Genomic DNA, 243793 nt, shown 5'->3' on the forward strand with positions numbered 1-243793 from the left:
AATGGCTCCTTTTCTTTCTCCTTTTCTCTCCTGGGGACCATACGCCAGGCACCTATTACTGTCAGGCAGAATAGGGAAGATGTTCAAGGGATGCCCCCATCATCCCTTGCTACAGGAACTCCATTGGGGGGCATCTTCTACAGTCTGTGGTTAGTACACCTAGCTATGCTGCTTTTGCCCTGGGGTCTTCCAGCCTTGTGGCTGGCGGCTGGGTGCCTTCTACTGGTGCTGTGCAGAGGCTTTCCCTAAGGCTTCTGTGAGCCTGTAGGGCTTCCCCCTAGGCTACTAAGCTGGGTCTCTGGAACTCTCTCCAGCCCCAGTCCTCTCCGAGATCTCCGGCAATCCCTAGCCTCACCGGGTGGGCAATGGCAGCTGGGGGTCGCCCCGCCCTCTGGGCTTCTCTCCGGGCCTCTGCCGGGAGCTCTGAATGCTCAGCGTGGCCCCTCTGCTACCGGCAGACAGAGATTTTTGTCTGCTGCCTGGCGGAGCTCCGGCGCTTCCCCTCCGGGTCGCCGGACCCGCCTTTGAAAGTTCCCCCACCCCGGTCCTCTCCGAGATCTCCGGCAATCCCTAGTCCCACGGGGCGGGCAACGGCAGCTGGGGGTCGCCCCGCACTCTGGGCTTCTCTCCGGGCCTCTGCCGGGAGCCCTGAGTGCTCAGCGTGGCCCCTCTGCTACCGGCAGACAGAGAGTTTTGTCTGCTGCCTGGGGGAGCTCCGGCACTTCCCCTCCGGGTCGCCGATCTGGCCTTTGAAAGTTCCCCCGCCCCGGTCCTCTCCGAGATCTCCGGCAATCCCTAGTCCCCCGGGGCGGGCAACGGCAGCTGGGGGTCGCCCCGCGCTCTGGGCTTCTGTCCGGGCCTCTGCCGGGAGCCCTGAGTGCTCAGCGTGGCCCCTCTGCTACCGGCAGACAGAGAGTTTTGTCTGCTGCCTGGCGGAGCTCCGGCGCTTCCCCTCCGGGTCGCCGATCCGGCCTTTGAAAGTTCCCCCGCCCCGGTCCTCTCCGAGATCTCCGGCAATCCCTAGTCCCCCGGGGCGGGCAACGGCAGCTGGGGGTCGCCCCGCCCTCTGGGCTTCTCTCCGGGCCTCTGCCGGGAGCCCTGAGTGCTCAGCGTGGCCCCTCTGCTACCGGCAGACTGAGAGTTTTGTCTGCTGCCTGGCGGAGCTCCGGCGCTTCCCCACCGGGTCGCCGGACCCGCCTTTGAAAGTTCCCCCGCCCCGGTCCTCTCCGAGATCTCCGGCAATCCCTAGTCCCACGGGGCGGGCAACGGCAGCTGGGAGACCTCCGTGCCCTCCGTGTCTCTCTCTGGGACCCTCCGGGCGCCCCGAGCACCAGGCCGGGTCTCCCCGCCAATGGCGGGGAGAGACTCTCCCCGCGGGCTCAGGTGTGCAACTCCAAAGTTTCCCTCTGCGTTTAGGAGTAATTGCGGGGGGTTTAAGTAGGGTTCTGGTCACCTGTTTCCACCGTCGCTCCTCTGTTGTGTTCTCGCTCCTGCCCTAGATGTGTGTGGATCCTCTGGGGGCGTCCGTTGGAAGAAAGCCGCTTGCGGGTACTAGGCTGCCCGTCGGGGTCGGAGAGTTTTCACCTATTTCCACATCCTCCCGGAGGAAAGTCCGTCCGCCTTCCGATGTATAGTCGCGTGGGTGTCTCAGACGTCCTGAGATGCTGTCTGGATATCCTTTGTCAAGCGATAAGTGTCCAAATAATTGTAGACTCGAAGGGCGAGAGACAAAGAGGACTACTCACGGCGCCATCTTGGAATTCCTCAAGTATAATCTCTTAAAGAAGAGTCTGGTTAAGAACTATTCCTGAATATCAAGTTATGATACTAAATTTACCTTTTTTGGTTGGTGTGCTGGTATTCGTGAAAGAAAAATAGGCTTATCATGTCTATAAACACCCACTATAAGTGGTCATCGCTGAGGTTTCTCAATTTTTTCAGTCGCTTTTCCTCTAGGTATTTCTGGAACATTTGTCTTCGTTGATCACTTAGAAGAGACTTTGCTGATCCTAAGCAGGGGGGAAAATAGCATATAAAACATTCAAATAAAAAGTTATCCAAATGTCTAAAATACCATCGTCTAACTTCAACAGCTGCTAAGCAATACTTTCAGTAACTTCGTATTGATTCCTTAGCACGCTAACCACACAAGTCATTTCAACCCCTGTTTTAAAATTTCTCTCCCTTTTGCCTTCTCTTGTTCACAAATTAACTGCTTGCCATCCACTAGGCATGCATTACTTCACTTTTAAATTAATTAACTTCTATGATCACCCACCTCCAAGCTGACCTCCAACAATTCTCACCTCCTGGTAGTCACGCCCTTGTGTTGTCCCCTCCACACAGAATAGGGCTGAGCTGTGTCACCAAGAAAAGTGTGGGAATGATGGAGTGTGGCTTCCAAGACTGTATCATTAAAGACAGTGCAGCTTGGCCCTGCTCTCTCTCAGATCACTTGCGCTGGGGAAGTCAGTGGCCATGTGGAACCTTAAGGAGACTCAAGCAGCCCTATGGAGACGCCACATGACGAAGAACTAAGGCCTCCTGCCAAAAGCCAGCATCGACTTGCCAGTCATGTGAGTGAGTCATCTTGGAAGCAGCTCCTCTGCTGGGAGCCGTGGCTACATCATTTGATTGGCTGTTTGACAGGGACCAGCCGATTAACGCTGAGGGGTGCAGGGCCGCCCCTTGGTGAAGAATAACCGGCCAGCCCCTCACATAGTTCTGAAACCTGTGCTGCTTCTAATTGCCCTTCATTCCTTTTCCTTTCTTAACCTCCAGTTTTCACTCCTTTGGGTGGCTGCTTGGGAGGCACTATCTCCTGGGAAAATTAGATAGCATAAGAGAATGTGACCACCTGCAGGTAACTTTCAAGATATTTTTCAGTTAATTATTGGAGGAGCACACAGTCCCATTTGAGACAATCAGAAAGGAATCCTGCCCAGATAAGATGTCGAATCAGGTTTATGGCCTCCATCTGGTTAATGTTTCCTTCTCCCTCCAGTTCTTTGTCTAAATATATATGCATGGTCCTTCTAAGTTTGCTGGTTAATTGGATGATCAAGAAGTATCTATATATTATTCTTGACCTTCTGCTTTCTGTTAAAATGCTATAGAGGTTTTCTCCTAAAAGCAATAAATAATAAATAATTGATGAGTAGAAGGGCCGAGGGGTGCAGGGATGCCCCTCGGTGAAGAATGGCCGGCCGACACCCCTGATATTTTCTGAATTATATGCATGCTTTCTAGCAAGGTTATGTCTGTACTTATTTCTCTTTTTTATTCTTGAAGCTACATAGTTTAGCTTAGCTTTTCAGCCCTTTACTTTACTAACAAAGTGATACTTTCTCTGGCAGTGTGCTTAAGGGACTGTTAGCTCCACAATCTAAAAGACAAAGGAATGCTTTCACCCCCTAAAGGGCGCAGAAATGTAAAGATGTTTAACTGCCCGCTGAGAATGCAGATAGCCCTGTGGATAAGACACCCTGGAGTCGCCTTTTGTTCCCATTAACCGTCTACACTAATAGCGTAAATGATTGAGGGAGGCAGGGATGGCTCCACCAGGATGCAACCAGACGGACTGCTGTCCTGTCCGGAGGCCTGGACCTTCTCTCTTGGATTTAACTTTACCATGAATCACAACAGACGCCTAGGTACCTATCTCCTTTAGCTTAGAGAAAACAAACACCAGTTAATTGCGGAGAAGACTACCATTAACCTTATGCTCTATAGAATAGAATGCTAATAAATATTCTTGTGCTCGTTTTTTATTTCCTTATCTCTCTGAGAATATTTGTAGAACTATTTCTGTACTAATCCTGAAAAATATATAAACGACACTTGTGCACAGTAAAGTCGGACTTGCTAACACCAACCCAAGTCTCACGTCCCCTTTATTTCCCCCTCACTCATCGTGCCGACGCCGTCCACCCCTCAGGAACCTGGACTCCGCCGGGGCGGGACCCCGGCACTCCTCCAGCCTCAGTCAAGCTTCAGAGGCACCCCTGGATGACACCTTGACTGCAACCTGTCAGATTCCTTACCTCCCACCTATGATTCTCAACTCAGGTTTCTACTATGTACTCTCATGTTTATTTAAACTTGTTTGAAAAATGTGAGTGGCTACTGATGTGGATTAAGGCTGCCCCAGCTAGAGAAGCCCAAGGTGACCTGGCCTACATGCCAAACTATACGACCCAGTGGACTTTTTTTATGGTATGAATTAGGACCGCCCCAGGGAGAGAAGCCTGGGGCATCCTCACCTGCATGCCGATCTATATGGCCAGATTCGTATCTAAAGTTATATGACCGCACAATAACCAGACCCCATCTGCACTGAAATCATTTAATGACTTTTTACATCACCTTTTCTTTTTTTTTCCAGTAAAAATAAGTCACGTACCCATGCCTTATAAAATTAGCCCTAACCCTCAACTCAGGGCAGCAGCAGGAGCTCTGACTGCCCGTGGGTCCTGTCCCCACGCACCAGCTCTGCCTGCCCATGGGTCCTGTCCCCATGCCAGCGGGGGCAGCAGCAGCGGCAGCAGCAGGAGCTCTGACTGCCCGTGGGTCCTGTCCCCACGCACCAGCTCTGCCTGCCCATGGGTCCTGTCCCCATGCCAGCGGGGGCAGCAGCAGCGGCAGCAGCAGGAGCTCTGACTGCCTGTGGGTCTTGTCCCCACACACTAGCTCTGCCTGCCCATGGGACCTGTCCCCATGCCAGCGGGGGCAGCAGCAGGAGCTCTGACTGCCCGTGGGTCTTGTCCCCACACACCAGCTCTGCCTGCCCATGGGTCCTGTCCCCATGCTATTCCTCACTATTCTCTAAATAAAAGAGCACTACTGCCAGATCTTGAGAGTCTAAGAAATCTTTCTTTCGACTCCTCGGCTCACCGATCCCGCATCATTTCTGGTGGCCCGTACGGGGACTTGCTTTATCGGCTTGTGAGCTCGAGTTCTGGTAAGTGCCCTTTTCTTCCTTATGCCTTTCTCTTTTTCAAGGATGGATCTAGATTCACTGCTCCATCGGGAACTTTCTTGGATGGCTGTATGAATCCACGTTTGCTGCCCATGGCTACTCTATGGGGCAAATTGTGGCATTCAGCTTGAAGAGATTCAGTACCTTAAGCCTCAGGGTGATGGAGAATGAATTAATCCATTCCTTCCTGACTCTATCTCTAATAGACAAATTTTACGTGGGCGCGGGTCGGCCACTTAAGTCATTAGGACGGCCGCAAATCTCCAAGACTCCCGTGGAAGGTTTCTTTTCCTAAGGCTGGATTGGGATCCCTCCCTCTGGCACCTGACCACGCTCTGAACTGCGAGGAAAGTCCCACTCGGGACTCCAGTTCAAGGGAAGTACCAAACTCTAACCTTTGGTGGAGTATGGGAACCCCTTCTTGGGAGAATGGCTCCAGGATGCAATTGGGTAGAATGTCCCCCAGACTGGCGGAAAATTCCTCACTGTCTTTCTCTTTCTCACTGTCTTTGTCCTTTTCTCTCCTGGGACCATACGCCAGGCACCTATTCCTGCCAGGCAGAATAGGGAAGATGTTCAAGGGATGCCCCCATCATCCCTTGCTACAGGAACCCCAATGGGGGGATTTTCAAGGTAATGGCTCCCTTTCTCTGGGACCATTCACCAGGCACCTATTCCTGCCAGGCAGAATAGGGAAGATGTTCAAGGGATGCCCCGATCATCCCTTGCTACAGGAACCCCAGTGGGGGGATTTTCAAGGTAATGGCTCCCTTTCTCTGGGACCATACGCCAGGCACCTATTCCTGCCAGGCAGAATAGGGAAGATGTTCAAGGGATGCCCCCATCATCCCTTGCTACAGGAACCCCAGTGGGGGGATTTTCAAGGTAATGGCTCCTTTTCTTTCTCCTTTTCTCTCCTGGGGACCATACGCCAGGCACCTATTACTGTCAGGCAGAATAGGGAAGATGTTCAAGGGATGCCCCCATCATCCCTTGCTACAGGAACTCCATTGGGGGGCATCTTCTACAGTCTGTGGTTAGTACACCTAGCTATGCTGCTTTTGCCCTGGGGTCTTCCAGCCTTGTGGCTGGCGGCTGGGTGCCTTCTACTGGTGCTGTGCAGAGGCTTTCCCTAAGGCTTCTGTGAGCCTGTAGGGCTTCCCCCTAGGCTACTAAGCTGGGTCTCTGGAACTCTCTCCAGCCCCAGTCCTCTCCGAGATCTCCGGCAATCCCTAGCCTCACCGGGTGGGCAATGGCAGCTGGGGGTCGCCCCGCCCTCTGGGCTTCTCTCCGGGCCTCTGCCGGGAGCTCTGAATGCTCAGCGTGGCCCCTCTGCTACCGGCAGACAGAGATTTTTGTCTGCTGCCTGGCGGAGCTCCGGCGCTTCCCCTCCGGGTCGCCGGACCCGCCTTTGAAAGTTCCCCCACCCCGGTCCTCTCCGAGATCTCCGGCAATCCCTAGTCCCACGGGGCGGGCAACGGCAGCTGGGGGTCGCCCCGCGCTCTGGGCTTCTCTCCGGGCCTCTGCCGGGAGCCCTGAGTGCTCAGCGTGGCCCCTCTGCTACCGGCAGACAGAGAGTTTTGTCTGCTGCCTGGGGGAGCTCCGGCACTTCCCCTCCGGGTCGCCGATCTGGCCTTTGAAAGTTCCCCCGCCCCGGTCCTCTCCGAGATCTCCGGCAATCCCTAGTCCCCCGGGGCGGGCAACGGCAGCTGGGGGTCGCCCCGCGCTCTGGGCTTCTGTCCGGGCCTCTGCCGGGAGCCCTGAGTGCTCAGCGTGGCCCCTCTGCTACCGGCAGACAGAGAGTTTTGTCTGCTGCCTGGCGGAGCTCCGGCGCTTCCCCTCCGGGTCGCCGATCCGGCCTTTGAAAGTTCCCCCGCCCCGGTCCTCTCCGAGATCTCCGGCAATCCCTAGTCCCCCGGGGCGGGCAACGGCAGCTGGGGGTCGCCCCGCCCTCTGGGCTTCTCTCCGGGCCTCTGCCGGGAGCCCTGAGTGCTCAGCGTGGCCCCTCTGCTACCGGCAGACTGAGAGTTTTGTCTGCTGCCTGGCGGAGCTCCGGCGCTTCCCCACCGGGTCGCCGGACCCGCCTTTGAAAGTTCCCCCGCCCCGGTCCTCTCCGAGATCTCCGGCAATCCCTAGTCCCACGGGGCGGGCAACGGCAGCTGGGAGACCTCCGTGCCCTCCGTGTCTCTCTCTGGGACCCTCCGGGCGCCCCGAGCACCAGGCCGGGTCTCCCCGCCAATGGCGGGGAGAGACTCTCCCCGCGGGCTCAGGTGTGCAACTCCAAAGTTTCCCTCTGCGTTTAGGAGTAATTGCGGGGGGTTTAAGTAGGGTTCTGGTCACCTGTTTCCACCGTCGCTCCTCTGTTGTGTTCTCGCTCCTGCCCTAGATGTGTGTGGATCCTCTGGGGGCGTCCGTTGGAAGAAAGCCGCTTGCGGGTACTAGGCTGCCCGTCGGGGTCGGAGAGTTTTCACCTATTTCCACATCCTCCCGGAGGAAAGTCCGTCCGCCTTCCGATGTATAGTCGCGTGGGTGTCTCAGACGTCCTGAGATGCTGTCTGGATATCCTTTGTCAAGCGATAAGTGTCCAAATAATTGTAGACTCGAAGGGCGAGAGACAAAGAGGACTACTCACGGCGCCATCTTGGAATTCCTCAAGTATAATCTCTTAAAGAAGAGTCTGGTTAAGAACTATTCCTGAATATCAAGTTATGATACTAAATTTACCTTTTTTGGTTGGTGTGCTGGTATTCGTGAAAGAAAAATAGGCTTATCATGTCTATAAACACCCACTATAAGTGGTCATCGCTGAGGTTTCTCAATTTTTTCAGTCGCTTTTCCTCTAGGTATTTCTGGAACATTTGTCTTCGTTGATCACTTAGAAGAGACTTTGCTGATCCTAAGCAGGGGGGAAAATAGCATATAAAACATTCAAATAAAAAGTTATCCAAATGTCTAAAATACCATCGTCTAACTTCAACAGCTGCTAAGCAATACTTTCAGTAACTTCGTATTGATTCCTTAGCACGCTAACCACACAAGTCATTTCAACCCCTGTTTTAAAATTTCTCTCCCTTTTGCCTTCTCTTGTTCACAAATTAACTGCTTGCCATCCACTAGGCATGCATTACTTCACTTTTAAATTAATTAACTTCTATGATCACCCACCTCCAAGCTGACCTCCAACAATTCTCACCTCCTGGTAGTCACGCCCTTGTGTTGTCCCCTCCACACAGAATAGGGCTGAGCTGTGTCACCAAGAAAAGTGTGGGAATGATGGAGTGTGGCTTCCAAGACTGTATCATTAAAGACAGTGCAGCTTGGCCCTGCTCTCTCTCAGATCACTTGCGCTGGGGAAGTCAGTGGCCATGTGGAACCTTAAGGAGACTCAAGCAGCCCTATGGAGACGCCACATGACGAAGAACTAAGGCCTCCTGCCAAAAGCCAGCATCGACTTGCCAGTCATGTGAGTGAGTCATCTTGGAAGCAGCTCCTCTGCTGGGAGCCGTGGCTACATCATTTGATTGGCTGTTTGACAGGGACCAGCCGATTAACGCTGAGGGGTGCAGGGCCGCCCCTTGGTGAAGAATAACCGGCCAGCCCCTCACATAGTTCTGAAACCTGTGCTGCTTCTAACTGCCCTTCATTCCTTTTCCTTTCTTAACCTCCAGTTTTCACTCCTTTGGGTGGCTGCTTGGGAGGCACTATCTCCTGGGAAAATTAGATAGCATAAGAGAATGTGACCACCTGCAGGTAACTTTCAAGATATTTTTCAGTTAATTATTGGAGGAGCACACAGTCCCATTTGAGACAATCAGAAAGGAATCCTGCCCAGATAAGATGTCGAATCAGGTTTATGGCCTCCATCTGGTTAATGTTTCCTTCTCCCTCCAGTTCTTTGTCTAAATATATATGCATGGTCCTTCTAAGTTTGCTGGTTAATTGGATGATCAAGAAGTATCTATATATTATTCTTGACCTTCTGCTTTCTGTTAAAATGCTATAGAGGTTTTCTCCTAAAAGCAATAAATAATAAATAATTGATGAGTAGAAGGGCCGAGGGGTGCAGGGATGCCCCTCGGTGAAGAATGGCCGGCCGACACCCCTGATATTTTCTGAATTATATGCATGCTTTCTAGCAAGGTTATGTCTGTACTTATTTCTCTTTTTTATTCTTGAAGCTACATAGTTTAGCTTAGCTTTTCAGCCCTTTACTTTACTAACAAAGTGATACTTTCTCTGGCAGTGTGCTTAAGGGACTGTTAGCTCCACAATCTAAAAGACAAAGGAATGCTTTCACCCCCTAAAGGGCGCAGAAATGTAAAGATGTTTAACTGCCCGCTGAGAATGCAGATAGCCCTGTGGATAAGACACCCTGGAGTCGCCTTTTGTTCCCATTAACCGTCTACACTAATAGCGTAAATGATTGAGGGAGGCAGGGATGGCTCCACCAGGATGCAACCAGACGGACTGCTGTCCTGTCCGGAGGCCTGGACCTTCTCTCTTGGATTTAACTTTACCATGAATCACAACAGACGCCTAGGTACCTATCTCCTTTAGCTTAGAGAAAACAAACACCAGTTAATTGCGGAGAAGACTACCATTAACCTTATGCTCTATAGAATAGAATGCTAATAAATATTCTTGTGCTCGTTTTTTATTTCCTTATCTCTCTGAGAATATTTGTAGAACTATTTCTGTACTAATCCTGAAAAATATATAAACGACACTTGTGCACAGTAAAGTCGGACTTGCTAACACCAACCCAAGTCTCACGTCCCCTTTATTTCCCCCTCACTCATCGTGCCGACGCCGTCCACCCCTCAGGAACCTGGACTCCGCCGGGGCGGGACCCCGGCACTCCTCCAGCCTCAGTCAAGCTTCAGAGGCACCCCTGGATGACACCTTGACTGCAACCTGTCAGATTCCTTACCTCCCACCTATGATTCTCAACTCAGGTTTCTACTATGTACTCTCATGTTTATTTAAACTTGTTTGAAAAATGTGAGTGGCTACTGATGTGGATTAAGGCTGCCCCAGCTAGAGAAGCCCAAGGTGACCTGGCCTACATGCCAAACTATACGACCCAGTGGACTTTTTTTATGGTATGAATTAGGACCGCCCCAGGGAGAGAAGCCTGGGGCATCCTCACCTGCATGCCGATCTATATGGCCAGATTCGTATCTAAAGTTATATGACCGCACAATAACCAGACCCCATCTGCACTGAAATCATTTAATGACTTTTTACATCACCTTTTCTTTTTTTTTCCAGTAAAAATAAGTCACGTACCCATGCCTTATAAAATTAGCCCTAACCCTCAACTCAGGGCAGCAGCAGGAGCTCTGACTGCCCGTGGGTCCTGTCCCCACGCACCAGCTCTGCCTGCCCATGGGTCCTGTCCCCATGCCAGCGGGGGCAGCAGCAGCGGCAGCAGCAGGAGCTCTGACTGCCCGTGGGTCCTGTCCCCACGCACCAGCTCTGCCTGCCCATGGGTCCTGTCCCCATGCCAGCGGGGGCAGCAGCAGCGGCAGCAGCAGGAGCTCTGACTGCCTGTGGGTCTTGTCCCCACACACTAGCTCTGCCTGCCCATGGGACCTGTCCCCATGCCAGCGGGGGCAGCAGCAGGAGCTCTGACTGCCCGTGGGTCTTGTCCCCACACACCAGCTCTGCCTGCCCATGGGTCCTGTCCCCATGCTATTCCTCACTATTCTCTAAATAAAAGAGCACTACTGCCAGATCTTGAGAGTCTAAGAAATCTTTCTTTCGACTCCTCGGCTCACCGATCCCGCATCATTTCTGGTGGCCCGTACGGGGACTTGCTTTATCGGCTTGTGAGCTCGAGTTCTGGTAAGTGCCCTTTTCTTCCTTATGCCTTTCTCTTTTTCAAGGATGGATCTAGATTCACTGCTCCATCGGGAACTTTCTTGGATGGCTGTATGAATCCACGTTTGCTGCCCATGGCTACTCTATGGGGCAAATTGTGGCATTCAGCTTGAAGAGATTCAGTACCTTAAGCCTCAGGGTGATGGAGAATGAATTAATCCATTCCTTCCTGACTCTATCTCTAATAGACAAATTTTACGTGGGCGCGGGTCGGCCACTTAAGTCATTAGGACGGCCGCAAATCTCCAAGACTCCCGTGGAAGGTTTCTTTTCCTAAGGCTGGATTGGGATCCCTCCCTCTGGCACCTGACCACGCTCTGAACTGCGAGGAAAGTCCCACTCGGGACTCCAGTTCAAGGGAAGTACCAAACTCTAACCTTTGGTGGAGTATGGGAACCCCTTCTTGGGAGAATGGCTCCAGGATGCAATTGGGTAGAATGTCCCCCAGACTGGCGGAAAATTCCTCACTGTCTTTCTCTTTCTCACTGTCTTTGTCCTTTTCTCTCCTGGGACCATACGCCAGGCACCTATTCCTGCCAGGCAGAATAGGGAAGATGTTCAAGGGATGCCCCCATCATCCCTTGCTACAGGAACCCCAATGGGGGGATTTTCAAGGTAATGGCTCCCTTTCTCTGGGACCATTCACCAGGCACCTATTCCTGCCAGGCAGAATAGGGAAGATGTTCAAGGGATGCCCCGATCATCCCTTGCTACAGGAACCCCAGTGGGGGGATTTTCAAGGTAATGGCTCCCTTTCTCTGGGACCATACGCCAGGCACCTATTCCTGCCAGGCAGAATAGGGAAGATGTTCAAGGGATGCCCCCATCATCCCTTGCTACAGGAACCCCAGTGGGGGGATTTTCAAGGTAATGGCTCCTTTTCTTTCTCCTTTTCTCTCCTGGGGACCATACGCCAGGCACCTATTACTGTCAGGCAGAATAGGGAAGATGTTCAAGGGATGCCCCCATCATCCCTTGCTACAGGAACTCCATTGGGGGGCATCTTCTACAGTCTGTGGTTAGTACACCTAGCTATGCTGCTTTTGCCCTGGGGTCTTCCAGCCTTGTGGCTGGCGGCTGGGTGCCTTCTACTGGTGCTGTGCAGAGGCTTTCCCTAAGGCTTCTGTGAGCCTGTAGGGCTTCCCCCTAGGCTACTAAGCTGGGTCTCTGGAACTCTCTCCAGCCCCAGTCCTCTCCGAGATCTCCGGCAATCCCTAGCCTCACCGGGTGGGCAATGGCAGCTGGGGGTCGCCCCGCCCTCTGGGCTTCTCTCCGGGCCTCTGCCGGGAGCTCTGAATGCTCAGCGTGGCCCCTCTGCTACCGGCAGACAGAGATTTTTGTCTGCTGCCTGGCGGAGCTCCGGCGCTTCCCCTCCGGGTCGCCGGACCCGCCTTTGAAAGTTCCCCCACCCCGGTCCTCTCCGAGATCTCCGGCAATCCCTAGTCCCACGGGGCGGGCAACGGCAGCTGGGGGTCGCCCCGCGCTCTGGGCTTCTCTCCGGGCCTCTGCCGGGAGCCCTGAGTGCTCAGCGTGGCCCCTCTGCTACCGGCAGACAGAGAGTTTTGTCTGCTGCCTGGGGGAGCTCCGGCACTTCCCCTCCGGGTCGCCGATCTGGCCTTTGAAAGTTCCCCCGCCCCGGTCCTCTCCGAGATCTCCGGCAATCCCTAGTCCCCCGGGGCGGGCAACGGCAGCTGGGGGTCGCCCCGCGCTCTGGGCTTCTGTCCGGGCCTCTGCCGGGAGCCCTGAGTGCTCAGCGTGGCCCCTCTGCTACCGGCAGACAGAGAGTTTTGTCTGCTGCCTGGCGGAGCTCCGGCGCTTCCCCTCCGGGTCGCCGATCCGGCCTTTGAAAGTTCCCCCGCCCCGGTCCTCTCCGAGATCTCCGGCAATCCCTAGTCCCCCGGGGCGGGCAACGGCAGCTGGGGGTCGCCCCGCCCTCTGGGCTTCTCTCCGGGCCTCTGCTGGGAGCCCTGAGTGCTCAGCGTGGCCCCTCTGCTACCGGCAGACTGAGAGTTTTGTCTGCTGCCTGGCGGAGCTCCGGCGCTTCCCCACCGGGTCGCCGGACCCGCCTTTGAAAGTTCCCCCGCCCCGGTCCTCTCCGAGATCTCCGGCAATCCCTAGTCCCACGGGGCGGGCAACGGCAGCTGGGAGACCTCCGTGCCCTCCGTGTCTCTCTCTGGGACCCTCCGGGCGCCCCGAGCACCAGGCCGGGTCTCCCCGCCAATGGCGGGGAGAGACTCTCCCCGCGGGCTCAGGTGTGCAACTCCAAAGTTTCCCTCTGCGTTTAGGAGTAATTGCGGGGGGTTTAAGTAGGGTTCTGGTCACCTGTTTCCACCGTCGCTCCTCTGTTGTGTTCTCGCTCCTGCCCTAGATGTGTGTGGATCCTCTGGGGGCGTCCGTTGGAAGAAAGCCGCTTGCGGGTACTAGGCTGCCCGTCGGGGTCGGAGAGTTTTCACCTATTTCCACATCCTCCCGGAGGAAAGTCCGTCCGCCTTCCGATGTATAGTCGCGTGGGTGTCTCAGACGTCCTGAGATGCTGTCTGGATATCCTTTGTCAAGCGATAAGTGTCCAAATAATTGTAGACTCGAAGGGCGAGAGACAAAGAGGACTACTCACGGCGCCATCTTGGAATTCCTCAAGTATAATCTCTTAAAGAAGAGTCTGGTTAAGAACTATTCCTGAATATCAAGTTATGATACTAAATTTACCTTTTTTGGTTGGTGTGCTGGTATTCGTGAAAGAAAAATAGGCTTATCATGTCTATAAACACCCACTATAAGTGGTCATCGCTGAGGTTTCTCAATTTTTTCAGTCGCTTTTCCTCTAGGTATTTCTGGAACATTTGTCTTCGTTGATCACTTAGAAGAGACTTTGCTGATCCTAAGCAGGGGGGAAAATAGCATATAAAACATTCAAATAAAAAGTTATCCAAATGTCTAAAATACCATTGTCTAACTTCAACAGCTGCTAAGCAATACTTTCAGTAACTTCGTATTGATTCCTTAGCACGCTAACCACACAAGTCATTTCAACCCCTGTTTTAAAATTTCTCTCCCTTTTGCCTTCTCTTGTTCACAAATTAACTGCTTGCCATCCACTAGGCATGCATTACTTCACTTTTAAATTAATTAACTTCTATGATCACCCACCTCCAAGCTGACCTCCAACAATTCTCACCTCCTGGTAGTCACGCCCTTGTGTTGTCCCCTCCACACAGAATAGGGCTGAGCTGTGTCACCAAGAAAAGTGTGGGAATGATGGAGTGTGGCTTCCAAGACTGTATCATTAAAGACAGTGCAGCTTGGCCCTGCTCTCTCTCAGATCACTTGCGCTGGGGAAGTCAGTGGCCATGTGGAACCTTAAGGAGACTCAAGCAGCCCTATGGAGACGCCACATGACGAAGAACTAAGGCCTCCTGCCAAAAGCCAGCATCGACTTGCCAGTCATGTGAGTGAGTCATCTTGGAAGCAGCTCCTCTGCTGGGAGCCGTGGCTACATCATTTGATTGGCTGTTTGACAGGGACCAGCCGATTAACGCTGAGGGGTGCAGGGCCGCCCCTTGGTGAAGAATAACCGGCCAGCCCCTCACATAGTTCTGAAACCTGTGCTGCTTCTAATTGCCCTTCATTCCTTTTCCTTTCTTAACCTCCAGTTTTCACTCCTTTGGGTGGCTGCTTGGGAGGCACTATCTCCTGGGAAAATTAGATAGCATAAGAGAATGTGACCACCTGCAGGTAACTTTCAAGATATTTTTCAGTTAATTATTGGAGGAGCACACAGTCCCATTTGAGACAATCAGAAAGGAATCCTGCCCAGATAAGATGTCGAATCAGGTTTATGGCCTCCATCTGGTTAATGTTTCCTTCTCCCTCCAGTTCTTTGTCTAAATATATATGCATGGTCCTTCTAAGTTTGCTGGTTAATTGGATGATCAAGAAGTATCTATATATTATTCTTGACCTTCTGCTTTCTGTTAAAATGCTATAGAGGTTTTCTCCTAAAAGCAATAAATAATAAATAATTGATGAGTAGAAGGGCCGAGGGGTGCAGGGATGCCCCTCGGTGAAGAATGGCCGGCCGACACCCCTGATATTTTCTGAATTATATGCATGCTTTCTAGCAAGGTTATGTCTGTACTTATTTCTCTTTTTTATTCTTGAAGCTACATAGTTTAGCTTAGCTTTTCAGCCCTTTACTTTACTAACAAAGTGATACTTTCTCTGGCAGTGTGCTTAAGGGACTGTTAGCTCCACAATCTAAAAGACAAAGGAATGCTTTCACCCCCTAAAGGGCGCAGAAATGTAAAGATGTTTAACTGCCCGCTGAGAATGCAGATAGCCCTGTGGATAAGACACCCTGGAGTCGCCTTTTGTTCCCATTAACCGTCTACACTAATAGCGTAAATGATTGAGGGAGGCAGGGATGGCTCCACCAGGATGCAACCAGACGGACTGCTGTCCTGTCCGGAGGCCTGGACCTTCTCTCTTGGATTTAACTTTACCATGAATCACAACAGACGCCTAGGTACCTATCTCCTTTAGCTTAGAGAAAACAAACACCAGTTAATTGCGGAGAAGACTACCATTAACCTTATGCTCTATAGAATAGAATGCTAATAAATATTCTTGTGCTCGTTTTTTATTTCCTTATCTCTCTGAGAATATTTGTAGAACTATTTCTGTACTAATCCTGAAAAATATATAAACGACACTTGTGCACAGTAAAGTCGGACTTGCTAACACCAACCCAAGTCTCACGTCCCCTTTATTTCCCCCTCACTCATCGTGCCGACGCCGTCCACCCCTCAGGAACCTGGACTCCGCCGGGGCGGGACCCCGGCACTCCTCCAGCCTCAGTCAAGCTTCAGAGGCACCCCTGGATGACACCTTGACTGCAACCTGTCAGATTCCTTACCTCCCACCTATGATTCTCAACTCAGGTTTCTACTATGTACTCTCATGTTTATTTAAACTTGTTTGAAAAATGTGAGTGGCTACTGATGTGGATTAAGGCTGCCCCAGCTAGAGAAGCCCAAGGTGACCTGGCCTACATGCCAAACTATACGACCCAGTGGACTTTTTTTATGGTATGAATTAGGACCGCCCCAGGGAGAGAAGCCTGGGGCATCCTCACCTGCATGCCGATCTATATGGCCAGATTCGTATCTAAAGTTATATGACCGCACAATAACCAGACCCCATCTGCACTGAAATCATTTAATGACTTTTTACATCACCTTTTCTTTTTTTTTCCAGTAAAAATAAGTCACGTACCCATGCCTTATAAAATTAGCCCTAACCCTCAACTCAGGGCAGCAGCAGGAGCTCTGACTGCCCGTGGGTCCTGTCCCCACGCACCAGCTCTGCCTGCCCATGGGTCCTGTCCCCATGCCAGCGGGGGCAGCAGCAGCGGCAGCAGCAGGAGCTCTGACTGCCCGTGGGTCCTGTCCCCACGCACCAGCTCTGCCTGCCCATGGGTCCTGTCCCCATGCCAGCGGGGGCAGCAGCAGCGGCAGCAGCAGGAGCTCTGACTGCCTGTGGGTCTTGTCCCCACACACTAGCTCTGCCTGCCCATGGGACCTGTCCCCATGCCAGCGGGGGCAGCAGCAGGAGCTCTGACTGCCCGTGGGTCTTGTCCCCACACACCAGCTCTGCCTGCCCATGGGTCCTGTCCCCATGCTATTCCTCACTATTCTCTAAATAAAAGAGCACTACTGCCAGATCTTGAGAGTCTAAGAAATCTTTCTTTCGACTCCTCGGCTCACCGATCCCGCATCATTTCTGGTGGCCCGTACGGGGACTTGCTTTATCGGCTTGTGAGCTCGAGTTCTGGTAAGTGCCCTTTTCTTCCTTATGCCTTTCTCTTTTTCAAGGATGGATCTAGATTCACTGCTCCATCGGGAACTTTCTTGGATGGCTGTATGAATCCACGTTTGCTGCCCATGGCTACTCTATGGGGCAAATTGTGGCATTCAGCTTGAAGAGATTCAGTACCTTAAGCCTCAGGGTGATGGAGAATGAATTAATCCATTCCTTCCTGACTCTATCTCTAATAGACAAATTTTACGTGGGCGCGGGTCGGCCACTTAAGTCATTAGGACGGCCGCAAATCTCCAAGACTCCCGTGGAAGGTTTCTTTTCCTAAGGCTGGATTGGGATCCCTCCCTCTGGCACCTGACCACGCTCTGAACTGCGAGGAAAGTCCCACTCGGGACTCCAGTTCAAGGGAAGTACCAAACTCTAACCTTTGGTGGAGTATGGGAACCCCTTCTTGGGAGAATGGCTCCAGGATGCAATTGGGTAGAATGTCCCCCAGACTGGCGGAAAATTCCTCACTGTCTTTCTCTTTCTCACTGTCTTTGTCCTTTTCTCTCCTGGGACCATACGCCAGGCACCTATTCCTGCCAGGCAGAATAGGGAAGATGTTCAAGGGATGCCCCCATCATCCCTTGCTACAGGAACCCCAATGGGGGGATTTTCAAGGTAATGGCTCCCTTTCTCTGGGACCATTCACCAGGCACCTATTCCTGCCAGGCAGAATAGGGAAGATGTTCAAGGGATGCCCCGATCATCCCTTGCTACAGGAACCCCAGTGGGGGGATTTTCAAGGTAATGGCTCCCTTTCTCTGGGACCATACGCCAGGCACCTATTCCTGCCAGGCAGAATAGGGAAGATGTTCAAGGGATGCCCCCATCATCCCTTGCTACAGGAACCCCAGTGGGGGGATTTTCAAGGTAATGGCTCCTTTTCTTTCTCCTTTTCTCTCCTGGGGACCATACGCCAGGCACCTATTACTGTCAGGCAGAATAGGGAAGATGTTCAAGGGATGCCCCCATCATCCCTTGCTACAGGAACTCCATTGGGGGGCATCTTCTACAGTCTGTGGTTAGTACACCTAGCTATGCTGCTTTTGCCCTGGGGTCTTCCAGCCTTGTGGCTGGCGGCTGGGTGCCTTCTACTGGTGCTGTGCAGAGGCTTTCCCTAAGGCTTCTGTGAGCCTGTAGGGCTTCCCCCTAGGCTACTAAGCTGGGTCTCTGGAACTCTCTCCAGCCCCAGTCCTCTCCGAGATCTCCGGCAATCCCTAGCCTCACCGGGTGGGCAATGGCAGCTGGGGGTCGCCCCGCCCTCTGGGCTTCTCTCCGGGCCTCTGCCGGGAGCTCTGAATGCTCAGCGTGGCCCCTCTGCTACCGGCAGACAGAGATTTTTGTCTGCTGCCTGGCGGAGCTCCGGCGCTTCCCCTCCGGGTCGCCGGACCCGCCTTTGAAAGTTCCCCCACCCCGGTCCTCTCCGAGATCTCCGGCAATCCCTAGTCCCACGGGGCGGGCAACGGCAGCTGGGGGTCGCCCCGCGCTCTGGGCTTCTCTCCGGGCCTCTGCCGGGAGCCCTGAGTGCTCAGCGTGGCCCCTCTGCTACCGGCAGACAGAGAGTTTTGTCTGCTGCCTGGGGGAGCTCCGGCACTTCCCCTCCGGGTCGCCGATCCGGCCTTTGAAAGTTCCCCCGCCCCGGTCCTCTCCGAGATCTCCGGCAATCCCTAGTCCCCCGGGGCGGGCAACGGCAGCTGGGGGTCGCCCCGCGCTCTGGGCTTCTGTCCGGGCCTCTGCCGGGAGCCCTGAGTGCTCAGCGTGGCCCCTCTGCTACCGGCAGACAGAGAGTTTTGTCTGCTGCCTGGCGGAGCTCCGGCGCTTCCCCTCCGGGTCGCCGATCCGGCCTTTGAAAGTTCCCCCGCCCCGGTCCTCTCCGAGATCTCCGGCAATCCCTAGTCCCCCGGGGCGGGCAACGGCAGCTGGGGGTCGCCCCGCCCTCTGGGCTTCTCTCCGGGCCTCTGCCGGGAGCCCTGAGTGCTCAGCGTGGCCCCTCTGCTACCGGCAGACTGAGAGTTTTGTCTGCTGCCTGGCGGAGCTCCGGCGCTTCCCCACCGGGTCGCCGGACCCGCCTTTGAAAGTTCCCCCGCCCCGGTCCTCTCCGAGATCTCCGGCAATCCCTAGTCCCACGGGGCGGGCAACGGCAGCTGGGAGACCTCCGTGCCCTCCGTGTCTCTCTCTGGGACCCTCCGGGCGCCCCGAGCACCAGGCCGGGTCTCCCCGCCAATGGCGGGGAGAGACTCTCCCCGCGGGCTCAGGTGTGCAACTCCAAAGTTTCCCTCTGCGTTTAGGAGTAATTGCGGGGGGTTTAAGTAGGGTTCTGGTCACCTGTTTCCACCGTCGCTCCTCTGTTGTGTTCTCGCTCCTGCCCTAGATGTGTGTGGATCCTCTGGGGGCGTCCGTTGGAAGAAAGCCGCTTGCGGGTACTAGGCTGCCCGTCGGGGTCGGAGAGTTTTCACCTATTTCCACATCCTCCCGGAGGAAAGTCCGTCCGCCTTCCGATGTATAGTCGCGTGGGTGTCTCAGACGTCCTGAGATGCTGTCTGGATATCCTTTGTCAAGCGATAAGTGTCCAAATAATTGTAGACTCGAAGGGCGAGAGACAAAGAGGACTACTCACGGCGCCATCTTGGAATTCCTCAAGTATAATCTCTTAAAGAAGAGTCTGGTTAAGAACTATTCCTGAATATCAAGTTATGATACTAAATTTACCTTTTTTGGTTGGTGTGCTGGTATTCGTGAAAGAAAAATAGGCTTATCATGTCTATAAACACCCACTATAAGTGGTCATCGCTGAGGTTTCTCAATTTTTTCAGTCGCTTTTCCTCTAGGTATTTCTGGAACATTTGTCTTCGTTGATCACTTAGAAGAGACTTTGCTGATCCTAAGCAGGGGGGAAAATAGCATATAAAACATTCAAATAAAAAGTTATCCAAATGTCTAAAATACCATTGTCTAACTTCAACAGCTGCTAAGCAATACTTTCAGTAACTTCGTATTGATTCCTTAGCACGCTAACCACACAAGTCATTTCAACCCCTGTTTTAAAATTTCTCTCCCTTTTGCCTTCTCTTGTTCACAAATTAACTGCTTGCCATCCACTAGGCATGCATTACTTCACTTTTAAATTAATTAACTTCTATGATCACCCACCTCCAAGCTGACCTCCAACAATTCTCACCTCCTGGTAGTCACGCCCTTGTGTTGTCCCCTCCACACAGAATAGGGCTGAGCTGTGTCACCAAGAAAAGTGTGGGAATGATGGAGTGTGGCTTCCAAGACTGTATCATTAAAGACAGTGCAGCTTGGCCCTGCTCTCTCTCAGATCACTTGCGCTGGGGAAGTCAGTGGCCATGTGGAACCTTAAGGAGACTCAAGCAGCCCTATGGAGACGCCACATGACGAAGAACTAAGGCCTCCTGCCAAAAGCCAGCATCGACTTGCCAGTCATGTGAGTGAGTCATCTTGGAAGCAGCTCCTCTGCTGGGAGCCGTGGCTACATCATTTGATTGGCTGTTTGACAGGGACCAGCCGATTAACGCTGAGGGGTGCAGGGCCGCCCCTTGGTGAAGAATAACCGGCCAGCCCCTCACATAGTTCTGAAACCTGTGCTGCTTCTAACTGCCCTTCATTCCTTTTCCTTTCTTAACCTCCAGTTTTCACTCCTTTGGGTGGCTGCTTGGGAGGCACTATCTCCTGGGAAAATTAGATAGCATAAGAGAATGTGACCACCTGCAGGTAACTTTCAAGATATTTTTCAGTTAATTATTGGAGGAGCACACAGTCCCATTTGAGACAATCAGAAAGGAATCCTGCCCAGATAAGATGTCGAATCAGGTTTATGGCCTCCATCTGGTTAATGTTTCCTTCTCCCTCCAGTTCTTTGTCTAAATATATATGCATGGTCCTTCTAAGTTTGCTGGTTAATTGGATGATCAAGAAGTATCTATATATTATTCTTGACCTTCTGCTTTCTGTTAAAATGCTATAGAGGTTTTCTCCTAAAAGCAATAAATAATAAATAATTGATGAGTAGAAGGGCCGAGGGGTGCAGGGATGCCCCTCGGTGAAGAATGGCCGGCCGACACCCCTGATATTTTCTGAATTATATGCATGCTTTCTAGCAAGGTTATGTCTGTACTTATTTCTCTTTTTTATTCTTGAAGCTACATAGTTTAGCTTAGCTTTTCAGCCCTTTACTTTACTAACAAAGTGATACTTTCTCTGGCAGTGTGCTTAAGGGACTGTTAGCTCCACAATCTAAAAGACAAAGGAATGCTTTCACCCCCTAAAGGGCGCAGAAATGTAAAGATGTTTAACTGCCCGCTGAGAATGCAGATAGCCCTGTGGATAAGACACCCTGGAGTCGCCTTTTGTTCCCATTAACCGTCTACACTAATAGCGTAAATGATTGAGGGAGGCAGGGATGGCTCCACCAGGATGCAACCAGACGGACTGCTGTCCTGTCCGGAGGCCTGGACCTTCTCTCTTGGATTTAACTTTACCATGAATCACAACAGACGCCTAGGTACCTATCTCCTTTAGCTTAGAGAAAACAAACACCAGTTAATTGCGGAGAAGACTACCATTAACCTTATGCTCTATAGAATAGAATGCTAATAAATATTCTTGTGCTCGTTTTTTATTTCCTTATCTCTCTGAGAATATTTGTAGAACTATTTCTGTACTAATCCTGAAAAATATATAAACGACACTTGTGCACAGTAAAGTCGGACTTGCTAACACCAACCCAAGTCTCACGTCCCCTTTATTTCCCCCTCACTCATCGTGCCGACGCCGTCCACCCCTCAGGAACCTGGACTCCGCCGGGGCGGGACCCCGGCACTCCTCCAGCCTCAGTCAAGCTTCAGAGGCACCCCTGGATGACACCTTGACTGCAACCTGTCAGATTCCTTACCTCCCACCTATGATTCTCAACTCAGGTTTCTACTATGTACTCTCATGTTTATTTAAACTTGTTTGAAAAATGTGAGTGGCTACTGATGTGGATTAAGGCTGCCCCAGCTAGAGAAGCCCAAGGTGACCTGGCCTACATGCCAAACTATACGACCCAGTGGACTTTTTTTATGGTATGAATTAGGACCGCCCCAGGGAGAGAAGCCTGGGGCATCCTCACCTGCATGCCGATCTATATGGCCAGATTCGTATCTAAAGTTATATGACCGCACAATAACCAGACCCCATCTGCACTGAAATCATTTAATGACTTTTTACATCACCTTTTCTTTTTTTTTCCAGTAAAAATAAGTCACGTACCCATGCCTTATAAAATTAGCCCTAACCCTCAACTCAGGGCAGCAGCAGGAGCTCTGACTGCCCGTGGGTCCTGTCCCCACGCACCAGCTCTGCCTGCCCATGGGTCCTGTCCCCATGCCAGCGGGGGCAGCAGCAGCGGCAGCAGCAGGAGCTCTGACTGCCCGTGGGTCCTGTCCCCACGCACCAGCTCTGCCTGCCCATGGGTCCTGTCCCCATGCCAGCGGGGGCAGCAGCAGCGGCAGCAGCAGGAGCTCTGACTGCCTGTGGGTCTTGTCCCCACACACTAGCTCTGCCTGCCCATGGGACCTGTCCCCATGCCAGCGGGGGCAGCAGCAGGAGCTCTGACTGCCCGTGGGTCTTGTCCCCACACACCAGCTCTGCCTGCCCATGGGTCCTGTCCCCATGCTATTCCTCACTATTCTCTAAATAAAAGAGCACTACTGCCAGATCTTGAGAGTCTAAGAAATCTTTCTTTCGACTCCTCGGCTCACCGATCCCGCATCATTTCTGGTGGCCCGTACGGGGACTTGCTTTATCGGCTTGTGAGCTCGAGTTCTGGTAAGTGCCCTTTTCTTCCTTATGCCTTTCTCTTTTTCAAGGATGGATCTAGATTCACTGCTCCATCGGGAACTTTCTTGGATGGCTGTATGAATCCACGTTTGCTGCCCATGGCTACTCTATGGGGCAAATTGTGGCATTCAGCTTGAAGAGATTCAGTACCTTAAGCCTCAGGGTGATGGAGAATGAATTAATCCATTCCTTCCTGACTCTATCTCTAATAGACAAATTTTACGTGGGCGCGGGTCGGCCACTTAAGTCATTAGGACGGCCGCAAATCTCCAAGACTCCCGTGGAAGGTTTCTTTTCCTAAGGCTGGATTGGGATCCCTCCCTCTGGCACCTGACCACGCTCTGAACTGCGAGGAAAGTCCCACTCGGGACTCCAGTTCAAGGGAAGTACCAAACTCTAACCTTTGGTGGAGTATGGGAACCCCTTCTTGGGAGAATGGCTCCAGGATGCAATTGGGTAGAATGTCCCCCAGACTGGCGGAAAATTCCTCACTGTCTTTCTCTTTCTCACTGTCTTTGTCCTTTTCTCTCCTGGGACCATACGCCAGGCACCTATTCCTGCCAGGCAGAATAGGGAAGATGTTCAAGGGATGCCCCCATCATCCCTTGCTACAGGAACCCCAATGGGGGGATTTTCAAGGTAATGGCTCCCTTTCTCTGGGACCATTCACCAGGCACCTATTCCTGCCAGGCAGAATAGGGAAGATGTTCAAGGGATGCCCCGATCATCCCTTGCTACAGGAACCCCAGTGGGGGGATTTTCAAGGTAATGGCTCCCTTTCTCTGGGACCATACGCCAGGCACCTATTCCTGCCAGGCAGAATAGGGAAGATGTTCAAGGGATGCCCCCATCATCCCTTGCTACAGGAACCCCAGTGGGGGGATTTTCAAGGTAATGGCTCCTTTTCTTTCTCCTTTTCTCTCCTGGGGACCATACGCCAGGCACCTATTACTGTCAGGCAGAATAGGGAAGATGTTCAAGGGATGCCCCCATCATCCCTTGCTACAGGAACTCCATTGGGGGGCATCTTCTACAGTCTGTGGTTAGTACACCTAGCTATGCTGCTTTTGCCCTGGGGTCTTCCAGCCTTGTGGCTGGCGGCTGGGTGCCTTCTACTGGTGCTGTGCAGAGGCTTTCCCTAAGGCTTCTGTGAGCCTGTAGGGCTTCCCCCTAGGCTACTAAGCTGGGTCTCTGGAACTCTCTCCAGCCCCAGTCCTCTCCGAGATCTCCGGCAATCCCTAGCCTCACCGGGTGGGCAACGGCAGTTGGGGGTCGCCCCGCCCTCTGGGCTTCTGTCCGGGCCTCTGCCGGGAGCCCTGAGTGCTCAGCGTGGCCCCTCTGCTACCGGCAGACAGAGAGTTTTGTCTGCTGCCTGGCGGAGCTCCGGCGCTTCCCCTCCGGGTCGCCGATCCGGCCTTTGAAAGTTCCCCCGCCCCGGTCCTCTCCGAGATCTCCGGCAATCCCTAGTCCCACGGGGCGGGCAACGGCAGCTGGGGGTCGCCCCGCCCTCTGGGCTTCTGTCCGGGCCTCTGCCGGGAGCCCTGAGTGCTCAGCGTGGCCCCTCTGCTACCGGCAGACTGAGAGTTTTGTCTGCTGCCTGGCGGAGCTCCGGCGCTTCCCCACCGGGTCGCCGGACCCGCCTTTGAAAGTTCCCCCGCCCCGGTCCTCTCCGAGATCTCCGGCAATCCCTAGTCCCACGGGGCGGGCAACGGCAGCTGCAGACCTCCGTGCCCTCCGTGTCTCTCTCTGGGACCCTCCGGGCGCCCCGAGCACCAGGCCGGGTCTCCCCGCCAATGGCGGGGAGAGACTCTCCCCGCGGGCTCAGGTGTGCAACTCCAAAGTTTCCCTCTGCGTTTAGGAGTAATTGCGGGGGGTTTAAGTAGGGTTCTGGTCACCTGTTTCCACCGTCGCTCCTCTGTTGTGTTCTCGCTCCTGCCCTAGATGTGTGTGGATCCTCTGGGGGCGTCCGTTGGAAGAAAGCCGCTTGCGGGTACTAGGCTGCCCGTCGGGGTCGGAGAGTTTTCACCTATTTCCACATCCTCCCGGAGGAAAGTCCGTCCGCCTTCCGATGTATAGTCGCGTGGGTGTCTCAGACGTCCTGAGATGCTGTCTGGATATCCTTTGTCAAGCGATAAGTGTCCAAATAATTGTAGACTCGAAGGGCGAGAGACAAAGAGGACTACTCACGGCGCCATCTTGGAATTCCTCAAGTATAATCTCTTAAAGAAGAGTCTGGTTAAGAACTATTCCTGAATATCAAGTTATGATACTAAATTTACCTTTTTTGGTTGGTGTGCTGGTATTCGTGAAAGAAAAATAGGCTTATCATGTCTATAAACACCCACTATAAGTGGTCATCGCTGAGGTTTCTCAATTTTTTCAGTCGCTTTTCCTCTAGGTATTTCTGGAACATTTGTCTTCGTTGATCACTTAGAAGAGACTTTGCTGATCCTAAGCAGGGGGGAAAATAGCATATAAAACATTCAAATAAAAAGTTATCCAAATGTCTAAAATACCATTGTCTAACTTCAACAGCTGCTAAGCAATACTTTCAGTAACTTCGTATTGATTCCTTAGCACGCTAACCACACAAGTCATTTCAACCCCTGTTTTAAAATTTCTCTCCCTTTTGCCTTCTCTTGTTCACAAATTAACTGCTTGCCATCCACTAGGCATGCATTACTTCACTTTTAAATTAATTAACTTCTATGATCACCCACCTCCAAGCTGACCTCCAACAATTCTCACCTCCTGGTAGTCACGCCCTTGTGTTGTCCCCTCCACACAGAATAGGGCTGAGCTGTGTCACCAAGAAAAGTGTGGGAATGATGGAGTGTGGCTTCCAAGACTGTATCATTAAAGACAGTGCAGCTTGGCCCTGCTCTCTCTCAGATCACTTGCGCTGGGGAAGTCAGTGGCCATGTGGAACCTTAAGGAGACTCAAGCAGCCCTATGGAGACGCCACATGACGAAGAACTAAGGCCTCCTGCCAAAAGCCAGCATCGACTTGCCAGTCATGTGAGTGAGTCATCTTGGAAGCAGCTCCTCTGCTGGGAGCCGTGGCTACATCATTTGATTGGCTGTTTGACAGGGACCAGCCGATTAACGCTGAGGGGTGCAGGGCCGCCCCTTGGTGAAGAATAACCGGCCAGCCCCTCACATAGTTCTGAAACCTGTGCTGCTTCTAACTGCCCTTCATTCCTTTTCCTTTCTTAACCTCCAGTTTTCACTCCTTTGGGTGGCTGCTTGGGAGGCACTATCTCCTGGGAAAATTAGATAGCATAAGAGAATGTGACCACCTGCAGGTAACTTTCAAGATATTTTTCAGTTAATTATTGGAGGAGCACACAGTCCCATTTGAGACAATCAGAAAGGAATCCTGCCCAGATAAGATGTCGAATCAGGTTTATGGCCTCCATCTGGTTAATGTTTCCTTCTCCCTCCAGTTCTTTGTCTAAATATATATGCATGGTCCTTCTAAGTTTGCTGGTTAATTGGATGATCAAGAAGTATCTATATATTATTCTTGACCTTCTGCTTTCTGTTGAAATGCTATAGAGGTTTTCTCCTAAAAGCAATAAATAATAAATAATTGATGAGTAGAAGGGCCGAGGGGTGCAGGGATGCCCCTCGGTGAAGAATGGCCGGCCGACACCCCTGATATTTTCTGAATTATATGCATGCTTTCTAGCAAGGTTATGTCTGTACTTATTTCTCTTTTTTATTCTTGAAGCTACATAGTTTAGCTTAGCTTTTCAGCCCTTTACTTTACTAACAAAGTGATACTTTCTCTGGCAGTGTGCTTAAGGGACTGTTAGCTCCACAATCTAAAAGACAAAGGAATGCTTTCACCCCCTAAAGGGCGCAGAAATGTAAAGATGTTTAACTGCCCGCTGAGAATGCAGATAGCCCTGTGGATAAGACACCCTGGAGTCGCCTTTTGTTCCCATTAACCGTCTACACTAATAGCGTAAATGATTGAGGGAGGCAGGGATGGCTCCACCAGGATGCAACCAGACGGACTGCTGTCCTGTCCGGAGGCCTGGACCTTCTCTCTTGGATTTAACTTTACCATGAATCACAACAGACGCCTAGGTACCTATCTCCTTTAGCTTAGAGAAAACAAACACCAGTTAATTGCGGAGAAGACTACCATTAACCTTATGCTCTATAGAATAGAATGCTAATAAATATTCTTGTGCTCGTTTTTTATTTCCTTATCTCTCTGAGAATATTTGTAGAACTATTTCTGTACTAATCCTGAAAAATATATAAACGACACTTGTGCACAGTAAAGTCGGACTTGCTAACACCAACCCAAGTCTCACGTCCCCTTTATTTCCCCCTCACTCATCGTGCCGACGCCGTCCACCCCTCAGGAACCTGGACTCCGCCGGGGCGGGACCCCGGCACTCCTCCAGCCTCAGTCAAGCTTCAGAGGCACCCCTGGATGACACCTTGACTGCAACCTGTCAGATTCCTTACCTCCCACCTATGATTCTCAACTCAGGTTTCTACTATGTACTCTCATGTTTATTTAAACTTGTTTGAAAAATGTGAGTGGCTACTGATGTGGATTAAGGCTGCCCCAGCTAGAGAAGCCCAAGGTGACCTGGCCTACATGCCAAACTATACGACCCAGTGGACTTTTTTTATGGTATGAATTAGGACCGCCCCAGGGAGAGAAGCCTGGGGCATCCTCACCTGCATGCCGATCTATATGGCCAGATTCGTATCTAAAGTTATATGACCGCACAATAACCAGACCCCATCTGCACTGAAATCATTTAATGACTTTTTACATCACCTTTTCTTTTTTTTTCCAGTAAAAATAAGTCACGTACCCATGCCTTATAAAATTAGCCCTAACCCTCAACTCAGGGCAGCAGCAGGAGCTCTGACTGCCCGTGGGTCCTGTCCCCACGCACCAGCTCTGCCTGCCCATGGGTCCTGTCCCCATGCCAGCGGGGGCAGCAGCAGCGGCAGCAGCAGGAGCTCTGACTGCCCGTGGGTCCTGTCCCCACGCACCAGCTCTGCCTGCCCATGGGTCCTGTCCCCATGCCAGCGGGGGCAGCAGCAGCGGCAGCAGCAGGAGCTCTGACTGCCTGTGGGTCTTGTCCCCACACACTAGCTCTGCCTGCCCATGGGACCTGTCCCCATGCCAGCGGGGGCAGCAGCAGGAGCTCTGACTGCCCGTGGGTCTTGTCCCCACACACCAGCTCTGCCTGCCCATGGGTCCTGTCCCCATGCTATTCCTCACTATTCTCTAAATAAAAGAGCACTACTGCCAGATCTTGAGAGTCTAAGAAATCTTTCTTTCGACTCCTCGGCTCACCGATCCCGCATCATTTCTGGTGGCCCGTACGGGGACTTGCTTTATCGGCTTGTGAGCTCGAGTTCTGGTAAGTGCCCTTTTCTTCCTTATGCCTTTCTCTTTTTCAAGGATGGATCTAGATTCACTGCTCCATCGGGAACTTTCTTGGATGGCTGTATGAATCCACGTTTGCTGCCCATGGCTACTCTATGGGGCAAATTGTGGCATTCAGCTTGAAGAGATTCAGTACCTTAAGCCTCAGGGTGATGGAGAATGAATTAATCCATTCCTTCCTGACTCTATCTCTAATAGACAAATTTTACGTGGGCGCGGGTCGGCCACTTAAGTCATTAGGACGGCCGCAAATCTCCAAGACTCCCGTGGAAGGTTTCTTTTCCTAAGGCTGGATTGGGATCCCTCCCTCTGGCACCTGACCATGCTCTGAACTGCGAGGAAAGTCCCACTCGGGACTCCAGTTCAAGGGAAGTACCAAACTCTAACCTTTGGTGGAGTATGGGAACCCCTTCTTGGGAGAATGGCTCCAGGATGCAATTGGGTAGAATGTCCCCCAGACTGGCGGAAAATTCCTCACTGTCTTTCTCTTTCTCACTGTCTTTGTCCTTTTCTCTCCTGGGACCATACGCCAGGCACCTATTCCTGCCAGGCAGAATAGGGAAGATGTTCAAGGGATGCCCCCATCATCCCTTGCTACAGGAACCCCAATGGGGGGATTTTCAAGGTAATGGCTCCCTTTCTCTGGGACCATTCACCAGGCACCTATTCCTGCCAGGCAGAATAGGGAAGATGTTCAAGGGATGCCCCGATCATCCCTTGCTACAGGAACCCCAGTGGGGGGATTTTCAAGGTAATGGCTCCCTTTCTCTGGGACCATACGCCAGGCACCTATTCCTGCCAGGCAGAATAGGGAAGATGTTCAAGGGATGCCCCCATCATCCCTTGCTACAGGAACCCCAGTGGGGGGATTTTCAAGGTAATGGCTCCTTTTCTTTCTCCTTTTCTCTCCTGGGGACCATACGCCAGGCACCTATTACTGTCAGGCAGAATAGGGAAGATGTTCAAGGGATGCCCCCATCATCCCTTGCTACAGGAACTCCATTGGGGGGCATCTTCTACAGTCTGTGGTTAGTACACCTAGCTATGCTGCTTTTGCCCTGGGGTCTTCCAGCCTTGTGGCTGGCGGCTGGGTGCCTTCTACTGGTGCTGTGCAGAGGCTTTCCCTAAGGCTTCTGTGAGCCTGTAGGGCTTCCCCCTAGGCTACTAAGCTGGGTCTCTGGAACTCTCTCCAGCCCCAGTCCTCTCCGAGATCTCCGGCAATCCCTAGCCTCACCGGGTGGGCAACGGCAGCTGGGGGTCGCCCCGCCCTCTGGGCTTCTCTCTGGGCCTCTGCCGGGAGCTCTGAATGCTCAGCGTGGCCCCTCTGCTACCGGCAGACAGAGATTTTTGTCTGCTGCCTGGCGGAGCTCCGGCGCTTCCCCTCCGGGTCGCCGGACCCGCCTTTGAAAGTTCCCCCACCCCGGTCCTCTCCGAGATCTCCGGCAATCCCTAGTCCCACGGGGCGGGCAACGGCAGCTGGGGGTCGCCCCGCGCTCTGGGCTTCTCTCCGGGCCTCTGCCGGGAGCCCTGAATGCTCAGCGTGGCCCCTCTGCTACCGGCAGACAGACAGTTTTGTCTGCTGCCTGGGGGAGCTCCGGCACTTCCCCTCCGGGTCGCCGATCCGGCCTTTGAAAGTTCCCCCGCCCCGGTCCTCTCCGAGATCTCCGGCAATCCCTAGTCCCACGGGGCGGGCAACGGCAGCTGGGGGTCGCCCCGCGCTCTGGGCTTCTGTCCGGGCCTCTGCCGGGAGCCCTGAGTGCTCAGCGTGGCCCCTCTGCTACCGGCAGACAGAGAGTTTTGTCTGCTGCCTGGCGGAGCTCCGGCGCTTCCCCTCCGGGTCGCCGATCCGGCCTTTGAAAGTTCCCCCGCCCCGGTCCTCTCCGAGATCTCCGGCAATCCCTAGTCCCACGGGGCGGGCAACGGCAGCTGGGGGTCGCCCCGCGCTCTGGGCTTCTGTCCGGGCCTCTGCCGGGAGCCCTGAGTGCTCAGCGTGGCCCCTCTGCTACCGGCAGACAGAGAGTTTTGTCTGCTGCCTGGCGGAGCTCCGGCGCTTCCCCTCCGGGTCGCCGATCCGGCCTTTGAAAGTTCCCCCGCCCCGGTCCTCTCCGAGATCTCCGGCAATCCCTAGTCCCACGGGGCGGGCAACGGCAGCTGGGGGTCGCCCCGCGCTCTGGGCTTCTCTCCGGGCCTCTGCCGGGAGCCCTGAGTGCTCAGCGTGGCCCCTCTGCTACCGGCAGACAGAGAGTTTTGTCTGCTGCCTGGCGGAGCTCCGGCGCTTCCCCTCCGGGTCGCCGATCCGGCCTTTGAAAGTTCCCCCGCCCCGGTCCTCTCCGAGATCTCCGGCAATCCCTAGTCCCCCGGGGCGGGCAACGGCAGCTGGGGGTCGCCCCGCCCTCTGGGCTTCTCTCCGGGCCTCTGCCGGGAGTTCTGAGTGCTCAGCGTGGCCCCTCTGCTACCGGCAGACTGAGAGTTTTGTCTGCTGCCTGGCGGAGCTCCGGCGCTTCCCCACCGGGTCGCCGGACCCGCCTTTGAAAGTTCCCCCGCCCCGGTCCTCTCCGAGATCTCCGGCAATCCCTAGTCCCACGGGGCGGGCAACGGCAGCTGGGAGACCTCCGTGCCCTCCGTGTCTCTCTCTGGGACCCTCCGGGCGCCCCGAGCACCAGGCCGGGTCTCCCCGCCAATGGCGGGGAGAGACTCTCCCCGCGGGCTCAGGTGTGCAACTCCAAAGTTTCCCTCTGCGTTTAGGAGTAATTGCGGGGGGTTTAAGTAGGGTTCTGGTCACCTGTTTCCACCGTCGCTCCTCTGTTGTGTTCTCGCTCCTGCCCTAGATGTGTGTGGATCCTCTGGGGGCGTCCGTTGGAAGAAAGCCGCTTGCGGGTACTAGGCTGCCCGTCGGGGTCGGAGAGTTTTCACCTATTTCCACATCCTCCCGGAGGAAAGTCCGTCCGCCTTCCGATGTATAGTCGCGTGGGTGTCTCAGACGTCCTGAGATGCTGTCTGGATATCCTTTGTCAAGCGATAAGTGTCCAAATAATTGTAGACTCGAAGGGCGAGAGACAAAGAGGACTACTCACGGCGCCATCTTGGAATTCCTCAAGTATAATCTCTTAAAGAAGAGTCTGGTTAAGAACTATTCCTGAATATCAAGTTATGATACTAAATTTACCTTTTTTGGTTGGTGTGCTGGTATTCGTGAAAGAAAAATAGGCTTATCATGTCTATAAACACCCACTATAAGTGGTCATCGCTGAGGTTTCTCAATTTTTTCAGTCGCTTTTCCTCTAGGTATTTCTGGAACATTTGTCTTCGTTGATCACTTAGAAGAGACTTTGCTGATCCTAAGCAGGGGGGAAAATAGCATATAAAACATTCAAATAAAAAGTTATCCAAATGTCTAAAATACCATTGTCTAACTTCAACAGCTGCTAAGCAATACTTTCAGTAACTTCGTATTGATTCCTTAGCACGCTAACCACACAAGTCATTTCAACCCCTGTTTTAAAATTTCTCTCCCTTTTGCCTTCTCTTGTTCACAAATTAACTGCTTGCCATCCACTAGGCATGCATTACTTCACTTTTAAATTAATTAACTTCTATGATCACCCACCTCCAAGCTGACCTCCAACAATTCTCACCTCCTGGTAGTCACGCCCTTGTGTTGTCCCCTCCACACAGAATAGGGCTGAGCTGTGTCACCAAGAAAAGTGTGGGAATGATGGAGTGTGGCTTCCAAGACTGTATCATTAAAGACAGTGCAGCTTGGCCCTGCTCTCTCTCAGATCACTTGCGCTGGGGAAGTCAGTGGCCATGTGGAACCTTAAGGAGACTCAAGCAGCCCTATGGAGACGCCACATGACGAAGAACTAAGGCCTCCTGCCAAAAGCCAGCATCGACTTGCCAGTCATGTGAGTGAGTCATCTTGGAAGCAGCTCCTCTGCTGGGAGCCGTGGCTACATCATTTGATTGGCTGTTTGACAGGGACCAGCCGATTAACGCTGAGGGGTGCAGGGCCGCCCCTTGGTGAAGAATAACCGGCCAGCCCCTCACATAGTTCTGAAACCTGTGCTGCTTCTAACTGCCCTTCATTCCTTTTCCTTTCTTAACCTCCAGTTTTCACTCCTTTGGGTGGCTGCTTGGGAGGCACTATCTCCTGGGAAAATTAGATAGCATAAGAGAATGTGACCACCTGCAGGTAACTTTCAAGATATTTTTCAGTTAATTATTGGAGGAGCACACAGTCCCATTTGAGACAATCAGAAAGGAATCCTGCCCAGATAAGATGTCGAATCAGGTTTATGGCCTCCATCTGGTTAATGTTTCCTTCTCCCTCCAGTTCTTTGTCTAAATATATATGCATGGTCCTTCTAAGTTTGCTGGTTAATTGGATGATCAAGAAGTATCTATATATTATTCTTGACCTTCTGCTTTCTGTTAAAATGCTATAGAGGTTTTCTCCTAAAAGCAATAAATAATAAATAATTGATGAGTAGAAGGGCCGAGGGGTGCAGGGATGCCCCTCGGTGAAGAATGGCCGGCCGACACCCCTGATATTTTCTGAATTATATGCATGCTTTCTAGCAAGGTTATGTCTGTACTTATTTCTCTTTTTTATTCTTGAAGCTACATAGTTTAGCTTAGCTTTTCAGCCCTTTACTTTACTAACAAAGTGATACTTTCTCTGGCAGTGTGCTTAAGGGACTGTTAGCTCCACAATCTAAAAGACAAAGGAATGCTTTCACCCCCTAAAGGGCGCAGAAATGTAAAGATGTTTAACTGCCCGCTGAGAATGCAGATAGCCCTGTGGATAAGACACCCTGGAGTCGCCTTTTGTTCCCATTAACCGTCTACACTAATAGCGTAAATGATTGAGGGAGGCAGGGATGGCTCCACCAGGATGCAACCAGACGGACTGCTGTCCTGTCCGGAGGCCTGGACCTTCTCTCTTGGATTTAACTTTACCATGAATCACAACAGACGCCTAGGTACCTATCTCCTTTAGCTTAGAGAAAACAAACACCAGTTAATTGCGGAGAAGACTACCATTAACCTTATGCTCTATAGAATAGAATGCTAATAAATATTCTTGTGCTCGTTTTTTATTTCCTTATCTCTCTGAGAATATTTGTAGAACTATTTCTGTACTAATCCTGAAAAATATATAAACGACACTTGTGCACAGTAAAGTCGGACTTGCTAACACCAACCCAAGTCTCACGTCCCCTTTATTTCCCCCTCACTCATCGTGCCGACGCCGTCCACCCCTCAGGAACCTGGACTCCGCCGGGGCGGGACCCCGGCACTCCTCCAGCCTCAGTCAAGCTTCAGAGGCACCCCTGGATGACACCTTGACTGCAACCTGTCAGATTCCTTACCTCCCACCTATGATTCTCAACTCAGGTTTCTACTATGTACTCTCATGTTTATTTAAACTTGTTTGAAAAATGTGAGTGGCTACTGATGTGGATTAAGGCTGCCCCAGCTAGAGAAGCCCAAGGTGACCTGGCCTACATGCCAAACTATACGACCCAGTGGACTTTTTTTATGGTATGAATTAGGACCGCCCCAGGGAGAGAAGCCTGGGGCATCCTCACCTGCATGCCGATCTATATGGCCAGATTCGTATCTAAAGTTATATGACCGCACAATAACCAGACCCCATCTGCACTGAAATCATTTAATGACTTTTTACATCATCTTTTCTTTTTTTTTCCAGTAAAAATAAGTCACGTACCCATGCCTTATAAAATTAGCCCTAACCCTCAACTCAGGGCAGCAGCAGGAGCTCTGACTGCCCGTGGGTCCTGTCCCCACGCACCAGCTCTGCCTGCCCATGGGTCCTGTCCCCATGCCAGCGGGGGCAGCAGCAGCGGCAGCAGCAGGAGCTCTGACTGCCCGTGGGTCCTGTCCCCACGCACCAGCTCTGCCTGCCCATGGGTCCTGTCCCCATGCCAGCGGGGGCAGCAGCAGCGGCAGCAGCAGGAGCTCTGACTGCCTGTGGGTCTTGTCCCCACACACTAGCTCTGCCTGCCCATGGGACCTGTCCCCATGCCAGCGGGGGCAGCAGCAGGAGCTCTGACTGCCCGTGGGTCTTGTCCCCACACACCAGCTCTGCCTGCCCATGGGTCCTGTCCCCATGCTATTCCTCACTATTCTCTAAATAAAAGAGCACTACTGCCAGATCTTGAGAGTCTAAGAAATCTTTCTTTCGACTCCTCGGCTCACCGATCCCGCATCATTTCTGGTGGCCCGTACGGGGACTTGCTTTATCGGCTTGTGAGCTCGAGTTCTGGTAAGTGCCCTTTTCTTCCTTATGCCTTTCTCTTTTTCAAGGATGGATCTAGATTCACTGCTCCATCGGGAACTTTCTTGGATGGCTGTATGAATCCACGTTTGCTGCCCATGGCTACTCTATGGGGCAAATTGTGGCATTCAGCTTGAAGAGATTCAGTACCTTAAGCCTCAGGGTGATGGAGAATGAATTAATCCATTCCTTCCTGACTCTATCTCTAATAGACAAATTTTACGTGGGCGCGGGTCGGCCACTTAAGTCATTAGGACGGCCGCAAATCTCCAAGACTCCCGTGGAAGGTTTCTTTTCCTAAGGCTGGATTGGGATCCCTCCCTCTGGCACCTGACCACGCTCTGAACTGCGAGGAAAGTCCCACTCGGGACTCCAGTTCAAGGGAAGTACCAAACTCTAACCTTTGGTGGAGTATGGGAACCCCTTCTTGGGAGAATGGCTCCAGGATGCAATTGGGTAGAATGTCCCCCAGACTGGCGGAAAATTCCTCACTGTCTTTCTCTTTCTCACTGTCTTTGTCCTTTTCTCTCCTGGGACCATACGCCAGGCACCTATTCCTGCCAGGCAGAATAGGGAAGATGTTCAAGGGATGCCCCCATCATCCCTTGCTACAGGAACCCCAATGGGGGGATTTTCAAGGTAATGGCTCCCTTTCTCTGGGACCATTCACCAGGCACCTATTCCTGCCAGGCAGAATAGGGAAGATGTTCAAGGGATGCCCCGATCATCCCTTGCTACAGGAACCCCAGTGGGGGGATTTTCAAGGTAATGGCTCCCTTTCTCTGGGACCATACGCCAGGCACCTATTCCTGCCAGGCAGAATAGGGAAGATGTTCAAGGGATGCCCCCATCATCCCTTGCTACAGGAACCCCAGTGGGGGGATTTTCAAGGTAATGGCTCCTTTTCTTTCTCCTTTTCTCTCCTGGGGACCATACGCCAGGCACCTATTACTGTCAGGCAGAATAGGGAAGATGTTCAAGGGATGCCCCCATCATCCCTTGCTACAGGAACTCCATTGGGGGGCATCTTCTACAGTCTGTGGTTAGTACACCTAGCTATGCTGCTTTTGCCCTGGGGTCTTCCAGCCTTGTGGCTGGCGGCTGGGTGCCTTCTACTGGTGCTGTGCAGAGGCTTTCCCTAAGGCTTCTGTGAGCCTGTAGGGCTTCCCCCTAGGCTACTAAGCTGGGTCTCTGGAACTCTCTCCAGCCCCAGTCCTCTCCGAGATCTCCGGCAATCCCTAGCCTCACCGGGTGGGCAACGGCAGCTGGGGGTCGCCCCGCGCTCTGGGCTTCTCTCCGGGCCTCTGCCGGGAGCCCTGAGTGCTCAGCGTGGCCCCTCTGCTACCGGCAGACAGAGAGTTTTGTCTGCTGCCTGGGGGAGCTCCGGCACTTCCCCTCCGGGTCGCCGATCCGGCCTTTGAAAGTTCCCCCGCCCCGGTCCTCTCCGAGATCTCCGGCAATCCCTAGTCCCCCGGGGTGGGCAACGGCAGCTGGGGGTCGCCCCGCGCTCTGGGCTTCTGTCCGGGCCTCTGCCGGGAGCCCTGAGTGCTCAGCGTGGCCCCTCTGCTACCGGCAGACAGAGAGTTTTGTCTGCTGCCTGGCGGAGCTCCGGCGCTTCCCCTCCGGGTCGCCGATCCGGCCTTTGAAAGTTCCCCCGCCCCGGTCCTCTCCGAGATCTCCGGCAATCCCTAGTCCCCCGGGGCGGGCAACGGCAGCTGGGGGTCGCCCCGCCCTCTGGGCTTCTCTCCGGGCCTCTGCCGGGAGCCCTGAGTGCTCAGCGTGGCCCCTCTGCTACGGGCCGACTGAGAGTTTTGTCTGCTGCCTGGCGGAGCTCCGGCGCTTCCCCACCGGGTCGCCGGACCCGCCTTTGAAAGTTCCCCCGCCCCGGTCCTCTCCGAGATCTCCGGCAATCCCTAGTCCCACGGGGCGGGCAACGGCAGCTGGGAGACCTCCGTGCCCTCCGTGTCTCTCTCTGGGACCCTCCGGGCGCCCCGAGCACCAGGCCGGGTCTCCCCGCCAATGGCGGGGAGAGACTCTCCCCGCGGGCTCAGGTGTGCAACTCCAAAGTTTCCCTCTGCGTTTAGGAGTAATTGCGGGGGGTTTAAGTAGGGTTCTGGTCACCTGTTTCCACCGTCGCTCCTCTGTTGTGTTCTCGCTCCTGCCCTAGATGTGTGTGGATCCTCTGGGGGCGTCCGTTGGAAGAAAGCCGCTTGCGGGTACTAGGCTGCCCGTCGGGGTCGGAGAGTTTTCACCTATTTCCACATCCTCCCGGAGGAAAGTCCGTCCGCCTTCCGATGTATAGTCGCGTGGGTGTCTCAGACGTCCTGAGATGCTGTCTGGATATCCTTTGTCAAGCGATAAGTGTCCAAATAATTGTAGACTCGAAGGGCGAGAGACAAAGAGGACTACTCACGGCGCCATCTTGGAATTCCTCAAGTATAATCTCTTAAAGAAGAGTCTGGTTAAGAACTATTCCTGAATATCAAGTTATGATACTAAATTTACCTTTTTTGGTTGGTGTGCTGGTATTCGTGAAAGAAAAATAGGCTTATCATGTCTATAAACACCCACTATAAGTGGTCATCGCTGAGGTTTCTCAATTTTTTCAGTCGCTTTTCCTCTAGGTATTTCTGGAACATTTGTCTTCGTTGATCACTTAGAAGAGACTTTGCTGATCCTAAGCAGGGGGGAAAATAGCATATAAAACATTCAAATAAAAAGTTATCCAAATGTCTAAAATACCATTGTCTAACTTCAACAGCTGCTAAGCAATACTTTCAGTAACTTCGTATTGATTCCTTAGCACGCTAACCACACAAGTCATTTCAACCCCTGTTTTAAAATTTCTCTCCCTTTTGCCTTCTCTTGTTCACAAATTAACTGCTTGCCATCCACTAGGCATGCATTACTTCACTTTTAAATTAATTAACTTCTATGATCACCCACCTCCAAGCTGACCTCCAACAATTCTCACCTCCTGGTAGTCACGCCCTTGTGTTGTCCCCTCCACACAGAATAGGGCTGAGCTGTGTCACCAAGAAAAGTGTGGGAATGATGGAGTGTGGCTTCCAAGACTGTATCATTAAAGACAGTGCAGCTTGGCCCTGCTCTCTCTCAGATCACTTGCGCTGGGGAAGTCAGTGGCCATGTGGAACCTTAAGGAGACTCAAGCAGCCCTATGGAGACGCCACATGACGAAGAACTAAGGCCTCCTGCCAAAAGCCAGCATCGACTTGCCAGTCATGTGAGTGAGTCATCTTGGAAGCAGCTCCTCTGCTGGGAGCCGTGGCTACATCATTTGATTGGCTGTTTGACAGGGACCAGCCGATTAACGCTGAGGGGTGCAGGGCCGCCCCTTGGTGAAGAATAACCGGCCAGCCCCTCACATAGTTCTGAAACCTGTGCTGCTTCTAATTGCCCTTCATTCCTTTTCCTTTCTTAACCTCCAGTTTTCACTCCTTTGGGTGGCTGCTTGGGAGGCACTATCTCCTGGGAAAATTAGATAGCATAAGAGAATGTGACCACCTGCAGGTAACTTTCAAGATATTTTTCAGTTAATTATTGGAGGAGCACACAGTCCCATTTGAGACAATCAGAAAGGAATCCTGCCCAGATAAGATGTCGAATCAGGTTTATGGCCTCCATCTGGTTAATGTTTCCTTCTCCCTCCAGTTCTTTGTCTAAATATATATGCATGGTCCTTCTAAGTTTGCTGGTTAATTGGATGATCAAGAAGTATCTATATATTATTCTTGACCTTCTGCTTTCTGTTAAAATGCTATAGAGGTTTTCTCCTAAAAGCAATAAATAATAAATAATTGATGAGTAGAAGGGCCGAGGGGTGCAGGGATGCCCCTCGGTGAAGAATGGCCGGCCGACACCCCTGATATTTTCTGAATTATATGCATGCTTTCTAGCAAGGTTATGTCTGTACTTATTTCTCTTTTTTATTCTTGAAGCTACATAGTTTAGCTTAGCTTTTCAGCCCTTTACTTTACTAACAAAGTGATACTTTCTCTGGCAGTGTGCTTAAGGGACTGTTAGCTCCACAATCTAAAAGACAAAGGAATGCTTTCACCCCCTAAAGGGCGCAGAAATGTAAAGATGTTTAACTGCCCGCTGAGAATGCAGATAGCCCTGTGGATAAGACACCCTGGAGTCGCCTTTTGTTCCCATTAACCGTCTACACTAATAGCGTAAATGATTGAGGGAGGCAGGGATGGCTCCACCAGGATGCAACCAGACGGACTGCTGTCCTGTCCGGAGGCCTGGACCTTCTCTCTTGGATTTAACTTTACCATGAATCACAACAGACGCCTAGGTACCTATCTCCTTTAGCTTAGAGAAAACAAACACCAGTTAATTGCGGAGAAGACTACCATTAACCTTATGCTCTATAGAATAGAATGCTAATAAATATTCTTGTGCTCGTTTTTTATTTCCTTATCTCTCTGAGAATATTTGTAGAACTATTTCTGTACTAATCCTGAAAAATATATAAACGACACTTGTGCACAGTAAAGTCGGACTTGCTAACACCAACCCAAGTCTCACGTCCCCTTTATTTCCCCCTCACTCATCGTGCCGACGCCGTCCACCCCTCAGGAACCTGGACTCCGCCGGGGCGGGACCCCGGCACTCCTCCAGCCTCAGTCAAGCTTCAGAGGCACCCCTGGATGACACCTTGACTGCAACCTGTCAGATTCCTTACCTCCCACCTATGATTCTCAACTCAGGTTTCTACTATGTACTCTCATGTTTATTTAAACTTGTTTGAAAAATGTGAGTGGCTACTGATGTGGATTAAGGCTGCCCCAGCTAGAGAAGCCCAAGGTGACCTGGCCTACATGCCAAACTATACGACCCAGTGGACTTTTTTTATGGTATGAATTAGGACCGCCCCAGGGAGAGAAGCCTGGGGCATCCTCACCTGCATGCCGATCTATATGGCCAGATTCGTATCTAAAGTTATATGACCGCACAATAACCAGACCCCATCTGCACTGAAATCATTTAATGACTTTTTACATCACCTTTTCTTTTTTTTTCCAGTAAAAATAAGTCACGTACCCATGCCTTATAAAATTAGCCCTAACCCTCAACTCAGGGCAGCAGCAGGAGCTCTGACTGCCCGTGGGTCCTGTCCCCACGCACCAGCTCTGCCTGCCCATGGGTCCTGTCCCCATGCCAGCGGGGGCAGCAGCAGCGGCAGCAGCAGGAGCTCTGACTGCCCGTGGGTCCTGTCCCCACGCACCAGCTCTGCCTGCCCATGGGTCCTGTCCCCATGCCAGCGGGGGCAGCAGCAGCGGCAGCAGCAGGAGCTCTGACTGCCTGTGGGTCTTGTCCCCACACACTAGCTCTGCCTGCCCATGGGACCTGTCCCCATGCCAGCGGGGGCAGCAGCAGGAGCTCTGACTGCCCGTGGGTCTTGTCCCCACACACCAGCTCTGCCTGCCCATGGGTCCTGTCCCCATGCTATTCCTCACTATTCTCTAAATAAAAGAGCACTACTGCCAGATCTTGAGAGTCTAAGAAATCTTTCTTTCGACTCCTCGGCTCACCGATCCCGCATCATTTCTGGTGGCCCGTACGGGGACTTGCTTTATCGGCTTGTGAGCTCGAGTTCTGGTAAGTGCCCTTTTCTTCCTTATGCCTTTCTCTTTTTCAAGGATGGATCTAGATTCACTGCTCCATCGGGAACTTTCTTGGATGGCTGTATGAATCCACGTTTGCTGCCCATGGCTACTCTATGGGGCAAATTGTGGCATTCAGCTTGAAGAGATTCAGTACCTTAAGCCTCAGGGTGATGGAGAATGAATTAATCCATTCCTTCCTGACTCTATCTCTAATAGACAAATTTTACGTGGGCGCGGGTCGGCCACTTAAGTCATTAGGACGGCCGCAAATCTCCAAGACTCCCGTGGAAGGTTTCTTTTCCTAAGGCTGGATTGGGATCCCTCCCTCTGGCACCTGACCACGCTCTGAACTGCGAGGAAAGTCCCACTCGGGACTCCAGTTCAAGGGAAGTACCAAACTCTAACCTTTGGTGGAGTATGGGAACCCCTTCTTGGGAGAATGGCTCCAGGATGCAATTGGGTAGAATGTCCCCCAGACTGGCGGAAAATTCCTCACTGTCTTTCTCTTTCTCACTGTCTTTGTCCTTTTCTCTCCTGGGACCATACGCCAGGCACCTATTCCTGCCAGGCAGAATAGGGAAGATGTTCAAGGGATGCCCCCATCATCCCTTGCTACAGGAACCCCAATGGGGGGATTTTCAAGGTAATGGCTCCCTTTCTCTGGGACCATTCACCAGGCACCTATTCCTGCCAGGCAGAATAGGGAAGATGTTCAAGGGATGCCCCGATCATCCCTTGCTACAGGAACCCCAGTGGGGGGATTTTCAAGGTAATGGCTCCCTTTCTCTGGGACCATACGCCAGGCACCTATTCCTGCCAGGCAGAATAGGGAAGATGTTCAAGGGATGCCCCCATCATCCCTTGCTACAGGAACCCCAGTGGGGGGATTTTCAAGGTAATGGCTCCTTTTCTTTCTCCTTTTCTCTCCTGGGGACCATACGCCAGGCACCTATTACTGTCAGGCAGAATAGGGAAGATGTTCAAGGGATGCCCCCATCATCCCTTGCTACAGGAACTCCATTGGGGGGCATCTTCTACAGTCTGTGGTTAGTACACCTAGCTATGCTGCTTTTGCCCTGGGGTCTTCCAGCCTTGTGGCTGGCGGCTGGGTGCCTTCTACTGGTGCTGTGCAGAGGCTTTCCCTAAGGCTTCTGTGAGCCTGTAGGGCTTCCCCCTAGGCTACTAAGCTGGGTCTCTGGAACTCTCTCCAGCCCCAGTCCTCTCCGAGATCTCCGGCAATCCCTAGCCTCACCGGGTGGGCAATGGCAGCTGGGGGTCGCCCCGCCCTCTGGGCTTCTCTCCGGGCCTCTGCCGGGAGCTCTGAATGCTCAGCGTGGCCCCTCTGCTACCGGCAGACAGAGATTTTTGTCTGCTGCCTGGGGGAGCTCCGGCACTTCCCCTCCGGGTCGCCGATCCGGCCTTTGAAAGTTCCCCCGCCCCGGTCCTCTCCGAGATCTCCGGCAATCCCTAGTCCCACGGGGCGGGCAACGGCAGCTGGGGGTCGCCCCGCGCTCTGGGCTTCTCTCCGGGCCTCTGCCGGGAGCCCTGAGTGCTCAGCGTGGCCCCTCTGCTACCGGCAGACTGAGAGTTTTGTCTGCTGCCTGGCGGAGCTCCGGCGCTTCCCCACCGGGTCGCCGGACCCGCCTTTGAAAGTTCCCCCGCCCCGGTCCTCTCCGAGATCTCCGGCAATCCCTAGTCCCACGGGGCGGGCAACGGCAGCTGGGAGACCTCCGTGCCCTCCGTGTCTCTCTCTGGGACCCTCCGGGCGCCCCGAGCACCAGGCCGGGTCTCCCCGCCAATGGCGGGGAGAGACTCTCCCCGCGGGCTCAGGTGTGCAACTCCAAAGTTTCCCTCTGCGTTTAGGAGTAATTGCGGGTGGTTTAGGTAGGGTTCTGGTCACCTGTTTCCACCGTCGCTCCTCTGTTGTGTTCTCGCTCCTGCCCTAGATGTGTGTGGATCCTCTGGGGGCGTCCGTTGGAAGAAAGCCGCTTGCGGGTACTAGGCTGCCCGTCGGGGTCGGAGAGTTTTCACCTATTTCCACATCCTCCCGGAGGAAAGTCCGTCCGCCTTCCGATGTATAGTCGCGTGGGTGTCTCAGACGTCCTGAGATGCTGTCTGGATATCCTTTGTCAAGCGATAAGTGTCCAAATAATTGTAGACTCGAAGGGCGAGAGACAAAGAGGACTACTCACGGCGCCATCTTGGAATTCCTCAAGTATAATCTCTTAAAGAAGAGTCTGGTTAAGAACTATTCCTGAATATCAAGTTATGATACTAAATTTACCTTTTTTGGTTGGTGTGCTGGTATTCGTGAAAGAAAAATAGGCTTATCATGTCTATAAACACCCACTATAAGTGGTCATCGCTGAGGTTTCTCAATTTTTTCAGTCGCTTTTCCTCTAGGTATTTCTGGAACATTTGTCTTCGTTGATCACTTAGAAGAGACTTTGCTGATCCTAAGCAGGGGGGAAAATAGCATATAAAACATTCAAATAAAAAGTTATCCAAATGTCTAAAATACCATTGTCTAACTTCAACAGCTGCTAAGCAATACTTTCAGTAACTTCGTATTGATTCCTTAGCACGCTAACCACACAAGTCATTTCAACCCCTGTTTTAAAATTTCTCTCCCTTTTGCCTTCTCTTGTTCACAAATTAACTGCTTGCCATCCACTAGGCATGCATTACTTCACTTTTAAATTAATTAACTTCTATGATCACCCACCTCCAAGCTGACCTCCAACAATTCTCACCTCCTGGTAGTCACGCCCTTGTGTTGTCCCCTCCACACAGAATAGGGCTGAGCTGTGTCACCAAGAAAAGTGTGGGAATGATGGAGTGTGGCTTCCAAGACTGTATCATTAAAGACAGTGCAGCTTGGCCCTGCTCTCTCTCAGATCACTTGCGCTGGGGAAGTCAGTGGCCATGTGGAACCTTAAGGAGACTCAAGCAGCCCTATGGAGACGCCACATGACGAAGAACTAAGGCCTCCTGCCAAAAGCCAGCATCGACTTGCCAGTCATGTGAGTGAGTCATCTTGGAAGCAGCTCCTCTGCTGGGAGCCGTGGCTACATCATTTGATTGGCTGTTTGACAGGGACCAGCCGATTAACGCTGAGGGGTGCAGGGCCGCCCCTTGGTGAAGAATAACCGGCCAGCCCCTCACATAGTTCTGAAACCTGTGCTGCTTCTAATTGCCCTTCATTCCTTTTCCTTTCTTAACCTCCAGTTTTCACTCCTTTGGGTGGCTGCTTGGGAGGCACTATCTCCTGGGAAAATTAGATAGCATAAGAGAATGTGACCACCTGCAGGTAACTTTCAAGATATTTTTCAGTTAATTATTGGAGGAGCACACAGTCCCATTTGAGACAATCAGAAAGGAATCCTGCCCAGATAAGATGTCGAATCAGGTTTATGGCCTCCATCTGGTTAATGTTTCCTTCTCCCTCCAGTTCTTTGTCTAAATATATATGCATGGTCCTTCTAAGTTTGCTGGTTAATTGGATGATCAAGAAGTATCTATATATTATTCTTGACCTTCTGCTTTCTGTTAAAATGCTATAGAGGTTTTCTCCTAAAAGCAATAAATAATAAATAATTGATGAGTAGAAGGGCCGAGGGGTGCAGGGATGCCCCTCGGTGAAGAATGGCCGGCCGACACCCCTGATATTTTCTGAATTATATGCATGCTTTCTAGCAAGGTTATGTCTGTACTTATTTCTCTTTTTTATTCTTGAAGCTACATAGTTTAGCTTAGCTTTTCAGCCCTTTACTTTACTAACAAAGTGATACTTTCTCTGGCAGTGTGCTTAAGGGACTGTTAGCTCCACAATCTAAAAGACAAAGGAATGCTTTCACCCCCTAAAGGGCGCAGAAATGTAAAGATGTTTAACTGCCCGCTGAGAATGCAGATAGCCCTGTGGATAAGACACCCTGGAGTCGCCTTTTGTTCCCATTAACCGTCTACACTAATAGCGTAAATGATTGAGGGAGGCAGGGATGGCTCCACCAGGATGCAACCAGACGGACTGCTGTCCTGTCCGGAGGCCTGGACCTTCTCTCTTGGATTTAACTTTACCATGAATCACAACAGACGCCTAGGTACCTATCTCCTTTAGCTTAGAGAAAACAAACACCAGTTAATTGCGGAGAAGACTACCATTAACCTTATGCTCTATAGAATAGAATGCTAATAAATATTCTTGTGCTCGTTTTTTATTTCCTTATCTCTCTGAGAATATTTGTAGAACTATTTCTGTACTAATCCTGAAAAATATATAAACGACACTTGTGCACAGTAAAGTCGGACTTGCTAACACCAACCCAAGTCTCACGTCCCCTTTATTTCCCCCTCACTCATCGTGCCGACGCCGTCCACCCCTCAGGAACCTGGACTCCGCCGGGGCGGGACCCCGGCACTCCTCCAGCCTCAGTCAAGCTTCAGAGGCACCCCTGGATGACACCTTGACTGCAACCTGTCAGATTCCTTACCTCCCACCTATGATTCTCAACTCAGGTTTCTACTATGTACTCTCATGTTTATTTAAACTTGTTTGAAAAATGTGAGTGGCTACTGATGTGGATTAAGGCTGCCCCAGCTAGAGAAGCCCAAGGTGACCTGGCCTACATGCCAAACTATACGACCCAGTGGACTTTTTTTATGGTATGAATTAGGACCGCCCCAGGGAGAGAAGCCTGGGGCATCCTCACCTGCATGCCGATCTATATGGCCAGATTCGTATCTAAAGTTATATGACCGCACAATAACCAGACCCCATCTGCACTGAAATCATTTAATGACTTTTTACATCACCTTTTCTTTTTTTTTCCAGTAAAAATAAGTCACGTACCCATGCCTTATAAAATTAGCCCTAACCCTCAACTCAGGGCAGCAGCAGGAGCTCTGACTGCCCGTGGGTCCTGTCCCCACGCACCAGCTCTGCCTGCCCATGGGTCCTGTCCCCATGCCAGCGGGGGCAGCAGCAGCGGCAGCAGCAGGAGCTCTGACTGCCCGTGGGTCCTGTCCCCACGCACCAGCTCTGCCTGCCCATGGGTCCTGTCCCCATGCCAGCGGGGGCAGCAGCAGCGGCAGCAGCAGGAGCTCTGACTGCCTGTGGGTCTTGTCCCCACACACTAGCTCTGCCTGCCCATGGGACCTGTCCCCATGCCAGCGGGGGCAGCAGCAGGAGCTCTGACTGCCCATGGGTCTTGTCCCCACACACCAGCTCTGCCTGCCCATGGGTCCTGTCCCCATGCTATTCCTCACTATTCTCTAAATAAAAGAGCACTACTGCCAGATCTTGAGAGTCTAAGAAATCTTTCTTTCGACTCCTCGGCTCACCGATCCCGCATCATTTCTGGTGGCCCGTACGGGGACTTGCTTTATCGGCTTGTGAGCTCGAGTTCTGGTAAGTGCCCTTTTCTTCCTTATGCCTTTCTCTTTTTCAAGGATGGATCTAGATTCACTGCTCCATCGGGAACTTTCTTGGATGGCTGTATGAATCCACGTTTGCTGCCCATGGCTACTCTATGGGGCAAATTGTGGCATTCAGCTTGAAGAGATTCAGTACCTTAAGCCTCAGGGTGATGGAGAATGAATTAATCCATTCCTTCCTGACTCTATCTCTAATAGACAAATTTTACGTGGGCGCGGGTCGGCCACTTAAGTCATTAGGACGGCCGCAAATCTCCAAGACTCCCGTGGAAGGTTTCTTTTCCTAAGGCTGGATTGGGATCCCTCCCTCTGGCACCTGACCACGCTCTGAACTGCGAGGAAAGTCCCACTCGGGACTCCAGTTCAAGGGAAGTACCAAACTCTAACCTTTGGTGGAGTATGGGAACCCCTTCTTGGGAGAATGGCTCCAGGATGCAATTGGGTAGAATGTCCCCCAGACTGGCGGAAAATTCCTCACTGTCTTTCTCTTTCTCACTGTCTTTGTCCTTTTCTCTCCTGGGACCATACGCCAGGCACCTATTCCTGCCAGGCAGAATAGGGAAGATGTTCAAGGGATGCCCCCATCATCCCTTGCTACAGGAACCCCAATGGGGGGATTTTCAAGGTAATGGCTCCCTTTCTCTGGGACCATTCACCAGGCACCTATTCCTGCCAGGCAGAATAGGGAAGATGTTCAAGGGATGCCCCGATCATCCCTTGCTACAGGAACCCCAGTGGGGGGATTTTCAAGGTAATGGCTCCCTTTCTCTGGGACCATACGCCAGGCACCTATTCCTGCCAGGCAGAATAGGGAAGATGTTCAAGGGATGCCCCCATCATCCCTTGCTACAGGAACCCCAGTGGGGGGATTTTCAAGGTAATGGCTCCTTTTCTTTCTCCTTTTCTCTCCTGGGGACCATACGCCAGGCACCTATTACTGTCAGGCAGAATAGGGAAGATGTTCAAGGGATGCCCCCATCATCCCTTGCTACAGGAACTCCATTGGGGGGCATCTTCTACAGTCTGTGGTTAGTACACCTAGCTATGCTGCTTTTGCCCTGGGGTCTTCCAGCCTTGTGGCTGGCGGCTGGGTGCCTTCTACTGGTGCTGTGCAGAGGCTTTCCCTAAGGCTTCTGTGAGCCTGTAGGGCTTCCCCCTAGGCTACTAAGCTGGGTCTCTGGAACTCTCTCCAGCCCCAGTCCTCTCCGAGATCTCCCGCAATCCCTAGCCTCACCGGGTGGGCAACGGCAGCTGGGGGTCGCCCCGCGCTCTGGGCTTCTCTCCGGGCCTCTGCCGGGAGCCCTGAGTGCTCAGCGTGGCCCCTCTGCTACCGGCAGACAGAGAGTTTTGTCTGCTGCCTGGGGGAGCTCCGGCACTTCCCCACCGGGTCGCCGATCCGGCCTTTGAAAGTTCCCCCGCCCCGGTCCTCTCCGAGATCTCCGGCAATCCCTAGTCCCCCGGGGCGGGCAACGGCAGCTGGGGGTCGCCCCGCCCTCTGGGCTTCTCTCCGGGCCTCTGCCGGGAGCCCTGAGTGCTCAGCGTGGCCCCTCTGCTACCGGCAGACTGAGAGTTTTGTCTGCTGCCTGGCGGAGCTCCGGCGCTTCCCCACCGGGTCGCCGGACCCGCCTTTGAAAGTTCCCCCGCCCCGGTCCTCTCCGAGATCTCCAGCAATCCCTAGTCCCACGGGGCGGGCAACGGCAGCTGGGAGACCTCCGTGCCCTCCGTGTCTCTCTCTGGGACCCTCCGGGCGCCCCGAGCACCAGGCCGGGTCTCCCCGCCAATGGCGGGGAGAGACTCTCCCCGCGGGCTCAGGTGTGCAACTCCAAAGTTTCCCTCTGCGTTTAGGAGTAATTGCAGGGGGTTTAAGTAGGGTTCTGGTCACCTGTTTCCACCGTCGCTCCTCTGTTGTGTTCTCGCTCCTGCCCTAGATGTGTGTGGATCCTCTGGGGGCGTCCGTTGGAAGAAAGCCGCTTGCGGGTACTAGGCTGCCCGTCGGGGTCGGAGAGTTTTCACCTATTTCCACATCCTCCCGGAGGAAAGTCCGTCCGCCTTCCGATGTATAGTCGCGTGGGTGTCTCAGACGTCCTGAGATGCTGTCTGGATATCCTTTGTCAAGCGATAAGTGTCCAAATAATTGTAGACTCGAAGGGCGAGAGACAAAGAGGACTACTCACGGTGCCATCTTGGAATTCCGCAAGTATAATCTCTTAAAGAAAAGTCTGGTTAAGAACTATTCCTGAATATCAAGTTATGATACTAAATTTACCTTTTTTGGTTGGTGTGCTGGTATTCGTGAAAGAAAAATAGGCTTATCATGTCTATAAACACCCACTATAAGTGGTCATCGCTGAGGTTTCTCAATTTTTTCAGTCGCTTTTCCTCTAGGTATTTCTGGAACATTTGTCTTCGTTGATCACTTAGAAGAGACTTTGCTGATCCTAAGCAGGGGGGAAAATAGCATATAAAACATTCAAATAAAAAGTTATCCAAATGTCTAAAATACCATCGTCTAACTTCAACAGCTGCTAAGCAATACTTTCAGTAACTTCGTATTGATTCCTTAGCACGCTAACCACACAAGTCATTTCAACCCCTGTTTTAAAATTTCTCTCCCTTTTGCCTTCTCTTGTTCACAAATTAACTGCTTGCCATCCACTAGGCATGCATTACTTCACTTTTAAATTAATTAACTTCTATGATCACCCACCTCCAAGCTGACCTCCAACAATTCTCACCTCCTGGTAGTCACGCCCTTGTGTTGTCCCCTCCACACAGAATAGGGCTGAGCTGTGTCACCAAGAAAAGTGTGGGAATGATGGAGTGTGGCTTCCAAGACTGTATCATTAAAGACAGTGCAGCTTGGCCCTGCTCTCTCTCAGATCACTTGCGCTGGGGAAGTCAGTGGCCATGTGGAACCTTAAGGAGACTCAAGCAGCCCTATGGAGACGCCACATGACGAAGAACTAAGGCCTCCTGCCAAAAGCCAGCATCGACTTGCCAGTCATGTGAGTGAGTCATCTTGGAAGCAGCTCCTCTGCTGGGAGCCGTGGCTACATCATTTGATTGGCTGTTTGACAGGGACCAGCCGATTAACGCTGAGGGGTGCAGGGCCGCCCCTTGGTGAAGAATAACCGGCCAGCCCCTCACATAGTTCTGAAACCTGTGCTGCTTCTAATTGCCCTTCATTCCTTTTCCTTTCTTAACCTCCAGTTTTCACTCCTTTGGGTGGCTGCTTGGGAGGCACTATCTCCTGGGAAAATTAGATAGCATAAGAGAATGTGACCACCTGCAGGTAACTTTCAAGATATTTTTCAGTTAATTATTGGAGGAGCACACAGTCCCATTTGAGACAATCAGAAAGGAATCCTGCCCAGATAAGATGTCGAATCAGGTTTATGGCCTCCATCTGGTTAATGTTTCCTTCTCCCTCCAGTTCTTTGTCTAAATATATATGCATGGTCCTTCTAAGTTTGCTGGTTAATTGGATGATCAAGAAGTATCTATATATTATTCTTGACCTTCTGCTTTCTGTTGAAATGCTATAGAGGTTTTCTCCTAAAAGCAATAAATAATAAATAATTGATGAGTAGAAGGGCCGAGGGGTGCAGGGATGCCCCTCGGTGAAGAATGGCCGGCCGACACCCCTGATATTTTCTGAATTATATGCATGCTTTCTAGCAAGGTTATGTCTGTACTTATTTCTCTTTTTTATTCTTGAAGCTACATAGTTTAGCTTAGCTTTTCAGCCCTTTACTTTACTAACAAAGTGATACTTTCTCTGGCAGTGTGCTTAAGGGACTGTTAGCTCCACAATCTAAAAGACAAAGGAATGCTTTCACCCCCTAAAGGGCGCAGAAATGTAAAGATGTTTAACTGCCCGCTGAGAATGCAGATAGCCCTGTGGATAAGACACCCTGGAGTCGCCTTTTGTTCCCATTAACCGTCTACACTAATAGCGTAAATGATTGAGGGAGGCAGGGATGGCTCCACCAGGATGCAACCAGACGGACTGCTGTCCTGTCCGGAGGCCTGGACCTTCTCTCTTGGATTTAACTTTACCATGAATCACAACAGACGCCTAGGTACCTATCTCCTTTAGCTTAGAGAAAACAAACACCAGTTAATTGCGGAGAAGACTACCATTAACCTTATGCTCTATAGAATAGAATGCTAATAAATATTCTTGTGCTCGTTTTTTATTTCCTTATCTCTCTGAGAATATTTGTAGAACTATTTCTGTACTAATCCTGAAAAATATATAAACGACACTTGTGCACAGTAAAGTCGGACTTGCTAACACCAACCCAAGTCTCACGTCCCCTTTATTTCCCCCTCACTCATCGTGCCGACGCCGTCCACCCCTCAGGAACCTGGACTCCGCCGGGGCGGGACCCCGGCACTCCTCCAGCCTCAGTCAAGCTTCAGAGGCACCCCTGGATGACACCTTGACTGCAACCTGTCAGATTCCTTACCTCCCACCTATGATTCTCAACTCAGGTTTCTACTATGTACTCTCATGTTTATTTAAACTTGTTTGAAAAATGTGAGTGGCTACTGATGTGGATTAAGGCTGCCCCAGCTAGAGAAGCCCAAGGTGACCTGGCCTACATGCCAAACTATACGACCCAGTGGACTTTTTTTATGGTATGAATTAGGACCGCCCCAGGGAGAGAAGCCTGGGGCATCCTCACCTGCATGCCGATCTATATGGCCAGATTCGTATCTAAAGTTATATGACCGCACAATAACCAGACCCCATCTGCACTGAAATCATTTAATGACTTTTTACATCACCTTTTCTTTTTTTTTCCAGTAAAAATAAGTCACGTACCCATGCCTTATAAAATTAGCCCTAACCCTCAACTCAGGGCAGCAGCAGGAGCTCTGACTGCCCGTGGGTCCTGTCCCCACGCACCAGCTCTGCCTGCCCATGGGTCCTGTCCCCATGCCAGCGGGGGCAGCAGCAGCGGCAGCAGCAGGAGCTCTGACTGCCCGTGGGTCCTGTCCCCACGCACCAGCTCTGCCTGCCCATGGGTCCTGTCCCCATGCCAGCGGGGGCAGCAGCAGCGGCAGCAGCAGGAGCTCTGACTGCCTGTGGGTCTTGTCCCCACACACTAGCTCTGCCTGCCCATGGGACCTGTCCCCATGCCAGCGGGGGCAGCAGCAGGAGCTCTGACTGCCCGTGGGTCTTGTCCCCACACACCAGCTCTGCCTGCCCATGGGTCCTGTCCCCATGCTATTCCTCACTATTCTCTAAATAAAAGAGCACTACTGCCAGATCTTGAGAGTCTAAGAAATCTTTCTTTCGACTCCTCGGCTCACCGATCCCGCATCATTTCTGGTGGCCCGTACGGGGACTTGCTTTATCGGCTTGTGAGCTCGAGTTCTGGTAAGTGCCCTTTTCTTCCTTATGCCTTTCTCTTTTTCAAGGATGGATCTAGATTCACTGCTCCATCGGGAACTTTCTTGGATGGCTGTATGAATCCACGTTTGCTGCCCATGGCTACTCTATGGGGCAAATTGTGGCATTCAGCTTGAAGAGATTCAGTACCTTAAGCCTCAGGGTGATGGAGAATGAATTAATCCATTCCTTCCTGACTCTATCTCTAATAGACAAATTTTACGTGGGCGCGGGTCGGCCACTTAAGTCATTAGGACGGCCGCAAATCTCCAAGACTCCCGTGGAAGGTTTCTTTTCCTAAGGCTGGATTGGGATCCCTCCCTCTGGCACCTGACCACGCTCTGAACTGCGAGGAAAGTCCCACTCGGGACTCCAGTTCAAGGGAAGTACCAAACTCTAACCTTTGGTGGAGTATGGGAACCCCTTCTTGGGAGAATGGCTCCAGGATGCAATTGGGTAGAATGTCCCCCAGACTGGCGGAAAATTCCTCACTGTCTTTCTCTTTCTCACTGTCTTTGTCCTTTTCTCTCCTGGGACCATACGCCAGGCACCTATTCCTGCCAGGCAGAATAGGGAAGATGTTCAAGGGATGCCCCCATCATCCCTTGCTACAGGAACCCCAATGGGGGGATTTTCAAGGTAATGGCTCCCTTTCTCTGGGACCATTCACCAGGCACCTATTCCTGCCAGGCAGAATAGGGAAGATGTTCAAGGGATGCCCCGATCATCCCTTGCTACAGGAACCCCAGTGGGGGGATTTTCAAGGTAATGGCTCCCTTTCTCTGGGACCATACGCCAGGCACCTATTCCTGCCAGGCAGAATAGGGAAGATGTTCAAGGGATGCCCCCATCATCCCTTGCTACAGGAACCCCAGTGGGGGGATTTTCAAGGTAATGGCTCCTTTTCTTTCTCCTTTTCTCTCCTGGGGACCATACGCCAGGCACCTATTACTGTCAGGCAGAATAGGGAAGATGTTCAAGGGATGCCCCCATCATCCCTTGCTACAGGAACTCCATTGGGGGGCATCTTCTACAGTCTGTGGTTAGTACACCTAGCTATGCTGCTTTTGCCCTGGGGTCTTCCAGCCTTGTGGCTGGCGGCTGGGTGCCTTCTACTGGTGCTGTGCAGAGGCTTTCCCTAAGGCTTCTGTGAGCCTGTAGGGCTTCCCCCTAGGCTACTAAGCTGGGTCTCTGGAACTCTCTCCAGCCCCAGTCCTCTCCGAGATCTCCGGCAATCCCTAGCCTCACCGGGTGGGCAACGGCAGTTGGGGGTCGCCCCGCCCTCTGGGCTTCTGTCCGGGCCTCTGCCGGGAGCCCTGAGTGCTCAGCGTGGCCCCTCTGCTACCGGCAGACAGAGAGTTTTGTCTGCTGCCTGGCGGAGCTCCGGCGCTTCCCCTCCGGGTCGCCGATCCGGCCTTTGAAAGTTCCCCCGCCCCGGTCCTCTCCGAGATCTCCGGCAATCCCTAGTCCCCCGGGGCGGGCAACGGCAGCTGGGGGTCGCCCCGCCCTCTGGGCTTCTCTCCAGGCCTCTGCCGGGAGCCCTGAGTGCTCAGCGTGGCCCCTCTGCTACCGGCAGACTGAGAGTTTTGTCTGCTGCCTGGCGGAGCTCCGGCGCTTCCCCACCGGGTCGCCGGACCCGCCTTTGAAAGTTCCCCCGCCCCGGTCCTCTCCGAGATCTCCGGCAATCCCTAGTCCCACGGGGCGGGCAACGGCAGCTGGGAGACCTCCGTGCCCTCCGTGTCTCTCTCTGGGACCCTCCGGGCGCCCCGAGCACCAGGCCGGGTCTCCCCGCCAATGGCGGGGAGAGACTCTCCCCGCGGGCTCAGGTGTGCAACTCCAAAGTTTCCCTCTGCGTTTAGGAGTAATTGCGGGGGGTTTAAGTAGGGTTCTGGTCACCTGTTTCCACCGTCGCTCCTCTGTTGTGTTCTCGCTCCTGCCCTAGATGTGTGTGGATCCTCTGGGGGCGTCCGTTGGAAGAAAGCCGCTTGCGGGTACTAGGCTGCCCGTCGGGGTCGGAGAGTTTTCACCTATTTCCACATCCTCCCGGAGGAAAGTCCGTCCGCCTTCCGATGTATAGTCGCGTGGGTGTCTCAGACGTCCTGAGATGCTGTCTGGATATCCTTTGTCAAGCGATAAGTGTCCAAATAATTGTAGACTCGAAGGGCGAGAGACAAAGAGGACTACTCACGGCGCCATCTTGGAATTCCTCAAGTATAATCTCTTAAAGAAGAGTCTGGTTAAGAACTATTCCTGAATATCAAGTTATGATACTAAATTTACCTTTTTTGGTTGGTGTGCTGGTATTCGTGAAAGAAAAATAGGCTTATCATGTCTATAAACACCCACTATAAGTGGTCATCGCTGAGGTTTCTCAATTTTTTCAGTCGCTTTTCCTCTAGGTATTTCTGGAACATTTGTCTTCGTTGATCACTTAGAAGAGACTTTGCTGATCCTAAGCAGGGGGGAAAATAGCATATAAAACATTCAAATAAAAAGTTATCCAAATGTCTAAAATACCATTGTCTAACTTCAACAGCTGCTAAGCAATACTTTCAGTAACTTCGTATTGATTCCTTAGCACGCTAACCACACAAGTCATTTCAACCCCTGTTTTAAAATTTCTCTCCCTTTTGCCTTCTCTTGTTCACAAATTAACTGCTTGCCATCCACTAGGCATGCATTACTTCACTTTTAAATTAATTAACTTCTATGATCACCCACCTCCAAGCTGACCTCCAACAATTCTCACCTCCTGGTAGTCACGCCCTTGTGTTGTCCCCTCCACACAGAATAGGGCTGAGCTGTGTCACCAAGAAAAGTGTGGGAATGATGGAGTGTGGCTTCCAAGACTGTATCATTAAAGACAGTGCAGCTTGGCCCTGCTCTCTCTCAGATCACTTGCGCTGGGGAAGTCAGTGGCCATGTGGAACCTTAAGGAGACTCAAGCAGCCCTATGGAGACGCCACATGACGAAGAACTAAGGCCTCCTGCCAAAAGCCAGCATCGACTTGCCAGTCATGTGAGTGAGTCATCTTGGAAGCAGCTCCTCTGCTGGGAGCCGTGGCTACATCATTTGATTGGCTGTTTGACAGGGACCAGCCGATTAACGCTGAGGGGTGCAGGGCCGCCCCTTGGTGAAGAATAACCGGCCAGCCCCTCACATAGTTCTGAAACCTGTGCTGCTTCTAATTGCCCTTCATTCCTTTTCCTTTCTTAACCTCCAGTTTTCACTCCTTTGGGTGGCTGCTTGGGAGGCACTATCTCCTGGGAAAATTAGATAGCATAAGAGAATGTGACCACCTGCAGGTAACTTTCAAGATATTTTTCAGTTAATTATTGGAGGAGCACACAGTCCCATTTGAGACAATCAGAAAGGAATCCTGCCCAGATAAGATGTCGAATCAGGTTTATGGCCTCCATCTGGTTAATGTTTCCTTCTCCCTCCAGTTCTTTGTCTAAATATATATGCATGGTCCTTCTAAGTTTGCTGGTTAATTGGATGATCAAGAAGTATCTATATATTATTCTTGACCTTCTGCTTTCTGTTGAAATGCTATAGAGGTTTTCTCCTAAAAGCAATAAATAATAAATAATTGATGAGTAGAAGGGCCGAGGGGTGCAGGGATGCCCCTCGGTGAAGAATGGCCGGCCGACACCCCTGATATTTTCTGAATTATATGCATGCTTTCTAGCAAGGTTATGTCTGTACTTATTTCTCTTTTTTATTCTTGAAGCTACATAGTTTAGCTTAGCTTTTCAGCCCTTTACTTTACTAACAAAGTGATACTTTCTCTGGCAGTGTGCTTAAGGGACTGTTAGCTCCACAATCTAAAAGACAAAGGAATGCTTTCACCCCCTAAAGGGCGCAGAAATGTAAAGATGTTTAACTGCCCGCTGAGAATGCAGATAGCCCTGTGGATAAGACACCCTGGAGTCGCCTTTTGTTCCCATTAACCGTCTACACTAATAGCGTAAATGATTGAGGGAGGCAGGGATGGCTCCACCAGGATGCAACCAGACGGACTGCTGTCCTGTCCGGAGGCCTGGACCTTCTCTCTTGGATTTAACTTTACCATGAATCACAACAGACGCCTAGGTACCTATCTCCTTTAGCTTAGAGAAAACAAACACCAGTTAATTGCGGAGAAGACTACCATTAACCTTATGCTCTATAGAATAGAATGCTAATAAATATTCTTGTGCTCGTTTTTTATTTCCTTATCTCTCTGAGAATATTTGTAGAACTATTTCTGTACTAATCCTGAAAAATATATAAACGACACTTGTGCACAGTAAAGTCGGACTTGCTAACACCAACCCAAGTCTCACGTCCCCTTTATTTCCCCCTCACTCATCGTGCCGACGCCGTCCACCCCTCAGGAACCTGGACTCCGCCGGGGCGGGACCCCGGCACTCCTCCAGCCTCAGTCAAGCTTCAGAGGCACCCCTGGATGACACCTTGACTGCAACCTGTCAGATTCCTTACCTCCCACCTATGATTCTCAACTCAGGTTTCTACTATGTACTCTCATGTTTATTTAAACTTGTTTGAAAAATGTGAGTGGCTACTGATGTGGATTAAGGCTGCCCCAGCTAGAGAAGCCCAAGGTGACCTGGCCTACATGCCAAACTATACGACCCAGTGGACTTTTTTTATGGTATGAATTAGGACCGCCCCAGGGAGAGAAGCCTGGGGCATCCTCACCTGCATGCCGATCTATATGGCCAGATTCGTATCTAAAGTTATATGACCGCACAATAACCAGACCCCATCTGCACTGAAATCATTTAATGACTTTTTACATCACCTTTTCTTTTTTTTTCCAGTAAAAATAAGTCACGTACCCATGCCTTATAAAATTAGCCCTAACCCTCAACTCAGGGCAGCAGCAGGAGCTCTGACTGCCCGTGGGTCCTGTCCCCACGCACCAGCTCTGCCTGCCCATGGGTCCTGTCCCCATGCCAGCGGGGGCAGCAGCAGCGGCAGCAGCAGGAGCTCTGACTGCCCGTGGGTCCTGTCCCCACGCACCAGCTCTGCCTGCCCATGGGTCCTGTCCCCATGCCAGCGGGGGCAGCAGCAGCGGCAGCAGCAGGAGCTCTGACTGCCTGTGGGTCTTGTCCCCACACACTAGCTCTGCCTGCCCATGGGACCTGTCCCCATGCCAGCGGGGGCAGCAGCAGGAGCTCTGACTGCCCATGGGTCTTGTCCCCACACACCAGCTCTGCCTGCCCATGGGTCCTGTCCCCATGCTATTCCTCACTATTCTCTAAATAAAAGAGCACTACTGCCAGATCTTGAGAGTCTAAGAAATCTTTCTTTCGACTCCTCGGCTCACCGATCCCGCATCATTTCTGGTGGCCCGTACGGGGACTTGCTTTATCGGCTTGTGAGCTCGAGTTCTGGTAAGTGCCCTTTTCTTCCTTATGCCTTTCTCTTTTTCAAGGATGGATCTAGATTCACTGCTCCATCGGGAACTTTCTTGGATGGCTGTATGAATCCACGTTTGCTGCCCATGGCTACTCTATGGGGCAAATTGTGGCATTCAGCTTGAAGAGATTCAGTACCTTAAGCCTCAGGGTGATGGAGAATGAATTAATCCATTCCTTCCTGACTCTATCTCTAATAGACAAATTTTACGTGGGCACGGGTCGGCCACTTAAGTCATTAGGACGGCCGCAAATCTCCAAGACTCCCGTGGAAGGTTTCTTTTCCTAAGGCTGGATTGGGATCCCTCCCTCTGGCACCTGACCACGCTCTGAACTGCGAGGAAAGTCCCACTCGGGACTCCAGTTCAAGGGAAGTACCAAACTCTAACCTTTGGTGGAGTATGGGAACCCCTTCTTGGGAGAATGGCTCCAGGATGCAATTGGGTAGAATGTCCCCCAGACTGGCGGAAAATTCCTCACTGTCTTTCTCTTTCTCACTGTCTTTGTCCTTTTCTCTCCTGGGACCATACGCCAGGCACCTATTCCTGCCAGGCAGAATAGGGAAGATGTTCAAGGGATGCCCCCATCATCCCTTGCTACAGGAACCCCAATGGGGGGATTTTCAAGGTAATGGCTCCCTTTCTCTGGGACCATTCACCAGGCACCTATTCCTGCCAGGCAGAATAGGGAAGATGTTCAAGGGATGCCCCGATCATCCCTTGCTACAGGAACCCCAGTGGGGGGATTTTCAAGGTAATGGCTCCCTTTCTCTGGGACCATACGCCAGGCACCTATTCCTGCCAGGCAGAATAGGGAAGATGTTCAAGGGATGCCCCCATCATCCCTTGCTACAGGAACCCCAGTGGGGGGATTTTCAAGGTAATGGCTCCTTTTCTTTCTCCTTTTCTCTCCTGGGGACCATACGCCAGGCACCTATTACTGTCAGGCAGAATAGGGAAGATGTTCAAGGGATGCCCCCATCATCCCTTGCTACAGGAACTCCATTGGGGGGCATCTTCTACAGTCTGTGGTTAGTACACCTAGCTATGCTGCTTTTGCCCTGGGGTCTTCCAGCCTTGTGGCTGGCGGCTGGGTGCCTTCTACTGGTGCTGTGCAGAGGCTTTCCCTAAGGCTTCTGTGAGCCTGTAGGGCTTCCCCCTAGGCTACTAAGCTGGGTCTCTGGAACTCTCTCCAGCCCCAGTCCTCTCCGAGATCTCCGGCAATCCCTAGCCTCACCGGGTGGGCAACGGCAGCTGGGGGTCGCCCCGCCCTCTGGGCTTCTCTCCGGGCCTCTGCCGGGAGCTCTGAATGCTCAGCGTGGCCCCTCTGCTACCGGCAGACAGAGAGTTTTGTCTGCTGCCTGGCGGAGCTCCGGCGCTTCCCCTCCGGGTCGCCGATCCGGCCTTTGAAAGTTCCCCCGCCCCGGTCCTCTCCGAGATCTCCGGCAATCCCTAGTCCCCCGGGGCGGGCAACGGCAGCTGGGGGTCGCCCCGCCCTCTGGGCTTCTCTCCGGGCCTCTGCCGGGAGCCCTGAGTGCTCAGCGTGGCCCCTCTGCTACCGGCAGACTGAGAGTTTTGTCTGCTGCCTGGCGGAGCTCCGGCGCTTCCCCACCGGGTCGCCGGACCCGCCTTTGAAAGTTCCCCCGCCCCGGTCCTCTCCGAGATCTCCGGCAATCCCTAGTCCCACGGGGCGGGCAACGGCAGCTGGGAGACCTCCGTGCCCTCCGTGTCTCTCTCTGGGACCCTCCGGGCGCCCCGAGCACCAGGCCGGGTCTCCCCGCCAATGGCGGGGAGAGACTCTCCCCGCGGGCTCAGGTGTGCAACTCCAAAGTTTCCCTCTGCGTTTAGGAGTAATTGCGGGGGGTTTAAGTAGGGTTCTGGTCACCTGTTTCCACCGTCGCTCCTCTGTTGTGTTCTCGCTCCTGCCCTAGATGTGTGTGGATCCTCTGGGGGCGTCCGTTGGAAGAAAGCCGCTTGCGGGTACTAGGCTGCCCGTCGGGGTCGGAGAGTTTTCACCTATTTCCACATCCTCCCGGAGGAAAGTCCGTCCGCCTTCCGATGTATAGTCGCGTGGGTGTCTCAGACGTCCTGAGATGCTGTCTGGATATCCTTTGTCAAGCGATAAGTGTCCAAATAATTGTAGACTCGAAGGGCGAGAGACAAAGAGGACTACTCACGGCGCCATCTTGGAATTCCTCAAGTATAATCTCTTAAAGAAGAGTCTGGTTAAGAACTATTCCTGAATATCAAGTTATGATACTAAATTTACCTTTTTTGGTTGGTGTGCTGGTATTCGTGAAAGAAAAATAGGCTTATCATGTCTATAAACACCCACTATAAGTGGTCATCGCTGAGGTTTCTCAATTTTTTCAGTCGCTTTTCCTCTAGGTATTTCTGGAACATTTGTCTTCGTTGATCACTTAGAAGAGACTTTGCTGATCCTAAGCAGGGGGGAAAATAGCATATAAAACATTCAAATAAAAAGTTATCCAAATGTCTAAAATACCATTGTCTAACTTCAACAGCTGCTAAGCAATACTTTCAGTAACTTCGTATTGATTCCTTAGCACGCTAACCACACAAGTCATTTCAACCCCTGTTTTAAAATTTCTCTCCCTTTTGCCTTCTCTTGTTCACAAATTAACTGCTTGCCATCCACTAGGCATGCATTACTTCACTTTTAAATTAATTAACTTCTATGATCACCCACCTCCAAGCTGACCTCCAACAATTCTCACCTCCTGGTAGTCACGCCCTTGTGTTGTCCCCTCCACACAGAATAGGGCTGAGCTGTGTCACCAAGAAAAGTGTGGGAATGATGGAGTGTGGCTTCCAAGACTGTATCATTAAAGACAGTGCAGCTTGGCCCTGCTCTCTCTCAGATCACTTGCGCTGGGGAAGTCAGTGGCCATGTGGAACCTTAAGGAGACTCAAGCAGCCCTATGGAGACGCCACATGACGAAGAACTAAGGCCTCCTGCCAAAAGCCAGCATCGACTTGCCAGTCATGTGAGTGAGTCATCTTGGAAGCAGCTCCTCTGCTGGGAGCCGTGGCTACATCATTTGATTGGCTGTTTGACAGGGACCAGCCGATTAACGCTGAGGGGTGCAGGGCCGCCCCTTGGTGAAGAATAACCGGCCAGCCCCTCACATAGTTCTGAAACCTGTGCTGCTTCTAATTGCCCTTCATTCCTTTTCCTTTCTTAACCTCCAGTTTTCACTCCTTTGGGTGGCTGCTTGGGAGGCACTATCTCCTGGGAAAATTAGATAGCATAAGAGAATGTGACCACCTGCAGGTAACTTTCAAGATATTTTTCAGTTAATTATTGGAGGAGCACACAGTCCCATTTGAGACAATCAGAAAGGAATCCTGCCCAGATAAGATGTCGAATCAGGTTTATGGCCTCCATCTGGTTAATGTTTCCTTCTCCCTCCAGTTCTTTGTCTAAATATATATGCATGGTCCTTCTAAGTTTGCTGGTTAATTGGATGATCAAGAAGTATCTATATATTATTCTTGACCTTCTGCTTTCTGTTGAAATGCTATAGAGGTTTTCTCCTAAAAGCAATAAATAATAAATAATTGATGAGTAGAAGGGCCGAGGGGTGCAGGGATGCCCCTCGGTGAAGAATGGCCGGCCGACACCCCTGATATTTTCTGAATTATATGCATGCTTTCTAGCAAGGTTATGTCTGTACTTATTTCTCTTTTTTATTCTTGAAGCTACATAGTTTAGCTTAGCTTTTCAGCCCTTTACTTTACTAACAAAGTGATACTTTCTCTGGCAGTGTGCTTAAGGGACTGTTAGCTCCACAATCTAAAAGACAAAGGAATGCTTTCACCCCCTAAAGGGCGCAGAAATGTAAAGATGTTTAACTGCCCGCTGAGAATGCAGATAGCCCTGTGGATAAGACACCCTGGAGTCGCCTTTTGTTCCCATTAACCGTCTACACTAATAGCGTAAATGATTGAGGGAGGCAGGGATGGCTCCACCAGGATGCAACCAGACGGACTGCTGTCCTGTCCGGAGGCCTGGACCTTCTCTCTTGGATTTAACTTTACCATGAATCACAACAGACGCCTAGGTACCTATCTCCTTTAGCTTAGAGAAAACAAACACCAGTTAATTGCGGAGAAGACTACCATTAACCTTATGCTCTATAGAATAGAATGCTAATAAATATTCTTGTGCTCGTTTTTTATTTCCTTATCTCTCTGAGAATATTTGTAGAACTATTTCTGTACTAATCCTGAAAAATATATAAACGACACTTGTGCACAGTAAAGTCGGACTTGCTAACACCAACCCAAGTCTCACGTCCCCTTTATTTCCCCCTCACTCATCGTGCCGACGCCGTCCACCCCTCAGGAACCTGGACTCCGCCGGGGCGGGACCCCGGCACTCCTCCAGCCTCAGTCAAGCTTCAGAGGCACCCCTGGATGACACCTTGACTGCAACCTGTCAGATTCCTTACCTCCCACCTATGATTCTCAACTCAGGTTTCTACTATGTACTCTCATGTTTATTTAAACTTGTTTGAAAAATGTGAGTGGCTACTGATGTGGATTAAGGCTGCCCCAGCTAGAGAAGCCCAAGGTGACCTGGCCTACATGCCAAACTATACGACCCAGTGGACTTTTTTTATGGTATGAATTAGGACCGCCCCAGGGAGAGAAGCCTGGGGCATCCTCACCTGCATGCCGATCTATATGGCCAGATTCGTATCTAAAGTTATATGACCGCACAATAACCAGACCCCATCTGCACTGAAATCATTTAATGACTTTTTACATCATCTTTTCTTTTTTTTTCCAGTAAAAATAAGTCACGTACCCATGCCTTATAAAATTAGCCCTAACCCTCAACTCAGGGCAGCAGCAGGAGCTCTGACTGCCCGTGGGTCCTGTCCCCACGCACCAGCTCTGCCTGCCCATGGGTCCTGTCCCCATGCCAGCGGGGGCAGCAGCAGCGGCAGCAGCAGGAGCTCTGACTGCCCGTGGGTCCTGTCCCCACGCACCAGCTCTGCCTGCCCATGGGTCCTGTCCCCATGCCAGCGGGGGCAGCAGCAGCGGCAGCAGCAGGAGCTCTGACTGCCTGTGGGTCTTGTCCCCACACACTAGCTCTGCCTGCCCATGGGACCTGTCCCCATGCCAGCGGGGGCAGCAGCAGGAGCTCTGACTGCCCGTGGGTCTTGTCCCCACACACCAGCTCTGCCTGCCCATGGGTCCTGTCCCCATGCTATTCCTCACTATTCTCTAAATAAAAGAGCACTACTGCCAGATCTTGAGAGTCTAAGAAATCTTTCTTTCGACTCCTCGGCTCACCGATCCCGCATCATTTCTGGTGGCCCGTACGGGGACTTGCTTTATCGGCTTGTGAGCTCGAGTTCTGGTAAGTGCCCTTTTCTTCCTTATGCCTTTCTCTTTTTCAAGGATGGATCTAGATTCACTGCTCCATCGGGAACTTTCTTGGATGGCTGTATGAATCCACGTTTGCTGCCCATGGCTACTCTATGGGGCAAATTGTGGCATTCAGCTTGAAGAGATTCAGTACCTTAAGCCTCAGGGTGATGGAGAATGAATTAATCCATTCCTTCCTGACTCTATCTCTAATAGACAAATTTTACGTGGGCGCGGGTCGGCCACTTAAGTCATTAGGACGGCCGCAAATCTCCAAGACTCCCGTGGAAGGTTTCTTTTCCTAAGGCTGGATTGGGATCCCTCCCTCTGGCACCTGACCACGCTCTGAACTGCGAGGAAAGTCCCACTCGGGACTCCAGTTCAAGGGAAGTACCAAACTCTAACCTTTGGTGGAGTATGGGAACCCCTTCTTGGGAGAATGGCTCCAGGATGCAATTGGGTAGAATGTCCCCCAGACTGGCGGAAAATTCCTCACTGTCTTTCTCTTTCTCACTGTCTTTGTCCTTTTCTCTCCTGGGACCATACGCCAGGCACCTATTCCTGCCAGGCAGAATAGGGAAGATGTTCAAGGGATGCCCCCATCATCCCTTGCTACAGGAACCCCAATGGGGGGATTTTCAAGGTAATGGCTCCCTTTCTCTGGGACCATTCACCAGGCACCTATTCCTGCCAGGCAGAATAGGGAAGATGTTCAAGGGATGCCCCGATCATCCCTTGCTACAGGAACCCCAGTGGGGGGATTTTCAAGGTAATGGCTCCCTTTCTCTGGGACCATACGCCAGGCACCTATTCCTGCCAGGCAGAATAGGGAAGATGTTCAAGGGATGCCCCCATCATCCCTTGCTACAGGAACCCCAGTGGGGGGATTTTCAAGGTAATGGCTCCTTTTCTTTCTCCTTTTCTCTCCTGGGGACCATACGCCAGGCACCTATTACTGTCAGGCAGAATAGGGAAGATGTTCAAGGGATGCCCCCATCATCCCTTGCTACAGGAACTCCATTGGGGGGCATCTTCTACAGTCTGTGGTTAGTACACCTAGCTATGCTGCTTTTGCCCTGGGGTCTTCCAGCCTTGTGGCTGGCGGCTGGGTGCCTTCTACTGGTGCTGTGCAGAGGCTTTCCCTAAGGCTTCTGTGAGCCTGTAGGGCTTCCCCCTAGGCTACTAAGCTGGGTCTCTGGAACTCTCTCCAGCCCCAGTCCTCTCCGAGATCTCCGGCAATCCCTAGCCTCACCGGGTGGGCAACGGCAGCTGGGGGTCGCCCCGCCCTCTGGGCTTCTCTCCGGGCCTCTGCCGGGAGCTCTGAATGCTCAGCGTGGCCCCTCTGCTACCGGCAGACAGAGATTTTTGTCTGCTGCCTGGCGGAGCTCCGGCGCTTCCCCTCCGGGTCGCCGGACCCGCCTTTGAAAGTTCCCCCACCCCGGTCCTCTCCGAGATCTCCGGCAATCCCTAGTCCCACGGGGCGGGCAACGGCAGCTGGGGGTCGCCCCGCGCTCTGGGCTTCTCTCCGGGCCTCTGCCGGGAGCCCTGAGTGCTCAGCGTGGCCCCTCTGCTACCGGCAGACAGACAGTTTTGTCTGCTGCCTGGGGGAGCTCCGGCACTTCCCCTCCGGGTCGCCGATCCGGCCTTTGAAAGTTCCCCCGCCCCGGTCCTCTCCGAGATCTCCGGCAATCCCTAGTCCCACGGGGCGGGCAACGGCAGCTGGGGGTCGCCCCGCGCTCTGGGCTTCTGTCCGGGCCTCTGCCGGGAGCCCTGAGTGCTCAGCGTGGCCCCTCTGCTACCGGCAGACAGAGAGTTTTGTCTGCTGCCTGGCGGAGCTCCGGCGCTTCCCCTCCGGGTGGCCGATCAGGCCTTTGAAAGTTCCCCCGCCCCGGTCCTCTCCGAGATCTCCGGCAATCCCTAGTCCCCCGGGGCGGGCAACGGCAGCTGGGGGTCGCCCCGCCCTCTGGGCTTCTCTCCGGGCCTCTGCCGGGAGCCCTGAGTGCTCAGCGTGGCCCCTCTGCTACCGGCAGACTGAGAGTTTTGTCTGCTGCCTGGCGGAGCTCCGGCGCTTCCCCTCCGGGTCGCCGATCCGGCCTTTGAAAGTTCCCCCGCCCCGGTCCTCTCCGAGATCTCCGGCAATCCCTAGTCCCCCGGGGCGGGCAACGGCAGCTGGGGGTCGCCCCGCCCTCTGGGCTTCTCTCCGGGCCTCTGCCGGGAGCCCTGAGTGCTCAGCGTGGCCCCTCTGCTACCGGCAGACTGAGAGTTTTGTCTGCTGCCTGGCGGAGCTCCGGCGCTTCCCCACCGGGTCGCCGGACCCGCCTTTGAAAGTTCCCCCGCCCCGGTCCTCTCCGAGATCTCCGGCAATCCCTAGTCCCACGGGGCGGGCAACGGCAGCTGGGAGACCTCCGTGCCCTCCGTGTCTCTCTCTGGGACCCTCCGGGCGCCCCGAGCACCAGGCCGGGTCTCCCCGCCAATGGCGGGGAGAGACTCTCCCCGCGGGCTCAGGTGTGCAACTCCAAAGTTTCCCTCTGCGTTTAGGAGTAATTGCGGGGGGTTTAAGTAGGGTTCTGGTCACCTGTTTCCACCGTCGCTCCTCTGTTGTGTTCTCGCTCCTGCCCTAGATGTGTGTGGATCCTCTGGGGGCGTCCGTTGGAAGAAAGCCGCTTGCGGGTACTAGGCTGCCCGTCGGGGTCGGAGAGTTTTCACCTATTTCCACATCCTCCCGGAGGAAAGTCCGTCCGCCTTCCGATGTATAGTCGCGTGGGTGTCTCAGACGTCCTGAGATGCTGTCTGGATATCCTTTGTCAAGCGATAAGTGTCCAAATAATTGTAGACTCGAAGGGCGAGAGACAAAGAGGACTACTCACGGCGCCATCTTGGAATTCCTCAAGTATAATCTCTTAAAGAAGAGTCTGGTTAAGAACTATTCCTGAATATCAAGTTATGATACTAAATTTACCTTTTTTGGTTGGTGTGCTGGTATTCGTGAAAGAAAAATAGGCTTATCATGTCTATAAACACCCACTATAAGTGGTCATCGCTGAGGTTTCTCAATTTTTTCAGTCGCTTTTCCTCTAGGTATTTCTGGAACATTTGTCTTCGTTGATCACTTAGAAGAGACTTTGCTGATCCTAAGCAGGGGGGAAAATAGCATATAAAACATTCAAATAAAAAGTTATCCAAATGTCTAAAATACCATCGTCTAACTTCAACAGCTGCTAAGCAATACTTTCAGTAACTTCGTATTGATTCCTTAGCACGCTAACCACACAAGTCATTTCAACCCCTGTTTTAAAATTTCTCTCCCTTTTGCCTTCTCTTGTTCACAAATTAACTGCTTGCCATCCACTAGGCATGCATTACTTCACTTTTAAATTAATTAACTTCTATGATCACCCACCTCCAAGCTGACCTCCAACAATTCTCACCTCCTGGTAGTCACGCCCTTGTGTTGTCCCCTCCACACAGAATAGGGCTGAGCTGTGTCACCAAGAAAAGTGTGGGAATGATGGAGTGTGGCTTCCAAGACTGTATCATTAAAGACAGTGCAGCTTGGCCCTGCTCTCTCTCAGATCACTTGCGCTGGGGAAGTCAGTGGCCATGTGGAACCTTAAGGAGACTCAAGCAGCCCTATGGAGACGCCACATGACGAAGAACTAAGGCCTCCTGCCAAAAGCCAGCATCGACTTGCCAGTCATGTGAGTGAGTCATCTTGGAAGCAGCTCCTCTGCTGGGAGCCGTGGCTACATCATTTGATTGGCTGTTTGACAGGGACCAGCCGATTAACGCTGAGGGGTGCAGGGCCGCCCCTTGGTGAAGAATAACCGGCCAGCCCCTCACATAGTTCTGAAACCTGTGCTGCTTCTAATTGCCCTTCATTCCTTTTCCTTTCTTAACCTCCAGTTTTCACTCCTTTGGGTGGCTGCTTGGGAGGCACTATCTCCTGGGAAAATTAGATAGCATAAGAGAATGTGACCACCTGCAGGTAACTTTCAAGATATTTTTCAGTTAATTATTGGAGGAGCACACAGTCCCATTTGAGACAATCAGAAAGGAATCCTGCCCAGATAAGATGTCGAATCAGGTTTATGGCCTCCATCTGGTTAATGTTTCCTTCTCCCTCCAGTTCTTTGTCTAAATATATATGCATGGTCCTTCTAAGTTTGCTGGTTAATTGGATGATCAAGAAGTATCTATATATTATTCTTGACCTTCTGCTTTCTGTTAAAATGCTATAGAGGTTTTCTCCTAAAAGCAATAAATAATAAATAATTGATGAGTAGAAGGGCCGAGGGGTGCAGGGATGCCCCTCGGTGAAGAATGGCCGGCCGACACCCCTGATATTTTCTGAATTATATGCATGCTTTCTAGCAAGGTTATGTCTGTACTTATTTCTCTTTTTTATTCTTGAAGCTACATAGTTTAGCTTAGCTTTTCAGCCCTTTACTTTACTAACAAAGTGATACTTTCTCTGGCAGTGTGCTTAAGGGACTGTTAGCTCCACAATCTAAAAGACAAAGGAATGCTTTCACCCCCTAAAGGGCGCAGAAATGTAAAGATGTTTAACTGCCCGCTGAGAATGCAGATAGCCCTGTGGATAAGACACCCTGGAGTCGCCTTTTGTTCCCATTAACCGTCTACACTAATAGCGTAAATGATTGAGGGAGGCAGGGATGGCTCCACCAGGATGCAACCAGACGGACTGCTGTCCTGTCCGGAGGCCTGGACCTTCTCTCTTGGATTTAACTTTACCATGAATCACAACAGACGCCTAGGTACCTATCTCCTTTAGCTTAGAGAAAACAAACACCAGTTAATTGCGGAGAAGACTACCATTAACCTTATGCTCTATAGAATAGAATGCTAATAAATATTCTTGTGCTCGTTTTTTATTTCCTTATCTCTCTGAGAATATTTGTAGAACTATTTCTGTACTAATCCTGAAAAATATATAAACGACACTTGTGCACAGTAAAGTCGGACTTGCTAACACCAACCCAAGTCTCACGTCCCCTTTATTTCCCCCTCACTCATCGTGCCGACGCCGTCCACCCCTCAGGAACCTGGACTCCGCCGGGGCGGGACCCCGGCACTCCTCCAGCCTCAGTCAAGCTTCAGAGGCACCCCTGGATGACACCTTGACTGCAACCTGTCAGATTCCTTACCTCCCACCTATGATTCTCAACTCAGGTTTCTACTATGTACTCTCATGTTTATTTAAACTTGTTTGAAAAATGTGAGTGGCTACTGATGTGGATTAAGGCTGCCCCAGCTAGAGAAGCCCAAGGTGACCTGGCCTACATGCCAAACTATACGACCCAGTGGACTTTTTTTATGGTATGAATTAGGACCGCCCCAGGGAGAGAAGCCTGGGGCATCCTCACCTGCATGCCGATCTATATGGCCAGATTCGTATCTAAAGTTATATGACCGCACAATAACCAGACCCCATCTGCACTGAAATCATTTAATGACTTTTTACATCATCTTTTCTTTTTTTTTCCAGTAAAAATAAGTCACGTACCCATGCCTTATAAAATTAGCCCTAACCCTCAACTCAGGGCAGCAGCAGGAGCTCTGACTGCCCGTGGGTCCTGTCCCCACGCACCAGCTCTGCCTGCCCATGGGTCCTGTCCCCATGCCAGCGGGGGCAGCAGCAGCGGCAGCAGCAGGAGCTCTGACTGCCCGTGGGTCCTGTCCCCACGCACCAGCTCTGCCTGCCCATGGGTCCTGTCCCCATGCCAGCGGGGGCAGCAGCAGCGGCAGCAGCAGGAGCTCTGACTGCCTGTGGGTCTTGTCCCCACACACTAGCTCTGCCTGCCCATGGGACCTGTCCCCATGCCAGCGGGGGCAGCAGCAGGAGCTCTGACTGCCCGTGGGTCTTGTCCCCACACACCAGCTCTGCCTGCCCATGGGTCCTGTCCCCATGCTATTCCTCACTATTCTCTAAATAAAAGAGCACTACTGCCAGATCTTGAGAGTCTAAGAAATCTTTCTTTCGACTCCTCGGCTCACCGATCCCGCATCATTTCTGGTGGCCCGTACGGGGACTTGCTTTATCGGCTTGTGAGCTCGAGTTCTGGTAAGTGCCCTTTTCTTCCTTATGCCTTTCTCTTTTTCAAGGATGGATCTAGATTCACTGCTCCATCGGGAACTTTCTTGGATGGCTGTATGAATCCACGTTTGCTGCCCATGGCTACTCTATGGGGCAAATTGTGGCATTCAGCTTGAAGAGATTCAGTACCTTAAGCCTCAGGGTGATGGAGAATGAATTAATCCATTCCTTCCTGACTCTATCTCTAATAGACAAATTTTACGTGGGCGCGGGTCGGCCACTTAAGTCATTAGGACGGCCGCAAATCTCCAAGACTCCCGTGGAAGGTTTCTTTTCCTAAGGCTGGATTGGGATCCCTCCCTCTGGCACCTGACCACGCTCTGAACTGCGAGGAAAGTCCCACTCGGGACTCCAGTTCAAGGGAAGTACCAAACTCTAACCTTTGGTGGAGTATGGGAACCCCTTCTTGGGAGAATGGCTCCAGGATGCAATTGGGTAGAATGTCCCCCAGACTGGCGGAAAATTCCTCACTGTCTTTCTCTTTCTCACTGTCTTTGTCCTTTTCTCTCCTGGGACCATATGCCAGGCACCTATTCCTGCCAGGCAGAATAGGGAAGATGTTCAAGGGATGCCCCCATCATCCCTTGCTACAGGAACCCCAATGGGGGGATTTTCAAGGTAATGGCTCCCTTTCTCTGGGACCATTCACCAGGCACCTATTCCTGCCAGGCAGAATAGGGAAGATGTTCAAGGGATGCCCCGATCATCCCTTGCTACAGGAACCCCAGTGGGGGGATTTTCAAGGTAATGGCTCCCTTTCTCTGGGACCATACGCCAGGCACCTATTCCTGCCAGGCAGAATAGGGAAGATGTTCAAGGGATGCCCCCATCATCCCTTGCTACAGGAACCCCAGTGGGGGGATTTTCAAGGTAATGGCTCCTTTTGTTTCTCCTTTTCTCTCCTGGGGACCATACGCCAGGCACCTATTACTGTCAGGCAGAATAGGGAAGATGTTCAAGGGATGCCCCCATCATCCCTTGCTACAGGAACTCCATTGGGGGGCATCTTCTACAGTCTGTGGTTAGTACACCTAGCTATGCTGCTTTTGCCCTGGGGTCTTCCAGCCTTGTGGCTGGTGGCTGGGTGCCTTCTACTGGTGCTGTGCAGAGGCTTTCCCTAAGGCTTCTGTGAGCCTGTAGGGCTTCCCCCTAGGCTACTAAGCTGGGTCTCTGGAACTCTCTCCAGCCCCAGTCCTCTCCGAGATCTCCGGCAATCCCTAGCCTCACCGGGTGGGCAACGGCAGCTGGGGGTCGCCCCGCCCTCTGGGCTTCTCTCCGGGCCTCTGCCGGGAGCTCTGAATGCTCAGCGTGGCCCCTCTGCTACCGGCAGACAGAGATTTTTGTCTGCTGCCTGGCGGAGCTCCGGCGCTTCCCCTCCGGGTCGCCGGACCCGCCTTTGAAAGTTGCCCCACCCCGGTCCTCTCCGAGATCTCCGGCAATCCCTAGTCCCACGGGGCGGGCAACGGCAGCTGGGGGTCGCCCCGCGCTCTGGGCTTCTCTCCGGGCCTCTGCCGGGAGCCCTGAGAGCTCAGCGTGGCCCCTCTGCTACCGGCAGACAGAGAGTTTTGTCTTCTGCCTGGGGGAGCTCCGGCACTTCCCCTCCGGGTCGCCGATCCGGCCTTTGAAAGTTCCCCCGCCCCGGTCCTCTCCGAGATCTCCGGCAATCCCTAGTCCCCCGGGGCGGGCAACGGCAGCTGGGGGTCGCCCCGCCCTCTGGGCTTCTCTCCGGGCCTCTGCCGGGAGCCCTGAGTTCTCAGCGTGGCCCCTCTGCTACCGGCAGACTGAGAGTTTTGTCTGCTGCCTGGCGGAGCTCCGGCGCTTCCCCACCGGGTCGCCGGACCCGCCTTTGAAAGTTCCCCCGCCCCGGTCCTCTCCGAGATCTCCGGCAATCCCTAGTCCCACGGGGCGGGCAACGGCAGCTGGGAGACCTCCGTGCCCTCCGTGTCTCTCTCTGGGACCCTCCGGGCGCCCCGAGCACCAGGCCGGGTCTCCCCGCCAATGGCGGGGAGAGACTCTCCCCGCGGGCTCAGGTGTGCAACTCCAAAGTTTCCCTCTGCGTTTAGGAGTAATTGCGGGGGGTTTAAGTAGGGTTCTGGTCACCTGTTTCCACCGTCGCTCCTCTGTTGTGTTCTCGCTCCTGCCCTAGATGTGTGTGGATCCTCTGGGGGCGTCCGTTGGAAGAAAGCCGCTTGCGGGTACTAGGCTGCCCGTCGGGGTCGGAGAGTTTTCACCTATTTCCACATCCTCCCGGAGGAAAGTCCGTCCGCCTTCCGATGTATAGTCGCGTGGGTGTCTCAGACGTCCTGAGATGCTGTCTGGATATCCTTTGTCAAGCGATAAGTGTCCAAATAATTGTAGACTCGAAGGGCGAGAGACAAAGAGGACTACTCACGGCGCCATCTTGGAATTCCTCAAGTATAATCTCTTAAAGAAGAGTCTGGTTAAGAACTATTCCTGAATATCAAGTTATGATACTAAATTTACCTTTTTTGGTTGGTGTGCTGGTATTCGTGAAAGAAAAATAGGCTTATCATGTCTATAAACACCCACTATAAGTGGTCATCGCTGAGGTTTCTCAATTTTTTCAGTCGCTTTTCCTCTAGGTATTTCTGGAACATTTGTCTTCGTTGATCACTTAGAAGAGACTTTGCTGATCCTAAGCAGGGGGGAAAATAGCATATAAAACATTCAAATAAAAAGTTATCCAAATGTCTAAAATACCATCGTCTAACTTCAACAGCTGCTAAGCAATACTTTCAGTAACTTCGTATTGATTCCTTAGCACGCTAACCACACAAGTCATTTCAACCCCTGTTTTAAAATTTCTCTCCCTTTTGCCTTCTCTTGTTCACAAATTAACTGCTTGCCATCCACTAGGCATGCATTACTTCACTTTTAAATTAATTAACTTCTATGATCACCCACCTCCAAGCTGACCTCCAACAATTCTCACCTCCTGGTAGTCACGCCCTTGTGTTGTCCCCTCCACACAGAATAGGGCTGAGCTGTGTCACCAAGAAAAGTGTGGGAATGATGGAGTGTGGCTTCCAAGACTGTATCATTAAAGACAGTGCAGCTTGGCCCTGCTCTCTCTCAGATCACTTGCGCTGGGGAAGTCAGTGGCCATGTGGAACCTTAAGGAGACTCAAGCAGCCCTATGGAGACGCCACATGACGAAGAACTAAGGCCTCCTGCCAAAAGCCAGCATCGACTTGCCAGTCATGTGAGTGAGTCATCTTGGAAGCAGCTCCTCTGCTGGGAGCCGTGGCTACATCATTTGATTGGCTGTTTGACAGGGACCAGCCGATTAACGCTGAGGGGTGCAGGGCCGCCCCTTGGTGAAGAATAACCGGCCAGCCCCTCACATAGTTCTGAAACCTGTGCTGCTTCTAATTGCCCTTCATTCCTTTTCCTTTCTTAACCTCCAGTTTTCACTCCTTTGGGTGGCTGCTTGGGAGGCACTATCTCCTGGGAAAATTAGATAGCATAAGAGAATGTGACCACCTGCAGGTAACTTTCAAGATATTTTTCAGTTAATTATTGGAGGAGCACACAGTCCCATTTGAGACAATCAGAAAGGAATCCTGCCCAGATAAGATGTCGAATCAGGTTTATGGCCTCCATCTGGTTAATGTTTCCTTCTCCCTCCAGTTCTTTGTCTAAATATATATGCATGGTCCTTCTAAGTTTGCTGGTTAATTGGATGATCAAGAAGTATCTATATATTATTCTTGACCTTCTGCTTTCTGTTAAAATGCTATAGAGGTTTTCTCCTAAAAGCAATAAATAATAAATAATTGATGAGTAGAAGGGCCGAGGGGTGCAGGGATGCCCCTCGGTGAAGAATGGCCGGCCGACACCCCTGATATTTTCTGAATTATATGCATGCTTTCTAGCAAGGTTATGTCTGTACTTATTTCTCTTTTTTATTCTTGAAGCTACATAGTTTAGCTTAGCTTTTCAGCCCTTTACTTTACTAACAAAGTGATACTTTCTCTGGCAGTGTGCTTAAGGGACTGTTAGCTCCACAATCTAAAAGACAAAGGAATGCTTTCACCCCCTAAAGGGCGCAGAAATGTAAAGATGTTTAACTGCCCGCTGAGAATGCAGATAGCCCTGTGGATAAGACACCCTGGAGTCGCCTTTTGTTCCCATTAACCGTCTACACTAATAGCGTAAATGATTGAGGGAGGCAGGGATGGCTCCACCAGGATGCAACCAGACGGACTGCTGTCCTGTCCGGAGGCCTGGACCTTCTCTCTTGGATTTAACTTTACCATGAATCACAACAGACGCCTAGGTACCTATCTCCTTTAGCTTAGAGAAAACAAACACCAGTTAATTGCGGAGAAGACTACCATTAACCTTATGCTCTATAGAATAGAATGCTAATAAATATTCTTGTGCTCGTTTTTTATTTCCTTATCTCTCTGAGAATATTTGTAGAACTATTTCTGTACTAATCCTGAAAAATATATAAACGACACTTGTGCACAGTAAAGTCGGACTTGCTAACACCAACCCAAGTCTCACGTCCCCTTTATTTCCCCCTCACTCATCGTGCCGACGCCGTCCACCCCTCAGGAACCTGGACTCCGCCGGGGCGGGACCCCGGCACTCCTCCAGCCTCAGTCAAGCTTCAGAGGCACCCCTGGATGACACCTTGACTGCAACCTGTCAGATTCCTTACCTCCCACCTATGATTCTCAACTCAGGTTTCTACTATGTACTCTCATGTTTATTTAAACTTGTTTGAAAAATGTGAGTGGCTACTGATGTGGATTAAGGCTGCCCCAGCTAGAGAAGCCCAAGGTGACCTGGCCTACATGCCAAACTATACGACCCAGTGGACTTTTTTTATGGTATGAATTAGGACCGCCCCAGGGAGAGAAGCCTGGGGCATCCTCACCTGCATGCCGATCTATATGGCCAGATTCGTATCTAAAGTTATATGACCGCACAATAACCAGACCCCATCTGCACTGAAATCATTTAATGACTTTTTACATCATCTTTTCTTTTTTTCTCCAGTAAAAATAAGTCACGTACCCATGCCTTATAAAATTAGCCCTAACCCTCAACTCAGGGCAGCAGCAGGAGCTCTGACTGCCCGTGGGTCCTGTCCCCACGCACCAGCTCTGCCTGCCCATGGGTCCTGTCCCCATGCCAGCGGGGGCAGCAGCAGCGGCAGCAGCAGGAGCTCTGACTGCCCGTGGGTCCTGTCCCCACGCACCAGCTCTGCCTGCCCATGGGTCCTGTCCCCATGCCAGCGGGGGCAGCAGCAGCGGCAGCAGCAGGAGCTCTGACTGCCTGTGGGTCTTGTCCCCACACACTAGCTCTGCCTGCCCATGGGACCTGTCCCCATGCCAGCGGGGGCAGCAGCAGGAGCTCTGACTGCCCGTGGGTCTTGTCCCCACACACCAGCTCTGCCTGCCCATGGGTCCTGTCCCCATGCTATTCCTCACTATTCTCTAAATAAAAGAGCACTACTGCCAGATCTTGAGAGTCTAAGAAATCTTTCTTTCGACTCCTCGGCTCACCGATCCCGCATCATTTCTGGTGGCCCGTACGGGGACTTGCTTTATCGGCTTGTGAGCTCGAGTTCTGGTAAGTGCCCTTTTCTTCCTTATGCCTTTCTCTTTTTCAAGGATGGATCTAGATTCACTGCTCCATCGGGAACTTTCTTGGATGGCTGTATGAATCCACGTTTGCTGCCCATGGCTACTCTATGGGGCAAATTGTGGCATTCAGCTTGAAGAGATTCAGTACCTTAAGCCTCAGGGTGATGGAGAATGAATTAATCCATTCCTTCCTGACTCTATCTCTAATAGACAAATTTTACGTGGGCGCGGGTCGGCCACTTAAGTCATTAGGACGGCCGCAAATCTCCAAGACTCCCGTGGAAGGTTTCTTTTCCTAAGGCTGGATTGGGATCCCTCCCTCTGGCACCTGACCACGCTCTGAACTGCGAGGAAAGTCCCACTCGGGACTCCAGTTCAAGGGAAGTACCAAACTCTAACCTTTGGTGGAGTATGGGAACCCCTTCTTGGGAGAATGGCTCCAGGATGCAATTGGGTAGAATGTCCCCCAGACTGGCGGAAAATTCCTCACTGTCTTTCTCTTTCTCACTGTCTTTGTCCTTTTCTCTCCTGGGACCATATGCCAGGCACCTATTCCTGCCAGGCAGAATAGGGAAGATGTTCAAGGGATGCCCCCATCATCCCTTGCTACAGGAACCCCAATGGGGGGATTTTCAAGGTAATGGCTCCCTTTCTCTGGGACCATTCACCAGGCACCTATTCCTGCCAGGCAGAATAGGGAAGATGTTCAAGGGATGCCCCGATCATCCCTTGCTACAGGAACCCCAGTGGGGGGATTTTCAAGGTAATGGCTCCCTTTCTCTGGGACCATACGCCAGGCACCTATTCCTGCCAGGCAGAATAGGGAAGATGTTCAAGGGATGCCCCCATCATCCCTTGCTACAGGAACCCCAGTGGGGGGATTTTCAAGGTAATGGCTCCTTTTGTTTCTCCTTTTCTCTCCTGGGGACCATACGCCAGGCACCTATTACTGTCAGGCAGAATAGGGAAGATGTTCAAGGGATGCCCCCATCATCCCTTGCTACAGGAACTCCATTGGGGGGCATCTTCTACAGTCTGTGGTTAGTACACCTAGCTATGCTGCTTTTGCCCTGGGGTCTTCCAGCCTTGTGGCTGGTGGCTGGGTGCCTTCTACTGGTGCTGTGCAGAGGCTTTCCCTAAGGCTTCTGTGAGCCTGTAGGGCTTCCCCCTAGGCTACTAAGCTGGGTCTCTGGAACTCTCTCCAGCCCCAGTCCTCTCCGAGATCTCCGGCAATCCCTAGCCTCACCGGGTGGGCAACGGCAGCTGGGGGTCGCCCCGCCCTCTGGGCTTCTCTCCGGGCCTCTGCCGGGAGCTCTGAATGCTCAGCGTGGCCCCTCTGCTACCGGCAGACAGAGATTTTTGTCTGCTGCCTGGCGGAGCTCCGGCGCTTCCCCTCCGGGTCGCCGGACCCGCCTTTGAAAGTTGCCCCACCCCGGTCCTCTCCGAGATCTCCGGCAATCCCTAGTCCCACGGGGCGGGCAACGGCAGCTGGGGGTCGCCCCGCGCTCTGGGCTTCTCTCCGGGCCTCTGCCGGGAGCCCTGAGAGCTCAGCGTGGCCCCTCTGCTACCGGCAGACAGAGAGTTTTGTCTTCTGCCTGGGGGAGCTCCGGCACTTCCCCTCCGGGTCGCCGATCCGGCCTTTGAAAGTTCCCCCGCCCCGGTCCTCTCCGAGATCTCCGGCAATCCCTAGTCCCCCGGGGCGGGCAACGGCAGCTGGGGGTCGCCCCGCCCTCTGGGCTTCTCTCCGGGCCTCTGCCGGGAGCCCTGAGTTCTCAGCGTGGCCCCTCTGCTACCGGCAGACTGAGAGTTTTGTCTGCTGCCTGGCGGAGCTCCGGCGCTTCCCCACCGGGTCGCCGGACCCGCCTTTGAAAGTTCCCCCGCCCCGGTCCTCTCCGAGATCTCCGGCAATCCCTAGTCCCACGGGGCGGGCAACGGCAGCTGGGAGACCTCCGTGCCCTCCGTGTCTCTCTCTGGGACCCTCCGGGCGCCCCGAGCACCAGGCCGGGTCTCCCCGCCAATGGCGGGGAGAGACTCTCCCCGCGGGCTCAGGTGTGCAACTCCAAAGTTTCCCTCTGCGTTTAGGAGTAATTGCGGGGGGTTTAAGTAGGGTTCTGGTCACCTGTTTCCACCGTCGCTCCTCTGTTGTGTTCTCGCTCCTGCCCTAGATGTGTGTGGATCCTCTGGGGGCGTCCGTTGGAAGAAAGCCGCTTGCGGGTACTAGGCTGCCCGTCGGGGTCGGAGAGTTTTCACCTATTTCCACATCCTCCCGGAGGAAAGTCCGTCCGCCTTCCGATGTATAGTCGCGTGGGTGTCTCAGACGTCCTGAGATGCTGTCTGGATATCCTTTGTCAAGCGATAAGTGTCCAAATAATTGTAGACTCGAAGGGCGAGAGACAAAGAGGACTACTCACGGCGCCATCTTGGAATTCCTCAAGTATAATCTCTTAAAGAAGAGTCTGGTTAAGAACTATTCCTGAATATCAAGTTATGATACTAAATTTACCTTTTTTGGTTGGTGTGCTGGTATTCGTGAAAGAAAAATAGGCTTATCATGTCTATAAACACCCACTATAAGTGGTCATCGCTGAGGTTTCTCAATTTTTTCAGTCGCTTTTCCTCTAGGTATTTCTGGAACATTTGTCTTCGTTGATCACTTAGAAGAGACTTTGCTGATCCTAAGCAGGGGGGAAAATAGCATATAAAACATTCAAATAAAAAGTTATCCAAATGTCTAAAATACCATCGTCTAACTTCAACAGCTGCTAAGCAATACTTTCAGTAACTTCGTATTGATTCCTTAGCACGCTAACCACACAAGTCATTTCAACCCCTGTTTTAAAATTTCTCTCCCTTTTGCCTTCTCTTGTTCACAAATTAACTGCTTGCCATCCACTAGGCATGCATTACTTCACTTTTAAATTAATTAACTTCTATGATCACCCACCTCCAAGCTGACCTCCAACAATTCTCACCTCCTGGTAGTCACGCCCTTGTGTTGTCCCCTCCACACAGAATAGGGCTGAGCTGTGTCACCAAGAAAAGTGTGGGAATGATGGAGTGTGGCTTCCAAGACTGTATCATTAAAGACAGTGCAGCTTGGCCCTGCTCTCTCTCAGATCACTTGCGCTGGGGAAGTCAGTGGCCATGTGGAACCTTAAGGAGACTCAAGCAGCCCTATGGAGACGCCACATGACGAAGAACTAAGGCCTCCTGCCAAAAGCCAGCATCGACTTGCCAGTCATGTGAGTGAGTCATCTTGGAAGCAGCTCCTCTGCTGGGAGCCGTGGCTACATCATTTGATTGGCTGTTTGACAGGGACCAGCCGATTAACGCTGAGGGGTGCAGGGCCGCCCCTTGGTGAAGAATAACCGGCCAGCCCCTCACATAGTTCTGAAACCTGTGCTGCTTCTAATTGCCCTTCATTCCTTTTCCTTTCTTAACCTCCAGTTTTCACTCCTTTGGGTGGCTGCTTGGGAGGCACTATCTCCTGGGAAAATTAGATAGCATAAGAGAATGTGACCACCTGCAGGTAACTTTCAAGATATTTTTCAGTTAATTATTGGAGGAGCACACAGTCCCATTTGAGACAATCAGAAAGGAATCCTGCCCAGATAAGATGTCGAATCAGGTTTATGGCCTCCATCTGGTTAATGTTTCCTTCTCCCTCCAGTTCTTTGTCTAAATATATATGCATGGTCCTTCTAAGTTTGCTGGTTAATTGGATGATCAAGAAGTATCTATATATTATTCTTGACCTTCTGCTTTCTGTTAAAATGCTATAGAGGTTTTCTCCTAAAAGCAATAAATAATAAATAATTGATGAGTAGAAGGGCCGAGGGGTGCAGGGATGCCCCTCGGTGAAGAATGGCCGGCCGACACCCCTGATATTTTCTGAATTATATGCATGCTTTCTAGCAAGGTTATGTCTGTACTTATTTCTCTTTTTTATTCTTGAAGCTACATAGTTTAGCTTAGCTTTTCAGCCCTTTACTTTACTAACAAAGTGATACTTTCTCTGGCAGTGTGCTTAAGGGACTGTTAGCTCCACAATCTAAAAGACAAAGGAATGCTTTCACCCCCTAAAGGGCGCAGAAATGTAAAGATGTTTAACTGCCCGCTGAGAATGCAGATAGCCCTGTGGATAAGACACCCTGGAGTCGCCTTTTGTTCCCATTAACCGTCTACACTAATAGCGTAAATGATTGAGGGAGGCAGGGATGGCTCCACCAGGATGCAACCAGACGGACTGCTGTCCTGTCCGGAGGCCTGGACCTTCTCTCTTGGATTTAACTTTACCATGAATCACAACAGACGCCTAGGTACCTATCTCCTTTAGCTTAGAGAAAACAAACACCAGTTAATTGCGGAGAAGACTACCATTAACCTTATGCTCTATAGAATAGAATGCTAATAAATATTCTTGTGCTCGTTTTTTATTTCCTTATCTCTCTGAGAATATTTGTAGAACTATTTCTGTACTAATCCTGAAAAATATATAAACGACACTTGTGCACAGTAAAGTCGGACTTGCTAACACCAACCCAAGTCTCACGTCCCCTTTATTTCCCCCTCACTCATCGTGCCGACGCCGTCCACCCCTCAGGAACCTGGACTCCGCCGGGGCGGGACCCCGGCACTCCTCCAGCCTCAGTCAAGCTTCAGAGGCACCCCTGGATGACACCTTGACTGCAACCTGTCAGATTCCTTACCTCCCACCTATGATTCTCAACTCAGGTTTCTACTATGTACTCTCATGTTTATTTAAACTTGTTTGAAAAATGTGAGTGGCTACTGATGTGGATTAAGGCTGCCCCAGCTAGAGAAGCCCAAGGTGACCTGGCCTACATGCCAAACTATACGACCCAGTGGACTTTTTTTATGGTATGAATTAGGACCGCCCCAGGGAGAGAAGCCTGGGGCATCCTCACCTGCATGCCGATCTATATGGCCAGATTCGTATCTAAAGTTATATGACCGCACAATAACCAGACCCCATCTGCACTGAAATCATTTAATGACTTTTTACATCATCTTTTCTTTTTTTCTCCAGTAAAAATAAGTCACGTACCCATGCCTTATAAAATTAGCCCTAACCCTCAACTCAGGGCAGCAGCAGGAGCTCTGACTGCCCGTGGGTCCTGTCCCCACGCACCAGCTCTGCCTGCCCATGGGTCCTGTCCCCATGCCAGCGGGGGCAGCAGCAGCGGCAGCAGCAGGAGCTCTGACTGCCTGTGGGTCTTGTCCCCACACACTAGCTCTGCCTGCCCATGGGACCTGTCCCCATGCCAGCGGGGGCAGCAGCAGGAGCTCTGACTGCCCGTGGGTCTTGTCCCCACACACCAGCTCTGCCTGCCCATGGGTCCTGTCCCCATGCTATTCCTCACTATTCTCTAAATAAAAGAGCACTACTGCCAGATCTTGAGAGTCTAAGAAATCTTTCTTTCGACTCCTCGGCTCACCGATCCCGCATCATTTCTGGTGGCCCGTACGGGGACTTGCTTTATCGGCTTGTGAGCTCGAGTTCTGGTAAGTGCCCTTTTCTTCCTTATGCCTTTCTCTTTTTCAAGGATGGATCTAGATTCACTGCTCCATCGGGAACTTTCTTGGATGGCTGTATGAATCCACGTTTGCTGCCCATGGCTACTCTATGGGGCAAATTGTGGCATTCAGCTTGAAGAGATTCAGTACCTTAAGCCTCAGGGTGATGGAGAATGAATTAATCCATTCCTTCCTGACTCTATCTCTAATAGACAAATTTTACGTGGGCGCGGGTCGGCCACTTAAGTCATTAGGACGGCCGCAAATCTCCAAGACTCCCGTGGAAGGTTTCTTTTCCTAAGGCTGGATTGGGATCCCTCCCTCTGGCACCTGACCACGCTCTGAACTGCGAGGAAAGTCCCACTCGGGACTCCAGTTCAAGGGAAGTACCAAACTCTAACCTTTGGTGGAGTATGGGAACCCCTTCTTGGGAGAATGGCTCCAGGATGCAATTGGGTAGAATGTCCCCCAGACTGGCGGAAAATTCCTCACTGTCTTTCTCTTTCTCACTGTCTTTGTCCTTTTCTCTCCTGGGACCATACGCCAGGCACCTATTCCTGCCAGGCAGAATAGGGAAGATGTTCAAGGGATGCCCCCATCATCCCTTGCTACAGGAACCCCAATGGGGGGATTTTCAAGGTAATGGCTCCCTTTCTCTGGGACCATTCACCAGGCACCTATTCCTGCCAGGCAGAATAGGGAAGATGTTCAAGGGATGCCCCGATCATCCCTTGCTACAGGAACCCCAGTGGGGGGATTTTCAAGGTAATGGCTCCCTTTCTCTGGGACCATACGCCAGGCACCTATTCCTGCCAGGCAGAATAGGGAAGATGTTCAAGGGATGCCCCCATCATCCCTTGCTACAGGAACCCCAGTGGGGGGATTTTCAAGGTAATGGCTCCTTTTCTTTCTCCTTTTCTCTCCTGGGGACCATACGCCAGGCACCTATTACTGTCAGGCAGAATAGGGAAGATGTTCAAGGGATGCCCCCATCATCCCTTGCTACAGGAACTCCATTGGGGGGCATCTTCTACAGTCTGTGGTTAGTACACCTAGCTATGCTGCTTTTGCCCTGGGGTCTTCCAGCCTTGTGGCTGGCGGCTGGGTGCCTTCTACTGGTGCTGTGCAGAGGCTTTCCCTAAGGCTTCTGTGAGCCTGTAGGGCTTCCCCCTAGGCTACTAAGCTGGGTCTCTGGAACTCTCTCCAGCCCCAGTCCTCTCCGAGATCTCCGGCAATCCCTAGCCTCACCGGGTGGGCAACGGCAGCTGGGGGTCGCCCCGCCCTCTGGGCTTCTCTCCGGGCCTCTGCCGGGAGCTCTGAATGCTCAGCGTGGCCCCTCTGCTACCGGCAGACAGAGAGTTTTGTCTGCTGCCTGGCGGAGCTCCGGCGCTTCCCCTCCGGGTCGCCGATCCGGCCTTTGAAAGTTCCCCCGCCCCGGTCCTCTCCGAGATCTCCGGCAATCCCTAGTCCCCCGGGGCGGGCAACGGCAGCTGGGGGTCGCCCCGCCCTCTGGGCTTCTCTCCGGGCCTCTGCCGGGAGCCCTGAGTGCTCAGCGTGGCCCCTCTGCTACCGGCAGACTGAGAGTTTTGTCTGCTGCCTGGCGGAGCTCCGGCGCTTCCCCACCGGGTCGCCGGACCCGCCTTTGAAAGTTCCCCCGCCCCGGTCCTCTCCGAGATCTCCGGCAATCCCTAGTCCCACGGGGCGGGCAACGGCAGCTGGGAGACCTCCGTGCCCTCCGTGTCTCTCTCTGGGACCCTCCGGGCGCCCCGAGCACCAGGCCGGGTCTCCCCGCCAATGGCGGGGAGAGACTCTCCCCGCGGGCTCAGGTGTGCAACTCCAAAGTTTCCCTCTGCGTTTAGGAGTAATTGCGGGGGGTTTAAGTAGGGTTCTGGTCACCTGTTTCCACCGTCGCTCCTCTGTTGTGTTCTCGCTCCTGCCCTAGATGTGTGTGGATCCTCTGGGGGCGTCCGTTGGAAGAAAGCCGCTTGCGGTTACTAGGCTGCCCGTCGGGGTCGGAGAGTTTTCACCTATTTCCACATCCTCCCGGAGGAAAGTCCGTCCGCCTTCCGATGTATAGTCGCGTGGGTGTCTCAGACGTCCTGAGATGCTGTCTGGATATCCTTTGTCAAGCGATAAGTGTCCAAATAATTGTAGACTCGAAGGGCGAGAGACAAAGAGGACTACTCACGGCGCCATCTTGGAATTCCTCAAGTATAATCTCTTAAAGAAGAGTCTGGTTAAGAACTATTCCTGAATATCAAGTTATGATACTAAATTTACCTTTTTTGGTTGGTGTGCTGGTATTCGTGAAAGAAAAATAGGCTTATCATGTCTATAAACACCCACTATAAGTGGTCATCGCTGAGGTTTCTCAATTTTTTCAGTCGCTTTTCCTCTAGGTATTTCTGGAACATTTGTCTTCGTTGATCACTTAGAAGAGACTTTGCTGATCCTAAGCAGGGGGGAAAATAGCATATAAAACATTCAAATAAAAAGTTATCCAAATGTCTAAAATACCATTGTCTAACTTCAACAGCTGCTAAGCAATACTTTCAGTAACTTCGTATTGATTCCTTAGCACGCTAACCACACAAGTCATTTCAACCCCTGTTTTAAAATTTCTCTCCCTTTTGCCTTCTCTTGTTCACAAATTAACTGCTTGCCATCCACTAGGCATGCATTACTTCACTTTTAAATTAATTAACTTCTATGATCACCCACCTCCAAGCTGACCTCCAACAATTCTCACCTCCTGGTAGTCACGCCCTTGTGTTGTCCCCTCCACACAGAATAGGGCTGAGCTGTGTCACCAAGAAAAGTGTGGGAATGATGGAGTGTGGCTTCCAAGACTGTATCATTAAAGACAGTGCAGCTTGGCCCTGCTCTCTCTCAGATCACTTGCGCTGGGGAAGTCAGTGGCCATGTGGAACCTTAAGGAGACTCAAGCAGCCCTATGGAGACGCCACATGACGAAGAACTAAGGCCTCCTGCCAAAAGCCAGCATCGACTTGCCAGTCATGTGAGTGAGTCATCTTGGAAGCAGCTCCTCTGCTGGGAGCCGTGGCTACATCATTTGATTGGCTGTTTGACAGGGACCAGCCGATTAACGCTGAGGGGTGCAGGGCCGCCCCTTGGTGAAGAATAACCGGCCAGCCCCTCACATAGTTCTGAAACCTGTGCTGCTTCTAATTGCCCTTCATTCCTTTTCCTTTCTTAACCTCCAGTTTTCACTCCTTTGGGTGGCTGCTTGGGAGGCACTATCTCCTGGGAAAATTAGATAGCATAAGAGAATGTGACCACCTGCAGGTAACTTTCAAGATATTTTTCAGTTAATTATTGGAGGAGCACACAGTCCCATTTGAGACAATCAGAAAGGAATCCTGCCCAGATAAGATGTCGAATCAGGTTTATGGCCTCCATCTGGTTAATGTTTCCTTCTCCCTCCAGTTCTTTGTCTAAATATATATGCATGGTCCTTCTAAGTTTGCTGGTTAATTGGATGATCAAGAAGTATCTATATATTATTCTTGACCTTCTGCTTTCTGTTAAAATGCTATAGAGGTTTTCTCCTAAAAGCAATAAATAATAAATAATTGATGAGTAGAAGGGCCGAGGGGTGCAGGGATGCCCCTCGGTGAAGAATGGCCGGCCGACACCCCTGATATTTTCTGAATTATATGCATGCTTTCTAGCAAGGTTATGTCTGTACTTATTTCTCTTTTTTATTCTTGAAGCTACATAGTTTAGCTTAGCTTTTCAGCCCTTTACTTTACTAACAAAGTGATACTTTCTCTGGCAGTGTGCTTAAGGGACTGTTAGCTCCACAATCTAAAAGACAAAGGAATGCTTTCACCCCCTAAAGGGCGCAGAAATGTAAAGATGTTTAACTGCCCGCTGAGAATGCAGATAGCCCTGTGGATAAGACACCCTGGAGTCGCCTTTTGTTCCCATTAACCGTCTACACTAATAGCGTAAATGATTGAGGGAGGCAGGGATGGCTCCACCAGGATGCAACCAGACGGACTGCTGTCCTGTCCGGAGGCCTGGACCTTCTCTCTTGGATTTAACTTTACCATGAATCACAACAGACGCCTAGGTACCTATCTCCTTTAGCTTAGAGAAAACAAACACCAGTTAATTGCGGAGAAGACTACCATTAACCTTATGCTCTATAGAATAGAATGCTAATAAATATTCTTGTGCTCGTTTTTTATTTCCTTATCTCTCTGAGAATATTTGTAGAACTATTTCTGTACTAATCCTGAAAAATATATAAACGACACTTGTGCACAGTAAAGTCGGACTTGCTAACACCAACCCAAGTCTCACGTCCCCTTTATTTCCCCCTCACTCATCGTGCCGACGCCGTCCACCCCTCAGGAACCTGGACTCCGCCGGGGCGGGACCCCGGCACTCCTCCAGCCTCAGTCAAGCTTCAGAGGCACCCCTGGATGACACCTTGACTGCAACCTGTCAGATTCCTTACCTCCCACCTATGATTCTCAACTCAGGTTTCTACTATGTACTCTCATGTTTATTTAAACTTGTTTGAAAAATGTGAGTGGCTACTGATGTGGATTAAGGCTGCCCCAGCTAGAGAAGCCCAAGGTGACCTGGCCTACATGCCAAACTATACGACCCAGTGGACTTTTTTTATGGTATGAATTAGGACCGCCCCAGGGAGAGAAGCCTGGGGCATCCTCACCTGCATGCCGATCTATATGGCCAGATTCGTATCTAAAGTTATATGACCGCACAATAACCAGACCCCATCTGCACTGAAATCATTTAATGACTTTTTACATCATCTTTTCTTTTTTTTTCCAGTAAAAATAAGTCACGTACCCATGCCTTATAAAATTAGCCCTAACCCTCAACTCAGGGCAGCAGCAGGAGCTCTGACTGCCCGTGGGTCCTGTCCCCACGCACCAGCTCTGCCTGCCCATGGGTCCTGTCCCCATGCCAGCGGGGGCAGCAGCAGCGGCAGCAGCAGGAGCTCTGACTGCCTGTGGGTCTTGTCCCCACACACTAGCTCTGCCTGCCCATGGGACCTGTCCCCATGCCAGCGGGGGCAGCAGCAGGAGCTCTGACTGCCCGTGGGTCTTGTCCCCACACACCAGCTCTGCCTGCCCATGGGTCCTGTCCCCATGCTATTCCTCACTATTCTCTAAATAAAAGAGCACTACTGCCAGATCTTGAGAGTCTAAGAAATCTTTCTTTCGACTCCTCGGCTCACCGATCCCGCATCATTTCTGGTGGCCCGTACGGGGACTTGCTTTATCGGCTTGTGAGCTCGAGTTCTGGTAAGTGCCCTTTTCTTCCTTATGCCTTTCTCTTTTTCAAGGATGGATCTAGATTCACTGCTCCATCGGGAACTTTCTTGGATGGCTGTATGAATCCACGTTTGCTGCCCATGGCTACTCTATGGGGCAAATTGTGGCATTCAGCTTGAAGAGATTCAGTACCTTAAGCCTCAGGGTGATGGAGAATGAATTAATCCATTCCTTCCTGACTCTATCTCTAATAGACAAATTTTACGTGGGCGCGGGTCGGCCACTTAAGTCATTAGGACGGCCGCAAATCTCCAAGACTCCCGTGGAAGGTTTCTTTTCCTAAGGCTGGATTGGGATCCCTCCCTCTGGCACCTGACCACGCTCTGAACTGCGAGGAAAGTCCCACTCGGGACTCCAGTTCAAGGGAAGTACCAAACTCTAACCTTTGGTGGAGTATGGGAACCCCTTCTTGGGAGAATGGCTCCAGGATGCAATTGGGTAGAATGTCCCCCAGACTGGCGGAAAATTCCTCACTGTCTTTCTCTTTCTCACTGTCTTTGTCCTTTTCTCTCCTGGGACCATACGCCAGGCACCTATTCCTGCCAGGCAGAATAGGGAAGATGTTCAAGGGATGCCCCCATCATCCCTTGCTACAGGAACCCCAATGGGGGGATTTTCAAGGTAATGGCTCCCTTTCTCTGGGACCATTCACCAGGCACCTATTCCTGCCAGGCAGAATAGGGAAGATGTTCAAGGGATGCCCCGATCATCCCTTGCTACAGGAACCCCAGTGGGGGGATTTTCAAGGTAATGGCTCCCTTTCTCTGGGACCATACGCCAGGCACCTATTCCTGCCAGGCAGAATAGGGAAGATGTTCAAGGGATGCCCCCATCATCCCTTGCTACAGGAACCCCAGTGGGGGGATTTTCAAGGTAATGGCTCCTTTTCTTTCTCCTTTTCTCTCCTGGGGACCATACGCCAGGCACCTATTACTGTCAGGCAGAATAGGGAAGATGTTCAAGGGATGCCCCCATCATCCCTTGCTACAGGAACTCCATTGGGGGGCATCTTCTACAGTCTGTGGTTAGTACACCTAGCTATGCTGCTTTTGCCCTGGGGTCTTCCAGCCTTGTGGCTGGTGGCTGGGTGCCTTCTACTGGTGCTGTGCAGAGGCTTTCCCTAAGGCTTCTGTGAGCCTGTAGGGCTTCCCCCTAGGCTACTAAGCTGGGTCTCTGGAACTCTCTCCAGCCCCAGTCCTCTCCGAGATCTCCGGCAATCCCTAGCCTCACCGGGCGGGCAACGGCAGCTGGGCGTCGCCCCGCCCTCTGGGCTTCTCTCCGGGCCTCTGCCGGGAGCCCTGAGTGCTCAGCGTGGCCCCTCTGCTACCGGCAGACAGAGAGTTTTGTCTGCTGCCTGGGGGAGCTCCGGCACTTCCCCTCCGGGTCGCCGATCCGGCCTTTGAAAGTTCCCCCGCCCCGGTCCTCTCCGAGATCTCCGGCAATCCCTAGTCCCACGGGGCGGGCAACGGCAGCTGGGAGACCTCCGTGCCCTCCGTGTCTCTCTCTGGGACCCTCCGGGCGCCCCGAGCACCAGGCCGGGTCTCCCCGCCAATGGCGGGGAGAGACTCTCCCCGCGGGCTCAGGTGTGCAACTCCAAAGTTTCCCTCTGCGTTTAGGAGTAATTGCGGGGGGTTTAAGTAGGGTTCTGGTCACCTGTTTCCACCGTCGCTCCTCTGTTGTGTTCTCGCTCCTGCCCTAGATGTGTGTGGATCCTCTGGGGGCGTCCGTTGGAAGAAAGCCGCTTGCGGGTACTAGGCTGCCCGTCGGGGTCGGAGAGTTTTCACCTATTTCCACATCCTCCCGGAGGAAAGTCCGTCCGCCTTCCGATGTATAGTCGCGTGGGTGTCTCAGACGTCCTGAGATGCTGTCTGGATATCCTTTGTCAAGCGATAAGTGTCCAAATAATTGTAGACTCGAAGGGCGAGAGACAAAGAGGACTACTCACGGCGCCATCTTGGAATTCCTCAAGTATAATCTCTTAAAGAAAAGTCTGGTTAAGAACTATTCCTGAATATCAAGTTATGATACTAAATTTACCTTTTTTGGTTGGTGTGCTGGTATTCGTGAAAGAAAAATAGGCTTATCATGTCTATAAACACCCACTATAAGTGGTCATCGCTGAGGTTTCTCAATTTTTTCAGTCGCTTTTCCTCTAGGTATTTCTGGAACATTTGTCTTCGTTGATCACTTAGAAGAGACTTTGCTGATCCTAAGCAGGGGGGAAAATAGCATATAAAACATTCAAATAAAAAGTTATCCAAATGTCTAAAATACCATCGTCTAACTTCAACAGCTGCTAAGCAATACTTTCAGTAACTTCGTATTGATTCCTTAGCACGCTAACCACACAAGTCATTTCAACCCCTGTTTTAAAATTTCTCTCCCTTTTGCCTTCTCTTGTTCACAAATTAACTGCTTGCCATCCACTAGGCATGCATTACTTCACTTTTAAATTAATTAACTTCTATGATCACCCACCTCCAAGCTGACCTCCAACAATTCTCACCTCCTGGTAGTCACGCCCTTGTGTTGTCCCCTCCACACAGAATAGGGCTGAGCTGTGTCACCAAGAAAAGTGTGGGAATGATGGAGTGTGGCTTCCAAGACTGTATCATTAAAGACAGTGCAGCTTGGCCCTGCTCTCTCTCAGATCACTTGCGCTGGGGAAGTCAGTGGCCATGTGGAACCTTAAGGAGACTCAAGCAGCCCTATGGAGACGCCACATGACGAAGAACTAAGGCCTCCTGCCAAAAGCCAGCATCGACTTGCCAGTCATGTGAGTGAGTCATCTTGGAAGCAGCTCCTCTGCTGGGAGCCGTGGCTACATCATTTGATTGGCTGTTTGACAGGGACCAGCCGATTAACGCTGAGGGGTGCAGGGCCGCCCCTTGGTGAAGAATAACCGGCCAGCCCCTCACATAGTTCTGAAACCTGTGCTGCTTCTAATTGCCCTTCATTCCTTTTCCTTTCTTAACCTCCAGTTTTCACTCCTTTGGGTGGCTGCTTGGGAGGCACTATCTCCTGGGAAAATTAGATAGCATAAGAGAATGTGACCACCTGCAGGTAACTTTCAAGATATTTTTCAGTTAATTATTGGAGGAGCACACAGTCCCATTTGAGACAATCAGAAAGGAATCCTGCCCAGATAAGATGTCGAATCAGGTTTATGGCCTCCATCTGGTTAATGTTTCCTTCTCCCTCCAGTTCTTTGTCTAAATATATATGCATGGTCCTTCTAAGTTTGCTGGTTAATTGGATGATCAAGAAGTATCTATATATTATTCTTGACCTTCTGCTTTCTGTTAAAATGCTATAGAGGTTTTCTCCTAAAAGCAATAAATAATAAATAATTGATGAGTAGAAGGGCCGAGGGGTGCAGGGATGCCCCTCGGTGAAGAATGGCCGGCCGACACCCCTGATATTTTCTGAATTATATGCATGCTTTCTAGCAAGGTTATGTCTGTACTTATTTCTCTTTTTTATTCTTGAAGCTACATAGTTTAGCTTAGCTTTTCAGCCCTTTACTTTACTAACAAAGTGATACTTTCTCTGGCAGTGTGCTTAAGGGACTGTTAGCTCCACAATCTAAAAGACAAAGGAATGCTTTCACCCCCTAAAGGGCGCAGAAATGTAAAGATGTTTAACTGCCCGCTGAGAATGCAGATAGCCCTGTGGATAAGACACCCTGGAGTCGCCTTTTGTTCCCATTAACCGTCTACACTAATAGCGTAAATGATTGAGGGAGGCAGGGATGGCTCCACCAGGATGCAACCAGACGGACTGCTGTCCTGTCCGGAGGCCTGGACCTTCTCTCTTGGATTTAACTTTACCATGAATCACAACAGACGCCTAGGTACCTATCTCCTTTAGCTTAGAGAAAACAAACACCAGTTAATTGCGGAGAAGACTACCATTAACCTTATGCTCTATAGAATAGAATGCTAATAAATATTCTTGTGCTCGTTTTTTATTTCCTTATCTCTCTGAGAATATTTGTAGAACTATTTCTGTACTAATCCTGAAAAATATATAAACGACACTTGTGCACAGTAAAGTCGGACTTGCTAACACCAACCCAAGTCTCACGTCCCCTTTATTTCCCCCTCACTCATCGTGCCGACGCCGTCCACCCCTCAGGAACCTGGACTCCGCCGGGGCGGGACCCCGGCACTCCTCCAGCCTCAGTCAAGCTTCAGAGGCACCCCTGGATGACACCTTGACTGCAACCTGTCAGATTCCTTACCTCCCACCTATGATTCTCAACTCAGGTTTCTACTATGTACTCTCATGTTTATTTAAACTTGTTTGAAAAATGTGAGTGGCTACTGATGTGGATTAAGGCTGCCCCAGCTAGAGAAGCCCAAGGTGACCTGGCCTACATGCCAAACTATACGACCCAGTGGACTTTTTTTATGGTATGAATTAGGACCGCCCCAGGGAGAGAAGCCTGGGGCATCCTCACCTGCATGCCGATCTATATGGCCAGATTCGTATCTAAAGTTATATGACCGCACAATAACCAGACCCCATCTGCACTGAAATCATCTAATGACTTTTTACATCATCTTTTCTTTTTTTTTCCAGTAAAAATAAGTCACGTACCCATGCCTTATAAAATTAGCCCTAACCCTCAACTCAGGGCAGCAGCAGGAGCTCTGACTGCCCGTGGGTCCTGTCCCCACGCACCAGCTCTGCCTGCCCATGGGTCCTGTCCCCATGCCAGCGGGGGCAGCAGCAGCGGCAGCAGCAGGAGCTCTGACTGCCCGTGGGTCCTGTCCCCACGCACCAGCTCTGCCTGCCCATGGGTCCTGTCCCCATGCCAGCGGGGGCAGCAGCAGCGGCAGCAGCAGGAGCTCTGACTGCCTGTGGGTCTTGTCCCCACACACTAGCTCTGCCTGCCCATGGGACCTGTCCCCATGCCAGCGGGGGCAGCAGCAGGAGCTCTGACTGCCCGTGGGTCTTGTCCCCACACACCAGCTCTGCCTGCCCATGGGTCCTGTCCCCATGCTATTCCTCACTATTCTCTAAATAAAAGAGCACTACTGCCAGATCTTGAGAGTCTAAGAAATCTTTCTTTCGACTCCTCGGCTCACCGATCCCGCATCATTTCTGGTGGCCCGTACGGGGACTTGCTTTATCGGCTTGTGAGCTCGAGTTCTGGTAAGTGCCCTTTTCTTCCTTATGCCTTTCTCTTTTTCAAGGATGGATCTAGATTCACTGCTCCATCGGGAACTTTCTTGGATGGCTGTATGAATCCACGTTTGCTGCCCATGGCTACTCTATGGGGCAAATTGTGGCATTCAGCTTGAAGAGATTCAGTACCTTAAGCCTCAGGGTGATGGAGAATGAATTAATCCATTCCTTCCTGACTCTATCTCTAATAGACAAATTTTACGTGGGCGCGGGTCGGCCACTTAAGTCATTAGGACGGCCGCAAATCTCCAAGACTCCCGTGGAAGGTTTCTTTTCCTAAGGCTGGATTGGGATCCCTCCCTCTGGCACCTGACCACACTCTGAACTGCGAGGAATGTCCCACTCGGGACTCCAGTTCAAGGGAAGTACCAAACTCTAACCTTTGGTGGAGTATGGGAACCCCTTCTTGGGAGAATGGCTCCAGGATGCAATTGGGTAGAATGTCCCCCAGACTGGCGGAAAATTCCTCACTGTCTTTCTCTTTCTCACTGTCTTTGTCCTTTTCTCTCCTGGGACCATACGCCAGGCACCTATTCCTGCCAGGCAGAATAGGGAAGATGTTCAAGGGATGCCCCCATCATCCCTTGCTACAGGAACCCCAATGGGGGGATTTTCAAGGTAATGGCTCCCTTTCTCTGGGACCATTCCCCAGGCACCTATTCCTGCCAGGCAGAATAGGGAAGATGTTCAAGGGATGCCCCGATCATCCCTTGCTACAGGAACCCCAGTGGGGGGATTTTCAAGGTAATGGCTCCCTTTCTCTGGGACCATACGCCAGGCACCTATTCCTGCCAGGCAGAATAGGGAAGATGTTCAAGGGATGCCCCCATCATCCCTTGCTACAGGAACCCCAATGGGGGGATTTTCAAGGTAATGGCTCCTTTTCTTTCTCCTTTTCTCTCCTGGGGACCATACGCCAGGCACCTATTACTGTCAGGCAGAATAGGGTAGATGTTCAAGGGATGCCCCCATCATCCCTTGCTACAGGAACTCCATTGGGGGGCATCTTCTACAGTCTGTGGTTAGTACACCTAGCTATGCTGCTTTTGCCCTGGGGTCTTCCAGCCTTGTGGCTGGCGGCTGGGTGCCTTCTACTGGTGCTGTGCAGAGGCTTTCCCTAAGGCTTCTGTGAGCCTGTAGGGCTTCCCCCTAGGCTACTAAGCTGGGTCTCTGGAACTCTCTCCAGCCCCAGTCCTCTCCGAGATCTCCGGCAATCCCTAGCCTCACCGGGTGGGCAACGGCAGCTGGGGGTCGCCCCGCCCTCTGGGCTTCTCTCCGGGCCTCTGCCGGGAGCTCTGAATGCACAGCGTGGCCCCTCTGCTACCGGCAGACAGAGATTTTTGTCTGCTGCCTGGCGGAGCTCCGGCGCTTCCCCTCCGGGTCGCCGATCCGGCCTTTGAAAGTTCCCCCGCCCCGGTCCTCTCCGAGATCTCCGGCAATCCCTAGTCCCACGGGGCGGGCAACGGCAGCTGGGGGTCGCCCCACGCTCTGGGCTTCTGTCCGGGCCTCTGCCGGGAGCCCTGAGTGCTCAGCGTGGCCCCTCTGCTACCGGCAGACAGAGAGTTTTGTCTGCTGCCTGGGGGAGCTCCGGCGCTTCCCCTCCGGGTCGCCGATCCGGCCTTTGAAAGTTCCCCCGCCCCGGTCCTCTCCGAGATCTCCGGCAATCCCTAGTCCCCCGGGGCGGGCAACGGCAGCTGGGGGTCGCCCCGCCCTCTGGGCTTCTGTCCGGGCCTCTGCCGGGAGCCCTGAGTGCTCAGCGTGGCCCCTCTGCTACCGGCAGACTGAGAGTTTTGTCTGCTGCCTGGCGGAGCTCCGGCGCTTCCCCACCGGGTCGCCGGACCCGCCTTTGAAAGTTCCCCCGCCCCGGTCCTCTCCGAGATCTCCGGCAATCCCTAGTCCCATGGGGCGGGCAACGGCAGCTGGGAGACCTCCGTGCCCTCCGTGTCTCTCTCTGGGACCCTCCGGGCGCCCCGAGCACCAGGCCGGGTCTCCCCGCCAATGGCGGGGAGAGACTCTCCCCGCGGGCTCAGGTGTGCAACTCCAAAGTTTCCCTCTGCGTTTAGGAGTAATTGCGGGGGGTTTAAGTAGGGTTCTGGTCACCTGTTTCCACCGTCGCTCCTCTGTTGTGTTCTCGCTCCTGCCCTAGATGTGTGTGGATCCTCTGGGGGCGTCCGTTGGAAGAAAGCCGCTTGCGGGTACTAGGCTGCCCGTCGGGGTCGGAGAGTTTTCACCTATTTCCACATCCTCCCGGAGGAAAGTCCGTCCGCCTTCCGATGTATAGTCGCGTGGGTGTCTCAGACGTCCTGAGATGCTGTCTGGATATCCTTTGTCAAGCGATAAGTGTCCAAATAATTGTAGACTCGAAGGGCGAGAGACAAAGAGGACTACTCACGGCGCCATCTTGGAATTCCTCAAGTATAATCTCTTAAAGAAGAGTCTGGTTAAGAACTATTCCTGAATATCAAGTTATGATACTAAATTTACCTTTTTTGGTTGGTGTGCTGGTATTCGTGAAAGAAAAATAGGCTTATCATGTCTATAAACACCCACTATAAGTGGTCATCGCTGAGGTTTCTCAATTTTTTCAGTCGCTTTTCCTCTAGGTATTTCTGGAACATTTGTCTTCGTTGATCACTTAGAAGAGACTTTGCTGATCCTAAGCAGGGGGGAAAATAGCATATAAAACATTCAAATAAAAAGTTATCCAAATGTCTAAAATACCATTGTCTAACTTCAACAGCTGCTAAGCAATACTTTCAGTAACTTCGTATTGATTCCTTAGCACGCTAACCACACAAGTCATTTCAACCCCTGTTTTAAAATTTCTCTCCCTTTTGCCTTCTCTTGTTCACAAATTAACTGCTTGCCATCCACTAGGCATGCATTACTTCACTTTTAAATTAATTAACTTCTATGATCACCCACCTCCAAGCTGACCTCCAACAATTCTCACCTCCTGGTAGTCACGCCCTTGTGTTGTCCCCTCCACACAGAATAGGGCTGAGCTGTGTCACCAAGAAAAGTGTGGGAATGATGGAGTGTGGCTTCCAAGACTGTATCATTAAAGACAGTGCAGCTTGGCCCTGCTCTCTCTCAGATCACTTGCGCTGGGGAAGTCAGTGGCCATGTGGAACCTTAAGGAGACTCAAGCAGCCCTATGGAGACGCCACATGACGAAGAACTAAGGCCTCCTGCCAAAAGCCAGCATCGACTTGCCAGTCATGTGAGTGAGTCATCTTGGAAGCAGCTCCTCTGCTGGGAGCCGTGGCTACATCATTTGATTGGCTGTTTGACAGGGACCAGCCGATTAACGCTGAGGGGTGCAGGGCCGCCCCTTGGTGAAGAATAACCGGCCAGCCCCTCACATAGTTCTGAAACCTGTGCTGCTTCTAATTGCCCTTCATTCCTTTTCCTTTCTTAACCTCCAGTTTTCACTCCTTTGGGTGGCTGCTTGGGAGGCACTATCTCCTGGGAAAATTAGATAGCATAAGAGAATGTGACCACCTGCAGGTAACTTTCAAGATATTTTTCAGTTAATTATTGGAGGAGCACACAGTCCCATTTGAGACAATCAGAAAGGAATCCTGCCCAGATAAGATGTCGAATCAGGTTTATGGCCTCCATCTGGTTAATGTTTCCTTCTCCCTCCAGTTCTTTGTCTAAATATATATGCATGGTCCTTCTAAGTTTGCTGGTTAATTGGATGATCAAGAAGTATCTATATATTATTCTTGACCTTCTGCTTTCTGTTAAAATGCTATAGAGGTTTTCTCCTAAAAGCAATAAATAATAAATAATTGATGAGTAGAAGGGCCGAGGGGTGCAGGGATGCCCCTCGGTGAAGAATGGCCGGCCGACACCCCTGATATTTTCTGAATTATATGCATGCTTTCTAGCAAGGTTATGTCTGTACTTATTTCTCTTTTTTATTCTTGAAGCTACATAGTTTAGCTTAGCTTTTCAGCCCTTTACTTTACTAACAAAGTGATACTTTCTCTGGCAGTGTGCTTAAGGGACTGTTAGCTCCACAATCTAAAAGACAAAGGAATGCTTTCACCCCCTAAAGGGCGCAGAAATGTAAAGATGTTTAACTGCCCGCTGAGAATGCAGATAGCCCTGTGGATAAGACACCCTGGAGTCGCCTTTTGTTCCCATTAACCGTCTACACTAATAGCGTAAATGATTGAGGGAGGCAGGGATGGCTCCACCAGGATGCAACCAGACGGACTGCTGTCCTGTCCGGAGGCCTGGACCTTCTCTCTTGGATTTAACTTTACCATGAATCACAACAGACGCCTAGGTACCTATCTCCTTTAGCTTAGAGAAAACAAACACCAGTTAATTGCGGAGAAGACTACCATTAACCTTATGCTCTATAGAATAGAATGCTAATAAATATTCTTGTGCTCGTTTTTTATTTCCTTATCTCTCTGAGAATATTTGTAGAACTATTTCTGTACTAATCCTGAAAAATATATAAACGACACTTGTGCACAGTAAAGTCGGACTTGCTAACACCAACCCAAGTCTCACGTCCCCTTTATTTCCCCCTCACTCATCGTGCCGACGCCGTCCACCCCTCAGGAACCTGGACTCCGCCGGGGCGGGACCCCGGCACTCCTCCAGCCTCAGTCAAGCTTCAGAGGCACCCCTGGATGACACCTTGACTGCAACCTGTCAGATTCCTTACCTCCCACCTATGATTCTCAACTCAGGTTTCTACTATGTACTCTCATGTTTATTTAAACTTGTTTGAAAAATGTGAGTGGCTACTGATGTGGATTAAGGCTGCCCCAGCTAGAGAAGCCCAAGGTGACCTGGCCTACATGCCAAACTATACGACCCAGTGGACTTTTTTTATGGTATGAATTAGGACCGCCCCAGGGAGAGAAGCCTGGGGCATCCTCACCTGCATGCCGATCTATATGGCCAGATTCGTATCTAAAGTTATATGACCGCACAATAACCAGACCCCATCTGCACTGAAATCATTTAATGACTTTTTACATCATCTTTTCTTTTTTTTTCCAGTAAAAATAAGTCACGTACCCATGCCTTATAAAATTAGCCCTAACCCTCAACTCAGGGCAGCAGCAGGAGCTCTGACTGCCCGTGGGTCCTGTCCCCACGCACCAGCTCTGCCTGCCCATGGGTCCTGTCCCCATGCCAGCGGGGGCAGCAGCAGCGGCAGCAGCAGGAGCTCTGACTGCCCGTGGGTCCTGTCCCCACGCACCAGCTCTGCCTGCCCATGGGTCCTGTCCCCATGCCAGCGGGGGCAGCAGCAGCGGCAGCAGCAGGAGCTCTGACTGCCTGTGGGTCTTGTCCCCACACACTAGCTCTGCCTGCCCATGGGACCTGTCCCCATGCCAGCGGGGGCAGCAGCAGGAGCTTTGACTGCCCGTGGGTCTTGTCCCCACACACCAGCTCTGCCTGCCCATGGGTCCTGTCCCCATGCTATTCCTCACTATTCTCTAAATAAAAGAGCACTACTGCCAGATCTTGAGAGTCTAAGAAATCTTTCTTTCGACTCCTCGGCTCACCGATCCCGCATCATTTCTGGTGGCCCGTACGGGGACTTGCTTTATCGGCTTGTGAGCTCGAGTTCTGGTAAGTGCCCTTTTCTTCCTTATGCCTTTCTCTTTTTCAAGGATGGATCTAGATTCACTGCTCCATCGGGAACTTTCTTGGATGGCTGTATGAATCCACGTTTGCTGCCCATGGCTACTCTATGGGGCAAATTGTGGCATTCAGCTTGAAGAGATTCAGTACCTTAAGCCTCAGGGTGATGGAGAATGAATTAATCCATTCCTTCCTGACTCTATCTCTAATAGACAAATTTTACGTGGGCGCGGGTCGGCCACTTAAGTCATTAGGACGGCCGCAAATCTCCAAGACTCCCGTGGAAGGTTTCTTTTCCTAAGGCTGGATTGGGATCCCTCCCTCTGGCACCTGACCACGCTCTGAACTGCGAGGAAAGTCCCACTCGGGACTCCAGTTCAAGGGAAGTACCAAACTCTAACCTTTGGTGGAGTATGGGAACCCCTTCTTGGGAGAATGGCTCCAGGATGCAATTGGGTAGAATGTCCCCCAGACTGGCGGAAAATTCCTCACTGTCTTTCTCTTTCTCACTGTCTTTGTCCTTTTCTCTCCTGGGACCATACGCCAGGCACCTATTCCTGCCAGGCAGAATAGGGAAGATGTTCAAGGGATGCCCCCATCATCCCTTGCTACAGGAACCCCAATGGGGGGATTTTCAAGGTAATGGCTCCCTTTCTCTGGGACCATACGCCAGGCACCTATTCCTGCCAGGCAGAATAGGGAAGATGTTCAAGGGATGCCCCCATCATCCCTTGCTACAGGAACCCCAGTGAGGGGATTTTCAAGGTAATGGCTCCTTTTGTTTCTCCTTTTCTCTCCTGGGGACCATACGCCAGGCACCTATTACTGTCAGGCAGAATAGGGAAGATGTTCAAGGGATGCCCCCATCATCCCTTGCTACAGGAACTCCATTGGGGGGCATCTTCTACAGTCTGTGGTTAGTACACCTAGCTATGCTGCTTTTGCCCTGGGGTCTTCCAGCCTTGTGGCTGGCGGCTGGGTGCCTTCTACTGGTGCTGTGCAGAGGCTTTCCCTAAGGCTTCTGTGAGCCTGTAGGGCTTCCCCCTAGGCTACTAAGCTGGGTCTCTGGAACTCTCTCCAGCCCCAGTCCTCTCCGAGATCTCCGGCAATCCCTAGCCTCACCGGGTGGGCAACGGCAGCTGGGGGTCGCCCCGCCCTCTGGGCTTCTCTCCGGGCCTCTGCCGGGAGCTCTGAATGCTCAGCGTGGCCCCTCTGCTACCGGCAGACAGAGAGTTTTGTCTGCTGCCTGGCGGAGCTCCGGCGCTTCCCCTCCGGGTCGCCGGACCCGCCTTTGAAAGTTCCCCCACCCCGGTCCTCTCCGAGATCTCCGGCAATCCCTAGTCCCACGGGGCGGGCAACGGCAGCTGGGGGTCGCCCCGCGCTCTGGGCTTCTGTCCGGGCCTCTGCCGGGAGCCCTGAGTGCTCAGCGTGGCCCCTCTGCTACCGGCAGACAGAGAGTTTTGTCTGCTGCCTGGGGGAGCTCCGGCGCTTCCCCTCCGGGTCGCCGATCCGGCCTTTGAAAGTTCCCCCGCCCCGGTCCTCTCCGAGATCTCCGGCAATCCCTAGTCCCCCGGGGCGGGCAACGGCAGCTGGGGGTCGCCCCGCCCTCTGGGCTTCTGTCCGGGCCTCTGCCGGGAGCCCTGAGTGCTCAGCGTGGCCCCTCTGCTACCGGCAGACTGAGAGTTTTGTCTGCTGCCTGGCGGAGCTCCGGCGCTTCCCCACCGGGTCGCCGGACCCGCCTTTGAAAGTTCCCCCGCCCCGGTCCTCTCCGAGATCTCCGGCAATCCCTAGTCCCATGGGGCGGGCAACGGCAGCTGGGAGACCTCCGTGCCCTCCGTGTCTCTCTCTGGGACCCTCCGGGCGCCCCGAGCACCAGGCCGGGTCTCCCCGCCAATGGCGGGGAGAGACTCTCCCCGCGGGCTCAGGTGTGCAACTCCAAAGTTTCCCTCTGCGTTTAGGAGTAATTGCGGGGGGTTTAAGTAGGGTTCTGGTCACCTGTTTCCACCGTCGCTCCTCTGTTGTGTTCTCGCTCCTGCCCTAGATGTGTGTGGATCCTCTGGGGGCGTCCGTTGGAAGAAAGCCGCTTGCGGGTACTAGGCTGCCCGTCGGGGTCGGAGAGTTTTCACCTATTTCCACATCCTCCCGGAGGAAAGTCCGTCCGCCTTCCGATGTATAGTCGCGTGGGTGTCTCAGACGTCCTGAGATGCTGTCTGGATATCCTTTGTCAAGCGATAAGTGTCCAAATAATTGTAGACTCGAAGGGCGAGAGACAAAGAGGACTACTCACGGCGCCATCTTGGAATTCCTCAAGTATAATCTCTTAAAGAAAAGTCTGGTTAAGAACTATTCCTGAATATCAAGTTATGATACTAAATTTACCTTTTTTGGTTGGTGTGCTGGTATTCGTGAAAGAAAAATAGGCTTATCATGTCTATAAACACCCACTATAAGTGGTCATCGCTGAGGTTTCTCAATTTTTTCAGTCGCTTTTCCTCTAGGTATTTCTGGAACATTTGTCTTCGTTGATCACTTAGAAGAGACTTTGCTGATCCTAAGCAGGGGGGAAAATAGCATATAAAACATTCAAATAAAAAGTTATCCAAATGTCTAAAATACCATCGTCTAACTTCAACAGCTGCTAAGCAATACTTTCAGTAACTTCGTATTGATTCCTTAGCACGCTAACCACACAAGTCATTTCAACCCCTGTTTTAAAATTTCTCTCCCTTTTGCCTTCTCTTGTTCACAAATTAACTGCTTGCCATCCACTAGGCATGCATTACTTCACTTTTAAATTAATTAACTTCTATGATCACCCACCTCCAAGCTGACCTCCAACAATTCTCACCTCCTGGTAGTCACGCCCTTGTGTTGTCCCCTCCACACAGAATAGGGCTGAGCTGTGTCACCAAGAAAAGTGTGGGAATGATGGAGTGTGGCTTCCAAGACTGTATCATTAAAGACAGTGCAGCTTGGCCCTGCTCTCTCTCAGATCACTTGCGCTGGGGAAGTCAGTGGCCATGTGGAACCTTAAGGAGACTCAAGCAGCCCTATGGAGACGCCACATGACGAAGAACTAAGGCCTCCTGCCAAAAGCCAGCATCGACTTGCCAGTCATGTGAGTGAGTCATCTTGGAAGCAGCTCCTCTGCTGGGAGCCGTGGCTACATCATTTGATTGGCTGTTTGACAGGGACCAGCCGATTAACGCTGAGGGGTGCAGGGCCGCCCCTTGGTGAAGAATAACCGGCCAGCCCCTCACATAGTTCTGAAACCTGTGCTGCTTCTAATTGCCCTTCATTCCTTTTCCTTTCTTAACCTCCAGTTTTCACTCCTTTGGGTGGCTGCTTGGGAGGCACTATCTCCTGGGAAAATTAGATAGCATAAGAGAATGTGACCACCTGCAGGTAACTTTCAAGATATTTTTCAGTTAATTATTGGAGGAGCACACAGTCCCATTTGAGACAATCAGAAAGGAATCCTGCCCAGATAAGATGTCGAATCAGGTTTATGGCCTCCATCTGGTTAATGTTTCCTTCTCCCTCCAGTTCTTTGTCTAAATATATATGCATGGTCCTTCTAAGTTTGCTGGTTAATTGGATGATCAAGAAGTATCTATATATTATTCTTGACCTTCTGCTTTCTGTTAAAATGCTATAGAGGTTTTCTCCTAAAAGCAATAAATAATAAATAATTGATGAGTAGAAGGGCCGAGGGGTGCAGGGATGCCCCTCGGTGAAGAATGGCCGGCCGACACCCCTGATATTTTCTGAATTATATGCATGCTTTCTAGCAAGGTTATGTCTGTACTTATTTCTCTTTTTTATTCTTGAAGCTACATAGTTTAGCTTAGCTTTTCAGCCCTTTACTTTACTAACAAAGTGATACTTTCTCTGGCAGTGTGCTTAAGGGACTGTTAGCTCCACAATCTAAAAGACAAAGGAATGCTTTCACCCCCTAAAGGGCGCAGAAATGTAAAGATGTTTAACTGCCCGCTGAGAATGCAGATAGCCCTGTGGATAAGACACCCTGGAGTCGCCTTTTGTTCCCATTAACCGTCTACACTAATAGCGTAAATGATTGAGGGAGGCAGGGATGGCTCCACCAGGATGCAACCAGACGGACTGCTGTCCTGTCCGGAGGCCTGGACCTTCTCTCTTGGATTTAACTTTACCATGAATCACAACAGACGCCTAGGTACCTATCTCCTTTAGCTTAGAGAAAACAAACACCAGTTAATTGCGGAGAAGACTACCATTAACCTTATGCTCTATAGAATAGAATGCTAATAAATATTCTTGTGCTCGTTTTTTATTTCCTTATCTCTCTGAGAATATTTGTAGAACTATTTCTGTACTAATCCTGAAAAATATATAAACCACACTTGTGCACAGTAAAGTCGGACTTGCTAACACCAACCCAAGTCTCACGTCCCCTTTATTTCCCCCTCACTCATCGTGCCGACGCCGTCCACCCCTCAGGAACCTGGACTCCGCCGGGGCGGGACCCCGGCACTCCTCCAGCCTCAGTCAAGCTTCAGAGGCACCCCTGGATGACACCTTGACTGCAACCTGTCAGATTCCTTACCTCCCACCTATGATTCTCAACTCAGGTTTCTACTATGTACTCTCATGTTTATTTAAACTTGTTTGAAAAATGTGAGTGGCTACTGATGTGGATTAAGGCTGCCCCAGCTAGAGAAGCCCAAGGTGACCTGGCCTACATGCCAAACTATACGACCCAGTGGACTTTTTTTATGGTATGAATTAGGACCGCCCCAGGGAGAGAAGCCTGGGGCATCCTCACCTGCATGCCGATCTATATGGCCAGATTCGTATCTAAAGTTATATGACCGCACAATAACCAGACCCCATCTGCACTGAAATCATTTAATGACTTTTTACATCACCTTTTCTTTTTTTTTCCAGTAAAAATAAGTCACGTACCCATGCCTTATAAAATTAGCCCTAACCCTCAACTCAGGGCAGCAGCAGGAGCTCTGACTGCCCGTGGGTCCTGTCCCCACGCACCAGCTCTGCCTGCCCATGGGTCCTGTCCCCATGCCAGCGGGGGCAGCAGCAGCGGCAGCAGCAGGAGCTCTGACTGCCCGTGGGTCCTGTCCCCACGCACCAGCTCTGCCTGCCCATGGGTCCTGTCCCCATGCCAGCGGGGGCAGCAGCAGCGGCAGCAGCAGGAGCTCTGACTGCCTGTGGGTCTTGTCCCCACACACTAGCTCTGCCTGCCCATGGGACCTGTCCCCATGCCAGCGGGGGCAGCAGCAGGAGCTCTGACTGCCCGTGGGTCTTGTCCCCACACACCAGCTCTGCCTGCCCATGGGTCCTGTCCCCATGCTATTCCTCACTATTCTCTAAATAAAAGAGCACTACTGCCAGATCTTGAGAGTCTAAGAAATCTTTCTTTCGACTCCTCGGCTCACCGATCCCGCATCATTTCTGGTGGCCCGTACGGGGACTTGCTTTATCGGCTTGTGAGCTCGAGTTCTGGTAAGTGCCCTTTTCTTCCTTATGCCTTTCTCTTTTTCAAGGATGGATCTAGATTCACTGCTCCATCGGGAACTTTCTTGGATGGCTGTATGAATCCACGTTTGCTGCCCATGGCTACTCTATGGGGCAAATTGTGGCATTCAGCTTGAAGAGATTCAGTACCTTAAGCCTCAGGGTGATGGAGAATGAATTAATCCATTCCTTCCTGACTCTATCTCTAATAGACAAATTTTACGTGGGCGCGGGTCGGCCACTTAAGTCATTAGGACGGCCGCAAATCTCCAAGACTCCCGTGGAAGGTTTCTTTTCCTAAGGCTGGATTGGGATCCCTCCCTCTGGCACCTGACCACGCTCTGAACTGCGAGGAAAGTCCCACTCGGGACTCCAGTTCAAGGGAAGTACCAAACTCTAACCTTTGGTGGAGTATGGGAACCCCTTCTTGGGAGAATGGCTCCAGGATGCAATTGGGTAGAATGTCCCCCAGACTGGCGGAAAATTCCTCACTGTCTTTCTCTTTCTCACTGTCTTTGTCCTTTTCTCTCCTGGGACCATACGCCAGGCACCTATTCCTGCCAGGCAGAATAGGGAAGATGTTCAAGGGATGCCCCCATCATCCCTTGCTACAGGAACCCCAATGGGGGGATTTTCAAGGTAATGGCTCCCTTTCTCTGGGACCATTCACCAGGCACCTATTCCTGCCAGGCAGAATAGGGAAGATGTTCAAGGGATGCCCCGATCATCCCTTGCTACAGGAACCCCAGTGGGGGGATTTTCAAGGTAATGGCTCCCTTTCTCTGGGACCATACGCCAGGCACCTATTCCTGCCAGGCAGAATAGGGAAGATGTTCAAGGGATGCCCCCATCATCCCTTGCTACAGGAACCCCAGTGGGGGGATTTTCAAGGTAATGGCTCCTTTTCTTTCTCCTTTTCTCTCCTGGGGACCATACGCCAGGCACCTATTACTGTCAGGCAGAATAGGGAAGATGTTCAAGGGATGCCCCCATCATCCCTTGCTACAGGAACTCCATTGGGGGGCATCTTCTACAGTCTGTGGTTAGTACACCTAGCTATGCTGCTTTTGCCCTGGGGTCTTCCAGCCTTGTGGCTGGCGGCTGGGTGCCTTCTACTGGTGCTGTGCAGAGGCTTTCCCTAAGGCTTCTGTGAGCCTGTAGGGCTTCCCCCTAGGCTACTAAGCTGGGTCTCTGGAACTCTCTCCAGCCCCAGTCCTCTCCGAGATCTCCGGCAATCCCTAGCCTCACCGGGTGGGCAACGGCAGCTGGGGGTCGCCCCGCCCTCTGGGCTTCTCTCCGGGCCTCTGCCGGGAGCTCTGAATGCTCAGCGTGGCCCCTCTGCTACCGGCAGACAGAGATTTTTGTCTGCTGCCTGGCGGAGCTCCGGCGCTTCCCCTCCGGGTCGCCGGACCCGCCTTTGAAAGTTCCCCCACCCCGGTCCTCTCCGAGATCTCCGGCAATCCCTAGTCCCACGGGGCGGGCAACGGCAGCTGGGGGTCGCCCCGCGCTCTGGGCTTCTCTCCGGGCCTCTGCCGGGAGCCCTGAGTGCTCAGCGTGGCCCCTCTGCTACCGGCAGACAGAGAGTTTTGTCTGCTGCCTGGGGGAGCTCCGGCACTTCCCCTCCGGGTCGCCGATCCGGCCTTTGAAAGTTCCCCCGCCCCGGTCCTCTCCGAGATCTCCGGCAATCCCTAGTCCCACGGGGCGGGCAACGGCAGCTGGGGGTCGCCCCGCCCTCTGGGCTTCTGTCCGGGCCTCTGCCGGGAGCCCTGAGTGCTCAGCGTGGCCCCTCTGCTACCGGCAGACAGAGAGTTTTGTCTGCTGCCTGGCGGAGCTCCGGCGCTTCCCCTCCGGGTCGCCGATCCGGCCTTTGAAAGTTCCCCCGCCCCGGTCCTCTCCGAGATCTCCGGCAATCCCTAGTCCCCCGGGGCGGGCAACGGCAGCTGGGGGTCGCCCCGCCCTCTGGGCTTCTCTCCGGGCCTCTGCCGGGAGCCCTGAGTGCTCAGCGTGGCCCCTCTGCTACCGGCAGACTGAGAGTTTTGTCTGCTGCCTGGCGGAGCTCCGGCGCTTCCCCACCGGGTCGCCGGACCCGCCTTTGAAAGTTCCCCCGCCCCGGTCCTCTCCGAGATCTCCGGCAATCCCTAGTCCCACGGGGCGGGCAACGGCAGCTGGGAGACCTCCGTGCCCTCCGTGTCTCTCTCTGGGACCCTCCGGGCGCCCCGAGCACCAGGCCGGGTCTCCCCGCCAATGGCGGGGAGAGACTCTCCCCGCGGGCTCAGGTGTGCAACTCCAAAGTTTCCCTCTGCGTTTAGGAGTAATTGCGGGGGGTTTAAGTAGGGTTCTGGTCACCTGTTTCCACCGTCGCTCCTCTGTTGTGTTCTCGCTCCTGCCCTAGATGTGTGTGGATCCTCTGGGGGCGTCCGTTGGAAGAAAGCCGCTTGCGGGTACTAGGCTGCCCGTCGGGGTCGGAGAGTTTTCACCTATTTCCACATCCTCCCGGAGGAAAGTCCGTCCGCCTTCCGATGTATAGTCGCGTGGGTGTCTCAGACGTCCTGAGATGCTGTCTGGATATCCTTTGTCAAGCGATAAGTGTCCAAATAATTGTAGACTCGAAGGGCGAGAGACAAAGAGGACTACTCACGGCGCCATCTTGGAATTCCTCAAGTATAATCTCTTAAAGAAAAGTCTGGTTAAGAACTATTCCTGAATATCAAGTTATGATACTAAATTTACCTTTTTTGGTTGGTGTGCTGGTATTCGTGAAAGAAAAATAGGCTTATCATGTCTATAAACACCCACTATAAGTGGTCATCGCTGAGGTTTCTCAATTTTTTCAGTCGCTTTTCCTCTAGGTATTTCTGGAACATTTGTCTTCGTTGATCACTTAGAAGAGACTTTGCTGATCCTAAGCAGGGGGGAAAATAGCATATAAAACATTCAAATAAAAAGTTATCCAAATGTCTAAAATACCATCGTCTAACTTCAACAGCTGCTAAGCAATACTTTCAGTAACTTCGTATTGATTCCTTAGCACGCTAACCACACAAGTCATTTCAACCCCTGTTTTAAAATTTCTCTCCCTTTTGCCTTCTCTTGTTCACAAATTAACTGCTTGCCATCCACTAGGCATGCATTACTTCACTTTTAAATTAATTAACTTCTATGATCACCCACCTCCAAGCTGACCTCCAACAATTCTCACCTCCTGGTAGTCACGCCCTTGTGTTGTCCCCTCCACACAGAATAGGGCTGAGCTGTGTCACCAAGAAAAGTGTGGGAATGATGGAGTGTGGCTTCCAAGACTGTATCATTAAAGACAGTGCAGCTTGGCCCTGCTCTCTCTCAGATCACTTGCGCTGGGGAAGTCAGTGGCCATGTGGAACCTTAAGGAGACTCAAGCAGCCCTATGGAGACGCCACATGACGAAGAACTAAGGCCTCCTGCCAAAAGCCAGCATCGACTTGCCAGTCATGTGAGTGAGTCATCTTGGAAGCAGCTCCTCTGCTGGGAGCCGTGGCTACATCATTTGATTGGCTGTTTGACAGGGACCAGCCGATTAACGCTGAGGGGTGCAGGGCCGCCCCTTGGTGAAGAATAACCGGCCAGCCCCTCACATAGTTCTGAAACCTGTGCTGCTTCTAATTGCCCTTCATTCCTTTTCCTTTCTTAACCTCCAGTTTTCACTCCTTTGGGTGGCTGCTTGGGAGGCACTATCTCCTGGGAAAATTAGATAGCATAAGAGAATGTGACCACCTGCAGGTAACTTTCAAGATATTTTTCAGTTAATTATTGGAGGAGCACACAGTCCCATTTGAGACAATCAGAAAGGAATCCTGCCCAGATAAGATGTCGAATCAGGTTTATGGCCTCCATCTGGTTAATGTTTCCTTCTCCCTCCAGTTCTTTGTCTAAATATATATGCATGGTCCTTCTAAGTTTGCTGGTTAATTGGATGATCAAGAAGTATCTATATATTATTCTTGACCTTCTGCTTTCTGTTAAAATGCTGTAGAGGTTTTCTCCTAAAAGCAATAAATAATAAATAATTGATGAGTAGAAGGGCCGAGGGGTGCAGGGATGCCCCTCGGTGAAGAATGGCCGGCCGACACCCCTGATATTTTCTGAATTATATGCATGCTTTCTAGCAAGGTTATGTCTGTACTTATTTCTCTTTTTTATTCTTGAAGCTACATAGTTTAGCTTAGCTTTTCAGCCCTTTACTTTACTAACAAAGTGATACTTTCTCTGGCAGTGTGCTTAAGGGACTGTTAGCTCCACAATCTAAAAGACAAAGGAATGCTTTCACCCCCTAAAGGGCGCAGAAATGTAAAGATGTTTAACTGCCCGCTGAGAATGCAGATAGCCCTGTGGATAAGACACCCTGGAGTCGCCTTTTGTTCCCATTAACCGTCTACACTAATAGCGTAAATGATTGAGGGAGGCAGGGATGGCTCCACCAGGATGCAACCAGACGGACTGCTGTCCTGTCCGGAGGCCTGGACCTTCTCTCTTGGATTTAACTTTACCATGAATCACAACAGACGCCTAGGTACCTATCTCCTTTAGCTTAGAGAAAACAAACACCAGTTAATTGCGGAGAAGACTACCATTAACCTTATGCTCTATAGAATAGAATGCTAATAAATATTCTTGTGCTCGTTTTTTATTTCCTTATCTCTCTGAGAATATTTGTAGAACTATTTCTGTACTAATCCTGAAAAATATATAAACGACACTTGTGCACAGTAAAGTCGGACTTGCTAACACCAACCCAAGTCTCACGTCCCCTTTATTTCCCCCTCACTCATCGTGCCGACGCCGTCCACCCCTCAGGAACCTGGACTCCGCCGGGGCGGGACCCCGGCACTCCTCCAGCCTCAGTCAAGCTTCAGAGGCACCCCTGGATGACACCTTGACTGCAACCTGTCAGATTCCTTACCTCCCACCTATGATTCTCAACTCAGGTTTCTACTATGTACTCTCATGTTTATTTAAACTTGTTTGAAAAATGTGAGTGGCTACTGATGTGGATTAAGGCTGCCCCAGCTAGAGAAGCCCAAGGTGACCTGGCCTACATGCCAAACTATACGACCCAGTGGACTTTTTTTATGGTATGAATTAGGACCGCCCCAGGGAGAGAAGCCTGGGGCATCCTCACCTGCATGCCGATCTATATGGCCAGATTCGTATCTAAAGTTATATGACCGCACAATAACCAGACCCCATCTGCACTGAAATCATCTAATGACTTTTTACATCATCTTTTCTTTTTTTTTCCAGTAAAAATAAGTCACGTACCCATGCCTTATAAAATTAGCCCTAACCCTCAACTCAGGGCAGCAGCAGGAGCTCTGACTGCCCGTGGGTCCTGTCCCCACGCACCAGCTCTGCCTGCCCATGGGTCCTGTCCCCATGCCAGCGGGGGCAGCAGCAGCGGCAGCAGCAGGAGCTCTGACTGCCCGTGGGTCCTGTCCCCACGCACCAGCTCTGCCTGCCCATGGGTCCTGTCCCCATGCCAGCGGGGGCAGCAGCAGCGGCAGCAGCAGGAGCTCTGACTGCCTGTGGGTCTTGTCCCCACACACTAGCTCTGCCTGCCCATGGGACCTGTCCCCATGCCAGCGGGGGCAGCAGCAGGAGCTCTGACTGCCCGTGGGTCTTGTCCCCACACACCAGCTCTGCCTGCCCATGGGTCCTGTCCCCATGCTATTCCTCACTATTCTCTAAATAAAAGAGCACTACTGCCAGATCTTGAGAGTCTAAGAAATCTTTCTTTCGACTCCTCGGCTCACCGATCCCGCATCATTTCTGGTGGCCCGTATGGGGACTTGCTTTATCGGCTTGTGAGCTCGAGTTCTGGTAAGTGCCCTTTTCTTCCTTATGCCTTTCTCTTTTTCAAGGATGGATCTAGATTCACTGCTCCATCGGGAACTTTCTTGGATGGCTGTATGAATCCACGTTTGCTGCCCATGGCTACTCTATGGGGCAAATTGTGGCATTCAGCTTGAAGAGATTCAGTACCTTAAGCCTCAGGGTGATGGAGAATGAATTAATCCATTCCTTCCTGACTCTATCTCTAATAGACAAATTTTACGTGGGCGCGGGTCGGCCACTTAAGTCATTAGGACGGCCGCAAATCTCCAAGACTCCCGTGGAAGGTTTCTTTTCCTAAGGCTGGATTGGGATCCCTCCCTCTGGCACCTGACCACGCTCTGAACTGCGAGGAAAGTCCCACTCGGGACTCCAGTTCAAGGGAAGTACCAAACTCTAACCTTTGGTGGAGTATGGGAACCCCTTCTTGGGAGAATGGCTCCAGGATGCAATTGGGTAGAATGTCCCCCAGACTGGCGGAAAATTCCTCACTGTCTTTCTCTTTCTCACTGTCTTTGTCCTTTTCTCTCCTGGGACCATACGCCAGGCACCTATTCCTGCCAGGCAGAATAGGGAAGATGTTCAAGGGATGCCCCCATCATCCCTTGCTACAGGAACCCCAATGGGGGGATTTTCAAGGTAATGGCTCCCTTTCTCTGGGACCATTCACCAGGCACCTATTCCTGCCAGGCAGAATAGGGAAGATGTTCAAGGGATGCCCCGATCATCCCTTGCTACAGGAACCCCAGTGGGGGGATTTTCAAGGTAATGGCTCCCTTTCTCTGGGACCATACGCCAGGCACCTATTCCTGCCAGGCAGAATAGGGAAGATGTTCAAGGGATGCCCCCATCATCCCTTGCTACAGGAACCCCAGTGGGGGGATTTTCAAGGTAATGGCTCCTTTTCTTTCTCCTTTTCTCTCCTGGGGACCATACGCCAGGCACCTATTACTGTCAGGCAGAATAGGGAAGATGTTCAAGGGATGCCCCCATCATCCCTTGCTACAGGAACTCCATTGGGGGGCATCTTCTACAGTCTGTGGTTAGTACACCTAGCTATGCTGCTTTTGCCCTGGGGTCTTCCAGCCTTGTGGCTGGCGGCTGGGTGCCTTCTACTGGTGCTGTGCAGAGGCTTTCCCTAAGGCTTCTGTGAGCCTGTAGGGCTTCCCCCTAGGCTACTAAGCTGGGTCTCTGGAACTCTCTCCAGCCCCAGTCCTCTCCGAGATCTCCGGCAATCCCTAGCCTCACCGGGTGGGCAACGGCAGCTGGGGGTCGCCCCGCCCTCTGGGCTTCTCTCCGGGCCTCTGCCGGGAGCTCTGAATGCTCAGCGTGGCCCCTCTGCTACCGGCAGACAGAGATTTTTGTCTGCTGTCTGGCGGAGCTCCGGCGCTTCCCCTCCGGGTCGCCGGACCCGCCTTTGAAAGTTCCCCCACCCCGGTCCTCTCCGAGATCTCTGGCAATCCCTAGTCCCACGGGGCGGGCAACGGCAGCTGGGGGTCGCCCCGCGCTCTGGGCTTCTGTCCGGGCCTCTGCCGGGAGCCCTGAGTGCTCAGCGTGGCCCCTCTGCTACCGGCAGACAGAGAGTTTTGTCTGCTGCCTGGCGGAGCTCCGGCGCTTCCCCACCGGGTCGCCGGACCCGCCTTTGAAAGTTCCCCCGCCCCGGTCCTCTCCGAGATCTCCGGCAATCCCTAGTCCCCCGGGGCGGGCAACGGCAGCTGGGGGTCGCCCCGCCCTCTGGGCTTCTCTCCGGGCCTCTGCCGGGAGCCCTGAGTGCTCAGCGTGGCCCCTCTGCTACCGGCAGACTGAGAGTTTTGTCTGCTGCCTGGCGGAGCTCCGGCGCTTCCCCACCGGGTCGCCGGACCCGCCTTTGAAAGTTCCCCCGCCCCGGTCCTCTCCGAGATCTCCGGCAATCCCTAGTCCCACGGGGCGGGCAACGGCAGCTGGGAGACCTCCGTGCCCTCCGTGTCTCTCTCTGGGACCCTCCGGGCGCCCCGAGCACCAGGCCGGGTCTCCCCGCCAATGGCGGGGAGAGACTCTCCCCGCGGGCTCAGGTGTGCAACTCCAAAGTTTCCCTCTGCGTTTAGGAGTAATTGCGGGGGGTTTAAGTAGGGTTCTGGTCACCTGTTTCCACCGTCGCTCCTCTGTTGTGTTCTCGCTCCTGCCCTAGATGTGTGTGGATCCTCTGGGGGCGTCCGTTGGAAGAAAGCCGCTTGCGGGTACTAGGCTGCCCGTCGGGGTCGGAGAGTTTTCACCTATTTCCACATCCTCCCGGAGGAAAGTCCGTCCGCCTTCCGATGTATAGTCGCGTGGGTGTCTCAGACGTCCTGAGATGCTGTCTGGATATCCTTTGTCAAGCGATAAGTGTCCAAATAATTGTAGACTCGAAGGGCGAGAGACAAAGAGGACTACTCACGGCGCCATCTTGGAATTCCTCAAGTATAATCTCTTAAAGAAGAGTCTGGTTAAGAACTATTCCTGAATATCAAGTTATGATACTAAATTTACCTTTTTTGGTTGGTGTGCTGGTATTCGTGAAAGAAAAATAGGCTTATCATGTCTATAAACACCCACTATAAGTGGTCATCGCTGAGGTTTCTCAATTTTTTCAGTCGCTTTTCCTCTAGGTATTTCTGGAACATTTGTCTTCGTTGATCACTTAGAAGAGACTTTGCTGATCCTAAGCAGGGGGGAAAATAGCATATAAAACATTCAAATAAAAAGTTATCCAAATGTCTAAAATACCATTGTCTAACTTCAACAGCTGCTAAGCAATACTTTCAGTAACTTCGTATTGATTCCTTAGCACGCTAACCACACAAGTCATTTCAACCCCTGTTTTAAAATTTCTCTCCCTTTTGCCTTCTCTTGTTCACAAATTAACTGCTTGCCATCCACTAGGCATGCATTACTTCACTTTTAAATTAATTAACTTCTATGATCACCCACCTCCAAGCTGACCTCCAACAATTCTCACCTCCTGGTAGTCACGCCCTTGTGTTGTCCCCTCCACACAGAATAGGGCTGAGCTGTGTCACCAAGAAAAGTGTGGGAATGATGGAGTGTGGCTTCCAAGACTGTATCATTAAAGACAGTGCAGCTTGGCCCTGCTCTCTCTCAGATCACTTGCGCTGGGGAAGTCAGTGGCCATGTGGAACCTTAAGGAGACTCAAGCAGCCCTATGGAGACGCCACATGACGAAGAACTAAGGCCTCCTGCCAAAAGCCAGCATCGACTTGCCAGTCATGTGAGTGAGTCATCTTGGAAGCAGCTCCTCTGCTGGGAGCCGTGGCTACATCATTTGATTGGCTGTTTGACAGGGACCAGCCGATTAACGCTGAGGGGTGCAGGGCCGCCCCTTGGTGAAGAATAACCGGCCAGCCCCTCACATAGTTCTGAAACCTGTGCTGCTTCTAATTGCCCTTCATTCCTTTTCCTTTCTTAACCTCCAGTTTTCACTCCTTTGGGTGGCTGCTTGGGAGGCACTATCTCCTGGGAAAATTAGATAGCATAAGAGAATGTGACCACCTGCAGGTAACTTTCAAGATATTTTTCAGTTAATTATTGGAGGAGCACACAGTCCCATTTGAGACAATCAGAAAGGAATCCTGCCCAGATAAGATGTCGAATCAGGTTTATGGCCTCCATCTGGTTAATGTTTCCTTCTCCCTCCAGTTCTTTGTCTAAATATATATGCATGGTCCTTCTAAGTTTGCTGGTTAATTGGATGATCAAGAAGTATCTATATATTATTCTTGACCTTCTGCTTTCTGTTAAAATGCTGTAGAGGTTTTCTCCTAAAAGCAATAAATAATAAATAATTGATGAGTAGAAGGGCCGAGGGGTGCAGGGATGCCCCTCGGTGAAGAATGGCCGGCCGACACCCCTGATATTTTCTGAATTATATGCATGCTTTCTAGCAAGGTTATGTCTGTACTTATTTCTCTTTTTTATTCTTGAAGCTACATAGTTTAGCTTAGCTTTTCAGCCCTTTACTTTACTAACAAAGTGATACTTTCTCTGGCAGTGTGCTTAAGGGACTGTTAGCTCCACAATCTAAAAGACAAAGGAATGCTTTCACCCCCTAAAGGGCGCAGAAATGTAAAGATGTTTAACTGCCCGCTGAGAATGCAGATAGCCCTGTGGATAAGACACCCTGGAGTCGCCTTTTGTTCCCATTAACCGTCTACACTAATAGCGTAAATGATTGAGGGAGGCAGGGATGGCTCCACCAGGATGCAACCAGACGGACTGCTGTCCTGTCCGGAGGCCTGGACCTTCTCTCTTGGATTTAACTTTACCATGAATCACAACAGACGCCTAGGTACCTATCTCCTTTAGCTTAGAGAAAACAAACACCAGTTAATTGCGGAGAAGACTACCATTAACCTTATGCTCTATAGAATAGAATGCTAATAAATATTCTTGTGCTCGTTTTTTATTTCCTTATCTCTCTGAGAATATTTGTAGAACTATTTCTGTACTAATCCTGAAAAATATATAAACGACACTTGTGCACAGTAAAGTCGGACTTGCTAACACCAACCCAAGTCTCACGTCCCCTTTATTTCCCCCTCACTCATCGTGCCGACGCCGTCCACCCCTCAGGAACCTGGACTCCGCCGGGGCGGGACCCCGGCACTCCTCCAGCCTCAGTCAAGCTTCAGAGGCACCCCTGGATGACACCTTGACTGCAACCTGTCAGATTCCTTACCTCCCACCTATGATTCTCAACTCAGGTTTCTACTATGTACTCTCATGTTTATTTAAACTTGTTTGAAAAATGTGAGTGGCTACTGATGTGGATTAAGGCTGCCCCAGCTAGAGAAGCCCAAGGTGACCTGGCCTACATGCCAAACTATACGACCCAGTGGACTTTTTTTATGGTATGAATTAGGACCGCCCCAGGGAGAGAAGCCTGGGGCATCCTCACCTGCATGCCGATCTATATGGCCAGATTCGTATCTAAAGTTATATGACCGCACAATAACCAGACCCCATCTGCACTGAAATCATCTAATGACTTTTTACATCATCTTTTCTTTTTTTTTCCAGTAAAAATAAGTCACGTACCCATGCCTTATAAAATTAGCCCTAACCCTCAACTCAGGGCAGCAGCAGGAGCTCTGACTGCCCGTGGGTCCTGTCCCCACGCACCAGCTCTGCCTGCCCATGGGTCCTGTCCCCATGCCAGCGGGGGCAGCAGCAGCGGCAGCAGCAGGAGCTCTGACTGCCCGTGGGTCCTGTCCCCACGCACCAGCTCTGCCTGCCCATGGGTCCTGTCCCCATGCCAGCGGGGGCAGCAGCAGCGGCAGCAGCAGGAGCTCTGACTGCCTGTGGGTCTTGTCCCCACACACTAGCTCTGCCTGCCCATGGGACCTGTCCCCATGCCAGCGGGGGCAGCAGCAGGAGCTCTGACTGCCCGTGGGTCTTGTCCCCACACACCAGCTCTGCCTGCCCATGGGTCCTGTCCCCATGCTATTCCTCACTATTCTCTAAATAAAAGAGCACTACTGCCAGATCTTGAGAGTCTAAGAAATCTTTCTTTCGACTCCTCGGCTCACCGATCCCGCATCATTTCTGGTGGCCCGTACGGGGACTTGCTTTATCGGCTTGTGAGCTCGAGTTCTGGTAAGTGCCCTTTTCTTCCTTATGCCTTTCTCTTTTTCAAGGATGGATCTAGATTCACTGCTCCATCGGGAACTTTCTTGGATGGCTGTATGAATCCACGTTTGCTGCCCATGGCTACTCTATGGGGCAAATTGTGGCATTCAGCTTGAAGAGATTCAGTACCTTAAGCCTCAGGGTGATGGAGAATGAATTAATCCATTCCTTCCTGACTCTATCTCTAATAGACAAATTTTACGTGGGCGCGGGTCGGCCACTTAAGTCATTAGGACGGCCGCAAATCTCCAAGACTCCCGTGGAAGGTTTCTTTTCCTAAGGCTGGATTGGGATCCCTCCCTCTGGCACCTGACCACGCTCTGAACTGCGAGGAAAGTCCCACTCGGGACTCCAGTTCAAGGGAAGTACCAAACTCTAACCTTTGGTGGAGTATGGGAACCCCTTCTTGGGAGAATGGCTCCAGGATGCAATTGGGTAGAATGTCCCCCAGACTGGCGGAAAATTCCTCACTGTCTTTCTCTTTCTCACTGTCTTTGTCCTTTTCTCTCCTGGGACCATACGCCAGGCACCTATTCCTGCCAGGCAGAATAGGGAAGATGTTCAAGGGATGCCCCCATCATCCCTTGCTACAGGAACCCCAATGGGGGGATTTTCAAGGTAATGGCTCCCTTTCTCTGGGACCATTCACCAGGCACCTATTCCTGCCAGGCAGAATAGGGAAGATGTTCAAGGGATGCCCCGATCATCCCTTGCTACAGGAACCCCAGTGGGGGGATTTTCAAGGTAATGGCTCCCTTTCTCTGGGACCATACGCCAGGCACCTATTCCTGCCAGGCAGAATAGGGAAGATGTTCAAGGGATGCCCCCATCATCCCTTGCTACAGGAACCCCAGTGGGGGGATTTTCAAGGTAATGGCTCCTTTTCTTTCTCCTTTTCTCTCCTGGGGACCATACGCCAGGCACCTATTACTGTCAGGCAGAATAGGGAAGATGTTCAAGGGATGCCCCCATCATCCCTTGCTACAGGAACTCCATTGGGGGGCATCTTCTACAGTCTGTGGTTAGTACACCTAGCTATGCTGCTTTTGCCCTGGGGTCTTCCAGCCTTGTGGCTGGCGGCTGGGTGCCTTCTACTGGTGCTGTGCAGAGGCTTTCCCTAAGGCTTCTGTGAGCCTGTAGGGCTTCCCCCTAGGCTACTAAGCTGGGTCTCTGGAACTCTCTCCAGCCCCAGTCCTCTCCGAGATCTCCGGCAATCCCTAGCCTCACCGGGTGGGCAACGGCAGCTGGGGGTCGCCCCGCCCTCTGGGCTTCTCTCCGGGCCTCTGCCGGGAGCTCTGAATGCTCAGCGTGGCCCCTCTGCTACCGGCAGACAGAGAGTTTTGTCTGCTGCCTGGCGGAGCTCCGGCGCTTCCCCTCCGGGTCGCCGATCCGGCCTTTGAAAGTTCCCCCGCCCCGGTCCTCTCCGAGATCTCCGGCAATCCCTAGTCCCCCGGGGCGGGCAACGGCAGCTGGGGGTCGCCCCGCCCTCTGGGCTTCTCTCCGGGCCTCTGCCGGGAGCCCTGAGTGCTCAGCGTGGCCCCTCTGCTACCGGCAGACTGAGAGTTTTGTCTGCTGCCTGGCGGAGCTCCGGCGCTTCCCCACCGGGTCGCCGGACCCGCCTTTGAAAGTTCCCCCGCCCCGGTCCTCTCCGAGATCTCCGGCAATCCCTAGTCCCACGGGGCGGGCAACGGCAGCTGGGAGACCTCCGTGCCCTCCGTGTCTCTCTCTGGGACCCTCCGGGCGCCCCGAGCACCAGGCCGGGTCTCCCCGCCAATGGCGGGGAGAGACTCTCCCCGCGGGCTCAGGTGTGCAACTCCAAAGTTTCCCTCTGCGTTTAGGAGTAATTGCGGGGGGTTTAAGTAGGGTTCTGGTCACCTGTTTCCACCGTCGCTCCTCTGTTGTGTTCTCGCTCCTGCCCTAGATGTGTGTGGATCCTCTGGGGGCGTCCGTTGGAAGAAAGCCGCTTGCGGGTACTAGGCTGCCCGTCGGGGTCGGAGAGTTTTCACCTATTTCCACATCCTCCCGGAGGAAAGTCCGTCCGCCTTCCGATGTATAGTCGCGTGGGTGTCTCAGACGTCCTGAGATGCTGTCTGGATATCCTTTGTCAAGCGATAAGTGTCCAAATAATTGTAGACTCGAAGGGCGAGAGACAAAGAGGACTACTCACGGCGCCATCTTGGAATTCCTCAAGTATAATCTCTTAAAGAAGAGTCTGGTTAAGAACTATTCCTGAATATCAAGTTATGATACTAAATTTACCTTTTTTGGTTGGTGTGCTGGTATTCGTGAAAGAAAAATAGGCTTATCATGTCTATAAACACCCACTATAAGTGGTCATCGCTGAGGTTTCTCAATTTTTTCAGTCGCTTTTCCTCTAGGTATTTCTGGAACATTTGTCTTCGTTGATCACTTAGAAGAGACTTTGCTGATCCTAAGCAGGGGGGAAAATAGCATATAAAACATTCAAATAAAAAGTTATCCAAATGTCTAAAATACCATTGTCTAACTTCAACAGCTGCTAAGCAATACTTTCAGTAACTTCGTATTGATTCCTTAGCACGCTAACCACACAAGTCATTTCAACCCCTGTTTTAAAATTTCTCTCCCTTTTGCCTTCTCTTGTTCACAAATTAACTGCTTGCCATCCACTAGGCATGCATTACTTCACTTTTAAATTAATTAACTTCTATGATCACCCACCTCCAAGCTGACCTCCAACAATTCTCACCTCCTGGTAGTCACGCCCTTGTGTTGTCCCCTCCACACAGAATAGGGCTGAGCTGTGTCACCAAGAAAAGTGTGGGAATGATGGAGTGTGGCTTCCAAGACTGTATCATTAAAGACAGTGCAGCTTGGCCCTGCTCTCTCTCAGATCACTTGCGCTGGGGAAGTCAGTGGCCATGTGGAACCTTAAGGAGACTCAAGCAGCCCTATGGAGACGCCACATGACGAAGAACTAAGGCCTCCTGCCAAAAGCCAGCATCGACTTGCCAGTCATGTGAGTGAGTCATCTTGGAAGCAGCTCCTCTGCTGGGAGCCGTGGCTACATCATTTGATTGGCTGTTTGACAGGGACCAGCCGATTAACGCTGAGGGGTGCAGGGCCGCCCCTTGGTGAAGAATAACCGGCCAGCCCCTCACATAGTTCTGAAACCTGTGCTGCTTCTAATTGCCCTTCATTCCTTTTCCTTTCTTAACCTCCAGTTTTCACTCCTTTGGGTGGCTGCTTGGGAGGCACTATCTCCTGGGAAAATTAGATAGCATAAGAGAATGTGACCACCTGCAGGTAACTTTCAAGATATTTTTCAGTTAATTATTGGAGGAGCACACAGTCCCATTTGAGACAATCAGAAAGGAATCCTGCCCAGATAAGATGTCGAATCAGGTTTATGGCCTCCATCTGGTTAATGTTTCCTTCTCCCTCCAGTTCTTTGTCTAAATATATATGCATGGTCCTTCTAAGTTTGCTGGTTAATTGGATGATCAAGAAGTATCTATATATTATTCTTGACCTTCTGCTTTCTGTTAAAATGCTATAGAGGTTTTCTCCTAAAAGCAATAAATAATAAATAATTGATGAGTAGAAGGGCCGAGGGGTGCAGGGATGCCCCTCGGTGAAGAATGGCCGGCCGACACCCCTGATATTTTCTGAATTATATGCATGCTTTCTAGCAAGGTTATGTCTGTACTTATTTCTCTTTTTTATTCTTGAAGCTACATAGTTTAGCTTAGCTTTTCAGCCCTTTACTTTACTAACAAAGTGATACTTTCTCTGGCAGTGTGCTTAAGGGACTGTTAGCTCCACAATCTAAAAGACAAAGGAATGCTTTCACCCCCTAAAGGGCGCAGAAATGTAAAGATGTTTAACTGCCCGCTGAGAATGCAGATAGCCCTGTGGATAAGACACCCTGGAGTCGCCTTTTGTTCCCATTAACCGTCTACACTAATAGCGTAAATGATTGAGGGAGGCAGGGATGGCTCCACCAGGATGCAACCAGACGGACTGCTGTCCTGTCCGGAGGCCTGGACCTTCTCTCTTGGATTTAACTTTACCATGAATCACAACAGACGCCTAGGTACCTATCTCCTTTAGCTTAGAGAAAACAAACACCAGTTAATTGCGGAGAAGACTACCATTAACCTTATGCTCTATAGAATAGAATGCTAATAAATATTCTTGTGCTCGTTTTTTATTTCCTTATCTCTCTGAGAATATTTGTAGAACTATTTCTGTACTAATCCTGAAAAATATATAAACCACACTTGTGCACAGTAAAGTCGGACTTGCTAACACCAACCCAAGTCTCACGTCCCCTTTATTTCCCCCTCACTCATCGTGCCGACGCCGTCCACCCCTCAGGAACCTGGACTCCGCCGGGGCGGGACCCCGGCACTCCTCCAGCCTCAGTCAAGCTTCAGAGGCACCCCTGGATGACACCTTGACTGCAACCTGTCAGATTCCTTACCTCCCACCTATGATTCTCAACTCAGGTTTCTACTATGTACTCTCATGTTTATTTAAACTTGTTTGAAAAATGTGAGTGGCTACTGATGTGGATTAAGGCTGCCCCAGCTAGAGAAGCCCAAGGTGACCTGGCCTACATGCCAAACTATACGACCCAGTGGACTTTTTTTATGGTATGAATTAGGACCGCCCCAGGGAGAGAAGCCTGGGGCATCCTCACCTGCATGCCGATCTATATGGCCAGATTCGTATCTAAAGTTATATGACCGCACAATAACCAGACCCCATCTGCACTGAAATCATCTAATGACTTTTTACATCATCTTTTCTTTTTTTTTCCAGTAAAAATAAGTCACGTACCCATGCCTTATAAAATTAGCCCTAACCCTCAACTCAGGGCAGCAGCAGGAGCTCTGACTGCCCGTGGGTCCTGTCCCCACGCACCAGCTCTGCCTGCCCATGGGTCCTGTCCCCATGCCAGCGGGGGCAGCAGCAGCGGCAGCAGCAGGAGCTCTGACTGCCCGTGGGTCCTGTCCCCACGCACCAGCTCTGCCTGCCCATGGGTCCTGTCCCCATGCCAGCGGGGGCAGCAGCAGCGGCAGCAGCAGGAGCTCTGACTGCCTGTGGGTCTTGTCCCCACACACTAGCTCTGCCTGCCCATGGGACCTGTCCCCATGCCAGCGGGGGCAGCAGCAGGAGCTCTGACTGCCCATGGGTCTTGTCCCCACACACCAGCTCTGCCTGCCCATGGGTCCTGTCCCCATGCTATTCCTCACTATTCTCTAAATAAAAGAGCACTACTGCCAGATCTTGAGAGTCTAAGAAATCTTTCTTTCGACTCCTCGGCTCACCGATCCCGCATCATTTCTGGTGGCCCGTACGGGGACTTGCTTTATCGGCTTGTGAGCTCGAGTTCTGGTAAGTGCCCTTTTCTTCCTTATGCCTTTCTCTTTTTCAAGGATGGATCTAGATTCACTGCTCCATCGGGAACTTTCTTGGATGGCTGTATGAATCCACGTTTGCTGCCCATGGCTACTCTATGGGGCAAATTGTGGCATTCAGCTTGAAGAGATTCAGTACCTTAAGCCTCAGGGTGATGGAGAATGAATTAATCCATTCCTTCCTGACTCTATCTCTAATAGACAAATTTTACGTGGGCACGGGTCGGCCACTTAAGTCATTAGGACGGCCGCAAATCTCCAAGACTCCCGTGGAAGGTTTCTTTTCCTAAGGCTGGATTGGGATCCCTCCCTCTGGCACCTGACCACGCTCTGAACTGCGAGGAAAGTCCCACTCGGGACTCCAGTTCAAGGGAAGTACCAAACTCTAACCTTTGGTGGAGTATGGGAACCCCTTCTTGGGAGAATGGCTCCAGGATGCAATTGGGTAGAATGTCCCCCAGACTGGCGGAAAATTCCTCACTGTCTTTCTCTTTCTCACTGTCTTTGTCCTTTTCTCTCCTGGGACCATACGCCAGGCACCTATTCCTGCCAGGCAGAATAGGGAAGATGTTCAAGGGATGCCCCCATCATCCCTTGCTACAGGAACCCCAATGGGGGGATTTTCAAGGTAATGGCTCCCTTTCTCTGGGACCATTCACCAGGCACCTATTCCTGCCAGGCAGAATAGGGAAGATGTTCAAGGGATGCCCCGATCATCCCTTGCTACAGGAACCCCAGTGGGGGGATTTTCAAGGTAATGGCTCCCTTTCTCTGGGACCATACGCCAGGCACCTATTCCTGCCAGGCAGAATAGGGAAGATGTTCAAGGGATGCCCCCATCATCCCTTGCTACAGGAACCCCAGTGGGGGGATTTTCAAGGTAATGGCTCCTTTTCTTTCTCCTTTTCTCTCCTGGGGACCATACGCCAGGCACCTATTACTGTCAGGCAGAATAGGGAAGATGTTCAAGGGATGCCCCCATCATCCCTTGCTACAGGAACTCCATTGGGGGGCATCTTCTACAGTCTGTGGTTAGTACACCTAGCTATGCTGCTTTTGCCCTGGGGTCTTCCAGCCTTGTGGCTGGCGGCTGGGTGCCTTCTACTGGTGCTGTGCAGAGGCTTTCCCTAAGGCTTCTGTGAGCCTGTAGGGCTTCCCCCTAGGCTACTAAGCTGGGTCTCTGGAACTCTCTCCAGCCCCAGTCCTCTCCGAGATCTCCGGCAATCCCTAGCCTCACCGGGTGGGCAACGGCAGCTGGGGGTCGCCCCGCCCTCTGGGCTTCTCTCCGGGCCTCTGCCGGGAGCTCTGAATGCTCAGCGTGGCCCCTCTGCTACCGGCAGACAGAGAGTTTTGTCTGCTGCCTGGCGGAGCTCCGGCGCTTCCCCTCCGGGTCGCCGATCCGGCCTTTGAAAGTTCCCCCGCCCCGGTCCTCTCCGAGATCTCCGGCAATCCCTAGTCCCCCGGGGCGGGCAACGGCAGCTGGGGGTCGCCCCGCCCTCTGGGCTTCTCTCCGGGCCTCTGCCGGGAGCCCTGAGTGCTCAGCGTGGCCCCTCTGCTACCGGCAGACTGAGAGTTTTGTCTGCTGCCTGGCGGAGCTCCGGCGCTTCCCCACCGGGTCGCCGGACCCGCCTTTGAAAGTTCCCCCGCCCCGGTCCTCTCCGAGATCTCCGGCAATCCCTAGTCCCACGGGGCGGGCAACGGCAGCTGGGAGACCTCCGTGCCCTCCGTGTCTCTCTCTGGGACCCTCCGGGCGCCCCGAGCACCAGGCCGGGTCTCCCCGCCAATGGCGGGGAGAGACTCTCCCCGCGGGCTCAGGTGTGCAACTCCAAAGTTTCCCTCTGCGTTTAGGAGTAATTGCGGGGGGTTTAAGTAGGGTTCTGGTCACCTGTTTCCACCGTCGCTCCTCTGTTGTGTTCTCGCTCCTGCCCTAGATGTGTGTGGATCCTCTGGGGGCGTCCGTTGGAAGAAAGCCGCTTGCGGGTACTAGGCTGCCCGTCGGGGTCGGAGAGTTTTCACCTATTTCCACATCCTCCCGGAGGAAAGTCCGTCCGCCTTCCGATGTATAGTCGCGTGGGTGTCTCAGACGTCCTGAGATGCTGTCTGGATATCCTTTGTCAAGCGATAAGTGTCCAAATAATTGTAGACTCGAAGGGCGAGAGACAAAGAGGACTACTCACGGCGCCATCTTGGAATTCCTCAAGTATAATCTCTTAAAGAAGAGTCTGGTTAAGAACTATTCCTGAATATCAAGTTATGATACTAAATTTACCTTTTTTGGTTGGTGTGCTGGTATTCGTGAAAGAAAAATAGGCTTATCATGTCTATAAACACCCACTATAAGTGGTCATCGCTGAGGTTTCTCAATTTTTTCAGTCGCTTTTCCTCTAGGTATTTCTGGAACATTTGTCTTCGTTGATCACTTAGAAGAGACTTTGCTGATCCTAAGCAGGGGGGAAAATAGCATATAAAACATTCAAATAAAAAGTTATCCAAATGTCTAAAATACCATTGTCTAACTTCAACAGCTGCTAAGCAATACTTTCAGTAACTTCGTATTGATTCCTTAGCACGCTAACCACACAAGTCATTTCAACCCCTGTTTTAAAATTTCTCTCCCTTTTGCCTTCTCTTGTTCACAAATTAACTGCTTGCCATCCACTAGGCATGCATTACTTCACTTTTAAATTAATTAACTTCTATGATCACCCACCTCCAAGCTGACCTCCAACAATTCTCACCTCCTGGTAGTCACGCCCTTGTGTTGTCCCCTCCACACAGAATAGGGCTGAGCTGTGTCACCAAGAAAAGTGTGGGAATGATGGAGTGTGGCTTCCAAGACTGTATCATTAAAGACAGTGCAGCTTGGCCCTGCTCTCTCTCAGATCACTTGCGCTGGGGAAGTCAGTGGCCATGTGGAACCTTAAGGAGACTCAAGCAGCCCTATGGAGACGCCACATGACGAAGAACTAAGGCCTCCTGCCAAAAGCCAGCATCGACTTGCCAGTCATGTGAGTGAGTCATCTTGGAAGCAGCTCCTCTGCTGGGAGCCGTGGCTACATCATTTGATTGGCTGTTTGACAGGGACCAGCCGATTAACGCTGAGGGGTGCAGGGCCGCCCCTTGGTGAAGAATAACCGGCCAGCCCCTCACATAGTTCTGAAACCTGTGCTGCTTCTAATTGCCCTTCATTCCTTTTCCTTTCTTAACCTCCAGTTTTCACTCCTTTGGGTGGCTGCTTGGGAGGCACTATCTCCTGGGAAAATTAGATAGCATAAGAGAATGTGACCACCTGCAGGTAACTTTCAAGATATTTTTCAGTTAATTATTGGAGGAGCACACAGTCCCATTTGAGACAATCAGAAAGGAATCCTGCCCAGATAAGATGTCGAATCAGGTTTATGGCCTCCATCTGGTTAATGTTTCCTTCTCCCTCCAGTTCTTTGTCTAAATATATATGCATGGTCCTTCTAAGTTTGCTGGTTAATTGGATGATCAAGAAGTATCTATATATTATTCTTGACCTTCTGCTTTCTGTTAAAATGCTATAGAGGTTTTCTCCTAAAAGCAATAAATAATAAATAATTGATGAGTAGAAGGGCCGAGGGGTGCAGGGATGCCCCTCGGTGAAGAATGGCCGGCCGACACCCCTGATATTTTCTGAATTATATGCATGCTTTCTAGCAAGGTTATGTCTGTACTTATTTCTCTTTTTTATTCTTGAAGCTACATAGTTTAGCTTAGCTTTTCAGCCCTTTACTTTACTAACAAAGTGATACTTTCTCTGGCAGTGTGCTTAAGGGACTGTTAGCTCCACAATCTAAAAGACAAAGGAATGCTTTCACCCCCTAAAGGGCGCAGAAATGTAAAGATGTTTAACTGCCCGCTGAGAATGCAGATAGCCCTGTGGATAAGACACCCTGGAGTCGCCTTTTGTTCCCATTAACCGTCTACACTAATAGCGTAAATGATTGAGGGAGGCAGGGATGGCTCCACCAGGATGCAACCAGACGGACTGCTGTCCTGTCCGGAGGCCTGGACCTTCTCTCTTGGATTTAACTTTACCATGAATCACAACAGACGCCTAGGTACCTATCTCCTTTAGCTTAGAGAAAACAAACACCAGTTAATTGCGGAGAAGACTACCATTAACCTTATGCTCTATAGAATAGAATGCTAATAAATATTCTTGTGCTCGTTTTTTATTTCCTTATCTCTCTGAGAATATTTGTAGAACTATTTCTGTACTAATCCTGAAAAATATATAAACCACACTTGTGCACAGTAAAGTCGGACTTGCTAACACCAACCCAAGTCTCACGTCCCCTTTATTTCCCCCTCACTCATCGTGCCGACGCCGTCCACCCCTCAGGAACCTGGACTCCGCCGGGGCGGGACCCCGGCACTCCTCCAGCCTCAGTCAAGCTTCAGAGGCACCCCTGGATGACACCTTGACTGCAACCTGTCAGATTCCTTACCTCCCACCTATGATTCTCAACTCAGGTTTCTACTATGTACTCTCATGTTTATTTAAACTTGTTTGAAAAATGTGAGTGGCTACTGATGTGGATTAAGGCTGCCCCAGCTAGAGAAGCCCAAGGTGACCTGGCCTACATGCCAAACTATACGACCCAGTGGACTTTTTTTATGGTATGAATTAGGACCGCCCCAGGGAGAGAAGCCTGGGGCATCCTCACCTGCATGCCGATCTATATGGCCAGATTCGTATCTAAAGTTATATGACCGCACAATAACCAGACCCCATCTGCACTGAAATCATTTAATGACTTTTTACATCATCTTTTCTTTTTTTTTCCAGTAAAAATAAGTCACGTACCCATGCCTTATAAAATTAGCCCTAACCCTCAACTCAGGGCAGCAGCAGGAGCTCTGACTGCCCGTGGGTCCTGTCCCCACGCACCAGCTCTGCCTGCCCATGGGTCCTGTCCCCATGCCAGCGGGGGCAGCAGCAGCGGCAGCAGCAGGAGCTCTGACTGCCCGTGGGTCCTGTCCCCACGCACCAGCTCTGCCTGCCCATGGGTCCTGTCCCCATGCCAGCGGGGGCAGCAGCAGCGGCAGCAGCAGGAGCTCTGACTGCCTGTGGGTCTTGTCCCCACACACTAGCTCTGCCTGCCCATGGGACCTGTCCCCATGCCAGCGGGGGCAGCAGCAGGAGCTCTGACTGCCCGTGGGTCTTGTCCCCACACACCAGCTCTGCCTGCCCATGGGTCCTGTCCCCATGCTATTCCTCACTATTCTCTAAATAAAAGAGCACTACTGCCAGATCTTGAGAGTCTAAGAAATCTTTCTTTCGACTCCTCGGCTCACCGATCCCGCATCATTTCTGGTGGCCCGTACGGGGACTTGCTTTATCGGCTTGTGAGCTCGAGTTCTGGTAAGTGCCCTTTTCTTCCTTATGCCTTTCTCTTTTTCAAGGATGGATCTAGATTCACTGCTCCATCGGGAACTTTCTTGGATGGCTGTATGAATCCACGTTTGCTGCCCATGGCTACTCTATGGGGCAAATTGTGGCATTCAGCTTGAAGAGATTCAGTACCTTAAGCCTCAGGGTGATGGAGAATGAATTAATCCATTCCTTCCTGACTCTATCTCTAATAGACAAATTTTACGTGGGCGCGGGTCGGCCACTTAAGTCATTAGGACGGCCGCAAATCTCCAAGACTCCCGTGGAAGGTTTCTTTTCCTAAGGCTGGATTGGGATCCCTCCCTCTGGCACCTGACCACGCTCTGAACTGCGAGGAAAGTCCCACTCGGGACTCCAGTTCAAGGGAAGTACCAAACTCTAACCTTTGGTGGAGTATGGGAACCCCTTCTTGGGAGAATGGCTCCAGGATGCAATTGGGTAGAATGTCCCCCAGACTGGCGGAAAATTCCTCACTGTCTTTCTCTTTCTCACTGTCTTTGTCCTTTTCTCTCCTGGGACCATACGCCAGGCACCTATTCCTGCCAGGCAGAATAGGGAAGATGTTCAAGGGATGCCCCCATCATCCCTTGCTACAGGAACCCCAATGGGGGGATTTTCAAGGTAATGGCTCCCTTTCTCTGGGACCATTCACCAGGCACCTATTCCTGCCAGGCAGAATAGGGAAGATGTTCAAGGGATGCCCCGATCATCCCTTGCTACAGGAACCCCAGTGGGGGGATTTTCAAGGTAATGGCTCCCTTTCTCTGGGACCATACGCCAGGCACCTATTCCTGCCAGGCAGAATAGGGAAGATGTTCAAGGGATGCCCCCATCATCCCTTGCTACAGGAACCCCAGTGGGGGGATTTTCAAGGTAATGGCTCCTTTTCTTTCTCCTTTTCTCTCCTGGGGACCATACGCCAGGCACCTATTACTGTCAGGCAGAATAGGGAAGATGTTCAAGGGATGCCCCCATCATCCCTTGCTACAGGAACTCCATTGGGGGGCATCTTCTACAGTCTGTGGTTAGTACACCTAGCTATGCTGCTTTTGCCCTGGGGTCTTCCAGCCTTGTGGCTGGCGGCTGGGTGCCTTCTACTGGTGCTGTGCAGAGGCTTTCCCTAAGGCTTCTGTGAGCCTGTAGGGCTTCCCCCTAGGCTACTAAGCTGGGTCTCTGGAACTCTCTCCAGCCCCAGTCCTCTCCGAGATCTCCGGCAATCCCTAGCCTCACCGGGTGGGCAATGGCAGCTGGGGGTCGCCCCGCCCTCTGGGCTTCTCTCCGGGCCTCTGCCGGGAGCTCTGAATGCTCAGCGTGGCCCCTCTGCTACCGGCAGACAGAGATTTTTGTCTGCTGCCTGGGGGAGCTCCGGCACTTCCCCTCCGGGTCGCCGATCCGGCCTTTGAAAGTTCCCCCGCCCCGGTCCTCTCCGAGATCTCCGGCAATCCCTAGTCCCACGGGGCGGGCAACGGCAGCTGGGGGTCGCCCCGCGCTCTGGGCTTCTCTCCGGGCCTCTGCCGGGAGCCCTGAGTGCTCAGCGTGGCCCCTCTGCTACCGGCAGACTGAGAGTTTTGTCTGCTGCCTGGCGGAGCTCCGGCGCTTCCCCACCGGGTCGCCGGACCCGCCTTTGAAAGTTCCCCCGCCCCGGTCCTCTCCGAGATCTCCGGCAATCCCTAGTCCCACGGGGCGGGCAACGGCAGCTGGGAGACCTCCGTGCCCTCCGTGTCTCTCTCTGGGACCCTCCGGGCGCCCCGAGCACCAGGCCGGGTCTCCCCGCCAATGGCGGGGAGAGACTCTCCCCGCGGGCTCAGGTGTGCAACTCCAAAGTTTCCCTCTGCGTTTAGGAGTAATTGCGGGGGGTTTAAGTAGGGTTCTGGTCACCTGTTTCCACCGTCGCTCCTCTGTTGTGTTCTCGCTCCTGCCCTAGATGTGTGTGGATCCTCTGGGGGCGTCCGTTGGAAGAAAGCCGCTTGCGGGTACTAGGCTGCCCGTCGGGGTCGGAGAGTTTTCACCTATTTCCACATCCTCCCGGAGGAAAGTCCGTCCGCCTTCCGATGTATAGTCGCGTGGGTGTCTCAGACGTCCTGAGATGCTGTCTGGATATCCTTTGTCAAGCGATAAGTGTCCAAATAATTGTAGACTCGAAGGGCGAGAGACAAAGAGGACTACTCACGGCGCCATCTTGGAATTCCTCAAGTATAATCTCTTAAAGAAGAGTCTGGTTAAGAACTATTCCTGAATATCAAGTTATGATACTAAATTTACCTTTTTTGGTTGGTGTGCTGGTATTCGTGAAAGAAAAATAGGCTTATCATGTCTATAAACACCCACTATAAGTGGTCATCGCTGAGGTTTCTCAATTTTTTCAGTCGCTTTTCCTCTAGGTATTTCTGGAACATTTGTCTTCGTTGATCACTTAGAAGAGACTTTGCTGATCCTAAGCAGGGGGGAAAATAGCATATAAAACATTCAAATAAAAAGTTATCCAAATGTCTAAAATACCATCGTCTAACTTCAACAGCTGCTAAGCAATACTTTCAGTAACTTCGTATTGATTCCTTAGCACGCTAACCACACAAGTCATTTCAACCCCTGTTTTAAAATTTCTCTCCCTTTTGCCTTCTCTTGTTCACAAATTAACTGCTTGCCATCCACTAGGCATGCATTACTTCACTTTTAAATTAATTAACTTCTATGATCACCCACCTCCAAGCTGACCTCCAACAATTCTCACCTCCTGGTAGTCACGCCCTTGTGTTGTCCCCTCCACACAGAATAGGGCTGAGCTGTGTCACCAAGAAAAGTGTGGGAATGATGGAGTGTGGCTTCCAAGACTGTATCATTAAAGACAGTGCAGCTTGGCCCTGCTCTCTCTCAGATCACTTGCGCTGGGGAAGTCAGTGGCCATGTGGAACCTTAAGGAGACTCAAGCAGCCCTATGGAGACGCCACATGACGAAGAACTAAGGCCTCCTGCCAAAAGCCAGCATCGACTTGCCAGTCATGTGAGTGAGTCATCTTGGAAGCAGCTCCTCTGCTGGGAGCCGTGGCTACATCATTTGATTGGCTGTTTGACAGGGACCAGCCGATTAACGCTGAGGGGTGCAGGGCCGCCCCTTGGTGAAGAATAACCGGCCAGCCCCTCACATAGTTCTGAAACCTGTGCTGCTTCTAATTGCCCTTCATTCCTTTTCCTTTCTTAACCTCCAGTTTTCACTCCTTTGGGTGGCTGCTTGGGAGGCACTATCTCCTGGGAAAATTAGATAGCATAAGAGAATGTGACCACCTGCAGGTAACTTTCAAGATATTTTTCAGTTAATTATTGGAGGAGCACACAGTCCCATTTGAGACAATCAGAAAGGAATCCTGCCCAGATAAGATGTCGAATCAGGTTTATGGCCTCCATCTGGTTAATGTTTCCTTCTCCCTCCAGTTCTTTGTCTAAATATATATGCATGGTCCTTCTAAGTTTGCTGGTTAATTGGATGATCAAGAAGTATCTATATATTATTCTTGACCTTCTGCTTTCTGTTAAAATGCTATAGAGGTTTTCTCCTAAAAGCAATAAATAATAAATAATTGATGAGTAGAAGGGCCGAGGGGTGCAGGGATGCCCCTCGGTGAAGAATGGCCGGCCGACACCCCTGATATTTTCTGAATTATATGCATGCTTTCTAGCAAGGTTATGTCTGTACTTATTTCTCTTTTTTATTCTTGAAGCTACATAGTTTAGCTTAGCTTTTCAGCCCTTTACTTTACTAACAAAGTGATACTTTCTCTGGCAGTGTGCTTAAGGGACTGTTAGCTCCACAATCTAAAAGACAAAGGAATGCTTTCACCCCCTAAAGGGCGCAGAAATGTAAAGATGTTTAACTGCCCGCTGAGAATGCAGATAGCCCTGTGGATAAGACACCCTGGAGTCGCCTTTTGTTCCCATTAACCGTCTACACTAATAGCGTAAATGATTGAGGGAGGCAGGGATGGCTCCACCAGGATGCAACCAGACGGACTGCTGTCCTGTCCGGAGGCCTGGACCTTCTCTCTTGGATTTAACTTTACCATGAATCACAACAGACGCCTAGGTACCTATCTCCTTTAGCTTAGAGAAAACAAACACCAGTTAATTGCGGAGAAGACTACCATTAACCTTATGCTCTATAGAATAGAATGCTAATAAATATTCTTGTGCTCGTTTTTTATTTCCTTATCTCTCTGAGAATATTTGTAGAACTATTTCTGTACTAATCCTGAAAAATATATAAACGACACTTGTGCACAGTAAAGTCGGACTTGCTAACACCAACCCAAGTCTCACGTCCCCTTTATTTCCCCCTCACTCATCGTGCCGACGCCGTCCACCCCTCAGGAACCTGGACTCCGCCGGGGCGGGACCCCGGCACTCCTCCAGCCTCAGTCAAGCTTCAGAGGCACCCCTGGATGACACCTTGACTGCAACCTGTCAGATTCCTTACCTCCCACCTATGATTCTCAACTCAGGTTTCTACTATGTACTCTCATGTTTATTTAAACTTGTTTGAAAAATGTGAGTGGCTACTGATGTGGATTAAGGCTGCCCCAGCTAGAGAAGCCCAAGGTGACCTGGCCTACATGCCAAACTATACGACCCAGTGGACTTTTTTTATGGTATGAATTAGGACCGCCCCAGGGAGAGAAGCCTGGGGCATCCTCACCTGCATGCCGATCTATATGGCCAGATTCGTATCTAAAGTTATATGACCGCACAATAACCAGACCCCATCTGCACTGAAATCATTTAATGACTTTTTACATCACCTTTTCTTTTTTTTTCCAGTAAAAATAAGTCACGTACCCATGCCTTATAAAATTAGCCCTAACCCTCAACTCAGGGCAGCAGCAGGAGCTCTGACTGCCCGTGGGTCCTGTCCCCACGCACCAGCTCTGCCTGCCCATGGGTCCTGTCCCCATGCCAGCGGGGGCAGCAGCAGCGGCAGCAGCAGGAGCTCTGACTGCCCGTGGGTCCTGTCCCCACGCACCAGCTCTGCCTGCCCATGGGTCCTGTCCCCATGCCAGCGGGGGCAGCAGCAGCGGCAGCAGCAGGAGCTCTGACTGCCTGTGGGTCTTGTCCCCACACACTAGCTCTGCCTGCCCATGGGACCTGTCCCCATGCCAGCGGGGGCAGCAGCAGGAGCTCTGACTGCCCGTGGGTCTTGTCCCCACACACCAGCTCTGCCTGCCCATGGGTCCTGTCCCCATGCTATTCCTCACTATTCTCTAAATAAAAGAGCACTACTGCCAGATCTTGAGAGTCTAAGAAATCTTTCTTTCGACTCCTCGGCTCACCGATCCCGCATCATTTCTGGTGGCCCGTACGGGGACTTGCTTTATCGGCTTGTGAGCTCGAGTTCTGGTAAGTGCCCTTTTCTTCCTTATGCCTTTCTCTTTTTCAAGGATGGATCTAGATTCACTGCTCCATCGGGAACTTTCTTGGATGGCTGTATGAATCCACGTTTGCTGCCCATGGCTACTCTATGGGGCAAATTGTGGCATTCAGCTTGAAGAGATTCAGTACCTTAAGCCTCAGGGTGATGGAGAATGAATTAATCCATTCCTTCCTGACTCTATCTCTAATAGACAAATTTTACGTGGGCGCGGGTCGGCCACTTAAGTCATTAGGACGGCCGCAAATCTCCAAGACTCCCGTGGAAGGTTTCTTTTCCTAAGGCTGGATTGGGATCCCTCCCTCTGGCACCTGACCACGCTCTGAACTGCGAGGAAAGTCCCACTCGGGACTCCAGTTCAAGGGAAGTACCAAACTCTAACCTTTGGTGGAGTATGGGAACCCCTTCTTGGGAGAATGGCTCCAGGATGCAATTGGGTAGAATATCCCCCAGACTGGCGGAAAATTCCTCACTGTCTTTCTCTTTCTCACTGTCTTTGTCCTTTTCTCTCCTGGGACCATACGCCAGGCACCTATTCCTGCCAGGCAGAATAGGGAAGATGTTCAAGGGATGCCCCCATCATCCCTTGCTACAGGAACCCCAATGGGGGGATTTTCAAGGTAATGGCTCCCTTTCTCTGGGACCATTCACCAGGCACCTATTCCTGCCAGGCAGAATAGGGAAGATGTTCAAGGGATGCCCCGATCATCCCTTGCTACAGGAACCCCAGTGGGGGGATTTTCAAGGTAATGGCTCCCTTTCTCTGGGACCATACGCCAGGCACCTATTCCTGCCAGGCAGAATAGGGAAGATGTTCAAGGGATGCCCCCATCATCCCTTGCTACAGGAACCCCAGTGGGGGGATTTTCAAGGTAATGGCTCCTTTTCTTTCTCCTTTTCTCTCCTGGGGACCATACGCCAGGCACCTATTACTGTCAGGCAGAATAGGGAAGATGTTCAAGGGATGCCCCCATCATCCCTTGCTACAGGAACTCCATTGGGGGGCATCTTCTACAGTCTGTGGTTAGTACACCTAGCTATGCTGCTTTTGCCCTGGGGTCTTCCAGCCTTGTGGCTGGCGGCTGGGTGCCTTCTACTGGTGCTGTGCAGAGGCTTTCCCTAAGGCTTCTGTGAGCCTGTAGGGCTTCCCCCTAGGCTACTAAGCTGGGTCTCTGGAACTCTCTCCAGCCCCAGTCCTCTCCGAGATCTCCCGCAATCCCTAGCCTCACCGGGTGGGCAACGGCAGCTGGGGGTCGCCCCGCGCTCTGGGCTTCTCTCCGGGCCTCTGCCGAGAGCCCTGAGTGCTCAGCGTGGCCCCTCTGCTACCGGCAGACAGAGAGTTTTGTCTGCTGCCTGGCGGAGCTCCGGCACTTCCCCTCCGGGTCGCCGATCCGGCCTTTGAAAGTTCCCCCGCCCCGGTCCTCTCCGAGATCTCCGGCAATCCCTAGTCCCACGGGGCGGGCAACGGCAGCTGGGGGTCGCCCCGCGCTCTGGGCTTCTGTCCGGGCCTCTGCCGGGAGCCCTGAGTGCTCAGCGTGGCCCCTCTGCTACCGGCAGACAGAGAGTTTTGTCTGCTGCCTGGCGGAGCTCCGGCACTTCCCCTCCGGGTCGCCGATCCGGCCTTTGAAAGTTCCCCCGCCCCGGTCCTCTCCGAGATCTCCGGCAATCCCTAGTCCCCCGGGGCGGGCAACGGCAGCTGGGGGTCGCCCCGCCCTCTGGGCTTCTCTCCGGGCCTCTGCCGGGAGCCCTGAGTGCTCAGCGTGGCCCCTCTGCTACCGGCAGACTGAGAGTTTTGTCTGCTGCCTGGCGGAGCTCCGGCGCTTCCCCACCGGGTCGCCGGACCCGCCTTTGAAAGTTCCCCCGCCCCGGTCCTCTCCGAGATCTCCAGCAATCCCTAGTCCCACGGGGCGGGCAACGGCAGCTGGGAGACCTCCGTGCCCTCCGTGTCTCTCTCTGGGACCCTCCGGGCGCCCCGAGCACCAGGCCGGGTCTCCCCGCCAATGGCGGGGAGAGACTCTCCCCGCGGGCTCAGGTGTGCAACTCCAAAGTTTCCCTCTGCGTTTAGGAGTAATTGCAGGGGGTTTAAGTAGGGTTCTGGTCACCTGTTTCCACCGTCGCTCCTCTGTTGTGTTCTCGCTCCTGCCCTAGATGTGTGTGGATCCTCTGGGGGCGTCCGTTGGAAGAAAGCCGCTTGCGGGTACTAGGCTGCCCGTCGGGGTCGGAGAGTTTTCACCTATTTCCACATCCTCCCGGAGGAAAGTCCGTCCGCCTTCCGATGTATAGTCGCGTGGGTGTCTCAGACGTCCTGAGATGCTGTCTGGATATCCTTTGTCAAGCGATAAGTGTCCAAATAATTGTAGACTCGAAGGGCGAGAGACAAAGAGGACTACTCACGGTGCCATCTTGGAATTCCGCAAGTATAATCTCTTAAAGAAAAGTCTGGTTAAGAACTATTCCTGAATATCAAGTTATGATACTAAATTTACCTTTTTTGGTTGGTGTGCTGGTATTCGTGAAAGAAAAATAGGCTTATCATGTCTATAAACACCCACTATAAGTGGTCATCGCTGAGGTTTCTCAATTTTTTCAGTCGCTTTTCCTCTAGGTATTTCTGGAACATTTGTCTTCGTTGATCACTTAGAAGAGACTTTGCTGATCCTAAGCAGGGGGGAAAATAGCATATAAAACATTCAAATAAAAAGTTATCCAAATGTCTAAAATACCATCGTCTAACTTCAACAGCTGCTAAGCAATACTTTCAGTAACTTCGTATTGATTCCTTAGCACGCTAACCACACAAGTCATTTCAACCCCTGTTTTAAAATTTCTCTCCCTTTTGCCTTCTCTTGTTCACAAATTAACTGCTTGCCATCCACTAGGCATGCATTACTTCACTTTTAAATTAATTAACTTCTATGATCACCCACCTCCAAGCTGACCTCCAACAATTCTCACCTCCTGGTAGTCACGCCCTTGTGTTGTCCCCTCCACACAGAATAGGGCTGAGCTGTGTCACCAAGAAAAGTGTGGGAATGATGGAGTGTGGCTTCCAAGACTGTATCATTAAAGACAGTGCAGCTTGGCCCTGCTCTCTCTCAGATCACTTGCGCTGGGGAAGTCAGTGGCCATGTGGAACCTTAAGGAGACTCAAGCAGCCCTATGGAGACGCCACATGACGAAGAACTAAGGCCTCCTGCCAAAAGCCAGCATCGACTTGCCAGTCATGTGAGTGAGTCATCTTGGAAGCAGCTCCTCTGCTGGGAGCCGTGGCTACATCATTTGATTGGCTGTTTGACAGGGACCAGCCGATTAACGCTGAGGGGTGCAGGGCCGCCCCTTGGTGAAGAATAACCGGCCAGCCCCTCACATAGTTCTGAAACCTGTGCTGCTTCTAATTGCCCTTCATTCCTTTTCCTTTCTTAACCTCCAGTTTTCACTCCTTTGGGTGGCTGCTTGGGAGGCACTATCTCCTGGGAAAATTAGATAGCATAAGAGAATGTGACCACCTGCAGGTAACTTTCAAGATATTTTTCAGTTAATTATTGGAGGAGCACACAGTCCCATTTGAGACAATCAGAAAGGAATCCTGCCCAGATAAGATGTCGAATCAGGTTTATGGCCTCCATCTGGTTAATGTTTCCTTCTCCCTCCAGTTCTTTGTCTAAATATATATGCATGGTCCTTCTAAGTTTGCTGGTTAATTGGATGATCAAGAAGTATCTATATATTATTCTTGACCTTCTGCTTTCTGTTGAAATGCTATAGAGGTTTTCTCCTAAAAGCAATAAATAATAAATAATTGATGAGTAGAAGGGCCGAGGGGTGCAGGGATGCCCCTCGGTGAAGAATGGCCGGCCGACACCCCTGATATTTTCTGAATTATATGCATGCTTTCTAGCAAGGTTATGTCTGTACTTATTTCTCTTTTTTATTCTTGAAGCTACATAGTTTAGCTTAGCTTTTCAGCCCTTTACTTTACTAACAAAGTGATACTTTCTCTGGCAGTGTGCTTAAGGGACTGTTAGCTCCACAATCTAAAAGACAAAGGAATGCTTTCACCCCCTAAAGGGCGCAGAAATGTAAAGATGTTTAACTGCCCGCTGAGAATGCAGATAGCCCTGTGGATAAGACACCCTGGAGTCGCCTTTTGTTCCCATTAACCGTCTACACTAATAGCGTAAATGATTGAGGGAGGCAGGGATGGCTCCACCAGGATGCAACCAGACGGACTGCTGTCCTGTCCGGAGGCCTGGACCTTCTCTCTTGGATTTAACTTTACCATGAATCACAACAGACGCCTAGGTACCTATCTCCTTTAGCTTAGAGAAAACAAACACCAGTTAATTGCGGAGAAGACTACCATTAACCTTATGCTCTATAGAATAGAATGCTAATAAATATTCTTGTGCTCGTTTTTTATTTCCTTATCTCTCTGAGAATATTTGTAGAACTATTTCTGTACTAATCCTGAAAAATATATAAACGACACTTGTGCACAGTAAAGTCGGACTTGCTAACACCAACCCAAGTCTCACGTCCCCTTTATTTCCCCCTCACTCATCGTGCCGACGCCGTCCACCCCTCAGGAACCTGGACTCCGCCGGGGCGGGACCCCGGCACTCCTCCAGCCTCAGTCAAGCTTCAGAGGCACCCCTGGATGACACCTTGACTGCAACCTGTCAGATTCCTTACCTCCCACCTATGATTCTCAACTCAGGTTTCTACTATGTACTCTCATGTTTATTTAAACTTGTTTGAAAAATGTGAGTGGCTACTGATGTGGATTAAGGCTGCCCCAGCTAGAGAAGCCCAAGGTGACCTGGCCTACATGCCAAACTATACGACCCAGTGGACTTTTTTTATGGTATGAATTAGGACCGCCCCAGGGAGAGAAGCCTGGGGCATCCTCACCTGCATGCCGATCTATATGGCCAGATTCGTATCTAAAGTTATATGACCGCACAATAACCAGACCCCATCTGCACTGAAATCATTTAATGACTTTTTACATCACCTTTTCTTTTTTTTTCCAGTAAAAATAAGTCACGTACCCATGCCTTATAAAATTAGCCCTAACCCTCAACTCAGGGCAGCAGCAGGAGCTCTGACTGCCCGTGGGTCCTGTCCCCACGCACCAGCTCTGCCTGCCCATGGGTCCTGTCCCCATGCCAGCGGGGGCAGCAGCAGCGGCAGCAGCAGGAGCTCTGACTGCCCGTGGGTCCTGTCCCCACGCACCAGCTCTGCCTGCCCATGGGTCCTGTCCCCATGCCAGCGGGGGCAGCAGCAGCGGCAGCAGCAGGAGCTCTGACTGCCTGTGGGTCTTGTCCCCACACACTAGCTCTGCCTGCCCATGGGACCTGTCCCCATGCCAGCGGGGGCAGCAGCAGGAGCTCTGACTGCCCGTGGGTCTTGTCCCCACACACCAGCTCTGCCTGCCCATGGGTCCTGTCCCCATGCTATTCCTCACTATTCTCTAAATAAAAGAGCACTACTGCCAGATCTTGAGAGTCTAAGAAATCTTTCTTTCGACTCCTCGGCTCACCGATCCCGCATCATTTCTGGTGGCCCGTACGGGGACTTGCTTTATCGGCTTGTGAGCTCGAGTTCTGGTAAGTGCCCTTTTCTTCCTTATGCCTTTCTCTTTTTCAAGGATGGATCTAGATTCACTGCTCCATCGGGAACTTTCTTGGATGGCTGTATGAATCCACGTTTGCTGCCCATGGCTACTCTATGGGGCAAATTGTGGCATTCAGCTTGAAGAGATTCAGTACCTTAAGCCTCAGGGTGATGGAGAATGAATTAATCCATTCCTTCCTGACTCTATCTCTAATAGACAAATTTTACGTGGGCGCGGGTCGGCCACTTAAGTCATTAGGACGGCCGCAAATCTCCAAGACTCCCGTGGAAGGTTTCTTTTCCTAAGGCTGGATTGGGATCCCTCCCTCTGGCACCTGACCACGCTCTGAACTGCGAGGAAAGTCCCACTCGGGACTCCAGTTCAAGGGAAGTACCAAACTCTAACCTTTGGTGGAGTATGGGAACCCCTTCTTGGGAGAATGGCTCCAGGATGCAATTGGGTAGAATGTCCCCCAGACTGGCGGAAAATTCCTCACTGTCTTTCTCTTTCTCACTGTCTTTGTCCTTTTCTCTCCTGGGACCATACGCCAGGCACCTATTCCTGCCAGGCAGAATAGGGAAGATGTTCAAGGGATGCCCCCATCATCCCTTGCTACAGGAACCCCAATGGGGGGATTTTCAAGGTAATGGCTCCCTTTCTCTGGGACCATTCACCAGGCACCTATTCCTGCCAGGCAGAATAGGGAAGATGTTCAAGGGATGCCCCGATCATCCCTTGCTACAGGAACCCCAGTGGGGGGATTTTCAAGGTAATGGCTCCCTTTCTCTGGGACCATACGCCAGGCACCTATTCCTGCCAGGCAGAATAGGGAAGATGTTCAAGGGATGCCCCCATCATCCCTTGCTACAGGAACCCCAGTGGGGGGATTTTCAAGGTAATGGCTCCTTTTCTTTCTCCTTTTCTCTCCTGGGGACCATACGCCAGGCACCTATTACTGTCAGGCAGAATAGGGAAGATGTTCAAGGGATGCCCCCATCATCCCTTGCTACAGGAACTCCATTGGGGGGCATCTTCTACAGTCTGTGGTTAGTACACCTAGCTATGCTGCTTTTGCCCTGGGGTCTTCCAGCCTTGTGGCTGGCGGCTGGGTGCCTTCTACTGGTGCTGTGCAGAGGCTTTCCCTAAGGCTTCTGTGAGCCTGTAGGGCTTCCCCCTAGGCTACTAAGCTGGGTCTCTGGAACTCTCTCCAGCCCCAGTCCTCTCCGAGATCTCCGGCAATCCCTAGCCTCACCGGGTGGGCAACGGCAGTTGGGGGTCGCCCCGCCCTCTGGGCTTCTGTCCGGGCCTCTGCCGGGAGCCCTGAGTGCTCAGCGTGGCCCCTCTGCTACCGGCAGACAGAGAGTTTTGTCTGCTGCCTGGCGGAGCTCCGGCGCTTCCCCTCCGGGTCGCCGATCCGGCCTTTGAAAGTTCCCCCGCCCCGGTCCTCTCCGAGATCTCCGGCAATCCCTAGTCCCACGGGGCGGGCAACGGCAGCTGGGGGTCGCCCCGCCCTCTGGGCTTCTCTCCAGGCCTCTGCCGGGAGCCCTGAGTGCTCAGCGTGGCCCCTCTGCTACCGGCAGACTGAGAGTTTTGTCTGCTGCCTGGCGGAGCTCCGGCGCTTCCCCACCGGGTCGCCGGACCCGCCTTTGAAAGTTCCCCCGCCCCGGTCCTCTCCGAGATCTCCGGCAATCCCTAGTCCCACGGGGCGGGCAACGGCAGCTGGGAGACCTCCGTGCCCTCCGTGTCTCTCTCTGGGACCCTCCGGGCGCCCCGAGCACCAGGCCGGGTCTCCCCGCCAATGGCGGGGAGAGACTCTCCCCGCGGGCTCAGGTGTGCAACTCCAAAGTTTCCCTCTGCGTTTAGGAGTAATTGCGGGGGGTTTAAGTAGGGTTCTGGTCACCTGTTTCCACCGTCGCTCCTCTGTTGTGTTCTCGCTCCTGCCCTAGATGTGTGTGGATCCTCTGGGGGCGTCCGTTGGAAGAAAGCCGCTTGCGGGTACTAGGCTGCCCGTCGGGGTCGGAGAGTTTTCACCTATTTCCACATCCTCCCGGAGGAAAGTCCGTCCGCCTTCCGATGTATAGTCGCGTGGGTGTCTCAGACGTCCTGAGATGCTGTCTGGATATCCTTTGTCAAGCGATAAGTGTCCAAATAATTGTAGACTCGAAGGGCGAGAGACAAAGAGGACTACTCACGGCGCCATCTTGGAATTCCTCAAGTATAATCTCTTAAAGAAGAGTCTGGTTAAGAACTATTCCTGAATATCAAGTTATGATACTAAATTTACCTTTTTTGGTTGGTGTGCTGGTATTCGTGAAAGAAAAATAGGCTTATCATGTCTATAAACACCCACTATAAGTGGTCATCGCTGAGGTTTCTCAATTTTTTCAGTCGCTTTTCCTCTAGGTATTTCTGGAACATTTGTCTTCGTTGATCACTTAGAAGAGACTTTGCTGATCCTAAGCAGGGGGGAAAATAGCATATAAAACATTCAAATAAAAAGTTATCCAAATGTCTAAAATACCATTGTCTAACTTCAACAGCTGCTAAGCAATACTTTCAGTAACTTCGTATTGATTCCTTAGCACGCTAACCACACAAGTCATTTCAACCCCTGTTTTAAAATTTCTCTCCCTTTTGCCTTCTCTTGTTCACAAATTAACTGCTTGCCATCCACTAGGCATGCATTACTTCACTTTTAAATTAATTAACTTCTATGATCACCCACCTCCAAGCTGACCTCCAACAATTCTCACCTCCTGGTAGTCACGCCCTTGTGTTGTCCCCTCCACACAGAATAGGGCTGAGCTGTGTCACCAAGAAAAGTGTGGGAATGATGGAGTGTGGCTTCCAAGACTGTATCATTAAAGACAGTGCAGCTTGGCCCTGCTCTCTCTCAGATCACTTGCGCTGGGGAAGTCAGTGGCCATGTGGAACCTTAAGGAGACTCAAGCAGCCCTATGGAGACGCCACATGACGAAGAACTAAGGCCTCCTGCCAAAAGCCAGCATCGACTTGCCAGTCATGTGAGTGAGTCATCTTGGAAGCAGCTCCTCTGCTGGGAGCCGTGGCTACATCATTTGATTGGCTGTTTGACAGGGACCAGCCGATTAACGCTGAGGGGTGCAGGGCCGCCCCTTGGTGAAGAATAACCGGCCAGCCCCTCACATAGTTCTGAAACCTGTGCTGCTTCTAATTGCCCTTCATTCCTTTTCCTTTCTTAACCTCCAGTTTTCACTCCTTTGGGTGGCTGCTTGGGAGGCACTATCTCCTGGGAAAATTAGATAGCATAAGAGAATGTGACCACCTGCAGGTAACTTTCAAGATATTTTTCAGTTAATTATTGGAGGAGCACACAGTCCCATTTGAGACAATCAGAAAGGAATCCTGCCCAGATAAGATGTCGAATCAGGTTTATGGCCTCCATCTGGTTAATGTTTCCTTCTCCCTCCAGTTCTTTGTCTAAATATATATGCATGGTCCTTCTAAGTTTGCTGGTTAATTGGATGATCAAGAAGTATCTATATATTATTCTTGACCTTCTGCTTTCTGTTGAAATGCTATAGAGGTTTTCTCCTAAAAGCAATAAATAATAAATAATTGATGAGTAGAAGGGCCGAGGGGTGCAGGGATGCCCCTCGGTGAAGAATGGCCGGCCGACACCCCTGATATTTTCTGAATTATATGCATGCTTTCTAGCAAGGTTATGTCTGTACTTATTTCTCTTTTTTATTCTTGAAGCTACATAGTTTAGCTTAGCTTTTCAGCCCTTTACTTTACTAACAAAGTGATACTTTCTCTGGCAGTGTGCTTAAGGGACTGTTAGCTCCACAATCTAAAAGACAAAGGAATGCTTTCACCCCCTAAAGGGCGCAGAAATGTAAAGATGTTTAACTGCCCGCTGAGAATGCAGATAGCCCTGTGGATAAGACACCCTGGAGTCGCCTTTTGTTCCCATTAACCGTCTACACTAATAGCGTAAATGATTGAGGGAGGCAGGGATGGCTCCACCAGGATGCAACCAGACGGACTGCTGTCCTGTCCGGAGGCCTGGACCTTCTCTCTTGGATTTAACTTTACCATGAATCACAACAGACGCCTAGGTACCTATCTCCTTTAGCTTAGAGAAAACAAACACCAGTTAATTGCGGAGAAGACTACCATTAACCTTATGCTCTATAGAATAGAATGCTAATAAATATTCTTGTGCTCGTTTTTTATTTCCTTATCTCTCTGAGAATATTTGTAGAACTATTTCTGTACTAATCCTGAAAAATATATAAACGACACTTGTGCACAGTAAAGTCGGACTTGCTAACACCAACCCAAGTCTCACGTCCCCTTTATTTCCCCCTCACTCATCGTGCCGACGCCGTCCACCCCTCAGGAACCTGGACTCCGCCGGGGCGGGACCCCGGCACTCCTCCAGCCTCAGTCAAGCTTCAGAGGCACCCCTGGATGACACCTTGACTGCAACCTGTCAGATTCCTTACCTCCCACCTATGATTCTCAACTCAGGTTTCTACTATGTACTCTCATGTTTATTTAAACTTGTTTGAAAAATGTGAGTGGCTACTGATGTGGATTAAGGCTGCCCCAGCTAGAGAAGCCCAAGGTGACCTGGCCTACATGCCAAACTATACGACCCAGTGGACTTTTTTTATGGTATGAATTAGGACCGCCCCAGGGAGAGAAGCCTGGGGCATCCTCACCTGCATGCCGATCTATATGGCCAGATTCGTATCTAAAGTTATATGACCGCACAATAACCAGACCCCATCTGCACTGAAATCATTTAATGACTTTTTACATCACCTTTTCTTTTTTTTTCCAGTAAAAATAAGTCACGTACCCATGCCTTATAAAATTAGCCCTAACCCTCAACTCAGGGCAGCAGCAGGAGCTCTGACTGCCCGTGGGTCCTGTCCCCACGCACCAGCTCTGCCTGCCCATGGGTCCTGTCCCCATGCCAGCGGGGGCAGCAGCAGCGGCAGCAGCAGGAGCTCTGACTGCCCGTGGGTCCTGTCCCCACGCACCAGCTCTGCCTGCCCATGGGTCCTGTCCCCATGCCAGCGGGGGCAGCAGCAGCGGCAGCAGCAGGAGCTCTGACTGCCTGTGGGTCTTGTCCCCACACACTAGCTCTGCCTGCCCATGGGACCTGTCCCCATGCCAGCGGGGGCAGCAGCAGGAGCTCTGACTGCCCGTGGGTCTTGTCCCCACACACCAGCTCTGCCTGCCCATGGGTCCTGTCCCCATGCTATTCCTCACTATTCTCTAAATAAAAGAGCACTACTGCCAGATCTTGAGAGTCTAAGAAATCTTTCTTTCGACTCCTCGGCTCACCGATCCCGCATCATTTCTGGTGGCCCGTACGGGGACTTGCTTTATCGGCTTGTGAGCTCGAGTTCTGGTAAGTGCCCTTTTCTTCCTTATGCCTTTCTCTTTTTCAAGGATGGATCTAGATTCACTGCTCCATCGGGAACTTTCTTGGATGGCTGTATGAATCCACGTTTGCTGCCCATGGCTACTCTATGGGGCAAATTGTGGCATTCAGCTTGAAGAGATTCAGTACCTTAAGCCTCAGGGTGATGGAGAATGAATTAATCCATTCCTTCCTGACTCTATCTCTAATAGACAAATTTTACGTGGGCGCGGGTCGGCCACTTAAGTCATTAGGACGGCCGCAAATCTCCAAGACTCCCGTGGAAGGTTTCTTTTCCTAAGGCTGGATTGGGATCCCTCCCTCTGGCACCTGACCACGCTCTGAACTGCGAGGAAAGTCCCACTCGGGACTCCAGTTCAAGGGAAGTACCAAACTCTAACCTTTGGTGGAGTATGGGAACCCCTTCTTGGGAGAATGGCTCCAGGATGCAATTGGGTAGAATGTCCCCCAGACTGGCGGAAAATTCCTCACTGTCTTTCTCTTTCTCACTGTCTTTGTCCTTTTCTCTCCTGGGACCATACGCCAGGCACCTATTCCTGCCAGGCAGAATAGGGAAGATGTTCAAGGGATGCCCCCATCATCCCTTGCTACAGGAACCCCAATGGGGGGATTTTCAAGGTAATGGCTCCCTTTCTCTGGGACCATTCACCAGGCACCTATTCCTGCCAGGCAGAATAGGGAAGATGTTCAAGGGATGCCCCGATCATCCCTTGCTACAGGAACCCCAGTGGGGGGATTTTCAAGGTAATGGCTCCCTTTCTCTGGGACCATACGCCAGGCACCTATTCCTGCCAGGCAGAATAGGGAAGATGTTCAAGGGATGCCCCCATCATCCCTTGCTACAGGAACCCCAGTGGGGGGATTTTCAAGGTAATGGCTCCTTTTCTTTCTCCTTTTCTCTCCTGGGGACCATACGCCAGGCACCTATTACTGTCAGGCAGAATAGGGAAGATGTTCAAGGGATGCCCCCATCATCCCTTGCTACAGGAACTCCATTGGGGGGCATCTTCTACAGTCTGTGGTTAGTACACCTAGCTATGCTGCTTTTGCCCTGGGGTCTTCCAGCCTTGTGGCTGGCGGCTGGGTGCCTTCTACTGGTGCTGTGCAGAGGCTTTCCCTAAGGCTTCTGTGAGCCTGTAGGGCTTCCCCCTAGGCTACTAAGCTGGGTCTCTGGAACTCTCTCCAGCCCCAGTCCTCTCCGAGATCTCCGGCAATCCCTAGCCTCACCGGGTGGGCAACGGCAGTTGGGGGTCGCCCCGCCCTCTGGGCTTCTGTCCGGGCCTCTGCCGGGAGCCCTGAGTGCTCAGCGTGGCCCCTCTGCTACCGGCAGACAGAGAGTTTTGTCTGCTGCCTGGCGGAGCTCCGGCGCTTCCCCTCCGGGTCGCCGATCCGGCCTTTGAAAGTTCCCCCGCCCCGGTCCTCTCCGAGATCTCCGGCAATCCCTAGTCCCACGGGGCGGGCAACGGCAGCTGGGGGTCGCCCCGCCCTCTGGGCTTCTCTCCAGGCCTCTGCCGGGAGCCCTGAGTGCTCAGCGTGGCCCCTCTGCTACCGGCAGACTGAGAGTTTTGTCTGCTGCCTGGCGGAGCTCCGGCGCTTCCCCACCGGGTCGCCGGACCCGCCTTTGAAAGTTCCCCCGCCCCGGTCCTCTCCGAGATCTCCGGCAATCCCTAGTCCCACGGGGCGGGCAACGGCAGCTGCAGACCTCCGTGCCCTCCGTGTCTCTCTCTGGGACCCTCCGGGCGCCCCGAGCACCAGGCCGGGTCTCCCCGCCAATGGCGGGGAGAGACTCTCCCCGCGGGCTCAGGTGTGCAACTCCAAAGTTTCCCTCTGCGTTTAGGAGTAATTGCGGGGGGTTTAAGTAGGGTTCTGGTCACCTGTTTCCACCGTCGCTCCTCTGTTGTGTTCTCGCTCCTGCCCTAGATGTGTGTGGATCCTCTGGGGGCGTCCGTTGGAAGAAAGCCGCTTGCGGGTACTAGGCTGCCCGTCGGGGTCGGAGAGTTTTCACCTATTTCCACATCCTCCCGGAGGAAAGTCCGTCCGCCTTCCGATGTATAGTCGCGTGGGTGTCTCAGACGTCCTGAGATGCTGTCTGGATATCCTTTGTCAAGCGATAAGTGTCCAAATAATTGTAGACTCGAAGGGCGAGAGACAAAGAGGACTACTCACGGCGCCATCTTGGAATTCCTCAAGTATAATCTCTTAAAGAAGAGTCTGGTTAAGAACTATTCCTGAATATCAAGTTATGATACTAAATTTACCTTTTTTGGTTGGTGTGCTGGTATTCGTGAAAGAAAAATAGGCTTATCATGTCTATAAACACCCACTATAAGTGGTCATCGCTGAGGTTTCTCAATTTTTTCAGTCGCTTTTCCTCTAGGTATTTCTGGAACATTTGTCTTCGTTGATCACTTAGAAGAGACTTTGCTGATCCTAAGCAGGGGGGAAAATAGCATATAAAACATTCAAATAAAAAGTTATCCAAATGTCTAAAATACCATTGTCTAACTTCAACAGCTGCTAAGCAATACTTTCAGTAACTTCGTATTGATTCCTTAGCACGCTAACCACACAAGTCATTTCAACCCCTGTTTTAAAATTTCTCTCCCTTTTGCCTTCTCTTGTTCACAAATTAACTGCTTGCCATCCACTAGGCATGCATTACTTCACTTTTAAATTAATTAACTTCTATGATCACCCACCTCCAAGCTGACCTCCAACAATTCTCACCTCCTGGTAGTCACGCCCTTGTGTTGTCCCCTCCACACAGAATAGGGCTGAGCTGTGTCACCAAGAAAAGTGTGGGAATGATGGAGTGTGGCTTCCAAGACTGTATCATTAAAGACAGTGCAGCTTGGCCCTGCTCTCTCTCAGATCACTTGCGCTGGGGAAGTCAGTGGCCATGTGGAACCTTAAGGAGACTCAAGCAGCCCTATGGAGACGCCACATGACGAAGAACTAAGGCCTCCTGCCAAAAGCCAGCATCGACTTGCCAGTCATGTGAGTGAGTCATCTTGGAAGCAGCTCCTCTGCTGGGAGCCGTGGCTACATCATTTGATTGGCTGTTTGACAGGGACCAGCCGATTAACGCTGAGGGGTGCAGGGCCGCCCCTTGGTGAAGAATAACCGGCCAGCCCCTCACATAGTTCTGAAACCTGTGCTGCTTCTAATTGCCCTTCATTCCTTTTCCTTTCTTAACCTCCAGTTTTCACTCCTTTGGGTGGCTGCTTGGGAGGCACTATCTCCTGGGAAAATTAGATAGCATAAGAGAATGTGACCACCTGCAGGTAACTTTCAAGATATTTTTCAGTTAATTATTGGAGGAGCACACAGTCCCATTTGAGACAATCAGAAAGGAATCCTGCCCAGATAAGATGTCGAATCAGGTTTATGGCCTCCATCTGGTTAATGTTTCCTTCTCCCTCCAGTTCTTTGTCTAAATATATATGCATGGTCCTTCTAAGTTTGCTGGTTAATTGGATGATCAAGAAGTATCTATATATTATTCTTGACCTTCTGCTTTCTGTTAAAATGCTATAGAGGTTTTCTCCTAAAAGCAATAAATAATAAATAATTGATGAGTAGAAGGGCCGAGGGGTGCAGGGATGCCCCTCGGTGAAGAATGGCCGGCCGACACCCCTGATATTTTCTGAATTATATGCATGCTTTCTAGCAAGGTTATGTCTGTACTTATTTCTCTTTTTTATTCTTGAAGCTACATAGTTTAGCTTAGCTTTTCAGCCCTTTACTTTACTAACAAAGTGATACTTTCTCTGGCAGTGTGCTTAAGGGACTGTTAGCTCCACAATCTAAAAGACAAAGGAATGCTTTCACCCCCTAAAGGGCGCAGAAATGTAAAGATGTTTAACTGCCCGCTGAGAATGCAGATAGCCCTGTGGATAAGACACCCTGGAGTCGCCTTTTGTTCCCATTAACCGTCTACACTAATAGCGTAAATGATTGAGGGAGGCAGGGATGGCTCCACCAGGATGCAACCAGACGGACTGCTGTCCTGTCCGGAGGCCTGGACCTTCTCTCTTGGATTTAACTTTACCATGAATCACAACAGACGCCTAGGTACCTATCTCCTTTAGCTTAGAGAAAACAAACACCAGTTAATTGCGGAGAAGACTACCATTAACCTTATGCTCTATAGAATAGAATGCTAATAAATATTCTTGTGCTCGTTTTTTATTTCCTTATCTCTCTGAGAATATTTGTAGAACTATTTCTGTACTAATCCTGAAAAATATATAAACGACACTTGTGCACAGTAAAGTCGGACTTGCTAACACCAACCCAAGTCTCACGTCCCCTTTATTTCCCCCTCACTCATCGTGCCGACGCCGTCCACCCCTCAGGAACCTGGACTCCGCCGGGGCGGGACCCCGGCACTCCTCCAGCCTCAGTCAAGCTTCAGAGGCACCCCTGGATGACACCTTGACTGCAACCTGTCAGATTCCTTACCTCCCACCTATGATTCTCAACTCAGGTTTCTACTATGTACTCTCATGTTTATTTAAACTTGTTTGAAAAATGTGAGTGGCTACTGATGTGGATTAAGGCTGCCCCAGCTAGAGAAGCCCAAGGTGACCTGGCCTACATGCCAAACTATACGACCCAGTGGACTTTTTTTATGGTATGAATTAGGACCGCCCCAGGGAGAGAAGCCTGGGGCATCCTCACCTGCATGCCGATCTATATGGCCAGATTCGTATCTAAAGTTATATGACCGCACAATAACCAGACCCCATCTGCACTGAAATCATTTAATGACTTTTTACATCATCTTTTCTTTTTTTTTCCAGTAAAAATAAGTCACGTACCCATGCCTTATAAAATTAGCCCTAACCCTCAACTCAGGGCAGCAGCAGGAGCTCTGACTGCCCGTGGGTCCTGTCCCCACGCACCAGCTCTGCCTGCCCATGGGTCCTGTCCCCATGCCAGCGGGGGCAGCAGCAGTGGCAGCAGCAGGAGCTCTGACTGCCCGTGGGTCCTGTCCCCACGCACCAGCTCTGCCTGCCCATGGGTCCTGTCCCCATGCCAGCGGGGGCAGCAGCAGCGGCAGCAGCAGGAGCTCTGACTGCCTGTGGGTCTTGTCCCCACACACTAGCTCTGCCTGCCCATGGGACCTGTCCCCATGCCAGCGGGGGCAGCAGCAGGAGCTCTGACTGCCCGTGGGTCTTGTCCCCACACACCAGCTCTGCCTGCCCATGGGTCCTGTCCCCATGCTATTCCTCACTATTCTCTAAATAAAAGAGCACTACTGCCAGATCTTGAGAGTCTAAGAAATCTTTCTTTCGACTCCTCGGCTCACCGATCCCGCATCATTTCTGGTGGCCCGTACGGGGACTTGCTTTATCGGCTTGTGAGCTCGAGTTCTGGTAAGTGCCCTTTTCTTCCTTATGCCTTTCTCTTTTTCAAGGATGGATCTAGATTCACTGCTCCATCGGGAACTTTCTTGGATGGCTGTATGAATCCACGTTTGCTGCCCATGGCTACTCTATGGGGCAAATTGTGGCATTCAGCTTGAAGAGATTCAGTACCTTAAGCCTCAGGGTGATGGAGAATGAATTAATCCATTCCTTCCTGACTCTATCTCTAATAGACAAATTTTACGTGGGCGCGGGTCGGCCACTTAAGTCATTAGGACGGCCGCAAATCTCCAAGACTCCCGTGGAAGGTTTCTTTTCCTAAGGCTGGATTGGGATCCCTCCCTCTGGCACCTGACCACGCTCTGAACTGCGAGGAAAGTCCCACTCGGGACTCCAGTTCAAGGGAAGTACCAAACTCTAACCTTTGGTGGAGTATGGGAACCCCTTCTTGGGAGAATGGCTCCAGGATGCAATTGGGTAGAATGTCCCCCAGACTGGCGGAAAATTCCTCACTGTCTTTCTCTTTCTCACTGTCTTTGTCCTTTTCTCTCCTGGGACCATACGCCAGGCACCTATTCCTGCCAGGCAGAATAGGGAAGATGTTCAAGGGATGCCCCCATCATCCCTTGCTACAGGAACCCCAATGGGGGGATTTTCAAGGTAATGGCTCCCTTTCTCTGGGACCATTCACCAGGCACCTATTCCTGCCAGGCAGAATAGGGAAGATGTTCAAGGGATGCCCCGATCATCCCTTGCTACAGGAACCCCAGTGGGGGGATTTTCAAGGTAATGGCTCCCTTTCTCTGGGACCATACGCCAGGCACCTATTCCTGCCAGGCAGAATAGGGAAGATGTTCAAGGGATGCCCCCATCATCCCTTGCTACAGGAACCCCAGTGGGGGGATTTTCAAGGTAATGGCTCCTTTTCTTTCTCCTTTTCTCTCCTGGGGACCATACGCCAGGCACCTATTACTGTCAGGCAGAATAGGGAAGATGTTCAAGGGATGCCCCCATCATCCCTTGCTACAGGAACTCCATTGGGGGGCATCTTCTACAGTCTGTGGTTAGTACACCTAGCTATGCTGCTTTTGCCCTGGGGTCTTCCAGCCTTGTGGCTGGCGGCTGGGTGCCTTCTACTGGTGCTGTGCAGAGGCTTTCCCTAAGGCTTCTGTGAGCCTGTAGGGCTTCCCCCTAGGCTACTAAGCTGGGTCTCTGGAACTCTCTCCAGCCCCAGTCCTCTCCGAGATCTCCGGCAATCCCTAGCCTCACCGGGTGGGCAACGGCAGCTGGGGGTCGCCCCGCCCTCTGGGCTTCTCTCCGGGCCTCTGCCGGGAGCTCTGAATGCTCAGCGTGGCCCCTCTGCTACCGGCAGACAGAGATTTTTGTCTGCTGCCTGGCGGAGCTCCGGCGCTTCCCCTCCGGGTCGCCGGACCCGCCTTTGAAAGTTCCCCCACCCCGGTCCTCTCCGAGATCTCCGGCAATCCCTAGTCCCACGGGGCGGGCAACGGCAGCTGGGGGTCGCCCCGCGCTCTGGGCTTCTCTCCGGGCCTCTGCCGGGAGCCCTGAGTGCTCAGCGTGGCCCCTCTGCTACCGGCAGACAGACAGTTTTGTCTGCTGCCTGGGGGAGCTCCGGCACTTCCCCTCCGGGTCGCCGATCCGGCCTTTGAAAGTTCCCCCGCCCCGGTCCTCTCCGAGATCTCCGGCAATCCCTAGTCCCACGGGGCGGGCAACGGCAGCTGGGGGTCGCCCCGCGCTCTGGGCTTCTGTCCGGGCCTCTGCCGGGAGCCCTGAGTGCTCAGCGTGGCCCCTCTGCTACCGGCAGACAGAGAGTTTTGTCTGCTGCCTGGCGGAGCTCCGGCGCTTCCCCTCCGGGTGGCCGATCCGGCCTTTGAAAGTTCCCCCGCCCCGGTCCTCTCCGAGATCTCCGGCAATCCCTAGTCCCCCGGGGCGGGCAACGGCAGCTGGGGGTCGCCCCGCCCTCTGGGCTTCTCTCCGGGCCTCTGCCGGGAGCCCTGAGTGCTCAGCGTGGCCCCTCTGCTACCGGCAGACTGAGAGTTTTGTCTGCTGCCTGGCGGAGCTCCGGCGCTTCCCCTCCGGGTCGCCGATCCGGCCTTTGAAAGTTCCCCCGCCCCGGTCCTCTCCGAGATCTCCGGCAATCCCTAGTCCCCCGGGGCGGGCAACGGCAGCTGGGGGTCGCCCCGCCCTCTGGGCTTCTCTCCGGGCCTCTGCCGGGAGCCCTGAGTGCTCAGCGTGGCCCCTCTGCTACCGGCAGACTGAGAGTTTTGTCTGCTGCCTGGCGGAGCTCCGGCGCTTCCCCACCGGGTCGCCGGACCCGCCTTTGAAAGTTCCCCCGCCCCGGTCCTCTCCGAGATCTCCGGCAATCCCTAGTCCCACGGGGCGGGCAACGGCAGCTGGGAGACCTCCGTGCCCTCCGTGTCTCTCTCTGGGACCCTCCGGGCGCCCCGAGCACCAGGCCGGGTCTCCCCGCCAATGGCGGGGAGAGACTCTCCCCGCGGGCTCAGGTGTGCAACTCCAAAGTTTCCCTCTGCGTTTAGGAGTAATTGCGGGGGGTTTAAGTAGGGTTCTGGTCACCTGTTTCCACCGTCGCTCCTCTGTTGTGTTCTCGCTCCTGCCCTAGATGTGTGTGGATCCTCTGGGGGCGTCCGTTGGAAGAAAGCCGCTTGCGGGTACTAGGCTGCCCGTCGGGGTCGGAGAGTTTTCACCTATTTCCACATCCTCCCGGAGGAAAGTCCGTCCGCCTTCCGATGTATAGTCGCGTGGGTGTCTCAGACGTCCTGAGATGCTGTCTGGATATCCTTTGTCAAGCGATAAGTGTCCAAATAATTGTAGACTCGAAGGGCGAGAGACAAAGAGGACTACTCACGGCGCCATCTTGGAATTCCTCAAGTATAATCTCTTAAAGAAGAGTCTGGTTAAGAACTATTCCTGAATATCAAGTTATGATACTAAATTTACCTTTTTTGGTTGGTGTGCTGGTATTCGTGAAAGAAAAATAGGCTTATCATGTCTATAAACACCCACTATAAGTGGTCATCGCTGAGGTTTCTCAATTTTTTCAGTCGCTTTTCCTCTAGGTATTTCTGGAACATTTGTCTTCGTTGATCACTTAGAAGAGACTTTGCTGATCCTAAGCAGGGGGGAAAATAGCATATAAAACATTCAAATAAAAAGTTATCCAAATGTCTAAAATACCATCGTCTAACTTCAACAGCTGCTAAGCAATACTTTCAGTAACTTCGTATTGATTCCTTAGCACGCTAACCACACAAGTCATTTCAACCCCTGTTTTAAAATTTCTCTCCCTTTTGCCTTCTCTTGTTCACAAATTAACTGCTTGCCATCCACTAGGCATGCATTACTTCACTTTTAAATTAATTAACTTCTATGATCACCCACCTCCAAGCTGACCTCCAACAATTCTCACCTCCTGGTAGTCACGCCCTTGTGTTGTCCCCTCCACACAGAATAGGGCTGAGCTGTGTCACCAAGAAAAGTGTGGGAATGATGGAGTGTGGCTTCCAAGACTGTATCATTAAAGACAGTGCAGCTTGGCCCTGCTCTCTCTCAGATCACTTGCGCTGGGGAAGTCAGTGGCCATGTGGAACCTTAAGGAGACTCAAGCAGCCCTATGGAGACGCCACATGACGAAGAACTAAGGCCTCCTGCCAAAAGCCAGCATCGACTTGCCAGTCATGTGAGTGAGTCATCTTGGAAGCAGCTCCTCTGCTGGGAGCCGTGGCTACATCATTTGATTGGCTGTTTGACAGGGACCAGCCGATTAACGCTGAGGGGTGCAGGGCCGCCCCTTGGTGAAGAATAACCGGCCAGCCCCTCACATAGTTCTGAAACCTGTGCTGCTTCTAATTGCCCTTCATTCCTTTTCCTTTCTTAACCTCCAGTTTTCACTCCTTTGGGTGGCTGCTTGGGAGGCACTATCTCCTGGGAAAATTAGATAGCATAAGAGAATGTGACCACCTGCAGGTAACTTTCAAGATATTTTTCAGTTAATTATTGGAGGAGCACACAGTCCCATTTGAGACAATCAGAAAGGAATCCTGCCCAGATAAGATGTCGAATCAGGTTTATGGCCTCCATCTGGTTAATGTTTCCTTCTCCCTCCAGTTCTTTGTCTAAATATATATGCATGGTCCTTCTAAGTTTGCTGGTTAATTGGATGATCAAGAAGTATCTATATATTATTCTTGACCTTCTGCTTTCTGTTAAAATGCTATAGAGGTTTTCTCCTAAAAGCAATAAATAATAAATAATTGATGAGTAGAAGGGCCGAGGGGTGCAGGGATGCCCCTCGGTGAAGAATGGCCGGCCGACACCCCTGATATTTTCTGAATTATATGCATGCTTTCTAGCAAGGTTATGTCTGTACTTATTTCTCTTTTTTATTCTTGAAGCTACATAGTTTAGCTTAGCTTTTCAGCCCTTTACTTTACTAACAAAGTGATACTTTCTCTGGCAGTGTGCTTAAGGGACTGTTAGCTCCACAATCTAAAAGACAAAGGAATGCTTTCACCCCCTAAAGGGCGCAGAAATGTAAAGATGTTTAACTGCCCGCTGAGAATGCAGATAGACCTGTGGATAAGACACCCTGGAGTCGCCTTTTGTTCCCATTAACCGTCTACACTAATAGCGTAAATGATTGAGGGAGGCAGGGATGGCTCCACCAGGATGCAACCAGACGGACTGCTGTCCTGTCCGGAGGCCTGGACCTTCTCTCTTGGATTTAACTTTACCATGAATCACAACAGACGCCTAGGTACCTATCTCCTTTAGCTTAGAGAAAACAAACACCAGTTAATTGCGGAGAAGACTACCATTAACCTTATGCTCTATAGAATAGAATGCTAATAAATATTCTTGTGCTCGTTTTTTATTTCCTTATCTCTCTGAGAATATTTGTAGAACTATTTCTGTACTAATCCTGAAAAATATATAAACGACACTTGTGCACAGTAAAGTCGGACTTGCTAACACCAACCCAAGTCTCACGTCCCCTTTATTTCCCCCTCACTCATCGTGCCGACGCCGTCCACCCCTCAGGAACCTGGACTCCGCCGGGGCGGGACCCCGGCACTCCTCCAGCCTCAGTCAAGCTTCAGAGGCACCCCTGGATGACACCTTGACTGCAACCTGTCAGATTCCTTACCTCCCACCTATGATTCTCAACTCAGGTTTCTACTATGTACTCTCATGTTTATTTAAACTTGTTTGAAAAATGTGAGTGGCTACTGATGTGGATTAAGGCTGCCCCAGCTAGAGAAGCCCAAGGTGACCTGGCCTACATGCCAAACTATACGACCCAGTGGACTTTTTTTATGGTATGAATTAGGACCGCCCCAGGGAGAGAAGCCTGGGGCATCCTCACCTGCATGCCGATCTATATGGCCAGATTCGTATCTAAAGTTATATGACCGCACAATAACCAGACCCCATCTGCACTGAAATCATTTAATGACTTTTTACATCATCTTTTCTTTTTTTTTCCAGTAAAAATAAGTCACGTACCCATGCCTTATAAAATTAGCCCTAACCCTCAACTCAGGGCAGCAGCAGGAGCTCTGACTGCCCGTGGGTCCTGTCCCCACGCACCAGCTCTGCCTGCCCATGGGTCCTGTCCCCATGCCAGCGGGGGCAGCAGCAGCGGCAGCAGCAGGAGCTCTGACTGCCCGTGGGTCCTGTCCCCACGCACCAGCTCTGCCTGCCCATGGGTCCTGTCCCCATGCCAGCGGGGGCAGCAGCAGCGGCAGCAGCAGGAGCTCTGACTGCCTGTGGGTCTTGTCCCCACACACTAGCTCTGCCTGCCCATGGGACCTGTCCCCATGCCAGCGGGGGCAGCAGCAGGAGCTCTGACTGCCCGTGGGTCTTGTCCCCACACACCAGCTCTGCCTGCCCATGGGTCCTGTCCCCATGCTATTCCTCACTATTCTCTAAATAAAAGAGCACTACTGCCAGATCTTGAGAGTCTAAGAAATCTTTCTTTCGACTCCTCGGCTCACCGATCCCGCATCATTTCTGGTGGCCCGTACGGGGACTTGCTTTATCGGCTTGTGAGCTCGAGTTCTGGTAAGTGCCCTTTTCTTCCTTATGCCTTTCTCTTTTTCAAGGATGGATCTAGATTCACTGCTCCATCGGGAACTTTCTTGGATGGCTGTATGAATCCACGTTTGCTGCCCATGGCTACTCTATGGGGCAAATTGTGGCATTCAGCTTGAAGAGATTCAGTACCTTAAGCCTCAGGGTGATGGAGAATGAATTAATCCATTCCTTCCTGACTCTATCTCTAATAGACAAATTTTACGTGGGCGCGGGTCGGCCACTTAAGTCATTAGGACGGCCGCAAATCTCCAAGACTCCCGTGGAAGGTTTCTTTTCCTAAGGCTGGATTGGGATCCCTCCCTCTGGCACCTGACCACGCTCTGAACTGCGAGGAAAGTCCCACTCGGGACTCCAGTTCAAGGGAAGTACCAAACTCTAACCTTTGGTGGAGTATGGGAACCCCTTCTTGGGAGAATGGCTCCAGGATGCAATTGGGTAGAATGTCCCCCAGACTGGCGGAAAATTCCTCACTGTCTTTCTCTTTCTCACTGTCTTTGTCCTTTTCTCTCCTGGGACCATACGCCAGGCACCTATTCCTGCCAGGCAGAATAGGGAAGATGTTCAAGGGATGCCCCCATCATCCCTTGCTACAGGAACCCCAATGGGGGGATTTTCAAGGTAATGGCTCCCTTTCTCTGGGACCATTCACCAGGCACCTATTCCTGCCAGGCAGAATAGGGAAGATGTTCAAGGGATGCCCCGATCATCCCTTGCTACAGGAACCCCAGTGGGGGGATTTTCAAGGTAATGGCTCCCTTTCTCTGGGACCATACGCCAGGCACCTATTCCTGCCAGGCAGAATAGGGAAGATGTTCAAGGGATGCCCCCATCATCCCTTGCTACAGGAACCCCAGTGGGGGGATTTTCAAGGTAATGGCTCCTTTTCTTTCTCCTTTTCTCTCCTGGGGACCATACGCCAGGCACCTATTACTGTCAGGCAGAATAGGGAAGATGTTCAAGGGATGCCCCCATCATCCCTTGCTACAGGAACTCCATTGGGGGGCATCTTCTACAGTCTGTGGTTAGTACACCTAGCTATGCTGCTTTTGCCCTGGGGTCTTCCAGCCTTGTGGCTGGCGGCTGGGTGCCTTCTACTGGTGCTGTGCAGAGGCTTTCCCTAAGGCTTCTGTGAGCCTGTAGGGCTTCCCCCTAGGCTACTAAGCTGGGTCTCTGGAACTCTCTCCAGCCCCAGTCCTCTCCGAGATCTCCGGCAATCCCTAGCCTCACCGGGTGGGCAACGGCAGCTGGGGGTCGCCCCGCCCTCTGGGCTTCTCTCCGGGCCTCTGCCGGGAGCTCTGAATGCTCAGCGTGGCCCCTCTGCTACCGGCAGACAGAGATTTTTGTCTGCTGCCTGGCGGAGCTCCGGCGCTTCCCCTCCGGGTCGCCGGACCCGCCTTTGAAAGTTCCCCCACCCCGGTCCTCTCCGAGATCTCCGGCAATCCCTAGTCCCACGGGGCGGGCAACGGCAGCTGGGGGTCGCCCCGCGCTCTGGGCTTCTCTCCGGGCCTCTGCCGGGAGCCCTGAGTGCTCAGCGTGGCCCCTCTGCTACCGGCAGACAGACAGTTTTGTCTGCTGCCTGGGGGAGCTCCGGCACTTCCCCTCCGGGTCGCCGATCCGGCCTTTGAAAGTTCCCCCGCCCCGGTCCTCTCCGAGATCTCCGGCAATCCCTAGTCCCACGGGGCGGGCAACGGCAGCTGGGGGTCGCCCCGCGCTCTGGGCTTCTGTCCGGGCCTCTGCCGGGAGCCCTGAGTGCTCAGCGTGGCCCCTCTGCTACCGGCAGACAGAGAGTTTTGTCTGCTGCCTGGCGGAGCTCCGGCGCTTCCCCTCCGGGTGGCCGATCCGGCCTTTGAAAGTTCCCCCGCCCCGGTCCTCTCCGAGATCTCCGGCAATCCCTAGTCCCCCGGGGCGGGCAACGGCAGCTGGGGGTCGCCCCGCCCTCTGGGCTTCTCTCCGGGCCTCTGCCGGGAGCCCTGAGTGCTCAGCGTGGCCCCTCTGCTACCGGCAGACTGAGAGTTTTGTCTGCTGCCTGGCGGAGCTCCGGCGCTTCCCCTCCGGGTCGCCGATCCGGCCTTTGAAAGTTCCCCCGCCCCGGTCCTCTCCGAGATCTCCGGCAATCCCTAGTCCCCCGGGGCGGGCAACGGCAGCTGGGGGTCGCCCCGCCCTCTGGGCTTCTCTCCGGGCCTCTGCCGGGAGCCCTGAGTGCTCAGCGTGGCCCCTCTGCTACCGGCAGACTGAGAGTTTTGTCTGCTGCCTGGCGGAGCTCCGGCGCTTCCCCACCGGGTCGCCGGACCCGCCTTTGAAAGTTCCCCCGCCCCGGTCCTCTCCGAGATCTCCGGCAATCCCTAGTCCCACGGGGCGGGCAACGGCAGCTGGGAGACCTCCGTGCCCTCCGTGTCTCTCTCTGGGACCCTCCGGGCGCCCCGAGCACCAGGCCGGGTCTCCCCGCCAATGGCGGGGAGAGACTCTCCCCGCGGGCTCAGGTGTGCAACTCCAAAGTTTCCCTCTGCGTTTAGGAGTAATTGCGGGGGGTTTAAGTAGGGTTCTGGTCACCTGTTTCCACCGTCGCTCCTCTGTTGTGTTCTCGCTCCTGCCCTAGATGTGTGTGGATCCTCTGGGGGCGTCCGTTGGAAGAAAGCCGCTTGCGGGTACTAGGCTGCCCGTCGGGGTCGGAGAGTTTTCACCTATTTCCACATCCTCCCGGAGGAAAGTCCGTCCGCCTTCCGATGTATAGTCGCGTGGGTGTCTCAGACGTCCTGAGATGCTGTCTGGATATCCTTTGTCAAGCGATAAGTGTCCAAATAATTGTAGACTCGAAGGGCGAGAGACAAAGAGGACTACTCACGGCGCCATCTTGGAATTCCTCAAGTATAATCTCTTAAAGAAGAGTCTGGTTAAGAACTATTCCTGAATATCAAGTTATGATACTAAATTTACCTTTTTTGGTTGGTGTGCTGGTATTCGTGAAAGAAAAATAGGCTTATCATGTCTATAAACACCCACTATAAGTGGTCATCGCTGAGGTTTCTCAATTTTTTCAGTCGCTTTTCCTCTAGGTATTTCTGGAACATTTGTCTTCGTTGATCACTTAGAAGAGACTTTGCTGATCCTAAGCAGGGGGGAAAATAGCATATAAAACATTCAAATAAAAAGTTATCCAAATGTCTAAAATACCATCGTCTAACTTCAACAGCTGCTAAGCAATACTTTCAGTAACTTCGTATTGATTCCTTAGCACGCTAACCACACAAGTCATTTCAACCCCTGTTTTAAAATTTCTCTCCCTTTTGCCTTCTCTTGTTCACAAATTAACTGCTTGCCATCCACTAGGCATGCATTACTTCACTTTTAAATTAATTAACTTCTATGATCACCCACCTCCAAGCTGACCTCCAACAATTCTCACCTCCTGGTAGTCACGCCCTTGTGTTGTCCCCTCCACACAGAATAGGGCTGAGCTGTGTCACCAAGAAAAGTGTGGGAATGATGGAGTGTGGCTTCCAAGACTGTATCATTAAAGACAGTGCAGCTTGGCCCTGCTCTCTCTCAGATCACTTGCGCTGGGGAAGTCAGTGGCCATGTGGAACCTTAAGGAGACTCAAGCAGCCCTATGGAGACGCCACATGACGAAGAACTAAGGCCTCCTGCCAAAAGCCAGCATCGACTTGCCAGTCATGTGAGTGAGTCATCTTGGAAGCAGCTCCTCTGCTGGGAGCCGTGGCTACATCATTTGATTGGCTGTTTGACAGGGACCAGCCGATTAACGCTGAGGGGTGCAGGGCCGCCCCTTGGTGAAGAATAACCGGCCAGCCCCTCACATAGTTCTGAAACCTGTGCTGCTTCTAATTGCCCTTCATTCCTTTTCCTTTCTTAACCTCCAGTTTTCACTCCTTTGGGTGGCTGCTTGGGAGGCACTATCTCCTGGGAAAATTAGATAGCATAAGAGAATGTGACCACCTGCAGGTAACTTTCAAGATATTTTTCAGTTAATTATTGGAGGAGCACACAGTCCCATTTGAGACAATCAGAAAGGAATCCTGCCCAGATAAGATGTCGAATCAGGTTTATGGCCTCCATCTGGTTAATGTTTCCTTCTCCCTCCAGTTCTTTGTCTAAATATATATGCATGGTCCTTCTAAGTTTGCTGGTTAATTGGATGATCAAGAAGTATCTATATATTATTCTTGACCTTCTGCTTTCTGTTAAAATGCTATAGAGGTTTTCTCCTAAAAGCAATAAATAATAAATAATTGATGAGTAGAAGGGCCGAGGGGTGCAGGGATGCCCCTCGGTGAAGAATGGCCGGCCGACACCCCTGATATTTTCTGAATTATATGCATGCTTTCTAGCAAGGTTATGTCTGTACTTATTTCTCTTTTTTATTCTTGAAGCTACATAGTTTAGCTTAGCTTTTCAGCCCTTTACTTTACTAACAAAGTGATACTTTCTCTGGCAGTGTGCTTAAGGGACTGTTAGCTCCACAATCTAAAAGACAAAGGAATGCTTTCACCCCCTAAAGGGCGCAGAAATGTAAAGATGTTTAACTGCCCGCTGAGAATGCAGATAGACCTGTGGATAAGACACCCTGGAGTCGCCTTTTGTTCCCATTAACCGTCTACACTAATAGCGTAAATGATTGAGGGAGGCAGGGATGGCTCCACCAGGATGCAACCAGACGGACTGCTGTCCTGTCCGGAGGCCTGGACCTTCTCTCTTGGATTTAACTTTACCATGAATCACAACAGACGCCTAGGTACCTATCTCCTTTAGCTTAGAGAAAACAAACACCAGTTAATTGCGGAGAAGACTACCATTAACCTTATGCTCTATAGAATAGAATGCTAATAAATATTCTTGTGCTCGTTTTTTATTTCCTTATCTCTCTGAGAATATTTGTAGAACTATTTCTGTACTAATCCTGAAAAATATATAAACGACACTTGTGCACAGTAAAGTCGGACTTGCTAACACCAACCCAAGTCTCACGTCCCCTTTATTTCCCCCTCACTCATCGTGCCGACGCCGTCCACCCCTCAGGAACCTGGACTCCGCCGGGGCGGGACCCCGGCACTCCTCCAGCCTCAGTCAAGCTTCAGAGGCACCCCTGGATGACACCTTGACTGCAACCTGTCAGATTCCTTACCTCCCACCTATGATTCTCAACTCAGGTTTCTACTATGTACTCTCATGTTTATTTAAACTTGTTTGAAAAATGTGAGTGGCTACTGATGTGGATTAAGGCTGCCCCAGCTAGAGAAGCCCAAGGTGACCTGGCCTACATGCCAAACTATACGACCCAGTGGACTTTTTTTATGGTATGAATTAGGACCGCCCCAGGGAGAGAAGCCTGGGGCATCCTCACCTGCATGCCGATCTATATGGCCAGATTCGTATCTAAAGTTATATGACCGCACAATAACCAGACCCCATCTGCACTGAAATCATTTAATGACTTTTTACATCATCTTTTCTTTTTTTTTCCAGTAAAAATAAGTCACGTACCCATGCCTTATAAAATTAGCCCTAACCCTCAACTCAGGGCAGCAGCAGGAGCTCTGACTGCCCGTGGGTCCTGTCCCCACGCACCAGCTCTGCCTGCCCATGGGTCCTGTCCCCATGCCAGCGGGGGCAGCAGCAGCGGCAGCAGCAGGAGCTCTGACTGCCCGTGGGTCCTGTCCCCACGCACCAGCTCTGCCTGCCCATGGGTCCTGTCCCCATGCCAGCGGGGGCAGCAGCAGCGGCAGCAGCAGGAGCTCTGACTGCCTGTGGGTCTTGTCCCCACACACTAGCTCTGCCTGCCCATGGGACCTGTCCCCATGCCAGCGGGGGCAGCAGCAGGAGCTCTGACTGCCCGTGGGTCTTGTCCCCACACACCAGCTCTGCCTGCCCATGGGTCCTGTCCCCATGCTATTCCTCACTATTCTCTAAATAAAAGAGCACTACTGCCAGATCTTGAGAGTCTAAGAAATCTTTCTTTCGACTCCTCGGCTCACCGATCCCGCATCATTTCTGGTGGCCCGTACGGGGACTTGCTTTATCGGCTTGTGAGCTCGAGTTCTGGTAAGTGCCCTTTTCTTCCTTATGCCTTTCTCTTTTTCAAGGATGGATCTAGATTCACTGCTCCATCGGGAACTTTCTTGGATGGCTGTATGAATCCACGTTTGCTGCCCATGGCTACTCTATGGGGCAAATTGTGGCATTCAGCTTGAAGAGATTCAGTACCTTAAGCCTCAGGGTGATGGAGAATGAATTAATCCATTCCTTCCTGACTCTATCTCTAATAGACAAATTTTACGTGGGCGCGGGTCGGCCACTTAAGTCATTAGGACGGCCGCAAATCTCCAAGACTCCCGTGGAAGGTTTCTTTTCCTAAGGCTGGATTGGGATCCCTCCCTCTGGCACCTGACCACGCTCTGAACTGCGAGGAAAGTCCCACTCGGGACTCCAGTTCAAGGGAAGTACCAAACTCTAACCTTTGGTGGAGTATGGGAACCCCTTCTTGGGAGAATGGCTCCAGGATGCAATTGGGTAGAATGTCCCCCAGACTGGCGGAAAATTCCTCACTGTCTTTCTCTTTCTCACTGTCTTTGTCCTTTTCTCTCCTGGGACCATACGCCAGGCACCTATTCCTGCCAGGCAGAATAGGGAAGATGTTCAAGGGATGCCCCCATCATCCCTTGCTACAGGAACCCCAATGGGGGGATTTTCAAGGTAATGGCTCCCTTTCTCTGGGACCATTCACCAGGCACCTATTCCTGCCAGGCAGAATAGGGAAGATGTTCAAGGGATGCCCCGATCATCCCTTGCTACAGGAACCCCAGTGGGGGGATTTTCAAGGTAATGGCTCCCTTTCTCTGGGACCATACGCCAGGCACCTATTCCTGCCAGGCAGAATAGGGAAGATGTTCAAGGGATGCCCCCATCATCCCTTGCTACAGGAACCCCAGTGGGGGGATTTTCAAGGTAATGGCTCCTTTTCTTTCTCCTTTTCTCTCCTGGGGACCATACGCCAGGCACCTATTACTGTCAGGCAGAATAGGGAAGATGTTCAAGGGATGCCCCCATCATCCCTTGCTACAGGAACTCCATTGGGGGGCATCTTCTACAGTCTGTGGTTAGTACACCTAGCTATGCTGCTTTTGCCCTGGGGTCTTCCAGCCTTGTGGCTGGTGGCTGGGTGCCTTCTACTGGTGCTGTGCAGAGGCTTTCCCTAAGGCTTCTGTGAGCCTGTAGGGCTTCCCCCTAGGCTACTAAGCTGGGTCTCTGGAACTCTCTCCAGCCCCAGTCCTCTCCGAGATCTCCGGCAATCCCTAGCCTCACCGGGTGGGCAACGGCAGCTGGGGGTCGCCCCGCCCTCTGGGCTTCTCTCCGGGCCTCTGCCGGGAGCTCTGAATGCTCAGCGTGGCCCCTCTGCTACCGGCAGACAGAGATTTTTGTCTGCTGCCTGGCGGAGCTCCGGCGCTTCCCCTCCGGGTCGCCGGACCCGCCTTTGAAAGTTGCCCCACCCCGGTCCTCTCCGAGATCTCCGGCAATCCCTAGTCCCACGGGGCGGGCAACGGCAGCTGGGGGTCGCCCCGCGCTCTGGGCTTCTCTCCGGGCCTCTGCCGGGAGCCCTGAGTGCTCAGCGTGGCCCCTCTGCTACCGGCAGACAGAGAGTTTTGTCTTCTGCCTGGGGGAGCTCCGGCACTTCCCCTCCGGGTCGCCGATCCGGCCTTTGAAAGTTCCCCCGCCCCGGTCCTCTCCGAGATCTCCGGCAATCCCTAGTCCCCCGGGGCGGGCAACGGCAGCTGGGGGTCGCCCCGCCCTCTGGGCTTCTCTCCGGGCCTCTGCCGGGAGCCCTGAGTTCTCAGCGTGGCCCCTCTGCTACCGGCAGACTGAGAGTTTTGTCTGCTGCCTGGCGGAGCTCCGGCGCTTCCCCACCGGGTCGCCGGACCCGCCTTTGAAAGTTCCCCCGCCCCGGTCCTCTCCGAGATCTCCGGCAATCCCTAGTCCCACGGGGCGGGCAACGGCAGCTGGGAGACCTCCGTGCCCTCCGTGTCTCTCTCTGGGACCCTCCGGGCGCCCCGAGCACCAGGCCGGGTCTCCCCGCCAATGGCGGGGAGAGACTCTCCCCGCGGGCTCAGGTGTGCAACTCCAAAGTTTCCCTCTGCGTTTAGGAGTAATTGCGGGGGGTTTAAGTAGGGTTCTGGTCACCTGTTTCCACCGTCGCTCCTCTGTTGTGTTCTCGCTCCTGCCCTAGATGTGTGTGGATCCTCTGGGGGCGTCCGTTGGAAGAAAGCCGCTTGCGGGTACTAGGCTGCCCGTCGGGGTCGGAGAGTTTTCACCTATTTCCACATCCTCCCGGAGGAAAGTCCGTCCGCCTTCCGATGTATAGTCGCGTGGGTGTCTCAGACGTCCTGAGATGCTGTCTGGATATCCTTTGTCAAGCGATAAGTGTCCAAATAATTGTAGACTCGAAGGGCGAGAGACAAAGAGGACTACTCACGGCGCCATCTTGGAATTCCTCAAGTATAATCTCTTAAAGAAGAGTCTGGTTAAGAACTATTCCTGAATATCAAGTTATGATACTAAATTTACCTTTTTTGGTTGGTGTGCTGGTATTCGTGAAAGAAAAATAGGCTTATCATGTCTATAAACACCCACTATAAGTGGTCATCGCTGAGGTTTCTCAATTTTTTCAGTCGCTTTTCCTCTAGGTATTTCTGGAACATTTGTCTTCGTTGATCACTTAGAAGAGACTTTGCTGATCCTAAGCAGGGGGGAAAATAGCATATAAAACATTCAAATAAAAAGTTATCCAAATGTCTAAAATACCATCGTCTAACTTCAACAGCTGCTAAGCAATACTTTCAGTAACTTCGTATTGATTCCTTAGCACGCTAACCACACAAGTCATTTCAACCCCTGTTTTAAAATTTCTCTCCCTTTTGCCTTCTCTTGTTCACAAATTAACTGCTTGCCATCCACTAGGCATGCATTACTTCACTTTTAAATTAATTAACTTCTATGATCACCCACCTCCAAGCTGACCTCCAACAATTCTCACCTCCTGGTAGTCACGCCCTTGTGTTGTCCCCTCCACACAGAATAGGGCTGAGCTGTGTCACCAAGAAAAGTGTGGGAATGATGGAGTGTGGCTTCCAAGACTGTATCATTAAAGACAGTGCAGCTTGGCCCTGCTCTCTCTCAGATCACTTGCGCTGGGGAAGTCAGTGGCCATGTGGAACCTTAAGGAGACTCAAGCAGCCCTATGGAGACGCCACATGACGAAGAACTAAGGCCTCCTGCCAAAAGCCAGCATCGACTTGCCAGTCATGTGAGTGAGTCATCTTGGAAGCAGCTCCTCTGCTGGGAGCCGTGGCTACATCATTTGATTGGCTGTTTGACAGGGACCAGCCGATTAACGCTGAGGGGTGCAGGGCCGCCCCTTGGTGAAGAATAACCGGCCAGCCCCTCACATAGTTCTGAAACCTGTGCTGCTTCTAATTGCCCTTCATTCCTTTTCCTTTCTTAACCTCCAGTTTTCACTCCTTTGGGTGGCTGCTTGGGAGGCACTATCTCCTGGGAAAATTAGATAGCATAAGAGAATGTGACCACCTGCAGGTAACTTTCAAGATATTTTTCAGTTAATTATTGGAGGAGCACACAGTCCCATTTGAGACAATCAGAAAGGAATCCTGCCCAGATAAGATGTCGAATCAGGTTTATGGCCTCCATCTGGTTAATGTTTCCTTCTCCCTCCAGTTCTTTGTCTAAATATATATGCATGGTCCTTCTAAGTTTGCTGGTTAATTGGATGATCAAGAAGTATCTATATATTATTCTTGACCTTCTGCTTTCTGTTAAAATGCTATAGAGGTTTTCTCCTAAAAGCAATAAATAATAAATAATTGATGAGTAGAAGGGCCGAGGGGTGCAGGGATGCCCCTCGGTGAAGAATGGCCGGCCGACACCCCTGATATTTTCTGAATTATATGCATGCTTTCTAGCAAGGTTATGTCTGTACTTATTTCTCTTTTTTATTCTTGAAGCTACATAGTTTAGCTTAGCTTTTCAGCCCTTTACTTTACTAACAAAGTGATACTTTCTCTGGCAGTGTGCTTAAGGGACTGTTAGCTCCACAATCTAAAAGACAAAGGAATGCTTTCACCCCCTAAAGGGCGCAGAAATGTAAAGATGTTTAACTGCCCGCTGAGAATGCAGATAGCCCTGTGGATAAGACACCCTGGAGTCGCCTTTTGTTCCCATTAACCGTCTACACTAATAGCGTAAATGATTGAGGGAGGCAGGGATGGCTCCACCAGGATGCAACCAGACGGACTGCTGTCCTGTCCGGAGGCCTGGACCTTCTCTCTTGGATTTAACTTTACCATGAATCACAACAGACGCCTAGGTACCTATCTCCTTTAGCTTAGAGAAAACAAACACCAGTTAATTGCGGAGAAGACTACCATTAACCTTATGCTCTATAGAATAGAATGCTAATAAATATTCTTGTGCTCGTTTTTTATTTCCTTATCTCTCTGAGAATATTTGTAGAACTATTTCTGTACTAATCCTGAAAAATATATAAACGACACTTGTGCACAGTAAAGTCGGACTTGCTAACACCAACCCAAGTCTCACGTCCCCTTTATTTCCCCCTCACTCATCGTGCCGACGCCGTCCACCCCTCAGGAACCTGGACTCCGCCGGGGCGGGACCCCGGCACTCCTCCAGCCTCAGTCAAGCTTCAGAGGCACCCCTGGATGACACCTTGACTGCAACCTGTCAGATTCCTTACCTCCCACCTATGATTCTCAACTCAGGTTTCTACTATGTACTCTCATGTTTATTTAAACTTGTTTGAAAAATGTGAGTGGCTACTGATGTGGATTAAGGCTGCCCCAGCTAGAGAAGCCCAAGGTGACCTGGCCTACATGCCAAACTATACGACCCAGTGGACTTTTTTTATGGTATGAATTAGGACCGCCCCAGGGAGAGAAGCCTGGGGCATCCTCACCTGCATGCCGATCTATATGGCCAGATTCGTATCTAAAGTTATATGACCGCACAATAACCAGACCCCATCTGCACTGAAATCATTTAATGACTTTTTACATCATCTTTTCTTTTTTTTTCCAGTAAAAATAAGTCACGTACCCATGCCTTATAAAATTAGCCCTAACCCTCAACTCAGGGCAGCAGCAGGAGCTCTGACTGCCCGTGGGTCCTGTCCCCACGCACCAGCTCTGCCTGCCCATGGGTCCTGTCCCCATGCCAGCGGGGGCAGCAGCAGTGGCAGCAGCAGGAGCTCTGACTGCCCGTGGGTCCTGTCCCCACGCACCAGCTCTGCCTGCCCATGGGTCCTGTCCCCATGCCAGCGGGGGCAGCAGCAGCGGCAGCAGCAGGAGCTCTGACTGCCTGTGGGTCTTGTCCCCACACACTAGCTCTGCCTGCCCATGGGACCTGTCCCCATGCCAGCGGGGGCAGCAGCAGGAGCTCTGACTGCCCGTGGGTCTTGTCCCCACACACCAGCTCTGCCTGCCCATGGGTCCTGTCCCCATGCTATTCCTCACTATTCTCTAAATAAAAGAGCACTACTGCCAGATCTTGAGAGTCTAAGAAATCTTTCTTTCGACTCCTCGGCTCACCGATCCCGCATCATTTCTGGTGGCCCGTACGGGGACTTGCTTTATCGGCTTGTGAGCTCGAGTTCTGGTAAGTGCCCTTTTCTTCCTTATGCCTTTCTCTTTTTCAAGGATGGATCTAGATTCACTGCTCCATCGGGAACTTTCTTGGATGGCTGTATGAATCCACGTTTGCTGCCCATGGCTACTCTATGGGGCAAATTGTGGCATTCAGCTTGAAGAGATTCAGTACCTTAAGCCTCAGGGTGATGGAGAATGAATTAATCCATTCCTTCCTGACTCTATCTCTAATAGACAAATTTTACGTGGGCGCGGGTCGGCCACTTAAGTCATTAGGACGGCCGCAAATCTCCAAGACTCCCGTGGAAGGTTTCTTTTCCTAAGGCTGGATTGGGATCCCTCCCTCTGGCACCTGACCACGCTCTGAACTGCGAGGAAAGTCCCACTCGGGACTCCAGTTCAAGGGAAGTACCAAACTCTAACCTTTGGTGGAGTATGGGAACCCCTTCTTGGGAGAATGGCTCCAGGATGCAATTGGGTAGAATGTCCCCCAGACTGGCGGAAAATTCCTCACTGTCTTTCTCTTTCTCACTGTCTTTGTCCTTTTCTCTCCTGGGACCATACGCCAGGCACCTATTCCTGCCAGGCAGAATAGGGAAGATGTTCAAGGGATGCCCCCATCATCCCTTGCTACAGGAACCCCAATGGGGGGATTTTCAAGGTAATGGCTCCCTTTCTCTGGGACCATTCACCAGGCACCTATTCCTGCCAGGCAGAATAGGGAAGATGTTCAAGGGATGCCCCGATCATCCCTTGCTACAGGAACCCCAGTGGGGGGATTTTCAAGGTAATGGCTCCCTTTCTCTGGGACCATACGCCAGGCACCTATTCCTGCCAGGCAGAATAGGGAAGATGTTCAAGGGATGCCCCCATCATCCCTTGCTACAGGAACCCCAGTGGGGGGATTTTCAAGGTAATGGCTCCTTTTCTTTCTCCTTTTCTCTCCTGGGGACCATACGCCAGGCACCTATTACTGTCAGGCAGAATAGGGAAGATGTTCAAGGGATGCCCCCATCATCCCTTGCTACAGGAACTCCATTGGGGGGCATCTTCTACAGTCTGTGGTTAGTACACCTAGCTATGCTGCTTTTGCCCTGGGGTCTTCCAGCCTTGTGGCTGGTGGCTGGGTGCCTTCTACTGGTGCTGTGCAGAGGCTTTCCCTAAGGCTTCTGTGAGCCTGTAGGGCTTCCCCCTAGGCTACTAAGCTGGGTCTCTGGAACTCTCTCCAGCCCCAGTCCTCTCCGAGATCTCCGGCAATCCCTAGTCCCACGGGGCGGGCAACGGCAGCTGGGGGTCGCCCCGCGCTCTGGGCTTCTGTCCGGGCCTCTGCCGGGAGCCCTGAGTGCTCAGCGTGGCCCCTCTGCTACCGGCAGACAGAGAGTTTTGTCTGCTGCCTGGGGGAGCTCCGGCGCTTCCCCTCCGGGTCGCCGATCCGGCCTTTGAAAGTTCCCCCGCCCCGGTCCTCTCCGAGATCTCCGGCAATCCCTAGTCCCCCGGGGCGGGCAACGGCAGCTGGGGGTCGCCCCGCCCTCTGGGCTTCTCTCCGGGCCTCTGCCGGGAGCCCTGAGTTCTCAGCGTGGCCCCTCTGCTACCGGCAGACTGAGAGTTTTGTCTGCTGCCTGGCGGAGCTCCGGCGCTTCCCCACCGGGTCGCCGGACCCGCCTTTGAAAGTTCCCCCGCCCCGGTCCTCTCCGAGATCTCCGGCAATCCCTAGTCCCACGGGGCGGGCAACGGCAGCTGGGAGACCTCCGTGCCCTCCGTGTCTCTCTCTGGGACCCTCCGGGCGCCCCGAGCACCAGGCCGGGTCTCCCCGCCAATGGCGGGGAGAGACTCTCCCCGCGGGCTCAGGTGTGCAACTCCAAAGTTTCCCTCTGCGTTTAGGAGTAATTGCGGGGGGTTTAAGTAGGGTTCTGGTCACCTGTTTCCACCGTCGCTCCTCTGTTGTGTTCTCGCTCCTGCCCTAGATGTGTGTGGATCCTCTGGGGGCGTCCGTTGGAAGAAAGCCGCTTGCGGGTACTAGGCTGCCCGTCGGGGTCGGAGAGTTTTCACCTATTTCCACATCCTCCCGGAGGAAAGTCCGTCCGCCTTCCGATGTATAGTCGCGTGGGTGTCTCAGACGTCCTGAGATGCTGTCTGGATATCCTTTGTCAAGCGATAAGTGTCCAAATAATTGTAGACTCGAAGGGCGAGAGACAAAGAGGACTACTCACGGCGCCATCTTGGAATTCCTCAAGTATAATCTCTTAAAGAAGAGTCTGGTTAAGAACTATTCCTGAATATCAAGTTATGATACTAAATTTACCTTTTTTGGTTGGTGTGCTGGTATTCGTGAAAGAAAAATAGGCTTATCATGTCTATAAACACCCACTATAAGTGGTCATCGCTGAGGTTTCTCAATTTTTTCAGTCGCTTTTCCTCTAGGTATTTCTGGAACATTTGTCTTCGTTGATCACTTAGAAGAGACTTTGCTGATCCTAAGCAGGGGGGAAAATAGCATATAAAACATTCAAATAAAAAGTTATCCAAATGTCTAAAATACCATTGTCTAACTTCAACAGCTGCTAAGCAATACTTTCAGTAACTTCGTATTGATTCCTTAGCACGCTAACCACACAAGTCATTTCAACCCCTGTTTTAAAATTTCTCTCCCTTTTGCCTTCTCTTGTTCACAAATTAACTGCTTGCCATCCACTAGGCATGCATTACTTCACTTTTAAATTAATTAACTTCTATGATCACCCACCTCCAAGCTGACCTCCAACAATTCTCACCTCCTGGTAGTCACGCCCTTGTGTTGTCCCCTCCACACAGAATAGGGCTGAGCTGTGTCACCAAGAAAAGTGTGGGAATGATGGAGTGTGGCTTCCAAGACTGTATCATTAAAGACAGTGCAGCTTGGCCCTGCTCTCTCTCAGATCACTTGCGCTGGGGAAGTCAGTGGCCATGTGGAACCTTAAGGAGACTCAAGCAGCCCTATGGAGACGCCACATGACGAAGAACTAAGGCCTCCTGCCAAAAGCCAGCATCGACTTGCCAGTCATGTGAGTGAGTCATCTTGGAAGCAGCTCCTCTGCTGGGAGCCGTGGCTACATCATTTGATTGGCTGTTTGACAGGGACCAGCCGATTAACGCTGAGGGGTGCAGGGCCGCCCCTTGGTGAAGAATAACCGGCCAGCCCCTCACATAGTTCTGAAACCTGTGCTGCTTCTAACTGCCCTTCATTCCTTTTCCTTTCTTAACCTCCAGTTTTCACTCCTTTGGGTGGCTGCTTGGGAGGCACTATCTCCTGGGAAAATTAGATAGCATAAGAGAATGTGACCACCTGCAGGTAACTTTCAAGATATTTTTCAGTTAATTATTGGAGGAGCACACAGTCCCATTTGAGACAATCAGAAAGGAATCCTGCCCAGATAAGATGTCGAATCAGGTTTATGGCCTCCATCTGGTTAATGTTTCCTTCTCCCTCCAGTTCTTTGTCTAAATATATATGCATGGTCCTTCTAAGTTTGCTGGTTAATTGGATGATCAAGAAGTATCTATATATTATTCTTGACCTTCTGCTTTCTGTTAAAATGCTATAGAGGTTTTCTCCTAAAAGCAATAAATAATAAATAATTGATGAGTAGAAGGGCCGAGGGGTGCAGGGATGCCCCTCGGTGAAGAATGGCCGGCCGACACCCCTGATATTTTCTGAATTATATGCATGCTTTCTAGCAAGGTTATGTCTGTACTTATTTCTCTTTTTTATTCTTGAAGCTACATAGTTTAGCTTAGCTTTTCAGCCCTTTACTTTACTAACAAAGTGATACTTTCTCTGGCAGTGTGCTTAAGGGACTGTTAGCTCCACAATCTAAAAGACAAAGGAATGCTTTCACCCCCTAAAGGGCGCAGAAATGTAAAGATGTTTAACTGCCCGCTGAGAATGCAGATAGCCCTGTGGATAAGACACCCTGGAGTCGCCTTTTGTTCCCATTAACCGTCTACACTAATAGCGTAAATGATTGAGGGAGGCAGGGATGGCTCCACCAGGATGCAACCAGACGGACTGCTGTCCTGTCCGGAGGCCTGGACCTTCTCTCTTGGATTTAACTTTACCATGAATCACAACAGACGCCTAGGTACCTATCTCCTTTAGCTTAGAGAAAACAAACACCAGTTAATTGCGGAGAAGACTACCATTAACCTTATGCTCTATAGAATAGAATGCTAATAAATATTCTTGTGCTCGTTTTTTATTTCCTTATCTCTCTGAGAATATTTGTAGAACTATTTCTGTACTAATCCTGAAAAATATATAAACGACACTTGTGCACAGTAAAGTCGGACTTGCTAACACCAACCCAAGTCTCACGTCCCCTTTATTTCCCCCTCACTCATCGTGCCGACGCCGTCCACCCCTCAGGAACCTGGACTCCGCCGGGGCGGGACCCCGGCACTCCTCCAGCCTCAGTCAAGCTTCAGAGGCACCCCTGGATGACACCTTGACTGCAACCTGTCAGATTCCTTACCTCCCACCTATGATTCTCAACTCAGGTTTCTACTATGTACTCTCATGTTTATTTAAACTTGTTTGAAAAATGTGAGTGGCTACTGATGTGGATTAAGGCTGCCCCAGCTAGAGAAGCCCAAGGTGACCTGGCCTACATGCCAAACTATACGACCCAGTGGACTTTTTTTATGGTATGAATTAGGACCGCCCCAGGGAGAGAAGCCTGGGGCATCCTCACCTGCATGCCGATCTATATGGCCAGATTCGTATCTAAAGTTATATGACCGCACAATAACCAGACCCCATCTGCACTGAAATCATTTAATGACTTTTTACATCATCTTTTCTTTTTTTTTCCAGTAAAAATAAGTCACGTACCCATGCCTTATAAAATTAGCCCTAACCCTCAACTCAGGGCAGCAGCAGGAGCTCTGACTGCCCGTGGGTCCTGTCCCCACGCACCAGCTCTGCCTGCCCATGGGTCCTGTCCCCATGCCAGCGGGGGCAGCAGCAGCGGCAGCAGCAGGAGCTCTGACTGCCCGTGGGTCCTGTCCCCACGCACCAGCTCTGCCTGCCCATGGGTCCTGTCCCCATGCCAGCGGGGGCAGCAGCAGCGGCAGCAGCAGGAGCTCTGACTGCCTGTGGGTCTTGTCCCCACACACTAGCTCTGCCTGCCCATGGGACCTGTCCCCATGCCAGCGGGGGCAGCAGCAGGAGCTCTGACTGCCCGTGGGTCTTGTCCCCACACACCAGCTCTGCCTGCCCATGGGTCCTGTCCCCATGCTATTCCTCACTATTCTCTAAATAAAAGAGCACTACTGCCAGATCTTGAGAGTCTAAGAAATCTTTCTTTCGACTCCTCGGCTCACCGATCCCGCATCATTTCTGGTGGCCCGTACGGGGACTTGCTTTATCGGCTTGTGAGCTCGAGTTCTGGTAAGTGCCCTTTTCTTCCTTATGCCTTTCTCTTTTTCAAGGATGGATCTAGATTCACTGCTCCATCGGGAACTTTCTTGGATGGCTGTATGAATCCACGTTTGCTGCCCATGGCTACTCTATGGGGCAAATTGTGGCATTCAGCTTGAAGAGATTCAGTACCTTAAGCCTCAGGGTGATGGAGAATGAATTAATCCATTCCTTCCTGACTCTATCTCTAATAGACAAATTTTACGTGGGCGCGGGTCGGCCACTTAAGTCATTAGGACGGCCGCAAATCTCCAAGACTCCCGTGGAAGGTTTCTTTTCCTAAGGCTGGATTGGGATCCCTCCCTCTGGCACCTGACCACGCTCTGAACTGCGAGGAAAGTCCCACTCGGGACTCCAGTTCAAGGGAAGTACCAAACTCTAACCTTTGGTGGAGTATGGGAACCCCTTCTTGGGAGAATGGCTCCAGGATGCAATTGGGTAGAATGTCCCCCAGACTGGCGGAAAATTCCTCACTGTCTTTCTCTTTCTCACTGTCTTTGTCCTTTTCTCTCCTGGGACCATATGCCAGGCACCTATTCCTGCCAGGCAGAATAGGGAAGATGTTCAAGGGATGCCCCCATCATCCCTTGCTACAGGAACCCCAATGGGGGGATTTTCAAGGTAATGGCTCCCTTTCTCTGGGACCATTCACCAGGCACCTATTCCTGCCAGGCAGAATAGGGAAGATGTTCAAGGGATGCCCCGATCATCCCTTGCTACAGGAACCCCAGTGGGGGGATTTTCAAGGTAATGGCTCCCTTTCTCTGGGACCATACGCCAGGCACCTATTCCTGCCAGGCAGAATAGGGAAGATGTTCAAGGGATGCCCCCATCATCCCTTGCTACAGGAACCCCAGTGGGGGGATTTTCAAGGTAATGGCTCCTTTTGTTTCTCCTTTTCTCTCCTGGGGACCATACGCCAGGCACCTATTACTGTCAGGCAGAATAGGGAAGATGTTCAAGGGATGCCCCCATCATCCCTTGCTACAGGAACTCCATTGGGGGGCATCTTCTACAGTCTGTGGTTAGTACACCTAGCTATGCTGCTTTTGCCCTGGGGTCTTCCAGCCTTGTGGCTGGTGGCTGGGTGCCTTCTACTGGTGCTGTGCAGAGGCTTTCCCTAAGGCTTCTGTGAGCCTGTAGGGCTTCCCCCTAGGCTACTAAGCTGGGTCTCTGGAACTCTCTCCAGCCCCAGTCCTCTCCGAGATCTCCGGCAATCCCTAGCCTCACCGGGTGGGCAACGGCAGCTGGGGGTCGCCCCGCCCTCTGGGCTTCTCTCCGGGCCTCTGCCGGGAGCTCTGAATGCTCAGCGTGGCCCCTCTGCTACCGGCAGACAGAGATTTTTGTCTGCTGCCTGGCGGAGCTCCGGCGCTTCCCCTCCGGGTCGCCGGACCCGCCTTTGAAAGTTGCCCCACCCCGGTCCTCTCCGAGATCTCCGGCAATCCCTAGTCCCACGGGGCGGGCAACGGCAGCTGGGGGTCGCCCCGCGCTCTGGGCTTCTCTCCGGGCCTCTGCCGGGAGCCCTGAGTGCTCAGCGTGGCCCCTCTGCTACCGGCAGACAGAGAGTTTTGTCTTCTGCCTGGGGGAGCTCCGGCACTTCCCCTCCGGGTCGCCGATCCGGCCTTTGAAAGTTCCCCCGCCCCGGTCCTCTCCGAGATCTCCGGCAATCCCTAGTCCCCCGGGGCGGGCAACGGCAGCTGGGGGTCGCCCCGCCCTCTGGGCTTCTCTCCGGGCCTCTGCCGGGAGCCCTGAGTTCTCAGCGTGGCCCCTCTGCTACCGGCAGACTGAGAGTTTTGTCTGCTGCCTGGCGGAGCTCCGGCGCTTCCCCACCGGGTCGCCGGACCCGCCTTTGAAAGTTCCCCCGCCCCGGTCCTCTCCGAGATCTCCGGCAATCCCTAGTCCCACGGGGCGGGCAACGGCAGCTGGGAGACCTCCGTGCCCTCCGTGTCTCTCTCTGGGACCCTCCGGGCGCCCCGAGCACCAGGCCGGGTCTCCCCGCCAATGGCGGGGAGAGACTCTCCCCGCGGGCTCAGGTGTGCAACTCCAAAGTTTCCCTCTGCGTTTAGGAGTAATTGCGGGGGGTTTAAGTAGGGTTCTGGTCACCTGTTTCCACCGTCGCTCCTCTGTTGTGTTCTCGCTCCTGCCCTAGATGTGTGTGGATCCTCTGGGGGCGTCCGTTGGAAGAAAGCCGCTTGCGGGTACTAGGCTGCCCGTCGGGGTCGGAGAGTTTTCACCTATTTCCACATCCTCCCGGAGGAAAGTCCGTCCGCCTTCCGATGTATAGTCGCGTGGGTGTCTCAGACGTCCTGAGATGCTGTCTGGATATCCTTTGTCAAGCGATAAGTGTCCAAATAATTGTAGACTCGAAGGGCGAGAGACAAAGAGGACTACTCACGGCGCCATCTTGGAATTCCTCAAGTATAATCTCTTAAAGAAGAGTCTGGTTAAGAACTATTCCTGAATATCAAGTTATGATACTAAATTTACCTTTTTTGGTTGGTGTGCTGGTATTCGTGAAAGAAAAATAGGCTTATCATGTCTATAAACACCCACTATAAGTGGTCATCGCTGAGGTTTCTCAATTTTTTCAGTCGCTTTTCCTCTAGGTATTTCTGGAACATTTGTCTTCGTTGATCACTTAGAAGAGACTTTGCTGATCCTAAGCAGGGGGGAAAATAGCATATAAAACATTCAAATAAAAAGTTATCCAAATGTCTAAAATACCATCGTCTAACTTCAACAGCTGCTAAGCAATACTTTCAGTAACTTCGTATTGATTCCTTAGCACGCTAACCACACAAGTCATTTCAACCCCTGTTTTAAAATTTCTCTCCCTTTTGCCTTCTCTTGTTCACAAATTAACTGCTTGCCATCCACTAGGCATGCATTACTTCACTTTTAAATTAATTAACTTCTATGATCACCCACCTCCAAGCTGACCTCCAACAATTCTCACCTCCTGGTAGTCACGCCCTTGTGTTGTCCCCTCCACACAGAATAGGGCTGAGCTGTGTCACCAAGAAAAGTGTGGGAATGATGGAGTGTGGCTTCCAAGACTGTATCATTAAAGACAGTGCAGCTTGGCCCTGCTCTCTCTCAGATCACTTGCGCTGGGGAAGTCAGTGGCCATGTGGAACCTTAAGGAGACTCAAGCAGCCCTATGGAGACGCCACATGACGAAGAACTAAGGCCTCCTGCCAAAAGCCAGCATCGACTTGCCAGTCATGTGAGTGAGTCATCTTGGAAGCAGCTCCTCTGCTGGGAGCCGTGGCTACATCATTTGATTGGCTGTTTGACAGGGACCAGCCGATTAACGCTGAGGGGTGCAGGGCCGCCCCTTGGTGAAGAATAACCGGCCAGCCCCTCACATAGTTCTGAAACCTGTGCTGCTTCTAATTGCCCTTCATTCCTTTTCCTTTCTTAACCTCCAGTTTTCACTCCTTTGGGTGGCTGCTTGGGAGGCACTATCTCCTGGGAAAATTAGATAGCATAAGAGAATGTGACCACCTGCAGGTAACTTTCAAGATATTTTTCAGTTAATTATTGGAGGAGCACACAGTCCCATTTGAGACAATCAGAAAGGAATCCTGCCCAGATAAGATGTCGAATCAGGTTTATGGCCTCCATCTGGTTAATGTTTCCTTCTCCCTCCAGTTCTTTGTCTAAATATATATGCATGGTCCTTCTAAGTTTGCTGGTTAATTGGATGATCAAGAAGTATCTATATATTATTCTTGACCTTCTGCTTTCTGTTAAAATGCTATAGAGGTTTTCTCCTAAAAGCAATAAATAATAAATAATTGATGAGTAGAAGGGCCGAGGGGTGCAGGGATGCCCCTCGGTGAAGAATGGCCGGCCGACACCCCTGATATTTTCTGAATTATATGCATGCTTTCTAGCAAGGTTATGTCTGTACTTATTTCTCTTTTTTATTCTTGAAGCTACATAGTTTAGCTTAGCTTTTCAGCCCTTTACTTTACTAACAAAGTGATACTTTCTCTGGCAGTGTGCTTAAGGGACTGTTAGCTCCACAATCTAAAAGACAAAGGAATGCTTTCACCCCCTAAAGGGCGCAGAAATGTAAAGATGTTTAACTGCCCGCTGAGAATGCAGATAGCCCTGTGGATAAGACACCCTGGAGTCGCCTTTTGTTCCCATTAACCGTCTACACTAATAGCGTAAATGATTGAGGGAGGCAGGGATGGCTCCACCAGGATGCAACCAGACGGACTGCTGTCCTGTCCGGAGGCCTGGACCTTCTCTCTTGGATTTAACTTTACCATGAATCACAACAGACGCCTAGGTACCTATCTCCTTTAGCTTAGAGAAAACAAACACCAGTTAATTGCGGAGAAGACTACCATTAACCTTATGCTCTATAGAATAGAATGCTAATAAATATTCTTGTGCTCGTTTTTTATTTCCTTATCTCTCTGAGAATATTTGTAGAACTATTTCTGTACTAATCCTGAAAAATATATAAACGACACTTGTGCACAGTAAAGTCGGACTTGCTAACACCAACCCAAGTCTCACGTCCCCTTTATTTCCCCCTCACTCATCGTGCCGACGCCGTCCACCCCTCAGGAACCTGGACTCCGCCGGGGCGGGACCCCGGCACTCCTCCAGCCTCAGTCAAGCTTCAGAGGCACCCCTGGATGACACCTTGACTGCAACCTGTCAGATTCCTTACCTCCCACCTATGATTCTCAACTCAGGTTTCTACTATGTACTCTCATGTTTATTTAAACTTGTTTGAAAAATGTGAGTGGCTACTGATGTGGATTAAGGCTGCCCCAGCTAGAGAAGCCCAAGGTGACCTGGCCTACATGCCAAACTATACGACCCAGTGGACTTTTTTTATGGTATGAATTAGGACCGCCCCAGGGAGAGAAGCCTGGGGCATCCTCACCTGCATGCCGATCTATATGGCCAGATTCGTATCTAAAGTTATATGACCGCACAATAACCAGACCCCATCTGCACTGAAATCATTTAATGACTTTTTACATCATCTTTTCTTTTTTTCTCCAGTAAAAATAAGTCACGTACCCATGCCTTATAAAATTAGCCCTAACCCTCAACTCAGGGCAGCAGCAGGAGCTCTGACTGCCCGTGGGTCCTGTCCCCACGCACCAGCTCTGCCTGCCCATGGGTCCTGTCCCCATGCCAGCGGGGGCAGCAGCAGCGGCAGCAGCAGGAGCTCTGACTGCCTGTGGGTCTTGTCCCCACACACTAGCTCTGCCTGCCCATGGGACCTGTCCCCATGCCAGCGGGGGCAGCAGCAGGAGCTCTGACTGCCCGTGGGTCTTGTCCCCACACACCAGCTCTGCCTGCCCATGGGTCCTGTCCCCATGCTATTCCTCACTATTCTCTAAATAAAAGAGCACTACTGCCAGATCTTGAGAGTCTAAGAAATCTTTCTTTCGACTCCTCGGCTCACCGATCCCGCATCATTTCTGGTGGCCCGTACGGGGACTTGCTTTATCGGCTTGTGAGCTCGAGTTCTGGTAAGTGCCCTTTTCTTCCTTATGCCTTTCTCTTTTTCAAGGATGGATCTAGATTCACTGCTCCATCGGGAACTTTCTTGGATGGCTGTATGAATCCACGTTTGCTGCCCATGGCTACTCTATGGGGCAAATTGTGGCATTCAGCTTGAAGAGATTCAGTACCTTAAGCCTCAGGGTGATGGAGAATGAATTAATCCATTCCTTCCTGACTCTATCTCTAATAGACAAATTTTACGTGGGCGCGGGTCGGCCACTTAAGTCATTAGGACGGCCGCAAATCTCCAAGACTCCCGTGGAAGGTTTCTTTTCCTAAGGCTGGATTGGGATCCCTCCCTCTGGCACCTGACCACGCTCTGAACTGCGAGGAAAGTCCCACTCGGGACTCCAGTTCAAGGGAAGTACCAAACTCTAACCTTTGGTGGAGTATGGGAACCCCTTCTTGGGAGAATGGCTCCAGGATGCAATTGGGTAGAATGTCCCCCAGACTGGCGGAAAATTCCTCACTGTCTTTCTCTTTCTCACTGTCTTTGTCCTTTTCTCTCCTGGGACCATACGCCAGGCACCTATTCCTGCCAGGCAGAATAGGGAAGATGTTCAAGGGATGCCCCCATCATCCCTTGCTACAGGAACCCCAATGGGGGGATTTTCAAGGTAATGGCTCCCTTTCTCTGGGACCATTCACCAGGCACCTATTCCTGCCAGGCAGAATAGGGAAGATGTTCAAGGGATGCCCCGATCATCCCTTGCTACAGGAACCCCAGTGGGGGGATTTTCAAGGTAATGGCTCCCTTTCTCTGGGACCATACGCCAGGCACCTATTCCTGCCAGGCAGAATAGGGAAGATGTTCAAGGGATGCCCCCATCATCCCTTGCTACAGGAACCCCAGTGGGGGGATTTTCAAGGTAATGGCTCCTTTTCTTTCTCCTTTTCTCTCCTGGGGACCATACGCCAGGCACCTATTACTGTCAGGCAGAATAGGGAAGATGTTCAAGGGATGCCCCCATCATCCCTTGCTACAGGAACTCCATTGGGGGGCATCTTCTACAGTCTGTGGTTAGTACACCTAGCTATGCTGCTTTTGCCCTGGGGTCTTCCAGCCTTGTGGCTGGTGGCTGGGTGCCTTCTACTGGTGCTGTGCAGAGGCTTTCCCTAAGGCTTCTGTGAGCCTGTAGGGCTTCCCCCTAGGCTACTAAGCTGGGTCTCTGGAACTCTCTCCAGCCCCAGTCCTCTCCGAGATCTCCGGCAATCCCTAGTCCCACGGGGCGGGCAACGGCAGCTGGGGGTCGCCCCGCGCTCTGGGCTTCTGTCCGGGCCTCTGCCGGGAGCCCTGAGTGCTCAGCGTGGCCCCTCTGCTACCGGCAGACAGAGAGTTTTGTCTGCTGCCTGGGGGAGCTCCGGCGCTTCCCCTCCGGGTCGCCGATCCGGCCTTTGAAAGTTCCCCCGCCCCGGTCCTCTCCGAGATCTCCGGCAATCCCTAGTCCCCCGGGGCGGGCAACGGCAGCTGGGGGTCGCCCCGCCCTCTGGGCTTCTCTCCGGGCCTCTGCCGGGAGCCCTGAGTTCTCAGCGTGGCCCCTCTGCTACCGGCAGACTGAGAGTTTTGTCTGCTGCCTGGCGGAGCTCCGGCGCTTCCCCACCGGGTCGCCGGACCCGCCTTTGAAAGTTCCCCCGCCCCGGTCCTCTCCGAGATCTCCGGCAATCCCTAGTCCCACGGGGCGGGCAACGGCAGCTGGGAGACCTCCGTGCCCTCCGTGTCTCTCTCTGGGACCCTCCGGGCGGCCCGAGCACCAGGCCGGGTCTCCCCGCCAATGGCGGGGAGAGACTCTCCCCGCGGGCTCAGGTGTGCAACTCCAAAGTTTCCCTCTGCGTTTAGGAGTAATTGCGGGGGGTTTAAGTAGGGTTCTGGTCACCTGTTTCCACCGTCGCTCCTCTGTTGTGTTCTCGCTCCTGCCCTAGATGTGTGTGGATCCTCTGGGGGCGTCCGTTGGAAGAAAGCCGCTTGCGGGTACTAGGCTGCCCGTCGGGGTCGGAGAGTTTTCACCTATTTCCACATCCTCCCGGAGGAAAGTCCGTCCGCCTTCCGATGTATAGTCGCGTGGGTGTCTCAGACGTCCTGAGATGCTGTCTGGATATCCTTTGTCAAGCGATAAGTGTCCAAATAATTGTAGACTCGAAGGGCGAGAGACAAAGAGGACTACTCACGGCGCCATCTTGGAATTCCTCAAGTATAATCTCTTAAAGAAGAGTCTGGTTAAGAACTATTCCTGAATATCAAGTTATGATACTAAATTTACCTTTTTTGGTTGGTGTGCTGGTATTCGTGAAAGAAAAATAGGCTTATCATGTCTATAAACACCCACTATAAGTGGTCATCGCTGAGGTTTCTCAATTTTTTCAGTCGCTTTTCCTCTAGGTATTTCTGGAACATTTGTCTTCGTTGATCACTTAGAAGAGACTTTGCTGATCCTAAGCAGGGGGGAAAATAGCATATAAAACATTCAAATAAAAAGTTATCCAAATGTCTAAAATACCATTGTCTAACTTCAACAGCTGCTAAGCAATACTTTCAGTAACTTCGTATTGATTCCTTAGCACGCTAACCACACAAGTCATTTCAACCCCTGTTTTAAAATTTCTCTCCCTTTTGCCTTCTCTTGTTCACAAATTAACTGCTTGCCATCCACTAGGCATGCATTACTTCACTTTTAAATTAATTAACTTCTATGATCACCCACCTCCAAGCTGACCTCCAACAATTCTCACCTCCTGGTAGTCACGCCCTTGTGTTGTCCCCTCCACACAGAATAGGGCTGAGCTGTGTCACCAAGAAAAGTGTGGGAATGATGGAGTGTGGCTTCCAAGACTGTATCATTAAAGACAGTGCAGCTTGGCCCTGCTCTCTCTCAGATCACTTGCGCTGGGGAAGTCAGTGGCCATGTGGAACCTTAAGGAGACTCAAGCAGCCCTATGGAGACGCCACATGACGAAGAACTAAGGCCTCCTGCCAAAAGCCAGCATCGACTTGCCAGTCATGTGAGTGAGTCATCTTGGAAGCAGCTCCTCTGCTGGGAGCCGTGGCTACATCATTTGATTGGCTGTTTGACAGGGACCAGCCGATTAACGCTGAGGGGTGCAGGGCCGCCCCTTGGTGAAGAATAACCGGCCAGCCCCTCACATAGTTCTGAAACCTGTGCTGCTTCTAATTGCCCTTCATTCCTTTTCCTTTCTTAACCTCCAGTTTTCACTCCTTTGGGTGGCTGCTTGGGAGGCACTATCTCCTGGGAAAATTAGATAGCATAAGAGAATGTGACCACCTGCAGGTAACTTTCAAGATATTTTTCAGTTAATTATTGGAGGAGCACACAGTCCCATTTGAGACAATCAGAAAGGAATCCTGCCCAGATAAGATGTCGAATCAGGTTTATGGCCTCCATCTGGTTAATGTTTCCTTCTCCCTCCAGTTCTTTGTCTAAATATATATGCATGGTCCTTCTAAGTTTGCTGGTTAATTGGATGATCAAGAAGTATCTATATATTATTCTTGACCTTCTGCTTTCTGTTAAAATGCTATAGAGGTTTTCTCCTAAAAGCAATAAATAATAAATAATTGATGAGTAGAAGGGCCGAGGGGTGCAGGGATGCCCCTCGGTGAAGAATGGCCGGCCGACACCCCTGATATTTTCTGAATTATATGCATGCTTTCTAGCAAGGTTATGTCTGTACTTATTTCTCTTTTTTATTCTTGAAGCTACATAGTTTAGCTTAGCTTTTCAGCCCTTTACTTTACTAACAAAGTGATACTTTCTCTGGCAGTGTGCTTAAGGGACTGTTAGCTCCACAATCTAAAAGACAAAGGAATGCTTTCACCCCCTAAAGGGCGCAGAAATGTAAAGATGTTTAACTGCCCGCTGAGAATGCAGATAGCCCTGTGGATAAGACACCCTGGAGTCGCCTTTTGTTCCCATTAACCGTCTACACTAATAGCGTAAATGATTGAGGGAGGCAGGGATGGCTCCACCAGGATGCAACCAGACGGACTGCTGTCCTGTCCGGAGGCCTGGACCTTCTCTCTTGGATTTAACTTTACCATGAATCACAACAGACGCCTAGGTACCTATCTCCTTTAGCTTAGAGAAAACAAACACCAGTTAATTGCGGAGAAGACTACCATTAACCTTATGCTCTATAGAATAGAATGCTAATAAATATTCTTGTGCTCGTTTTTTATTTCCTTATCTCTCTGAGAATATTTGTAGAACTATTTCTGTACTAATCCTGAAAAATATATAAACGACACTTGTGCACAGTAAAGTCGGACTTGCTAACACCAACCCAAGTCTCACGTCCCCTTTATTTCCCCCTCACTCATCGTGCCGACGCCGTCCACCCCTCAGGAACCTGGACTCCGCCGGGGCGGGACCCCGGCACTCCTCCAGCCTCAGTCAAGCTTCAGAGGCACCCCTGGATGACACCTTGACTGCAACCTGTCAGATTCCTTACCTCCCACCTATGATTCTCAACTCAGGTTTCTACTATGTACTCTCATGTTTATTTAAACTTGTTTGAAAAATGTGAGTGGCTACTGATGTGGATTAAGGCTGCCCCAGCTAGAGAAGCCCAAGGTGACCTGGCCTACATGCCAAACTATACGACCCAGTGGACTTTTTTTATGGTATGAATTAGGACCGCCCCAGGGAGAGAAGCCTGGGGCATCCTCACCTGCATGCCGATCTATATGGCCAGATTCGTATCTAAAGTTATATGACCGCACAATAACCAGACCCCATCTGCACTGAAATCATTTAATGACTTTTTACATCATCTTTTCTTTTTTTCTCCAGTAAAAATAAGTCACGTACCCATGCCTTATAAAATTAGCCCTAACCCTCAACTCAGGGCAGCAGCAGGAGCTCTGACTGCCCGTGGGTCCTGTCCCCACGCACCAGCTCTGCCTGCCCATGGGTCCTGTCCCCATGCCAGCGGGGGCAGCAGCAGCGGCAGCAGCAGGAGCTCTGACTGCCTGTGGGTCTTGTCCCCACACACTAGCTCTGCCTGCCCATGGGACCTGTCCCCATGCCAGCGGGGGCAGCAGCAGGAGCTCTGACTGCCCGTGGGTCTTGTCCCCACACACCAGCTCTGCCTGCCCATGGGTCCTGTCCCCATGCTATTCCTCACTATTCTCTAAATAAAAGAGCACTACTGCCAGATCTTGAGAGTCTAAGAAATCTTTCTTTCGACTCCTCGGCTCACCGATCCCGCATCATTTCTGGTGGCCCGTACGGGGACTTGCTTTATCGGCTTGTGAGCTCGAGTTCTGGTAAGTGCCCTTTTCTTCCTTATGCCTTTCTCTTTTTCAAGGATGGATCTAGATTCACTGCTCCATCGGGAACTTTCTTGGATGGCTGTATGAATCCACGTTTGCTGCCCATGGCTACTCTATGGGGCAAATTGTGGCATTCAGCTTGAAGAGATTCAGTACCTTAAGCCTCAGGGTGATGGAGAATGAATTAATCCATTCCTTCCTGACTCTATCTCTAATAGACAAATTTTACGTGGGCGCGGGTCGGCCACTTAAGTCATTAGGACGGCCGCAAATCTCCAAGACTCCCGTGGAAGGTTTCTTTTCCTAAGGCTGGATTGGGATCCCTCCCTCTGGCACCTGACCACGCTCTGAACTGCGAGGAAAGTCCCACTCGGGACTCCAGTTCAAGGGAAGTACCAAACTCTAACCTTTGGTGGAGTATGGGAACCCCTTCTTGGGAGAATGGCTCCAGGATGCAATTGGGTAGAATGTCCCCCAGACTGGCGGAAAATTCCTCACTGTCTTTCTCTTTCTCACTGTCTTTGTCCTTTTCTCTCCTGGGACCATACGCCAGGCACCTATTCCTGCCAGGCAGAATAGGGAAGATGTTCAAGGGATGCCCCCATCATCCCTTGCTACAGGAACCCCAATGGGGGGATTTTCAAGGTAATGGCTCCCTTTCTCTGGGACCATTCACCAGGCACCTATTCCTGCCAGGCAGAATAGGGAAGATGTTCAAGGGATGCCCCGATCATCCCTTGCTACAGGAACCCCAGTGGGGGGATTTTCAAGGTAATGGCTCCCTTTCTCTGGGACCATACGCCAGGCACCTATTCCTGCCAGGCAGAATAGGGAAGATGTTCAAGGGATGCCCCCATCATCCCTTGCTACAGGAACCCCAGTGGGGGGATTTTCAAGGTAATGGCTCCTTTTCTTTCTCCTTTTCTCTCCTGGGGACCATACGCCAGGCACCTATTACTGTCAGGCAGAATAGGGAAGATGTTCAAGGGATGCCCCCATCATCCCTTGCTACAGGAACTCCATTGGGGGGCATCTTCTACAGTCTGTGGTTAGTACACCTAGCTATGCTGCTTTTGCCCTGGGGTCTTCCAGCCTTGTGGCTGGCGGCTGGGTGCCTTCTACTGGTGCTGTGCAGAGGCTTTCCCTAAGGCTTCTGTGAGCCTGTAGGGCTTCCCCCTAGGCTACTAAGCTGGGTCTCTGGAACTCTCTCCAGCCCCAGTCCTCTCCGAGATCTCCGGCAATCCCTAGCCTCACCGGGTGGGCAACGGCAGCTGGGGGTCGCCCCGCCCTCTGGGCTTCTCTCCGGGCCTCTGCCGGGAGCTCTGAATGCTCAGCGTGGCCCCTCTGCTACCGGCAGACAGAGAGTTTTGTCTGCTGCCTGGCGGAGCTCCGGCGCTTCCCCTCCGGGTCGCCGATCCGGCCTTTGAAAGTTCCCCCGCCCCGGTCCTCTCCGAGATCTCCGGCAATCCCTAGTCCCCCGGGGCGGGCAACGGCAGCTGGGGGTCGCCCCGCCCTCTGGGCTTCTCTCCGGGCCTCTGCCGGGAGCCCTGAGTGCTCAGCGTGGCCCCTCTGCTACCGGCAGACTGAGAGTTTTGTCTGCTGCCTGGCGGAGCTCCGGCGCTTCCCCACCGGGTCGCCGGACCCGCCTTTGAAAGTTCCCCCGCCCCGGTCCTCTCCGAGATCTCCGGCAATCCCTAGTCCCACGGGGCGGGCAACGGCAGCTGGGAGACCTCCGTGCCCTCCGTGTCTCTCTCTGGGACCCTCCGGGCGCCCCGAGCACCAGGCCGGGTCTCCCCGCCAATGGCGGGGAGAGACTCTCCCCGCGGGCTCAGGTGTGCAACTCCAAAGTTTCCCTCTGCGTTTAGGAGTAATTGCGGGGGGTTTAAGTAGGGTTCTGGTCACCTGTTTCCACCGTCGCTCCTCTGTTGTGTTCTCGCTCCTGCCCTAGATGTGTGTGGATCCTCTGGGGGCGTCCGTTGGAAGAAAGCCGCTTGCGGTTACTAGGCTGCCCGTCGGGGTCGGAGAGTTTTCACCTATTTCCACATCCTCCCGGAGGAAAGTCCGTCCGCCTTCCGATGTATAGTCGCGTGGGTGTCTCAGACGTCCTGAGATGCTGTCTGGATATCCTTTGTCAAGCGATAAGTGTCCAAATAATTGTAGACTCGAAGGGCGAGAGACAAAGAGGACTACTCACGGCGCCATCTTGGAATTCCTCAAGTATAATCTCTTAAAGAAGAGTCTGGTTAAGAACTATTCCTGAATATCAAGTTATGATACTAAATTTACCTTTTTTGGTTGGTGTGCTGGTATTCGTGAAAGAAAAATAGGCTTATCATGTCTATAAACACCCACTATAAGTGGTCATCGCTGAGGTTTCTCAATTTTTTCAGTCGCTTTTCCTCTAGGTATTTCTGGAACATTTGTCTTCGTTGATCACTTAGAAGAGACTTTGCTGATCCTAAGCAGGGGGGAAAATAGCATATAAAACATTCAAATAAAAAGTTATCCAAATGTCTAAAATACCATTGTCTAACTTCAACAGCTGCTAAGCAATACTTTCAGTAACTTCGTATTGATTCCTTAGCACGCTAACCACACAAGTCATTTCAACCCCTGTTTTAAAATTTCTCTCCCTTTTGCCTTCTCTTGTTCACAAATTAACTGCTTGCCATCCACTAGGCATGCATTACTTCACTTTTAAATTAATTAACTTCTATGATCACCCACCTCCAAGCTGACCTCCAACAATTCTCACCTCCTGGTAGTCACGCCCTTGTGTTGTCCCCTCCACACAGAATAGGGCTGAGCTGTGTCACCAAGAAAAGTGTGGGAATGATGGAGTGTGGCTTCCAAGACTGTATCATTAAAGACAGTGCAGCTTGGCCCTGCTCTCTCTCAGATCACTTGCGCTGGGGAAGTCAGTGGCCATGTGGAACCTTAAGGAGACTCAAGCAGCCCTATGGAGACGCCACATGACGAAGAACTAAGGCCTCCTGCCAAAAGCCAGCATCGACTTGCCAGTCATGTGAGTGAGTCATCTTGGAAGCAGCTCCTCTGCTGGGAGCCGTGGCTACATCATTTGATTGGCTGTTTGACAGGGACCAGCCGATTAACGCTGAGGGGTGCAGGGCCGCCCCTTGGTGAAGAATAACCGGCCAGCCCCTCACATAGTTCTGAAACCTGTGCTGCTTCTAATTGCCCTTCATTCCTTTTCCTTTCTTAACCTCCAGTTTTCACTCCTTTGGGTGGCTGCTTGGGAGGCACTATCTCCTGGGAAAATTAGATAGCATAAGAGAATGTGACCACCTGCAGGTAACTTTCAAGATATTTTTCAGTTAATTATTGGAGGAGCACACAGTCCCATTTGAGACAATCAGAAAGGAATCCTGCCCAGATAAGATGTCGAATCAGGTTTATGGCCTCCATCTGGTTAATGTTTCCTTCTCCCTCCAGTTCTTTGTCTAAATATATATGCATGGTCCTTCTAAGTTTGCTGGTTAATTGGATGATCAAGAAGTATCTATATATTATTCTTGACCTTCTGCTTTCTGTTAAAATGCTATAGAGGTTTTCTCCTAAAAGCAATAAATAATAAATAATTGATGAGTAGAAGGGCCGAGGGGTGCAGGGATGCCCCTCGGTGAAGAATGGCCGGCCGACACCCCTGATATTTTCTGAATTATATGCATGCTTTCTAGCAAGGTTATGTCTGTACTTATTTCTCTTTTTTATTCTTGAAGCTACATAGTTTAGCTTAGCTTTTCAGCCCTTTACTTTACTAACAAAGTGATACTTTCTCTGGCAGTGTGCTTAAGGGACTGTTAGCTCCACAATCTAAAAGACAAAGGAATGCTTTCACCCCCTAAAGGGCGCAGAAATGTAAAGATGTTTAACTGCCCGCTGAGAATGCAGATAGCCCTGTGGATAAGACACCCTGGAGTCGCCTTTTGTTCCCATTAACCGTCTACACTAATAGCGTAAATGATTGAGGGAGGCAGGGATGGCTCCACCAGGATGCAACCAGACGGACTGCTGTCCTGTCCGGAGGCCTGGACCTTCTCTCTTGGATTTAACTTTACCATGAATCACAACAGACGCCTAGGTACCTATCTCCTTTAGCTTAGAGAAAACAAACACCAGTTAATTGCGGAGAAGACTACCATTAACCTTATGCTCTATAGAATAGAATGCTAATAAATATTCTTGTGCTCGTTTTTTATTTCCTTATCTCTCTGAGAATATTTGTAGAACTATTTCTGTACTAATCCTGAAAAATATATAAACGACACTTGTGCACAGTAAAGTCGGACTTGCTAACACCAACCCAAGTCTCACGTCCCCTTTATTTCCCCCTCACTCATCGTGCCGACGCCGTCCACCCCTCAGGAACCTGGACTCCGCCGGGGCGGGACCCCGGCACTCCTCCAGCCTCAGTCAAGCTTCAGAGGCACCCCTGGATGACACCTTGACTGCAACCTGTCAGATTCCTTACCTCCCACCTATGATTCTCAACTCAGGTTTCTACTATGTACTCTCATGTTTATTTAAACTTGTTTGAAAAATGTGAGTGGCTACTGATGTGGATTAAGGCTGCCCCAGCTAGAGAAGCCCAAGGTGACCTGGCCTACATGCCAAACTATACGACCCAGTGGACTTTTTTTATGGTATGAATTAGGACCGCCCCAGGGAGAGAAGCCTGGGGCATCCTCACCTGCATGCCGATCTATATGGCCAGATTCGTATCTAAAGTTATATGACCGCACAATAACCAGACCCCATCTGCACTGAAATCATTTAATGACTTTTTACATCATCTTTTCTTTTTTTCTCCAGTAAAAATAAGTCACGTACCCATGCCTTATAAAATTAGCCCTAACCCTCAACTCAGGGCAGCAGCAGGAGCTCTGACTGCCCGTGGGTCCTGTCCCCACGCACCAGCTCTGCCTGCCCATGGGTCCTGTCCCCATGCCAGCGGGGGCAGCAGCAGCGGCAGCAGCAGGAGCTCTGACTGCCTGTGGGTCTTGTCCCCACACACTAGCTCTGCCTGCCCATGGGACCTGTCCCCATGCCAGCGGGGGCAGCAGCAGGAGCTCTGACTGCCCGTGGGTCTTGTCCCCACACACCAGCTCTGCCTGCCCATGGGTCCTGTCCCCATGCTATTCCTCACTATTCTCTAAATAAAAGAGCACTACTGCCAGATCTTGAGAGTCTAAGAAATCTTTCTTTCGACTCCTCGGCTCACCGATCCCGCATCATTTCTGGTGGCCCGTACGGGGACTTGCTTTATCGGCTTGTGAGCTCGAGTTCTGGTAAGTGCCCTTTTCTTCCTTATGCCTTTCTCTTTTTCAAGGATGGATCTAGATTCACTGCTCCATCGGGAACTTTCTTGGATGGCTGTATGAATCCACGTTTGCTGCCCATGGCTACTCTATGGGGCAAATTGTGGCATTCAGCTTGAAGAGATTCAGTACCTTAAGCCTCAGGGTGATGGAGAATGAATTAATCCATTCCTTCCTGACTCTATCTCTAATAGACAAATTTTACGTGGGCGCGGGTCGGCCACTTAAGTCATTAGGACGGCCGCAAATCTCCAAGACTCCCGTGGAAGGTTTCTTTTCCTAAGGCTGGATTGGGATCCCTCCCTCTGGCACCTGACCACGCTCTGAACTGCGAGGAAAGTCCCACTCGGGACTCCAGTTCAAGGGAAGTACCAAACTCTAACCTTTGGTGGAGTATGGGAACCCCTTCTTGGGAGAATGGCTCCAGGATGCAATTGGGTAGAATGTCCCCCAGACTGGCGGAAAATTCCTCACTGTCTTTCTCTTTCTCACTGTCTTTGTCCTTTTCTCTCCTGGGACCATACGCCAGGCACCTATTCCTGCCAGGCAGAATAGGGAAGATGTTCAAGGGATGCCCCCATCATCCCTTGCTACAGGAACCCCAATGGGGGGATTTTCAAGGTAATGGCTCCCTTTCTCTGGGACCATTCACCAGGCACCTATTCCTGCCAGGCAGAATAGGGAAGATGTTCAAGGGATGCCCCGATCATCCCTTGCTACAGGAACCCCAGTGGGGGGATTTTCAAGGTAATGGCTCCCTTTCTCTGGGACCATACGCCAGGCACCTATTCCTGCCAGGCAGAATAGGGAAGATGTTCAAGGGATGCCCCCATCATCCCTTGCTACAGGAACCCCAGTGGGGGGATTTTCAAGGTAATGGCTCCTTTTCTTTCTCCTTTTCTCTCCTGGGGACCATACGCCAGGCACCTATTACTGTCAGGCAGAATAGGGAAGATGTTCAAGGGATGCCCCCATCATCCCTTGCTACAGGAACTCCATTGGGGGGCATCTTCTACAGTCTGTGGTTAGTACACCTAGCTATGCTGCTTTTGCCCTGGGGTCTTCCAGCCTTGTGGCTGGCGGCTGGGTGCCTTCTACTGGTGCTGTGCAGAGGCTTTCCCTAAGGCTTCTGTGAGCCTGTAGGGCTTCCCCCTAGGCTACTAAGCTGGGTCTCTGGAACTCTCTCCAGCCCCAGTCCTCTCCGAGATCTCCGGCAATCCCTAGCCTCACCGGGTGGGCAACGGCAGTTGGGGGTCGCCCCGCCCTCTGGGCTTCTGTCCGGGCCTCTGCCGGGAGCCCTGAGTGCTCAGCGTGGCCCCTCTGCTACCGGCAGACAGAGAGTTTTGTCTGCTGCCTGGCGGAGCTCCGGCGCTTCCCCTCCGGGTCGCCGATCCGGCCTTTGAAAGTTCCCCCGCCCCGGTCCTCTCCGAGATCTCCGGCAATCCCTAGTCCCACGGGGCGGGCAACGGCAGCTGGGGGTCGCCCCGCCCTCTGGGCTTCTCTCCAGGCCTCTGCCGGGAGCCCTGAGTGCTCAGCGTGGCCCCTCTGCTACCGGCAGACTGAGAGTTTTGTCTGCTGCCTGGCGGAGCTCCGGCGCTTCCCCACCGGGTCGCCGGACCCGCCTTTGAAAGTTCCCCCGCCCCGGTCCTCTCCGAGATCTCCGGCAATCCCTAGTCCCACGGGGCGGGCAACGGCAGCTGGGAGACCTCCGTGCCCTCCGTGTCTCTCTCTGGGACCCTCCGGGCGCCCCGAGCACCAGGCCGGGTCTCCCCGCCAATGGCGGGGAGAGACTCTCCCCGCGGGCTCAGGTGTGCAACTCCAAAGTTTCCCTCTGCGTTTAGGAGTAATTGCGGGGGGTTTAAGTAGGGTTCTGGTCACCTGTTTCCACCGTCGCTCCTCTGTTGTGTTCTCGCTCCTGCCCTAGATGTGTGTGGATCCTCTGGGGGCGTCCGTTGGAAGAAAGCCGCTTGCGGGTACTAGGCTGCCCGTCGGGGTCGGAGAGTTTTCACCTATTTCCACATCCTCCCGGAGGAAAGTCCGTCCGCCTTCCGATGTATAGTCGCGTGGGTGTCTCAGACGTCCTGAGATGCTGTCTGGATATCCTTTGTCAAGCGATAAGTGTCCAAATAATTGTAGACTCGAAGGGCGAGAGACAAAGAGGACTACTCACGGCGCCATCTTGGAATTCCTCAAGTATAATCTCTTAAAGAAGAGTCTGGTTAAGAACTATTCCTGAATATCAAGTTATGATACTAAATTTACCTTTTTTGGTTGGTGTGCTGGTATTCGTGAAAGAAAAATAGGCTTATCATGTCTATAAACACCCACTATAAGTGGTCATCGCTGAGGTTTCTCAATTTTTTCAGTCGCTTTTCCTCTAGGTATTTCTGGAACATTTGTCTTCGTTGATCACTTAGAAGAGACTTTGCTGATCCTAAGCAGGGGGGAAAATAGCATATAAAACATTCAAATAAAAAGTTATCCAAATGTCTAAAATACCATTGTCTAACTTCAACAGCTGCTAAGCAATACTTTCAGTAACTTCGTATTGATTCCTTAGCACGCTAACCACACAAGTCATTTCAACCCCTGTTTTAAAATTTCTCTCCCTTTTGCCTTCTCTTGTTCACAAATTAACTGCTTGCCATCCACTAGGCATGCATTACTTCACTTTTAAATTAATTAACTTCTATGATCACCCACCTCCAAGCTGACCTCCAACAATTCTCACCTCCTGGTAGTCACGCCCTTGTGTTGTCCCCTCCACACAGAATAGGGCTGAGCTGTGTCACCAAGAAAAGTGTGGGAATGATGGAGTGTGGCTTCCAAGACTGTATCATTAAAGACAGTGCAGCTTGGCCCTGCTCTCTCTCAGATCACTTGCGCTGGGGAAGTCAGTGGCCATGTGGAACCTTAAGGAGACTCAAGCAGCCCTATGGAGACGCCACATGACGAAGAACTAAGGCCTCCTGCCAAAAGCCAGCATCGACTTGCCAGTCATGTGAGTGAGTCATCTTGGAAGCAGCTCCTCTGCTGGGAGCCGTGGCTACATCATTTGATTGGCTGTTTGACAGGGACCAGCCGATTAACGCTGAGGGGTGCAGGGCCGCCCCTTGGTGAAGAATAACCGGCCAGCCCCTCACATAGTTCTGAAACCTGTGCTGCTTCTAATTGCCCTTCATTCCTTTTCCTTTCTTAACCTCCAGTTTTCACTCCTTTGGGTGGCTGCTTGGGAGGCACTATCTCCTGGGAAAATTAGATAGCATAAGAGAATGTGACCACCTGCAGGTAACTTTCAAGATATTTTTCAGTTAATTATTGGAGGAGCACACAGTCCCATTTGAGACAATCAGAAAGGAATCCTGCCCAGATAAGATGTCGAATCAGGTTTATGGCCTCCATCTGGTTAATGTTTCCTTCTCCCTCCAGTTCTTTGTCTAAATATATATGCATGGTCCTTCTAAGTTTGCTGGTTAATTGGATGATCAAGAAGTATCTATATATTATTCTTGACCTTCTGCTTTCTGTTGAAATGCTATAGAGGTTTTCTCCTAAAAGCAATAAATAATAAATAATTGATGAGTAGAAGGGCCGAGGGGTGCAGGGATGCCCCTCGGTGAAGAATGGCCGGCCGACACCCCTGATATTTTCTGAATTATATGCATGCTTTCTAGCAAGGTTATGTCTGTACTTATTTCTCTTTTTTATTCTTGAAGCTACATAGTTTAGCTTAGCTTTTCAGCCCTTTACTTTACTAACAAAGTGATACTTTCTCTGGCAGTGTGCTTAAGGGACTGTTAGCTCCACAATCTAAAAGACAAAGGAATGCTTTCACCCCCTAAAGGGCGCAGAAATGTAAAGATGTTTAACTGCCCGCTGAGAATGCAGATAGCCCTGTGGATAAGACACCCTGGAGTCGCCTTTTGTTCCCATTAACCGTCTACACTAATAGCGTAAATGATTGAGGGAGGCAGGGATGGCTCCACCAGGATGCAACCAGACGGACTGCTGTCCTGTCCGGAGGCCTGGACCTTCTCTCTTGGATTTAACTTTACCATGAATCACAACAGACGCCTAGGTACCTATCTCCTTTAGCTTAGAGAAAACAAACACCAGTTAATTGCGGAGAAGACTACCATTAACCTTATGCTCTATAGAATAGAATGCTAATAAATATTCTTGTGCTCGTTTTTTATTTCCTTATCTCTCTGAGAATATTTGTAGAACTATTTCTGTACTAATCCTGAAAAATATATAAACGACACTTGTGCACAGTAAAGTCGGACTTGCTAACACCAACCCAAGTCTCACGTCCCCTTTATTTCCCCCTCACTCATCGTGCCGACGCCGTCCACCCCTCAGGAACCTGGACTCCGCCGGGGCGGGACCCCGGCACTCCTCCAGCCTCAGTCAAGCTTCAGAGGCACCCCTGGATGACACCTTGACTGCAACCTGTCAGATTCCTTACCTCCCACCTATGATTCTCAACTCAGGTTTCTACTATGTACTCTCATGTTTATTTAAACTTGTTTGAAAAATGTGAGTGGCTACTGATGTGGATTAAGGCTGCCCCAGCTAGAGAAGCCCAAGGTGACCTGGCCTACATGCCAAACTATACGACCCAGTGGACTTTTTTTATGGTATGAATTAGGACCGCCCCAGGGAGAGAAGCCTGGGGCATCCTCACCTGCATGCCGATCTATATGGCCAGATTCGTATCTAAAGTTATATGACCGCACAATAACCAGACCCCATCTGCACTGAAATCATTTAATGACTTTTTACATCACCTTTTCTTTTTTTTTCCAGTAAAAATAAGTCACGTACCCATGCCTTATAAAATTAGCCCTAACCCTCAACTCAGGGCAGCAGCAGGAGCTCTGACTGCCCGTGGGTCCTGTCCCCACGCACCAGCTCTGCCTGCCCATGGGTCCTGTCCCCATGCCAGCGGGGGCAGCAGCAGCGGCAGCAGCAGGAGCTCTGACTGCCCGTGGGTCCTGTCCCCACGCACCAGCTCTGCCTGCCCATGGGTCCTGTCCCCATGCCAGCGGGGGCAGCAGCAGCGGCAGCAGCAGGAGCTCTGACTGCCTGTGGGTCTTGTCCCCACACACTAGCTCTGCCTGCCCATGGGACCTGTCCCCATGCCAGCGGGGGCAGCAGCAGGAGCTCTGACTGCCCGTGGGTCTTGTCCCCACACACCAGCTCTGCCTGCCCATGGGTCCTGTCCCCATGCTATTCCTCACTATTCTCTAAATAAAAGAGCACTACTGCCAGATCTTGAGAGTCTAAGAAATCTTTCTTTCGACTCCTCGGCTCACCGATCCCGCATCATTTCTGGTGGCCCGTACGGGGACTTGCTTTATCGGCTTGTGAGCTCGAGTTCTGGTAAGTGCCCTTTTCTTCCTTATGCCTTTCTCTTTTTCAAGGATGGATCTAGATTCACTGCTCCATCGGGAACTTTCTTGGATGGCTGTATGAATCCACGTTTGCTGCCCATGGCTACTCTATGGGGCAAATTGTGGCATTCAGCTTGAAGAGATTCAGTACCTTAAGCCTCAGGGTGATGGAGAATGAATTAATCCATTCCTTCCTGACTCTATCTCTAATAGACAAATTTTACGTGGGCGCGGGTCGGCCACTTAAGTCATTAGGACGGCCGCAAATCTCCAAGACTCCCGTGGAAGGTTTCTTTTCCTAAGGCTGGATTGGGATCCCTCCCTCTGGCACCTGACCACGCTCTGAACTGCGAGGAAAGTCCCACTCGGGACTCCAGTTCAAGGGAAGTACCAAACTCTAACCTTTGGTGGAGTATGGGAACCCCTTCTTGGGAGAATGGCTCCAGGATGCAATTGGGTAGAATGTCCCCCAGACTGGCGGAAAATTCCTCACTGTCTTTCTCTTTCTCACTGTCTTTGTCCTTTTCTCTCCTGGGACCATACGCCAGGCACCTATTCCTGCCAGGCAGAATAGGGAAGATGTTCAAGGGATGCCCCCATCATCCCTTGCTACAGGAACCCCAATGGGGGGATTTTCAAGGTAATGGCTCCCTTTCTCTGGGACCATTCACCAGGCACCTATTCCTGCCAGGCAGAATAGGGAAGATGTTCAAGGGATGCCCCGATCATCCCTTGCTACAGGAACCCCAGTGGGGGGATTTTCAAGGTAATGGCTCCCTTTCTCTGGGACCATACGCCAGGCACCTATTCCTGCCAGGCAGAATAGGGAAGATGTTCAAGGGATGCCCCCATCATCCCTTGCTACAGGAACCCCAGTGGGGGGATTTTCAAGGTAATGGCTCCTTTTCTTTCTCCTTTTCTCTCCTGGGGACCATACGCCAGGCACCTATTACTGTCAGGCAGAATAGGGAAGATGTTCAAGGGATGCCCCCATCATCCCTTGCTACAGGAACTCCATTGGGGGGCATCTTCTACAGTCTGTGGTTAGTACACCTAGCTATGCTGCTTTTGCCCTGGGGTCTTCCAGCCTTGTGGCTGGCGGCTGGGTGCCTTCTACTGGTGCTGTGCAGAGGCTTTCCCTAAGGCTTCTGTGAGCCTGTAGGGCTTCCCCCTAGGCTACTAAGCTGGGTCTCTGGAACTCTCTCCAGCCCCAGTCCTCTCCGAGATCTCCGGCAATCCCTAGCCTCACCGGGTGGGCAACGGCAGTTGGGGGTCGCCCCGCCCTCTGGGCTTCTGTCCGGGCCTCTGCCGGGAGCCCTGAGTGCTCAGCGTGGCCCCTCTGCTACCGGCAGACAGAGAGTTTTGTCTGCTGCCTGGCGGAGCTCCGGCGCTTCCCCTCCGGGTCGCCGATCCGGCCTTTGAAAGTTCCCCCGCCCCGGTCCTCTCCGAGATCTCCGGCAATCCCTAGTCCCACGGGGCGGGCAACGGCAGCTGGGGGTCGCCCCGCCCTCTGGGCTTCTCTCCAGGCCTCTGCCGGGAGCCCTGAGTGCTCAGCGTGGCCCCTCTGCTACCGGCAGACTGAGAGTTTTGTCTGCTGCCTGGCGGAGCTCCGGCGCTTCCCCACCGGGTCGCCGGACCCGCCTTTGAAAGTTCCCCCGCCCCGGTCCTCTCCGAGATCTCCGGCAATCCCTAGTCCCACGGGGCGGGCAACGGCAGCTGCAGACCTCCGTGCCCTCCGTGTCTCTCTCTGGGACCCTCCGGGCGCCCCGAGCACCAGGCCGGGTCTCCCCGCCAATGGCGGGGAGAGACTCTCCCCGCGGGCTCAGGTGTGCAACTCCAAAGTTTCCCTCTGCGTTTAGGAGTAATTGCGGGGGGTTTAAGTAGGGTTCTGGTCACCTGTTTCCACCGTCGCTCCTCTGTTGTGTTCTCGCTCCTGCCCTAGATGTGTGTGGATCCTCTGGGGGCGTCCGTTGGAAGAAAGCCGCTTGCGGGTACTAGGCTGCCCGTCGGGGTCGGAGAGTTTTCACCTATTTCCACATCCTCCCGGAGGAAAGTCCGTCCGCCTTCCGATGTATAGTCGCGTGGGTGTCTCAGACGTCCTGAGATGCTGTCTGGATATCCTTTGTCAAGCGATAAGTGTCCAAATAATTGTAGACTCGAAGGGCGAGAGACAAAGAGGACTACTCACGGCGCCATCTTGGAATTCCTCAAGTATAATCTCTTAAAGAAGAGTCTGGTTAAGAACTATTCCTGAATATCAAGTTATGATACTAAATTTACCTTTTTTGGTTGGTGTGCTGGTATTCGTGAAAGAAAAATAGGCTTATCATGTCTATAAACACCCACTATAAGTGGTCATCGCTGAGGTTTCTCAATTTTTTCAGTCGCTTTTCCTCTAGGTATTTCTGGAACATTTGTCTTCGTTGATCACTTAGAAGAGACTTTGCTGATCCTAAGCAGGGGGGAAAATAGCATATAAAACATTCAAATAAAAAGTTATCCAAATGTCTAAAATACCATCGTCTAACTTCAACAGCTGCTAAGCAATACTTTCAGTAACTTCGTATTGATTCCTTAGCACGCTAACCACACAAGTCATTTCAACCCCTGTTTTAAAATTTCTCTCCCTTTTGCCTTCTCTTGTTCACAAATTAACTGCTTGCCATCCACTAGGCATGCATTACTTCACTTTTAAATTAATTAACTTCTATGATCACCCACCTCCAAGCTGACCTCCAACAATTCTCACCTCCTGGTAGTCACGCCCTTGTGTTGTCCCCTCCACACAGAATAGGGCTGAGCTGTGTCACCAAGAAAAGTGTGGGAATGATGGAGTGTGGCTTCCAAGACTGTATCATTAAAGACAGTGCAGCTTGGCCCTGCTCTCTCTCAGATCACTTGCGCTGGGGAAGTCAGTGGCCATGTGGAACCTTAAGGAGACTCAAGCAGCCCTATGGAGACGCCACATGACGAAGAACTAAGGCCTCCTGCCAAAAGCCAGCATCGACTTGCCAGTCATGTGAGTGAGTCATCTTGGAAGCAGCTCCTCTGCTGGGAGCCGTGGCTACATCATTTGATTGGCTGTTTGACAGGGACCAGCCGATTAACGCTGAGGGGTGCAGGGCCGCCCCTTGGTGAAGAATAACCGGCCAGCCCCTCACATAGTTCTGAAACCTGTGCTGCTTCTAATTGCCCTTCATTCCTTTTCCTTTCTTAACCTCCAGTTTTCACTCCTTTGGGTGGCTGCTTGGGAGGCACTATCTCCTGGGAAAATTAGATAGCATAAGAGAATGTGACCACCTGCAGGTAACTTTCAAGATATTTTTCAGTTAATTATTGGAGGAGCACACAGTCCCATTTGAGACAATCAGAAAGGAATCCTGCCCAGATAAGATGTCGAATCAGGTTTATGGCCTCCATCTGGTTAATGTTTCCTTCTCCCTCCAGTTCTTTGTCTAAATATATATGCATGGTCCTTCTAAGTTTGCTGGTTAATTGGATGATCAAGAAGTATCTATATATTATTCTTGACCTTCTGCTTTCTGTTAAAATGCTATAGAGGTTTTCTCCTAAAAGCAATAAATAATAAATAATTGATGAGTAGAAGGGCCGAGGGGTGCAGGGATGCCCCTCGGTGAAGAATGGCCGGCCGACACCCCTGATATTTTCTGAATTATATGCATGCTTTCTAGCAAGGTTATGTCTGTACTTATTTCTCTTTTTTATTCTTGAAGCTACATAGTTTAGCTTAGCTTTTCAGCCCTTTACTTTACTAACAAAGTGATACTTTCTCTGGCAGTGTGCTTAAGGGACTGTTAGCTCCACAATCTAAAAGACAAAGGAATGCTTTCACCCCCTAAAGGGCGCAGAAATGTAAAGATGTTTAACTGCCCGCTGAGAATGCAGATAGCCCTGTGGATAAGACACCCTGGAGTCGCCTTTTGTTCCCATTAACCGTCTACACTAATAGCGTAAATGATTGAGGGAGGCAGGGATGGCTCCACCAGGATGCAACCAGACGGACTGCTGTCCTGTCCGGAGGCCTGGACCTTCTCTCTTGGATTTAACTTTACCATGAATCACAACAGACGCCTAGGTACCTATCTCCTTTAGCTTAGAGAAAACAAACACCAGTTAATTGCGGAGAAGACTACCATTAACCTTATGCTCTATAGAATAGAATGCTAATAAATATTCTTGTGCTCGTTTTTTATTTCCTTATCTCTCTGAGAATATTTGTAGAACTATTTCTGTACTAATCCTGAAAAATATATAAACGACACTTGTGCACAGTAAAGTCGGACTTGCTAACACCAACCCAAGTCTCACGTCCCCTTTATTTCCCCCTCACTCATCGTGCCGACGCCGTCCACCCCTCAGGAACCTGGACTCCGCCGGGGCGGGACCCCGGCACTCCTCCAGCCTCAGTCAAGCTTCAGAGGCACCCCTGGATGACACCTTGACTGCAACCTGTCAGATTCCTTACCTCCCACCTATGATTCTCAACTCAGGTTTCTACTATGTACTCTCATGTTTATTTAAACTTGTTTGAAAAATGTGAGTGGCTACTGATGTGGATTAAGGCTGCCCCAGCTAGAGAAGCCCAAGGTGACCTGGCCTACATGCCAAACTATACGACCCAGTGGACTTTTTTTATGGTATGAATTAGGACCGCCCCAGGGAGAGAAGCCTGGGGCATCCTCACCTGCATGCCGATCTATATGGCCAGATTCGTATCTAAAGTTATATGACCGCACAATAACCAGACCCCATCTGCACTGAAATCATTTAATGACTTTTTACATCATCTTTTCTTTTTTTTTCCAGTAAAAATAAGTCACGTACCCATGCCTTATAAAATTAGCCCTAACCCTCAACTCAGGGCAGCAGCAGGAGCTCTGACTGCCCGTGGGTCCTGTCCCCACGCACCAGCTCTGCCTGCCCATGGGTCCTGTCCCCATGCCAGCGGGGGCAGCAGCAGTGGCAGCAGCAGGAGCTCTGACTGCCCGTGGGTCCTGTCCCCACGCACCAGCTCTGCCTGCCCATGGGTCCTGTCCCCATGCCAGCGGGGGCAGCAGCAGCGGCAGCAGCAGGAGCTCTGACTGCCTGTGGGTCTTGTCCCCACACACTAGCTCTGCCTGCCCATGGGACCTGTCCCCATGCCAGCGGGGGCAGCAGCAGGAGCTCTGACTGCCCGTGGGTCTTGTCCCCACACACCAGCTCTGCCTGCCCATGGGTCCTGTCCCCATGCTATTCCTCACTATTCTCTAAATAAAAGAGCACTACTGCCAGATCTTGAGAGTCTAAGAAATCTTTCTTTCGACTCCTCGGCTCACCGATCCCGCATCATTTCTGGTGGCCCGTACGGGGACTTGCTTTATCGGCTTGTGAGCTCGAGTTCTGGTAAGTGCCCTTTTCTTCCTTATGCCTTTCTCTTTTTCAAGGATGGATCTAGATTCACTGCTCCATCGGGAACTTTCTTGGATGGCTGTATGAATCCACGTTTGCTGCCCATGGCTACTCTATGGGGCAAATTGTGGCATTCAGCTTGAAGAGATTCAGTACCTTAAGCCTCAGGGTGATGGAGAATGAATTAATCCATTCCTTCCTGACTCTATCTCTAATAGACAAATTTTACGTGGGCGCGGGTCGGCCACTTAAGTCATTAGGACGGCCGCAAATCTCCAAGACTCCCGTGGAAGGTTTCTTTTCCTAAGGCTGGATTGGGATCCCTCCCTCTGGCACCTGACCACGCTCTGAACTGCGAGGAAAGTCCCACTCGGGACTCCAGTTCAAGGGAAGTACCAAACTCTAACCTTTGGTGGAGTATGGGAACCCCTTCTTGGGAGAATGGCTCCAGGATGCAATTGGGTAGAATGTCCCCCAGACTGGCGGAAAATTCCTCACTGTCTTTCTCTTTCTCACTGTCTTTGTCCTTTTCTCTCCTGGGACCATACGCCAGGCACCTATTCCTGCCAGGCAGAATAGGGAAGATGTTCAAGGGATGCCCCCATCATCCCTTGCTACAGGAACCCCAATGGGGGGATTTTCAAGGTAATGGCTCCCTTTCTCTGGGACCATTCACCAGGCACCTATTCCTGCCAGGCAGAATAGGGAAGATGTTCAAGGGATGCCCCGATCATCCCTTGCTACAGGAACCCCAGTGGGGGGATTTTCAAGGTAATGGCTCCCTTTCTCTGGGACCATACGCCAGGCACCTATTCCTGCCAGGCAGAATAGGGAAGATGTTCAAGGGATGCCCCCATCATCCCTTGCTACAGGAACCCCAGTGGGGGGATTTTCAAGGTAATGGCTCCTTTTCTTTCTCCTTTTCTCTCCTGGGGACCATACGCCAGGCACCTATTACTGTCAGGCAGAATAGGGAAGATGTTCAAGGGATGCCCCCATCATCCCTTGCTACAGGAACTCCATTGGGGGGCATCTTCTACAGTCTGTGGTTAGTACACCTAGCTATGCTGCTTTTGCCCTGGGGTCTTCCAGCCTTGTGGCTGGCGGCTGGGTGCCTTCTACTGGTGCTGTGCAGAGGCTTTCCCTAAGGCTTCTGTGAGCCTGTAGGGCTTCCCCCTAGGCTACTAAGCTGGGTCTCTGGAACTCTCTCCAGCCCCAGTCCTCTCCGAGATCTCCGGCAATCCCTAGCCTCACCGGGTGGGCAACGGCAGTTGGGGGTCGCCCCGCCCTCTGGGCTTCTGTCCGGGCCTCTGCCGGGAGCCCTGAGTGCTCAGCGTGGCCCCTCTGCTACCGGCAGACAGAGAGTTTTGTCTGCTGCCTGGCGGAGCTCCGGCGCTTCCCCTCCGGGTCGCCGATCCGGCCTTTGAAAGTTCCCCCGCCCCGGTCCTCTCCGAGATCTCCGGCAATCCCTAGTCCCACGGGGCGGGCAACGGCAGCTGGGGGTCGCCCCGCCCTCTGGGCTTCTCTCCAGGCCTCTGCCGGGAGCCCTGAGTGCTCAGCGTGGCCCCTCTGCTACCGGCAGACTGAGAGTTTTGTCTGCTGCCTGGCGGAGCTCCGGCGCTTCCCCACCGGGTCGCCGGACCCGCCTTTGAAAGTTCCCCCGCCCCGGTCCTCTCCGAGATCTCCGGCAATCCCTAGTCCCACGGGGCGGGCAACGGCAGCTGCAGACCTCCGTGCCCTCCGTGTCTCTCTCTGGGACCCTCCGGGCGCCCCGAGCACCAGGCCGGGTCTCCCCGCCAATGGCGGGGAGAGACTCTCCCCGCGGGCTCAGGTGTGCAACTCCAAAGTTTCCCTCTGCGTTTAGGAGTAATTGCGGGGGGTTTAAGTAGGGTTCTGGTCACCTGTTTCCACCGTCGCTCCTCTGTTGTGTTCTCGCTCCTGCCCTAGATGTGTGTGGATCCTCTGGGGGCGTCCGTTGGAAGAAAGCCGCTTGCGGTTACTAGGCTGCCCGTCGGGGTCGGAGAGTTTTCACCTATTTCCACATCCTCCCGGAGGAAAGTCCGTCCGCCTTCCGATGTATAGTCGCGTGGGTGTCTCAGACGTCCTGAGATGCTGTCTGGATATCCTTTGTCAAGCGATAAGTGTCCAAATAATTGTAGACTCGAAGGGCGAGAGACAAAGAGGACTACTCACGGCGCCATCTTGGAATTCCTCAAGTATAATCTCTTAAAGAAGAGTCTGGTTAAGAACTATTCCTGAATATCAAGTTATGATACTAAATTTACCTTTTTTGGTTGGTGTGCTGGTATTCGTGAAAGAAAAATAGGCTTATCATGTCTATAAACACCCACTATAAGTGGTCATCGCTGAGGTTTCTCAATTTTTTCAGTCGCTTTTCCTCTAGGTATTTCTGGAACATTTGTCTTCGTTGATCACTTAGAAGAGACTTTGCTGATCCTAAGCAGGGGGGAAAATAGCATATAAAACATTCAAATAAAAAGTTATCCAAATGTCTAAAATACCATCGTCTAACTTCAACAGCTGCTAAGCAATACTTTCAGTAACTTCGTATTGATTCCTTAGCACGCTAACCACACAAGTCATTTCAACCCCTGTTTTAAAATTTCTCTCCCTTTTGCCTTCTCTTGTTCACAAATTAACTGCTTGCCATCCACTAGGCATGCATTACTTCACTTTTAAATTAATTAACTTCTATGATCACCCACCTCCAAGCTGACCTCCAACAATTCTCACCTCCTGGTAGTCACGCCCTTGTGTTGTCCCCTCCACACAGAATAGGGCTGAGCTGTGTCACCAAGAAAAGTGTGGGAATGATGGAGTGTGGCTTCCAAGACTGTATCATTAAAGACAGTGCAGCTTGGCCCTGCTCTCTCTCAGATCACTTGCGCTGGGGAAGTCAGTGGCCATGTGGAACCTTAAGGAGACTCAAGCAGCCCTATGGAGACGCCACATGACGAAGAACTAAGGCCTCCTGCCAAAAGCCAGCATCGACTTGCCAGTCATGTGAGTGAGTCATCTTGGAAGCAGCTCCTCTGCTGGGAGCCGTGGCTACATCATTTGATTGGCTGTTTGACAGGGACCAGCCGATTAACGCTGAGGGGTGCAGGGCCGCCCCTTGGTGAAGAATAACCGGCCAGCCCCTCACATAGTTCTGAAACCTGTGCTGCTTCTAATTGCCCTTCATTCCTTTTCCTTTCTTAACCTCCAGTTTTCACTCCTTTGGGTGGCTGCTTGGGAGGCACTATCTCCTGGGAAAATTAGATAGCATAAGAGAATGTGACCACCTGCAGGTAACTTTCAAGATATTTTTCAGTTAATTATTGGAGGAGCACACAGTCCCATTTGAGACAATCAGAAAGGAATCCTGCCCAGATAAGATGTCGAATCAGGTTTATGGCCTCCATCTGGTTAATGTTTCCTTCTCCCTCCAGTTCTTTGTCTAAATATATATGCATGGTCCTTCTAAGTTTGCTGGTTAATTGGATGATCAAGAAGTATCTATATATTATTCTTGACCTTCTGCTTTCTGTTAAAATGCTATAGAGGTTTTCTCCTAAAAGCAATAAATAATAAATAATTGATGAGTAGAAGGGCCGAGGGGTGCAGGGATGCCCCTCGGTGAAGAATGGCCGGCCGACACCCCTGATATTTTCTGAATTATATGCATGCTTTCTAGCAAGGTTATGTCTGTACTTATTTCTCTTTTTTATTCTTGAAGCTACATAGTTTAGCTTAGCTTTTCAGCCCTTTACTTTACTAACAAAGTGATACTTTCTCTGGCAGTGTGCTTAAGGGACTGTTAGCTCCACAATCTAAAAGACAAAGGAATGCTTTCACCCCCTAAAGGGCGCAGAAATGTAAAGATGTTTAACTGCCCGCTGAGAATGCAGATAGACCTGTGGATAAGACACCCTGGAGTCGCCTTTTGTTCCCATTAACCGTCTACACTAATAGCGTAAATGATTGAGGGAGGCAGGGATGGCTCCACCAGGATGCAACCAGACGGACTGCTGTCCTGTCCGGAGGCCTGGACCTTCTCTCTTGGATTTAACTTTACCATGAATCACAACAGACGCCTAGGTACCTATCTCCTTTAGCTTAGAGAAAACAAACACCAGTTAATTGCGGAGAAGACTACCATTAACCTTATGCTCTATAGAATAGAATGCTAATAAATATTCTTGTGCTCGTTTTTTATTTCCTTATCTCTCTGAGAATATTTGTAGAACTATTTCTGTACTAATCCTGAAAAATATATAAACGACACTTGTGCACAGTAAAGTCGGACTTGCTAACACCAACCCAAGTCTCACGTCCCCTTTATTTCCCCCTCACTCATCGTGCCGACGCCGTCCACCCCTCAGGAACCTGGACTCCGCCGGGGCGGGACCCCGGCACTCCTCCAGCCTCAGTCAAGCTTCAGAGGCACCCCTGGATGACACCTTGACTGCAACCTGTCAGATTCCTTACCTCCCACCTATGATTCTCAACTCAGGTTTCTACTATGTACTCTCATGTTTATTTAAACTTGTTTGAAAAATGTGAGTGGCTACTGATGTGGATTAAGGCTGCCCCAGCTAGAGAAGCCCAAGGTGACCTGGCCTACATGCCAAACTATACGACCCAGTGGACTTTTTTTATGGTATGAATTAGGACCGCCCCAGGGAGAGAAGCCTGGGGCATCCTCACCTGCATGCCGATCTATATGGCCAGATTCGTATCTAAAGTTATATGACCGCACAATAACCAGACCCCATCTGCACTGAAATCATCTAATGACTTTTTACATCATCTTTTCTTTTTTTTTCCAGTAAAAATAAGTCACGTACCCATGCCTTATAAAATTAGCCCTAACCCTCAACTCAGGGCAGCAGCAGGAGCTCTGACTGCCCGTGGGTCCTGTCCCCACGCACCAGCTCTGCCTGCCCATGGGTCCTGTCCCCATGCCAGCGGGGGCAGCAGCAGCGGCAGCAGCAGGAGCTCTGACTGCCCGTGGGTCCTGTCCCCACGCACCAGCTCTGCCTGCCCATGGGTCCTGTCCCCATGCCAGCGGGGGCAGCAGCAGCGGCAGCAGCAGGAGCTCTGACTGCCTGTGGGTCTTGTCCCCACACACTAGCTCTGCCTGCCCATGGGACCTGTCCCCATGCCAGCGGGGGCAGCAGCAGGAGCTCTGACTGCCCGTGGGTCTTGTCCCCACACACCAGCTCTGCCTGCCCATGGGTCCTGTCCCCATGCTATTCCTCACTATTCTCTAAATAAAAGAGCACTACTGCCAGATCTTGAGAGTCTAAGAAATCTTTCTTTCGACTCCTCGGCTCACCGATCCCGCATCATTTCTGGTGGCCCGTACGGGGACTTGCTTTATCGGCTTGTGAGCTCGAGTTCTGGTAAGTGCCCTTTTCTTCCTTATGCCTTTCTCTTTTTCAAGGATGGATCTAGATTCACTGCTCCATCGGGAACTTTCTTGGATGGCTGTATGAATCCACGTTTGCTGCCCATGGCTACTCTATGGGGCAAATTGTGGCATTCAGCTTGAAGAGATTCAGTACCTTAAGCCTCAGGGTGATGGAGAATGAATTAATCCATTCCTTCCTGACTCTATCTCTAATAGACAAATTTTACGTGGGCGCGGGTCGGCCACTTAAGTCATTAGGACGGCCGCAAATCTCCAAGACTCCCGTGGAAGGTTTCTTTTCCTAAGGCTGGATTGGGATCCCTCCCTCTGGCACCTGACCACGCTCTGAACTGCGAGGAAAGTCCCACTCGGGACTCCAGTTCAAGGGAAGTACCAAACTCTAACCTTTGGTGGAGTATGGGAACCCCTTCTTGGGAGAATGGCTCCAGGATGCAATTGGGTAGAATGTCCCCCAGACTGGCGGAAAATTCCTCACTGTCTTTCTCTTTCTCACTGTCTTTGTCCTTTTCTCTCCTGGGACCATATGCCAGGCACCTATTCCTGCCAGGCAGAATAGGGAAGATGTTCAAGGGATGCCCCCATCATCCCTTGCTACAGGAACCCCAATGGGGGGATTTTCAAGGTAATGGCTCCCTTTCTCTGGGACCATTCACCAGGCACCTATTCCTGCCAGGCAGAATAGGGAAGATGTTCAAGGGATGCCCCGATCATCCCTTGCTACAGGAACCCCAGTGGGGGGATTTTCAAGGTAATGGCTCCCTTTCTCTGGGACCATACGCCAGGCACCTATTCCTGCCAGGCAGAATAGGGAAGATGTTCAAGGGATGCCCCCATCATCCCTTGCTACAGGAACCCCAGTGGGGGGATTTTCAAGGTAATGGCTCCTTTTCTTTCTCCTTTTCTCTCCTGGGGACCATACGCCAGGCACCTATTACTGTCAGGCAGAATAGGGAAGATGTTCAAGGGATGCCCCCATCATCCCTTGCTACAGGAACTCCATTGGGGGGCATCTTCTACAGTCTGTGGTTAGTACACCTAGCTATGCTGCTTTTGCCCTGGGGTCTTCCAGCCTTGTGGCTGGTGGCTGGGTGCCTTCTACTGGTGCTGTGCAGAGGCTTTCCCTAAGGCTTCTGTGAGCCTGTAGGGCTTCCCCCTAGGCTACTAAGCTGGGTCTCTGGAACTCTCTCCAGCCCCAGTCCTCTCCGAGATCTCCGGCAATCCCTAGCCTCACCGGGTGGGCAACGGCAGCTGGGGGTCGCCCCGCCCTCTGGGCTTCTCTCCGGGCCTCTGCCGGGAGCTCTGAATGCTCAGCGTGGCCCCTCTGCTACCGGCAGACAGAGATTTTTGTCTGCTGCCTGGCGGAGCTCCGGCGCTTCCCCTCCGGGTCGCCGGACCCGCCTTTGAAAGTTCCCCCACCCCGGTCCTCTCCGAGATCTCCGGCAATCCCTAGTCCCACGGGGCGGGCAACGGCAGCTGGGGGTCGCCCCGCGCTCTGGGCTTCTCTCCGGGCCTCTGCCGGGAGCCCTGAGTGCTCAGCGTGGCCCCTCTGCTACCGGCAGACAGAGAGTTTTGTCTTCTGCCTGGGGGAGCTCCGGCACTTCCCCTCCGGGTCGCCGATCCGGCCTTTGAAAGTTCCCCCGCCCCGGTCCTCTCCGAGATCTCCGGCAATCCCTAGTCCCCCGGGGCGGGCAACGGCAGCTGGGGGTCGCCCCGCCCTCTGGGCTTCTCTCCGGGCCTCTGCCGGGAGCCCTGAGTTCTCAGCGTGGCCCCTCTGCTACCGGCAGACTGAGAGTTTTGTCTGCTGCCTGGCGGAGCTCCGGCGCTTCCCCACCGGGTCGCCGGACCCGCCTTTGAAAGTTCCCCCGCCCCGGTCCTCTCCGAGATCTCCGGCAATCCCTAGTCCCACGGGGCGGGCAACGGCAGCTGGGAGACCTCCGTGCCCTCCGTGTCTCTCTCTGGGACCCTCCGGGCGCCCCGAGCACCAGGCCGGGTCTCCCCGCCAATGGCGGGGAGAGACTCTCCCCGCGGGCTCAGGTGTGCAACTCCAAAGTTTCCCTCTGCGTTTAGGAGTAATTGCGGGGGGTTTAAGTAGGGTTCTGGTCACCTGTTTCCACCGTCGCTCCTCTGTTGTGTTCTCGCTCCTGCCCTAGATGTGTGTGGATCCTCTGGGGGCGTCCGTTGGAAGAAAGCCGCTTGCGGGTACTAGGCTGCCCGTCGGGGTCGGAGAGTTTTCACCTATTTCCACATCCTCCCGGAGGAAAGTCCGTCCGCCTTCCGATGTATAGTCGCGTGGGTGTCTCAGACGTCCTGAGATGCTGTCTGGATATCCTTTGTCAAGCGATAAGTGTCCAAATAATTGTAGACTCGAAGGGCGAGAGACAAAGAGGACTACTCACGGCGCCATCTTGGAATTCCTCAAGTATAATCTCTTAAAGAAGAGTCTGGTTAAGAACTATTCCTGAATATCAAGTTATGATACTAAATTTACCTTTTTTGGTTGGTGTGCTGGTATTCGTGAAAGAAAAATAGGCTTATCATGTCTATAAACACCCACTATAAGTGGTCATCGCTGAGGTTTCTCAATTTTTTCAGTCGCTTTTCCTCTAGGTATTTCTGGAACATTTGTCTTCGTTGATCACTTAGAAGAGACTTTGCTGATCCTAAGCAGGGGGGAAAATAGCATATAAAACATTCAAATAAAAAGTTATCCAAATGTCTAAAATACCATCGTCTAACTTCAACAGCTGCTAAGCAATACTTTCAGTAACTTCGTATTGATTCCTTAGCACGCTAACCACACAAGTCATTTCAACCCCTGTTTTAAAATTTCTCTCCCTTTTGCCTTCTCTTGTTCACAAATTAACTGCTTGCCATCCACTAGGCATGCATTACTTCACTTTTAAATTAATTAACTTCTATGATCACCCACCTCCAAGCTGACCTCCAACAATTCTCACCTCCTGGTAGTCACGCCCTTGTGTTGTCCCCTCCACACAGAATAGGGCTGAGCTGTGTCACCAAGAAAAGTGTGGGAATGATGGAGTGTGGCTTCCAAGACTGTATCATTAAAGACAGTGCAGCTTGGCCCTGCTCTCTCTCAGATCACTTGCGCTGGGGAAGTCAGTGGCCATGTGGAACCTTAAGGAGACTCAAGCAGCCCTATGGAGACGCCACATGACGAAGAACTAAGGCCTCCTGCCAAAAGCCAGCATCGACTTGCCAGTCATGTGAGTGAGTCATCTTGGAAGCAGCTCCTCTGCTGGGAGCCGTGGCTACATCATTTGATTGGCTGTTTGACAGGGACCAGCCAATTAACGCTGAGGGGTGCAGGGCCGCCCCTTGGTGAAGAATAACCGGCCAGCCCCTCACATAGTTCTGAAACCTGTGCTGCTTCTAATTGCCCTTCATTCCTTTTCCTTTCTTAACCTCCAGTTTTCACTCCTTTGGGTGGCTGCTTGGGAGGCACTATCTCCTGGGAAAATTAGATAGCATAAGAGAATGTGACCACCTGCAGGTAACTTTCAAGATATTTTTCAGTTAATTATTGGAGGAGCACACAGTCCCATTTGAGACAATCAGAAAGGAATCCTGCCCAGATAAGATGTCGAATCAGGTTTATGGCCTCCATCTGGTTAATGTTTCCTTCTCCCTCCAGTTCTTTGTCTAAATATATATGCATGGTCCTTCTAAGTTTGCTGGTTAATTGGATGATCAAGAAGTATCTATATATTATTCTTGACCTTCTGCTTTCTGTTAAAATGCTATAGAGGTTTTCTCCTAAAAGCAATAAATAATAAATAATTGATGAGTAGAAGGGCCGAGGGGTGCAGGGATGCCCCTCGGTGAAGAATGGCCGGCCGACACCCCTGATATTTTCTGAATTATATGCATGCTTTCTAGCAAGGTTATGTCTGTACTTATTTCTCTTTTTTATTCTTGAAGCTACATAGTTTAGCTTAGCTTTTCAGCCCTTTACTTTACTAACAAAGTGATACTTTCTCTGGCAGTGTGCTTAAGGGACTGTTAGCTCCACAATCTAAAAGACAAAGGAATGCTTTCACCCCCTAAAGGGCGCAGAAATGTAAAGATGTTTAACTGCCCGCTGAGAATGCAGATAGCCCTGTGGATAAGACACCCTGGAGTCGCCTTTTGTTCCCATTAACCGTCTACACTAATAGCGTAAATGATTGAGGGAGGCAGGGATGGCTCCACCAGGATGCAACCAGACGGACTGCTGTCCTGTCCGGAGGCCTGGACCTTCTCTCTTGGATTTAACTTTACCATGAATCACAACAGACGCCTAGGTACCTATCTCCTTTAGCTTAGAGAAAACAAACACCAGTTAATTGCGGAGAAGACTACCATTAACCTTATGCTCTATAGAATAGAATGCTAATAAATATTCTTGTGCTCGTTTTTTATTTCCTTATCTCTCTGAGAATATTTGTAGAACTATTTCTGTACTAATCCTGAAAAATATATAAACGACACTTGTGCACAGTAAAGTCGGACTTGCTAACACCAACCCAAGTCTCACGTCCCCTTTATTTCCCCCTCACTCATCGTGCCGACGCCGTCCACCCCTCAGGAACCTGGACTCCGCCGGGGCGGGACCCCGGCACTCCTCCAGCCTCAGTCAAGCTTCAGAGGCACCCCTGGATGACACCTTGACTGCAACCTGTCAGATTCCTTACCTCCCACCTATGATTCTCAACTCAGGTTTCTACTATGTACTCTCATGTTTATTTAAACTTGTTTGAAAAATGTGAGTGGCTACTGATGTGGATTAAGGCTGCCCCAGCTAGAGAAGCCCAAGGTGACCTGGCCTACATGCCAAACTATACGACCCAGTGGACTTTTTTTATGGTATGAATTAGGACCGCCCCAGGGAGAGAAGCCTGGGGCATCCTCACCTGCATGCCGATCTATATGGCCAGATTCGTATCTAAAGTTATATGACCGCACAATAACCAGACCCCATCTGCACTGAAATCATTTAATGACTTTTTACATCATCTTTTCTTTTTTTCTCCAGTAAAAATAAGTCACGTACCCATGCCTTATAAAATTAGCCCTAACCCTCAACTCAGGGCAGCAGCAGGAGCTCTGACTGCCCGTGGGTCCTGTCCCCACGCACCAGCTCTGCCTGCCCATGGGTCCTGTCCCCATGCCAGCGGGGGCAGCAGCAGCGGCAGCAGCAGGAGCTCTGACTGCCTGTGGGTCTTGTCCCCACACACTAGCTCTGCCTGCCCATGGGACCTGTCCCCATGCCAGCGGGGGCAGCAGCAGGAGCTCTGACTGCCCGTGGGTCTTGTCCCCACACACCAGCTCTGCCTGCCCATGGGTCCTGTCCCCATGCTATTCCTCACTATTCTCTAAATAAAAGAGCACTACTGCCAGATCTTGAGAGTCTAAGAAATCTTTCTTTCGACTCCTCGGCTCACCGATCCCGCATCATTTCTGGTGGCCCGTACGGGGACTTGCTTTATCGGCTTGTGAGCTCGAGTTCTGGTAAGTGCCCTTTTCTTCCTTATGCCTTTCTCTTTTTCAAGGATGGATCTAGATTCACTGCTCCATCGGGAACTTTCTTGGATGGCTGTATGAATCCACGTTTGCTGCCCATGGCTACTCTATGGGGCAAATTGTGGCATTCAGCTTGAAGAGATTCAGTACCTTAAGCCTCAGGGTGATGGAGAATGAATTAATCCATTCCTTCCTGACTCTATCTCTAATAGACAAATTTTACGTGGGCGCGGGTCGGCCACTTAAGTCATTAGGACGGCCGCAAATCTCCAAGACTCCCGTGGAAGGTTTCTTTTCCTAAGGCTGGATTGGGATCCCTCCCTCTGGCACCTGACCACGCTCTGAACTGCGAGGAAAGTCCCACTCGGGACTCCAGTTCAAGGGAAGTACCAAACTCTAACCTTTGGTGGAGTATGGGAACCCCTTCTTGGGAGAATGGCTCCAGGATGCAATTGGGTAGAATGTCCCCCAGACTGGCGGAAAATTCCTCACTGTCTTTCTCTTTCTCACTGTCTTTGTCCTTTTCTCTCCTGGGACCATACGCCAGGCACCTATTCCTGCCAGGCAGAATAGGGAAGATGTTCAAGGGATGCCCCCATCATCCCTTGCTACAGGAACCCCAATGGGGGGATTTTCAAGGTAATGGCTCCCTTTCTCTGGGACCATTCACCAGGCACCTATTCCTGCCAGGCAGAATAGGGAAGATGTTCAAGGGATGCCCCGATCATCCCTTGCTACAGGAACCCCAGTGGGGGGATTTTCAAGGTAATGGCTCCCTTTCTCTGGGACCATACGCCAGGCACCTATTCCTGCCAGGCAGAATAGGGAAGATGTTCAAGGGATGCCCCCATCATCCCTTGCTACAGGAACCCCAGTGGGGGGATTTTCAAGGTAATGGCTCCTTTTCTTTCTCCTTTTCTCTCCTGGGGACCATACGCCAGGCACCTATTACTGTCAGGCAGAATAGGGAAGATGTTCAAGGGATGCCCCCATCATCCCTTGCTACAGGAACTCCATTGGGGGGCATCTTCTACAGTCTGTGGTTAGTACACCTAGCTATGCTGCTTTTGCCCTGGGGTCTTCCAGCCTTGTGGCTGGTGGCTGGGTGCCTTCTACTGGTGCTGTGCAGAGGCTTTCCCTAAGGCTTCTGTGAGCCTGTAGGGCTTCCCCCTAGGCTACTAAGCTGGGTCTCTGGAACTCTCTCCAGCCCCAGTCCTCTCCGAGATCTCCGGCAATCCCTAGTCCCACGGGGCGGGCAACGGCAGCTGGGGGTCGCCCCGCGCTCTGGGCTTCTGTCCGGGCCTCTGCCGGGAGCCCTGAGTGCTCAGCGTGGCCCCTCTGCTACCGGCAGACAGAGAGTTTTGTCTGCTGCCTGGGGGAGCTCCGGCGCTTCCCCTCCGGGTCGCCGATCCGGCCTTTGAAAGTTCCCCCGCCCCGGTCCTCTCCGAGATCTCCGGCAATCCCTAGTCCCCCGGGGCGGGCAACGGCAGCTGGGGGTCGCCCCGCCCTCTGGGCTTCTCTCCGGGCCTCTGCCGGGAGCCCTGAGTTCTCAGCGTGGCCCCTCTGCTACCGGCAGACTGAGAGTTTTGTCTGCTGCCTGGCGGAGCTCCGGCGCTTCCCCACCGGGTCGCCGGACCCGCCTTTGAAAGTTCCCCCGCCCCGGTCCTCTCCGAGATCTCCGGCAATCCCTAGTCCCACGGGGCGGGCAACGGCAGCTGGGAGACCTCCGTGCCCTCCGTGTCTCTCTCTGGGACCCTCCGGGCGCCCCGAGCACCAGGCCGGGTCTCCCCGCCAATGGCGGGGAGAGACTCTCCCCGCGGGCTCAGGTGTGCAACTCCAAAGTTTCCCTCTGCGTTTAGGAGTAATTGCGGGGGGTTTAAGTAGGGTTCTGGTCACCTGTTTCCACCGTCGCTCCTCTGTTGTGTTCTCGCTCCTGCCCTAGATGTGTGTGGATCCTCTGGGGGCGTCCGTTGGAAGAAAGCCGCTTGCGGGTACTAGGCTGCCCGTCGGGGTCGGAGAGTTTTCACCTATTTCCACATCCTCCCGGAGGAAAGTCCGTCCGCCTTCCGATGTATAGTCGCGTGGGTGTCTCAGACGTCCTGAGATGCTGTCTGGATATCCTTTGTCAAGCGATAAGTGTCCAAATAATTGTAGACTCGAAGGGCGAGAGACAAAGAGGACTACTCACGGCGCCATCTTGGAATTCCTCAAGTATAATCTCTTAAAGAAGAGTCTGGTTAAGAACTATTCCTGAATATCAAGTTATGATACTAAATTTACCTTTTTTGGTTGGTGTGCTGGTATTCGTGAAAGAAAAATAGGCTTATCATGTCTATAAACACCCACTATAAGTGGTCATCGCTGAGGTTTCTCAATTTTTTCAGTCGCTTTTCCTCTAGGTATTTCTGGAACATTTGTCTTCGTTGATCACTTAGAAGAGACTTTGCTGATCCTAAGCAGGGGGGAAAATAGCATATAAAACATTCAAATAAAAAGTTATCCAAATGTCTAAAATACCATTGTCTAACTTCAACAGCTGCTAAGCAATACTTTCAGTAACTTCGTATTGATTCCTTAGCACGCTAACCACACAAGTCATTTCAACCCCTGTTTTAAAATTTCTCTCCCTTTTGCCTTCTCTTGTTCACAAATTAACTGCTTGCCATCCACTAGGCATGCATTACTTCACTTTTAAATTAATTAACTTCTATGATCACCCACCTCCAAGCTGACCTCCAACAATTCTCACCTCCTGGTAGTCACGCCCTTGTGTTGTCCCCTCCACACAGAATAGGGCTGAGCTGTGTCACCAAGAAAAGTGTGGGAATGATGGAGTGTGGCTTCCAAGACTGTATCATTAAAGACAGTGCAGCTTGGCCCTGCTCTCTCTCAGATCACTTGCGCTGGGGAAGTCAGTGGCCATGTGGAACCTTAAGGAGACTCAAGCAGCCCTATGGAGACGCCACATGACGAAGAACTAAGGCCTCCTGCCAAAAGCCAGCATCGACTTGCCAGTCATGTGAGTGAGTCATCTTGGAAGCAGCTCCTCTGCTGGGAGCCGTGGCTACATCATTTGATTGGCTGTTTGACAGGGACCAGCCGATTAACGCTGAGGGGTGCAGGGCCGCCCCTTGGTGAAGAATAACCGGCCAGCCCCTCACATAGTTCTGAAACCTGTGCTGCTTCTAACTGCCCTTCATTCCTTTTCCTTTCTTAACCTCCAGTTTTCACTCCTTTGGGTGGCTGCTTGGGAGGCACTATCTCCTGGGAAAATTAGATAGCATAAGAGAATGTGACCACCTGCAGGTAACTTTCAAGATATTTTTCAGTTAATTATTGGAGGAGCACACAGTCCCATTTGAGACAATCAGAAAGGAATCCTGCCCAGATAAGATGTCGAATCAGGTTTATGGCCTCCATCTGGTTAATGTTTCCTTCTCCCTCCAGTTCTTTGTCTAAATATATATGCATGGTCCTTCTAAGTTTGCTGGTTAATTGGATGATCAAGAAGTATCTATATATTATTCTTGACCTTCTGCTTTCTGTTAAAATGCTATAGAGGTTTTCTCCTAAAAGCAATAAATAATAAATAATTGATGAGTAGAAGGGCCGAGGGGTGCAGGGATGCCCCTCGGTGAAGAATGGCCGGCCGACACCCCTGATATTTTCTGAATTATATGCATGCTTTCTAGCAAGGTTATGTCTGTACTTATTTCTCTTTTTTATTCTTGAAGCTACATAGTTTAGCTTAGCTTTTCAGCCCTTTACTTTACTAACAAAGTGATACTTTCTCTGGCAGTGTGCTTAAGGGACTGTTAGCTCCACAATCTAAAAGACAAAGGAATGCTTTCACCCCCTAAAGGGCGCAGAAATGTAAAGATGTTTAACTGCCCGCTGAGAATGCAGATAGCCCTGTGGATAAGACACCCTGGAGTCGCCTTTTGTTCCCATTAACCGTCTACACTAATAGCGTAAATGATTGAGGGAGGCAGGGATGGCTCCACCAGGATGCAACCAGACGGACTGCTGTCCTGTCCGGAGGCCTGGACCTTCTCTCTTGGATTTAACTTTACCATGAATCACAACAGACGCCTAGGTACCTATCTCCTTTAGCTTAGAGAAAACAAACACCAGTTAATTGCGGAGAAGACTACCATTAACCTTATGCTCTATAGAATAGAATGCTAATAAATATTCTTGTGCTCGTTTTTTATTTCCTTATCTCTCTGAGAATATTTGTAGAACTATTTCTGTACTAATCCTGAAAAATATATAAACGACACTTGTGCACAGTAAAGTCGGACTTGCTAACACCAACCCAAGTCTCACGTCCCCTTTATTTCCCCCTCACTCATCGTGCCGACGCCGTCCACCCCTCAGGAACCTGGACTCCGCCGGGGCGGGACCCCGGCACTCCTCCAGCCTCAGTCAAGCTTCAGAGGCACCCCTGGATGACACCTTGACTGCAACCTGTCAGATTCCTTACCTCCCACCTATGATTCTCAACTCAGGTTTCTACTATGTACTCTCATGTTTATTTAAACTTGTTTGAAAAATGTGAGTGGCTACTGATGTGGATTAAGGCTGCCCCAGCTAGAGAAGCCCAAGGTGACCTGGCCTACATGCCAAACTATACGACCCAGTGGACTTTTTTTATGGTATGAATTAGGACCACCCCAGGGAGAGAAGCCTGGGGCATCCTCACCTGCATGCCGATCTATATGGCCAGATTCGTATCTAAAGTTATATGACCGCACAATAACCAGACCCCATCTGCACTGAAATCATTTAATGACTTTTTACATCATCTTTTCTTTTTTTCTCCAGTAAAAATAAGTCACGTACCCATGCCTTATAAAATTAGCCCTAACCCTCAACTCAGGGCAGCAGCAGGAGCTCTGACTGCCCGTGGGTCCTGTCCCCACGCACCAGCTCTGCCTGCCCATGGGTCCTGTCCCCATGCCAGCGGGGGCAGCAGCAGCGGCAGCAGCAGGAGCTCTGACTGCCTGTGGGTCTTGTCCCCACACACTAGCTCTGCCTGCCCATGGGACCTGTCCCCATGCCAGCGGGGGCAGCAGCAGGAGCTCTGACTGCCCGTGGGTCTTGTCCCCACACACCAGCTCTGCCTGCCCATGGGTCCTGTCCCCATGCTATTCCTCACTATTCTCTAAATAAAAGAGCACTACTGCCAGATCTTGAGAGTCTAAGAAATCTTTCTTTCGACTCCTCGGCTCACCGATCCCGCATCATTTCTGGTGGCCCGTACGGGGACTTGCTTTATCGGCTTGTGAGCTCGAGTTCTGGTAAGTGCCCTTTTCTTCCTTATGCCTTTCTCTTTTTCAAGGATGGATCTAGATTCACTGCTCCATCGGGAACTTTCTTGGATGGCTGTATGAATCCACGTTTGCTGCCCATGGCTACTCTATGGGGCAAATTGTGGCATTCAGCTTGAAGAGATTCAGTACCTTAAGCCTCAGGGTGATGGAGAATGAATTAATCCATTCCTTCCTGACTCTATCTCTAATAGACAAATTTTACGTGGGCGCGGGTCGGCCACTTAAGTCATTAGGACGGCCGCAAATCTCCAAGACTCCCGTGGAAGGTTTCTTTTCCTAAGGCTGGATTGGGATCCCTCCCTCTGGCACCTGACCACGCTCTGAACTGCGAGGAAAGTCCCACTCGGGACTCCAGTTCAAGGGAAGTACCAAACTCTAACCTTTGGTGGAGTATGGGAACCCCTTCTTGGGAGAATGGCTCCAGGATGCAATTGGGTAGAATGTCCCCCAGACTGGCGGAAAATTCCTCACTGTCTTTCTCTTTCTCACTGTCTTTGTCCTTTTCTCTCCTGGGACCATACGCCAGGCACCTATTCCTGCCAGGCAGAATAGGGAAGATGTTCAAGGGATGCCCCCATCATCCCTTGCTACAGGAACCCCAATGGGGGGATTTTCAAGGTAATGGCTCCCTTTCTCTGGGACCATTCACCAGGCACCTATTCCTGCCAGGCAGAATAGGGAAGATGTTCAAGGGATGCCCCGATCATCCCTTGCTACAGGAACCCCAGTGGGGGGATTTTCAAGGTAATGGCTCCCTTTCTCTGGGACCATACGCCAGGCACCTATTCCTGCCAGGCAGAATAGGGAAGATGTTCAAGGGATGCCCCCATCATCCCTTGCTACAGGAACCCCAGTGGGGGGATTTTCAAGGTAATGGCTCCTTTTCTTTCTCCTTTTCTCTCCTGGGGACCATACGCCAGGCACCTATTACTGTCAGGCAGAATAGGGAAGATGTTCAAGGGATGCCCCCATCATCCCTTGCTACAGGAACTCCATTGGGGGGCATCTTCTACAGTCTGTGGTTAGTACACCTAGCTATGCTGCTTTTGCCCTGGGGTCTTCCAGCCTTGTGGCTGGCGGCTGGGTGCCTTCTACTGGTGCTGTGCAGAGGCTTTCCCTAAGGCTTCTGTGAGCCTGTAGGGCTTCCCCCTAGGCTACTAAGCTGGGTCTCTGGAACTCTCTCCAGCCCCAGTCCTCTCCGAGATCTCCGGCAATCCCTAGCCTCACCGGGTGGGCAACGGCAGCTGGGGGTCGCCCCGCCCTCTGGGCTTCTCTCCGGGCCTCTGCCGGGAGCTCTGAATGCTCAGCGTGGCCCCTCTGCTACCGGCAGACAGAGAGTTTTGTCTGCTGCCTGGCGGAGCTCCGGCGCTTCCCCTCCGGGTCGCCGATCCGGCCTTTGAAAGTTCCCCCGCCCCGGTCCTCTCCGAGATCTCCGGCAATCCCTAGTCCCCCGGGGCGGGCAACGGCAGCTGGGGGTCGCCCCGCCCTCTGGGCTTCTCTCCGGGCCTCTGCCGGGAGCCCTGAGTGCTCAGCGTGGCCCCTCTGCTACCGGCAGACTGAGAGTTTTGTCTGCTGCCTGGCGGAGCTCCGGCGCTTCCCCACCGGGTCGCCGGACCCGCCTTTGAAAGTTCCCCCGCCCCGGTCCTCTCCGAGATCTCCGGCAATCCCTAGTCCCACGGGGCGGGCAACGGCAGCTGGGAGACCTCCGTGCCCTCCGTGTCTCTCTCTGGGACCCTCCGGGCGCCCCGAGCACCAGGCCGGGTCTCCCCGCCAATGGCGGGGAGAGACTCTCCCCGCGGGCTCAGGTGTGCAACTCCAAAGTTTCCCTCTGCGTTTAGGAGTAATTGCGGGGGGTTTAAGTAGGGTTCTGGTCACCTGTTTCCACCGTCGCTCCTCTGTTGTGTTCTCGCTCCTGCCCTAGATGTGTGTGGATCCTCTGGGGGCGTCCGTTGGAAGAAAGCCGCTTGCGGTTACTAGGCTGCCCGTCGGGGTCGGAGAGTTTTCACCTATTTCCACATCCTCCCGGAGGAAAGTCCGTCCGCCTTCCGATGTATAGTCGCGTGGGTGTCTCAGACGTCCTGAGATGCTGTCTGGATATCCTTTGTCAAGCGATAAGTGTCCAAATAATTGTAGACTCGAAGGGCGAGAGACAAAGAGGACTACTCACGGCGCCATCTTGGAATTCCTCAAGTATAATCTCTTAAAGAAGAGTCTGGTTAAGAACTATTCCTGAATATCAAGTTATGATACTAAATTTACCTTTTTTGGTTGGTGTGCTGGTATTCGTGAAAGAAAAATAGGCTTATCATGTCTATAAACACCCACTATAAGTGGTCATCGCTGAGGTTTCTCAATTTTTTCAGTCGCTTTTCCTCTAGGTATTTCTGGAACATTTGTCTTCGTTGATCACTTAGAAGAGACTTTGCTGATCCTAAGCAGGGGGGAAAATAGCATATAAAACATTCAAATAAAAAGTTATCCAAATGTCTAAAATACCATCGTCTAACTTCAACAGCTGCTAAGCAATACTTTCAGTAACTTCGTATTGATTCCTTAGCACGCTAACCACACAAGTCATTTCAACCCCTGTTTTAAAATTTCTCTCCCTTTTGCCTTCTCTTGTTCACAAATTAACTGCTTGCCATCCACTAGGCATGCATTACTTCACTTTTAAATTAATTAACTTCTATGATCACCCACCTCCAAGCTGACCTCCAACAATTCTCACCTCCTGGTAGTCACGCCCTTGTGTTGTCCCCTCCACACAGAATAGGGCTGAGCTGTGTCACCAAGAAAAGTGTGGGAATGATGGAGTGTGGCTTCCAAGACTGTATCATTAAAGACAGTGCAGCTTGGCCCTGCTCTCTCTCAGATCACTTGCGCTGGGGAAGTCAGTGGCCATGTGGAACCTTAAGGAGACTCAAGCAGCCCTATGGAGACGCCACATGACGAAGAACTAAGGCCTCCTGCCAAAAGCCAGCATCGACTTGCCAGTCATGTGAGTGAGTCATCTTGGAAGCAGCTCCTCTGCTGGGAGCCGTGGCTACATCATTTGATTGGCTGTTTGACAGGGACCAGCCGATTAACGCTGAGGGGTGCAGGGCCGCCCCTTGGTGAAGAATAACCGGCCAGCCCCTCACATAGTTCTGAAACCTGTGCTGCTTCTAATTGCCCTTCATTCCTTTTCCTTTCTTAACCTCCAGTTTTCACTCCTTTGGGTGGCTGCTTGGGAGGCACTATCTCCTGGGAAAATTAGATAGCATAAGAGAATGTGACCACCTGCAGGTAACTTTCAAGATATTTTTCAGTTAATTATTGGAGGAGCACACAGTCCCATTTGAGACAATCAGAAAGGAATCCTGCCCAGATAAGATGTCGAATCAGGTTTATGGCCTCCATCTGGTTAATGTTTCCTTCTCCCTCCAGTTCTTTGTCTAAATATATATGCATGGTCCTTCTAAGTTTGCTGGTTAATTGGATGATCAAGAAGTATCTATATATTATTCTTGACCTTCTGCTTTCTGTTAAAATGCTATAGAGGTTTTCTCCTAAAAGCAATAAATAATAAATAATTGATGAGTAGAAGGGCCGAGGGGTGCAGGGATGCCCCTCGGTGAAGAATGGCCGGCCGACACCCCTGATATTTTCTGAATTATATGCATGCTTTCTAGCAAGGTTATGTCTGTACTTATTTCTCTTTTTTATTCTTGAAGCTACATAGTTTAGCTTAGCTTTTCAGCCCTTTACTTTACTAACAAAGTGATACTTTCTCTGGCAGTGTGCTTAAGGGACTGTTAGCTCCACAATCTAAAAGACAAAGGAATGCTTTCACCCCCTAAAGGGCGCAGAAATGTAAAGATGTTTAACTGCCCGCTGAGAATGCAGATAGACCTGTGGATAAGACACCCTGGAGTCGCCTTTTGTTCCCATTAACCGTCTACACTAATAGCGTAAATGATTGAGGGAGGCAGGGATGGCTCCACCAGGATGCAACCAGACGGACTGCTGTCCTGTCCGGAGGCCTGGACCTTCTCTCTTGGATTTAACTTTACCATGAATCACAACAGACGCCTAGGTACCTATCTCCTTTAGCTTAGAGAAAACAAACACCAGTTAATTGCGGAGAAGACTACCATTAACCTTATGCTCTATAGAATAGAATGCTAATAAATATTCTTGTGCTCGTTTTTTATTTCCTTATCTCTCTGAGAATATTTGTAGAACTATTTCTGTACTAATCCTGAAAAATATATAAACGACACTTGTGCACAGTAAAGTCGGACTTGCTAACACCAACCCAAGTCTCACGTCCCCTTTATTTCCCCCTCACTCATCGTGCCGACGCCGTCCACCCCTCAGGAACCTGGACTCCGCCGGGGCGGGACCCCGGCACTCCTCCAGCCTCAGTCAAGCTTCAGAGGCACCCCTGGATGACACCTTGACTGCAACCTGTCAGATTCCTTACCTCCCACCTATGATTCTCAACTCAGGTTTCTACTATGTACTCTCATGTTTATTTAAACTTGTTTGAAAAATGTGAGTGGCTACTGATGTGGATTAAGGCTGCCCCAGCTAGAGAAGCCCAAGGTGACCTGGCCTACATGCCAAACTATACGACCCAGTGGACTTTTTTTATGGTATGAATTAGGACCGCCCCAGGGAGAGAAGCCTGGGGCATCCTCACCTGCATGCCGATCTATATGGCCAGATTCGTATCTAAAGTTATATGACCGCACAATAACCAGACCCCATCTGCACTGAAATCATCTAATGACTTTTTACATCATCTTTTCTTTTTTTTTCCAGTAAAAATAAGTCACGTACCCATGCCTTATAAAATTAGCCCTAACCCTCAACTCAGGGCAGCAGCAGGAGCTCTGACTGCCCGTGGGTCCTGTCCCCACGCACCAGCTCTGCCTGCCCATGGGTCCTGTCCCCATGCCAGCGGGGGCAGCAGCAGCGGCAGCAGCAGGAGCTCTGACTGCCCGTGGGTCCTGTCCCCACGCACCAGCTCTGCCTGCCCATGGGTCCTGTCCCCATGCCAGCGGGGGCAGCAGCAGCGGCAGCAGCAGGAGCTCTGACTGCCTGTGGGTCTTGTCCCCACACACTAGCTCTGCCTGCCCATGGGACCTGTCCCCATGCCAGCGGGGGCAGCAGCAGGAGCTCTGACTGCCCGTGGGTCTTGTCCCCACACACCAGCTCTGCCTGCCCATGGGTCCTGTCCCCATGCTATTCCTCACTATTCTCTAAATAAAAGAGCACTACTGCCAGATCTTGAGAGTCTAAGAAATCTTTCTTTCGACTCCTCGGCTCACCGATCCCGCATCATTTCTGGTGGCCCGTACGGGGACTTGCTTTATCGGCTTGTGAGCTCGAGTTCTGGTAAGTGCCCTTTTCTTCCTTATGCCTTTCTCTTTTTCAAGGATGGATCTAGATTCACTGCTCCATCGGGAACTTTCTTGGATGGCTGTATGAATCCACGTTTGCTGCCCATGGCTACTCTATGGGGCAAATTGTGGCATTCAGCTTGAAGAGATTCAGTACCTTAAGCCTCAGGGTGATGGAGAATGAATTAATCCATTCCTTCCTGACTCTATCTCTAATAGACAAATTTTACGTGGGCGCGGGTCGGCCACTTAAGTCATTAGGACGGCCGCAAATCTCCAAGACTCCCGTGGAAGGTTTCTTTTCCTAAGGCTGGATTGGGATCCCTCCCTCTGGCACCTGACCACGCTCTGAACTGCGAGGAAAGTCCCACTCGGGACTCCAGTTCAAGGGAAGTACCAAACTCTAACCTTTGGTGGAGTATGGGAACCCCTTCTTGGGAGAATGGCTCCAGGATGCAATTGGGTAGAATGTCCCCCAGACTGGCGGAAAATTCCTCACTGTCTTTCTCTTTCTCACTGTCTTTGTCCTTTTCTCTCCTGGGACCATATGCCAGGCACCTATTCCTGCCAGGCAGAATAGGGAAGATGTTCAAGGGATGCCCCCATCATCCCTTGCTACAGGAACCCCAATGGGGGGATTTTCAAGGTAATGGCTCCCTTTCTCTGGGACCATTCACCAGGCACCTATTCCTGCCAGGCAGAATAGGGAAGATGTTCAAGGGATGCCCCGATCATCCCTTGCTACAGGAACCCCAGTGGGGGGATTTTCAAGGTAATGGCTCCCTTTCTCTGGGACCATACGCCAGGCACCTATTCCTGCCAGGCAGAATAGGGAAGATGTTCAAGGGATGCCCCCATCATCCCTTGCTACAGGAACCCCAGTGGGGGGATTTTCAAGGTAATGGCTCCTTTTCTTTCTCCTTTTCTCTCCTGGGGACCATACGCCAGGCACCTATTACTGTCAGGCAGAATAGGGAAGATGTTCAAGGGATGCCCCCATCATCCCTTGCTACAGGAACTCCATTGGGGGGCATCTTCTACAGTCTGTGGTTAGTACACCTAGCTATGCTGCTTTTGCCCTGGGGTCTTCCAGCCTTGTGGCTGGTGGCTGGGTGCCTTCTACTGGTGCTGTGCAGAGGCTTTCCCTAAGGCTTCTGTGAGCCTGTAGGGCTTCCCCCTAGGCTACTAAGCTGGGTCTCTGGAACTCTCTCCAGCCCCAGTCCTCTCCGAGATCTCCGGCAATCCCTAGCCTCACCGGGTGGGCAACGGCAGCTGGGGGTCGCCCCGCCCTCTGGGCTTCTCTCCGGGCCTCTGCCGGGAGCTCTGAATGCTCAGCGTGGCCCCTCTGCTACCGGCAGACAGAGATTTTTGTCTGCTGCCTGGCGGAGCTCCGGCGCTTCCCCTCCGGGTCGCCGGACCCGCCTTTGAAAGTTACCCCACCCCGGTCCTCTCCGAGATCTCCGGCAATCCCTAGTCCCACGGGGCGGGCAACGGCAGCTGGGGGTCGCCCCGCGCTCTGGGCTTCTCTCCGGGCCTCTGCCGGGAGCCCTGAGTGCTCAGCGTGGCCCCTCTGCTACCGGCAGACAGAGAGTTTTGTCTTCTGCCTGGGGGAGCTCCGGCACTTCCCCTCCGGGTCGCCGATCCGGCCTTTGAAAGTTCCCCCGCCCCGGTCCTCTCCGAGATCTCCGGCAATCCCTAGTCCCCCGGGGCGGGCAACGGCAGCTGGGGGTCGCCCCGCCCTCTGGGCTTCTCTCCGGGCCTCTGCCGGGAGCCCTGAGTTCTCAGCGTGGCCCCTCTGCTACCGGCAGACTGAGAGTTTTGTCTGCTGCCTGGCGGAGCTCCGGCGCTTCCCCACCGGGTCGCCGGACCCGCCTTTGAAAGTTCCCCCGCCCCGGTCCTCTCCGAGATCTCCGGCAATCCCTAGTCCCACGGGGCGGGCAACGGCAGCTGGGAGACCTCCGTGCCCTCCGTGTCTCTCTCTGGGACCCTCCGGGCGCCCCGAGCACCAGGCCGGGTCTCCCCGCCAATGGCGGGGAGAGACTCTCCCCGCGGGCTCAGGTGTGCAACTCCAAAGTTTCCCTCTGCGTTTAGGAGTAATTGCGGGGGGTTTAAGTAGGGTTCTGGTCACCTGTTTCCACCGTCGCTCCTCTGTTGTGTTCTCGCTCCTGCCCTAGATGTGTGTGGATCCTCTGGGGGCGTCCGTTGGAAGAAAGCCGCTTGCGGGTACTAGGCTGCCCGTCGGGGTCGGAGAGTTTTCACCTATTTCCACATCCTCCCGGAGGAAAGTCCGTCCGCCTTCCGATGTATAGTCGCGTGGGTGTCTCAGACGTCCTGAGATGCTGTCTGGATATCCTTTGTCAAGCGATAAGTGTCCAAATAATTGTAGACTCGAAGGGCGAGAGACAAAGAGGACTACTCACGGCGCCATCTTGGAATTCCTCAAGTATAATCTCTTAAAGAAGAGTCTGGTTAAGAACTATTCCTGAATATCAAGTTATGATACTAAATTTACCTTTTTTGGTTGGTGTGCTGGTATTCGTGAAAGAAAAATAGGCTTATCATGTCTATAAACACCCACTATAAGTGGTCATCGCTGAGGTTTCTCAATTTTTTCAGTCGCTTTTCCTCTAGGTATTTCTGGAACATTTGTCTTCGTTGATCACTTAGAAGAGACTTTGCTGATCCTAAGCAGGGGGGAAAATAGCATATAAAACATTCAAATAAAAAGTTATCCAAATGTCTAAAATACCATCGTCTAACTTCAACAGCTGCTAAGCAATACTTTCAGTAACTTCGTATTGATTCCTTAGCACGCTAACCACACAAGTCATTTCAACCCCTGTTTTAAAATTTCTCTCCCTTTTGCCTTCTCTTGTTCACAAATTAACTGCTTGCCATCCACTAGGCATGCATTACTTCACTTTTAAATTAATTAACTTCTATGATCACCCACCTCCAAGCTGACCTCCAACAATTCTCACCTCCTGGTAGTCACGCCCTTGTGTTGTCCCCTCCACACAGAATAGGGCTGAGCTGTGTCACCAAGAAAAGTGTGGGAATGATGGAGTGTGGCTTCCAAGACTGTATCATTAAAGACAGTGCAGCTTGGCCCTGCTCTCTCTCAGATCACTTGCGCTGGGGAAGTCAGTGGCCATGTGGAACCTTAAGGAGACTCAAGCAGCCCTATGGAGACGCCACATGACGAAGAACTAAGGCCTCCTGCCAAAAGCCAGCATCGACTTGCCAGTCATGTGAGTGAGTCATCTTGGAAGCAGCTCCTCTGCTGGGAGCCGTGGCTACATCATTTGATTGGCTGTTTGACAGGGACCAGCCAATTAACGCTGAGGGGTGCAGGGCCGCCCCTTGGTGAAGAATAACCGGCCAGCCCCTCACATAGTTCTGAAACCTGTGCTGCTTCTAATTGCCCTTCATTCCTTTTCCTTTCTTAACCTCCAGTTTTCACTCCTTTGGGTGGCTGCTTGGGAGGCACTATCTCCTGGGAAAATTAGATAGCATAAGAGAATGTGACCACCTGCAGGTAACTTTCAAGATATTTTTCAGTTAATTATTGGAGGAGCACACAGTCCCATTTGAGACAATCAGAAAGGAATCCTGCCCAGATAAGATGTCGAATCAGGTTTATGGCCTCCATCTGGTTAATGTTTCCTTCTCCCTCCAGTTCTTTGTCTAAATATATATGCATGGTCCTTCTAAGTTTGCTGGTTAATTGGATGATCAAGAAGTATCTATATATTATTCTTGACCTTCTGCTTTCTGTTAAAATGCTATAGAGGTTTTCTCCTAAAAGCAATAAATAATAAATAATTGATGAGTAGAAGGGCCGAGGGGTGCAGGGATGCCCCTCGGTGAAGAATGGCCGGCCGACACCCCTGATATTTTCTGAATTATATGCATGCTTTCTAGCAAGGTTATGTCTGTACTTATTTCTCTTTTTTATTCTTGAAGCTACATAGTTTAGCTTAGCTTTTCAGCCCTTTACTTTACTAACAAAGTGATACTTTCTCTGGCAGTGTGCTTAAGGGACTGTTAGCTCCACAATCTAAAAGACAAAGGAATGCTTTCACCCCCTAAAGGGCGCAGAAATGTAAAGATGTTTAACTGCCCGCTGAGAATGCAGATAGCCCTGTGGATAAGACACCCTGGAGTCGCCTTTTGTTCCCATTAACCGTCTACACTAATAGCGTAAATGATTGAGGGAGGCAGGGATGGCTCCACCAGGATGCAACCAGACGGACTGCTGTCCTGTCCGGAGGCCTGGACCTTCTCTCTTGGATTTAACTTTACCATGAATCACAACAGACGCCTAGGTACCTATCTCCTTTAGCTTAGAGAAAACAAACACCAGTTAATTGCGGAGAAGACTACCATTAACCTTATGCTCTATAGAATAGAATGCTAATAAATATTCTTGTGCTCGTTTTTTATTTCCTTATCTCTCTGAGAATATTTGTAGAACTATTTCTGTACTAATCCTGAAAAATATATAAACGACACTTGTGCACAGTAAAGTCGGACTTGCTAACACCAACCCAAGTCTCACGTCCCCTTTATTTCCCCCTCACTCATCGTGCCGACGCCGTCCACCCCTCAGGAACCTGGACTCCGCCGGGGCGGGACCCCGGCACTCCTCCAGCCTCAGTCAAGCTTCAGAGGCACCCCTGGATGACACCTTGACTGCAACCTGTCAGATTCCTTACCTCCCACCTATGATTCTCAACTCAGGTTTCTACTATGTACTCTCATGTTTATTTAAACTTGTTTGAAAAATGTGAGTGGCTACTGATGTGGATTAAGGCTGCCCCAGCTAGAGAAGCCCAAGGTGACCTGGCCTACATGCCAAACTATACGACCCAGTGGACTTTTTTTATGGTATGAATTAGGACCGCCCCAGGGAGAGAAGCCTGGGGCATCCTCACCTGCATGCCGATCTATATGGCCAGATTCGTATCTAAAGTTATATGACCGCACAATAACCAGACCCCATCTGCACTGAAATCATTTAATGACTTTTTACATCATCTTTTCTTTTTTTCTCCAGTAAAAATAAGTCACGTACCCATGCCTTATAAAATTAGCCCTAACCCTCAACTCAGGGCAGCAGCAGGAGCTCTGACTGCCCGTGGGTCCTGTCCCCACGCACCAGCTCTGCCTGCCCATGGGTCCTGTCCCCATGCCAGCGGGGGCAGCAGCAGCGGCAGCAGCAGGAGCTCTGACTGCCTGTGGGTCTTGTCCCCACACACTAGCTCTGCCTGCCCATGGGACCTGTCCCCATGCCAGCGGGGGCAGCAGCAGGAGCTCTGACTGCCCGTGGGTCTTGTCCCCACACACCAGCTCTGCCTGCCCATGGGTCCTGTCCCCATGCTATTCCTCACTATTCTCTAAATAAAAGAGCACTACTGCCAGATCTTGAGAGTCTAAGAAATCTTTCTTTCGACTCCTCGGCTCACCGATCCCGCATCATTTCTGGTGGCCCGTACGGGGACTTGCTTTATCGGCTTGTGAGCTCGAGTTCTGGTAAGTGCCCTTTTCTTCCTTATGCCTTTCTCTTTTTCAAGGATGGATCTAGATTCACTGCTCCATCGGGAACTTTCTTGGATGGCTGTATGAATCCACGTTTGCTGCCCATGGCTACTCTATGGGGCAAATTGTGGCATTCAGCTTGAAGAGATTCAGTACCTTAAGCCTCAGGGTGATGGAGAATGAATTAATCCATTCCTTCCTGACTCTATCTCTAATAGACAAATTTTACGTGGGCGCGGGTCGGCCACTTAAGTCATTAGGACGGCCGCAAATCTCCAAGACTCCCGTGGAAGGTTTCTTTTCCTAAGGCTGGATTGGGATCCCTCCCTCTGGCACCTGACCACGCTCTGAACTGCGAGGAAAGTCCCACTCGGGACTCCAGTTCAAGGGAAGTACCAAACTCTAACCTTTGGTGGAGTATGGGAACCCCTTCTTGGGAGAATGGCTCCAGGATGCAATTGGGTAGAATGTCCCCCAGACTGGCGGAAAATTCCTCACTGTCTTTCTCTTTCTCACTGTCTTTGTCCTTTTCTCTCCTGGGACCATACGCCAGGCACCTATTCCTGCCAGGCAGAATAGGGAAGATGTTCAAGGGATGCCCCCATCATCCCTTGCTACAGGAACCCCAATGGGGGGATTTTCAAGGTAATGGCTCCCTTTCTCTGGGACCATTCACCAGGCACCTATTCCTGCCAGGCAGAATAGGGAAGATGTTCAAGGGATGCCCCGATCATCCCTTGCTACAGGAACCCCAGTGGGGGGATTTTCAAGGTAATGGCTCCCTTTCTCTGGGACCATACGCCAGGCACCTATTCCTGCCAGGCAGAATAGGGAAGATGTTCAAGGGATGCCCCCATCATCCCTTGCTACAGGAACCCCAGTGGGGGGATTTTCAAGGTAATGGCTCCTTTTCTTTCTCCTTTTCTCTCCTGGGGACCATACGCCAGGCACCTATTACTGTCAGGCAGAATAGGGAAGATGTTCAAGGGATGCCCCCATCATCCCTTGCTACAGGAACTCCATTGGGGGGCATCTTCTACAGTCTGTGGTTAGTACACCTAGCTATGCTGCTTTTGCCCTGGGGTCTTCCAGCCTTGTGGCTGGTGGCTGGGTGCCTTCTACTGGTGCTGTGCAGAGGCTTTCCCTAAGGCTTCTGTGAGCCTGTAGGGCTTCCCCCTAGGCTACTAAGCTGGGTCTCTGGAACTCTCTCCAGCCCCAGTCCTCTCCGAGATCTCCGGCAATCCCTAGTCCCACGGGGCGGGCAACGGCAGCTGGGGGTCGCCCCGCGCTCTGGGCTTCTGTCCGGGCCTCTGCCGGGAGCCCTGAGTGCTCAGCGTGGCCCCTCTGCTACCGGCAGACAGAGAGTTTTGTCTGCTGCCTGGGGGAGCTCCGGCGCTTCCCCTCCGGGTCGCCGATCCGGCCTTTGAAAGTTCCCCCGCCCCGGTCCTCTCCGAGATCTCCGGCAATCCCTAGTCCCCCGGGGCGGGCAACGGCAGCTGGGGGTCGCCCCGCCCTCTGGGCTTCTCTCCGGGCCTCTGCCGGGAGCCCTGAGTTCTCAGCGTGGCCCCTCTGCTACCGGCAGACTGAGAGTTTTGTCTGCTGCCTGGCGGAGCTCCGGCGCTTCCCCACCGGGTCGCCGGACCCGCCTTTGAAAGTTCCCCCGCCCCGGTCCTCTCCGAGATCTCCGGCAATCCCTAGTCCCACGGGGCGGGCAACGGCAGCTGGGAGACCTCCGTGCCCTCCGTGTCTCTCTCTGGGACCCTCCGGGCGCCCCGAGCACCAGGCCGGGTCTCCCCGCCAATGGCGGGGAGAGACTCTCCCCGCGGGCTCAGGTGTGCAACTCCAAAGTTTCCCTCTGCGTTTAGGAGTAATTGCGGGGGGTTTAAGTAGGGTTCTGGTCACCTGTTTCCACCGTCGCTCCTCTGTTGTGTTCTCGCTCCTGCCCTAGATGTGTGTGGATCCTCTGGGGGCGTCCGTTGGAAGAAAGCCGCTTGCGGGTACTAGGCTGCCCGTCGGGGTCGGAGAGTTTTCACCTATTTCCACATCCTCCCGGAGGAAAGTCCGTCCGCCTTCCGATGTATAGTCGCGTGGGTGTCTCAGACGTCCTGAGATGCTGTCTGGATATCCTTTGTCAAGCGATAAGTGTCCAAATAATTGTAGACTCGAAGGGCGAGAGACAAAGAGGACTACTCACGGCGCCATCTTGGAATTCCTCAAGTATAATCTCTTAAAGAAGAGTCTGGTTAAGAACTATTCCTGAATATCAAGTTATGATACTAAATTTACCTTTTTTGGTTGGTGTGCTGGTATTCGTGAAAGAAAAATAGGCTTATCATGTCTATAAACACCCACTATAAGTGGTCATCGCTGAGGTTTCTCAATTTTTTCAGTCGCTTTTCCTCTAGGTATTTCTGGAACATTTGTCTTCGTTGATCACTTAGAAGAGACTTTGCTGATCCTAAGCAGGGGGGAAAATAGCATATAAAACATTCAAATAAAAAGTTATCCAAATGTCTAAAATACCATTGTCTAACTTCAACAGCTGCTAAGCAATACTTTCAGTAACTTCGTATTGATTCCTTAGCACGCTAACCACACAAGTCATTTCAACCCCTGTTTTAAAATTTCTCTCCCTTTTGCCTTCTCTTGTTCACAAATTAACTGCTTGCCATCCACTAGGCATGCATTACTTCACTTTTAAATTAATTAACTTCTATGATCACCCACCTCCAAGCTGACCTCCAACAATTCTCACCTCCTGGTAGTCACGCCCTTGTGTTGTCCCCTCCACACAGAATAGGGCTGAGCTGTGTCACCAAGAAAAGTGTGGGAATGATGGAGTGTGGCTTCCAAGACTGTATCATTAAAGACAGTGCAGCTTGGCCCTGCTCTCTCTCAGATCACTTGCGCTGGGGAAGTCAGTGGCCATGTGGAACCTTAAGGAGACTCAAGCAGCCCTATGGAGACGCCACATGACGAAGAACTAAGGCCTCCTGCCAAAAGCCAGCATCGACTTGCCAGTCATGTGAGTGAGTCATCTTGGAAGCAGCTCCTCTGCTGGGAGCCGTGGCTACATCATTTGATTGGCTGTTTGACAGGGACCAGCCGATTAACGCTGAGGGGTGCAGGGCCGCCCCTTGGTGAAGAATAACCGGCCAGCCCCTCACATAGTTCTGAAACCTGTGCTGCTTCTAACTGCCCTTCATTCCTTTTCCTTTCTTAACCTCCAGTTTTCACTCCTTTGGGTGGCTGCTTGGGAGGCACTATCTCCTGGGAAAATTAGATAGCATAAGAGAATGTGACCACCTGCAGGTAACTTTCAAGATATTTTTCAGTTAATTATTGGAGGAGCACACAGTCCCATTTGAGACAATCAGAAAGGAATCCTGCCCAGATAAGATGTCGAATCAGGTTTATGGCCTCCATCTGGTTAATGTTTCCTTCTCCCTCCAGTTCTTTGTCTAAATATATATGCATGGTCCTTCTAAGTTTGCTGGTTAATTGGATGATCAAGAAGTATCTATATATTATTCTTGACCTTCTGCTTTCTGTTAAAATGCTATAGAGGTTTTCTCCTAAAAGCAATAAATAATAAATAATTGATGAGTAGAAGGGCCGAGGGGTGCAGGGATGCCCCTCGGTGAAGAATGGCCGGCCGACACCCCTGATATTTTCTGAATTATATGCATGCTTTCTAGCAAGGTTATGTCTGTACTTATTTCTCTTTTTTATTCTTGAAGCTACATAGTTTAGCTTAGCTTTTCAGCCCTTTACTTTACTAACAAAGTGATACTTTCTCTGGCAGTGTGCTTAAGGGACTGTTAGCTCCACAATCTAAAAGACAAAGGAATGCTTTCACCCCCTAAAGGGCGCAGAAATGTAAAGATGTTTAACTGCCCGCTGAGAATGCAGATAGCCCTGTGGATAAGACACCCTGGAGTCGCCTTTTGTTCCCATTAACCGTCTACACTAATAGCGTAAATGATTGAGGGAGGCAGGGATGGCTCCACCAGGATGCAACCAGACGGACTGCTGTCCTGTCCGGAGGCCTGGACCTTCTCTCTTGGATTTAACTTTACCATGAATCACAACAGACGCCTAGGTACCTATCTCCTTTAGCTTAGAGAAAACAAACACCAGTTAATTGCGGAGAAGACTACCATTAACCTTATGCTCTATAGAATAGAATGCTAATAAATATTCTTGTGCTCGTTTTTTATTTCCTTATCTCTCTGAGAATATTTGTAGAACTATTTCTGTACTAATCCTGAAAAATATATAAACGACACTTGTGCACAGTAAAGTCGGACTTGCTAACACCAACCCAAGTCTCACGTCCCCTTTATTTCCCCCTCACTCATCGTGCCGACGCCGTCCACCCCTCAGGAACCTGGACTCCGCCGGGGCGGGACCCCGGCACTCCTCCAGCCTCAGTCAAGCTTCAGAGGCACCCCTGGATGACACCTTGACTGCAACCTGTCAGATTCCTTACCTCCCACCTATGATTCTCAACTCAGGTTTCTACTATGTACTCTCATGTTTATTTAAACTTGTTTGAAAAATGTGAGTGGCTACTGATGTGGATTAAGGCTGCCCCAGCTAGAGAAGCCCAAGGTGACCTGGCCTACATGCCAAACTATACGACCCAGTGGACTTTTTTTATGGTATGAATTAGGACCACCCCAGGGAGAGAAGCCTGGGGCATCCTCACCTGCATGCCGATCTATATGGCCAGATTCGTATCTAAAGTTATATGACCGCACAATAACCAGACCCCATCTGCACTGAAATCATTTAATGACTTTTTACATCATCTTTTCTTTTTTTCTCCAGTAAAAATAAGTCACGTACCCATGCCTTATAAAATTAGCCCTAACCCTCAACTCAGGGCAGCAGCAGGAGCTCTGACTGCCCGTGGGTCCTGTCCCCACGCACCAGCTCTGCCTGCCCATGGGTCCTGTCCCCATGCCAGCGGGGGCAGCAGCAGCGGCAGCAGCAGGAGCTCTGACTGCCTGTGGGTCTTGTCCCCACACACTAGCTCTGCCTGCCCATGGGACCTGTCCCCATGCCAGCGGGGGCAGCAGCAGGAGCTCTGACTGCCCGTGGGTCTTGTCCCCACACACCAGCTCTGCCTGCCCATGGGTCCTGTCCCCATGCTATTCCTCACTATTCTCTAAATAAAAGAGCACTACTGCCAGATCTTGAGAGTCTAAGAAATCTTTCTTTCGACTCCTCGGCTCACCGATCCCGCATCATTTCTGGTGGCCCGTACGGGGACTTGCTTTATCGGCTTGTGAGCTCGAGTTCTGGTAAGTGCCCTTTTCTTCCTTATGCCTTTCTCTTTTTCAAGGATGGATCTAGATTCACTGCTCCATCGGGAACTTTCTTGGATGGCTGTATGAATCCACGTTTGCTGCCCATGGCTACTCTATGGGGCAAATTGTGGCATTCAGCTTGAAGAGATTCAGTACCTTAAGCCTCAGGGTGATGGAGAATGAATTAATCCATTCCTTCCTGACTCTATCTCTAATAGACAAATTTTACGTGGGCGCGGGTCGGCCACTTAAGTCATTAGGACGGCCGCAAATCTCCAAGACTCCCGTGGAAGGTTTCTTTTCCTAAGGCTGGATTGGGATCCCTCCCTCTGGCACCTGACCACGCTCTGAACTGCGAGGAAAGTCCCACTCGGGACTCCAGTTCAAGGGAAGTACCAAACTCTAACCTTTGGTGGAGTATGGGAACCCCTTCTTGGGAGAATGGCTCCAGGATGCAATTGGGTAGAATGTCCCCCAGACTGGCGGAAAATTCCTCACTGTCTTTCTCTTTCTCACTGTCTTTGTCCTTTTCTCTCCTGGGACCATACGCCAGGCACCTATTCCTGCCAGGCAGAATAGGGAAGATGTTCAAGGGATGCCCCCATCATCCCTTGCTACAGGAACCCCAATGGGGGGATTTTCAAGGTAATGGCTCCCTTTCTCTGGGACCATTCACCAGGCACCTATTCCTGCCAGGCAGAATAGGGAAGATGTTCAAGGGATGCCCCGATCATCCCTTGCTACAGGAACCCCAGTGGGGGGATTTTCAAGGTAATGGCTCCCTTTCTCTGGGACCATACGCCAGGCACCTATTCCTGCCAGGCAGAATAGGGAAGATGTTCAAGGGATGCCCCCATCATCCCTTGCTACAGGAACCCCAGTGGGGGGATTTTCAAGGTAATGGCTCCTTTTCTTTCTCCTTTTCTCTCCTGGGGACCATACGCCAGGCACCTATTACTGTCAGGCAGAATAGGGAAGATGTTCAAGGGATGCCCCCATCATCCCTTGCTACAGGAACTCCATTGGGGGGCATCTTCTACAGTCTGTGGTTAGTACACCTAGCTATGCTGCTTTTGCCCTGGGGTCTTCCAGCCTTGTGGCTGGCGGCTGGGTGCCTTCTACTGGTGCTGTGCAGAGGCTTTCCCTAAGGCTTCTGTGAGCCTGTAGGGCTTCCCCCTAGGCTACTAAGCTGGGTCTCTGGAACTCTCTCCAGCCCCAGTCCTCTCCGAGATCTCCGGCAATCCCTAGCCTCACCGGGTGGGCAACGGCAGCTGGGGGTCGCCCCGCCCTCTGGGCTTCTCTCCGGGCCTCTGCCGGGAGCTCTGAATGCTCAGCGTGGCCCCTCTGCTACCGGCAGACAGAGAGTTTTGTCTGCTGCCTGGCGGAGCTCCGGCGCTTCCCCTCCGGGTCGCCGATCCGGCCTTTGAAAGTTCCCCCGCCCCGGTCCTCTCCGAGATCTCCGGCAATCCCTAGTCCCCCGGGGCGGGCAACGGCAGCTGGGGGTCGCCCCGCCCTCTGGGCTTCTCTCCGGGCCTCTGCCGGGAGCCCTGAGTGCTCAGCGTGGCCCCTCTGCTACCGGCAGACTGAGAGTTTTGTCTGCTGCCTGGCGGAGCTCCGGCGCTTCCCCACCGGGTCGCCGGACCCGCCTTTGAAAGTTCCCCCGCCCCGGTCCTCTCCGAGATCTCCGGCAATCCCTAGTCCCACGGGGCGGGCAACGGCAGCTGGGAGACCTCCGTGCCCTCCGTGTCTCTCTCTGGGACCCTCCGGGCGCCCCGAGCACCAGGCCGGGTCTCCCCGCCAATGGCGGGGAGAGACTCTCCCCGCGGGCTCAGGTGTGCAACTCCAAAGTTTCCCTCTGCGTTTAGGAGTAATTGCGGGGGGTTTAAGTAGGGTTCTGGTCACCTGTTTCCACCGTCGCTCCTCTGTTGTGTTCTCGCTCCTGCCCTAGATGTGTGTGGATCCTCTGGGGGCGTCCGTTGGAAGAAAGCCGCTTGCGGTTACTAGGCTGCCCGTCGGGGTCGGAGAGTTTTCACCTATTTCCACATCCTCCCGGAGGAAAGTCCGTCCGCCTTCCGATGTATAGTCGCGTGGGTGTCTCAGACGTCCTGAGATGCTGTCTGGATATCCTTTGTCAAGCGATAAGTGTCCAAATAATTGTAGACTCGAAGGGCGAGAGACAAAGAGGACTACTCACGGCGCCATCTTGGAATTCCTCAAGTATAATCTCTTAAAGAAGAGTCTGGTTAAGAACTATTCCTGAATATCAAGTTATGATACTAAATTTACCTTTTTTGGTTGGTGTGCTGGTATTCGTGAAAGAAAAATAGGCTTATCATGTCTATAAACACCCACTATAAGTGGTCATCGCTGAGGTTTCTCAATTTTTTCAGTCGCTTTTCCTCTAGGTATTTCTGGAACATTTGTCTTCGTTGATCACTTAGAAGAGACTTTGCTGATCCTAAGCAGGGGGGAAAATAGCATATAAAACATTCAAATAAAAAGTTATCCAAATGTCTAAAATACCATTGTCTAACTTCAACAGCTGCTAAGCAATACTTTCAGTAACTTCGTATTGATTCCTTAGCACGCTAACCACACAAGTCATTTCAACCCCTGTTTTAAAATTTCTCTCCCTTTTGCCTTCTCTTGTTCACAAATTAACTGCTTGCCATCCACTAGGCATGCATTACTTCACTTTTAAATTAATTAACTTCTATGATCACCCACCTCCAAGCTGACCTCCAACAATTCTCACCTCCTGGTAGTCACGCCCTTGTGTTGTCCCCTCCACACAGAATAGGGCTGAGCTGTGTCACCAAGAAAAGTGTGGGAATGATGGAGTGTGGCTTCCAAGACTGTATCATTAAAGACAGTGCAGCTTGGCCCTGCTCTCTCTCAGATCACTTGCGCTGGGGAAGTCAGTGGCCATGTGGAACCTTAAGGAGACTCAAGCAGCCCTATGGAGACGCCACATGACGAAGAACTAAGGCCTCCTGCCAAAAGCCAGCATCGACTTGCCAGTCATGTGAGTGAGTCATCTTGGAAGCAGCTCCTCTGCTGGGAGCCGTGGCTACATCATTTGATTGGCTGTTTGACAGGGACCAGCCGATTAACGCTGAGGGGTGCAGGGCCGCCCCTTGGTGAAGAATAACCGGCCAGCCCCTCACATAGTTCTGAAACCTGTGCTGCTTCTAATTGCCCTTCATTCCTTTTCCTTTCTTAACCTCCAGTTTTCACTCCTTTGGGTGGCTGCTTGGGAGGCACTATCTCCTGGGAAAATTAGATAGCATAAGAGAATGTGACCACCTACAGGTAACTTTCAAGATATTTTTCAGTTAATTATTGGAGGAGCACACAGTCCCATTTGAGACAATCAGAAAGGAATCCTGCCCAGATAAGATGTCGAATCAGGTTTATGGCCTCCATCTGGTTAATGTTTCCTTCTCCCTCCAGTTCTTTGTCTAAATATATATGCATGGTCCTTCTAAGTTTGCTGGTTAATTGGATGATCAAGAAGTATCTATATATTATTCTTGACCTTCTGCTTTCTGTTAAAATGCTATAGAGGTTTTCTCCTAAAAGCAATAAATAATAAATAATTGATGAGTAGAAGGGCCGAGGGGTGCAGGGATGCCCCTCGGTGAAGAATGGCCGGCCGACACCCCTGATATTTTCTGAATTATATGCATGCTTTCTAGCAAGGTTATGTCTGTACTTATTTCTCTTTTTTATTCTTGAAGCTACATAGTTTAGCTTAGCTTTTCAGCCCTTTACTTTACTAACAAAGTGATACTTTCTCTGGCAGTGTGCTTAAGGGACTGTTAGCTCCACAATCTAAAAGACAAAGGAATGCTTTCACCCCCTAAAGGGCGCAGAAATGTAAAGATGTTTAACTGCCCGCTGAGAATGCAGATAGCCCTGTGGATAAGACACCCTGGAGTCGCCTTTTGTTCCCATTAACCGTCTACACTAATAGCGTAAATGATTGAGGGAGGCAGGGATGGCTCCACCAGGATGCAACCAGACGGACTGCTGTCCTGTCCGGAGGCCTGGACCTTCTCTCTTGGATTTAACTTTACCATGAATCACAACAGACGCCTAGGTACCTATCTCCTTTAGCTTAGAGAAAACAAACACCAGTTAATTGCGGAGAAGACTACCATTAACCTTATGCTCTATAGAATAGAATGCTAATAAATATTCTTGTGCTCGTTTTTTATTTCCTTATCTCTCTGAGAATATTTGTAGAACTATTTCTGTACTAATCCTGAAAAATATATAAACGACACTTGTGCACAGTAAAGTCGGACTTGCTAACACCAACCCAAGTCTCACGTCCCCTTTATTTCCCCCTCACTCATCGTGCCGACGCCGTCCACCCCTCAGGAACCTGGACTCCGCCGGGGCGGGACCCCGGCACTCCTCCAGCCTCAGTCAAGCTTCAGAGGCACCCCTGGATGACACCTTGACTGCAACCTGTCAGATTCCTTACCTCCCACCTATGATTCTCAACTCAGGTTTCTACTATGTACTCTCATGTTTATTTAAACTTGTTTGAAAAATGTGAGTGGCTACTGATGTGGATTAAGGCTGCCCCAGCTAGAGAAGCCCAAGGTGACCTGGCCTACATGCCAAACTATACGACCCAGTGGACTTTTTTTATGGTATGAATTAGGACCGCCCCAGGGAGAGAAGCCTGGGGCATCCTCACCTGCATGCCGATCTATATGGCCAGATTCGTATCTAAAGTTATATGACCGCACAATAACCAGACCCCATCTGCACTGAAATCATTTAATGACTTTTTACATCATCTTTTCTTTTTTTTTCCAGTAAAAATAAGTCACGTACCCATGCCTTATAAAATTAGCCCTAACCCTCAACTCAGGGCAGCAGCAGGAGCTCTGACTGCCCGTGGGTCCTGTCCCCACGCACCAGCTCTGCCTGCCCATGGGTCCTGTCCCCATGCCAGCGGGGGCAGCAGCAGCGGCAGCAGCAGGAGCTCTGACTGCCTGTGGGTCTTGTCCCCACACACTAGCTCTGCCTGCCCATGGGACCTGTCCCCATGCCAGCGGGGGCAGCAGCAGGAGCTCTGACTGCCCGTGGGTCTTGTCCCCACACACCAGCTCTGCCTGCCCATGGGTCCTGTCCCCATGCTATTCCTCACTATTCTCTAAATAAAAGAGCACTACTGCCAGATCTTGAGAGTCTAAGAAATCTTTCTTTCGACTCCTCGGCTCACCGATCCCGCATCATTTCTGGTGGCCCGTACGGGGACTTGCTTTATCGGCTTGTGAGCTCGAGTTCTGGTAAGTGCCCTTTTCTTCCTTATGCCTTTCTCTTTTTCAAGGATGGATCTAGATTCACTGCTCCATCGGGAACTTTCTTGGATGGCTGTATGAATCCACGTTTGCTGCCCATGGCTACTCTATGGGGCAAATTGTGGCATTCAGCTTGAAGAGATTCAGTACCTTAAGCCTCAGGGTGATGGAGAATGAATTAATCCATTCCTTCCTGACTCTATCTCTAATAGACAAATTTTACGTGGGCGCGGGTCGGCCACTTAAGTCATTAGGACGGCCGCAAATCTCCAAGACTCCCGTGGAAGGTTTCTTTTCCTAAGGCTGGATTGGGATCCCTCCCTCTGGCACCTGACCACGCTCTGAACTGCGAGGAAAGTCCCACTCGGGACTCCAGTTCAAGGGAAGTACCAAACTCTAACCTTTGGTGGAGTATGGGAACCCCTTCTTGGGAGAATGGCTCCAGGATGCAATTGGGTAGAATGTCCCCCAGACTGGCGGAAAATTCCTCACTGTCTTTCTCTTTCTCACTGTCTTTGTCCTTTTCTCTCCTGGGACCATACGCCAGGCACCTATTCCTGCCAGGCAGAATAGGGAAGATGTTCAAGGGATGCCCCCATCATCCCTTGCTACAGGAACCCCAATGGGGGGATTTTCAAGGTAATGGCTCCCTTTCTCTGGGACCATTCACCAGGCACCTATTCCTGCCAGGCAGAATAGGGAAGATGTTCAAGGGATGCCCCGATCATCCCTTGCTACAGGAACCCCAGTGGGGGGATTTTCAAGGTAATGGCTCCCTTTCTCTGGGACCATACGCCAGGCACCTATTCCTGCCAGGCAGAATAGGGAAGATGTTCAAGGGATGCCCCCATCATCCCTTGCTACAGGAACCCCAGTGGGGGGATTTTCAAGGTAATGGCTCCTTTTCTTTCTCCTTTTCTCTCCTGGGGACCATACGCCAGGCACCTATTACTGTCAGGCAGAATAGGGAAGATGTTCAAGGGATGCCCCCATCATCCCTTGCTACAGGAACTCCATTGGGGGGCATCTTCTACAGTCTGTGGTTAGTACACCTAGCTATGCTGCTTTTGCCCTGGGGTCTTCCAGCCTTGTGGCTGGTGGCTGGGTGCCTTCTACTGGTGCTGTGCAGAGGCTTTCCCTAAGGCTTCTGTGAGCCTGTAGGGCTTCCCCCTAGGCTACTAAGCTGGGTCTCTGGAACTCTCTCCAGCCCCAGTCCTCTCCGAGATCTCCGGCAATCCCTAGCCTCACCGGGCGGGCAACGGCAGCTGGGCGTCGCCCCGCCCTCTGGGCTTCTCTCCGGGCCTCTGCCGGGAGCCCTGAGTGCTCAGCGTGGCCCCTCTGCTACCGGCAGACAGAGAGTTTTGTCTGCTGCCTGGGGGAGCTCCGGCACTTCCCCTCCGGGTCGCCGATCCGGCCTTTGAAAGTTCCCCCGCCCCGGTCCTCTCCGAGATCTCCGGCAATCCCTAGTCCCACGGGGCGGGCAACGGCAGCTGGGGGTCGCCCCGCGCTCTGGGCTTCTGTCCGGGCCTCTGCCGGGAGCCCTGAGTGCTCAGCGTGGCCCCTCTGCTACCGGCAGACAGAGAGTTTTGTCTGCTGCCTGGGGGAGCTCCGGCGCTTCCCCTCCGGGTCGCCGATCCGGCCTTTGAAAGTTCCCCCGCCCCGGTCCTCTCCGAGATCTCCGGCAATCCCTAGTCCCCCGGGGCGGGCAACGGCAGCTGGGGGTCGCCCCGCCCTCTGGGCTTCTGTCCGGGCCTCTGCCGGGAGCCCTGAGTTCTCAGCGTGGCCCCTCTGCTACCGGCAGACTGAGAGTTTTGTCTGCTGCCTGGCGGAGCTCCGGCGCTTCCCCACCGGGTCGCCGGACCCGCCTTTGAAAGTTCCCCCGCCCCGGTCCTCTCCGAGATCTCCGGCAATCCCTAGTCCCACGGGGTGGGCAACGGCAGCTGGGAGACCTCCGTGCCCTCCGTGTCTCTCTCTGGGACCCTCCGGGCGCCCCGAGCACCAGGCCGGGTCTCCCCGCCAATGGCGGGGAGAGACTCTCCCCGCGGGCTCAGGTGTGCAACTCCAAAGTTTCCCTCTGCGTTTAGGAGTAATTGCGGGGGGTTTAAGTAGGGTTCTGGTCACCTGTTTCCACCGTCGCTCCTCTGTTGTGTTCTCGCTCCTGCCCTAGATGTGTGTGGATCCTCTGGGGGCGTCCGTTGGAAGAAAGCCGCTTGCGGGTACTAGGCTGCCCGTCGGGGTCGGAGAGTTTTCACCTATTTCCACATCCTCCCGGAGGAAAGTCCGTCCGCCTTCCGATGTATAGTCGCGTGGGTGTCTCAGACGTCCTGAGATGCTGTCTGGATATCCTTTGTCAAGCGATAAGTGTCCAAATAATTGTAGACTCGAAGGGCGAGAGACAAAGAGGACTACTCACGGCGCCATCTTGGAATTCCTCAAGTATAATCTCTTAAAGAAAAGTCTGGTTAAGAACTATTCCTGAATATCAAGTTATGATACTAAATTTACCTTTTTTGGTTGGTGTGCTGGTATTCGTGAAAGAAAAATAGGCTTATCATGTCTATAAACACCCACTATAAGTGGTCATCGCTGAGGTTTCTCAATTTTTTCAGTCGCTTTTCCTCTAGGTATTTCTGGAACATTTGTCTTCGTTGATCACTTAGAAGAGACTTTGCTGATCCTAAGCAGGGGGGAAAATAGCATATAAAACATTCAAATAAAAAGTTATCCAAATGTCTAAAATACCATCGTCTAACTTCAACAGCTGCTAAGCAATACTTTCAGTAACTTCGTATTGATTCCTTAGCACGCTAACCACACAAGTCATTTCAACCCCTGTTTTAAAATTTCTCTCCCTTTTGCCTTCTCTTGTTCACAAATTAACTGCTTGCCATCCACTAGGCATGCATTACTTCACTTTTAAATTAATTAACTTCTATGATCACCCACCTCCAAGCTGACCTCCAACAATTCTCACCTCCTGGTAGTCACGCCCTTGTGTTGTCCCCTCCACACAGAATAGGGCTGAGCTGTGTCACCAAGAAAAGTGTGGGAATGATGGAGTGTGGCTTCCAAGACTGTATCATTAAAGACAGTGCAGCTTGGCCCTGCTCTCTCTCAGATCACTTGCGCTGGGGAAGTCAGTGGCCATGTGGAACCTTAAGGAGACTCAAGCAGCCCTATGGAGACGCCACATGACGAAGAACTAAGGCCTCCTGCCAAAAGCCAGCATCGACTTGCCAGTCATGTGAGTGAGTCATCTTGGAAGCAGCTCCTCTGCTGGGAGCCGTGGCTACATCATTTGATTGGCTGTTTGACAGGGACCAGCCGATTAACGCTGAGGGGTGCAGGGCCGCCCCTTGGTGAAGAATAACCGGCCAGCCCCTCACATAGTTCTGAAACCTGTGCTGCTTCTAATTGCCCTTCATTCCTTTTCCTTTCTTAACCTCCAGTTTTCACTCCTTTGGGTGGCTGCTTGGGAGGCACTATCTCCTGGGAAAATTAGATAGCATAAGAGAATGTGACCACCTGCAGGTAACTTTCAAGATATTTTTCAGTTAATTATTGGAGGAGCACACAGTCCCATTTGAGACAATCAGAAAGGAATCCTGCCCAGATAAGATGTCGAATCAGGTTTATGGCCTCCATCTGGTTAATGTTTCCTTCTCCCTCCAGTTCTTTGTCTAAATATATATGCATGGTCCTTCTAAGTTTGCTGGTTAATTGGATGATCAAGAAGTATCTATATATTATTCTTGACCTTCTGCTTTCTGTTAAAATGCTATAGAGGTTTTCTCCTAAAAGCAATAAATAATAAATAATTGATGAGTAGAAGGGCCGAGGGGTGCAGGGATGCCCCTCGGTGAAGAATGGCCGGCCGACACCCCTGATATTTTCTGAATTATATGCATGCTTTCTAGCAAGGTTATGTCTGTACTTATTTCTCTTTTTTATTCTTGAAGCTACATAGTTTAGCTTAGCTTTTCAGCCCTTTACTTTACTAACAAAGTGATACTTTCTCTGGCAGTGTGCTTAAGGGACTGTTAGCTCCACAATCTAAAAGACAAAGGAATGCTTTCACCCCCTAAAGGGCGCAGAAATGTAAAGATGTTTAACTGCCCGCTGAGAATGCAGATAGCCCTGTGGATAAGACACCCTGGAGTCGCCTTTTGTTCCCATTAACCGTCTACACTAATAGCGTAAATGATTGAGGGAGGCAGGGATGGCTCCACCAGGATGCAACCAGACGGACTGCTGTCCTGTCCGGAGGCCTGGACCTTCTCTCTTGGATTTAACTTTACCATGAATCACAACAGACGCCTAGGTACCTATCTCCTTTAGCTTAGAGAAAACAAACACCAGTTAATTGCGGAGAAGACTACCATTAACCTTATGCTCTATAGAATAGAATGCTAATAAATATTCTTGTGCTCGTTTTTTATTTCCTTATCTCTCTGAGAATATTTGTAGAACTATTTCTGTACTAATCCTGAAAAATATATAAACGACACTTGTGCACAGTAAAGTCGGACTTGCTAACACCAACCCAAGTCTCACGTCCCCTTTATTTCCCCCTCACTCATCGTGCCGACGCCGTCCACCCCTCAGGAACCTGGACTCCGCCGGGGCGGGACCCCGGCACTCCTCCAGCCTCAGTCAAGCTTCAGAGGCACCCCTGGATGACACCTTGACTGCAACCTGTCAGATTCCTTACCTCCCACCTATGATTCTCAACTCAGGTTTCTACTATGTACTCTCATGTTTATTTAAACTTGTTTGAAAAATGTGAGTGGCTACTGATGTGGATTAAGGCTGCCCCAGCTAGAGAAGCCCAAGGTGACCTGGCCTACATGCCAAACTATACGACCCAGTGGACTTTTTTTATGGTATGAATTAGGACCGCCCCAGGGAGAGAAGCCTGGGGCATCCTCACCTGCATGCCGATCTATATGGCCAGATTCGTATCTAAAGTTATATGACCGCACAATAACCAGACCCCATCTGCACTGAAATCATTTAATGACTTTTTACATCATCTTTTCTTTTTTTTTCCAGTAAAAATAAGTCACGTACCCATGCCTTATAAAATTAGCCCTAACCCTCAACTCAGGGCAGCAGCAGGAGCTCTGACTGCCCGTGGGTCCTGTCCCCACGCACCAGCTCTGCCTGCCCATGGGTCCTGTCCCCATGCCAGCGGGGGCAGCAGCAGCGGCAGCAGCAGGAGCTCTGACTGCCCGTGGGTCCTGTCCCCACGCACCAGCTCTGCCTGCCCATGGGTCCTGTCCCCATGCCAGCGGGGGCAGCAGCAGCGGCAGCAGCAGGAGCTCTGACTGCCTGTGGGTCTTGTCCCCACACACTAGCTCTGCCTGCCCATGGGACCTGTCCCCATGCCAGCGGGGGCAGCAGCAGGAGCTCTGACTGCCCGTGGGTCTTGTCCCCACACACCAGCTCTGCCTGCCCATGGGTCCTGTCCCCATGCTATTCCTCACTATTCTCTAAATAAAAGAGCACTACTGCCAGATCTTGAGAGTCTAAGAAATCTTTCTTTCGACTCCTCGGCTCACCGATCCCGCATCATTTCTGGTGGCCCGTACGGGGACTTGCTTTATCGGCTTGTGAGCTCGAGTTCTGGTAAGTGCCCTTTTCTTCCTTATGCCTTTCTCTTTTTCAAGGATGGATCTAGATTCACTGCTCCATCGGGAACTTTCTTGGATGGCTGTATGAATCCACGTTTGCTGCCCATGGCTACTCTATGGGGCAAATTGTGGCATTCAGCTTGAAGAGATTCAGTACCTTAAGCCTCAGGGTGATGGAGAATGAATTAATCCATTCCTTCCTGACTCTATCTCTAATAGACAAATTTTACGTGGGCGCGGGTCGGCCACTTAAGTCATTAGGACGGCCGCAAATCTCCAAGACTCCCGTGGAAGGTTTCTTTTCCTAAGGCTGGATTGGGATCCCTCCCTCTGGCACCTGACCACACTCTGAACTGCGAGGAATGTCCCACTCGGGACTCCAGTTCAAGGGAAGTACCAAACTCTAACCTTTGGTGGAGTATGGGAACCCCTTCTTGGGAGAATGGCTCCAGGATGCAATTGGGTAGAATGTCCCCCAGACTGGCGGAAAATTCCTCACTGTCTTTCTCTTTCTCACTGTCTTTGTCCTTTTCTCTCCTGGGACCATACGCCAGGCACCTATTCCTGCCAGGCAGAATAGGGAAGATGTTCAAGGGATGCCCCCATCATCCCTTGCTACAGGAACCCCAATGGGGGGATTTTCAAGGTAATGGCTCCCTTTCTCTGGGACCATTCCCCAGGCACCTATTCCTGCCAGGCAGAATAGGGAAGATGTTCAAGGGATGCCCCCATCATCCCTTGCTACAGGAACCCCAGTGGGGGGATTTTCAAGGTAATGGCTCCCTTTCTCTGGGACCATACGCCAGGCACCTATTCCTGCCAGGCAGAATAGGGAAGATGTTCAAGGGATGCCCCCATCATCCCTTGCTACAGGAACCCCAATGGGGGGATTTTCAAGGTAATGGCTCCTTTTCTTTCTCCTTTTCTCTCCTGGGGACCATACGCCAGGCACCTATTACTGTCAGGCAGAATAGGGAAGATGTTCAAGGGATGCCCCCATCATCCCTTGCTACAGGAACTCCATTGGGGGGCATCTTCTACAGTCTGTGGTTAGTACACCTAGCTATGCTGCTTTTGCCCTGGGGTCTTCCAGCCTTGTGGCTGGCGGCTGGGTGCCTTCTACTGGTGCTGTGCAGAGGCTTTCCCTAAGGCTTCTGTGAGCCTGTAGGGCTTCCCCCTAGGCTACTAAGCTGGGTCTCTGGAACTCTCTCCAGCCCCAGTCCTCTCCGAGATCTCCGGCAATCCCTAGCCTCACCGGGTGGGCAACGGCAGCTGGGGGTCGCCCCGCCCTCTGGGCTTCTCTCCGGGCCTCTGCCGGGAGCTCTGAATGCACAGCGTGGCCCCTCTGCTACCGGCAGACAGAGATTTTTGTCTGCTGCCTGGCGGAGCTCCGGCGCTTCCCCTCCGGGTCGCCGATCCGGCCTTTGAAAGTTCCCCCGCCCCGGTCCTCTCCGAGATCTCCGGCAATCCCTAGTCCCACGGGGCGGGCAACGGCAGCTGGGGGTCGCCCCACGCTCTGGGCTTCTGTCCGGGCCTCTGCCGGGAGCCCTGAGTGCTCAGCGTGGCCCCTCTGCTACCGGCAGACAGAGAGTTTTGTCTGCTGCCTGGGGGAGCTCCGGCGCTTCCCCTCCGGGTCGCCGATCCGGCCTTTGAAAGTTCCCCCGCCCCGGTCCTCTCCGAGATCTCCGGCAATCCCTAGTCCCCCGGGGCGGGCAACGGCAGCTGGGGGTCGCCCCGCCCTCTGGGCTTCTGTCCGGGCCTCTGCCGGGAGCCCTGAGTGCTCAGCGTGGCCCCTCTGCTACCGGCAGACTGAGAGTTTTGTCTGCTGCCTGGCGGAGCTCCGGCGCTTCCCCACCGGGTCGCCGGACCCGCCTTTGAAAGTTCCCCCGCCCCGGTCCTCTCCGAGATCTCCGGCAATCCCTAGTCCCATGGGGCGGGCAACGGCAGCTGGGAGACCTCCGTGCCCTCCGTGTCTCTCTCTGGGACCCTCCGGGCGCCCCGAGCACCAGGCCGGGTCTCCCCGCCAATGGCGGGGAGAGACTCTCCCCGCGGGCTCAGGTGTGCAACTCCAAAGTTTCCCTCTGCGTTTAGGAGTAATTGCGGGGGGTTTAAGTAGGGTTCTGGTCACCTGTTTCCACCGTCGCTCCTCTGTTGTGTTCTCGCTCCTGCCCTAGATGTGTGTGGATCCTCTGGGGGCGTCCGTTGGAAGAAAGCCGCTTGCGGGTACTAGGCTGCCCGTCGGGGTCGGAGAGTTTTCACCTATTTCCACATCCTCCCGGAGGAAAGTCCGTCCGCCTTCCGATGTATAGTCGCGTGGGTGTCTCAGACGTCCTGAGATGCTGTCTGGATATCCTTTGTCAAGCGATAAGTGTCCAAATAATTGTAGACTCGAAGGGCGAGAGACAAAGAGGACTACTCACGGCGCCATCTTGGAATTCCTCAAGTATAATCTCTTAAAGAAGAGTCTGGTTAAGAACTATTCCTGAATATCAAGTTATGATACTAAATTTACCTTTTTTGGTTGGTGTGCTGGTATTCGTGAAAGAAAAATAGGCTTATCATGTCTATAAACACCCACTATAAGTGGTCATCGCTGAGGTTTCTCAATTTTTTCAGTCGCTTTTCCTCTAGGTATTTCTGGAACATTTGTCTTCGTTGATCACTTAGAAGAGACTTTGCTGATCCTAAGCAGGGGGGAAAATAGCATATAAAACATTCAAATAAAAAGTTATCCAAATGTCTAAAATACCATTGTCTAACTTCAACAGCTGCTAAGCAATACTTTCAGTAACTTCGTATTGATTCCTTAGCACGCTAACCACACAAGTCATTTCAACCCCTGTTTTAAAATTTCTCTCCCTTTTGCCTTCTCTTGTTCACAAATTAACTGCTTGCCATCCACTAGGCATGCATTACTTCACTTTTAAATTAATTAACTTCTATGATCACCCACCTCCAAGCTGACCTCCAACAATTCTCACCTCCTGGTAGTCACGCCCTTGTGTTGTCCCCTCCACACAGAATAGGGCTGAGCTGTGTCACCAAGAAAAGTGTGGGAATGATGGAGTGTGGCTTCCAAGACTGTATCATTAAAGACAGTGCAGCTTGGCCCTGCTCTCTCTCAGATCACTTGCGCTGGGGAAGTCAGTGGCCATGTGGAACCTTAAGGAGACTCAAGCAGCCCTATGGAGACGCCACATGACGAAGAACTAAGGCCTCCTGCCAAAAGCCAGCATCGACTTGCCAGTCATGTGAGTGAGTCATCTTGGAAGCAGCTCCTCTGCTGGGAGCCGTGGCTACATCATTTGATTGGCTGTTTGACAGGGACCAGCCGATTAACGCTGAGGGGTGCAGGGCCGCCCCTTGGTGAAGAATAACCGGCCAGCCCCTCACATAGTTCTGAAACCTGTGCTGCTTCTAATTGCCCTTCATTCCTTTTCCTTTCTTAACCTCCAGTTTTCACTCCTTTGGGTGGCTGCTTGGGAGGCACTATCTCCTGGGAAAATTAGATAGCATAAGAGAATGTGACCACCTGCAGGTAACTTTCAAGATATTTTTCAGTTAATTATTGGAGGAGCACACAGTCCCATTTGAGACAATCAGAAAGGAATCCTGCCCAGATAAGATGTCGAATCAGGTTTATGGCCTCCATCTGGTTAATGTTTCCTTCTCCCTCCAGTTCTTTGTCTAAATATATATGCATGGTCCTTCTAAGTTTGCTGGTTAATTGGATGATCAAGAAGTATCTATATATTATTCTTGACCTTCTGCTTTCTGTTAAAATGCTATAGAGGTTTTCTCCTAAAAGCAATAAATAATAAATAATTGATGAGTAGAAGGGCCGAGGGGTGCAGGGATGCCCCTCGGTGAAGAATGGCCGGCCGACACCCCTGATATTTTCTGAATTATATGCATGCTTTCTAGCAAGGTTATGTCTGTACTTATTTCTCTTTTTTATTCTTGAAGCTACATAGTTTAGCTTAGCTTTTCAGCCCTTTACTTTACTAACAAAGTGATACTTTCTCTGGCAGTGTGCTTAAGGGACTGTTAGCTCCACAATCTAAAAGACAAAGGAATGCTTTCACCCCCTAAAGGGCGCAGAAATGTAAAGATGTTTAACTGCCCGCTGAGAATGCAGATAGCCCTGTGGATAAGACACCCTGGAGTCGCCTTTTGTTCCCATTAACCGTCTACACTAATAGCGTAAATGATTGAGGGAGGCAGGGATGGCTCCACCAGGATGCAACCAGACGGACTGCTGTCCTGTCCGGAGGCCTGGACCTTCTCTCTTGGATTTAACTTTACCATGAATCACAACAGACGCCTAGGTACCTATCTCCTTTAGCTTAGAGAAAACAAACACCAGTTAATTGCGGAGAAGACTACCATTAACCTTATGCTCTATAGAATAGAATGCTAATAAATATTCTTGTGCTCGTTTTTTATTTCCTTATCTCTCTGAGAATATTTGTAGAACTATTTCTGTACTAATCCTGAAAAATATATAAACGACACTTGTGCACAGTAAAGTCGGACTTGCTAACACCAACCCAAGTCTCACGTCCCCTTTATTTCCCCCTCACTCATCGTGCCGACGCCGTCCACCCCTCAGGAACCTGGACTCCGCCGGGGCGGGACCCCGGCACTCCTCCAGCCTCAGTCAAGCTTCAGAGGCACCCCTGGATGACACCTTGACTGCAACCTGTCAGATTCCTTACCTCCCACCTATGATTCTCAACTCAGGTTTCTACTATGTACTCTCATGTTTATTTAAACTTGTTTGAAAAATGTGAGTGGCTACTGATGTGGATTAAGGCTGCCCCAGCTAGAGAAGCCCAAGGTGACCTGGCCTACATGCCAAACTATACGACCCAGTGGACTTTTTTTATGGTATGAATTAGGACCGCCCCAGGGAGAGAAGCCTGGGGCATCCTCACCTGCATGCCGATCTATATGGCCAGATTCGTATCTAAAGTTATATGACCGCACAATAACCAGACCCCATCTGCACTGAAATCATTTAATGACTTTTTACATCATCTTTTCTTTTTTTTTCCAGTAAAAATAAGTCACGTACCCATGCCTTATAAAATTAGCCCTAACCCTCAACTCAGGGCAGCAGCAGGAGCTCTGACTGCCCGTGGGTCCTGTCCCCACGCACCAGCTCTGCCTGCCCATGGGTCCTGTCCCCATGCCAGCGGGGGCAGCAGCAGCGGCAGCAGCAGGAGCTCTGACTGCCCGTGGGTCCTGTCCCCACGCACCAGCTCTGCCTGCCCATGGGTCCTGTCCCCATGCCAGCGGGGGCAGCAGCAGCGGCAGCAGCAGGAG

The 243793-nt window shown here is 51.6% G+C and overlaps 1 long non-coding RNA gene across 1 annotated transcript; it reads right to left on the minus strand.

Annotated features, from left to right (window-relative positions):
* Positions 1-97391: 97391 nt before the first annotated feature.
* Positions 97392-241682, minus strand: LOC138919312 (uncharacterized). The gene is made up of 30 exons (XR_011429421.1): positions 241447-241682; positions 240594-241149; positions 234954-235509; positions 229414-229969; positions 224099-224654; positions 218784-219339; positions 213144-213699; positions 207829-208384; positions 202514-203069; positions 196874-197429; positions 191460-192015; positions 186046-186601; positions 180731-181286; positions 175416-175971; positions 170101-170656; positions 164461-165016; positions 159046-159601; positions 153406-153961; positions 147316-147871; positions 141226-141781; positions 135812-136367; positions 130781-130952; positions 130397-130655; positions 124757-125312; positions 119342-119897; positions 113927-114482; positions 108512-109067; positions 103256-103427; positions 102872-103130; positions 97392-97562 (listed from the first exon to the last, which is right to left on the minus strand). It is a non-coding gene; the product is annotated as an uncharacterized lncRNA (long non-coding RNA).
* Between the last annotated feature and the right edge of the window lie 2111 nt (positions 241683-243793).

Source organism: Equus caballus, chromosome 20, assembly GCF_041296265.1.
Source record: "Equus caballus isolate H_3958 breed thoroughbred chromosome 20, TB-T2T, whole genome shotgun sequence".
Lineage (NCBI taxonomy): Eukaryota > Metazoa > Chordata > Mammalia > Perissodactyla > Equidae > Equus > Equus caballus.